This window comes from Camarhynchus parvulus, chromosome 10, assembly GCF_901933205.1.
Source record: "Camarhynchus parvulus chromosome 10, STF_HiC, whole genome shotgun sequence".
In the NCBI taxonomy this organism is placed as follows: Eukaryota; Metazoa; Chordata; class Aves; order Passeriformes; family Thraupidae; genus Camarhynchus; species Camarhynchus parvulus.
In genome coordinates, this window is record NC_044580.1 from 18,732,151 (window position 1) to 19,016,313 (window position 284,163).

At 47.8% G+C, this 284,163-nt stretch overlaps 4 protein-coding genes and 1 long non-coding RNA gene across 6 annotated transcripts; 4 read left to right on the forward strand and 1 right to left on the reverse strand.

The window, feature by feature from the left end:
* The first annotated feature begins 6,809 nt into the window (after nt 1-6,809).
* On the forward strand, nt 6,810-44,567 carry SMAD6 (SMAD family member 6). Its single transcript, XM_030955168.1, is given in 6 exon segments — nt 6,810-7,822; nt 7,825-7,847; nt 7,850-8,231; nt 10,841-10,897; nt 12,560-12,637; nt 43,615-44,567. Coding segments are annotated over 6 exon segments (1,791 nt in total). The 5' UTR covers nt 6,810-7,113; the 3' UTR covers nt 44,157-44,567.
* A 3,429-nt stretch (nt 44,568-47,996) lies between these two features.
* On the forward strand, nt 47,997-111,454 carry LOC115907572. Its single transcript, XR_004061050.1, has 4 exons — nt 47,997-48,217; nt 67,680-67,765; nt 110,435-110,482; nt 111,332-111,454. It is a non-coding gene; the product is annotated as an uncharacterized LOC115907572 (long non-coding RNA).
* Nucleotides 111,455-145,607: 34,153 nt separating this feature from the next.
* On the forward strand, nt 145,608-213,884 carry SMAD3 (SMAD family member 3). 2 transcript variants are annotated; one of them, XM_030954963.1, is made up of 9 exons: nt 145,608-145,849; nt 194,546-194,739; nt 195,507-195,611; nt 196,288-196,362; nt 197,123-197,173; nt 202,408-202,620; nt 204,510-204,647; nt 206,849-206,993; nt 209,613-213,884. In XM_030954963.1, the coding sequence occupies exons 1-9, from the start codon at nt 145,644-145,646 to the stop codon at nt 209,734-209,736; spliced, it is 1,251 nt and encodes a 416-aa protein (XP_030810823.1). In that variant the 5' UTR covers nt 145,608-145,643; the 3' UTR covers nt 209,737-213,884. The 2 variants fall into 2 exon arrangements, with proteins under 2 accessions (XP_030810823.1, XP_030810822.1); XM_030954962.1 differs by having other exon boundaries at nt 195,507-195,641; nt 209,613-213,883.
* A 1,350-nt stretch (nt 213,885-215,234) lies between these two features.
* Nucleotides 215,235-232,431, reverse strand: AAGAB (alpha and gamma adaptin binding protein). Its single transcript, XM_030955548.1, has 10 exons — nt 232,337-232,431; nt 228,137-228,327; nt 227,552-227,648; nt 226,795-226,884; nt 224,271-224,354; nt 219,484-219,566; nt 218,989-219,082; nt 218,273-218,377; nt 217,925-217,974; nt 215,235-217,340 (listed from the first exon to the last, which is right to left on the reverse strand). The coding sequence occupies exons 1-10, from the start codon at nt 232,410-232,412 to the stop codon at nt 217,263-217,265; spliced, it is 948 nt and encodes a 315-aa protein (XP_030811408.1). The 5' UTR covers nt 232,413-232,431; the 3' UTR covers nt 215,235-217,262.
* A 118-nt stretch (nt 232,432-232,549) lies between these two features.
* IQCH (IQ motif containing H) lies at nt 232,550-283,533 on the forward strand. The gene is given in 24 exon segments (XM_030955476.1): nt 232,550-232,625; nt 232,917-233,061; nt 233,308-233,424; nt 233,764-233,861; nt 234,176-234,284; nt 235,585-235,704; nt 241,305-241,416; nt 242,123-242,251; nt 242,635-242,849; nt 244,352-244,433; nt 244,436-244,761; nt 244,829-244,954; nt 245,569-245,635; nt 250,307-250,390; nt 252,456-252,631; nt 255,708-255,980; nt 259,195-259,383; nt 270,516-270,636; nt 271,586-271,872; nt 277,163-277,330; nt 279,695-279,820; nt 280,344-280,405; nt 282,100-282,208; nt 283,462-283,533. Coding segments are annotated over 22 exon segments (3,141 nt in total). The 5' UTR covers nt 232,550-232,625; nt 232,917-233,061; nt 233,308-233,334.
* The last annotated feature ends 630 nt before the right edge of the window (nt 283,534-284,163 follow it).

The window sequence follows — 284,163 nt, forward strand, 5'->3', positions numbered from 1 at the left end:
GGTCCCTCTGGGGCTGGGGAGGGCAGGATTGAGGCTGAGGCAGATGGCCCAAATTGCCAAATTGCCCTGCAGGCAGGGGCTGGACTCAGCATGTGCTTCTCTGTCCTCCTCAGAGGCTGCACCATTTTCAGAGGTGCTGAAGGTGACTTTTCCTCCCCATCCCCTTCTTCATCTGACCGAATCCCAGAATGGTTTGTGTTGGAATGGATCTTAAATCTTATCTTGTCTGGGCAGGGACCCTTCCCCTATCCCAGGCTGCTCCAAGCCCCATCCAGCCTGGCCTTGGGCACTGCCAGGGATCCAGGGGCAGCCCCAGCTGCTCTGGGCACCTGTGCCAGGGCCTGCTCATCCTCTCAGGGAGGAACTCCCTCCTAATATCCAACCCAACACTTCTCTCCATCAGTTTTAATCAGTTCCCCGCTGTCCTGTCACTCCAGGCTCTGGTAAAAAGTCCCTCTCCCTCTTTCCTGTGGGCTCCCTTCAGTCCTGCCAGGACCTTGCACGTCCCCTCCTCGTGCTCCCACCCCTGTGGGACCCACTGCAGCTCCCAGTGCACCCCAGGTGGGAAGTGCTCCTGGATAAGGCCCAGATGGAGGCTCAGCCATCAATGCCTCCACCCTCTCCTACCCCGTGCCTCATTTTCTCAGCTCCCCAGTGCAAAGGCCAGGGAGGATCCCGGTGGCAGCAGGAGGGGCACCGATGGCAGCCCTGTGCTCACAGGTCACCTTCCCCTGGCACTGCCAAAGGGAAGCCTGGGCACATTGAGGAGCCCCTCACCTTTCTGTGGTTTGCTGGGCTGACTCTGCATTTTCTGAAGGCATCCAAGGCTGCCCAGAGAGGATTGCACTTCCCTGAGGGGATTTTCAGCACCTCTGGGAATGACAGGAGATGCTTCTTCTGCTTCCTGCTTCACCCTGTGACTGACCAAGAGCCACAGGGTGCCTCTGGCTCCTTCTGCCATGGGAAAAATGGAAATGAATCTTTTATTCAGGAGAAAAGCCCCGCTTTTCTCTCTGTGGAGGCTGGCATTGTGCTTGGATGGAGGCACTCTTCCTGTGCTACAAAGCCGGAGACACCAATGCTTTCCTTGGACTGCAGCAGGGCTTTTCTGGGATGCCTTGAGTTTGTTTTCCTAAAAATGAAAGCAGCAGCACAGGGGATAATCCTGTACTCGTGGCACTGGCCTGACTTGTGGTTCAATGCTTGTTTGTCGTGAGCCAAACCAGGGAACTGAACCCAGTCCCTATCTCAGATCAGGGCTCTCATCTCCAGTGCTAAAGTCAGACTCTCTCTCCCTCAGTAACTGCTTAATTAGTTTGTACAATTTGGCCCAGCTCCACCTAGAAGGGATTTAAAGAATCCACGTCCCTGCTCCAAGCAAGGGACATTTCTTGGAACGGGCACCACCACGGATGGATGCCACCACCCACCCCGAGGACCTCTGGGGAGATGATTTTACCTTTGTGGCTTTGACTAGAAATCCAGGCTTGCTCCTAGAAAACCCTTCCAAGCAACATTTCGTGGAAACTGGTACTTTGCTACCAAAAAGGAAAAAAACCAAATCTGGTTTTGCCAAAGTGACATTTTCTGACCCAAGAAAACATTTTGTCAAAAAGCTTCCCAACCACTCTGCTGGGAATGTGCTCTTTGCCATCAGTCCCCAAGGCTGGAGCGCTGGGGTGTTGAAATGTTACTACAGCCCTGGAAACTGTGAGTCAGCTTGTCCCCACCCACAGCAGATACTCGTGGGAAGGGCCTTGAAAAGCCTGGAAACTCAGCAGCTCCTGCCTTGTGCAGCTCCCGTTAACCCGTTCACATGAATCCCTGCTGAAACGCAGCCTTTGGCCAAGTCCTGACGGATTTTGCCTCTTTTTTCTCCCTCCTGATGGTGAGGAATTTTGGAGGATATTTAATTTCCATCCATTCCTAAGCAATTTGGCTGATTTGGCCCCAATTCACCCCCACAGGCAGCAGATGCAGCCCCAGCACAGGGCCATGGTGGGATTGGGATGGGGTGGGATGGGATGGGATGGGATGGGATGGGATGGGATGGGATGGGATGGATGGATGGATGGATGGATGGATGGATGGATGGATGGATGGATGGGGGATGGATGGATGGATGGATGGATGGATGGATGGATGGATGGATGGATGGATGGATGGGGGATGGATGGATGGATGGATGGATGGATGGATGGATGGATGGATGGATGGATGGATGGGGGATGGATGGATGGTGGGGGATGGATGGATGGATGGATGGATGGATGGATGGATGGATGGGGGATGGATGGATGGATGGGGGATGGATGGATGGATGGATGGATGGGGGATGGATGGATGGATGGGGGATGGATGGATGGATGGGGGATGGATGGATGGATGGATGATGGATGATGGATGGATGGATGGATGATGGATGGATGATGGATGTAAGATGGATGAATGGATGGATGGAGGGATGGACGGATGGACGGACGGACGGACGGACGGGGGACGGATGGACGGATGATGGACGGGGATGGATGGATGGACGGACAGATGGATGGACGGACGGACGGACAGATGGATGGACGGACGGATGGATGGATGGATGGATGGATGGATGGATGGATGGATGGATGGATGGATGGATGGATGGATGGATGGATGGATGGATGGATGGATGGATGGATGGACGGACAGATGGATGGATGGATGGATGGATGGATGGATGGATGGATGGATGGATGGATGGATGGATGGATGGATGGATGGATGGATGGATGGATGGATGGATGGATGATGGATGGGGAAACTTGGATCCCACTTGGAAGAAAGGTGCCAGAGCAGAGCTGCCCCTGGGGCTGGGATGTCAGTGCACCCACCTGGGCATTCCCTGGCCAGGCAGAGGCTCCTGCACTGATGTGCCCACACATCAGGACAGGGCTGGGGGTGATGCTCCAGAGCCAGGCTGGAAGAGCTGGGAATGCTCACCTGGAGAAGAGAAAGCTCCAGAGAGAGCTCAGAGCCCCTGCAGGGCCTGAAGGGGCTCCAGGAGAGCTGGAGATGGATTTGGGACAAGGGATGGAGGGACAGGACACAGGGAATGGCTCCCACTGCCAGAGGGCAGGGATGGATGGGAGATTGGGAATTGGGAATTGTTCCCTGGGAGGTGGGCAGGCCCTGGCACAGGTGCCCAGAGCAGCTGGGGCTGCCCCTGGATCCTTGGGAGTATCCAAGGCCAGGCTGGACAGGGCTTGGAGCAGCCTGGGATGGTGGAAGGTGTCTCTGCCATGGCAGGGGTGGCACTGGATGGGCTTTAATGTCCCTTCCAAACCAAACCATTGCAGGATTTTATGCCCCAGGAGAGCTGAGAAAGTGTGGTTACATCCCATGGGAAGGGTTTTGCCAAGGCTGCAGCTCCTCCAGGATGGGGGCACAGCCTGAGCTGCTGAGGTGAGATCACATCTCTGCACAAAGGGTTTCAAGATGCCAAGGAGCTCGGGGAGTGTGGAGTCCAGCAGCTGGGAAATTCTCCATGGAGGAAAACTCTTTAAACATATATTTTTTTATACTTTGGATTTATCAAAATGCCTCGTTCTGATTTTAGCTTTTTCCATTTTGAAGAGGGGCCAAGGTCCTATCACAGTGTGTTACCACACAGGGTATAACATTTGCAAGAGCAAAATGAAAAGTCAGTTTGAACTGGAAAATCATGGCAATGTCATGAAAACAAAGGAAACGGGACATTCTGATGTTGTCAAAACCTTTTTTCTCTGGTTCCTTTCAAAATCAGCTTCCAGCAAAACCAGCAGGATTTTATGAGGCATTTTAGTTTTTGGCAGAGCCCCTGGCTCTGGCGCAGCAGGTTTGTGGTGCTTTCTCTGCTCGGGCTCAGACACTCTGAGCTCCCATTCCTGGGGGAAAAGGGGGTGCAATGTGTCCCCCAGCCCCACCCACCCCTTGGGGGTCCCCATCTGCCCCCCATTTTCAAGGCATTAAAATAAGCTACAAGTCGAGCTCCTACAACATTATTTAAGTGTCAATTCTTCATTTTGTGTTTTAACCCCTGCATTCTTCTTTTTGATCAGGAATGTATCAAATTTTAAAAAGCAGAAATTGCTGATATTAATTTTCCTTACTGAACACCTGGAGTGCCACAGTCAGGGTTTGGGCTCTGCTGATGCCTTTGAGGGGGCTGGCAATGGCAGGCCTGGTCCCTGTCCCCCTTTTTTCCCCATCCCAGCTGCAGTTTGGCTTTTGGAAGAGGTTGGTGCCCTCCTGGCCACCCACAGTCCTCTTGGACCCAGGAGGATTTGGCTTTCTGTCATACCTGGGAGATCCATGTCAGATAACACTGGCAGGCTTTCAAAAGCTTCTCTCCAGCTTCCCTGCCAAGACCTATAGGATGTGTTCCAGAGCATCTCCCAGGAATGTTTGTTATTATGGCAGGCAAAAAAAAAAAAAAAAAGGTGATTTAAAAAAAAAAGCCAGTGAGAGAGGACATTGCTGTTAATCACTAGCAATCCTTTAATAAGCACCATTACTATAAATTGTACGTGCATCGTGGGGGCACAATTGAGGGCTCTGTTGTGGCTGCCCACATTGGGGCAGGAGCAGGAACAATGTGCTGTTGTTGCAGGGGCTGGGATGGATGGCATTCCGGGTGCAGTGGGGCTGCTCCTGCATACCTGTGCCCGTGGAGATGCTGGGCTGCTCCAGAGCCCATGAAAGCCCCATTGTTCTTGCTGCCATATTGCACACTCCATGATTACAGAGCCTGGGATGAGTCGCTGGTTGCAATAATAACCTATTCTTAGCTCTAGCACTGCTATATTTAAGATTTATATATATTTAAATGCTGGTAATTGCACATTTGGGACATATTGTAATTTGGGTGACAGCTTGGAAGGACAGCGGTGGGAAGAAAAGCATCAGCTGCGTTTAGGGAGGTGAATCCTGGGGTCACGCAGGGCAGGGTGATCCGTGGGCATTTCAAACAAGGGTTGGGACCTCTCTGGAGCAGCCTCAGCATGGGCAGGGATCCCACCAGGGTTGGAGATCCATCCCTGGAAGTGCCCGAGGCCAGGCTGGACAGGGCTTGGAGCAGCCTGGAACAGTGGAAGGTGTCCCTGCCATGGTAAGGGGTGAAGCCAAATGGGCTTTAAGGTCCCTTCCAACCCAAACCATTGCATGATTCCATGAGATCCAGGAAATCCCAGTTTCTACTTCTATGTCTGAAGCTGAATTATATTTTTTACCCCCTTTTGTGCCTTTTCACTGTGAAAAAAGGCATTTCCCTCCCACAGTGGGGTGTTGGGTGATTTCAGCCCAAACCGTGGTTCAGGTGTGAAACGTGGCTGCAGCATCAGGGGCAGCAAGTCCCTCACAGGTTTTGTAGGAGTTTTTATATCCTTAACCAGGCAAGCTGCACGTTTCCTAAACCCCACCCCAAAATGGCAGGGGAAAAAGAGCTTTACCCCTGGTCCGACAGGTCAGAAGTGACCCCAAAATCAAAATACCTGTTTACATTCTGTGTTTATATTGGTGCAAACATTGGTGGCGCACAGCTATGGATTCTAAATGGAGTATTTGATATTGCACTGATTAGGTTTGCTGTAAAAAAAAAATTGTAGTCTTCATCCAGTAGATTAAAATTCTGTTCTTGGCTGGATTAGGGCAGGTCTGGGGAAATGTGGACAGAAGCCTTCAGGTATGGAAAAAGCCACTCAGGAGATTCCAAGAGAAAAACTACGAACATTCAGGTTGCCTAGGTTCTGTTGGTAGAAATAATTTCATTGGTTTAGTTTTGGGTGTTTTTCCCTTAACTGATCAACTGCTGGGGGCTTAATTGTCCAGATTAATTTTTGCTCATTAGCGAAGCCTTCAGGCTGGCCCCAAGCTTTTCCTCCAGCAGGTTCCCACCGATCCATCCCGGGTGGGGGAACTTCCCCGCATCCCTGGGATGGAGCGAGGATGGGCAAAGCCGTCCTGCTCCGAACCCGGGACTCGCCTCCCTGGGCGTGCGGGAATGGCTGTTTTACAGGGATTTATTTATTTATTCTCTATTCGGGGAAGGGTTATTGGGATGGCTCCCATCCCCGGGGTGCCGCTCCCCACGGGCACTGTGTCGCCGTGGGGCGGGACACGAGGCCGCGGCTCCCCCCGCTGCCGTCGGCGCTGCTGGTGGCCCGGGCCGGTCCCTGTGTCCCTGTCTCGCTGTTCCCCCGTTCGCCCCCCGTTCGCTCCCCAGCCCGCGGTGCCTCCGCAGTCCCGGGGCCGCCGTTCATTCACGGCCGCGCCGGGCTGGGAGCGGGGCGGGGCCCGCGCCGCACGCCGGCCAATGGGAGGCGGTGGTGCCGCGCGTCACGCGGCCGCGGGCCAATGGGAGCGCGCCGGGCCTGAACTTTTGCCACGGCGGACAAGTTGATACATCGCGGGGGTGTGTCCGGCGCGCGGCCCGCGGGGGGGCCGTTAACCCCCGCGCTGCCGTGACCCACTTTCACCGCGCCGCGCTCGCCCACCCCCCCGCCCCGCGCCGCCGCTCCCCGCGGGGAGCCCCCCCATCCCGCCCCACGGCAGCGCGGGGCCGCGCGGGGCCGGCGGCGGGCAGGCGCGGGGCGGCGCGGAGCGCGGGGCGCTTTAAGCGGTCGGAAACCCGAGCCGGTGTTTGCGCAAGGGCCGGTGCCGCGCGGAGCCGCCGGAGTGTCTAGACTGGCACATGATGGGCGGCAGCCAATGGCGGCGCCGCTCGCGAGGGGCCCCGCGCGCGCCCCGGCCACACAAAAGCCGGCGAGGGGCGGGCGGGCGCGAGCGGGCGGCGGCGGCGGCCCCGGGAGCCGCGCACGGAGCGCGGGGACCCGCCGGACCGGGGCCGCGCCCTGCGATGCGGACAAGGGACGCGCTGACAACCGGCCTGCGCTGCGGGCTGCTGCTGCTGCTGCTGCTGCTTCTTCGTCTTTCTGATTTAATTTTTTTTCCCTTTTTTTTAAATAATTTTTTTTACTTTTTTTTTAATACTATTTTTGGCTGAAGGGATCCGACGCCTCCGAGCGGCCCCCGGCGCCGGTTCCCCGCCGGGCGGCACCCCCGCGCCGGGCGCGCTTCCCCCGCTCCTCCCCACCTTGTATGGTGGAGCGGCCGCGGGGCGCAGCCGAGCGCTGCCCCGGGCTCCCCCGGCGCTCGCCCCCGCCGCTCCCCGCCCGGCCCCGCGTTGGCAGCCGATGTAGGGCACGGCGCGGCGCGCCTGAGCCCCAGCGCCGCCACGGGAGCGGCCCCCGCGGCGCCGTCTATGCCCGCGCCGCCCCGCCGCCCCCCCCATGGTGCGGCCCCGCCGCGGGCCGTCGGAGATCCGCTGGGCAGCAGCGCCGCGGGGAGTCCGGGCTGCTCCGGGGCTGCGATGAGATAGAGCCGGCGGCGGAGCGAGGAGCCCCGCGGAGGAGGGCGGGGGGCGGCGGAGAGCGACGCGACCCCCGGCCGCCCGCGGGTCGTATGTTCAGGTCCAAACGCTCAGGGCTGGTGCGGCGACTTTGGAGGAGCCGCGTCATTCCGGACAGGGACGGCGGAGATGGGAGCGCCAGGAGCGGCCACGACCTCGGAGCCACCGGCAGCTGCAAGATCGCGGAGAAAAGCCCCTCGGTGGAGCTCCGCGCGGTAGCGCGCAGCCTGCTGCTGCGGGAGCCGGAGGAGCGGCGCGGGGCGGCGGGCGAGGCGGCGCCGCGCGGGGACCCCATGGCGGAGCGGCGCGGGGCCCGGCTCCGCGCCCCCGGCTCCGCGCCGGAGAGCGACGGCCGGACCGTGACCTGCTGCCTCTTCTCCGGCGGGGAGCCGGGCGGCCCCAACCTCCCCCGCCGCCGCCCCCGGCCCCGACGGCGCGGCCGACGGCGGCTCCCCGGAGCGGCGGGGCCGGGAGGCGCGGGCGCGGCTGCTGCTGCTGGAGCAGGAGCTGAAGGCCGTCACCTACTCGCTGCTGAAGCGGCTGAAGGAGCGCTCGCTGGACAGCCTGCTGGAGGCGGTGGAGTCCCGCGGGGGGATGCCCGGCGGCTGCGTCCTGGTGGCCCGTACCGAGGTGCGCCTGGGGGGCCTGGCGGCGCCCCCGCACCTCCTCCTGGGCAAGCTGTTCCGCTGGCCCGACCTGCAGCACCCCGCCGAGCTGAAGCCCCTCTGCGAGTGCCAGAGCTTCGGCGTCGCCGACGGACCCACGGTCTGCTGCAACCCCTACCACTTCAGCCGCCTCTGTGGGCCAGGTGAGCAGCGGCGAGTTGGGTCCCCCCCCTCCCTCGCCCCCGCCACAAACACCCACGGATTTGGGGGTTCGGGGTTTCTGACCCCTCACTGGGTTTATCCGAGCCCTGGTGGGCAGCGCTGCCCCGGCCCCGCGGTGTTGCGGGGATGCCCGGGGGGCCGCGCCCGCTCCGGGGTCCCCGCCGGGCATCCCCCCTCTCTGGGAACCAGCGCTTCCAGTTGTGCGTAAAAAGCCCTTTCTCTTTATTGGTTTTTTCCCCTTCCCGCGGAGTTTCCCCGCTCTCCGGGGGCCGGACGGGCGATAATCGGCGGCTCCATCCCGCTGGCGCCAGCCTGGCTCGCTCGTATCGGAGCCGGGCGGTCACCGCCGCCGGCTTAAAGCCGCAGGCGCTTCGGGGGGGCTGCGGGGATGTCCCCGCCGCGGGGATCCCCGCACCCGCGGGGACTTCGGGGGCTCCTGCAATTCTCGGGGGTTTCTCTTTTTTTTTTGTTTTGTTTTGTTTTGTTTACCGTGGGCAGAGATGAGCGTTTTCAAGGCGTGGGTTTGGGCTTGTTGAGGGTTTTTTGTTTTTTTCAGCAGTACTCGATCGTGTGTCCGTGTCAGCAGGGAATGGTTACATGGAGCAGAGACATGTTGGAGTTTGAGGTGCAGAAGTGGAAATAATACTTAATAAGCTGTCCAAAAACTGTAATGAGAATGGACAGCTGTATTCCCACTGCCAGAGGGCAGGGATAGGTGGGATATTGGGAAGGAATTGTTCCCTGGCAGGGTGGCCAGGCCCTGGCACAGGGTGCCCAGAGGAGCTGTGGCTGCCCTGGATCCCTGGCAGTGTCCCAGGCCAGGCTGGACACTGGGGCTGGGAGCAGCCTGGCACAGTGGAAGGTGTCCCTGCCGTGGCAGGGGTGGAACGAGATGATTTTATGTCCCTTCCAACCCAAACCATCCTATGATTCTATGCTGACTGTCCCTTTTTTTGGCAAGAGCTTTGATTTTATTATTTCTGTTGCAATCTGGGCTCCTGCCTCGCTTTGCATCACTTCTTTCAAAGAAACTTCTCTTCTGGGCGTGCTTCTCCCGAAGGTCGCTAGAGGCTGGAGGCAGCTCTTTTACTCCCGCTGGAGCTGAGCTGCGTTTTTAGGAACGGGGCATTTCTTGTAGAAACGGGAGGAGTTTCCCAGTGCCTTCCCTGCAGCCGTGGTGGTTTTCCCAGCGGTGAGCGGCTGCCAGCGCTGTGCTGGGAGTAGTAGAAAGCAGAGCTGTTATCGAGTGGCTCCTTATCACCTTGATAACGGGTGACTGTGCCAGGACCCCACCCGCGCCGGCTGGGCGCTGGTAACAGGAGCCAGGAGAAGGCCTTGATGCCCTTTTTCCACAAGTGGCTCCCTGCAGGGATCATCCTGTTGGTGTTTCCCACCCATTGGGGTGTGAAAGTTCTGGGGTGCTTCCAACGAGTCCTTGTGACAGCAGGATGGAGTGGGACCAGCACAGCCAGGTCTGGCTGTTACCTCCACATGGGGACACCAGCACCTTTATTTTTTTATATTTTGGGATTTATAAGCACCCTGTGAGAAGAGCACTCTGCTCCCTTAGGGGGAATGGGGAAGCTTTTCTGAGAAGCAGTGGATGACCCCAGAGCCATCACACGGGGGATGCTGAGGTGCTTTTTGGGGAGCCCAGCCGGGTGAGCTGCATTTGCTGCTCTCAGGTCCCAGTGGGGCTGAGGAGCATTGCCGTGTTCCCCTGCTCTGGGGTCAGTGTGGTGCCACTCATGGACTTCACTGAGCAATTTCTCACTGGAGTCGGTGCCTACTCAATGCTGATACAGCCCAGCTGGCTGCACACTCCGTTTTGGCAAGTTACAATTCAAGAAACATCACTGCCGTACTATGGAAGGGGAAAAGAAACCCCTGTAATCAGAGCCTGGAGTTTCCCCGTGGTCTTGACCCTTCCAAGAGCAGCAAGAATGGTTGAATGGTCCAGCAAAGCACCTCTGAGGACTTGCTGGGCTTGGAGCACATGGCTGCTCAGTGCTGCTGCTTAAAGCTGAGCTCAGGAGCTTTGTGGGATGGATTCAGGGTGAGGGGAATCGTGGTGGCCTCTGCTCCTGAGCCTCTTTAGTGCCGAGGCCTTTTGGGATGGACCGAGGTTATGGGATGGCTTGGTGGCCGAAGCCAGCCCAGGTCTGGTGCCAGCCCTGTGTGCCAGGAGGAGCCTCCTCATCACCCAGTGCTTGGGAAGTGTTTGGGGAGCTCTTGTCAAGCCCTGTGTGTTGGAATCACCCGTGGAGGGTTGTCTCCCGGTGCCGATGATGGAATTGGGGTTCCTGGGGAGCAATTTGATGTTTTGTGTGACTCAATCTGTGGGTGTCCAGGCACAGATATGGGGCAGAGGGGTGCAGCACGTGCAGTAGCAAAGCCCACTTTGAAAGGTCAAGGTGGAACTCCTATTGTTCAGGAATTAGGGAAACCTTGGTCTCCAGTTGCTTCCAAGTGTTTTGTTTTGCACTGGGTGTTTATAACCTTGGAAGAGTTCCTCCTACCCCAAAAGAGAAAGCAGGAGGGTTTGTTGATAAACCGAGCACAGCACTAACCTGAAGTTTTGTTTTTCCAGAGTCTCCACCACCTCCCTACTCTCGGCTGTCTCCTAATGATGAGCAAAAGCCACTGGGTACGTGTTTTGTCTCTTTTGATCTCCGGGAACTCTTTCATGGTGCAGCCCCGGTGCTGGTTCTGAGACAGCCCTGCCTGGCATGCCAGGCAAAAGCCAACAAGTCGGGGTTTTATGGCTGCTCATTATTTCTGAGCAAGCATCAGCTGACAAGTTTTAAGAAGTAAATGGATGCCAGTTTATCCTACCAAATTACCGTGCAGACACATGCATATTTTCCAAAATAATATGAAGCTCTATTTTTAATGAAGGCGTAATGAAAGGTTACCAGACGTCATGTTTTGTCTGCGTGTGTAATCTGCGGGAGTGGGAGCTCCTGGGTGCCATTTCCATAAAGGCCTGGCTGTGCTGCTCCATGCAGGAACCAGCTATTACCCTTCCTCTGCTCCTTACAAAGAGATGGAAAGCCTTTGAAACTCGGCGCTGTGTCATTTCTGAGCGGGGTGTCACTTCTGGGGAATTATGAAAGGTTTTCCAAGCAGAGCTGGTGAGAGCAGCTTTGGGGTGCTGGGCTGGGTGTGGAGTGCAGGATGCTGGGTTGGCAGCCCTGGATCCTGGTCCTGTGTGCTGCACGCTGGCCTGGAGATGTTTTCAGCTGGCATCGCTGCATCCTCACCATCCTTTCTCAGCCCTGCTTCTTGTGCAGTTAAATGGGAGGCAGAGACCTGGGAGGGAAGGGAGGAATCCCACCTCCCTCTTGGATTTCTTGCTGGGATCAGTGCAGCTGGGGCCTTGGTGCCTTTATCCCATGGTCGGTGATTTACTGGGGTTAATGCCCAGGGGAGCTGCTTTTGCTGCCATGGGGCAGGGCAGGGAGGAGACAAACGGGGTTTGGCAGGGATAGGAGGGGACAGCAGTGCCTGCCTGTCCCACCCAGCCCCGGGGGAAGGCACTGCTGCCCCTGCCAAGGTGAGTCCCTGCCCTGCCAGGCCTGGGAGCAGCTCAGCCATGTGTGCACCCTGTGCCCGGCGCCTTCATCGCCACAGGGCTGTGACCAGAGCAGCCTGCAAGGCCAACTTGGCTGCTGGTGGCTTTTTCTTCTTTTTTTTTTGTTAGGTGTGGAGGCAAAAAAAAGGAGTTGTCCCTCCCTGCACTCCCCCTTCCAAGTTAATTCCTTTTAGAAACTGCTTGTGCTGCAGGGAGAGATGATAGTGAGCCACACGTGACTTTATTAAAACAACAGCCAGAGGTTGAAATTTGCTTCACTGGCTTGTTTGATTGGAAAAATAATAGTTAATCTGTGAGCAAACAGTTGAGCGCTTAATTAGAGGGGTGTAAGCAAGAGAGAATAACAAAGACTCTTAACTTGTTAAAACAAAGTTTCCTTCGCTTCAGCAAAGAGGAAGGAAGGAAGCAAGAATAAACAGCTTCAAGAATTTTAATGGTGATAATTAAGTATAGTAACTCTGACTTGTTTAGAGGCTTAATGTAACTTTATCCAGTAAGCACCAAGTTCCTACTTGTTTGATCAACTTAACTGGAGTTATTTTTGTGGTCGAGGCAATTCAAACTTTGCATTTGCGTGGTGGAGCTACAAAGTTAATGGCTGCTCTCTGGCTCTGTGCAGAGTTTCTCTCTTGGGGAGGTGCTGGGAAGCCCAGCAGCCACGGGTGCTCCTGCAGCAGGACTAAAAGTGCTTATTTTTCCTTTTTTCCCCCCCAGATCTATCAGATTCCACGTTGTCTTACACTGAAACAGAGGCTACAAACTCTCCCAACGTCACGCCCGGAGATTTCTCAGGTTGGCAGCTCTTGGTGCTTTCCCCCCTCCATGGGGGCTGGTGGTGGGGCAGGGCAGCAGGGGGGGATGGGGGTCCTGGTCCTGCTCTTGGTCTGTGCTCTGGGTGTGCAGAGAAGGACAAAGAGCAGTTGTTTTTTCAAAGAGACCCCTGTTGTGTGTGTTGTGGTAAGGTGCTGTTTGTGGGGTGAGCAGGGATGTTTGCAGGTGGCCACAGGGCCCCGTGTGTCCTGTGTGGAGGCCACCAGGATGGGTGCCAGGCTGCAGGACTGTGGGGCTGGGCTGTGGACCCTCCCCATTTCCATGGCAGGGCACTGGGGCCCTTGCAGAGCTGCTGCTGTGGGGAGGTTCTTGCTGGGACCGTCGGGCTGGTGTTACCTGTTGGGCCCTGGCCCCGGGCTGCACTCCCTGCTTCGTGAGCAGGCTCCCAGCTACGGAGCCATTGAAGATCCCGAACAAAGCTTGGCTTAATTAGGTCCTGGTTTTTGCTCTGCCCCACCCTGCAACCTTTCATTCACTTAATGGGGCTCCTCAAGGCCTGGGGTGGTTTTCCCTGACAGCAGATAGAGCTGGGGCTGTCCTTGGCTCAGCACATCCCACATCTCTGTCCCTGCTGTCTCAGCCCGGGCTGGGGCTCAGTGTGACAGGAGGGGCCTGGCTGTAGGACCAGGCTTAATTCCTTTGCCTGGCTCATGGTCTGAGAGCTGGGATGAAGGCAGACAAACGTGGGGTTTGTGGAGCCCCATGTGCCTCCTGCAGCAGCTGGGGTGGAGCTGGGGCATCTGAGGCTCCTGGCTGGATTGCTGAGCACGGGGATGGGATGTGCTGCTCCCTTGGGGATGCTGTGAGTCAGGGGAGGTGCTGGAGGGGACCTTTGGGGTACTGGTCCCTTGGCTGGGGCATTTATCTTCATTTTCTTTCCTTGCAAGAGTTCCTGGTCAGTTTGGTGAGAAGTTTGGTGGAACTTGGGCATTCCTGGGGATGTTTAGGCTGATCCCAGCTCCAGAGGGTGTTCAAACAGCACAGGGTCTGTATCATGGCAGGGTGGCACATTTCCCTCTGGGGATTTTCCCTTCTCCTTGTCCTTTCAGGTGTCCCTGTGGTTGGGCCCACGGGCTTTGCCAAGTGTCCAGAGCAGGGGAACAGTTGATAGCAGGACTGGGATCATTCAGCCTTGTGCTCTAATAAATGTGTGTTTGCAACTCCTAACAGACATTCCTAGGGCTGGATGCACATCCCTAAAGCTCCCCGTGCCCGTGGCTTTTGTTGTAACTTGATAATTGGCATTAATTACAGCAGCCAGGTTGGAAAAGTGGGGTTCCTGAAGATGTAATGGTTTAGTTTCCCTCATGGCTCAGTCTTTATGGGACATCTGGTGGGTTTGCTGGAGAGAAGAGAGATTTTAACTTTTCCTTGAACAATATAATGATAACATGTGACCGAGATTGTGCTGAAACCAGATCCCTGCTCTCCCCCTGTGCTGTTTCCAATGGTGTAACTTTTAATAAGAGTCTGGGGCTGGGTGATTTATTTTTCCCCAGTGCTCAGGATTGCTGAAAGAGGATAAGAGCCCTGCTGAAGTTAACCCATACATGTCATCACAGGGAAGTACAAGGGAAAAACCCACTTAGGCTCCAGTCTACCTGCCACATTTCAGTTTGTTTATTCTCCATTTCAACTCATTTAATAGTTCTGCTTGAAATGTAGGTCTGTGGGAGTGATACACAAAGCACATGGTCCTCCCTGCCTCCTCTTGTGTACTCAGTGTGCATTTACCTTGTCTTCCAAAAATAAGTACATTTTGGATCTAGCATCCAGCCACTGCTATTTATTGGTCCAGCTTTGATCATCAAAAAGGCTTTTCCTACTAAAGCCACAAAATTCAATTTTGTGTAACAAAGAGAACCATTCTTCTCCTGTTTCTCCCTTACTTGATGAACTTCTAAACAAGAGGTTTTAGCAGTGAAGGCAAAAATGATCTCTGTCATGTGTGTTAATTTAAAAAAATAACAACAAACCCTCTTTTTGAAGTAGAACTATAATATGGCTATAATATTGCCCTTAAAAAGAGGGAAACAGTGAAGTGGCAGGCTCGCTGTAAAGTTCAGAGGAGCAGTCAGTGCTAACTGAATCACAAGCTGTGGGTGGTTGGGTGGATGTGACCTGGATCCATGGATGATTCCCCAGAGCCCTCTTCATCTCCTGTTCAGAGCATTTGGATCTTGGAACAAAGTTGTTTGTGCAAGGGTCGGTGTCCAGCCACAGCTTCTCCCTTGGAATGGGCGTGCTCCTGTTTTCCCAGTGAGGTGCAATGGCCTGGGAAGGTCTGGGTTGGTGGGAAGAGGCACTTGGAGGTGTCTGACCCCGCAGTTTCCTCCTCCTGAGCTCAGGCAGTGCCACACTCAGCACAAAGAGAGCTCCCTCTTTTCCTCCTTAGACTCATTTCTGCGTGGGGAGCAGGGCTGAGCAGAACCTGCTCTTTGGGGGTTACATTTGGAGCCCAGGTGGTTCCCTGGGCTGAGCCTGTGTGTCCCCTGGGAGCCAGCAGAGCCTTGGCCAGCCCTGGCGTCCCCGCGGCTCCCGCCGGGGCTGGGGAAATACCAGGGAAAGGGCAAAATCCAGCAAGGCAGGAACAAAAGCTCAGCCTCGTGACTCATAATTGGTGGAACATTTGTAGTAATTTTTTTTCCCTTCCCCTCAGACTTGGCTCCTCCAGCACATGCCAAGAAGCTGCTGTACCCGTTAGACTTGCCAGGCGTGTGGAGGGCTGAGCCTCTGCAGGGATGGGGTGGATGGGATGGGATGGGATGGAGCAGCTGCTGTGGGCTTTGGGACTGCCTGCCTTCCTCTGAATCCCACAGGGCTCTCCCTCACTGGCCTTGGGAAGGGCCTTTTCTTAAAACCCATGGAATAGCCCCATTCCTGTTGGAAAAGCCCCACTATGAACGTTGGGCAAAGTTCTTGTTAGTGCTGGCTTTAAATTGGGGAGGGCAGGTGGGAGAACTAAAGGTGACCTTGCATCTGTGGGTCTCTGTGCTGACTTGACCATCTCCAGGAAAGATACTGACTTATTTTTTCCAAAAATAGTTGTTTTGGGTGTTTTTAAACTTTGAAATCCCTTCCCATGTGCTAAAACTCTGAGACTTTCAGCTCTGGTGAACCTGTGTGTAGCTGAAAATGGGCATCCTAAAGAAGAAATGTTGCACTGGGGGTTTGTTGGAGGAGGGGTGAATTCTGTCTGTGCTCCAAAGCAGCAGGAAGGTGTTTTCCTGTTTTCCACCTGGAATGGAAGCACAGGCATGAGTTTATTCCAGCAGCTCTGCTGATGTCCAGAAGGTGCTGAGCTCCATGTGGAGATGAGCTGTGCTTGGTGACTGATGATGGTGGAGGAAAGCTGAGAATTAACAGAGAGAAAAAAACCAGAGACTGAATGGGCAGGAGCTTATTTAAATTATTTCTGGTTTGCTTTTTTTTTTCCTTTTAAGATGGGGCAGCTTTTGCAGGGCAGTGGTGGGGCTGGGGACATTGGATTTGGGGAGCAGGGTCCCTGTACCTCCAAAGGGAGGAAGAAGGCAGGAGCATCCATCCCAGCTGGTGACTCAGCCCTGCTGAGGTGATGCCACAGCTCCAGGCAAGAGCCACAGGGTTTTTTCTGCTTCCAGCAATATTTAGGATGAACTTAAGGAAGCATATTTTAAAACCCACTGAATGGAGAAAGTGAACGTCTCCCTTCCTCTCCCCCCCAGAAATAACAGGCTGCAGGATTTATGCTAACAAGGAAATTTATGAAGATCCTGTGTGTTAGGAGTAGGAAAAAAAAAAAGGAGCCCATTAAATCTGTCAGGCGGATGTGTGTGGCAACTGGGCAAACATTGCCCTTTCCGGCCTGGGGGAGAGCTTCTGGAATTACCTGTTCATAGAAAAAAGGGTATTTTTGTCAGTAATGGGACAGCAGTTCCTTCTGGGGGAGAATGTTGGGTTTTGGGGACAGACTCAGTGACAGCTGGGGGCTGGGTCTGCCCCAGCACCACCCTGGAGCCTTTTCATCCCTTCTCGCCTCCCTTCCTGCAGGAACAAATCCTTTAAAAAAGACACAACCTATCTGTGCATCCAGTTTAATCACAGACAGATGTTTGTTTGGGCCAGTAATGGTTTTGGTTTCTTTTTTTCTTTCACATTTAACTGTAGGTTTGCTGGCTTGTCTTCCCCTGTGCAGTCTAGAACAATCAGGGTTTGGCTAAAGCCTCTCCTGGTCGGAGGAACGAGCCCATTGCCAAGAGCTACTTCTTTGATGCAAAAAAATACATCCTGGAGGTGCTTTGTCAGATGTTTTTATATTAAACAGCTTTCCTCCATAGTTTCACTTTGCCAACGGGAAATAAAGTGCATCTATTTTCCAGTGTGCTTCAGAGAGGAATTCTCTGCTCGCTGTGGAGGCTTTTCCCGCTTGGCTGGGGATGGCCATGGGTGCTGGGACCCCATGGGAGAGCCTCAGAGCAGCAGCCTGCCCTCCCTGGGGCTTGGCTCGTGTGCAGCTTCTGGCCCTGCCTGGGGCTGGCATCAGAGGCAGCCTCTCCAGCTGTGGGGTGAATCATGGATTAATCCCTGAAGGGAAGGTGGGGAAGCTCTGGGCGCTGCTCCCTGGCCTTTCAGGGCTGTCCCTTTCACTGAGGTGCAGGTGTGCTCCTTTCTTTTATACAGACATGCCTGTCTGGGGTGGTGATAAACCCCCTGGAGCCAGTGGATTTATGGAGGGCAGGGGGGTTTTCCACATCTATTTGTGCTTGCCAAGGTGGGGGGCTCAGGTGGCAGCTCCTGCAGTTCTGCCATTCCTTCGGAGCAGAAGGTGAAGGGATCATTGATTCTGGGGCCAGCTGGGCTCCTCGTTGTGTCCAAATCCTGGTGAGAGCAGTGCTTCATCCATCAGCAGAGAGTATTCCACCTGGGAAAATCATGAGCAGGTGAAGTTGTTCACAGCATTGAGCAAGCAACAATTGAAAAACATTTTAAAAAGTTAGATGACTTGCCAATGGAAGAGAAGCACCCTAGATCAAGGCTGGAGGGAGATATTACCTGCATGTGGTTGTTTTTCCATTAAAACCCTGTGGGATAACTCACGTTGGACCACCAAACCAAGAGCTGGAGCACTGAGCTGTCCCTGAACGGCTGGGTGGCCATGCTTTGGTGGCTGTGGACCTTTGTGGTGCCACCTGTACCCCTTGCCTTGTGTGGAGAGGTGCCTGTGGCTCCATCCATGCAGAGCAGGGAGCTCTGGCAGTGCCTGTGCAGCTGTAGAGGAGTTCCTAAAGCCAGTGACAGATGTTTGTGTAAAATGGGCTTGGAGTCCAGGGCTCTTGGTCTTGGCATCAGTGCAGAGCTCAGCCAGGACAGTGATGTGGGATGGGGAAATTAATTTCATACAGGCTAAGGAATTTGCTGGAGGTGGGAAGGGGTGGTTTGTGCTGAAGGTCTCCTGAGGAGGGACACTGAGGTTCCTCTGAGGTTTGCATCCTGTGCACAAGGAGCAGCAGCCTCCCAAAGCAGCCTGACAGGAGCGCAGGTGTGTCCTGGACTGGAGGTGGAAAATGTCCCTTTGTTGCTAAAACCACCCAACAGCCTCACTTTAGAAATGAGGACAGTCAGAGCTGTCCCTAAAAAAATCTGGGCAGCTGGAGTTGGGCCTTGTTCAGAAGAAGGAAGGGGAGAATCCAAACTGGCTGCCACAGCCTGGGGATCATCTGCCTGGAGAGGCACAGGCTGCACAAGGGTGGGAGAAGGGTGGTCTGACCAATACTGGTAAAACCCTGTGCCTGATGCAGAGATGAAAGCTGCTCTGCAGGTGATGTCTCTGTATTTGTGTGTACACACAGCTCCAGAGCCCCAGAGGAGAATTTTCCATCAGGCATCCAGGCAGGATGATGCCCTGAAGGGAAAGTTCCACGGGCAGTATTTGGGGAGCATGGTTCTCTTGAAGGCAGGACTCTGAAGTTCTCAGTATATTCCAGCACAGAAGGAGAAAGTCGCTTTTTCTCCCTCTGTTACCTAGAACTGGGATGGATTTTTCACAGCTAGCCTGGATGTTTTCAACCTAGAAGTTCTTGGAGAAAGTACAACACCCAGATAAAATGTGTTTTTGTCTGTGGTTCATTGAGTAGTTATGATGTTTGGCCTTGAATCACAGAATAATCACATCCCTCACTTCTCCAAGCACCTAGGCATCACTCTTTATAAAAAGAAACATCAGGAAGTAAGCAACTTACTTTAAAGTAACTTAGTTTAATCTTTGTAGCATAAATGTTACATTCTTGCACCCTATTAGGGGCTGGATACGACTTTCTAGGTAGTAAAAGTTCCTTTGATGTAGCTCTGGTTGTGTCCTTTAAGCAGCATGGATCCCATGGATCCAGCTTTGTTTGAACTTTCCTTTTTCCCTGGGCCTGTGTTTTGCTTTTTAAAGGGATTTGCTGAATACTGGACACAGTGTATTTATGACCTTTGAAAACGGTGAATGTTTTGAAGGAGGAATTTTGGCTTCTTATAGGGGACCTGTAGAGAGAGGCTTGTGTTCACAGTCCCAGTAATAGATTTTTTTGTGGCACTTTGATGAGTGAGAGGTGTTTATAGGCTTGATTCATAACTGAGTTACCAAGGTTTTCCACGGAAATAACTTATTAAATGTGTGGCGCTCACCGGAGCCATTGAAGTCTGGAGATTTGCTCTTCATCAAAGGCACCTCCTTGCCTGGGCTCCAAGGCCTAACTCAGCATTTTACCTCTGGAGGATGCTCAGACCCAACAGGGCTGTGTGGTGTGGGAGCTCAAGCTGGCTTTTACTAAGAAATTAAAAAAAAAAAAAGGCAAACTGGAAGGAGGAGGGAAAAAAAACCTCAGGAAAAACATCCCCCCTGTCGCTGGGAGCTGCTGATGGTTAAACCTGGTTTTCTGGAACACTGCTTGTTTGTGTGGATTTTGCTTCTCTGCTCCACAGCTGAAAAGTCCATCCCTTCAGTGCTGCTGAGGGCTTTGAAGTGTCCCCAGCCCCTGGAAGCCCAGGTTCAGTTTACTGGCAAAGGAGACTCAGCTCTTTGTGCTTCCCCAGAGCCTGGGGCTGTGATTCCCAGCTCTGCCCCAGGGTCCTGCTGCTGGCTGCTGGTGCAGGGGGGGGACATTGGCTCACTGAGGTCCCACCTGGCTCCTGGGGATTGGGGTTTGTCCCAGCTCTTGCTCTGCCCCTGCTCTGTGCCTTTCACTTGGCTGATTCATCAAATCCTGGTTTGGGCTGGGAGGGAGCTTAAAGCTCATCCTGCCATGGGCAGGGACACCTCCCACCAGCCCAGGGGGCTCCTGGTCCAGCCTGGCCTTGGGCACTGCCAGAGATCCAGGGGCAGCCACAGCTGCTCTGGGAAACTGTGCCAGGGCCTGCCCACCTTGTCAAAAAGTCCTTCTGCAGGTTTCTTGTAGCCCCAGAAAATGGGAGTTTAGCTGGAAAAAAGCATCAGCCCAGGGCAGTGCTGGGAGAACGGAGAGGGGAGGATGTGCAGCACTGGGGATGCTCAGGGCTGTTGGATTCCTGTTTGGGTGTGTTTTTTGTGTAAGAACAAAAACATTTCACATGGAAATGCCTGTCTTGGCTGACCTCTGGCAGGGCTGCTGATGCTGACTGGTAATGGCCTTTGCAGCTCCTGGGGCTGGAGCAGGGATCAAACAGCTCTGGCATGGAAGTGCTGGGCTGTGCTGCTGTCCCAGAGAAGCTGCTCCTTCAGGGAGAAGCTGGTTCCTCATCCCAGGCTTTGGATATGGGAAAATACGTGGGGAAAAACCCACCAGTATCAGAGGGTATAAACAGAATTAAACCCAAAGCTCCTCTGCTGCCCCAGCATCTCCTTGATCAGCCCCACACCCCAGGTTTTCCCCTCTTTTTTCTTACTGTATTTTCCTAGTTTTATTCTTTAAATGGCTGAGAGTTGCCTCTGATGCCCAGGCCTGAAAACCCTCCCAAAATACAACCTGTCCCTGGCTGCCCACAGGGATGCAGTCCTGCAGGGAACAGGCTCAGCCTGGGGTGCTGCTCCCTGCCCTCAGCATTTTGCCTTTCAGGTTGTCAAAGCCCATGCCTGAAACCTGCCAAAAAGTCAAATTCCCCGCAGTGCAAGGGAGAGGGATGTGTGGAGAGTTTGTTTTGCCCTTGACAGCAGTTCTGTGTTCCTGGGAATGCAGGGGGTCTTTGCTGAGGGTTCAAGGAGCCCACGTGCTCCTGTCCTGCAGCACCCCCACCCACTCCAAGGGCATTCCCGGAGCAAAAGCTGGACCAAAGCCATCCCTCCCTTCCCAAGGCAGTTCATGGCAGTGCCCTGGTGCCACATTTGCTGTCCCAGCTGGGCACTGCTGCTCTGCTGCCCCCACTGCAGCTTGGCCACGTCCCCACCTGGGCTTGGGAGAGCTGCCTTCCCCTTCCTGCTCCTGTGGTTGGTTTATGGCTTTGGAGATGTTCCTCCTCCTAAGTGCTTGTGGCAGGAGGATCAGGCTGCCCATTCCTCCAGGCTGGAGAAGTTGGAGCCTTCAGGCTGCTGCAGGGGCATCTCTTGGTGCCAGGGATGCTTGGGCAGGATTTCTCACAGTGGCTCCACGGAAGGGCGGGAGACACAACTGTGTTGGTTTTATCTGTGTATTCCATGAGCAGGAGCAGAACCTGCCAGCAGAAAGGCTATTTTTCAGCTCTTTCCATTTATTAAGGTCTCATTTGCTAAGATTTTTCCATGACAGAAGCCAAAGAGTGTTAAAGACTTGAAAAAAAAAAGTGCCAGCTGCTTTGTGCTTTCACCCAGAGTGATGCAAAGCTGTCTGTTTAATCAGGGAAAAGGCACCTCAGGAGCTGCTGGGTGATGAGAGCTGGGTAAGGCCCTGGCACAGGCTGCCCAGAGAAACTGGGGCTGCCCCATCCCTGGGAGTGTTGGATTGGCCGTGCAGCAGCCTGGTCTCGTGGAAGGTGGGATGGGATGAGCCCTCCCAACCCAACCCAACCCAACCCAGCCCGTTCTGTTTCCCTGATGAGATCTTCAGATTTACCCCACCTGTCTGCAGAGGCTCCTGCTGGGATGGACGTGCTGTGCACAGCACATCCCTTTGCTTAACTTTGCTCTTTCTTTTGCCCTCCTGGCTGCTCCAAAGCCTGGCCTGTTCTGTTCCTGAGCGTGGAGCTCACACAAGGCCCCGTTTGTGCGAGCCTGCGCTGGGAAAAGCCAAGTTTGTCCAGGGGGAAGAATGAGGCACTTGATTCACCCCCCCTGTGTGAGGCTGTGGGGTCTGGGAGCATCCCTGTCCTCCACAGGGAAGGCAAACACGGGCTCTGCTGGCTGGGAACTCCCAGGGTTCTGCTTTCCCTTAGTCTTGAATAAATGTTGCTCCTTTGGAAGCATTGCTGCATCTTCCCCTCAGCTCTGTGGCAAACACAGTCATTGTGTCCTGATTTTTTTGCCTGTTTATTTTTTATTTGTTGTTCTTTAAACCCTACCGTGAGAGCTGTAGGTAAACGTGAACTATAGTTCAAAAAAGGTATCCAAGCTGTAGGTAAAAAAAGTTAGTTTTTTTTCCAGCATTCTTCTTAAAATCCAGAGAAGCAGTGACATAACCCAACAGGAGCTCTGAGCCTGCAAGTGTTTAAGGCCAGGTTGGATGGAGCTCTGAGCAACCTGGTGTGGTGGGAGGTGTCCCTGCCCATGGAAGGGGGTGGGACAGGATGATCTTAAAGGTCCCTTCCAACCCAAACCATTCCATGGTTCTGCGATCCAGAGCTTTGCCAAGTCTCGCAGCAAACAGTCACTGGTGCTTATGAAAAGCTCAGGCTCCAAGGTTAGATCTGGCTGGGTTTGTCTGGTGCAGCAGCTCGGGGTGTCCAGCTGTGGAGAGAAGGGCCAGATGTGAAAATGAGCAGTTGAATGTCTCAGACCCAATCCTGCCCTATAAATTGTGCGTCTGCAGCTGCCACTGCGGGCTCAGGCTGCTCTGCCGTGGCTCTGATCACTGTAACGCTGAATCCAGCAGGTTTTGATTTGGCTGTTCTGGGGAACTCTTTCTGCTGAGGTTTTGTGAAGCCCTGGGAACACAGCAGTGTTTCCAGAGAGGCTGTGGGTGCTGGCTGGGTGCAGAGCAGTCCTTGGTGGTGAGGCCAGGGCTCCGTTTCCCTCAAGCGTTGTGGAGTTGCTTTCTGAGATCTGCAAAAAAAAACCCAACAAAACTTTATGAATCGACCAGGAAGCCAGTAAAAATTAGTAGTAACAAGCTGATTTCAATGGAAATGGGTTTGCTGCTCTGCTGGCTGCCAACCATTTATGAGACTGGCCGGGTGCCGGGTCCAGCGCCGCATCCCTCACCCTCCTGCTGCTGGAAATCATTTGTGACTCCAAAAAAATAAATAACACTATTGTGGAGTTCTTTTTATGGCTGGGGCCTGAGCTGGGTGGCAGCTCTGCAGTTTGCAAGCCCTGCCTGGGGGCTCCCTGCTCCATCTCAGGTGGGTTCCTGTGGCTTGGCAGGGTGCAGGTGAGGACATGGGGTGGGAATTGTATCTGTGGGATGTTGGAGCTGTTCCTGGGTCTGACCCAGGGAAGAGCTGGGTCAGTGTGGCTGTGCCAGTTCAGGGGTGTTGGATGCTGTTGGGTGTTGTGCCAGTGGAGGTTTAGGATGGATATTTGGGAAGATTTCATCCCCACAAGGGCTGTGCAGCCCTGGCACAGCTGCCCAGGGCAGTTGTGGAGCCACCATGCCTGGAGGGGTGTAAAAGCCGTGTGGCTCTGGCACATGGGGACAAGTGGAATGGTTGGAGCTGCTGATCCTAGAGGGCTTTTCCAGCCTTACCCATTGTGGGATTGCTCCTGTCCCTGGTGGGGACATCCCAGCCTCCCCAAGCCCCAGGGTGGTGTCCCAGGCGTCAGGAGCTGGCTTGTGTGGAGGACCAGACCCCAGAACGGGCCCATTTCTGCTTTGGCTCATCTTTAAATACCACAGGGGTTCCCAGCATGGGAATTCATCTGACTCTTCCATTTGCACCAGGCCTGTGCAGTGCTTGCACAAAGGGGTGTGTGTGTGACTGAGGGGACTTCCACCCCAGCAGAGCAAGGAAATTCCCAGGAGAGTACAAACTGAGGTGAAGATCCTGTGAGTTCATGGAGCTGCTCTTCCCCCATTGCTGAGTTATTTGAATGGAAGGGAAATGTCAGCAGATTTATGGTTTTTTTTTTTAAAAAAAAGTCACTCCCACTTCACAGGTTACAGACTAGGAGCACATTGGGCAGCTTCTTCATCACTGGAACAAGAAAATTGGAGTCATTCTTTATTCCCCAGTAATTACAGGCATGTATTTTGAAATCTCCGTGTCTTTTCCATGCTGAATCGCCAGTGCAGACCTTCAGAGCAGGATTGAATTCAGCTGTGCTTGAAAGGGTCGGTCATTTGAGACTTCCAACATTAAAAGATCTTTGCAAATTAGTTTTGCTCTTGCCATGCTGAATTTGTTTGTGTAGAAAACCTCAGTAGATTTGGTATGTGCCTGTCTTTGAAGGGCTCTGCTTCAAAGGCTGCAGCTCTGGGTGTTTTATGTGCTGAGCTCTGCAGTCCCCCGAGCTCTGCTGCCTCGCTGGGAAGTGTCAGCTCATGTTAAACCTGCAGGAAGGAAAAGCTGAGCGTGGCTTTTCAAAGCTTTCAAGGAAACTGGATGCCCAGGGCTTATTCCTGTAGGAAACGGGTGCTGGAGCGGCGTGTGCTGGTGTGTGTCATTGCCACAGCCCCAAGAGTGGTTCTCTCCATGGCCCTTCCCTGGGGTGAGGGAAAGCTTCTGTGTGTTTGGAGAATTGGGGATACTTGGGCCCAGGAAATTCAGCTGAGATCTTGGCAGTGAGAACCAAACACAGGAGATTGAGTTGGACTGGAGCTGGTATTCAAACAAAGGTAAACAGTGAAAATAATATTGTGAAATTTCCTGATTCTTGGCTTGAAATCTGGTAGGTTTTTTTTTTCCAAAGAAATTGAATCTCAGAAGGGAAAATGGGAGAACCTGTCTCACATCCTGGACTTGTGAATGTTTAGATCAGGTCTGTCACCAAACAGGATTTGTTGGAGTGGGGCTGGAGCCCTTTCCCCTCCAGCCTGGTGTATCCATGCACATCCCAGCGGGCTGCACTGTGGAACTGATTGCTTTGAAACACAGAAACTGTGTAAAAAACCCCATAAAATGGAAGGTGCTAATGGAAGGGCTGAAGGCTGCCCCAGAGAGGGGCTGTCTGTGCCCAGACCAAGCTGTGGAAGTTTCTGTGAGTGCTTTGTCCACTGTGGGTTGCAGGGAAGGAGCTGCCCTGGCTGGGTGCATGCAGCAGGACCAGTGCAGGTTTAACTGAGGACAAACCAGGCAGCACCAGGACATTGCTGGGAGCCAGCAGATAATCCCAGCTCAGCCCCGGGCCAGATCGCTGGCGCTGCTTTCCCTGCTCTTCCCCCTTTGCTCCCTCTCATTGAGATTTCGACACAATATTATTTTAATCCCCATCCTGTCGCCCCTCCTCCTCCTCGCTGTGCCCTTCCCTGCAGGCTCTCTCCCCCCATGCAGGCTCAGAGCTCTCAATGAGAAGCAGCTGCTCCCAGAGCCCTTTCCCCTCGCAGCAGGGCCAGCCTGGCACCGCCTGGGTCGTGGCTGCCTGGCTCTCCCAGCCCACAGAGCTTCTCCTGCTGCCTCTGTCCTCTCTCAGTGGTGTTGGTACTCCTGGGATCTGGGGCTGCCTTTGGAGCCATCCCACCTTGGAGCATCCTGGGGTGGGCACAGGGAGCACCCAGGTTTGGGATGTGCCGTGGCACTGCCACCTCCAGCCATCGCAGCACGGCCCTGCTTGGATTAGAGGTTGTTGAATTTTGGCTTTATTTGTTTCTTGAGCTCTTCTGTGGGTCAGGCTGCCTCGGTGCACGTCCCTGGGGCTGAGTGTTTGGTGTGTGTTGAGCACAGGAAGCATTCCCTGGGGTTTGGAGTCATGTTTTCCACCCTGTTCAAACACCCAGGAAGGTTTTGGGGATCCAGGGGGTGCTGCCAAGGCAGGCAAGTGACTGAAATTGGTTCAGGCATTAACAACTCACATGTGCCAGCTGCAGTAGGTACCAAACTCCTCACATCAGCCTTCAGTGGCACAGGGCAGTGGTGAGGGTGGGCACAGGCTGGTTTAACAGGGATGGAGCATTTCTGGAGTGCCTGGGTGAGTGCAGCCACCTGAGGGAAGCAGCACAGGCTTATCTTGGAGCTTCTATTCCTTATTTCTCCTTTGAAGTTGTGCTTAATGCTTGTATCATGTGAATGACCTGAAGCAGTGTGTAGGGTGTATGAAGAGCAGGCAGCAGAAATGTTTTTCCAAAGCTGTGTCTTTATCCTGGATTAGTGGTGGCACGGGGGTGAGACTCTGGCTCCTGCTGTGAGTGGTGCAGTTGCACACACTGGAGGTTTGGTGGTCTCCAAACGCAAAGGCAGCAGTGAGTGTTGAATGCAGATCCACTCCCAGACTGGGAGCATCAGCTTGGATACTTTGGATTCATTCCCTGAGCTGTGATGCAGCAGACTGTGATGCAGAAAGAAATTCTCACCAATTCAGCATTTCACAGCTTCCAGAACAGAGTTTTTCTGACTAACTCAACCCAGCAGGTCCGTGAGAAAGGGGGAATGAGAAAACACTTCCCTACACATGCCAGAATTCCAGCATGGCCCCTGGAGAGCTGTGGCCATGGCTGCCTTCCCCAGGTGCCACCCAGGCTGGTGGCACTCCCCGAGCAGGGGGAAATCCAGGCTGGCTCTTTGGAAATGCAGCAGCTCCAGCGCTCCCAGAGCGGTGCCCCTCTGTTGCAGTGAGGGCCTGGGTGTTTATTTGAGGGAAGAGCAGCTCAGCCAAACATCCTGCTCTCAAACTCAGAAAGATGCCTGCAGCTCTGCTTGTGTGCAGCCTCCAAGTGCTGGGCTCTGGGCATGGATGGGATTTGCAGGGAGGGTTTAGGGACAGCCTCCCCAGTTTTGGGGTTTCTGCTGCAGGGATTTCCTCATCATGGCACTGGAGAGCTGCAGCACAATTCCATCAAGATATCCAGTGTCAGGCAGGGAGCTGGATGTCCTGCAGGGCTCTGAAAGTCCCCTTCCCCAAGCGAGGTGTTGGAGCCCTGAGTTTTGAGTCAAAATAAAAATCAGTGGGAAGTGCCAAGTTTGGGGGGGGGAATCTTGGTTTTGGGTCAAAACCGCTGTGGTTTTGTTCCCCCCCTTGTTTCAATCCCAAGCACAGCCCTGCCAGAAACTTGGCTCAGCTTCCCCAGCAGAATTAGGGATGTATTTATGTTTCGGGGTTTGTCAGGAAACCTGAAACCAGGTGAGTTTGGCCAAGGCCAGGCTCTGGCTGGGACAGGGCTGCGAGGAGGAGCAGGACAGGGATGTGCCTCAGGGAGGGCACAACCAGGACTTATTTTTGTAGCCATTTCATAGCAACAGGGCTAAAATAGAGTTGTTGCTCTGCCTTCTCCATTGCACTGAAAGGAGACCCTTTTTCTGCTGAGCAGAGCCCCTGTGGTGGCTGGGATGGGGCTCTGGGTTGGTCCTTCAAGCTGCAGGAGAAATTTGTGGCAGCTCTTAGTTTTAACCATTGATTCTGAAATAATGGGCTCATGATAAGAGTTTTAACTTCACCCTGCCCTGCACAGCACAGCATTGTGCTTTTCCAGCCCCTGACATCCTTCAGTTGTGTAGGTGTAGCTTAATGCCACCACTTATACATCAATTCTGTGTCTGCAGGTAGAACACACCAATGTATTTATTCTCACAATCCATTTCCAGCTCCATTTCCTATCCAGAGTCACCAGGCAATGACACGTTGCCCTTAAGATTTGAATTCTCTTAGTGAGATGTTGTTTTTGCGTGTGATTAAAGAGCTAATAATGTTTTGGACCATTTTGATGGTGTTTGGGTAGCAATTCATGCACTTAATCTCAGAATAATACAGATGTCCACGTCTGAGATGGTTTTTTTTAGATACTTAACTGCAGCCAACAGGGAGGAAGAGCCAGTTGAAGGGCACAATCCATCTTCTCTCTACAGAACAGGGCAGATAAGTTGTGTCCCCATCATTCCCTGCTGGGGAGTGCAGGTGGGGGGGTCTGGGCTTGTTCACACGGATTTGGGCTGCTGTGATTTATCCTCAGATCAGCTGAGCCAGCAGAGAGGATTTGGGTGGTTGTGAGGCACTGGAAAAGAAAAACCACTATTTTTAAAGAGGGAACTGTAGGATGTTGGCCACTGGAACAACCAGCAAGGTCCTCCCTGACTTCCCCCAGCACCATCTCCTGTTCGTGGCGGGTTGGGAGCGTGATGTCATGGGCAGAAAATAGCCCCTGTTGTTGTCAGAGTAAAAGTTGAATTTCTTGTAATCTCTGCCTGGGCTGCCAGCCCTTCCAGCCCTCCCTCAGCAGGAACCTGTGAGCACACCCCCAGCCCCTTCCTGATTGTTTTTCCAGCCCCATTACACAACAGCGCGTTTGTTTGGATTTGCAAATTGGTCCCGAGCAGTGTCAATAGCTGGAGATACACACAGAGGGGAACGGACTTTATTTGGGTTTTAGGGCCTTGGGAGTGAAGGGAGCCAAGATAAATAGGGAGTTTTATCCTGGGCCGTGTTAGCCAAACAGCCCTGGGAGCTCCTGGGGAGAGGTTCAGTGCAGAGCAGCAGGGATGGAACCGTCAGGGACCCCGGAGCGCCGGGCAGGACTCGCGGCTCATGAACGTCCCCTTGAGCCTGGGCTGTTGTTTTTGTTCCTTAATGATGGATTTACAAGGAAATAAGGACATCAGCAGCATGCTGGGTGACTGAGCCCAGTTATCTTCTGGCTTTGGAAACCACGCTTTGTTTGTTGAGCTCTGTCATAGGAGAAATTCAGATTTTCGTTCCTCTGCTACTGCTGCGTTGTCCTGCAGGAAAAACCTTGCCAGCATTTCCACTTTTAATTGGCTCGTGGCAGGTTTATCCCCATTTTTTCTGGATCTCTCTGCAGTTCCTCGAAGCTTTGTGGCAGAGCTGGGAGAGGCCAGGTCAGAGCTTCCTTGCATTGCTGGGCTGGAGCGTTGGGCTTGGTGGTTTCATGAGTTGTACCTCCCCAAAAAGCTCGAGGACTTCAGGTTTTCCTCTTCCTGGGTCTGTTTAAGGCACTGGTAGTGGAGCCTTGCTCTGTGTCCCCATGGGCAATTCTGACTTCATCACTGACAGCACCCTGGAGCAGCCTGAGGGCTGCTAAAAAGACAATTTGAACACCCAGGCCAATTTCTGTTGATTTTCAGCTAAGTACAACCACGGTGAAGTCAGTGGAGTTACTTTCAATTTCTGGTCAATATTTGGAGCAGAACCTGGCTGTGCCCATGTGCAGCATGGGAGGATTTATTTGAAAAAAAAAAAAAAGAGGAAAATATGATGGGGGTTGGAGAACAAAGGGGGGTGGAGGATAAGACTCAGACTCCCTTGTTCTTCCTGATTTTTTACCGTCCGGAAAGAACTTTCCCTTTGGAAAGCAGGTTGCCTCAAGTGGCCCTGGTGGCTTGCTGAGGGCACTGGGTTATGACAATAAATAAAAGCCAACAGCACTTCTAGAAATGTGAGGAATGTGAAAATGTTTAAATGATTTAGTACCAGAAAACTTTATTTAAACATTTAATCGCAGAACACGCTTTCATCTTTAAAACATCAGTGTTTGAACTCCCATCCAAGTTCTTTCCAGACTTTCTATGTACTTCATCATATACAACAGCAAGCTGTGCTTTGCAGAGAGAATAAACTTCCAGTTCCCTGATTCCGTTTGTTGCTGTTGCCTCAGACGCACCTAAATTACAGTAGAGAAGCTGTTCTGGGGAAAAAAATGCTAAACATGTTATTTCCTATGTTAAATAAGGTCTCTTTTCTTTGAAGAATTGGAGCTGCTGGTGAGTGCTGTGTCCAAGCAAATCCCACAAAGCTGCAGTTTCCCTGTGGAAACCAGCCTGGATACAGATGTGTCCATCAGCACATGGGGGATTTTTCCCAGTGCAAGGGAATATTCACCTCTGGGGAGTTCATCTCCCCAAAAAGCACCAGGAGAGAGGCTGCCATGGCTGGGTGGCACTGGTTTGGACTGGTGAGGGCTGCAGCAGTGGGCTCTGACGAGTTGGGCTTGACTTCAAACCTTCCACAGGCACTGAAAAAAAAATCATTTCATTCTTAAAACGGATGAGCATTAGTGGATTGTTTGTGAATTACATAATTCTGGAGTGCAAGAGCTGTGCTTTGAAGAGGAAAAACCTCAGGGCTCCATGCACACCACCACCCAGCAGCCATCAATCCCCGATTGTTTTCGAGGGCAGCCACGCTGCAGTCACCCCGTAGCAATGACTCAGTGCACGTAAGCAGCTCCCTTTTGGGGTGAGCCCAGGGGATCAGCTTAGCAATGATTTTCCTGGGATTGTGACCTCAGGGCCCCTTGGGTGCAGCATTAGCATTGGAAATGTCCCTGTTTGTGTTCCTGAGCGTGCACGGCCAGGCCCTGCCGTGCTCTGCTGGGGAGATTTATGCTTCCTAAGTACATTGTAAAAGTTTTATAAAGTAGCTTAAATATTTACACAATAAGCATTTAAGGAAACAGTTATGCCTCTAAAGGAGCTGCTGATCCTTTGGGTCCATCAGACCATGGACATGAGGGTTTTTTAACTGTCTGACCTCCAGGAATTGCTTTTCTTTTCCACCTAACTGGTTTTAAGCAGGCAAACAAATGGAAACTCATACACATGAACCTATAAATAATGTTAATGACTGGCTTGTATCCTCAAAAGCCAGTAAATTTAGGAACACGCCGGCGAGCTGGCCCTTTGCTCACTGAAGGGTGGAAGGTGTAGCTGGGAGGATTCCTCCCCACAATCCCATCTATCCCTGCCCTCTGGCAGGGGGATCCATTCCCTGTGTCCTGTCCCTCCATCCCTTGTCCCCAGTCCCTCTCCAGCTCTCCTGGAGCCCCTTCAGGCCCTGCAAGGGCTCTGAGCTCTCCTGGAGCCTTCTCTTCTCCAGGGGAACATTCCCAGCTCTCCCACCCTGGATCCAAAGGGGCTCCAGCCCTTGGAGCATCTCCATGGCCTCCTCTAGAATTGCTCCAGCTCCATGTCCTTCTTTGCCTTGCACTTCCCCCAGCACAGCCACCTTGCTTCTGCTCCCAAATTTCCTCTTGCAAGGCTCCAACAATGCTGCATCTCCAGGGAGCTCCAAGGGGCCCATGCAGCCCCTTTTATTTCTTGCTTCATCCAGCACCAGGCTGTGACATTGCCTGGAATTCCCTCCTCAGGAGCTGCCCCATCCCTCTGTAAGGGTGGAATCCTGCACTGGTTTGGGTGGGAAGGGACCTGTGAGGATCAGCAAGTCCAGCCCCCGTGGATGTGTTGAGGAAGGTTGGAGGGTCCAGAGCTGGAGCTTTGCTCGGTCTGCTCCAAGCAGAGCATCCCAGACCCCTTGGGTGACCTTTCCCTCTCGTTTCAGGCCAGCAGGGCATGGGGACCCCTTGGCTGGGTGGGTGCTGAGCCCCCTCCCCAGCAGCACCCACCTCCCCTTCCCCTGAGCTTCCTGAGCCTCTCGGGGTTGGGTTTTTTCCTCCCGCTCGCACGGCAAACGGATGTTTAGATCCGAAAGGAAATGGGATTGCTGTTTGCTCGGCTCCTCCTGGAGCAAACAGCCCTTCAAAATAACTCCAGTGGCGTAAGTGCCAGGAAAAACAGCGAAGCCAAAACCTTGTAAGCAAATAATTGGCCTCTTTGTGAGAGGGCTCCTCTTCAGCTCCAAGTTTGCAGATCAGTGCTGCTCTTTTCACGTTTTGTTTTGAGGTTTTGCAATTCTTCTCAAAGCAAACAGATCCAGTATGTGCCAGATGGGTTTTACTGATCCCAGAGTGCTGCTTCCAGGTGATTCCCCTGGGACACGCAGAGCTTTTGGTGGGAAATTGGAGTTACTGGAGCTGAATTCTGGAGCCCGGGTGCTGGGTGTTGGCCTGGAGGAGGTGGCCCTGAACGGTGCCCTCAGGGTGTCCTGTCCCTGTCCCTGCTCCTGCAGGGATGGCTCCTGCAGGGCCCTTGGCCGGGGCTGTGGGAAGAGCTCGGCTTCCCCACGCAGCCCAGCCCAGCCTGCCTGAGTCACCCCGGGCAGGGAAAGGCTCAGCAGGTTGGGAAAACCAGCTGGAAACTCCCTGCCTGCCCCAGGGCTCAGCTTTGCCCCACAGCTGCACCCTCCAGGTGGGAAAACGGGGCCAGGACCACCCTAAAACAGCGAGCCCAGAGGAGAACCAGGAGAGCTCCCTGGGGTGAGCACCTCAGGGGTTTCTTTGGGGTTCCTGCCACTCCTGTGGCACCCCAGAGGCTCGTGCAGGGGAGCAGGATGTGTTCAAAACACAGCAAGTGATGAAGTGTCACCCAGACTGAGCTGTTTCACAGCTCTGCAGCCATCTCATCCCAGATTTCAGCTGCTCAGCTTCCAGGGAAAGGGGTGGAAGGGGGGCTGCAGCCTCCCTGGGGTGTCCCTGAGCCCTCTTGGCTCTGAGGGATTTACAGACACCATCACCCACCAGCATCCAGGTGCTCCTGTGGTGGAAAATGCTGCATTTTTCAGGGTTGGTAGGTCTGACACAGAGGATGCAGGGGTGGCAGCTTGTCCTCCTCCCTCTTCATCTCCCTGTGGAAAAACTCGTTTGAGTGACGACTGCAGACACTGAGGTGAGGTACAGGGGGAACAGGTACTTTTTTTAAACTTCATTTTATTTTTTCCTTTGGAAATGCAGCCTCTCACAGCCATGCTGTCACAGTTAAAATAAGGTTTAAATTACAGGGCTGGCTGTGGCTTTTTCCCTTTCTTTCAGAATTTTTGCCAACTTGCAATTTACTTAATGAAATCCTGCTATTTCGTTTAACGGGGATATTTTTTGCAGATGTTGATTTAACCCAGCTTTATAAAATATGTGAACTGTGCAGTTTCTTTCCTATTTTTAACAATTAAAGATTCTAGTGCAGGACTTGACGGAGTTTATAACACCAATATCTGTTTGTACCATGTAGGAGTGGGTTTGGACAATGAGGCTTCCACATCATCCACAGCCCCATCAGATACAGTGTGAAATGCTGCAATAATGGGCAAAAATTACCCAAAGTGGGAATTTGTGTGAGCTTTGTGAATGTATTTCTGGAAAAGTATTCAACCCTGGTTTTACACCCAGTTATTCTTCAAGGTTTTTGCAGAGGGATTCTCTACATCCATGTGGATTCTTTATATGTGTGATATATATAGAATGAAATTAAAAAAGGGTCTGGTTCAGGCTGGTGACAAGCTGCCTTTTGAATGTGTAATGCCTGGTGTTTCCCCCAGTTTTTCTCACTTTATTTTTTAGAACGGATTTCCCGGAGGGAGGGGAGGAATCTGCTATTTCTCCTGCAGTGCTGAGCTGAGGGAGTGCAGTGTTGAACTCATTATCCCCAAGGATGCCTTCACGTGCTCCCTTAATCTCCCTGGCCTTGATGTACAAAGAGCCCGACCTGCTCCCCTTCCTCTCCTTCCCTTTCCCTCTCCATGGGAAGGTCATTTCTGTGCTGCTTCTTCTGCAGTTTCTGAGTTCAGCCTTTGCTTTCAGCCCCAAAACAGCTTGTGGAGGAGTTGCAGCCACAAACCCTGCATAGACCAGTCCTGAAAAGGTTATTTTTTTTAGCTTGAAAATGCAGTTCCACTGGCTGTGTCCTTGCTATAACTCACAGCATGGAGGGACAGGACACAGGGAATGGCTTCCCACTGCCAGAGGGCAGGGATGGATGGGATACTGGGGAGAAATTCTTCCCTGTCAGGCTGGGGAGGCTCTGGTACAGATTTTCCAGACAAGCTGTGGCGGCCCCTGGATCCCTGGAAGTGTCCAAAACCAGGCTGAACTGGGCTTGGAGCAACCTGGGATGGTGGAAGGTGTCCCTGCCCATGGCAGGGGTGGAATGGGATGAACTTAAAGCTCCCTTCCAACCCAAACCATTCTGTGATAACTCATTAATCCTTTTCTCCTAGAATATCCCAAGCAAAGCTGGAGTTGTCTGGGATTCATATTAGTGCAGCAGGACAGGATGTATTCCATGGAGTTCTCTGTGTATTTTGGCATTTTCCTATTCCCCCCCCCCTTTTTTTTTTTAAAGAAACTGTGGTTTGTAGAAATGAAAACAAGTCCTTCTTGGCCAGGGAGGGTAATTGGTGTGAGTCACCTCCAGTCTCCGTGGTGAGGAATTTGGGAGATGACCCTGGGAGATGGGGACTTGCAGAGGTCTGGGCTGCAGTCATGCTCTTCAGTGGTGGGGGTTTCATGCAAATACATTGATTTTCATCCCCCACCAGTTTTCTTGCTGTTGATCTGCACTTTAACAGGTTTTACAGCGCCGTTCCAGGGAATATAAAGATGTGACAGTCTGGCTCAATGATTTTAGAGCTACAGCTGTAAAAATTCTACAATTCTTAGAAAAGATTTGATTGATCTTCAGGGATGGTCTTGTCCCAGGTTAGCAGAACTGGGTGCTCTGTGCATGCACTTCTCTGGGCTGCTGGTTTGTGGATTTGGCAGAGGAAGGGCCCCTCCATGCACACAGATGGCACAAGGGCTGTGTTTGTGGCACTCAGGGTGCTGCAGATCCTCCTGGAGATGCCAGCCCAGCATCCTCCCTGCTCCCCTGTGCATGTGAGGGACCGACCTTGGGGCTTAAATCCCGAGTTGCTGAAGTCATTGTTTAGTCTTTGCTTGAAGTGGGAGTCAGAGCCCGTGGATGCTGGCCACAAGCAGTGGTGAGTGGACCAGCTGCCTGCTTGGAGCAGGGCTGGGGCGGCCCCAGCAGATGTTTACACACAATCCATGGAGCAGCTATCGGAAAATCTGGCGTGTGGGGGTGCCCACACAGCCCTGGGCACGTTGTAGGAGGGCAGGAGCCATCCCTGTGCTCCCTTCCACCTCTCCTGGTGGGATTCCTGCACCGGGCCCTTCTCATCCCTGCTCACCCCAATCCCATCCCAGCCCTTTCAATCCCTCCATCAGGCAGGAGCCCGAGACCTCCCCGTACAGGTTCAGCCTTTCAGCATGACCAGGTTGGCCAGCACACCAGAAGGATTTTCCTTGCAAAGGCCAGGCTGGCACCCAAAATCCTTTAATTCCCTGTAAAACCCCAGCAAATCCTCCACGAGCGGGGACTTGCAGGAGCCGTGGGCGTTGTGACAGCGGTGGCAGCCCCGCAGCCCTGGCTCCCTCTCGAGGTGCCTGCGCAGACAGAGAGGCTCGGGAGAGCTTTATCAGGAGCAGGATCTTGGCTTCTGGCCAGGCAGAGCAAAGCCTGAATTCCCATTCCTCTCACAGCCCCTGTCTGCTTCCCATATATGTGAGGGCACTGATACCAGGCTGGGGAAAAGCGCCTTTTTTTGGGGTTGCTGGGGAAGAATTATCAGATGAGGGGAGGATTCAGCTGGAGCCCTTTCGGAGAGAGGGGTGGGCTGGAATAGAGAACCCACAGCCTCTCTGGGGTCTGGGATGAGCCCTCTGGCACAGGGTTAGGTTCAAAGGCAGAGTTCCCAAGCTGAGGTCTCGCGTCTGCCTAGCACCAGACTCCACACCCAACTGGCCAAGGAGGAGCAAAGCAGCTCATTCCCAGTTTGTATGGAGGAAAGTATTTGTTGGGCTGCTGCTTGTGGCCCCCTCAGGGAGCCTCCTCTGTTGCAGGTTGTTTTCCAGGTTGGGGATGGTTTCCTAAAACTCTCTCAGTCCTTGATACTCCCGTGGAGCTGACGCTCAGTCTGCCCTTGAAGGTGTTGCTGTGGCTGCTGAGAAATCAGGGTGGCCTTGGGTTTTTTCAGCCCATTTGCTGCTCCTCACTTCACCTCTGGAAACCATTATTCTCAGGAGTAAATCCCGTGGAGGTGTGAGAGCAGGGAGAGGCTCTTGCTCCAGAGGGAATGGCTGGGACTGGAGCAGTGCAGGGTCTCAAAATCCGTCTGGTGGTGGTGTTTTGTTTGGTATGGCTTTGGTTTTCCTCCCAGCTCCACTCATTTCTGGTAGGAAACTAAAAATCTGCTGCAGCTGCAGCCTGCTCAGGGTCCTGTGTCCGGTGTGAGCTCTGGAGCCCAAAGTTCCCATTTCCCTGGTGTTTTGGGAGGTGGATTTTCTGTGATCAGCTGGGACATCTGAAGGTGGCCTCATGAAGGGGAAGCTGAGCGTTCCCCTCTGGAAATGGCAAGTTTGGGTTGTTCCTGGAGGGATCTGAGCTGTAATTTGGGGTTGGGCTGTGCAAGGAGGTGGTGATGGGCTGCCTGGCCTTTGCAGGACAGCCTTCCTGGTTTGGAGAGCTCAGTGCCCATGGATTGTCCAACAACTGGATATAAAAAGCAGCCAGTGCTGGGTCAGTGGTCCTGCTGCTGCTGGGGACACCCTGATGTTCTTGGGAAGTGTGGGAAATGAGGGAGGCTCAAGCAGCATCTCTGCAGCCTCCGCATGACATCCTCACCAACTCAGCCTCTGGCTTCAAAACCAGCTCCAGCACTCAGTGTCCCCTCCACCCTGGGAGAAGCCCCTTCCTTGGAGATCTTTTCCATCGTTAAGGATTGAGGATTAGTGCTGGTGTGAAGCAGCAGGGTTTGGTTTGGTGCAAGCACAGCCTCTGGCCCGTCCCCTGTGCTGAGGAGGTTCCCAGGCTGGGCTCCAGCGCCCAACGTGCTCTTTGCGAGCGGCGCGATGGAGGCGGGAAGGGGTGTTATTCCTGTTTCTCTTCTGAGGGACCTACTAATTAGTTTCTGCTTTTAAAAGGCTTTGAAGCGCTCAGCCGAAACTTCTCTGGGAGCGAAAACTATGATTATTTATATTTATCCCATTTCCCAGCGCCCCGGCCCCGCCGCGGCTCCGGCCGCTGGGAGGATTATCCCGCTGCCCCGGGGGAGGCTGACAGCACCCACAGCTGCTCTGCCAAGCCAGAACGGCCAGTCCTTGCCCATCCCACGGGATGTGGCTGGGATTGCAGCCCCCGGATTGATGAGCAGCGGGAGCGGCGTGGGGAGAGGAGCCTTGGACATCACAGCTGTGGCTGGAAGGGAGTTCTGCCATCCTGTGATTTATGGGGTGATTTCTCCCAGATTCTCAGCGTTTTTCAGGCTCTGGGGGAACAAAAAAGGGACTGCACACGTGGTTGGGTGGAGGACCTGAAAATGTGTGAGTTCTCAAAGTGGGAAAAAAGGTGGTTTCCCCCTCATTTTTGTCCTGGCTTCCCTCACCCTGCTGCAGAGGGCACTTTTGGGAATGAACCTTCTCCCCTGTGAGTGGAGCTGGTGCCTTGCCAGGAGCAGGCAGAAGAAAAAGCCAATCCCAACCAGATGAGACACGGAAGATTTTGATCAAACCTCCGGATTTTACAGAAAATCAAACAGTGGGGACCTTCCCTCGCCCAACCTGTCCCCTGTGGTTTTCACCAGCTCATTTTTCTCCCCATTTTCCAGCTGGTTGGGGCACAGGGGTGGATGCTCAGGGAGATGCCAAGCACGACCCCAGGATTTTGCTGGGTTTGGGTTTATCCAGGGCTGGTTTCCAAGAGGGCAGAAGTCCCAGGCAGGCTGTGGTTGATGACAGCTCTGAGGCTCTCAGAAGTGGCAGCCAGCGTGGGCGGTGACGTTCGGGGCTCCTTTTGAAGCTGTATTTACATTGTTGTGTTCCCTGGACGTGCCAGGTGTAACGCAGGTACCTGGAGCTGGAAAAGCCATGGATGGGCCTGAAAGCTCTGAGCAAGACAGGCTGAGGTTAATGGAGACTGTTGGACTCAAAAACATTTTAAAAATATCACCTAAATCTCTGAAAACTTTGGCCTTCAGAAATAACACATAAAAATGTCAGGGAAAAATACCCGAGTTGGGTTTTTCCAGTTTTCACCCTTGGCTGAAAAGCCCTTTCTAAAACAGGGGAGCTGGGGAGAAAAACAGTGCTAAAATACCTTAAAATCATGTTCTGGACTGTGGATTTAATGGCCAGGGAAGGTCCATTAGAAGCAAACTCCTTGAGTTTAGCTTAAAAATAAGCTAACTGATGATGACTTCCAAATTTCCGGGCAGAACTAAACATGGCATGTGTTTTGCTTTGAAGGATATAAAAAAAAAATTAGCATGAGCTGATGATTTTGCAGAGTGATTTCTTTTATGCAGAGAAAATTGTTTTCATCCTCATTCTTGGCATTGGCTCCTTGTCCTGTGTTGCTTTTGTTTCTTGGGCTGCCATGGAAATGTCCCCCTTTCCCCCCAGGCCTCTCCACACACCTCTTGCCCCGGCTCTGGTGCTCGTCAGACCCTTTTTTTTGAACTGATTTAATTAATTAACCCAGCGCAAGTGTTCCTCGGAGTTAATCATCTCCTGGGTGAACAAATTAAATCTGCTGGAGGAGGAGGCTGGGGAGCAGCAGAGCTCTGCTCCAAGGGAAGGCCTGGAGGAGGAGGATGGTGGACATGGTGGTGGGGAGGGCTCTTCTCAGCTGTCTTCCCATGGTTTTTTGGGATAGAGGAGCTGAACTGGTGTCCATGGCTGCCCAACAGCCACATCCAGCACGAGGAATGGGCCTTGTGGGGGAGACCCGGCAGTGACAGCAGTGACACCAATTAATGACAACATAAAATCACATTCTTGTTTTGTAGTTGAGATGGAAGCTGAGCTGAATCCTTACATTCAGTGGAGTAAACCAGAAACCAACACCAATATCTGTTTGTACCGTGTGGGAGTGGGGTTAAATGATGAGGCTTCCACATCATCCACAGCCCCAGCAGAAACAGTGTGAAATGATGCAATAATGGGCAAAAATTACCCACCTGCCTTTTCCCCCCAGGAGCTCATTGTCCTGCTGTAACAGCACCTTCCCTGGAGAAACCAAGGAGCACTTAGGGAAGGGGACTGAAGTGTCCTGTCCTCACCAGGATTTTCACCTGGAGAAGCTCCTGCCCAGCCTCCTGTGTCTGTTCCCTGCTGGGGTTAGGATGTTGCCCTAAATACACACAGTGGGGCCAGCATTGGGGTGCTCCCGTGGTGGGACTGAGATGGGGTCCCCAACCCCTCCAAGGTCCCCTCAGGGTGTCACCCACAGCTCCCCTGAGGATGGGCAGCCAGCAGGGGCTGGTTTGTGTCCCCTGAGGGGCCCCCCATGCTGGGGACAGCCCCAGCCTCTCCCCAGCCCAAGGGGCCGTGCTGGGGTTGGTGCTGGTGGCAGGGGGGCTCTGGGGGGCACAGTGATGCATTCCAGCTGCAACTTGTAAGGCTGAGGTATTTTAAGTATATTGGCTTAAAGAAAATGGTTGTGAGCTTTGCTGGGGCAGATTGACAATTAATTTCTCTTTTTTTCTTTCTTTTCTTTCTTTTTTTTTTTTTGTTCTTTGTGGGGCCATAAAAATTCCATTTCTGCTGTGGAAAGTTTTAACCCTTCCTTACCCTGGCGCTTGTTTCCAGGGGTATTAATGGGGGATTATTTTAACTGATGGCTCCCCAGTGAACTGTTAATAGATTCTGGGGAAATGTGTGTGTTCTTTGTGCTGGGCTTTTTATCTGGACTGTGTTCACAGTGACCTGTGTATGGCTGTAACCTTCCTGCTTCCCTGCTCCTGTGTGTTGGGCAGTGTAAATACAGATCTGTGCTGTGGCAGAGGGGAGGAAAAAGACTGAGCATGGGTCTGATAGTCCAAAAGTGGAGTAAAAGTGAATGGAAAGGTGTTGAGGCAGGGAGTACCTGAGCTCCATGGCCAGTGGAGTGTGGAGCTGCCCTGTGACACAGGAGTACAGGAGGGAGGGACATGGAAACGGGGAGTGCTGGGAGGACTTTGGAATATCCTGCTTCATTTCCAGGTTGCCCAGATGTGCATTCAAGTCCCCATCACATCTGGAGAGTGCAGTGATTTATTTTTCATGTGCATGGTCTTCCCTGTGGGCACCTCTTCAGTGTTCTGAGAAGATCTTCCTTGCAGCCGTGTATTGAGGGGGCCATTTGACCTGCTGGGAGGAGGTTTGGTGGCTTTGGAAAAGCCAAGCAGTGAATCAGAGCCGTTTGTTTCATGTGCTCCATGATCTGCCCATGTTTTCCATCCTGCTTTCAAGCGCAACATCAAGCAGTGGGACTGTGCAGCGTTTTGTTTTGGAAAAAAGCATCTTTCTTTTCTCTTTTAAAGCACTGCTTTGAACTTTACTGGCATAAAACGCTGTCAAATCACAAATAGTCTCAAACCTCAAGTTATTTTCTTTACCTCCACACTCTGCAGGGAATGACAGCAGCAGTGCTGCTAACGCCGGGAGGATTTACAGTGTTTGCTCTCTGCATTTATTCCCAGAGCCAGATTCCTTTTGCCTGAGCCATGCAGGAGCCTTTTCCCTTTAAATTCTGGGCTGGATTCTCCTATCTTGTTCCTTTATCTCTAATTGTTTGAATTCACTCTGGGATGTGCTGGGAGGCATGGAGGCATCACTGTGTGAAGGAGCAGTGGTGAAGGAGTAAACACAAGGCAGAGTTTCAGCCCCTCCATCTGATGGATGAAGGTGGCTTTGATGGAGGAGATAGCCCTGACGCCAGCCCCTCTGGAGCTGCTACAAGTTGTAGCTGCCTACAATGATAGTTGTTAAAAACCCCTCCTGTACCACTGCGGGACTCAAATATTTTCCTTTCTTCAAAAAGAACGCTAACAAGCCCGCCTCTGTTCCAGCAGAAGTGGGAGGGGGGGAAAAAAACAGAACAAAAAGTGGATTTTCTTGTCTGTGCATAAAGGGCAGCATGGAAAAAAAGAGGAGGGAAAAGTGGAATATTTATTTAAAAGGCAGAGGAGGAGGTGGTGGTGTGCCGGCCGCCCCTGCTCTCTGCAGAGTGGTAGTGGCTAATAGCTGGAGGCGAAACTAATACTTGGCAGGGGATGAGACACAGCACAGGCCCCCCTGATTTGGGGGCTTGCTGAAGTGCTTGTTTTATGTCAGGGCTGCGGGATGAGTTCATCTTTGCAGGAATTGGTTGAGTGCACTGGGAGATAAAAGGAGGGAGAGGAACCCACCGCAGCACGGGGAGCGCTGGGAGAGGGACCCTGCGACAGCTTCCTGCGGGCAAGGGCTGCTCAGATGAGCCTTGAGCTGTCCCCTGCTAGGGGGTCACTTCCCTCTGGGTCGCTTTTTTTGGATTTTAAAGACTTTCCTCTCCCTTGGCCAGAAGAAGTCGGTTGAAAGGAAACTTCTCCTTTCTTGAGGTGCTGTTACCTAAACTCACATCGTCGCCTGCTTGAAGGAGCACAGGAGTTCTCCAGGAGTGCTGTGAGCTGGCACTGCCAGGCAGGGGCTGTGGGATGGCAGAGATGAGGAGCTCACTGGCAGGGGATTGCATTCATGGATGGATGGAGGGAAGTTCCTGCCTTAAGTTGCATGGAAATGCTTTTAATAAAGCTATTTCAAATGCATGTGAAAATCACCCATGTTTCCATGGATGCTTTTGCTTAGATATTTCCCAGTTCCTGGAAAGCATAGATGGCACCAGGGCTGTTGGCACCTCCAGCAAAATATTTTTGTAGGATAGGCACCGTTTTCCTCCAGCTTTACTTTCCCCCCCCTTGTATATTAATTTGCACTAAACCATGAGAAACTTCTATTTAAATGTTTATTGCTGACTGTTCCCCTGATTAATGGAGCTGCTGGGGACACTGGAGGTTTGAAGTTGTCCCATCCTTAATCTGTAAGGGAAATGCAGGGGCTGAGCAGTAGTTTCTCAAAAATGTAATAACAAAACCAACATAGCTAATGGGCATGGAGGGCTTTGAGGAGGTTGGGAGGTTAAACAGATGCAGAGCTCAGTAATTGCTACCAGCCTCCAGCCCCGGCACATGAAAGGCTCTGAGCTGGTGTGTAGCCCCCAGATCACTTGAGTGGGACAACAGCAAAGTTCAGTGTTTGGGGAGAGCTTTGAGAAGGCATTGGGAGCATCTGTAGGATATCCCAGGGGAAAAATGACTGTGGAAACTGGATGCTGTGGAAGATGGATGGGGCCCTTAGCACCCTGGTTTAGTGGAATTTGTCCCAGTTGATGACAGAGGGATGGACTGAGATGGTGTCCCCCAAAATGTGACCTGTGGTGGGTGAAGGGGAAAAAACTGAAATGGTCCCCCCAAATGTGACCTGTGGTGGGTGAAGGGGAAAAAACTGACATGCTCCCCCAAAATGTGACCTGTGGTGGGTGAAGGGGCTGCTTCAGGCTGATGAGCATTGCCCACAGCAAAGGGCATCCTGCTGCCTGCCCGCCTGCCCCATCACCCCCTCCCCCACGGCCCTCCCCTTAAATTTGTATAGTTACAACTCCAGTTAAACTCCAACAAAGCTGCTTAATTCAAAGCTGGTTAATGGGGAGGGGAGCCCGCTCTCCTCCGGGGTAATTTGAGCCTGAAAAGAAGCGGGACTGGAGGGCTGGGCCTGAAATCCGGTGTGTCAATGGGGGCTCTGGAGCAAAATAATGGCATCACCCCGCGGGCGAGTTAATGGGACATGATGGCACGGAGGCACCGGGGTCAGCAGGCCGCGGGCACGTGAGGGATTGTCAGGGAGCTTAATGCCGGCCACGGAGCACAGCCAGCCAGAGCAGAGCTCCTTGCTGGAAATTCCACGGCGGTTTTCCCTTAACCGGTGCGTTAGGAACAGGAACGATGTTCAGCAAGTGGTTAATTCGCCCTCTTTGGGGCTCCTTCTTTTCCTGTCTTCCTTCTGGAGACATCATAAATTCTGGAGGCATCATAGATTAAACAGATTTCTGGCAGCCTGCGTCCCTCCCGTCTTCCCTGAGTGTAATTCCTAGAAAGAAGAGACATCTCTCATTGTCTGGAGAGAGAGTTCCAGTGGGTTTTTAGAAGGACATGTATAGTTCATAGCAGCTACTCCCCCTTGGCATGAAACACTTCCTCAGATTTCATGTTCCCCGTGGGAACATCAGGGTTGCTGTCAGAGAATATTACACCGAGGAGACACCCAGCGGGTCACTCATCCAGGCACATCCTGGACATCCCCAGGGTCAGCTTGGCACAAGTTGGGCTTGAAAGGTGGGGTTACAGGGGTGCTGGGGAGCCACCAGGCTCAGGATACCAGGACAGTGTCTGTATCAGCTCCAGTGGGAGGAGTGCAAATATCCTGAGGACACGCAGGCCCAGCTGTGGATGCAGGGTTGGACATTAAATGGAGAGAGAGATGTGCTGAGCTCATGGGAGATGGTGGGTGTTCTCTGGGGTCTCCATCCTGGGCTTGAGCCACCAGTCTTGGTGGTATTTGACACAACTGAAGACAGGATTTGGGTTGAGCACAAGCTTTGGGTTGAAGACGGACTTTGGGTTGAGCACACATTTTTGGATTGAGTACACACTTTGAGTAAAACAGAACTTTTGAGGTGAACGAAAATTTTGGGTTAAATACAAGTTTGGGTTGAACGCAAATACAGGGTTGAACATGAAGTTTGTGTCGAACACAAGTTTTGGATTGAGCACCATGTTTGGGTTGAACACAGATTTGGGAAGAGCACAGAATTTGTGTTGAACAGAAGTTTTGGGTTGAGCACAGGTTTTGGGCTGAGCATGAACTTCAGGTTAAATACAAGTTTAGGTTGAATGTGGAGTTTGTGTTGAACACAAGTTTTAGGTTGAGCATGAACTTTGAGTTAAATTCCAGCTTTGGCTTGAACACGGGTTTTGAGTTGAGTGTGAAATTTGTGTTGAGCACAAGTTTTGGGTTGAGCACCGTCTTTTGGGTTGAACATGAAATTTGTGTTGAACGCAAGGGCTGAGTTGAGCGCAAGTTCAAGTTCTCACGGAGCAGAGCTGATGGGCGTGAGGAGCTGTTTCCCAGGCTCCACCCCTGTGGTTCCCCAGGTGAATCCCAGCACTCCTGACTCCCTCTCTGTCCCCACAGATGCCAGCACGTCGCCCGATGCCGTGAAGAGGAGCCATTGGTGCAACGTGGCCTACTGGGAGCACCGGACGCGCGTGGGCCGCCTCTACACAGTGTACGAACAGTCTGTCAGTATCTTCTACGACCTACCTCAAGGAAACGGCTTCTGCCTCGGACAGCTAAACCTGGACAACAGGAGCGAGACTGTGAGAAGGACTCGAAGTAAAATCGGCTACGGGATTTTACTGAGCAAGGAACCGGACGGGGTGTGGGCCTACAACCGCAGCGAGCATCCCATCTTCGTCAACTCCCCGACACTGGACATCCCCAACTGCAGGACTCTGATCGTGCGCAAGGTGATGCCGGGCTACTCCATCAAGGTGTTTGACTATGAGAAATCCTGCCTGCTGCAGCACACGGCCGAGCTGGATTATGCAGACGGGCCCTACGACCCCAACAGCGTCCGGATCAGCTTCGCCAAGGGCTGGGGGCCTTGTTATTCCAGACAGTTCATCACGTCATGTCCGTGTTGGCTGGAGATCTTACTCAGCAACAACCGGTAACCCTCCGAGGAAAGGAAAACATCAACGGCAACAAAACACACACACACAAAAAGAAAAAAAAAAAGAAAAAAAAAAAAGACACAGACTATCCCAAATATCATCTACCTAGATTTAATATAAAGTTTTATATATTATATGAAAATATATATTATACTTGTAATTATGGAGTCATTTTTACAATGTAATTATTTATGTATGGTGCAATGTGTATATGGACAAAAAACAGAAAATGCACTTTGGCTTATATAATTCTTTCAATACAGATTTTTAAAAAAAAGAAAAAAACAACAAAAATTATACAGCAAAAATAGGAGAAAGCCCTAATTTTGATGTATGGTTTTTTGAAAAATTATTAATACCCAGACAAAAAGCTAATACCAGTCACTCATTGATAATAAAGTATTCGCATTATGGGGGGGGATTTGTCTTTTTTCTTCCCCCCCCAGCTGAAGTTGGCAGCAGTCAGGGGGTTCCAGGGGGCAGCTGCTGTCTCCCATCTCAGCCAGGACCCTGGAAAAGCAATAAATGAGTTGGAAGGCTGCAGCTGGCTCCAAGAGGAGGGTGAGTGAGGCCAGTTGGAGTGCCAGGGAGCACTGGGAGGAGGTGAGAGGAAGATCTGTAGTTCTTCTCACCCAGGGCTGTCTGACCTCTCTGATAACACAGAACGTGGTGAGGACGAGGGTGTACATCCATGTTTGTGCAGATTAATCTTCATCAGTGCTAATCAGTAGGTCTTGGAGAAAAGCAGAATATTGCACAGCCACAAAGCTGCCCAGCAGGACCAGTTTGGATTTCTGGCCTTACCCAGGGGTTGTCTGTGAGCCTTGCACATCCCAGACGTGTTTGATGGTTGAGAAACAAATGGAGGTTTTGGACAACTCGTGGTTGGGTGGATCCTCCACTGGAGAATGGCCTGGATTTTGGGAACGTCTCCAGTGCCTCGGAGGAGCCACGAGCAGCTTTGTCCCGTAGATCTCCCAGTCTGTCATCCAGGCAATAAATGATCCAGGAGTGTTTGGGAAGAATATATTTACTCTGAGGAGCAGCTGCAGCCAAAAAAATGTCCTGGTCAGATGTGCCTGTCTCAGCTGATTTACTCTGCCTGGAAATCCTGGATAAAATCAGCTCCTTTGCTCTGACTTGTGCTGGGCCTGGCAGGGGCAGGTTGGACACAGGCTTTGCTTGGTCAGGGAAGTTATTTATTGCCAGGGAGGAGCTCTGCCAAGTCCTGGAGTTCTGCTACAATTCCAGTCTGTGCCTTTGATTTCCATAAAATCCCAGCCTCTGGAGCCCAGTGACTGGGAAGCTTCCAAGGTTGCAGAGGATGTTTTTGTCACCTTCATATTCACAGAGAAAAATATTCAATGAGACCTTAAAGGGTTAAATATTGCCTGAATTTACCACTCAAAAGCCCTCCTGGTTCATGTCAGGGTCCTGCATTTTGGCACCTGGCTCTGATGTTCCTGCCACAGCCACGAGTGAGGATGGGGAATCATAGAATTGTGGAATCCTGGAATGGTTTGGGTTGGAGGAGACCTGAAATGCCACCTTGTTGCACACCTTCCACTATCCCAGGGTGCTCCAAGCCCCGTCCAGCCTGGCCCTGGACACTTCCAGGGATGGAGGAAGGTGGGGGCTGCATCCCACAGGGAAACACAGGAACCTGGGTGGATGCTGGAGAGATCTGAGCAGGGAATGTTGCAATGACATTCCTGCAGTCATTTTTCAAATTATAACCATATTTGATGTTTAATTGGGACCACATTGCTTGAATTCCTGCAGCATCAGTATTAATACTTGACATCATTAATTTTTGTTTGTGTTACAGCCATTCTTAGGGAACGGTGTCAAAACATGTCACTCTCATTTAAAGCAGCTTTCAAGAGCTTTGCAGGGGTTTTTTTATCCCTTTGGCTTAGGTTTGGTGGGTCCTGCCAAACCACCCACCTCCTTTGCTGTATCACTTTCACACAGTCTATCAAGAGGCCATTTTTATGTTTTGGGGGCTTTTAAAAGAGATTTTGCTCAATACTGTCCTCATTTTACCTGGGGAGCACCAGCAAACATTGCTTTTTTTGTTTCATTTTCTTTTCCCCAGCATTTCCCACACCACATTCACACCTTTGCTCCCCGTTCTCCTCCTCGTGGAGCAGTGCCACCATTTTCCACTTTCTACCCACTTCATCCATAATTTTGGACAAAACAGCACCAAGGACAGATTTGAGGGTTAACTCTGGACTTTCCCTTGTGCAATCCACTGATGGTGCTTAATTCTCTTTTTTTCATTACTCATGTGCTTCCCCAGGAATAAATCTGGAGTTTTATTTCAGTTGACAGCAGGGCTTTAAAGGGAATAAAAAAGGATTTTATGGTGAGGCAACAAAATATGACATCAAGTATCCTTTTCTGTCTCATTTTGCCCCTTTAATACCTTATAATCATTGAAACTTACAACTCTTTAAAGGAGCTTTAGGACTTCAAAGCTAGTGAGCTGCACACTGGACTCTCTCAGAGCTCAGCTGGAGCCTTCCCTGCAGTGGGGATGGACCTGGGGCTGGGAATTGTCACCTGGGCTGGCTGTGGGTGGAGGGCACTGCCGTGGGGAAGGAGGAGTGAATTCCCTGCCAGGTTTGCAGGAGCAGCTGGGCACGGTGGCGTTGATTAAGGAGCTGATGGGATCCTGCTGTGCAGCACCCACAGCTGCTGCTGATTGCCCCAGCCCTATTGTCATGGTTTGACACTGGCACAATGCCAGTGCCCCATGAAAATATACTTCCCTGGTGTTTGCTGTGAGATGTGACCAGGAAATAAGCAAAGCAGGCCTCTAGCTTAGAAAAAAAGGTTTATTAACTAAACTACAAAAGGAAAACACACACACACACACACCTGGAAAATGAAAACTCCACAAAAACATTTCCTCCTCCCCCCACCACATTTCCAGTACATCTTCCAAATTTCAACTCTCCATCCATCACCCTGTAAATACTCAATTTCAGTCCATCAAGAGGAGAGGAGTCCTTCTTGGGGCCATGGTGACCTCTTCCTTGCATGCCCAGCGCTCTCACCATGTGCATGGAGCAGAGCTGCTTCGAGGGTTGTCCTTTTAAGGGTGCTTTGACCAGTTCCAAAAAAGCACAGTTTTCTCTCATCTCGAGACCTCTTGTCCCCCCCATACTTGTCTACCCCCTGGGGCCGGGGGGTCTCCAAACTGAACCCTCTCAGTTCTGAGCCATCGCCTCCCCCCTGCATGCAGCCTCTGTGTCACAAGGAAGCACGGTTCTGTCCATGGCTGTACCAAAAAGAGTCCAGCAACCAGCTACTCCATCATCTCTTTCCGGCCTCTTCTTTACTCTCCCAGCCTCACTCACTGCTCCAACTGTCATTCACTTGCCCATTTCCTCTTTATCATCCACTCCATCTCCCCTCCAGGAAAGGTCCAAATGCTCTGTGAGGTCTTCATCGTCCAGAAAGGGGTTAACAAACTCCTGCACTCGGCCAGGCTCCTTCCCTGCTGCACTCCCCCCTTCCCCCTCCTTCTCCACAGGCCGATATCACTTCAAGGCCACAGGCCTGTACCAGCTTTCCCTCTCTCGTCTTCTGGCTGGGGGGTGGGGGGGCTGCCCAAATCCTCTCGGGGCCTCTCTCCCTCTGTCTCTCCTGGGGGCTGCCCAACGCCTCCTGGTGCCCCCACCACCCTTCCATCTTGAGGGTCAGGCCTACCTCTGCCAGGCTGCAGGTTTCCCCTCCCCCGCCCAGCTCGAAGCCGGGCAGGGGAGGCCTTGCTTCTTTGCTGGCCGGAAATCAAAGAGAGAGCCCAAGGGAGTGCTCTGCTTCTAACCCCTGTGTGCTCAGAGGCGCATCCACCCTCAGTGGCCAAGCCTGGTGTCAATTTAAAATCTGAACACCTATTGGCCTCTGGCCACTCCATTCCCAGAAAACCTGTTTCCTGTAAACCCACCACACCTATAAAAGCAGGATGGCCTCAGCTGTGCTCCTTTCTGAGCTTCTCCACGTGGGATTTTCCTCCTTTCTGCAGGAATTGTGCTCTCCCAGTACCTGAAGTAAGTGGAACATTCCCTGTTGTTGGGTCTGTATGGTGTTAGAACATTTTAAGGGTAGAAATTAAAGAGCTCCCTCACAGGTGGGTGCTGGCCTGTGCTTGGTCTGATCTGTGGGGTCTCTGTGGCTCCTTTCAAGCTGGAGCTGGCTCAGCTTTGTCCTGAGGAGGCTGCTGGGTCACCCCTGTGGTTACAAATCACCAGGGGCCTATTTTGGGCAGTGCAGTGGGGAAATGAGGGGGTTTTTCCCTGTAGCAGTGCTGGAACACCCAGGGTCACACTAAGCTCAGGGAGTTCTGAGCCTCTGCTGTTGTGGTGCTAAGGCTGGGATCCCGGAGCAGCCCTCGGGGCCGGGGCAGGGATCCCTCAGAGCCCTCGGGGCACGGATCCCTCAGAGCCCTCGGGGCCGGGTTCCCTCAGAGCCCTCGGGGCTGGGTTCCCTCAGAGCCCTCGGGGCGGGATCCCTCAGAGCCCGGGGCAGGGATCCCTCAGAGCCTGGAGCTGGGATCCCTGAGCAGCCCTCAGAGCCCGGGGCGGGTTCCCTCAGAGCCCTCGGGGCCGGGTTCCCTCAGAGCCCTCGGGGCAGGGATCTCTCAGCTGCCCTCGGGCCTGGGGCAGGGATCTCTCAGCAAACACAGCTTTGTCCTGGTGCTGAGGGCCCAGCTGGGCACTGACTCGGAGGTGCTCTGCTTTATGGGTGAGAGGGGATGGTTTCATTGCAGGACAGAGCTGTTGGGTGGGTTTGTGACTGTCACCCCTCCCAGGCAGTGACTTCTCAGGTGGAGCTGCCCCAGGGCACGGCCTTGGCAGGGAGCAGGCAGCTCTCTCCATGCTGCAGCAGAGCCTGGGGTGGGTGGAGTGGCTCACCTGGCTCTCCATGGGTCACCTGAGGGGTGGTGGGACAGGGAGATGTTCTGAGCTGGTGGTTGAGCAGTGAAACTCATGGACAGTTCTTCTGTGAGTGCCAAGGCTTGGCTGGAGGCATCAGCTGGGTTCTCCTGGTGGTGTGGGTGTACCCCAAGTCCGCTCCAGTGGAAGTCCTGAATTAGTAATTCTCGTATTGGGCCTGAGTCCTTGCAGGCTTTGGTGTGTGGACTGTGTTTATTTGATAGGATCCTCTTAATTTAGCAATAATGGGGTTTAAGTCTGTGCACTGGGCTGAGGAGGAGCGTCCAGTTGCTGCTGGTGGGTCCCAGAGGCTGCTGCTCCTCCTGTGAGCAGATATTCATCATCCCAGTCCTTGACTTCATTGCTGCTATGACTGAGAAATGCTTTTCAGCAGCCAGAATGGAAAAGAAATTATTGCTAAATTAATCTACTTTCAGTTCTTCTTTAAAAAGAGAGGCTGAGAGCCCTTTGTGGCACAGGCCTGGCCACAGTTTTATGGAGGCTGCCAGTCTTTGGGCAATAATCCTCCTTCTCAGGGCTTTATCTCCACAGTGGAAGTGGAGGGACTTGTTCAATTCAGAGCTGGAATTCAAATTCAGGACTCTGTGTGGGCTACCAAGGCAAAGGACAAAATTCCCTGTTGGTATAGAGAAGAGAGCTGAGGTTTGGTTTGGGGTGTGATGCTGCTTGGCTTCATGGGCTGTGAGTGGTGGAAGGTCTCCAGCTCTTTGGGATGTGTGTTAATGCTTTCAGCAGAGCTGCTCACACACCAACCTGTGCTTCCCAAAGCCCCGGGTGCTCCAGGCTGGGGCTCTGCCTGCTCTGGAGTGGGATTGAGGTGGAGGAGGAGCTTGAGTGGTGCTGGCTCAGAGGATGGAGCTGCTGGTGCCTCTCGGGGGTGTGGGATGAGCCTCAGGAGCCAGAGGGGGGTTCTGGAGTTTTCCCTGACAAACACCAGGACAAAAAAAAAAAAAATCTCTCTCATCCATCCCAATGCCTTGTGGAGAGAGCTGGTGAGGGGACAGGGCTGTGGGGAACTGCTGCTGGTGCAAAGCATGGCAGGGGGTTTGGGGAGAGGCTGGTGGTGAATCTGCTGCTCCCTGGCTGGTTTAAGCTCAGCTTTGGAGGAAATGGGAGTTGGGTGCTGCAGAGCTGTGCTGGGGAGGGGAGAGCCTGTACGCCCCCCAGTGTGTCCTGAGCTGTCTGGTGGGAGAACAGGGTCTGCTCTTGTGAGTGTCCAGCAGGGACCACGACCTTCCTAGAAAGCAAACATAAGGATTCACCTCCATGTCCCCTCACCTGGGGTGGGCTGGGGGCTCTGCAAGGGGGCCCACGGCATCACTGGCTGCTGGGTGATACCTGGGGCTGGTCCAGCACCCCAAAAGTGCATCCAGGAGCCTGGCTGAGTGCAGAGCATCCCGAGCTATTTCCTGTGGATAACTCCTTTTGCTCCCCTCAAAGGTCTTGTTTTCTGTCTGGGGCGTGATGAAGCATTACTTGCTGCTTTGTGGATAATCCTTCCTATATTCCTGATTTATGGATATGCTGGTGTGATGCACAAAGTGGCATCTGTGCTCTGCACACTGTGGGAACAACCCAAAATTGCTCTGAAACTCAACTGGCTTACAATTATATTGGATTCTATTAAATTAAAACACATAGCACATATATTACACAATAAACCACAGCTATTTCATGGATCAAATTAAGTTTTATTTGGGCAAATTACAACCTTTCTTACAGTTGGGCCTTTGTGAAACCATTCCTTTTTAATAAAAACAGGCATTTTTGGCAAATGCTCTTAAAGTGTGCATTCCCAATAATTGCATATACTGTTGCTATTCTTTCTGGGATATATGTGGCTAATTATCTTCTGCTTAGGATAGGTTTAAATGAGTGGGATCTTCCCTTTGCTCCTCCCCCACACCTCCCTTCTGCTGGAATTTCTTAGTGCTTTCCATTTTTATTAGCTTGGCTATGGAAGAGAGCAGAGGGGAAAAAAAAAAGTCTTCTCATTAAAAGCAGGAGTGCTTTTCCCGGAATTTCTTGGGGAAATGTGACTCTCCCAGCCTTCCTCCAGCCCTGCCACGGGGCTGAGGGGGACAAAGCTGCAAATGGACCTTGGGGAGTGGCATGGAGCTCTGGCAGGGTGGTGGGAGGTGCACCCCACTTGTGGGGGCTGGGGGAGAGGCAGAGCTTTGAGAAAACAAAGGAGTTTGTTGAGGAGGGGCTTGGGGGGCTCCAGCTGCTGTGGAATTGCATCTGGGGGTTGGATTTTCCTGCTTGCCTGAGAAGATGCAGCTCTGGCTGTGGCTTTGAGGCTGGGACATCTCTGGGGGCTCCTCACTGAAGCAGGGTTTTGGTGCTGCTTCCCTGCAGGGACAGGAGGGGCTGTGGGGTGGCATTCAGACCCCAAGGAATGGCTTTGGCAGGGGCTCATCCTCACACAGGTGTGGTTAAAAGCAAGTCAGTGGTTCAGGAATTGTGGGGATGGGCTGGCAGGGTGGCTTATTCCTGTTTCCTTGGGAAACTTGGCTGAAAATGACCTCCCCCAGCTCCCCTCTGGATTTGGGAAGAGCTGCTCCTCTGCTTTTCCTGCCTCTCATGTTCTGCTCACTGCCAGGCTTGGAGATACCAAATTTCTCCCTGGGAATTATTTTTCCCACAGTATTTTCAGCCTGGACAGGGAAGCAGAGGAAGTGTCCCAAGTGCTGCTTTCCTCGGGTGATGCCAGAGTGATTTCCAGACCCCAGGGTGGAGGTGAAGGGCGGAGCAGCCTCCAGGCTCCCCAGTTCCTGAATCCAGCCAATGTCAGGCTCATGCTTCCTGCCCCAGCAGCACCTGGGGATGTGGGAAGGGTGCTCAGCCTGGTGGGATGGGGACCATGGAGCAGTTGCTGTGGATGTCCAAAGCACATCACATAAAACTTCAAAGAGTTCTGTCAGCTTTCCAAGTCCTTCTGGGCACCATTGTCAGGAGATCAAGAAGGTTTATGGAGCCTCCCAAAGCACATCTGGATGCTGTTTATGGGATTGTGCTTGCTATGATCACATCTGTGGGAGGGGTTGGCACTGGGAGCTGCTCTGGGAGTGCCAGGGCCATGGGCTGGTGGCATCTCCCTGTGCTGTGGTCAGGAGGAACCCCAGAGCTCAGGGTTTCCTTGCTGCTCTCAAACTGCTGCCAGCAGTTTCCTCAGAGGTTGGTGCTTCCCAGCTCCTTCCTCCACAGCCCTGGCAGTGCTGGGAGCCTCAGCACCCTCCAGCTGCCAGTTTGGGTTGGGTGACAAGCTGGTGGCCTTGTGCCAGGGGTGGTGGGACTGTCTGGGGACTCCACTGTGCTGACAGAGAGTGGGCACCAGCTTGTGCCACAGGGAAGAGGAAAGGAGATTGTTCTGTCCTGTGAAACACTCACAGAAATTTCTTTATTAATTAATTTTTAATTTTTTTAAATAATAAATTGTCTTTTGCCTCTTGGCTCTTCCCAGGACGGGTTTTCCATTGCCATTGAATGTGTATTAGTGGGGCAGGAGCCAAACAAAGTGGGACAAAACGTTTTTGATGACCTGCCTGTGTGATTCCGTCACAGTGGCAGCAGGTCACAGCCTGGCTCTGTCCCCAGGGTGGGCCCTCCAGCCTGGCATCCCAGGGACAAGCATGGGCAGTGGGAGAGAACAGGAATGGGAGCAAAGGGAAGGGTTCCCAAGGCTTCCCTGGCAGGTTTTGGAGGGAGAAGATTCTGCTGGTCCCTGCTGATCTCGTCCATCCCCCATCCTCTGTCCTTGTCCATCTCTGGTGGTCCCAGCACTGGGTGAGTTGGGTCGTGGGTGGCATTTGGGACACGAGGCTCTCCAGGCTGGTGGCACAAACCCCTCCAGGAAGGGAACTGAGTCACCACCACCCCCTGAGGGCTGGGCCTCCTCCCCTGGCAGCAGGGATCTGTGTTCTCTTTGGGGATGCAGGATTGAAACCACAGCCCATTGCTGGGGAAGCTCCATGGTGGGCGTGAAGCGCCTTCTCCCGAAGGATGCCGGGGGGAAGGGTGAGAAGAAAACCCCCACATGTCTCTGGAAATTGCTTTCCTTCCTCTTCTCCTTCCAAAACAGTATAATTAACAGAAATAAACTCCTCAGTGCTGTTAATTTGGAAGGCCTGTGTGCCAAGCTGGAGCTGTGCTGGGAACAGTTAATTATTACCCAAACGGGGTCTGAGCGGGGCTGAGAGCATTGAGGAATTATGAAACTGGAACGAGGGAGGCCCATTCTTGGCAAACACTTCCGTGATTCAAATGCTGGGGAATTCAGCATGTTTTTCTCTTTCTTCTGAGGACTCTGAGCCAGCCCTTGGTGCAGCTCTCATGGTGGGGATGGAGTGGGACCATCAGCCCAGGGAAGCTGGTGCTGGAGCAGCTTCTGCAGCTCTTCTGTCACAGCAGCAGTTAAAAATAGCTTTGGCAAGTCCATAATTAACCCATTATTGCTTCTTGGAACTGCCCAAGGTGTGGATTTCTGGGTGTGAGGTTTGCTGCTGGATCTGAAGGCGCAGGTACATGAGGATGGTCACAGAGGCTGTTCTACTTTTCTGAGCCTCCCACAGGAAAGTCCCTGCTGAGTTGTGTTTCTGCTGCATGAGATCCCCTCTGCTTGTGGGCAAATCCTCCCCTCCTCCAGCTGGTTGTGTTGGCTGAGAAATCCCTGGTAGGATCCAAGCTCTGCTCTCCAGAAAGGCTGGAGGGAACATCTGACGTTGCCCTCCATCTGTGGCAATGTGATGGCAGAACTTTCTTCCTCTCCCCAGTTTTATCAATCCCTGAAACTGGAGCTATGGCCCAGCTGGGGTTAAAGGAGCAGGATTTTTGCTGCTGTTGGGATCAGTAACCTGGGGGATTGCAGTGCAGCTGTAGGAACTTGGGCAGGAGCCTCCCAGCACCTGAGGTGGCTTCATGTGAGATGCCCTGATGGGAACTGAGCTCAGCTTTGCTTTTCCCTTTAAAAAAAAACTTGATAGCCTTGAATTTGTGCTTAGGAAACCTCTCACAGAAATGTGCACATGAGCTGGGATCAAGCAAGATGAAAGGGGTTCTGTGGTGATTTTTGGAGTTAACCAGTGTGGTTGGAGCTTTTCAGCCTGAAATTAGACAAGCTGAGATGAGATTTCCAGAATACTTTTGATAGCAGCTTAATGGTCATAAACTTTGGTTTATTAAATGTAAAAGAATTTTTTTAATGTGATGTTGTGAAATGTTTCCTCCAAGATAAGTAAGTGGCGGTGTGTAGAGGGAGGGTGGGAGGTCAGAGCTGCTCCTTGAGTAAGACTTGGGCAATCCTTCCTCTCTCACCAACCTCCAGCCCCCCTCAGAGACCCCTCCTGTGCCTTTGGCTGATCTGGTGCCACACACCTGAGAAAGGGAGACCAAGTCAAGGCTTGTGAGCCCCTGGGCATCACCTCTTGGAGCAGCAGCCCCTGAGTCAGGGGAAAATCAGAACACAGCCCTGAATCCTCCATGTGGGCAGGAAAATGCAGCAGATGGGCCTGGGAAGCTCAGCCTACTTCTGATGTGGTCATGAATGAGCTTCAGCAGCAGCACTGGACATGTTCTTTATTTATTTTAGAAACACCTGTGGGGCCATTGTTTAGAGAAGGGCTGGGAAATGCTCTGTGCCCCCAGGATGGGTTGGGTTGTGTTGGAAGGGACCTTGAAGGTGCTGTAGTTTCTATCCCTCCTTTAGACCTGCTTTTGGTATCAGGAGAGGGAAGGATTTGGGGCTGGGCTTTACTTAGGGCTCTGAGGCTTTGTGTGTGCACCAGCCCCATGGTGGGATGTGGGTTTGGGCTGAGCTTTGGGGTGTTGCTGACCCTTTTCACTTTGCTGTGCAGCCTCACCTTGCTCCATCCTGCCTGGGTGGTGTCCCCAGGCACGGTGGGGGTGACACTGGGAGCGCCCTGAGCTTGCTCCAGTGTGGAGGGGCTGTGACCCCACTGTCCCTGTGTGGCACCACCCTGGCCCCACAGGGGATGTTTCTGAGCCCTGGGAAAGCTGCTGGGGCTGAGCCCCCTCCCTGCCTGGCCCCAGCCTCCCCCTGGCTGAGCAGGGCAGGTCCAAGGTCAGCATCCCCCCCCAGGGCTCTCCCACTCCTCAGAGGTCACTCGTGCCGAAGCAGAAAAACAGTGCAGCAAAGCAGAATTGCTGCTTGAGTTGCTTTTTTTCATTAAAAAAGGAGGCAGGGAGAAACATCAAAATCAACCCCCTGCCCCCACAAATCCTTCCCTTGTCTCGGAGTATTAAAAACATCCTGGAGCTGGGGCCATGCCTGTGTTCCTCAGCGCTGGAGGAGGATTTCTGCCAAGACACTGACCCCTTGTGGATTTTGCAAATGTCTTTGAATCTCTTTTCCTTTCGAAAGGCGAGGGGAGTTAAAAAAAAACAAAAAAACCCAAACCCTTTCAAACCTTTGCTTGGTCCTTTGCAAGGCAGAGCCATCAGAAGATTTATTCTCAAACGGAGGCTGCGGGGTGATTTATGGAATTACAGCTGAGCCGCATTGTGTGCTGGTTACAAATTGCACAGATATTCCATGGGACGTGAGCTCCAACGAGCACGGGATATATTACACTGCAGGGAAAAGGGGAGCTCAGAACCAGCTGGCCGACTGTAACAACTACAGCCACTTCTCTTTGAAGAGGAGATGATCTCCATCTGGCTTTAATACAAACCATGATGGACTGACACCGGCTCTCGGAATATCTTATACAAACGGGATCATTGCTGCTTGCTTTTTTCCAGAGCTGTCACACCGCTTCATTCTGTGTTTTATTCCTTTTTCCTCCCCCCTGCTCTGTTGTTTCTTCATGTTGGCCACTCCTTGTCGAGCTTTAGGAGCTGCTGGGGGTTGATTCTTAGCAGAGGAAGGGTTTTCTCTGAGCAGGGAGGGTGATGCTGCAGTGCCATGTGTGGAACCACGGAGCTAAATTGGCTACCTAGAAATACAGCCCAGATGTGAGCAGGGAAAAGGAACCTGGAACACATTATCAGGAAGGATGTGTCTCCTTTGGAGTAAATCCCTCCCAAGGAGCCTCCTCCTCTGGCTGTTGGTGGCTCCAGGAGCAGCCAGCTGTGAGCCCTGCTGTGGTGGGTGTGCTCTGGGGGGATGTGGGCTGGGGACACCCCTGGAACCTTCCAGGCAGCACCAAGTCCTGGTGAGCCAGGCTCTGAGGGGCTCTGAAGCTCAGTCTCCAACATCTGGTGTAAAATCTTCATCTCTCCACAAAGGAATGTCCTGGCCAGGTTTGGTAGCCCATGAGTGGGAGGAATTGGTGAATGGATGAGATTCCTTTTAAGCACTTGTTGTCCTCCAGGATCAAAGATTTCTGTGTGAGCAGTCTCATATTTTGGCTTGTTAGGAAGTCACGGTGGTTTTATTTAACTCCCTTGGCTGGATAATGGATCATTCAGCACTGATTTTGTTCCTTGGCCTGGTTGAGCTCTTAGGCCTGACTTCTACAGTGGATATCTAATGGCAAGTCTGGGATTTTTGGTGTGAATTGACCGTTATGAATGAATATTCCTGACATACCCAGTGCCGGGAAATAGCCCTTAAAATCCAGCTTCAGCTTTCTCAAGCTTTCCAGGCAGTGTCCACAGTTCCCTGCCTCAGAGCTCCTGGGAAGCACTGATAAATACCCATTGGGGTGAGAAATCTTGATCTTTGGTGGTTGAGAGTTGATATTTGCATCCCCTGAGAGAGCTGCTGGCCCTGGGGTTTGGGATGGAGAGGGGGTTGCATCCTTCCCTCTCCATCTCAGTCTCCTGCCCCTCAAGGTGCTGTGCCTGGGGTGGGTAAAACTTCCAAAGCTGAGCTCCTCAAACTTGAGATTAAATGGACAAAACGTGGGGGAATTGTCCCCACTGGGAGCTGCAGGCTGTGGTTACATCTTTTATGGGCCAACCTTTGGATGGTGAAGTCCTTATCCCTCCTGCCTGGTCCAATCCAGCATGTTCCCACTGCTGGCTGCTGGCCAGGGAGCTCCAGCCTCCAGACATTCCAATTTTGGTCACCCTTTGAGGACTTTTTGGGCCAGAGAGTGCTGTGATGTCTGGCAGTTTGGTCCCTGGCACACCCCGTGGTCTGGCCTGGGAGAAGTGCTGGGAGGACAGAGCAAAAACTCTGAATTTCTGCAACCCCAGGCAGTCCTGGCCGAGCCTCCCCGCTCTGGTGGGGTTACACAACTCCAACATGGCTTTCTCTGAGATACTAATTAGGGATGGACAAACCAGAGGGAAGAAAATAAGAAATCCCTTTGCACTCGTTGTGGGGTTAAACAAAGTTCAGCTGACTTTCTTCCTCCCCCCGTGTTATTTTTCCCTTCAGTGCAGACTCTGCTTATCCAGGTTCCAGCAGGATTGGGATGCAGGGCTGCCTGAGTGCTGCAGGATTTCCAGACAAATCTAAATCCCTAAATCTGAGAGTCTGTGGCACTTAGAGCAATCCTGATGTGCTCCTGGCCCTCCAAACAGGATAAATCGGTGTGCTGTGTATCCTGCAAAGGTCTGGGTGTTGCTCAGGGTAGCAGATCTTCATCCCTCCTTTTTCAGGTGGGGCTGAGCTTGGTGCTGGAGGCAGCAGCAGCCCTTGGGATCCCCATCCCAGCTTGGCTGGCTCCTCCTGCAGCCACGCTGCTTTGGGTGGTGTTTGCTAATGGCTGAACTTGACCTTAGGGGTCTTTTCCAGCCTAAAGGATTCCGTAATTCCATAAATCCTCCACTCAGAAATGCTCTCCATGCTGCTGCTGGCCTCTCTCTGAATTCAGCTCGGTGAACACGAACCCCTGAGCTTTCTAAACAAATCAGGAGGAGCAGGGAGTGAATTTACACGGCCCTGTGGCCCTGGCTGGGCTCTGCTCCTCTCCTTCCAACAGGAGCCTCTTCCCGCAGACCTCCCTGCCACGGTGGAAGCCACGCCACCACAAAGGGCCTGTCTCTGGCTAATGAAGCTCTGCATCCCACTGCAGCATTCCTCTGATGCATTAGGAAATAGTAATCATTCTTCTCTGGCACTGGCTTTGATAAGCAATTGCCTTTGGCCAAAAGCCGTGCCAAGATTTTGCTGCTTGTTACGGAGCTAAAGATGTGACATTGCAGCACTTGTAATTGGGATCATTTAACACCCCGTTAGCAGGCAGCTGGAGTGGCCCTGTCTCTTACCTAGGTTTGGGACAGTCTTTCAGAAGTCCAGCCGTCATTTGGAAGAATCATTTTTAAAATGGAAGTATGAATGCATTATTCATTACATTAATTCATTTTCAAGTGTGGAGGAGAAGCTTTTTGGCAGCACAGAAGGGGGGAGCTTCTGTGATAGGAAATCTGGAGTGAGCCATGCCCCAGTTTGATAAACTGGGAAATAATGGACTATGGTCCAAATCCTAAATCTGGTTTCAGGCAAGTCTTCTTTTTAAGGAGTTGTAAAATGAAGGTGGTATTTAGAATTTCAGGGTCCCTGTAGGGTGGTTCCATTAGTGATCATTCCCCTGATTAATCATCATTCTTTGGGCTTGATGAGCAAGGACGAAGTTGGGAGTTCTGTTTTGTAGGGCCTCCTGCAGTGCCCACAGCACTGCCTTGCCCCTGGTGTGGTGTATCCTGGGATGTGGCTCCTGGGTCTTCCTCCTGTGGGTTCTGTCCCAGCCTGGAGCCTGTCAGAGAGCTCCTGTCCCCCTGGGGAGCCAGAGCCAGCTGTGGCCTTGCCATGAGCAGCTCTGAAAGGAGCTGAGCTCATCCAGAGCAGCTCCAACTCCTCCCCGTCCTCCTCAGGACCATCTCACCATGCCAGGAGCCCTCTGCAGCTCCTTTGAGCTTCAGGGCTGCTCTGCCTCCTCAGCTCCTCCCTGCTCCTCTGCTCAGGACCACGGGCTCTCCTGACCCACAGTCCAACCAAGGTTTCCTCTCCCTGCTGTGGAAAACCTTTCCAGCAGCTCCCGAGGTCTCTGAAGGCTTCTCCTCTCCTCCAGGCTGCATTGCCTGTTGGTTTTGGAGGCTGTGTTCCCCTGGCAGCCTTCCAGGTGTATATTTAGAAAGGGAGATCATACCTTCCATCTCAGGAATAACCAATGATGACTTAATTTAGAGCATGAAAATTAAAAACTCCCTCTCTGACTGAGGAGCATTCAGGCCCTGCAGCCTCCTCCTTGTCAGCTCTGATTTCCCCTCTTGGCTGGGGATTCCTCTTGCTCAGCTCTGGGCATCCTGGGCTTGTCTGGGAGCAGGAATGTGTGGAAGGAGCCATGGGGACCAGGGTCTCCTCTGCTGGCACTGCTGCTGGTGTCCAGCTGTGTCACTGGGCATCAGCACTGGAGCTGAATTCCATGGGAGACTCTTTGCCATTTTTAGCAGACAGATGGTTCTAAAAAAAATCCTTTTAAAATCTCTTTGTATCATTAATATAACTTTACGCTTCCTGGAGGCTTTTCTGGGGCACCTTCAGAGAGCTGTGTGGGTACACTGCAAACAAACGGGCTGGAAAGTTGGGTGTAACCTCCATCCTGGCAGGGAAAACCCATTTCTGGTGTCTGGAGTTTGGTGCCTTGCTCACACACAGGGCTGTGGCTCCTTTGGCAGTTTCTGCTCCTGTGGAACAAGAGAACTCTGGGCTATGCTGGGGGCAGGATTCCTGATTCCCCCCTCTCCTCACTGCCAGCTGAGAGGCCAGGCTGGACAGGGCTTGCAGCAGCTGGGGCAGTGGAAGGTGTCCCTACCCATGGCAGGGAGTGGAATGAGCTGATTCCTGAGGTCCCCTCCTCCCCAAACCAGGCTGTGATTCTGTGACTCTGGGCAAGCCTAGCACAGGGACTCAGCTCCTTTACACCCAGCTTTATTGGTAAATCTGGGATTAGCACCAAAACTGGGTTCCTGAATCCCTTTCCTGCAGCTTGGGGCTCATCTCTTGTATTTAATAACACTGTGGAGGGGTTGGAAATGGGTTAGAGATTGATAAAGCCCTGGAGAGCTGCAGGACAAAAAATTCTGTGTGCTGCCAGGAGAAAGGCTTTCATTCTGCTCCTGGAAGCTCAGCTTTCCCCACTGCTGCTGATCAGACCACTTTTTTCACCTCCTCTATCAGCTGTGTTATCTAAGGGTGCTCTGAGTGAGTGCAATGTTGAAAGGCCCCAGAGTTAATTGGCATTAAGGATGGTGTAGTATTATTAGGTGTGCCTTAATGTAACAATCTCCATTTTGGTCTATTTACTCTGTACTACTGAGTAAATGTGGAGATAAAAGAAGGTGGAATTAGCACTTCTCTTGCTTGCACTAAAGCCAAGCTGCATTATTTTCTTTTCAGTGGGTTTAGGCCTAAAAGTAGCTCAGGTATGTGCAAGTTTAAACAAGAAGAACCAGGGCCCCATTAAAAATTACTCTCTCCTGGATAATATTCAACACAGGATTAATAGTAAAGAGGCTGATGTCATCCCAGAGCTCCCGTGACCCTTTGCACTTCTTTAGCACACTGCTGAAAGAAAACGTTCCTGCCACACAGGGCTTGTCCTGCTGGAAAATCTGATGCTGCCTTTTTCCCAAGAGCAGAGGGAGAGGTGTTCTGAGCAGTGCAAGAAAAATTAATTGGGAGTGAGGAACTTCACCTGAGCAACCACCTTTCCCTCAAAATCACCTGGCTGCTGTGTCCATCCCATGTTCCCAGAGCATGGAGAAGGTTGGGAGCCCACCTGTGATGTTCCCTGTGCAGGATCCTGCTCACTGCCCTCCCCCCTTGGCAGCTCCAGCAGATGCCAGGCAGGGATGGGCTCTGTCCCTGCTGGGACGCTCTGGAGCTGCTCCAGGCTCTGCTGGAACAGCTGGGGTTGGAGCTGGTCAGGTTTTCCAAGGATGCCAGGGCAGACACCACAATGGAATTGCTGCCAGTGCCACCAGGCTGGGGATAAAGGGGTTGTGAAGGAGTTTGGTGGCTTTAGATGGGATCAGTGGTCCCAGTGCTCTTCATAGAGAGCATATCTTGCATTTTGAATTTGGTTTTACCTTCCTGCCTAGGCTGGGCTCTAAAACCCTGATTTGCTCTTCAAGGGTTTGGCTTGAAGAAGAAATGTTCTGCACTGCATCAGCATGGGCACTCCCAAATTGGGCTGGAAAGGGGCTGGATGAAAGCAGAGCAGTGTTCTGGGCTGTGGGGTTATGAGCAGGTCCCTTGATAAGGAACTGGGTGTGCTGTGAAATAATTAGGGACTCTCATCTCGGAATCATCACAAACATTAATTAGCAGATTTCATAAGATCAGTCACCTCCTTTTCCCCGTGCCTGTAGGGACAGGTAAATGTTCCAGCTCTGTCCTGGTGTGCAGTCTGTGGCACTGGAGGGGCAAAGTGCCCTTTTTTTAGAACCATCCCTGCCAGGATGGAGGTTACACCCAACTTTCCAGCCCATTTGTTTGCAATGTACCCACACAGCTCTCTGAAGGTGCCCCAGAAAAGCCTTCAGGAAGTGTAAAGTTGTATTAATGATCCAAAGAGATTTTAAAAGGATTTTTCTTTTTAGACCCATCTGTCTGCTAAAAATGGCAAAGAGTCTCCCATGGAATTCAGCTCCAGCACTGACAGAGCTTTATCATGAGAATTAATCCACTGAGATGCTTTTGCTCCTGCAGGGATGCTGAAGGTCCCCTTTGGAGCCAAGGTTTGTACTTGGAGGCCAGGAATGTCCTTGGTAACAATATCAATACAAAAAAGAAAAAATACTAACAATAACAATACAAAAAAAGACATTTTCCAGAATTTGATAATATCAATTGACAATATAAATTGTCAAATTGATAATATCAAATTGACAATATGATTTATTGTTATTGATACTCTATATAACAATTTCTATAACTATATATAACAATATATAACGATGATATAACAATATCATATATTGTTATTGATAACAATAACATTTCCCAGCAATTGATTACAACATCAATTTCCCAGCATTTTTATGCAGAGATCACTATGAGAATCCATGTGCAAAGTCCCTCCTGGAGCAAACAGCCTTGTGCTGCAAGGTGCATTATCTCAGCTCAACTTTGCTGCACCTGAGGTGGCCCTGCAGGGAGTTTAATCCAGTTTAAATTTTCCCAAAAAAGCTCCTTTTGCACTTGTGATGTTTCACTACTTAAAGCACCACAAAGGCTCTTAGAGCAGCTGCTTGGGTGTGAATGGTTTTTTTAATAATGCTGAGGAAACTGCTAATGATTAATCAGCACCAAAGCCTCTGTCTTAACCCCATCAGGTGTGTGAGCAGCAAATATGTTAACCCTTGAGTAGCAGGAGTGCCTGAAGGTGTTTGGTTGCAGACTGGGTATGGAATAAATGGGGCAGGAGATAAGGGGAAATGGGCCAGGAGATTGATGTGGTTCAGGGCAGGGTTGGTGAAAAGCACCGTGGGTATTGCCCACCAGCTCTGCTCGGATGGAGCTCTTGGGTGTGGGCAGGAGAGGTGGGATCACCCCTCCTGAGCTGTGGCAGTGCTGGACTTGAAATCCTGATTTTTTAATTTATTTTTTTTTCCTTTACAAACCTGTTTAGCTCAGTGGGTGAGCAAGGACAGCTTGGAAACTGGAAACTTCCGTACTTCTCACACTTAAACCAGCCAGAATAAATCTGGGGAGTTCTTGGCCTGTTTCACTTGCGGTCAGCATTGAAAAATCTTTTGGAAATGAACTTGAGGAAACCCTGCTGTCTTTGAGGAGGCTTGGATAAAGGCATGGAGTGCACAGAGAGGGACTCTGGCACAAGGACAGTGCTCCCTGTGCTGGTGGCAGAGACATCCTGTGTTGAAGGACTGAGGGATGATGGAAGTGGCGTTTGGGATGTGTCTGATGTGGCTTCCCCTGACAGAATGGGTTCAGCTCCCCCAGGTTCTGGGTCCTGAACGTTTCCTCCTGCTGAGCAGCCTCAGCCAGCAGCTTCAAAGGCTGCTCAGCCCCAACCAGAAACCTCAAGAAAGGATTCAGCCACGGGAAAACCCAGAGGCCACGTGCCGTGCATATGTCTGATAAACCACTCCCAAATTCGTTCCTATCAAGCTTCAAAAAAAAGGCATCTCATGGTTTGCATTTCCCTTTTCCTGTCAGAGAGCCAAAAATGCCATTTTCAGGCCACACCTCCGTGTGCAAGTTGCAATAACTTATTTAAATCCGTTTGGGCTGATGTCATCAGTTGTCCTTTAGGGCCTGGAGGGATTTTAGGCTGGGATTGGATTTTGGGGAGATCAGAAGGCAAAGCATTGAGTGCCTGATGCTTCCAAACATCTCCCCATGGAGGGGGCAGAGCAAAGCCTGGCTGGGGGGTGTGCAGAGGAGGGGCTGGGCTGCCCTTTTGGTGGGAAAAGCTTTTCTGTGCAGTGACAGGCAGCGCAGGAAGCCTGGTGGGAAGCTCTGGTGATGGATCCAACACCTCACATTGAGACCAGAAGCCTCTGAGATAAAACAGGAACGTGTTCTGCCAGTTGCCATTAGCACACAGCCAGTGACTGTGCAGATGGTTTGAATTCTTCCTGATCAGATGGGGAGGGTGAGATGGGAGTCCTGGCTGGAGCTGTGCTGCAGAGCCTGGAGCTGGTGGGATTCCTGACAGATGTTGGTCACCAGCCTTTGGGAATGCTGGGGGGAAAAATAATCTCCATTTCACAGAAGCTGGTGCTTTTCCCTTTGGGAGAGGAGCATTCCTGGGCTCTGGGATCAGGAGCTTTGCTTGGGCTCTGCCCATCACCAGGAGAAACCTGACTGATGAAGGTCATGGAAGTTACCTGCAGCTCTTACCTCCCAGAAGATGGGAGTGAAGAGAAGTGGGGATGGATGGCAGCAGGAAAAGCTTCCCTGTGCTGCCCTCGGGGTGGGAGAGCCCTGGGAATGGGGCAGCAGCTCGTGCTGGCCTCACATGAACCCCAGTGATGGAGAACTGGGAATGGAGGGATCTGCAGCTGGCAGTCAGAGGAGCTGCTTCCAGGGATATCCTGTCCTGTTTGCTCCCAAACCCCTGTCAGCTGTGGATTTCCATGAGGAATTCTCACTTCACTTCAGCTGCTGGGCTGCTCTGGGCAGGGTTTTATTGCATCTGTCAGAATTATGGAGCTTTGGGGGAGCAGCAGAGACCTTTGTCCTGTGGAAGGGTGAAAGATGTGGGTGAAGCACAGGGGATGCCTGCAGTTTGGATTTTGGGGTTTGATCTGGCACCCTGAGCAGGGGACAGGCTTTGGAGGCACCCCAGAAGTGTGGGGAGCTCTGGGTGAGCCTCGGGGTCACAGGGTGGTTTTGGGGTGGTTGCACAAAGGAGCTTCTTCCAAAGATGGGGAAAGGAGGAGGGAAATTCTGGCACTCAGTTTGGCAGGTGGGAGGAGTGTCAAATGTGGACAGTCCTGGAGGCATTTTGGGGTTTGTAGGGTGATGCTGGGGCTTGTGGTGGGAGAGCTGCCTGTGTGGCCATGCTGAGGAATGGGAAGGGCCCATCTGGACCAGTTTGGACTGGGCCACCTGCTGCTGTCAGACTGGGAGAGACTTCTTGTCCTGTTTGTACAGCACTGGAGAGTCCCTGGGCACTCTAATGGATTTAAATCTCAGAACTGTTAGGTCCTGGTTACCCCCTGTATTTCCTGCAGGATTTTCCCCATGGAATCTTCACAGCCCAGGGAGATGCTGGTGGCAAACGGGCAGGTGGCTGGAGCTTTTTTTTTTTTTACTTTTTTTTTGTTTAACAAGTACAATGCCAAAAGGATGCTCTGTCTGCCCCTTCCATGCTCTCCAGGGAAGGTGCCTGACCCTGTGGGGTTTTGGCTCCTAAAAGAGCAAAGATTTGACTCCAAGAGCATCCTCTTAAAAATATTATTGCCTGATCTTCAGGCAAATTCTTATCTCGTACTTTGCCTTGATCTAGGAGGGAAATCCTTTGTCTGTGTGTCACTGAGCACAATCAGTTCCAGTGTTCTGAGCACCAGACACGCTCTGGTTCCAGCCTTTGGCCCTGAGACCTGAGATTTGCCTGTGTTTACAAGCCCCGTAATTGCTGTCCTGAACCTGTTATCAACAGAGATACATGCAAGGGAAATTGCAAGGTTATGGTTGAAGCTTGCAGGGCTTTAGACTAACAAATATTTTAGCCTGAAGATATATTCAGCTTGATTTTGCTTTTAAGTGGCTCTGGGTAACATGAGAAGTTGCCTGTCAAATTTGATGGGGTCAGTAAAATTCAAGCATGTTGGACTGTAATTAACATTTGAAAAGAATTTGCTTAGGAATTAGCTGTTGGCAGTGCAGAACAGTTCCTTGTGTGGAAGCAGAGCTGCCCATCAGGGTCCACCCTGTCCTGGGCAGTGCAGGGAGGGAAATCCAGCCTTTTCCACTTGTCTTCCTGACAGTCACTGCAGGACTCCTCATGGGATGCTGAGTGCATCAGCCACCAGTGATTCCATTCGGGAATGTCATCATCATCCCAGCACTGGCTGAGGGGGAAAGGCACTTCTGCCCTGGTGGGGTGGGAGAAATTTGTAACTGAAAGTGTTCAAAGAGGCTGAATTGTTCCGTTTATCAAAGCTTTGGCAGTTTGGCTCAATTTGCCAAATCCTTCCCTAATAAATAACTCGACAGGCTTTGTCAGGGAACAATGGTGTTACTTAGTAGTGTTCTGTAATTAAGGCTGGAATTGTATTGATAGACACCTAGAGGACTTTTTTGGTCGGTGTGGATTAGAGCTGCAGGGATGGGAGCTGCTTTGGGGAGCAGAGATGACTTCTTATGGCTCAAGGTGTCATCCCTAAAATGTTAAACCAAGCTGTGCCTCAGAGCTATTTTTCTACTTGGAATAAGTCACTTTGTGCTTGGTGTATGGGGTTAGGAGGAGGGGGTTTTAAATATGCTCTAAAATCCAAACATCAATGAGGACTTGAAAATGTAGAGCCAAGTAGTGATGGATGGGCAGCATTTCTGTTAATCAGACTCATTAATGTGCCAGGTGCTGTTAATGCTGGGGACATATGATGATACTGAAGAGCATCTGTTTTGTTTTCTTTATAATTTGTGGCAGTTGGTGGAGCTTGGAATGACCTGGGCTCATGGAAGGTGTCCCTGCCCCTGGCAGGGGTTGGAATGAGAAGAGTTTTAAGGTCCCTTCCAACCCAAGTGATTCTGCCCTTCTGAACATCATCAAAAACCCAGTGTAGAAAAAAAAAAAAAAAGGAAAAAAGAACAAACTGTTGGGAGGGCTTTCCATTTGAATAGGGATTTATGGGCTTTTCCCTCAAATTCCCTTTCTTGTTTTTGGAAAGAGTGTTGTGCCCTCTGTGCTTGCCTGAGCCCTGCAGGGTCCTGGCCCTCTGAGCACAGCTGCCCTGGCACATTTGCTGTGCTCACAACCAGAGCAGCTGGTGCAGCCCCAAAGCAGCCTTTGGGCACCTCTTAGCCCTGCCAGGCATCAGCCTGGATAGGGAAAACCCTTGTGGGATTTGTTCCTAACCAGGGCTCTGTGGGGCCAGAACAAATCTGAAATGCTTGCAGGGGTTGTGTGGTTCCTTTGCCACCAGTGCTGTCAGAGCTTTACAGACACAACATTGCTCATTGCACCCGTGCCAGGTGGGCACTGCACTCCTCTGCCAGCACCAGCTGTGGGCTGTGTGATGCTCTTTTTTAACCAGAATCCCAAAATTCTCCTTCCCTGAGGGTCTGTGTGTCACCTCCTGCCCTTTCTGGTGGCCCTGGCTGTGTGTGGGTGCCAAGCCTTTTGTGAAGGACTCTTCCAGCTCCTGGAGAACGAGATATACCAAATTTATCTGTCCTGTTTTATCTGATGAAGGAACTTTATCTCCTGTACCTTGTCTGCTGAGGCCACCCCGTGTGTGTGAACGTGCTCTGGGTGGGGATGAGCAGAGTGTGGTGGGATCAGCTGGCCCTGAGCAGGCTCTGGGAAGGGAATTTGGGTTGTGCTGCTGTGCAGAGGCTGCTGAGCCCGGCTCTGGTGCTGTGTGCCTGCCCTGCAGAGCTTATTTCCACTGCTGACACTCAGCCCCACGTGGCTGAGGCCATCTTTAGGATATCCTTGGAACATTTTCTTGGGCAAACAGGCTTTGCTTCTTCACCAGCTCGGAGCTATTTGGGCTTTCTGATGTTATCTCCGAGTTAGTTTACCTTCCTTATCGCCTTGGGGGTTTGGCAGGGGGGATTTCTGTGTCTGGCTGCTGTCTTGCAAGGCTGATGTTGGGAAAGCCCACCTTAGATATTCAGCTTTGCTCTTCCATGGTAAGATGGCAAGAGCTCTCTATCTCCACAAGGACTTGGGTTGGATTTATCTGAGTGGCACTGACAAAGCAAACAGAGGGTTTGGCTGGAGAGGACATGGGAGAAGGCCTGCGAGTGAAAGGTCCTTCAGGATGGCAGGTCAAGGATGAGCCAGGGCTGGACACAATAGACACCCATTTGGAAACTTAATCCTTTAATTTCCCCTCATCAAGCGGGTCAAAATAATGTAATAAAGGCTTTCTCATGGAGATGCAAGCTGTAATTCAGGGCAGCCTTTTTTCATTTTGCATTTCCCCCTGTCTCCCGTTCCAGAAGCAGCGGCAGCACTTGAGAGCAGAAATGAGAGGCCCTGGCAGGACTACAAAGGGCTCCGGAGGAGCAGGTACGCCGGGGATGAGGTAAGTGCTGTCGTTTGGGTGAAATAGGTGTGGAAAGTGCACTCTGCACACGTTAGGCTTCAAAGCCAGCCATAATTACTGCGTTTGAGACTGTATCAGCACCCGGGGCTGCCGTTCAAGTCGGGCAGGAATTCTTTGTGCAGGGCTTTTGTTCTGCAGACATCCAAGCTCCCCGTGGTTCACCCCAGGAACCCAGGGAAGTGTCGTGGCTTTGAGCTGGGCTTGTGTGGAGCCCCGGCTTTGATGAATTCATCGGGGTGCCCTGTGAATATGACTGGGCTGTAATTGCTTTTAATGGCAAAACCATGAAAGCAGAAAATAAGTGCTGGGGTGGGTGGCAGCAAGATGGATCTTGCAGGCTTCTGGCAGGGCTCTGCTCTCTGGACTTGCTGCTCTTGGTCTCATCTCATGTCCTTCTGCCTCTGTGGGCCCTGCAGAGGCTTGGAGTTGAACTGGTGGTGTGGGGCTGGTGTTTCCCAGATGATGTGTGCTCTCTTCCATCAGTGTGCGCTAAATACAGGGTCAGTTGCGGGGTAGAGCCAAGAAATAGCTCTCAAGTGGGTTTTGTGATGGATCTCCATGGAGGAGGTCAGTGATGTGCCGGTTTTACAGAAAAGAAATGGCTGAAATTATTTATCACCGCCTTGTTAGTGACCCATGATAAGGAAAAAGGTTGATGTATTGAGTAGGAACTACCCAGCTCCGTCACCCCTGCGACTGCTCCAAAGTAACTAAACCTTGATGTTCCTGAGCAATCCCCTCTGAATCACTGTCCCCCTGAGCAGCAGGGTAGGCTGCAGCATTCTCCCAGCAGCTCCTGTCCCCTCTCCCAGGAGGGATTCCCAGATGGTTCAGATGTCACCAGTGCTGTCACCCTTGCTCTAGCTGAGCCATGACCGTTCGGTGCCACCCCAGAGCCGCAGCCTGGCTGTCACCATGGGGAGAATGTCCCTTTTTGCAAACTGTGGGCTCATTTTCCCTGCTGTGGGGGCCGGAGCACACAAAGGCGGCGCCAGGGGCAGTTTTATCTCAAGAGTCAAGCAGGAACCGATCTAATCTCTCCGCAGAGGCCTCCCCGGAGCTCCTCTCCCCAAAGAGCCCTTGTGCTGGAACAATAAATGCCGGGGACACGCTGCCAGCCCGCGGCTGGGATTCCATTCAGACCCGTGGGCATTTCTTTCCCAGGGCTGGCGGGGTCTTGGCTCCTCCATGGCCGCTGCCCACGCGGGGCCGTGCCACGGCAGCGACGGCCGGGCTGCTGGCATGGGCTCTGGGCTGTGGGCATGGCCGGGCTGTGGGCACGGCCTGCTCGGGCCCGCTGTGGTGTCCGGCCCGTGACAAAGCGCCACTATGGCCGGGGACGGGCGGAATGCGGCCCCGGGGCGGTGTGGCACCAGGGGCTCCTGGAAAGGCCGGGCAGAGCCCACACAGCACGGCTTGTCCGGCACACAATAAGGGATGTGTTGTGGTGGCATGAATGAGCTGGGCCAGGGATGGCAAATGTTTACTCTGGACTCCCACAGCGCGGGCAGAGGAGGGCCGAGGCCTCCGCTCCTCCTCCAGGCAGTGAGGGATGCTCGGGGAGCTTTGGCATCCAGCTTGGAGAACCTGGGCCTTTCGTGCCACCTTTGTGGCCTCAACCAGGTGTCACACAAAGCCAGCAGGAATAGGATCCTGGAATGGTATGGTTTGGTTTGGGAGGGATCTTAAAGATCATCCAGTTCCAGCCCCTTGCTATGGACAGGGCCAGTGACCGATGTCATTTTAGTTGGTGCTTTGAGGGTCCCATTATCCTGCTCAAGCCCTCTCTCAGGCTTCACTTAAGCAGTGCAGCCATCCATCATTAATGCCACTGTGCATCCCAATGCCTTTCAACGTTCCCGGGTCTCCCATTCCCAGTGGTGAGACTGGAGAGATGTCCATGCAGTTTCCATGTTGTTTATGGTACAAACTCCTCCTGTGACCCTGTGGATGGGGGATGTGGTGAAATCCCTGCTCTGAGGTGGATCTGAGTGGTGCAGATTAACATTCTCTAACGTGTTCCTGGGGCAAGTGAGGCAGTTTCAGGTGAGGCCAGGGGCCAATGCCACCAGCTTGGTGGCCCTTGTGCCAGCTGCCCAGAGCGAGGGGGTTTGCAGCCCCCAGACTGTGACTCGTGCATTGTATCTGCTCCTCCTGCCAATGCTAAATCTCATTTATTACAGAGAACTTCACAGGCTTTTAATGAACCTTCCTGAGCTTAATTTACAACTTGGGGAAAGATAGACAAGGTGACAAAGTGAACTGAAATATGAAATTACTTTAATTGCAGAGGAGGACAGTTTATAGGCTTCAGAATCCAAGTCATTTATTTTAATGATCTCCTCTGCCCTCAACACATAATTACCATTCCCATTCCGAGCTGGTTTCAGGAGAGGTATGCAGGGAAAGCTGGTTGGACCTGTTCAGGCAGCAGAACTTTTGGCAACTCATAATCTGAGACGAAAAACGAATTAAAAGCAAAATATATTGTCATGTCAGAAACACTTTTCATTTAAGACATGCTGGGTTTTGCCTCGTTTCCTGGAGACAGCTGTGGTCCATCTGAAAGCAGCAATCCGAGGCACACGGCACTGGTTGAGTGCCTTTCCAACCCTACATGGTAAAACACTTGGAAATCCCTAGGAGTCAACACGGGGGCCAAGGGGTAATGCAGCCTTGGGGCAGGAGATGGAAATGTTTCATTTCCCTGTTGCTCCTTGCATTGGTGGGTTGGGTGTTAGGGTGGTAATAAAAAAATATGGACTTTGAGAAATGGATGCTGCTTTTCCCCCATGGATATCTGATTTTGGCTGGTCCTACTCTAAACCAGCTGGAGGTTTTCAACCCCTGTGAAAGAGGGGCTGTCTGTGAGCAGCTCCAAGCTGGTTTTGTGGAGTTGAGGTCCCTCAGTGTGAAAATCAGGATGTTGCTGGAGCCTCTTGTGGGTGTTTGGGCACATGGACATTTTGGTACATCCAGACTTTTCTGATGTGGTGCTTTGGGGGGTGATTTGAAGGAGGTTGTGTTGTAATTACCCAGCTTGGCTTAGCTCTGCCTCTGCTTCTCCAGTGTCCAGGAACTCTCCAGCTGAGCTTGGCCTGGCTTCCTTGGAGTTAAAACTCTGATGTCCCTCAGAAACCTGAGCACCAGGCCCAGCTTTTCCTCTGGCAAGGATGGGAAAGTGGGAGGAAATTGGGTGTAACCTGAGGAAGCTGGAAAGCAAAGATGAGCCCAGGCTGGTGGGACTCGTGCCAAGGAGTGGGTTCTGAGCCAGGCTGATGCACCTTCCTGCAGGGAAAGGAGGTGAAAATACATTTTTCTTACAGGGATCATTAAGTTCCTTGGATTGGACAGTTGTGGGACAGAGTTTCTTGATTTTCAGATTTATTTTTTTTTTTAACCACAAGGATGGGTTGGGGACGAAGTGATCATGGAGTCATTAAAGTCTGTTAGCTCTCTCTATGTAAAGTGGTCATGAATATGTGGCAAAATGGGACAAAATCCAAAGGCACCTGGACTCCCCATCCACCTGCTGGAATAGGCTGGCTGGGATTTCGTGTGGTCCCGGCTGAAGTCATGCAGCACCAGAAACTGGTGTTTCAGGGGTTCTGTGGGACTTGAGGCCATAAATCCCCCACAAGGGTCAGTGAACTGTATGTGCCCAGGGGCACAGCAACTTGTCCCAGTGCTGGCGAGCTGCTGGAGTGGAAAACCAAAGATTTCCAAGCTAATGTTTCCCAAAGTTGGCATTTGGCATCTTTGAGTTTGGCTTGTTATCTAAAAGGATTGGCTGCTGGGGCAGCTCTGGGCTCGTGGCTACTGCTGGTCTGGCCTTCAAGGCTTAGCAACAAGAAATAGTAAATTAATTTTCCTGAGTAGCTCTGCCTCCTTGGCCAGATCAGTCTCCAGAATGAAGTGCTCCTGGCCTGAAGGAGAAGTGTGACATTCCTCCCCAAAACAAAATATCACAGGTCCTTCATGTGCTCACCCCAGCCCAGCTCCTCTGGCCCTGCTCCAGTGCTGCCTCCAAAGTATTTGCTTTAAAACCACACTTTAAAAAAAGCTCTATCAAAAAGAATGTGAAGGATGCAGAGTTTAGGTCTTAAAATTGGGAAACAGTACAATAAAGCTACTTTTGTAAACTTTCAGCCTCCTTGTGCAATAACCCACCCTGCTTTCCAGCCTGCTAGCTTCTCTCTGCTGCTGCTGGCCACCAGTGGGAGAAGTGATGGAAGGAAGAGGCCATTTGGCCTTTTTCTGCAATTTTTCATGCTTGGCAGCATGGTGGAGCTGGGCTGGGGAAGGGGGATGCTCCTGTTGGTGTAGCCATGGGAATGGGGTGATGTGCTGAGGGGGAGCTTGGCTGGGTGTGAGGAAGCGCTCAGGGGTGTCTCCTGGCTGGTGTCCATCTGCCCTGGGACAGCTGGAGGCCTCAAAGCACCTGGCAGGATTGTTTGGGAGTGAGATTGGGCTGGGTGATGCCCACCCTGAGCTCAGCCACCAGCATGAAGGGACTCGGGCCTGGCCTGCCCTTGGCCACTCTCCTGGGCTTCCTTTGCTAATTCCTGCTCCTGGGAGGCCTCACAAACTCTGCCCCGGGACCCTCTGTGCCCAGGCTTGGTCATTCCTGGTGTGCAGGTGCCCAAATCCCATCAGCCATGTCCCTTTTCCCCCCTCTGGCTGTGCAGCCAGTCCTTGGTGCTTCCAGGGCTGCCTCTCCTGGGGCTGCTCTTGCCCAGGCCCTGTGAGGGTCACGAGTGAGGAAAACATCTCAGACTGGCTCCTGCCTCCCTTCCACCAGCCCCTGCTTTTTAGGGAAAACATCTTCTGTTTGTTTTGATGTTCAGAGGTTGAGGGGGTGTTCTACTTTCTTTTCCTTTTTCTTTTTTTTTTCTTTTTTTTTTTAACATGAAGGAACAGCAGTTTTCAGACAATTCAAACTTAGGAAGTGGGAATCAAATTTCTTTCTTAATCCTGTGGGGTTTTTTTTTTTAATGAGGGTGTGTGAACTACAAGAAGGATCTTGTTCAGCCCCTCACTTGCTGATTTAGGTCCAAGCCAACAGAGCCAGGCTTGGAACTTTGATGCTGCTGGGGAAAAAACAGGGAGAAGTGGAGGGAAGGTTGTGGGATTGGTGGTGCTGCTCAGCAAACAGAAAGAGGAAAAGGAGAGTGATTTCTCATTCTGCTTCCTAACTCCAAACACAACCCAAAGTTTTTATAAACTTTCTGCTCAGGTTTCAGGAAACTGCAAATGAAACTGCATTCCTCTGTGTGTTGGTCTTTTTTTTTTTTTCCTTTTGCCCTCTTTCTTTTTGAGATGTAATAAAACATCATCACCTACAAGGCTGTGGCCTTTAAAAGTATTCTCCAGAGGGCAGGTGAGGAGTGGAGGCAGATTGACTGACAGCTGGAATAAAGCCTCTTTATTATCTCTGGGATTATAATTTCCCTCTATTCTGGGTGTTGGAGCAACAAGAGCTTGGTTGTCTCTGTTCTCACTGGCTTCTCCTGTGCTGTGGAGTCTATCCCCCCATCAGCTGAGGATACTGAACTTCTCATCACCTAGAAAATAATGGTTTTTTCCAAAACTTGAAGGCCTTGAGTGTAACTAGTGAGAAAAAGACAAGCTGTTAAAAACAAGAATACAGAAATAACAGAAGTGGGGACAGAGCAGCCACTGCAGGATGTGGTCACAGCATTGTGTGGCTGCAGGTGGTCTGTCTGTCCTTCACCAATTCCTTTAACTCTTTAAACTGTTTTTGGGGGCCAAAGCTTGCAAATCTCTGATCCAGCAGCTGTTCTGGAGCTGCAGCTCCCAGGCTTGTCTGGAGGGAGCAAAGAACATGGAAATGGCAGAGCTGGGGGTAAAAACAAAGGGGATCACCTCTAAAGACAGAGGCAGGAACCGTGTGTGGGGCTGGTTTTAAGCAATTTAAGGGATGGGCAGTGGGATGCTGGAGCTGATGTGATGGGACAAGGTCTCTCTTGCAGTCCCAAGGCAGGAGATGCAAGGCAGGGACAGGACTGCATTGGGGTGGGGTGGTGTGGTGTGTAACCTGCTTGCTGGAAAGCCTGGGCCTGCCTTTTGGGGTGATTCCTGGAGTTTTCCCTGTGTCCTGTCAGGACTCTCTGGGAGGAGGGGTGGGCACAGCCCTTTCCTCAGTGCATTCCTGCTCCTTGGCACAAACCACACGTGGGCCAGGAAATTCCTGCTGTGGAGGGTTTTTGGAAGCCACATTGTTCTTCATAATTAATCTATGAAAAGAATACAGTACATATGTGTGAAAGTGACCTTGAGATGTGGTGTGGGCTCAGCAGGTCATGTCTTACACCTCCAGGGACTCGTGGTGCTGACCCATGACCGAGGGCAGACCCCATTGGGGTGTCCTGTATGGACACTCAATGGATTGCCACCCCAATAACACATCCCTGGCATCTCCTGCCTGTCTGGAAATGGGCACAGTGCTCTGGAGAGGACCCAGAGAGTCCATCCAGCCCCTGTGTGATGGGGAGCAGCCCTTAGGGCAACCAGTGCCCAGCACCAGGCACCCCAAATTGCTCAGCAGAGGCCATCAGGACACTTGGTTAATTAGAGAAGCCCTGTTACTGGCAGACAAGTATTATTTATTATTTATTTTTAAAGTTTGTCTGACAGTGAGAACAGGCCTCTGGCCAGAGATCTGAGGGCCTGGCTATGTAATTGAGTTGAAAAAGGAATTTAGGTTTTTTCAAACCAAAGGGCCATGTCCTCCCTGCCAAGGGACGGGCACGGGCAGGGAGCTGGGAGGGGTTGAGAGTTGTTATTTACACAAAGTTTCCACCTCCTTCCTTCCTTCCTACCAACTCCCCATGACCCAGACCCGCCTGCTGAGGAAAACTGCTCCCCAGCCTTGCCAATTCTGGGATAAATAGGTCATCCAAAATATGCAACAGCCAGTTCCAAGTCTTCCAGCAGTCAGAAAGACCTCAGAAGTCTTTGGATGCATAAAGCCCATGCTAATTGTGTTATTTCCAACGTGGATTTTGAGGCTCTGGAAGTAGGGTGTTCCACAGCAGTCCAAGGGCAGGGATTTGGCAGAGGAAACCAAAGACCATTTCCAGCTTTATTTCACCCATTTGCTCACTCAGGCCTTGACCATGGTGGTGGCAGCTGTGTTCTGCATCCTCCCAAACGTGGGGTTTTATCCCTCCCTGGGGATGGGGGCTGTAATCTTTCAATTAAAGCCGAGCAGAGTCCAGCCAAGGATGTCTTCATTTAAACCTCAGTGATGCCTTTAACCCCAGGAAGTGCAGCTGCCAAATTCTGCTGTGTGATTGAGGATGATATAGGAGGGTTTCCTTGAGGAAACTCTCCAGCATCCTGCCCTGACAGATTTATGGGGTTTGCTCTGACCACGCAAGGCACCTCTGAAACAAGGGGGGAGGAAATGTGCCATGGAGCTGTCAAACCCTGCCTGCCCATGTTCGCACATCCATGCTTTCACTCTCTTCCCAGCTCCATTTTGCTAAAATGCTGAAATACTTGTGGTTTTTCAAGATTCTTTTTTTTCCCCCTTTAATTTTCTTTTAAATGCTAACAAGCTGCTTTTCTTGCTCCTAAAGTGATGCTGCCATCTGATGAATCTGCTGTTGGTGTGAGCCTTGGGCTGGGTGGATCAGGGCTCTTCACTTGCTGCAGCTTAATTTCAAATTGAGCCATTGTTTTGAAGAGCTAAAAGCATGTTTTGAGTTGCTTTTCGTCTGGTATCATAAATGTGTATCCTGTAGTGTGTGAGTCTGAGCCAGATCAAAAGGAAATTATACCTGAGGTATTCAGTATTACCTAACGTAATCGATATTGCTTTATGTTCTTTATTTTCTTCTCTGTCTTGAACAAACTTTGCTCTCAGTGAATGTCCAACCTGTTTGCAAGGCTGTCTGTGCTCCTCCAGGTCTCTTGGGGTGATAAATAAGATTTATCATGGATCGAACTGGGTGCCAGGGCTTGAATTGTGGAAAAACTTTAAAAGCTTTCCCAGCTCCTCTGCAAGTCCCTCATCCCATGGCATGAAGATATGCCAGGGAGGGTTATGTGGGATTTTAGGAAAAGATTCTTCCCTCAGAGGGTGCTGGGCACTGGAACAACTCCCCAGGGAATGGTGACATTCCCAAGGCTGCCAGAGTTCCAGGAGTGTTTGGACAATGCTCCCAGGGATGCCCAGGGTGGGATTTGGGGTGTCTGTGCAGGGCCAGGAGCTGGATGATGATCCATCCCTGCGGGTCCCTTCCAGCTCAGGATAATCCGTGATTGGTGCCACTGTGCCATCATGCCAGGACCCTTCTGCTGGGGCAGGAGCTGGCACCGTGTCTGTCCCTTGGGGAATCACTTCCTGCAGAACCAGAATCCAGCCTGGAAGCGCTCTGGCCATTCTGTAGGATCTATGGGATATTTTACAGAAGCTGCTCGCTCCCCTGGAGCCCCGCTGTCCCCTGCTGTCCCAGGCTGCTGTGTGGCAGTGGCAGCCGGTGCTGTCACCGCACCGGGGTAGTGAAAGGTGGGAAATGAAGGGAAATAAAGGAAGCGAATGTCGTTAGCGAGCGGCGAGTCACAGCCCAACAACTTCCTGCCATTGTCCCTCCCTGCTCCCCGCGCATCCCGCGCCTGGCCCGGGGCCAGCGCGGCCGCCAGGTACTGCCCTGCTGCCCACGGCTCCGTCCGTCCGTCCGTCCGTCCATCCATCCATCAGCACCAACAGAACCCTGGCAGCCATGGGGTGACCCCCGGGTGAGGGAATTGCTGCACCTGCAGATCCTGGTTCACTAAAAAGCCCTGACTCGGGGCAACTTGAGCAAATGTCTTGGGTTTTGGTGGTAAACAGAGAAATAGAAACCAAACTGCTGCTGGAGGAGCCACAAAAGTTTTTAAAAAGTGATACAGTGTTGTCAGCTTCTCCCTTCCCTTTAATCCTAATATTAAATTATTAATTTTCATTTCAATATTAAAATTACTATTTCATAATTATAGATATTAGCTATAATGAAATATATAATTATACTACAATAATTATATTTTAATAATTATAGTTAAATTACAATTATTAAAATTAATTAGTAGTAAAATTAATATAACAATAATAAATATATAAATATGAATTTATATATTAATATTAAATTATATTTAATTACAGCAAATTAAAGAAATTCTATTTAATTACTATTATATATTAATATTAATTAATATATTAATTTTAATTAATTTTAATATATTTTTTAAAGGGCTTAACTTTGTGAAATGGCAACAGCTTGAGAACATGCATGTATGTAAAAATTTCTCCTTTTTATTCTCTGAGCTATGCTCATTTCCCAACTGCTGTTTGGGAGAAGTGGTTTGGTGAGGAATAAGGTTTAAAGCTCTCTTTGGTGCTGTTTCCCCAGTGCAGCCACCCGTGTAAGATAAATAGTGGCTGATCTCTTGTTAGTGAAGTGCACGCTCTCCTTCACGCCTGACTGGAATGGAAATGCACAATCCTCTGCCATCTGCTTCCAGCAAGGAGCTGGGGCAAGCACGGAGCCCTGGGCTCTTCCAGCCAGCCCAAAGCCTTGCTGGTGCAGCCTCCCTGGCCACTGCTGGGCAGGGGGAAGGTTCCCAGCACAAAATGGGGTTTTTGGGAAGCACTTTCCTGCTCGTCATAAATTCAAATGCTGCAGAGAGGAGGTTTCATCCCAAAAATGCCCACAGAGGGTTGTGTGTCCAAGAGCCCTTCAGCCTTTTAAAAACTGCAGCCACAAGGGACAAGTTGCATCTAAACAGAGCAGCCAAGCCCTTTTTCCTTCAGGAACAATCCCTCTGTAAATACAAAGGGATGCTCCTTCCCTGGGATGCAGCACTTCCACTGCTCCAGGCGAATGGTTCAGCTGTGACAAATCCCCCAAACTCTGCATTTGGCCGTTTCCAGACACAGAGTGCAATTATCACACGCTGCAGTGTTTATTTAAAGAGGGAAGAGCACTGTGGCAATCAGATTTTGTGCCAGTTTCCAGGGGAAAGCTCTGCCAGGCAGGACTGTGTGTGCAGGCAGCTGGTGCACGGGAGGTGCTGCCAACAAAAGCATCGCCCTCCCACTGGCTGTGGACCCCGAGCATCCTCTGACTTATCCCAGGAAAAGGGTGCAAACAAAGCTGGTTAATTGCGTGAAAAGCAAAGGCATCAGGCAGGCAGCTGATGGGCAGCAGGTCTGTGCTGAACTGCTCAGGAGAAAAGGTTTTTCCTGGAGCACAGATTCCCTGGATGTGGGGTTTGGAGTGACACAGAGGTTTTCTTTCTTTTTCCTGTGCAGGACTGGGTACCACTGCTCCAATCCTGCTGTTCCAATCCTGCTCTACCCCTCCAACCCAGCTCTTCCTCTCTTTATTTCAGCAGTCTAATTTTCTCCTTGTCAATGTGCCTTTTGCTTTTACGTGCCATGTGCCGTAAATATTTTTTAATTGTTTCTTATCTGTCTGAAATCTGGGTTTGTGGGAGGGAGGTGATGCTGGTGATAGGGCCTGGCCACATGGGAGAGCTCAGCTCTGCTCCAGACTCCCTGGATAACCTGGCTGAATGTGGCAGAGATGGATTTATCCCCTGCATTCTGGGGAGGGAATGAGCTGCAGCACCCCCAGCTTGTGGCCCTGGGCTTGTCCTCTGCTTGTTGTCCCTCAGCTGCTCCTCAGGAGGTTTTTGGATCATGTGAGGATTGGTTTTCACCCACTGACTCCTGGAAAAGCTCATGTGAGAACGGAGGTCCTGCTTAGAGAGTGAAAAATTTGTTGTTCTGTGAATGATTTCAGGGAAAAGCATTAAATGTGAGTGCTGGAGTGACTCTGAACCCAGACACCAACCTGTCCTTCCTCAAATCCCTTTTTCTCCTTGCTGTTGATAAAACAGGCACTTGTGGGAGACAAGGGATGCTGCAGCACAAGTGACTGCAGAATTGCAATTTTAGAGTTTTTGTGAAAATTTTCAATGTTTGAACATTTGTTTTCATTCTGCTGGGGCACCCTGGGATCCTTTCTTTTCTTTTTTTTCAGCTTTGGCTGTACTAATATCCACTCAGCCCAACGAAAAGCTTAAAGCTGTGGCTCCCATATGTCAGGCCTAGTGCATCACCCCCCACCAACCAGGCAGGACATGTCAGGGTGCTCCTAAAAAGTTCATCCCAACACTGAGAAAATCCATATCAAGGTTTTAAAGAGCACAAGGGTCTTTAAAAACCAAAGAACCCAATAAACACAACTATTCTCTGTTCCTTGCACAGAGTAAGGATGTGTGAAACCCACAGGCTCTAGGAAAAACAGCTCCACCAGGGAACCTGCACCCTAAAAAATAAATCCCTCTGCAGCCTTTGGCTTTAGGCTGGTCCCTCTTGGAGGAACTTTCAGCAGAGCTGTAGCAGCACAAATATATCCAATTTTTGGAAAAGGTGCTTAAATCCAGCAGTTACTGGGCTGAGCAGAGCTCAGTCACGTCTGCATGAACTGGCAGGGAGGATGCTGTAAAGCAAAGAAATTCTGTGAAGTGAAGCTGGGAAGATGAGACAAGCCAAGGGCCCTGACCTTAAATTTTATGAGCAAGTTCTTGTTTGCAAAGAGCAGGGCTGGGAGATGGGAGGGAAGCAGGATTCCTGCTCTTGTGTGGAGTCAGGGAAAAGATGGAAATCTCCTGGGTTGGTGCTCACTCAGCTGTAGCCTTTTCCCTTTGGGCTGTAGCAGAACTGTGTGAGTAGAACTAATAAAGGAGGCATTTTTAAAATAATATTGAGCATGAAGAGGCAGAGGCTGGTGCTGGGACACATGCAGAGCTGCTCCAGGGCTGAGATAAAGCAGTGACAGCAGCTGACCCCGACCTCCCCGGATTATCTGATGTTCTCAGCATTTATAAGCAAGGAAGAGCCAGTGGCCGTCAGACCGGCTGGCTCCGCTCGGAGCCCCAGCCCAGATGGGAGGCGAGACTGCCCTCCCAGCAGCCCAGTCCTGGGGGCAGCCAGATGAGCCCCTCCACCCCTCTTTTCCCCAAAAAGCCCAGGACAAATTGCTGGCCAGGGCGTCAGGGCAGCGTTTCTCAGCGGGTCACTGCGACTGGGACCGTCCTGCACACAGAAGTCACCAGGGACTGTCTCGTCTTGCAGATGTCCCCAGGGTGGCTCTGAATGAGCTGCATCTTTTCATCAGTGCAGCAGAACTCTGGGCTAGCACCAGGCAGCCCTTTGCTTTTCATTTCTAGCTGAAAAAAAAAGCTTCATCTGTCACAGAGTGGAGCCACAGCAAAGTCACTGGGTTGAGGATGGTGTCTGTGCCCCAGCAGTGCAGCTGCCACTGACCTCTCCTGTCCAGGCAGGGGAGGCACCTCCTGCCTTGGCTTTTGGTGGCCCAGCAGCAGGCAGCTCCCACGCCCCTGTCTGGAACACTGAGCCTGTTTATTTAAGTTCAAATCAAATGTTAAAATAATTCTGTGCAAGTGTTAAGCGAGGGTGATTGGAGTTTGCATGACTCCACATCCAAGCTATGATTTCTTTAGGGCAGAGGAGTTATTTTCATTAACTCTTCAGTGCTGGCTCTCTCTGGCAGGAGGAAAGGTTGGATTAGCTGGATGTTGATGTACAGACTTGCAGCCCTTCTGAAGCTGTTTTAAATCAAAGAGGGGTAGGTAAATGTTTGGCTGCGTTTCCTGTGCCGGCCCTGCTGTCCACAGCCTGGGAAGTAGCAGGATCCAAAGGGCAGCTGTTAAACAAAGTGAAAACAGACAAGGGGCTGGGGCTGCCCCATCTGCTGCCCAGGGCCATGCAGGGAATCCTCCCTCCCTCCCTCCCCCAGCAGCCGCTGGGACAGGCCTTTGGGAAAACAGGGACAGAGCTGAGGGCTCCGGGGACTGTGGCTGGGGGTGCTGCCAGGGTGTGCAGTGGGATGGGCTGGTACCCACAGGGATGTGGGCAGGTTACCATGGGAACCAGGGTGCTGCAGCTGGGATGAAGTGATAAACAAGGTGATGTGTTTGGGATGCTCTGGTATCCAGGGTGAAGCAGTAGGGATGCAGTGATAAATCCAAGTGATGCTATTTGGGATGCTGTGTTTGGGATGCTGTGGTACCCAGGGTGATGCAGTGATAAGCCCAAGTGATGCTATTTGGGATGCTGTGGTAGCCAGGGTGATGTGTTTGAGATGCAGTGATAAACATGAGTGATGCTATTTGGGATGCTGTGGTACCCAGGGTGATGCAGTGATAAGCCCAAGTGATGCCATTTGGGATGTTGTGGTACCCAGAGTGATCCACTTGGAATATTTTCCTACCACTACCCTGCACTCCCACAAGCAAACCTCTGCAGGTTAAAGGGTTTTCCCTTCCCTTTCCTCTCTCCTCTTTATCTTCTGCTCGAGTCCCATACAGTCTGTATTTATCCATCCAGATAACAGGTTTGGCTGCTCTGATATTTTCTTGATAGGGATCACTGCAGGATGTTACAGGGAAGGGGAGGAGGATGATGTTGCTGAGTATTTACAGTGGCCATAAAGCTCAGGAATTTGTTCTGTCCATGATTTAATGAGGTGTGCAGGAATTGCCTCCTGCCATCCCCTGCTGGAGTGGGTGGCACAGGCTGGGTCTGGGGGCACACTCTGCATTCCCCCTGCTGCCTTTGGTGAGGGGAGGCTGATAAAATGCAGTAGGATTCCTTGGAGCTGCTGAACTGTCTTCCTTTGGATTTTTTTGCTGGAGCAAACTTTTTTCCAGGACTTGGCAAAGCAACTCATTTCTCAGACAGGCACTCCTGAATGAACACATCTGTTTAATAAACGGTCACAGTGTCTCAGTGATGGCATCTTAAGCCCAAAGATGTTTCTTCAGTTGTCCTGCATTTTTCTCCCCTCCAGCCCCATTTTCCTGGGAGCTGGTGTGAAGGGACAGAGGGGATTTGTGAGAGCTGAACCCTTTTTCCTCAGCTTTGGGCTTTAAGGCGCTGTTTGTGGCAGGGTGTTTGTGCACAGGGGTTTCTTCCACGAGGAAAACTCGGTGTGTTTTTCCAAAGAGAGTCTCTGATTCCCCCAAAGTCGGTGAGATAGGGAAGCAGTGCTGCTGCTGGGCCGGGATAAATCCCATTTCCGTCTCCAGGTCACGGGTGAGGCGGGAGTGGCACGTGGAAAAGCAGCCGGGCTTTGTGAGTGTTTCTCGCTCTTTCACAATCCCAGCAAAGCGAATTTAATGCAGTTTCAGTTTGGGCACAACAAAGCGGAGCTGCAGATCAGAAACACATGTTGTGAGTGCTGCAGGCACCGAGTGAAACCTGATCTGCCGAGGTTTCCCTTAAATCTGCACTTTCTCATTTGGCTCTCATATTAAAGCTGTATTTCAGAGCTGTCCAACCCTCTCGAAAGATGATGAATAACAATAAAAACATTCACTGGAGGACTGTCATCATTTCCAAAGGAAGTGTAATAAATACTTTACGACAGGGCTTTTTTTTTTTTCCTATGTACAGCCATAAACCAGTTTTAAGTTACAACTTATTAAGCCTCTAAACAATTAGAGCTCGGCTGTGGGGAGGGTGCTGGGGCTGCTCCCCGGGCTGGGGTTTGGGTTTGGGGGATCTGGAGGGGATACCTTGGCTTTCACGTGCCTCAGTTTCCCCTGGTGGTGGTAGAGCTGTGGGTGCCAATGGTCTCTGAGGTGTCAGGGTGTAGGTCAGGCTCTCGTGGCACAGATCAGTGATGAACCAACATCTCCCAGGCTTGGTTCTTGTGCAGAAGGGAGTTGTCCTTTCCCTGTGTGTGTCCCACCTTATTTTGGTTAGAAAACAGGCAACACTTTTTTGGCAGTGCTGTGTTAACGGTTGGACTCGACGATCTTGGAGATCTTTTCCAGCCTTGATGATTCCACGTTTGGCAGCCTCAGTTAAGGAAATAATAACCCCAGCCCTGTTGGTGCTCCCAGCCCTCGCCTCCATCCCGGGGGGAAGCGCTGGCCCCACAGCTGGGCTTGGTGCAAAGCCCCTTTTCCCTCCCCAGCAGGGGAAAATCCGAGAGGAGCTGGGTTAGCAGCTCCTAACCCAGTCAGGAGAGGTTCACATCCCCTTTGCTGTGTCTTTTCCTTTGGTTTTGGCTTTGCTGGAGGAGAATGAGAATAAAAGGGGTCGTGGGCTGGGGATGGTGCCTTTGCAGCATCTCCCTGCTCTGGCTCCTGCAGGAATCTGCTGGAAAAGCTGGGTGTGAGCCTTCCCCCAGGTCAGCCCTCGCTGTGGAAGTTCTGAGGAAGTTCTGCTCAGACCTGGGATGGGCTGGGAGGTGCCTGGCTGGGACTGAGGATGGGATTTGGGATCAGGGGCAGCAGCAAAACATTTAAATTGTGATCTCCCTGATACCCTTGTGTTGCTGGGGGGTTCCATGGTGGTTTTAGCTCTTCCCACAGTGGCTGCTGTGCACAGCTGGTGTCAGAGCAGATCCCAACCTGCCTTTCCTGCATCCCAAAAGCAGGGATGGAAGCAGTGCAGTTTGCAGCCCTGCCCCAGCTGCTTTCCCCAGGGTTTGTGCAGCCCAGGCAGAGACTGCAGCAGGGAAATGTCAGAGCAAATTGGTTCCAAATGCAAAGCTGCAGAAACTGCTGCTCTGCTCCTCGTGCTCCTTCCAGCCCCAGCCTTGGGATCTGCAGGGGGATCCATGGGCAGTGCTGAGATCCAGCACCAGCCCTGTGGTAATCACTCCCACAATTTACTGATAAATTCAATTCAGAGCCCAGAAATTCACTTGTGACTCCAAGAAATGTGTTTCCAATGAATGCTTTGCCTTGCTTGCTAACAGAATTCCAGGTTTCTGACGCTGTGTCATTTCCAATCCCCTGCTCTCTGATTTCCCTCCTTCCCTGCATTTGCTGTCTGTGCAATTACCTTGCTGTGAAAATGTTGCTGGAGAGGCAGGTGAGACAGGAGCCACCCCGGGAGCTCTGGGTGTTTATTCAGCATTCAGGGGCTGTTTCAGAGCATCCCAGACTGATGTGGGTGGGAAGGGACCTTAAAGCCCACCCAGTGCCACCCCTGCCATGGCAGGGACACCTCCCGCCATCCCAGGTGCTCCAGCCCCAGTGTCCAGCCTGGCCTTGGACATTCCAGGGATCCAGGGGCAGCCCCAGCTGCTCTGGGCACCTGTGCCAGGGCCTGCCCACCCTGACAGGGCAGAATTCCACCCCTGGCACACCTGGCAGGAGGTGCTGAATGTTTTCCACACAGAGGCACCAAAAGGAAGCAGTGCAGCTTGAGAACCATTTGTTTGATTTTCTCCTTTAAAGCTTTTCCAGGCAGACTTTGGTTTGGATTGCCGCTCCCCCCTTTTTTCCTTTTTTTTTTCCCACTTGCAATTAATGCCACAAACATTTCTCACGGACCACTGGATGGTATTGGCAGGAGGGTTATTAAAAATAATAAAAAATATTTTAGAAATAATATTAAAAAGCAAAACAAACCCCAAACCCAGCTGTAACCTGGAACACATTTGTTCTGAGCTATTTTATATTAAAGAGCATTTGCACTTTGAACATGGAAGGATTTCTAGTTGAGGGTCCAGAATATCTGCAAATGTTGTTCCTCAGGTGCATGAAATCAATATTTCTGTTGCTTTCCAAAGCTTGCAGAGCCCTCAAAGCTCTGCTGGGCTGTGGAGGTGCCTCAGTTACCCCAAAGCAGAACCAGAGCATCCCCCAGAACCCTCCAGTCTGGTTTGCTCAGGGCTCCTTTGCTCTGCAATCAAACATCAGGAAGTGCAAAAACCCTTCACAAAAATGTTGATTTACATCATGAGCCAGAGTTATTGGGTGCATTTTCTCTGAGCTGTGTCCAGAGGGACTCTGAGCTCCTGATGGACGGTGTGTTTTGTTTTGCCTTGTTTTAGTGATGCAAATAGAGCCAAGAGCAGATTTCCCAGGAATTCCTTACTCAGTGTTTGTTTACTGGGCTCAAATGAGCCAATTCTGTGCTCCTTGAGATGTTATGCATAAGTCATTGATGGATATGTATGCAATGGAGGCTGCTTTTAAATGCAAGGGCCAGGAATTCAGATTAAACCCATCCCAGAGAGCGTTTTGGGGGGCCCTCATCCAAGCCCTGCTCTCCTGGGGCCAGGTCTGGGCAGGTGGGACTGAGCCTGGCTCCTGCATCCCCCTGGTACAGAGGGAGCCCCAGTCCTTTGCAGGTCAGGCTGGGTGCGAGGAAAAATGAGAGATCTCTGTGAGTAGAGAAGGTAAATGCAGGTGGGGCAGGGATGGCAGAGCCTCTGCCCTGGGACATGCCCTGCTGCTCAGAAAGCACCCAAAATGCACATTTTCCTTCATTCCTGTAAGGCAAAACTGGCACGGAGAAATGTTTGGGTGCTGACTGTGTTTGTAGAGAGAGAGAAAGGGGAAAAAATCCAAAACACAGCCAATCAAATCCTATTTTTTCCCCAGTAGAGGAGAAAACTGTTTCAAAACCCTTACATCAGCCACACTTGGATGTGTCTTTCAGCTGCTCTCAGGTATTTGGAAGTAGCATCACCCCCTGTCTGCTTTTCCCTACAAATTCTGAATTTTGTGGAAGCTCAGGGGCAGTGCACTGCCTGGAAGTGAGCAGGGACTGACTGAAAAGGTGAAATTAACAGGTGAATTTAATTTAAAATTTCTTTTGCGGCTGTCTGAAGTTCCCAGAAGTGTTTTTGGGAAGAGTCAGTGCTGGGCTTGGGTGGGAGTGAGCACAGGAGCAGATGAGCACCTGGGTGATGCTGGGACAGCTCAGACACCAGCTTTGGAATGAATTCTCCACTTGGCAATTCATTCTCCGGTAAACCCTGATCCCCAGAAGGTCTCTGGGAGCTGAGTGAGGGGGAATTCTCTTGGAAATCCATTCTGATAGCGAAGGAATGTGATTGCCTGTCTCCCTTGGGGGCGAGATAAGGCATTTCAGAGCCAGGGCAGTTCTGCTCCCCTTTGCACCAGGTTCTGACCCGGCTGTGACACTCAGGGGTCTCACCCGAGCCCTGGGTCCAATTCATACGTGTGAAATCTGGAATTTGTAGAATTAATAGGGAAAAAAAACCCAAAATCAAAACAACCAGCTCGGTACTCACTGTTAATTTGGTTTTTTGCACGGTGAAAATTAACTTTAGAAAGGCTTTGTAATCTCTGACCAGAGTTCCCTGGCTGGCAGTGGGATAACGATGCTGAGGCGCTGGGGCAGAGCTGGGCAGCACCAGCTGTGCTTTGGAGCCTCCATCCCCTGGCCGAGCAGGGATTTCTCCCTTTTTCCCTGCAGAGCTTTAGGTGTCCGTGGTTGCATCCCAAAGCGGGGCTGTGGGCTCGGGAAAAGGCGGGATATTGAGGAAATTAAACATTTCTCAATGGCCTGTGCCATCTAGTGGCAAAGCAGGGCTGGAGCCGGGGCTGGGATTGGGCGCTGTGAGAGTTCCTGGATTGCTGGGAGAGTTCTGGAATTGCTAGGACAGTTCTGGATTGTTGGGAAAGTTCTGGATTGCTGGGAGCAGCTTGAATTGTTGGGAGAATTCTGGGTTGTTGGGAGATTTTTGGATTACTGGGAGATTCTGGGTTCTTGGGAGAGCTCTGGATTGCTGGGATTAGCCTGATTTGTTGGGAAAGTTCTGGATTGCTGGGGATGGGGCTGGGGAGCCCTTTGGGGCTGTGGGTGCTGCTCTGGGGGTCTCCTCTGCAGCAAGCTGGACTCCAGGTGTTGGGTGCAGGAATTTGGGCTTTGCACCATTCCCTGTGGCTGGTGTTGTGTCTCTGAAGAGAAGGGCTGGGGGCCAGCTCATGCTGGTGGCTGCCTGCTCCCCACCCTCCCCATGCAGCCCTGCGTGTCCTTGCACCCCTCAGAGCTGCTTTGGACCCGTGCTGAGATAGGCAAGTGAAATGGATTTAAATTTTAAATTTTTACTCTCTAGTACAAGGCAGAATTTGTATTTAAGTGCCCTGCACAGCCACAGGGATCTCTCCAGCTGGAGTTCCTGGGTGCAGCCCAGCTTGGGCTCATTTTTGGGCAGCACATGAGCACCTGAGCTGTGTGGCCAGCCAGGGGCTGCCCTTGAACCTGGAACACGAGGCTAAAACAGGTTGCTGAGTCTAAAACCCAAAAAAAGAACCTGAAACAAACCATCCCATTAAGCTGGGTATTTACACTGCTATTTCCAACCTAATGCTCCCTGCTATTTACCAAGCCTAAACCACAATATTTTACCAAGTGCTCCAGAATCCAAGATGCATTTTTGCAACTTCAAGTCAGTGGAAACTTTGCAGTTTATTTTTCCCTTTGGAAAGTAACCAATTCCTATTTTTATCCTGCTAAAAGCCCACAGCGTCACCCTTCAGGCTCCTGCAAGGAAACATTTCTTCCCCCTTTGCACCAAAACTGCCAGGCTTCCCCCAAAATCAAACAGTGAATTGCTACTTTGTGACCCCAATGCACTGCTCTGAAATAGGAATGGAAAATACCGTGGCAGGAACACAGGGATCTGTCAGTAAAGAAAACCAGGCAAACTATTAAAGCACATTTAATCTGAGCTTGCTGGATATGAACTGATCTTTCTTAGAGGGCTGCATGAAAGAGGCTGGATTATCCCAGGTCTGAGTGCTCCCATTGTTTTGCTCTCTTCCTCCGGAGCATCCGGCCTGGCTGCTCTGGGAGACAGGATGCTGGACCAGGGGGACAGAGCCTTTCATCTCCCACAGCACTTTTGGTGCTCCCATGAACGGGCCCAGTCTGTAAAATACAGTGCAAAAACATTTTTATAGGAACTGGTTTGTGTCCCCTGTCCTCAAAGGATTCCTTCAAGCCCATCAGCAATTTTCCTTCAAAGGCTTTCTCTCCTGCTTTTAACCCCCTGGCTTCCCCAGGGAACATCCCCTGCCCTTGCCCAGCTTTCTGGGCTTTGAAAGCAAAGTTTGCACCTTGCTGAGGCTAAACTGCCCCAAAACAGGACTTCAGGTGAGCTAAAACCAGACCTGCTGGTGGTGGCTCCATGGCTGAGCCATGACCTTGTTCTCTGGCCAAAATCAAGCTCCTGGTCCTGTTGAGGCAGGATGCCATCAATGGGGGGAACTTTTGTCCAAAACATGGTGTAAAAGTGAATTAAATTTATTGGGAAAAGAGATTTCCAGCTGGAATCATGCTGTGATCAGAGTCCCAGCTGATGGAGCTGAGAGCAGCCCAGCATCCAGCCCTGCAAGCCCTAATTAGCAATAATGAGTGGATCCAGGCCATCATTTCTGTGTCTGTCAGGAACCAGCCCTGCCCTGCCTGTGCCCAGTGGGGTGTTGGTGATGTGCCTGCCCCAAATCCTCTGTGGGTGCAGGGAAATGTCCCAGCTCAGCCTCACTGCCCTCAACTTCTCATGCTGTGCAGCAGAGGTGAGGGTTTGCTTTGAAAGGTGAGGGTTCAGCAGCACACACGAACTTCAGCCGTTGCTTTTCCCAAAGTATGGGAGAGGCACCAATCCCATGGATTTTGGCACATCCCAATCCCATGGCCACTCAGCTCAGGTCCCACTGGCCCACAGCTCGTGAGCAGGTGGGAAAGAAAAATGAGGGTTTTCCTTTAAGCCCTTTATCCTGAGGAAGTGGAGAGTTTGTGGCCACACACACTGGTAGAGCCTTCCCTGGTGATTCCTGAGCCTCCAGCATCGCAGGTTTCAGGCTACAGCACAGGAATTCTGTGCTTTCATCCAGCTGCACTCAGCAGCCTTCAGCTTTGTGCCCTAGCACATCCCTCCTGCAGAGCAAACACTTAAAAACCCTTCAGTGGCTGAACTGGGAGGTTCTGCTGCCTTGTGCGTGAGTTTTGAGCCCTTTGCTGATCCCTTGTGGGGCACATGGAGGGTAACACCCAGGAACAGGCACTGTGGGGTGTCAGGGGGTGATGGGGACTCAATCCCACATTTATTCCTGCAGAGCTGAGGATCAGCTCACAGCACAAGCCCTGCCAGCCTCATGGAAACACAAGAACCTGACAAACTCAAAAGCCAAGCTGGGTAACAGCAGGAAGGCATCAGCCAACATCCAAATTCCCATTTTTTGCCACCTCAGGATGGCAGGTGAGGGGTGGGAGCTGCTCCATCCCCACAGAGCTCTCAGTACTGGCTCCAGGTGAGCTGGAAGAGCCTCCCCTCAGCCTGGGGGGTTTTCAGCCTGGCTGGATGGGGGATGGCAGGGCTGGGATTGCTCTGGGTCTGTAGCCAAGGGGAGGAAGGAGCAAGGGGTTCATTTGTGCCAGGGAACCCCAGCTCTGGCTTACAGGGGGATGTTGGGGCTGTGCAGCTGCAAGGGGTGAGCCAGAGCTGTGTCCAAAGCAGGGTCTGGGAGCCAGTCCAGGGGTCTCAAAGCCTGGGGGAGCCCCTTAAGCCAGGATCAAACCAAGGGGGTTTTGCTTTTGGACCTTTCCAGTTCAAACCATCAACCAAATGGTCTCCAGCTCTCCTGGAGATGCTCCCTGGGCTCAGGGAGCAGGAGCCAAACACTTTAAATGCTATAAATGGTGTGGGTTGAAGGAAAAGCAGCTCTGAGCCTTTTCAGTTGCCTTCAGGAGGTGCTTTGGTACCTCCTTGTGCTGCCCATGGTTTGTCCTGGGTGAAACTGGGCTGGTGTGGGTTTGACTGGGCAGTTCTGGGTTTGACTGGGCAGTTCTGGTGCTGGGCTCTGGATCATGGGGATCACAGGGGCTGTGTGACCAGCAGGACTGGGAGCTCTCTGTGCTTCTGGGAAAGGAAGGAAATTCCTGGAAACCTCAGCAAAGCCCCTGGTGGTCCTGTCTGATGCTTTCTGAGTGGGTTTTGTGGTGGTGCTCACTCAAATCTTGGCCTGATGACCTTGTAGAGAGAAGCTGTCATTGCCCCTGGATCCCTGGAATGCCCAAGGCCAGGTTGGAGCAGCCTGGGACAGTGGAAGGTGTCCCTGCCTTTGGAATGGGATGGGCTTTAAGGTCCCAAACCATTCTAGGATCCCATGACTCTGTGTCCTTGCAGGTCTTTTCCAATTTTAATGATCCAGTGGTTGGGCTGTTTCCCTCTCTGGCTGTATTTCCATGGGAACTGTGACTTTCTTTAGACAGTGGTGGCTGGGAGGACTCTGGTGGGACATACCCAGGGTTTTGTCACCATGGCTGCTGGCAGAGCCACCCCAGACTCCAACTTCCCCCCAGGATGTGATCCCCCCATGGGCACAGAGCACCAACACCCTGGGGCTGAGCAAGAGATCCTGCAGGAGGGGAAGTGAATACCTAAATGTGATTGTTATCTTTGCTTCCTGGGCTGCTGATAAGGTCTCTCCAGGGCATATAGAATTTGAGCCTGTGGTTTCTGGAGCTATAAATGTAACACCAGTGTGTTTTCATTAAGTCTGAGGACAAATACGTGCAGTGAAACCTTATCTCGTGCATTACCCTAATGGTCTCGCTGATCCCAGGGCTGCAGGTTTAGAGGGGTGCACGAAGGGTGACCCAGCTTTGTGCAGCTCAGATGCCTCGTGCCAGAGGTGTGTCACGGCCCCAGAGCCGTGACAAGTGTCCCAGTGCCACTTAGGCACAAAGCACAAGCAGAGCTGGTGCTTTGTGCTGGTCAGGCACTGCCCAGCCCAGTTCTGTCAGGTGTTCATTGGTGACCCCACTCCATGCAGGGTTATTTGTTTCATTATTTGTGTGGAAATGGTGCCCCCAGCCCTGACCCCGTGGTGGAATGCAGAGCAAAACTCTCCTGATCCTCAGGCCTCCTCCTGAGCACCTTTTGAGGTGTCCCTCCCTCTTCAGTGAGCAGGGCCATCTCCAGCCAGCCCCATCCAGCCCGGCCTTGAACGTTTCCAGAGCTGGAAACCTCTGTGAGCAACCCATGGCAGGGTCTGGCCACCTTCACTGTACAAATCTGCCTCTGGAGCAGTCCCAGGCGTGTTTCTCCGTGGGGCTTTGGGATGTGGGTGCTCCAGATGAGGCAGTGCTGCCTTTCCTGCTGCTGTAAAATCCCTGACCCAGGTACAAGCTCTTCCTTTTGCTTTGTTTTGTTGAATATCATGGGCAAAATCGTTGCATCTTTTCTTGCCACCATGGAAATGTTGCTGCTTCTTTTGGGGGGGCTTTGAGTGGCCACAGGAAGTGTTTAAATCAGACCTTCCACCCCAGAGGTCACAGAATGTGCTGTTCTTGTTTCTCAGAGGTGTCAGGGAGCTGGGTCTTCTATTCAAAAGCTGCTTGAGATATTAATTGTTCATTGCAAAAATGCTTGACCATGTGGTCAGAGGAGAGTCACTAAAATACTTTATTGTAATTTTAGGAGAAAATAATTTTTTTAATCTGGGTATTTTATTAAGAATTGGCAGGTAAAATCCTGAGACCATAAGTGTTTATTTCCCCCCCTTTTTAAACCAGTGCTGCATATTAAATAAATCACATAATTAATAGTGAATTATTTAAAGAAGATATTCATAAACTTAGGGCAAGAAAGGGGACCTTTAATTTCCCTGAGTAGGAGCATGTGATGAACCTTCTGATGTGAGGTTCCCATCCCAGCTGGGAGTTTGGTCCCTGCTGAGGAAGGAATGGATGTGGGGAAAGCATTTGACCCTGTGGTACAGAGGGGTGGATGCAGGGATGCTGCTGCATTCCAGGGGGGTGCTCCAGCTCCTCAAACTCAGCCATTCCCAGCTGCCAAATCCACCCAGAAGTTTCTCCCCTCCCATTTTAGTTCAGATATAAAGGTCTCTGGATTTTGAGCTGGGTTTTATCAAACGCCAGGCTCTGAGGTGCAGGAGTGGCTGGAGCACAGAGATGGTTTGAATGTCACAGCAGTAGGGATGGATCACAGCTCCCAGCCCTTAACACGGTGGTTTGGAGCTGAAATGTTCATTTTCCACTCCTTGCTCTGGATTCTTGGATTCTGCTCCCCCCTGAGAGCTGGCAGAGCTTCCCATGGCTCCCAGCTCCCCCAGAGCACCACAGCAGTGGCTCTGCTGGAGCTGCAGGGAGGAGATTCCATCCAAGGCCAGCTTTTCCTGCTGCTCTGACAGGGGAGAGCATGAGGGAATAGCACTGGGGAAAGGCTCCGCTTCGTTCTGCTCCAACCAGAAAGTTTGTTCACCCAGAAGCCCTTTTGGGGGAGCTACTTATTTTCTAATCTTGTGGTAATAATGGAATGACACACAAGTCTGGGGATAATGAAAACTGATTTCCTCATGCACCGAGCATAAAAGGAAGCAGGGAAGGGTTTCAGCGACAAGGCAGGAAAAGAGTTTATTTTAAATAAAGATTACAAAAATAACCTACTGTCAAAGATGATGTGAAAACCATTAAATAGCAATTTAATGTAATTATAATCATGGGTGAGCTAAGGGCTATCTCACACAATTCCAATCAATCTTGCTGCCTGGATGTGCTATCCCAGCCCTCACTCCTGACTCCAGCCCTGCCTGCCTGCTGCAGAAATGCTCTGCCTGGAATTCCCAGGGGTGTCCTCCAAGGGCTGGGGGGGAAAAACCTCTTTGGGCTCTGCCTTCCCCAGCCCTGAGAGCCCTTTGGGAGCTTCTGGAACTGACACCAGAGAGTGGCACCAAACGAGGAGCAGATGGCACTGCCAGGCTTGGCTGTGCTGAAATTTTGTGGCTGTGGTGGAGCCTTGTTTACTAAATTGGCATTCCAAGGAAATTCACTGAATGCATTCCAAGGAATGGCACCATCAGCCAGACCAGGCCCACAAAGTGCTGCTGCTCCCAAGGAGTAATGCTTGAGAGAGAAAATGAGGTCAAAAGTGCTGCCAGCAGTGGGAAAAGCCAGCCCTTGACCCAGTGTGGCACCCAAAAAGGCACCAGAGGAGCCTCCAAGCTGGGAATTGAGGGTCTGTGCTGGGAATTGAGGGTCTGTGCTGGTGTGGGTGGGATCCTCGGCCAGGACCCGGCGTGGGGGGCACAGGGATGTGACACCCCAGGTCTTGCTGCAGCATTTTGGTGTGAAACAAAGGCTCCTCTGCCAGCTGGGAGTGAAGAACCCAAAAATTAATATAACTAATCTCAGTAATCAAATTTAGAGCTGGTTCAAAGGATTGTGTGAGCTGGGGAGGTTAATCAGAGACTCATTAATAGGGTTTGGCAGCAGTTTGGGCAGGGCAGGACCTGCACAGCCATGGTGGGGAGATGCTGGGACCATCCCATCCCCTGATTTGTATCTCAACAGGGATGAGAGGCTCAGCTCTGGCTGCTGCCAACAGCTTTGGATGTGCTGGGAAGGGGTTGGGTGCCTCTTGTTCCCAGGAAAATCCGTGTCTGCACCTTCTCCTTCAACCTGAAAAAGCAAAGAGAGGCAGTGCTGGGCCAGAAGGGGTGGTTGGGTGTTTCTCCATGTCAGGTGGATGTTTCTGAGTTGGGCTTGATGACCTTAGAGGTTTCTCCAACCTCAAGGGTTCTCTGAGTCTCTGGGAAGTGCAAAGCTTTGCTCAAGGAGCTCTGACAGCTTCTCCTGCCTCCTCCTGAGCCAAGGAACCCTTCCCAACCTCCACGCTGGTACTTTCCAGCTCCAGCTCAGCCACAATGTTCTTTGGATCACAAGAAAAGCCTCTTGAAAAGGAAAAATGAGCAACAGGACCAAGGGGGAGATGCCCAGAACCGCTTTGAGCAGCCTCAGGGAGCTCATTTCATCCCCGAGCAAAGGGGAGCTGGGGATTAGCTTTGTGTCACAGATTGTTCTGAGGGGGGAAATGGACTAATTAATTGGATTTTCGTTTGGAGAAGGGGCGGTGGTTTCAGAGCCTGATTCCTGCCAGCACATCAATTTCTGCTGGAAATGTGGCTGCAGTTTATCCTGATCATATTCAACTCGAGGCAATGAAAATTCTTCTTGCTATTTGTCTTGGCTTCCCTTGCTGCTACAGCGTCTGCAGAAATCTGTCATGCGTGAAATGCTCCCCTCTCTTTCTGACAAGTTATTCCTTCTGCTGGCTAATTTTTCATTAAGAAAAATGCCAGGAACACCAGATACCCCGTCAGGCCTCTGTGAGGGCTGTGCACCCAGATTAAAGGCTGAGGAGTGTTTGGCTCTGCTGGCATTGCTTTGGATCCATTCTTTTCATGGACTTGTTATTTAAAAAAAAAAAAATCCTCCCGACCCCTTGCTGCACTCCTCAGCCCCGACAGCTGGAATTTTGCCTCAGTCAAACACAGAGAGGGGGTGAAATGTGTGATTTGTACAAGGCAAAGCTGCTGGCCAGGCTGAGCTGTCACACCCTGTGCTCAGCCAAAATCTGCCTCTGGCTGCTGCTGGTAGTTGTGGGGGGGAAATCAGAGGGATTGCGGCACAAAACTGAGGTTCCAGCCAAAACAAGGGCATTGTGCATCAGGCAGCCTAGAAAAAGTGCATTGATTGCAAATAATTCCTCACTGAGGAGTGTCCTGGGTGAAAGGGAGCACAAGGGGTGTGGAGCAGGGCACTGGTGCCTTAAACACCAGCAGGAGAGAAGCTCAGGAGGTTCAGGTGCTTCAGAGCTTCCATGGGGACATCCCCCAAATCCCTGCAAGGGCTGGTGAGGTCTGAGGACCCAGTGAGGCCATGGGAGTGATTTAGGGATGTGAGGCCTGCAGGATCTGACTGAGGCTGGAAAAACTGCAGTGAGAAAGGTGTGAGGTTTGGGTGGATAAATGGGGATTTTTACAGTGCCCAGCATTACAACCTGCTGGGGAAATGCATTGGGTGGTGGGGCCTGGAGCAGCAGGGCAGGTCCAGCCCTGGGATGAGCTGGAAAACGCTCTCGGGCACAGGATGGGATCCCTGGGGTGGCCTGTGCGTGGCCAGCAGCTGGATTAGATGATCTTTGTGGGTTTCTTCATGAAATTCTATGGTTCTATGACATTTTCTAATTCTAAAGCTGGTATTTGGGGTATTTTCATCATCCTCCTTACCCCTGCCACCTTCTGCTGTGCATTGTCAGCTTCCTGAGGCACAGGGGAAGCTTTATAAAGGCATTAAATGGGGTTTTAGAACAGAAGTGGGCAGTTAAACAGAGCACTGTCTGCCAGACAGATCGAGGCTCCTCCAACAAAGCAGCAGTGGGTGAGCAAATCGGTGTTTTGGTACCCAAAATAACAATTTCCTGCACGTGCCTTAGAGCACGGAGCAAACTCGGGGGTGCAGCTGCAGAGAGGCTCCCGAAGCAGGGCTGGGCTTGGCACGGAGTCATTTCCATGGTAATTAATGGTGCCTGTGCACGAGGAGGAGCCGGGGCTCCCCGGGGACCTCCCTGTCCCAGCACATTCCTGGGGAGCCCTGGGAGAGCAGGGAAGGAAGCGGAGCCCCCAAATAACTTCATTTCCTCACGGACCTTCCCCGACAGATGGGAGAAAATTGCCATAAAAAACCCGAATCCCAAGACAGGAAAATATAATGAGCTATGGGCAAGGGGAAAAATAAATGCTGAGGGATATTTATGCGGCATGGGGAGCGGGCAGATCAAATCAGAAATTCCAATTAAGCCCATAATTTATTTCAACGGAAATAATAAAATTAGAGATGGGCCCAAGCGGCGAATTTCCGATTGGGATCCCCATCCAAGCGGCCTTTTTGGGATGTTCCATGTTGAGCAATCTCCATCCTGTGGTGATGGGCAGAATGGACCTGCACCAGTGACAGAGCCTCCAAAATTCCTGCTGGAACCCACCTGGGGGAAGTTGCAGCAGTCAAAGGGCATCATAAATGGGAGATAGTGGGAGAAAGGAAAATGTAACAAAAACCCCAAAACTCAAAAAGGAAGCCACAAGAGGGAAGGATTCATTGAGAAATAGCGTTTACACCCTGTCCACATGGGAATTAAAAGCAGGAATTAGCCCTGGGAGTGCCCAGGAGGAAGAAGGGGCAGCTCCCTTTGGCTTGGTTTGGCTCTTGATGTGAGGAATTAAAAGCCTGGCAAAAGCTGCTGGGGATTTATGGAAGGAAGTGTTTTTAACCCCATTTCAGCAGGATTCCATATTGCAGTTTCTTCTTATTAAAAAACTCTCAGTAGTTGCCCTGAGGTTGCTCCAGGTCTCTGTCACCATGTGTGGGTCTGGTGTCACCCACCCTGCCTGTGGCTGGATGTGATGGGACAGCAGCCCCATCCATGCTGGTGCTGTTGGCATGGCAACCTCAGGGAATGCAGGGGGAAAACCTCATTTTTTCCTGTGAATGACCCAAAAGAGCGTTGTGTTGGTGGCTCCCTGCAGCTCATCATCATCATCATCCTCACCACCAAGGAGGGGATCTGTGGTTTCTCTCTGCCTGGCTCTGTGTTATGGTGCCCTCTGGGATCCTCATCCCATGGCCATGAACTCCATGCACGGAGCACTTGGGATAGAAGGATCCGCCCCAGGGTTCCTGAAGCCCCTCCAGCAGCACCCACAGCTCTTGTGCAGGTCACCCCCAGCCCCTGGGGGCTGTCCCAGCTGCTCACAGCTCCTCGGGACACCTCTGTCAGCATTTCACCCCATCCTTCAGCACCAGTGAGTCACCTTTTCCACCCCCTCTTATTTCACCCCTCCTTTCAGCCAGGACATTTTGCAGCCTGGGCTTGTCGTGATTAGAAATGTGAGTTTTCAGTGTTCCTCCCTCCCTCTGCCCCGTTCAAACCCTCCATTTACAAAAAGTATTTTAAACACAGAGATCAAAATTACACACCGGCTTAAATGTGTCACTTTTTGGCACGGCCATCTCGTTTCTCAGCCAAGACTTGCAACTGACTTCTGCTCCTCTATTTTATTGATTTCTTTCTTTTTTCTTTCTTTTTCTTCTTTCCACAAGTCCAAATAGCCACTTAACAAAAATAGATTTAACCCCTAAGCAGCTGCTCCATCTTCTTCCTTGGGGTTTGAGCTAACCCAGAGTATTTCCCAATATTTTCCCATGGTGGTGCTCACTGAAGTTTCTCAGCTTCTCCAAGTTGTCTCAGATCTCTCAGTTTGGAGTGAAAGCAGCTCCACACGAGGTGTCCTGGCTTTTCCCAGTTGCAAATTTGGGTTTTTAAATTGAAAGGTGTGACTCTTCAGGAAATAGGGGCCAATTTATAATCCTGCATCTCATTTCTAAGGAGCTCTGAGTTTCTCAAGTGTTGTGGCCTTTAGTGCATCGTGTAATTAAAGGGGGGATTGTGGCTGCAAATGCAAGAGCCAGAAGGAGCCTGGTCTGACCCCACAGGAGCCTCAAGGTTCCTCAAGGAACACACCCAGAGGGTCTCAGCCCCAGATCCAAGCCCTGCCCCTCAGCAGCAGCTGCCAGGCTTGGGGGGATGGAGCTGTGCCCTGGATCCAGAGGAACACCCCATTCCTCCATCCCTGGATCCAGGGGAACACCGCCACTTCTCCATCCCTGGATCCAGGGGAACACCCCACTCCTCCATCCCTGGATCCAGGGGAACACCCCATTCCTCCATCCCTGGATCCAGGGGAACATCCCATTCCTCCATCCCTGGATCCAGGGGAACATCCCCATTCCTCCATCCCTGGATCCAGGGGAACATCCCATTCCTCCATCCCTGGATCCAGGGGAACATCCCCACTCCTCCATCCCTGGATCCAGGGGAACATCCCATTCCTCCATCCCTGGATCAGGGGAACACCCCATTCCTCCATCCCTGGATCAGGGGAACACCCCCATTCCTCCATCCCTGGATCCAGGGGAACATCCCCGCTCCTCCATCCCTGGATCCAGGGGAACACCCCCCATTCCTCCATCCCTGGATCCAGGGGAACACCCCCATTCCTCCATCCCTGGATCCAGGGGAACACCCCATTCCTCCATCCCTGGATCCAGGGGAACACTCCCACTCCTCCATCCCTGGATCCAGGGGAACACCCCATTCCTCCATCCCTGGATCCAGGGGAACACTCCCATTCCTCCATCCCTGGATCCAGGGGAACACCCCATTCCTCCATCCCTGGATCCAGGGGAACACCCCCATTCCTCCATCCCTGGATCCAGGGGAACATCCCATTCCTCCATCCCTGGATCCAGGGGAACATCCCCGCTCCTCCATCCCTGGATCCAGGGGAACATCCCCGGTCCTCCATCCCTGGATCCAGGGGAACACCCCCACTCCTCCATCCCCAGCACCTCCCAGACCAGGGCAGCGCTTCCTCCCTGCCTTCATTTCCACCAAACGTGGCCACATCGTTCAAACAACCTCGTGTTTGTGCAGGTAATGATGATCTAGGCTCATTTATGCAAGATTATCCTTTTATCACATTTCCAGACTCATTTATGAGGCTCATGTTTTCCCCCCAAGGGCATCATCAAGTGAGTTAAGTTGTACTATTTGCCTCCCGCAGTGAACTGGCAGGAGCCTACTTCATTGACTGATGAGGGCTGCTGCCTTTGCCAAATAGGGGCTGTGTGATGGATATTTTACTTGTGAATATTAGAGCTGGAAATTAGCATGTTTATTGAGGTAGAATGTGTTTGTTTACATTCTGCTACCCATGGTATTACCTTTTATGACCTGAGTTATTTAGCTGAGGAGAAGCAGAAGCGCTCCCTATCTGGGGGGGGGGGGGGAGAGGGGGAATAAAAAAAATAGATTAATGAGCTACTAGATATCAAATTATGCTTTAAGTGAGTGACAGAGAGGCCTTGCTGGGAGCTGCCCCGTTCCTGTCACCTGGGCTGGAGAACAGAGCGGTGGGAGGGAGAGCCTTGGCTCAGTTTTACTTGGTTTTGCCTATGGAGAAAGAGGCTTTGCAGGAGGAAACCACCCAGGGCCTCTTGGGTAGCCCTTGGTGGGGACGTGGGTGGGAAGAGCTCAGGGTCTCAATCTTCACCTGCAGCACCTCCCTTCCCAGGCTCCTTCCCCTCCCATTGCCCTGATTCCATGGGCAGAGCCTGACCAGCACATTTCAGGGCAGAGATGCTTTCCCCAGCCAGGGAAACACAGATCTTACAGAAAGTGACCCTCTTCGTGTCAAATCTCCCCAAAATGTCATTCCTTCCCTACTTCAAGTGGCAGTGGCACATTCATTGTGTGGATTGCAGAGCTGGTGCCCCAGCCCACAGTCAGGAGGGTCTGGAAAATTACACATTCCCAGCTGTACAGAATGGAAGCTGTGAAGTGCTCACACATCAAGTGCTTGGGAATGCAGAAATATTCACACATTCAGAAATGCCTGCCTGGAGCAGGGAATCTGCCTGGGCTGGCTGTGGGACTGGGCACCCTGCTCCTGGGTTTGTGGGGTTCCAGCCTGTCCTGAGCCTGTGTCAGGATTTAATTTGGTTTGCAAGGGTGCCTGCCAAGCTCTCTGACTTGGTGCAGCCTGCAGACAAAACGTGGTTTATATCAAATCAAAGAAATGCTCTCTTTGGTCTTTCAGCAAAATTCAGCTCTAATTTGTGTGGCCTTTAAAGATCCATTGTCACATGTGAGCAGAAGGGAAAGGAATTAATGTTGTGTCAGACAGGGAGCAAGGAGGAGGTGTCAGTGAAGGGCAAAGCTCCTCCTGTGCCCCTCATGAGCTGTGAGGGGCACACAGGGACTGGGAAATCCTCCAAAGTGCCAGCAGCCCTTCCCTGCTCCATGGAATGAGAGCTCCCACCCACCCCTGCCCACCTGCACAGAGTGGAGGGCTGGCAGGTGACGCTGGCAGTGCCACCAGGGCTGTGCCAGAGGCTCAGCCCTGAGAGCAGTGGCAGCTCCCCCCACCCTGCTGTGCCCCCCACGTGTCCTCACTGCCACGTGGCTCTCCGGGGTGACATGGAGACAAACACAACTCCACTCTCACAATAACTGGCAATAAAAATTATGATTGCCAATATCTGGGAGGCACTTGTGAGTCGTGAGATGAAGAGAATTAACAGCTTGAAAAATTGTTGGGCCTGGCAGAAAGCAGAGCTGTAAATGTTGGGATGATTTCCCCCGTGCCATGGCTGTCAGTCAGCAGGGGATGGTGCAAGTGGGATGTGCTGTGGCTCCCACAAGGAATCATTTCCCCTCTCCCTCTTCCTCATGGGTGCTGGAGTTGTTGGAGTGTTTAATATGTGGCAAATGTAGCTGTGCACAGGTCTGTGGATGTGTAAATCAGGAGCATCCCCAGGCCACTTGTGTGTGACAGCAGCCACAAAGTCATTTCTTCCCAATTGCAGGGCCAAAACTTGGTTTATCCTGAGTCTGTGCCTCTTCCTGCTCCCCTGAAGAGCTCTCAGTGTTCCTTTGTCCATGTTCTTCCTCTCCTCATCCTGCTCTTGGCCTTCAAACTCTCATGATGTCATAAATTCTTGGGGCTAATTGTGCGTTCTGCAGGAAATATTCAAAGGCAACACTTTGCCCAACGGGCTAAAATACATTTGCATGAAGTGCTCATTGAGCAATTATGAATAACCTACAAGTTTTAAAAACAGCCTCTTTGTGGCTAATTTGAATGTTTGCTGCAAAGTGCAGCATTTGCTGAATTAATGAGTCATTACAGATATTTCACTGAGCTCTGGTGGCACTGCCTGCTGCTGCTGCAGGAAGGGCTTTTTATTCATCCACTGCACCTGTACCGTTCCAGCAACATGCAATGCTTAATTTCTGCAAATTACTCCTACTAGAGCAATATGAAATACAACTAACTTGGGGGAAGGAGAGGTATACTTTAATTAAATCATCTTGCAATTAGTCCTTGAGTGATGAGGTGAAGGTGGTTTATCTCCATGCAGTGGCACCAAACCACTGAGGAGATGCACACAGAGGGAATTCCAGAATTTACAGCGGCCTTCCAGTGCCCTAGGAGAGTTGGAGAGGGGTTGGGGACAAGGGATGGAGGGACAGGACACAGGGAATGGCTTTCCACTGCCACAGGACAGGGATGGATGGGATCTTGGGAAGGAATTCCTCCTTGTGAGCGTGGGGAGGGCTGGGCTGGAATTCCCAGAGCAGCTGTGGCTGCCCCTGGATCCCTGGCAGTGCCCAAGGCCAGGCTGGATGGGGCTTGGAGCAGCCTGGGATAGGGAAAGGTGTCCTTGCCCATGGCAGGGCTGGGGCTGGATGAACTTCAAGGTCCTTTCCAACCCAAATATTCCATGATTTTATGATTTCATAATCAGATGAGTTGTTCAACAATTGGACATTTCCTAAAAGGCTCTGAACAGCTCTTTGCTGCTGGCTTGGGACCACCCATATTTACAGCATTCAGACTGACTCCATGAAAATTTATATTTCCTGAAATGCACTGGGCCCTGATTCTATAGAATAACACAGAGAAACTAAAATATGCCACCAGACAGATGTTTTGTGATGAGGAGGATGCACAATATTGAGCGTAGATACTGGATTTGCTCCTTTGGGATCTTCCCAGCAGTGGGACTCTGGCTCTGCTCCTCTTTTGCACTTTTTTTGTACTCAGGGAGCAGGGAGATGTCAGGCCCTGACACCAGTGTGATGGTCCCCTTTGTCCCTTCCACGGTGACACAGAAGCCAGAGATCCACCCCAAACCTCTCCTAGGTGGGACAGAGATTTCCTCCTCATTTCCCTCGGGATTTTCTGCTGGAGGAGGAGATGAATGGCTGAGTGCTTCCAAAGGCACAACTCCCCCGGCAGCACTTAGCAGGATGTAAAGTTTTCCTCGTGATTTATTGTCCCCAGTGTTTTAGACAGACTAAATATGCTGGCAGTCTGTCCTGGCTGACACTGCAAACCTTGTCTGGTGCACAGAACCCTCCACAGAGAGGAGCATCTCTTGTTTGCAGACATCCAGGAGCCCCTTGGGAAGTCTCTGGGAATTCCTCTGTTGGCAGATTCTGTCCCAAACTGAAGAGCAAATGTTAAACAAAGACATGTGCAGGACAAATCTGTCCTTCAATCACTGTTGTCTAGGTATAAAAAATAAATTTGTATTTTTTTAAAAGCCCCTAAGTGCAGTTTAGCAGCAGAATTTGGGATGAAATCATCAAAGGCAAGGAAATTCAGCAGCAATTCCTCCCTTGCCTCTCAGCCACCTGAGCATTGCAAGAAGCACTGGGATGGAACACAGGGGTAGTTTCATGCCAAATGTGATTTCTTGAAGTTCAGAAAACTGTGTTTATAATAATAGAACTTCAGGTTCTGATAAGCAGCAGGTTCACAAACACATAGCCACACAGGATGCAGACAGCACAAAGCCTGAATTTAGATTTTGGGCTTGTCTTGGGTTGCTTAACAGCCTCAGTGTTACTTAAATGTAGGTGTTTAGTGTGTGGGTGCATGCTCCTCTGTGTGTGTGTGTGTGTGTGTGCATTAATAGCAATTTGTGATAGATGCCTCTGGGGCCCACACATTCAATAAGGAAAAAAGGAGTTTTTATGGGAGATAACATAACTGTTTGCAATTTGGCTATTCATTGTATCTTTGGCATTTTATGTACTGCATTAGCTGAGGCAATTTCATGCATATGGATATAATGCATTAAGTAGGAGCATTTAAATATAGTGAAACTAATTTTATGATGATTAGTTGAAGGAAAACATTGCATTGGTATCATCTATACAGGAGCCAATTTGCATGAAAATGCCCAAAGTTGCTATGCCAACATTTTCTGTGTTGCCGGTCGGGGTCGTCTCTGTGTCAAGACTTTGTATTAAAAATCGGTCTCCAGTGCCCGTGTCTTTTAATTCATTGCAAGCTGTAGGCCATTTGCTCACAAAGCGCTTGCAGTAAAACAAATGAATAGCTAAAATACTCATTTGCATGATTCCCATTTGAAAACGATTCCCCTGAAATTAAGGAAGCGTGTGACTCGGTTGTGAAGATGGATGGGCAGATGAGCCGTGCAATTAATATTTTTCGGCGCTCTCTTTTAAAGCCCTCCTAAGACTCCGAGCAGCACATGCTGCCTCCCAGACAAATTGGGTCCCGCAACAGTTCCAGGGCTGCCATGGCAGCAGCTTGTTCCCACTCTCTCCCCTTTATTGTCTCACTTACATTATGCAGTAATTAAAACTATTTACCATTCCTACTTATCTGCCATCTGCTGCCATGCAAGTTTCCTCTCCTTTATAAAGCCATCTTCCAGGAGAGGAGCGGAGTCAAGGGCGGCCAGGGGGAGGGAGGAGATGCTCCTGCTTTCATTAATAGGTAGCGGACCAGGACGAGGTTGAGTGTTGTAAACAACTGGGTACTTGCACGCAGAGTGTCGTTTTCTGGCATTTACATCTGGCCACCGTGACGGGAGGAGTTTTTTCCTGGTGCAAACGCTGGCACGGGGTGGAGGGGAGCAGGCAGGGCAGGTGCGGCAGGGGATGCTCCTCTGCTTTCACACCAGGGTGGTGCTGGCGGCTCATTGACCCCTCAGCCAAAGCGGGAGGGGTAAATGAAGGGGTTGGGTTGGCTTTGGGTTTGAATGGGAGGGAGCCGGCATTGCGGGATGCAATCCTGCGGTGGGGGATCGCAGCCAGGCTGGATCCGCGGCAGGAGCAGCGCTCCGGGTCAGTGTATGGGAGAAATGCGATGGAAATGCCCAGAGATCTGCAGGGCTCAGGGAAAATACAGAGCTCGAGGCCTGAGGTGCTTAAATCACCGCTGGGGTGGGGACAGCAGCGATGACAGCCAGGTGAACGCAGCCCGCGGAGAGCCCGGTCCTGCGGGCAGATTTAGGGAGGGCAGGGCTGCCCGGCCGGGCTCGTTCCCAGCCGAACGGGGCAATAAAACAGCTCCCAGGGTGCTGCCGCTAATAAAAAGTGAAGAAGCCGGCAATTACTGCCGCCCTCGTCGCGTAACTCATGCTCCAGATTATTTACAGTGACTCTAAAATTTAAAAAAATCCAGTTGGCTTAATTGGCTTTTTCTGCCGTGGGGATGCCAGCGAGGGAGGGCGGCACAAAAGCCAGGGACCAGCACGTTGGAGCTCCGGGTCTGGTCGGGGTAGTCGGGAACAGTTCTCAAAAACACCGAACTTTGCTAAAAAACGCTAAAAAGCACTTTTCAGTTGTACATTCTCCTTTCTTCCAGCTCTGGCAGGCTGAGTTACAGCTCACAAAGCCAGCCATGGCACACAGGACTCTGGCTGAGTTGGGTTTTTTCTTAGAAAGCCGTGGCAGTTCCATGAGTTTTCCATCGTTCGACTGCAATTGATTTTCTCAGTGCTCTTTTTTTTTATATATAAACACTCAGGTCTGGATTTCAACTCTTTTTCGTGGCAGTCCCTGTTTTTGCCACCATCTCTTGGTCTGGGGAAAACATCAAGGGAAAGAAGAAGGAGAAAATGTTTAGTTCTGGGTTTGGGTTCTGAACCATCGGGGCTGTTGGTTTGAAGCATTATCCAAGAAGCTCTGGCAGAAATAGTCCCAAATCTACAAAAATATGCAACAGGGAGAAATTGCTGCACTGGTGTTACAAACAATGCTGGCAAACGCTGCCAGGCTGCTGGGGTGGCTCGCTCAGTGCTCCAGAGATCCCTCCTGCCCACAACTCTGGAAGGATTTCGGGGTTAGGGGAGAACCAGCACTGAGTTTTGCAGCACTTGGTGGGGATTTCTCAAAAGCTGGATGCTCGAAGGACAGTAATTTCCCAACCCATTAAATTCCTTTGTTACCGGGCAAATACTCTTCATTCCTTGCCGAGTACAGCAGAGGGGGCATTGTTGCACCGGATTATTTACAGACACCCGGCTGAAACCCAAAATCACGGGGCTCCTTCTGGTCCTTTTTTGGTGGCCACACTGGGCTGTCCCCTTGGAACACCGGGAGCACCTTGGGCACATCCCAGCAGGATGGGACCACCCCGCTCTCCCCATTGCTCCTGAACCTCATCCAGATATGGCTGAGATCCATAGGAGGATGGAATTTGGCCCCACCACAGTGTAATTTGCTTTTTGTTTGGTGTTGGGCTCCCCCTCACAGCCGTGGTGAGGTTGGGCTGCTAAAGGTTGAGTGAAATCTCTGGAAATCTTAAATATCCCCTTCACTGAAAGTTGAAAAACTGGCTGAGTTTTCTTTATGCCATCCAGCATCCCCATCCCTTTCAGTAAATGATTTTGCATCACAACCCCGCAAAAAAAAAAATTACCATAGAGATCCCATTTAAGGCAAGGGGGAAAAAATAATGTAAAAGGAAATATTTTAGGTAGGAGTTGAACAGCAAATGCTTTTTGGTCTCTGTGGGGAGTAATGATCCACAACAAGGACACAATTCTATATGCATGTAATATTATCACATGCTTCAAAAAGCTTTTAAATCACATAAATGCAGTTATGGACCATTGTACAAAATAAACATTCCACTTGTGTTTAGGCTGTTTTTAGTTCTTTGATCTAAAGTGATGCTTGCAGATTTTATTGCTTTGTAAATTAAAGCAGCTTTGATTTGATTGAACTAAATTAATAAGGCTTCTGCCTTGTTGCAAGATAACAACTACAGTATATTTTGGCTGCACTGCACGTAAGGAAACTGCAGTCTGTAACAATTCCACTGAAGCTTTGTGGAGGATTTCAATACCTATTTTAATTAAAACAAAAGCCACTAATGTGTTCCTTAAAGAGAAAAAAAACCTTGGAAGTCCTTTTAAATCTATTTTAATATGTCTTAAGGACTAGAAGATAAATGGCAGGAGAGCTGGGCTCTGACAAGGGACTTTTTCTCTGCCTTTTGAATTTGCTTCTTGCACGTCTGAGGCGTGGTTCCTTTGGGATACAAATCATGGAATCCTGGAATGGTTTGGGTTGGAAGGGACCTTAAAGCCCATCCCATCCCACCCCTGCCGTGGCAGGGACACCTCCCACTGTCCCAGGGGCCTCCAAGCCCCAGTGTCCAGCCTGGCTTTGGATACTCCAGCAGGGATCTGTGGGCTCTGACCATGCAGGGAAGGTCCTCTGCCCACTTTAACCAATGTGCTGTGACATTTTCCAGCTAATTTCTCCTCTGTGGGGCTCTCCAGCACAGTCACCATCTTTAAGTTACTCTGGAGAGGCTCCTGTGGCTCACAGGAAGGTTTGGGACATGGACATTCCTGGTTCAAACCATCTGATCATTTTAAGGAAGGTTTTTGTTGCCTGTAGGTCTCCTTGGGGATTATTCCCCCCCTTGGGAAGTTTGAAACCAGAACTGCTTCTTGCTCAATTTCATTTCCCAAAAAAAAAAGCCTTCAACAAGAGCTGCTCTTTGAAATCTCTAACAATAAAAAAAAAAAGCAGTGCCAAAAAGACAGAGCTGCCACATCCTGACCACAGGGGCACCGTGGGAGGAGTGCAAGAACAATTTCCTGCAGGGAAAATCTGGGAGCAAACAGACTCCATTGGTGGGCATCCCTACATGCCCCATCCCTGGAAGTGTCCAAGGCCAGGTTGGGCACTGGGGCTTGGAGCAACCTGGGATAGTGGAAGGTGTCCCTTTAATATCCTTTCCAACTAAACCTTTCTGGCATTCTGAGATTCTGGGATCTTCTGGGGTTCCCAGACACAACTGCAGCTGGGAGGGCTCAAGCCTTAGCTCTCCCTGCACATCTCCAGGGATCTGGGATGGCAACAGCCAAAGAAAGTGCATAAGTTCCCTCAAAATCTCTGTGGCCCCATTCCTGCAGCCCCTGGTTCAATGCTGCCGCATAAGGGACAGTGTTTGCTCACAGGCTCCATCCATTTTATCCCAGAAACTCAGACCCATCCAATCTCCCCTCCTTCACCACGTGGGTGGATCTGCCCCACACAGCAGTGCTGGGATGCTTCCCAGGGTTTTTCTAACTGGTTTGGAGGGAGAGATTTGCTGGCCCAACCTTTGCATGGGCAGGTGACCCCTGGTCCTGATGCTGAGCCCCTGCTCAGCATCCCCTGATATTCCTCCAGTCTCTGCTGTGAGCTCAGTAGTGGGATGAAAAAAATCCCCCCAGGCTCATCTCCCCCAGCAGCAGCCCCAGCTCCCCATCCTTCCCCTCCTTCTTACTCTTTTCATAAATAATTTTAATATAGTCCAGAGTGGCTCAAAACAGGAAACTCAGCTGTTTTAGTTTGGTCTGGAGTCAATTTTCCTAATCCCTGCGGTGGAGTTGCTAAGTTACCCTATCCCAGGGCCCTCGCTGCTGTTTTCATGTGGAAAAAAAAAATAATAATCATAAAAAAAAAAAAATCAGTTCTTCCCTAAAGCGGCAGAGTTTGGGAGAGCTGCGGCTCGTTCCCGTGCCAAGGGCTGGGCACGAGGAGCCTTTGCAGAGCTGCCCTCTGAAATCCCCTTTGAAACCCGGCCCTGGAAAAGCCAAGTCCTGGGCGGCTTGGGCGAGGTCAGGAGGGTCAGACAGAGATGAAATGAAAGACAAACAGCGGCCGTGGAAAGCTCTCCCTGCCATCTCCTCGGGCCTAATGAGCCCTGGCTGCACGCCTGGACCGAGGCCAAACATTCATTTACCACAAATCTTCTGTAAATGATTACATTACCTTACATTAGTTTCTGTAGTACCCCCAACTGTTCCTTCCAAAGCAAGTTAAGCAGAAGGAAAGCTGCCACTTCCCTGTAATTATTCTCCCTTGGCCACTGGGCCACGCTCCTCCCATGTCTCCTGCCCAGAGGTGTGGGACAGAGTGGGACAAATCTGCCCTCCTGCAGTGGCCTCTTGGACACCGCTGCCTTGGATGAGGGAACGGTGGTTCCCGGTGTGGGATGGAGAGGGTGCAGAGCAGGGATGCTGCTGGAGGTGCAGAACCTCCCCAGAATTGCAGCTGGGAACAGGAGCAGGTCATAATCATGGAATGGCTTGGGTGGGAAGGAACCTTAAAGCTCACCTCATTCCAAGCCCTGCCAAGGGCAGGGACATCTTGCCCTAGAGCAGGATGCTCAGAGTTGCTTCACACCAGCAGTGATGGGTTGTCCTTTTGCTCCTGGGGTCTCCTTGGCTGCTGGAGGTCCCTGGGGTTGAAGTTTGGGCCTCAGCAGTGTGACCTGGCTCACAGGGGGGGAGGCCATGGCATCCCTGCTGCACTCTAGGCAGGGCAAAAGGCTCAGAGAACTCTTTGGCTTGTGAGCTCCAAGTGTGGTGTCATCCCAAATCTGGAAGTTTTAGAGAAACCTCATCTCTCCCTAAACAATTCCTCTTTTCTCCCACTCCACCTCCTCCTTTCCCTACAGCAAAACCACTTGGCACAGCCCCTCCTCTCTCTGCAGCGATTCCCCAGCTCTCTCCTCTGCTGGACTGGTTTGTCCAAGCTGTGTTTGCCTTCTGGGGCTCCTCTCTCCAGTCCAGCCATGTGCCTGTGAGTGATGAAAGAGCAACTGGGCCCTTCAGCCGGGTGCAAACTCACGCTCTGCTGGTGTGAACTACTTTTCCTTGATGGGATTGACAACCACACGGTGATTTCTCCCCTCTCCACTCCTCCTCACATGACAGATTCCTGTGGCTTGCAGTACAGGGCCAGTTTATTTATTTTCTCCCAGCCCTACATGTGCAGCCCATGTTGCAGAGAGGCAGAGTGATCCCTATCCTGACAGTTTTCCATCTCCCCAAGGCACAGGAAATAGCATTGCTTCTCCTGCCAGGGCTGGAGTTACACTGGAGGCTGGGGCTGGGGGTGGTTTGATGCTCAAAAAACCCTTGGGAAGGTGCTTTGAGATGAGCAGCAAACTAAAAATAACCCCTGGGAGTCAATTCTTTCTTAAATTAATCCGGGGAGCACCGGGGCTTTCTGTTATTCCCAGGTGTGCTCCCCTCCCTGTGTCCTCCCTCCCTTCTTCCAGCCTTTTCCCCAGGCCTTCTGCTAATCTGCCATTTGTTATTGATTTTATTTAAGCTGCAGCAGTTTGTTATTATTATTAATTCCAGGCACATTTTTAACAGCAGTAATAGGCTGGAAGAGAGAAGTGCTCTCATTTGCACACCCCTTCTCTCTGGAGGTGATTTAAGCCCATCCATCTCTCCAGCACAGAAAAAAAATGGGAAAGGGAGATAAAGGCTGTTAATGGTGAGTTTAAAGTGCTGAAGTGTGAGTGTGAGGGGTGGGAGGTGACACCAGGAGGTGTTTAATTATCATCCTGTGCCATCACAGGTGATAAGGGAATGGAGCTTCTGCTGCCTTGTGGGAACCCAGGACAGCAGTGCTGATCCTGCAGTTCCTCCCCATTAGACAGACGGCCCAAGTAGCCAAATATTGGCTTAAAATGTTGTGATTTGGCCACACACTGGCAGCTTGCTCTGGAGCTTGTCTTGTGCTGAAATCCAGAGGTTCATCCAAGGGAGCGGGGATGGAGGGAGCTGCTGCTGCTCCTCGGTACATCCGTGCTCCTGCAGCTGATGTTTGCTGCTCACACCAGGGGAGGATTTTCCCAGCAAGGGAAAATGCCTTTATGAAGGGGAATTTTGGAGTAGATAACTCATGGATTATGGTTGGCAAGCGCTGCCTTGCTTGGAGACACCGAGCACCCCCAGAGCTCGAGGCTGCCCTTGGAAAACCTGTGGGATTCCTGTGGCATCTTCCCCTTCACCTCCTGAAGTGGAGGAGCCTTTTCCAGGGATGAGGGACGGTCACTGCTGTCCTGGGAGGCCTGGTGTGGGCAGGAGCTGCTCCTGGTGCCATCACTGCCATCGATGCCATCACTCCATCGATGCCATCACTCCATCGATGCCATCACTGCCATTGATGCCATCACTCCATCGATGCCATCACTGCCATTGATGCCACCACTCCATCGATGCCATCACTGCCATCGATGCCATCACTCCATCGATGCCACCACTCCATCGATGCCATCACTCCATCGATGCCACCACTCCATCGATGCCATCACTCCATTGATGCCATCACTGCCATCGATGCCATCACCCCATCGATGCCATCACTGCCATTGATGCCATCACTCCATCGATGCCATCACTCCATCGATGCCATCACTCCATCAGTGCCATCACTCCATCAGTGCCATCACCCCATCGATGCCATCACTGTCATTGATGCCATCACTCCATCAGTGCCATCACTCCATCGATGCCATCACTGCCATTGATGCCATCACTCCATCAGTGCCATCACTCCATCGATGCCATCACTGCCATTGATGCCATCACCCCATGATGCCACCGTTCTGTTGCCCCCGGGCACACGGCTCCGCTGTGCCTCTGGCCTGCAGGGGATGAAAGCAATCAGAATAACAGCGGGACACGAGCTGTGTGACGGAAAATCCCAATTCTGAGGCATCACAAAGGGACCCTGGTTTGATCCGAAGTTGCTGCTTGCAGGAAGTTTGCCTTTTGTTTGATCTATTTTGCGCATCCCTATTAAATAACTAATTATTTAACATCTTTTAAAGCTTTGCTATATATTACAACAGGCAGGACACAAATGGCTGCTTTTAATAATATAAAAGCCCATTAGCTTCATTTACTGTTAATGTTAAAATAAACATGAGGCAATTTAGATATACTATTCCAATTTCACGGAAACTTTGATGTTTTTCTTCTCCACTCACATAATTAAGGGAAAAAACTACTAATGATATTAAGTTTGTACAGTGTTAATGACAGAAACAAGCTGCAGTAGAAATTGCAGCCATTAATATGGAAAAATAAAATATTTAACACAGGAGATAAATGAAAGCAATTTTAATAAAGTAAAATGAAGAAAATTAATTTTAGAAACTTTCAGCATTCTTAAAACGCTCTCGGTTTGTGACACGTTTTGTGTGGTTTTCTGGTCGGGATTATTTATGATTATTTTTAACACCTACCTGATTTCTTTTTTTCTCTTCCCATTGTTTTCTCTGAAGGTCAGATTCTGCCCTGATTTACACCCCATAACCTGGCAGCAGCTAAAGGTGAGCTCATCCCTAGGAGATGCTTTATCACAACCTTTTTTTTTTGGGAATCAGGAGCCCTTCAGGCATTTCAAACCCCCAAATGCCATCTGGGGATACAGGGTGGTGCTGCCTCTTGGGGATGGGGCTCATCCAGGTGGCACCAGCATGGAGGTGCAGCATTCCAAGGGAATGTGTGGCAGGGTTTGTGGCTCAGGAGAGTTGGGGTTGGGAACAGGGTGCTGTGGGGCTTGAAGGCTGAGCCTCAGGGGCACAGAGAGCAGCTACAGGGGCTCTGCTGCAGCAAGATCTGGGCTGAGACCACCACAGCGTGGAAATCTGAGTCCTGGGAGCAACCTGGAGCTTGGCCAGAAACCAAAGGGGTTCTGTGGTCAGGGCAGGAATAACCTGTGGGGCGCAGCAGCCAACACCAGCCTGTGCTCCCCATCCCATGGGCTCTGCTGCCACGGAGCCCAGAGCAGTGAGGAGCATCCCTCTGCTCCCCATTAAACCTGCTTCCCACAGGAGAGGGGCAGAGAGGGCTCAGCCCCAAGCAGAGAAGCTCTTGCTTCATTGCTCAGACACCCAGGCCTCATCATCCTGCTCATTTTGGAGCCCCTAAAGTGAATCCATTCCCAAGAACAGTCCATTCCCACATTTCCAAACTTTGGAGGGATGACAATTGGCACCCACGTACATTTTAGCCTCTCTGCTGCCTCTTCCACACCATCAGCTCCATCACTAACATGTGGCAGCCTTTGCCAGCAACCCATTTTTAGCAACAGCTTCGTGATTTTTTTTTTTTTATTCTGATGCATTTATTTACAGGAAATGATTAATTAAAAGAATTCTTTTCATTGCCATTAATAGTTTTGCAGACAACCCAACGAGATAATCATCACATGCTGGCAATCACTTGCCATCAATTATCCCCACGCTGTTGCTGTCAGTGGATCACAGCCCCTACCTGGTGGGAGTCACTGCTGGTGCCACCAAGGCATTTTCCAGAAACTTTGCAGGACTGGGGAGGATGGGAAACAGCTTCCAGACAGGCTCTGAGATTGATATGCACGCCAAAGGGAAATGCATTAAACTATTTAACCGCCTGGAAATCCAGCATAATGAACATCCAAAGGTATCTTATTACTAGTTCACTGTAGCTTGCCTTTATTTATTTGTTAGCATTTAAATTTTGTTCCAATTAGTTCTTGTGTTAGGAACTCTCTTGCTGCAGGGGTGGGTCCTGCTGAAGACCCTCAAATCTGTGGTTTTGCTCAAGTGGGAGTGGGAAGGGAGAGGGATGAGGGATGGCAGACAGGGAACAGCCAGGTCAGGGATGGTGGCAGCACTGACAGGGACCTGGCCTTGTGGAATTTGGGTGGCCCTGGATGAGCTCTCCTGTCCTCTGTCCTGCTTCCCCACCCAGGGCTCATCACCACCTGAGCCAGGGCTCATCACCACCTCCACTCCCCGTTCCCACATCACAGAATCCTGAAATGGTTTGGGTTGGAAAGGACCTGAAAAATCATCACATCCCATCCCCTGCCATGGGCACTATCCCAGGCTGCTCCAAGCCCTGTCCAACCTGGCCTTGGACACTTCCAGGGATCCAGGGGCAGCCCCAGCTCCTCTGGGCACCCTGTGCCAGGGCCTGCCCACCCTCACAGGGAGGGATTTCTTCCCAAAATCTAATCAAAACCTATCCTCTGGCAATGTTAACCCACTGCCCCTTCTTCTGTTACTCCAGTTCCTAATGAATTTCCCCTCTGCAGCTTCCCTGTAGCCCCTTCAGATCCTGGAAGGGGCTGTGGGGTCTCCACAAAACCTTCCCTTCTCCAGGCTGAGCAGCCCCAACTGTCCCAGCCTGTCTCCATAAGGAGGTGCTCCAGTGCCCTGATCACCCCATGGCCTCCTCTGGAAGTGCTCCAACGTTTCCATGTCCATCTTTTGTTGGCAGCACCAGAAGTCAGCACTGTTTTGCTGGTGCTTCCCAGCCTGACTCTAGGATGTTTTAGGAGAAACCCCAAAACCTTCACCCCAGGGCTGTGTGTGTGTCCCTAGTGAGGTGCGGGGAACACTGGGGAGCTGTGGTGGCCTCCTGCTCTCCCTGGGAAGAGCCAGGCACCCAGTGAGCAGAGATTTTGGGAGACTGGACCAACGTGCTCAGCAACGCCTGAGCCTCTCAAACATGCCAGAAGGACATTAAATGGAATGTATTCAGTGCTAAGAATTATGGTATCTTTAGAACCTAAAGTGTATAATTAAATTATAACATCTGAGATTGGAATTGCTTTCTCACTTGTAGGGGAAAAAATAAGACATTTTAATAACATGTCATAAGTTTTACAGTTATTGGATTTTCAAATTGTTTACAAAAGCAATATTGTTCAATTGCATTGTTGTTTTGTTGGGGTTTTTTTTCTTAAGTCTTTTGATAAAAAGAATAAACTAACAATAATGTTCCCAGGAGGTAGAACAAAATTGCATTTCACTTTTGTTATTTGTTTAATTATCCATTTAGCCAGTCAGTATATAAAACTCATTTTCAGCAGATTCCTCCTCAAAGTCTCTGGCTCCAGCTGTAACTGCAAAGAGCTTTCAACTTTTATTTAACATTAATAAGCCGAGGAAATCCTGGTGTTCAGGTACTGCAGCACCTTGCCTGCCATTCCAGGGACATGGGTAGGAGAGAACATCAGGCTGGTAATTCTCAGTTTTTAGGATTGGAGGGGAACACTGGCTCACAGTGTCCTGTTTATTTTCAATAGGAAACCACAGGGGACTCCTAAAAATCAACAGTCCCTGGTGGTTTTGCAAATCTTGAGCAGTTTGAGGGGGCTGTGAGCTCTCATTCTAAGCCTGCTGGGATTCTTTTCCTGGCTGTTTCTCCCTGTTTGTAGGAGGAGACCTTGGTCCAGGATAGGGATTCTCCAGGCCATGACCTGGCTGAGGTTCGCATTTGAAAGGTGACTTGTGTTGGGACAGGACCTGATCCCATGGCAGGTTTGGCTGGTTGTGTCTTGGTTTAGAGGAGATTTAATTAATTCATTTAATCAGTAGCTTTCTGTCTCCATGAAAATGTCTGTATTTCTATAAAACCATCAGTCCCAGCAGCCTTTAAACCCGTGATTTGCTTGGCAAGGAGAAGTTGGGCATAGACTGGAATCCCACCAAAGCACTCAGTGGTTCATCTGTGTAGATGCTCAGGTTGAAGCTGTTCCTGTTCATGGCAGGGGGTTGGACCAGATGACCTTGAAAGGTCCCTTCCAACCCAAACCACCCTGTGATTCTATGATTTATGATTCTGTGATGTTATGATTCTATGATTTTCATTACTCTGTTTCCATTATGAGGAAGCACTGCACAATATTTCCATCGGTGTTTTCTCTCTTTCAGCATCTCCTTCCAGAGGCTGATTCCTGCTGTGTTTGAAGCACAGTTGCTGATATTCAGGATCATCTTCCAGCCCCTCCCGACAGCAGGGAGCAGCAGGATCCCACCCATTCCTGGGAGCTTCGCAGGACACCCCAGTGATAAAACCTTGGTTTTTGGGATTTATGGGCACATAACCCCCCAGAACAGCACCTGAGCTGGAGATTGTGGGAAAACAAAACCAAAGAGGTGTCAAATGGAGCCACCTTCTTTCCCAGCCTGCATCCCTGGGATGAGGCAAAAGAAAGATCTATTCCATCCCTCTGGATGAGCAGCCTGCTCCTCCTGCCAGCACATATTGGCTGTTAAATGCTTACCCAGCACCGGGAGGGGGTTGTTAGGAGCAGTGAATTCCTTTGATAAGTTCCCAGGTCATAAAGATGTTTGACTCCTCATTTGCACGTTCCTCTTGGAATCGATCAAAGCGGAAAAGCTGGAGGGTAAAAATCGATAAGGGAGAAGGGTCTGTGGGAAGACATATGGATAGAGCTGGGCAGGGGCAGGGCAATCAGTTACTGTGCTAATTGATGGCAGGATGAGAACTCAGAATTGATCAGAGGCTGCCTGAGCTGATACAACTCAGTGGCTCCAGAATCCTGCTCTGGAGATCTCTCAGAGGGATGCTCGGATCAGCTGCACCGTTCCCTACCCACTCAGCTGCAGGGGTTTATTGACAGGGAAAAGCAAAATGAGCCTGGCTCTGGGTTAGATCCCTCAAAAAGCAGGACTCTGACAGTCAGTGCTTCTGCTATTCCAGCAGATTTCCACTGCTATGTGGATCCAGGGGCTGTTGGTGTATCCATGAATCACCCACCTTCTCCTCCACTGAGGGTTTAGAGCAACCTCTGCCTCCCACCAGAGCACCACAGGACATCAGGGATAAATAATTCACCCTCCTGACACTCTTGTGGGCCGGAGTCTGTCCAAAGGAGAGAGGAGACTGAGGCACAGGCACAGTGAAGTACCTGAGTCTCATCCAGAGGACAGAGAAGAGCTGGTTGCTCCTTAACCTCACTGCGAGAGGAGATCAGAGATCAGGAGATCGGCTGTGCACCAAGGCTGTTCCCATTTTTTGCAGAGTGTTCCCAGCACTGCTGCTGTAGGATGAGACAGGAATCCTCCTGCCCCAGGCTGCCTTGGAAGGCACAGGTTTGACATTCCCAGTGAGTATTTCTGGATGAAACAGAGCTTGAACACCAGAGGGAAGCCTACAGACCCCTTTTCTTGGAAGGTATGCAATCAGATAAACCAGATCCAATCCACCTGCCCTCCAGGCGGGAATTCTCATTTTCCATGGGGCAAACTGTGCTCCAATTCTCCTCCCTGCAGTTCCTTGAAACAAATCATACTTTGGGGATAATTTCTGGAAGATCTGCCCTGAAGCTGGATGGGAGAAAGGTCAAAGCCACCTCCATTGCAAAGCTCCAGCAGCAACCCCTCAACAGGAACATCAGTGCCAGCACTGGGAATTCTGAAGATCAGGTAAGAAAAAAAAGAGTTTAAACAAGGATCAGCCCCGGGGCAATGGGGTGGCAGGTGACCAGGTAAGGTTCTTCCAGTCCTGTGCCCCTTCCTTGGCCACAGGGAGCTGCCCAGAAAGGGGCTCTGCTGGTGCCCAGGTACCTTGTGCTTTTCACTGCCCTGCAGCCAAGAAAAGGAAAGGAAAAACAAATTTCTTAGTAACAGCTGTGTTTCCTTAACAGACAACTGTTCCCTTAAAACATCCAGGATGACGAGTTGACAGTAATGAAGTAACATCTGTCCAATCAGTGCACTTTTTGGCAGCTCTGGAGCCTCTGAGTGAACGTTCCCTAATGTTCACCAGACACTCGCAGCACCTGCTCTGCACCCCCAGCCTCTTAGGCTGCCTCCAAATGCAGAACAGATGTGAGGGCTGAGATAAAAAGCTTCCCCAAACAATCTATCAGTCTAATAGCATTGATCAGATAAAACTATCCTGGAACATTGCTTGTTTTGCTGCGGGCACCTTCCACCTTTCCTGGGCATCAACCCTGCTGTTAACCCTTGCAGGGGTGCCCGGAGGGAGGGTTGGGGCTCTCAGGACCTGGCAGGGCCCACAGTCCTGTTGTGGGCTGCTTTTATTATTGTTGTTGTTGTTTTGTTGTTGATGTTTTGTTATTGATGATGGTGATTATTAAGTACATGGTGGGATTTTTGGGGTGTCCTGTGCAGAGCCAGGAGTTTGTCTCAGTGATTCTTGTGAGTCTCTTCCAACTCAGGATAATCTATGATGCTGTTGATAGTGCTGGGAGCAATAGTGGGAGAGAAAGACCGTCCATGGATTAAGTGAGGTGTTTTCCATGGGGGCATGGGGATGCTGTTGACATTGCATATGGCACTGGGAACACCTGGCATATCCAGAGCAGCTTGTTCATGGCAAACGAGCAGGGAAGACCAGCTTGGGCAGCTGTGAAATTCATCTTCTGAGGGGCAGCTTGTCCTGGCTGTGGAATTCCCCTTCTGAGGGGCCATTTGTTCTTGTCTGACCCGGTGCAGGGAGAACGGGGCTGGAAGGATGGGCTCTGTGGATCTAGGAGGAGACCAGGAGATGTTGATGTCTCTGCATCACCCCCAGCTCCCTGCTGCTATAGAGAATTATGGAATCACAGAATGGCTTGAGTTTAAGGCTCCTTAGAGCTCATCTCATCCCAAGCCTGGGCAAGTGGCACTTTCAGGACTGTTTATTTTCTCTCAAATTAGCTCAGGCCCAGCTGCAGCTCGGGGGTCAGCAGCTCCCGGCCCTGGAAGGTGCTGCCATGGCTGGTTTTTGCTGTTCGTTTCTCAGCAGCCCCTTTCATCCCCTTGGCTCGATGTGCTGAGAGGGTGCCTGGGCTGCCCTCCCTCATGGGGACACATTTCTGGGCCTGTGCAGTGACAATACGAGCAGCCACTCTCCTTGCCCTGGCTTTGGCTTGGCAGGCCTTGCCGTGCAGCCGGGAGGGGTGGGAGCGGCTGGGAAACCGGGGAGCAGCAGATCTGCCCTTTGCGTTAGGGGGAAAGCAGGAAAAGGAGGAAAAGGCAGGAAAAGGAGGAAAAAGAAGCGCTGCCTGGGCCGGGAGCGGGGCCGAGCCGAGCCCGGCTGCGCTGCGGGCCCGCGGCCACGGGAGGGCGCGCGGAGCCCGGGAACGGCGCGGGAGGGCCCTGAGGGGGCGGCTGAGGGCGGCCGAGGGCTGTGTGGGAACGGCTGGGAGAGCTCGGGCCGGGCTTCCACAGGGTCCTGGGGCTTTCGGCTTTGCCCTCTCTGCTGCGCGGGCTGCATTTGGAGCAGTTAAATCATCAGAGGTTACGTTGGAGGGAGCCTAAAGCCCATCCAGTGCTACCCCTGCCATGGCCAGGGACATCTTCCACCATCCCAGGGTGCTCCAAGCCCCAGTGTCCTTAGCCACTGCCAGGGATCCAAGGGCAGCTACAGCTGCTCTGGGAATTCCAGCCCAGCCCCTGCCCGCTCTCCCAGTCAGGAAATCCTCCCCAGTATCCATCTAAATCTCTCCTTTCCCAGTGGGAACCTATTCCCTGTGTGCTGGGGAGGGATCCCTTTGGGACAAGGGATTCCCTCCATCCCTTGCCCCAAATCCCCCTCCAGCTCTCCTGGAGCCCCTTTAGGCACTGGAAGAGGCTCTGAAGGTTCCCTTGAAACTTCTCTGTTGGCTCCTCTCTTCCTGCTCACAGTTCCTGGTACCAAATGTAAGTTATTTAAACCTGGGCCGCTCATACAAATTAAATTCATTTATAAGAAGCCAGAGCATTAATGGGTACACCTGTCTTTTAAAACTCATGGGACTTCAGTGATCTATTCTAGCTCAGAGCACACATATGGACATATTGTGTTATCTTTTGAGCTGGAAGGGAATTTGATATCAAAGTTAACTATCCTGGGAGCTTCTGGGACAGGGATTGCCCTCACAGGCTGGCAGCAGAGCATGGCAGGCCCTGCCATGATTCCAGCTACTATGGGACAAAAACCTGGATTTGTTGTCCCATTAACACAAAGCCAAGATGAATTAGCAGAGGTACAAGGTGAAAGGTTTGTCTGCAGGATCGCTTGGAGTCAAATAGAGGGTCTCAGCTCATTTTGCATGAAGTGCAGCCAACTATACCCTCAGCATCAAGGCTCAGGGCCATTGAGTTTATGTGCATTGATTTCACACCTTCACTCATTTACCTTCCCTCTCCCCAGTCCTTTCCTGCAGATAAATTTAAGGCCCAGCAGAGAAGGAACATCCTTAGCTGGAAAAATCAACTGTGGCAAATTTGCGATAAAAGTCAATCTTCCGTGCACCTTTGTTTTACTGGGTGTTGTAAGAGATTAGACATCTATTTTATCCAGCTGGATTTTCACCCTGGGCATGCTGAGTTTTCCACAGGATGGATCGAACAGGAGCGAGGTTGTTGTGCTTTGCTCTCCTGAAGCCCAGTCCCACCAGCAGCACTCCAGATCCGTGGAAATACAGATCCTTAGGCGAGGATGCTGGGCAGGGATTTCTGTATTTCTTTTTTAGGCTGGAATTCGAAAAATTTTATTTTTAGGAAAACCAATTGGCTGTACAGGCACATTTATCTGAAGTGGGGGATATTGGTCCAATGTTGCAGCAACAAGGGGAGCACCTCACCCCCCATTTCTGGTGCTGTTTCTGGAGCTGTGGCCCCTTTTTCTTGCTGGGGTTCTCCACAGCAAACATCAGCTTGCAGCTCCTTTACTCTTTCTTCCTGCCTTATGCTGCAAACTGAAACAAATCATTGCCTTTAGCCCAGGAAAAAATAAAATCTGTATTGTTTCCTGCATCCTTTCCAGTCCCCATTCTCTTTCCCCACTCCAGCACAGTTATCCAGTTTATAAATTTGACAAATGTGTGTCAGGGCACTTCAGACATCAACGCTGAGTTGGTTTTATTGGCAGCAGTGAGATCCTGGGCACATTTGCAAGAAGCATCTCAGAGCTGTGGGTCCAGAAGTGGGAACTGCTGATATGAGCTGGGCTCATCCTTAGGGAAAAGCCTTCCCTATCCCCTGAGGGACCCAGTTCTCCTGCAGGAGAGCCACAGGCCTTGGCTTTGCCAAGTGTTTATCCCACTGGAGCAGCGCAGCCCCAGCTGCGAGGCATGAGCTGGATGAGGCATCTCCTTCCAGGCTTTGTTTGGACAAAGCAGCGCTGCTCCCAGCTGCAGTGTTTGATCTTTTCCAGAGCTGAGGAGATAAGAGCAGGGTCCTCAGGGAGCTGGGAAATCCTCCCTGCTCTGCAGAGTGAGGGAACGCTCTGTGCAGCACTGGGACCCTCAGGGGAGGGGGTGCTTTTCTTGTAGTCCCATAAATCACAGCTCCAAGGCTGCTCTGTCAGAAGGGAAGAGCAGGGAAGGGGCAGTGGAGCAGTTTTTAACCCTGGATCACCTGGAGAGCTGGGATGTGCCCTGGTGTGGCAGAGTTGCCCTGTGTGTGCCAGTGTGGGAGCTGCACTGCTCTGCCCCACTCCCTCATTTGTAACTGGTAATTAAAAGCAGAGCAGGTCAAGGAAAATGTCCACAGTCATCACATCTTCCCCTAGAATAAATCTCTCTTTCTAAGTAGAATGGGAGAAGAAAGAGGAGGAAGAGGTGACTTAGGGGAGGAAGGATATTCTGGAGTAAGGAATGCCCAGGGTGGCACCACTGTGAGCCCCACAGAGAATTGTGGTGGAGCAACCTCCTCATTCACAACCATCAGCGTTGGGGGTGACCGTAGGAAAACAGTGACCAAAACTCCTCATGGCCTTTGCTATGTGTATCCCACAAAAATGTGCTTTCATCCCAGAATAACGGGGCAGAAAGTCTGTGGTTTTGTCCCTGGCATCTACAAAAGGGATAAAAACCCCCTTATCTCTCATAGCCATAAATGGCTGCTTTTCTTAGGGATTTGGGAACAGGGTGACCTGGCATGGGGTGATTGATGCAGCCAGGGCAGCAGGAATTCCTCCTGAAAGGTGTCCTTCCCTCAATCTGCTCTTTGCCGTGTGAGTAACAGGGAACCTCAGCTCTCTGTTATTAATATGCCATCAGACCATATGTTCTCAGCCTCAGCCCATATGTATTTTTGAAAAGAACCACCTGTGAGTAATTCTGCCTCCTCAGAGGAGTGAGTAAAATCTGCTTCGGTGTGTGTGTGCTGTGTAGGGAAGGAGGACTCCAGGTTTTTAGGGAATTTGTAGGAATTGCGCTGTTTTGGGCCCGCCCTGCTGCGGCTCGGGGGTTACCTGGTCCCCGTGCCATCACCTGTGCCACCTCACCGCAGCACAAAGCAGCCCTGAGGAGAGGCCGTTGTTGTTTCCAGGGAATGGACGGTTCTGCTGTCTCAGGTTATTTGAACAGCTGCCCCGCGCGGTGCAGGCGGAGCCGGGATCTCAGCGCTGCCGGTGACTCACCTCCGCTGCCAAGGACAAAGCACAGAGCCAGCGGGGATGCCAAGGGTGAGAGGCTGCCCTGCTCGGGGTGCTGCCAGGGCTCAGTTACCCCAGACAGGCAGAGCTGTGTGCCTGACCTGGCCACAGGCTCCTTTTTATTTACCTCTGTTTTTGAAGGATTTCTGATGGACCAAGGCCCTTTGCAGAGCTCTTAGAGCCTCTCACCCACTGCAGCCCTAAAGGATACCCTAAAGACAGTTGTGACTCTCCCATTTTCTGAGGGTTAAATCCCTGTCTGAGCTGCTGGGGATGGCTGCACTCCCAGCTGAGAGGCAGAAGGACAGACCCACTGAGAGGGGCAGCTGCCCTTTGGAAAGAAACTTCACCTTTATGGTTTCAGGGAAGCCAAGGCGCTATTGCAGCAGCAACCACGGGCCAGTGAAAGTCTGGAAGTAGCTATTGTTTGCAGATGCAGGAGAAAATGTTTGCTAAACACGTAATGAATCAGTGTTTTAAGGGATTGAAACCACATGCCTGTGTGGCTGATGTGTGGATTTCTTCATGGTAAAAAGTTAATGAAAAACTTTTGGGCAAGCCAGTTCCAGTAAGCCATATAGCCCAAACCTGTGTGATGCTGGGAATGCAGGAGAGAGGAGTAGAATTTTTTGAAAAATGCTGTGAATACAACAGAGGAGTTGTTTCCCATCCCTTTCATGCCCTGCCCGTGCTCTCCTCACTCCCCTGGCACACACGTGGCAAAGCCCGGGATAATTCCTGTCCCTTGCAGGGCACTGCAAGAGGGAAGAGTGCGCATGTGGAAACCCGGCACCTTGGATCACTCCCCTCCGTCTGAGCAGGCTGGCTGGAACTCACAGAGGCTTTTTTTCCCTTGCAGACGGAAAATATTCCTCAGTGGAGCCCCAGGATTTGAGTGACACAACAATAATATTCCCTCCAAGTGTATGGGGCAGCCAGGTGAGAGAGGCTTTGCTGGCACCGCAGGGGGTGCACTGATGCCGGCTCCTGGCCCCGGCTGGAGGCTTCGAAGCACGCGATGCTTTCCAAGTGGGATGGCACCTGGAGATTTGCACCTTCTCCAGCCTGGAAGGAGCAGCCTGAATGACAGTGCCTTGCTGAGGCTGTGCTGCATTCAGTGCCCAGGTATTTTCCACCACAGTTTGGTTTTCAGGGGTTAAAATTGCCCAAGAGTTACACCCCAGATTTTATCAGGGCTTCAGATTTGGGTTTAGTAGGAGAAAATCCAAGCTTTTGGGAAAGTTGTTGGATTTCAATGCTCACTGCATCCGGTCAGGGGAGCCATTCAGAAACATCAGCTCCCTGTGGCTTGGCAGAGAGCAGATCTGCTCCCAGCACACAGTGCCAGTTCAAAGGGACAGGGAGGTCACTGGTGCTGAGGGGACAGCAGCGTCACCAGCCGGCACCAAGCTCCCAGCCACCCACCAAATGCCAGTTTGGGCAGGAGTAATGCAAATTGCTGCTTCCCTGTGTCATCCAGGGCACTCAGCAAAATCATAGAATGGTTAAAGTTTGGAAAAGACCTCCAAGGTCATGAAGTCCAACCAAGTCCTTCAGCATACGTTTAACACCACATCTACTCAAGATTCAGTTAAGCATGATTGCTCATTTTAGTGCCTCGGTGTGGCTCAGGCATCAGATACAGTTGCTGTATGTGCCATTCCCTTTTAACCTGCTTTCCTCTCTATCATTTGGGCAGCAAATGCTTGCTCAACCCCACTCTGCTCCAGCTGCAAAGCTTCACTCCTGCTTTTTAGAGAAATTAGGAAGTTGTATGTTGTGCAAACAAAGTGTGCCATGTGTGGCGTGAGAGTTTCATTCATTCATTTGTTTAGGAGAAAGAAAGGGAAAAGCAAAAGGGCCCAGTGCAAGTAAGAAAACAGAAATTGGGAAATAAGATCTGAGTGACGATCATTTCAGGCCCACTGGGGTTATGCATCATGTGTCAGGGTCTGGAAGGGAAATGGGTTTATCAGATCCTTTGCCTTTTGTACAGATAAAGAAAATATTTCCTTACAGAAGAACACCATAAAATCTGGCACCAAAAGTCTGTCTTGGCTTGGTGGCAAGAGTACAGTGTGGGGGTTTGGTCCGTAAATGTGGTGAAAATCCATATTCCCAAGCAGAGAAGCTGTGCAATGCAAAGTTTCCAGAGCAGACCTGACCTTTGTTTATGAATCACTTAAATCATACATTTAATGTAATGCAGAAGGATTAACCCACTGCAGATTTTTGAAAGGAAGCTTTAGAAAGATCACTCTCATACATTGTGGGTTTTTTTTAGAGCAATGCCTCAATTTAATCTATGTGGAAGCTATTGTTTAAGCTGTTCAATTCCATAGGATTTCTCATGGGATTGAGGATGAGTGAGAGGTAGACAGACAGCTGATGACCAACACTGACTATTCCAGCTGCTGTTTTCTCTTCGAGGCCTCTCTTTAGTAGGGGCAATGTTAAATGTCATGCCTCGACCAAGGAACAGAGATACTTCCAGGTGCCCTTTTCTGGTGATCTCATGTCTGCACCAGGGAGACCTTAATTACAAATGCTAGGAACAGCAAGGGGGGTGCATCCCACCACCCTGCAGCCCCCCTGCAGCAGGGCTCTGCTCTGCTCCCTCTCTGCTCCCTGCCCAGCCTGTTTACTGCAGCCTCCAGCACCAGCGGTCAGAGCAAAGGGAGGAGCGGGGTTTTGGCTTTAGGGCTCAGCACCAAAAATAAAACTCTCTGCTGAAAGCCGGGCAGAGCTGGGAACCTTGAGAAAGGCTCCCGCCCAAGCAGCCAGACGGGCTTCCTCGGGTGGAAAATTAGAGATGGGCACTGAGCAGGCGTGGGCGGAGGGCACTGGTGGAGGACTCACAGAGACCAAGGCTGCCCTGACACAGACACAGCCGGGCTCCAGTAACCAGTGCCCTACTCTGGGGTAAGCAGCACAGGGCTGGGGGGCTGGCCAAGCCTCGGGGGCAGCCCTGGAGGCAGCAGAGAGCCATGTGGGTGCTGCTGGAGAGGCCCTGGCACAGGTGCCCAGAGCAGCTGTGGCTGCCCCAGGATCCCTGGCAGTGCCCAAGGCCAGGCTGGATGGGGCTTGGAGCTCTCTGGGATAGTGGAAGGTGTCCCTGCCATGGCAGGGAGTGGAAAAGGATGGGCTTTAATGTCCTTCCAGCCCACACTATTCTGGGATGATCTCCCACAGCCTCAGGCAGTGCAGTGTGTAGCCTACCTAGGGCCAACCTTTCTTGTTCAAATACACTACTGATATTCACCCATATTGTTTTGATTTTGGCATCTGGCCTTTGCCACCTCTGCTTGGAAATGGTGCCACAAGACCATTTTGTGTCAGCAGCTTACCAGGTGACACCAGGTGTGTGTCTCTGCTCAGATGTGTCCCCAGGACTCTGCCCCTCCATCTGTCTCTTCTGATGGACCAAGAAATACACACAGCTTTTGTAAGCCCACAGAGTGACTCTCCAAATTCATATTTGCAGAAAGACATTAATGTTCACATGTGGTGTCAGAACAAGATAAGTGTCTGTGCAATTAAGAAACAGCTGTTGCTGGCAGCTTGCCCCAACCAGTCTCAACAAGGAGCAAGACAGGTAGCCTGGTTTTATCAGACTCTGGGATCCCTTTCCAACCACTCCTGTGTGTTCCCAGCAAGACAATATATCAGCCTGTAGGAATGGCCCCTTGGTTTGGGGCCAAAATGCAAGATTAAGTTGTTCTGAGGCAGCATGCACTGTGGCGAGGACAGTGTGTTTCCCCAAACAACACCTGGCAGCAGGGATTCAAAACAATGCTGAAATCAGGCCAATCTAAAGATTTGCTGGAGCTGCTAGTGATGCAAAACGAGGACAGGTGTGGCCATATTTCCAAAATTGCCCACGGCCAGTGTTTCAGGAACTTGGCAGCACCTGGCTGGGACAGATTTTCTAAGGAGGTCAGCACCCAAGATGTGGAGCCAGCGTGAAAACCCATCCCAGAATATCTAGCAGAGAAATACATACCTTGAGAGTGGCACAAATGTTACCCCACTGCACCAGGAGCAAGGAGACCTTAGACCCTTCTGCAGCCCCTGGACACAGCCAGGCAGCGCTAACGACCTCTCCTACTCCCAGCCAGAGGTGAGTGAGGAATCTCTTTGAGTTATCCTTGACTCAGCTTGTGGTTTGACAGCAATTCTTGTCATTTCTTGAAAAATACCTGTGCAACTCCTTTTCTTTTTCTCTCCTCACCTTTTCTCATTTCTTTCACTCTTGATTTTTTCTGTAGTTGGCTTTAATTTCCAAAGGGTTATTTGTGTTGTGGTGTGGAGCATTCCCAGATGATGCTGGGAGCTGCACAGACACCTCTGTCTGTCCCGCTGTCCCTACCCAGGGCTCGGGCAGGGTGGCAGCTCCTCTGAGCCAGAGCAGGATGCCCTGAATGCAGAGTTGCCTCCAAACCGCCTCTGTCCAGCCTTGGGAGAGGTGGGAGTTGGATCCCAGCTCTTGCCATGGTTCAAATTGGACTCAACCAAACCCAGACACCCATAAATTCTGGGAAAGTCTGGTTCTGAACTCTGTGGCTTGTACTCTTCTTTAATTACAGGTCACTGCTAAAGCTGGTTGGAAAATGTTAAATATGTTCTCTGCAAAAATGGTTGTGCCGTTAAAATTTTTTCACAGATTTTTGTTCCTTGATTCTTGTAACTTTTTATTGAGGGCTTACATACATTTGGCTGTCAGTTTTTCCACTAAGCTTCCGTTTTTCCAACAGAGGAACAGATTAAGTGACAGAAAATCAAAACCCTCCTCATGTGCATTTTTGTCCAAAAACTTGGAAAATTCCAACCAAAACAAAGAAGAACTTCAGCCAAGAGCCATTTTTGTCAACGGAGTGCTCTGTGAGAAGCCAAATTGAAACCAGCCCTGGACACAAAGCTAAACTGGCTGCATCCACAAAGTGCTGTGGGAAGGAGTTATCCCCAGCCCTCGCTGCTCCCTAATCCTGTGCCCAGGGTGTTGTCCTTGCTGAGAAACCCCACTGTGCAGCTGGAGGAGCTGCAGGAATCCCAGGAGGGATTTAACCCTGTGGCTGTGGCACCTGGGGACATGGCTCAGTGTTGGGGAACTCAATGGGCTTGGAGGGCTTTTCCAAGCTCAGTGATGCCGTGATTCTGCTGTGTTCCCTGCCAGCTCCTCCCAGCCTGTGCCCCTGGCTGGTATCTCCACTCCTTCCCTGTCTTCAGGGCTGGAGAAAGTGCAAGTGCTGCCGTGGGCAGGACAGTGATCCAAAGGGACAGGGATGGCTGTTCCTGGGAAGTGAAGGGTGTGGAAGGAGAATTTCTGCAACGCCTCAGTGGAAAAAAAAATTAAAAAAAGAAAGCCAAGTGTCTTAAGCAATGGTGCTTCCTGCAGAGCCAAACAACAGTGAGGACAACCACCTTTGGGAATTGGTGATGTAGAAGAGCTCTTCTACCAGAGGAGGAAGCAAGGAAGTGGGAGGAAGCAAGTCAGCAAGACAGGCCAATGCTGCTAAGCAGCCTGGCCCATTGAAGTCTGCATTTTATTATTAGAATCATTATTATTTGTATTGTGGCAGCATCAAGTGGCCCCAACTGGAAGAGAGGCTCATTGTACAAGGCACTAAACAAACATGGAATAACAGACACTCCCTTCCCCGTGGGATTTGCTGGCACAGAAGACACACAGAGGACCACAGCGGACAGGAAATTGTCATTTTATGGCATTTCTTGTGAGTGTAACGGCACCTCTGTGCTAAGGACACTCTCCCACTACCCTTATTCCCATGGAGGGCCTGATGCAAAACCTGGTGGAGTCAGTGGAAGCGTGGACACAACTCAAACCAACACTTATTTGTGCTCCCTTCCTGCCTGTCTGTCCCCACAGCTCCTTCATGTGCAGCAGTTCTGGTTTCCAGTCAGCCCTGACTGGATACAGATGCAGCCTTGAGACGGGAGGGACATGTTCACACTCCTCCTGGAGCTGGCAAATCTAATTTTAGGTTTGTCAGCCTTGGTTAAGTCCTTTTAAAGGCTGACCCAGGAGGGAAAAGCCAACTGTGCAGCTGTGCAGAGGCCACGCACAAGGACCACAAGTCTCTGATTTCCCCAGCCTTCAGCTTTATGAACGGGGGATTACTGCAGCAGCCTTGGAAGGGAAACTTGAGATACATCCAAGGTTGACAGATCTCCCTGGATTAAGGTCACTTGCTTTAAAAATCAATTTTTTTCCACATATGTAAGTGGCTGGGACTCACTGTGTGCATCTCCAAGGAAAGTGGCATGGGGAAGCATATTCTCCAGGGACTCCAATTCTGAAAGACAGTCCTTGTGCTGCCAGATGTGTGATAAAGAATAGCTCCAATTTACTCCGTTTTTCATGCTTTTATTTTAGTCAGCTGACTGGGACCAGAAGTCCAGGCCTGGCAGATGATGAGCACTTTGAAATCCATTTGAAACAATGGGGGCTGCAGAGGGAGCAGCTCCACACCAGTGGATGGTGCTTAAGGGAGGCATCATTCTCTGCTTCCAAAATCTTATGGTGGGTCACAGCAGCAGATTCCTTGCCTGCCCATAATCTGGCTGCTCTTGGACTCACACAGATGATTGGAAATTTCCAATGGTCCCGCTGAGCCTGACAAAAAGTCTCTGCATAACCTGCTGAAGCTGAAAAATATAAAATGTAGTGCTCCAACACTGCTCCCTGTGCAACAAATGGGAGTTTTGCCATTTGCCACGGGCAGGATCAAGGCTGTTGTTGATGGAGGTGGAACAGAGATACTCAGATCTGAAGGAGGAGAAATGAAATGTGCTGTTTGAACTCCAACCTGTGTCACTGCTGAGTGAGGAGCTGTGGGCCTTCAGTCTCATCCATGTGTGGAACATGTCCAGGGGTCCATTGCCCACTGGTGTCCCCAGAGGGGTGATACAAGAGCAGGCAAACACAGCAGCTTGTGCCCAGGTTTGTGGCAGCTCTGAGAACAGGAAACTCCCTAGACAATTGTTCAGAGAGGTGTAGGCAGGGCACCATTTACAGGCAGAGACTGAAAAGCAAGAAACCTTTTCCAGCCCAAAGTGACCCCAACTCTTTTTGTTGTGTGCAAGGTATCTTACCTTGTCTCCGATCTCAACAATTCTTCTTTTTCAGAGAAAGGCTTATTTTGGCACTTAAGCATCAAAATCAAGCACTCAGCAGTCAAATTCTCAAAAGTGTAAGTGCTACTGAGAAGGAAGGATGCTCAAACGTTCCCATGCGCCTATGTTACAGTGTTTTTCTCTGCTCTGGCTCTGCAGAGTTTTCCTCCTAGGACTCCTGTCTCTTTCCATGTACCAACTTGCTCAGTGAGCCATTATTCACCCTCTTGCTCTTCCTGGTTGTGCAATGTGAGCCCCTGTGCCTCACTCACCGCTCACTATTCAAATCCTGCTCCGAACACAGAATTATTCATTTCCTTGGGAGCGTTCTTTGGGCACTTATGACAGGCAGTAGCAAATTTTATTCTTCACATTGCCCTGTGAGGTGTGGGGGGTGGCATTTGCTTGGGTTCTAGATGACATTTGAGGCAGAGAGAAATCATGTTTAAGGGTACTCACCAGCTCTGGGTTTGGACACCATGTGTGAGCAGTCATGGTCCCTTGCAGTGCTGCAGCTTCTTAAAGCCCCACTGTCTTCAGATCCCTCAGGAACCTGGTGAATGCAGAATGCATATTTAGTGATGATCTGGGAATCTTTTATCCAAGTGGCTTGCCTAATTCTGCTCAGAAATTGTATGGCAGAGGCAAGGATTTGACAGACATTTTTTCCAGGTTGGTTTTCAGCTGCATTAACTGGTTCTCTTTCTGATTTTCTCCTTAATTCCCTACATGCTTCCCATCTCCTGCAGCAAATGGAGCAGGAGCTATCAGGTTATAGCTTCCATCACCTTGCAGCCTTTATTCACCTCTTAATAAGGTCTTGCCTGCATGCTGATAGAAGGTGAGGAGACAAGGACGTGGCAATAAAATTGGTGATAAATGTTTTTGTGGGGGCCACAGTAAATTGACAGACAGGTCATCAGGTCTGTGTCTTCTCTGGTTTCTTCTGGAATGGTTTCACTTGAATTAATCTAAATCAAAAGAGTAAATAAAACCTCAAGGCAAACCAGACTATGGCAGGCCTTTGACATGAAATTTTTGGCTCAAGTGATGAAAGTTTGGCAAAGATTTCAGCAAGCCTTGGCAGCAGGGCAGAGCTGCAGCACCAACCCTGAGAGCCACATTTGACTGCTGCAGTGACCTCATAGCGTTTTGCAACCAAAGAAAGTGAGATGAGACAGTGATATTAAAGGTATTAAATCATTAAAGATTGCAGGGTTGGTAATCTGTGGTTCAAAGGCTGGTGGAGATGCTGGAGATAGGGCTGAGCACTGCATCCATCAGCTGGGACACTGCTGTGCCTGGGGCTCTTGGCCTCTACAGCACAAGATTCCCCAAGAGAAAGCTGGGCTGAGGCTCTGCAGCTCTCCTTTCATTTCTTATGATGGATTTCTGGGTGTGGAAGTAGTTTAGAACTAAAATGGAAACCCTCCCATGCAGCTTTTAAAAATAAACAGGCTTTAAAGGGAGAGCTCTGCTTGGGCAGAAGTGGGGCTGGCCTGAGTCAGGGACTCGTGGTGTGATCACTGAAGTGAGGGGTAGGAAAGGAAAGTGGAGCAAGTTCTGCCTTGAAAAAGGCAATGGGACTCAGGGAAGAGGATGTGTTTGACATGGGGGATGGAGTCATGGCAAGGGGAGCATTTCAGTGAAGAAGGAAACACTGCTCAAGAGATGCTGGTAATGTGCCTTGGCTGTGTGCTCGTGCATAAACCAGAGAAAAGTTGGGACACAAAACTGGGATGTGATCAGCAGGAAGGGTTCTCCAGCTTCAGGATTTAAGCTCATTACCAAGCCTAAAGCAATGGCTCTCTTTCTAGTGAAAAGTACTAATCACAGAAATCCTTGATCCTGCAGATCCAAAAAAAAATGGAATAACCCCTTCAAGGCTCTTCTGTGCTCCCCTCTGGATGGGAAAACACTGCTCAGTTCAGCTTTGCATCAGCACAGCTCTTCCCCCAGCACATCCTTTGGGACAGGTAGGAATCATATCCATCAGTTCCTTTTCATTGTTGGGCAATAGGGAAATTTTCACCACTGGATATATATTGCTCTTAAACTTTTCCTCTAAAAAGTCTCCTGTTTAGAGAACAGAGTAACAGCCATCCCTTAATATAATATATTTAAACATCATGATAAAAGTCCTCTCTGGGGAATTTGACAATACACTATTCCACCAACATTATAATGGATGGTTTTCTTCTTTTAAATGCCTTGCCATTAAAGTTTAATGAGCAATACTTACTTTCATTCTAAACTTATTTTTCTCCTTGACAGATTGGATACTTAGTTTGGATTTGTTAACATTGCTGGTCATAAAAATGTCTGCTTCAAATAAACTGATAGAAACTGTCCTTAGGAAATTGGGCTTTGATGCCTTATTTGATTTCCATGGCAAAGTAAGTTCATATTTCTTTTTTAGAAAAAGTGAGGTACTCTACAGGAAAAGCTGAGAACCTCATGCCCCTTTTTATTTGCCTGAAATTTCAGTTTATATAAATTTCAGTTTTTATCAATTTTTTTCTGTTTATATCAAATTTCAGTTTATGTTATTTCTGTGTAGCTCAGAAAAGTTCTAACTCACACTGGACTTTTGAACAATGAGGGGGCATTTGTGGAATTTCTAATGGAGCTTTGACTTTCTCTCTTCTAATCCTTTAAGAATAGGTACCGAGAATAACCAGAAATGAAATTGCAACAAAAGCTCACGTCTTTACATCAGGGTTATTTATGGCATCACACATCTTAACCAACAGTCTGGTTAGTGTCCTTCACAGTGTTTCCAGTCCTCATGGTTTTACTTTCAATCTCACAATATTACTATTTCTCTTTATTCTGCAGTTTCCTTCCAAAAATTTATTCTTGCCATAGATTTGGAAAGGGAAGGCTCACCTTATGAATTCTCAAGTAGGCGTGTATTTTGAGCCTTAAACCAAAAGAAGCTGCAAAAAAGGAGGGATGCACCTGGCATGATTTTTCTAACATTCAATTTGTCCTTCCTCTGGCATATTCAGACTCTCTTGAAAGAGTCTGTGATCTTGACAAGCCTTGTGCTTCAGGAACGAACAGGGAGGAAAATCTCCTTGACCCCCTTAGTGCCTGATGGCTGAGAGTGTTGTTAAGAGTTACAGCAGAGAAACAAAGCCAGTGATTCAAAGGCTTGCAAGAAATATTCACAGGGGGGACAAAAATGCTGAGCAAGGACGTTCAGGATTTCTTTAACATCATTTCCTTCCAACAGCTGCTGTCGTTACCCTCTGCTCCAGAGCTGAGCTGCAGCACCTACCAAGGAGCTTTTTCCCAGCTCAGACAAGGGCAACAGGCAGTTGGGATTTGAAGACACTGGCAAAGAAAAAAGCAGCCCACAAATAGCCGGTAGAAAGCCCTATACCAGCGCAGCAAACATTTCCTAATTTACTGCAATGCCAGAAGATGAGTCACCCCAGTGTTCCTGTTGCATAATCTTCCCCAAAGCTCAGGAGAGTGAAACCAGAGAAGCAAAGGTCTCGCTGGGCTTTCAGTGACATTTATGTTTAGACTGAACTTTCAGTTAGGAAAGTGTGAGTTTTTCTCTGATGGCAAAGGAGGGGGAACCGATAGAGTAAGGTGTTCTTTCGGAAATGATAAACTCCTGAGTGTACAGATTGTCATCTCCCTAAGCCCCCAGCCAGAGCACGGGCTCCTCTGCCCTTCCTGACTTCCAGACAGGTCTCCCCATGACCTGTTCAGCCTTGCCTGGTCCCCGGGAAGCACAGCTGGGCCCTGAGAGCTGTAAAACCCCTCCAGACAAAGCACGGCCATCCCTCAAGGCTGGCTTAGCTCAGGGAAGGATCGTGGGGCTCCCCAGACCTTTCGGTGGCTGCAGGAGGGCTGGAAACTCCTGACACGTGTTTGCTGTGCCTCAGCATTGTGCCGTGGTAGATCCAACCCTTCCAAAGCAGCAGGATCTCCTGGCATGCAGGGAGCCCCGGGCACATGCACAGCTGTGCTGCCTGGGCAGTCACCGGGGAATTCCACCTGGGAGAAGGGAGTCAGGAGCACGCAGCAAGGCCACTGCTTCAGAGCCCCTGAAAGGTGTTACTTATATACTACTGTGTATTTTGGGGTCTAATCCACTTTTTATTCTTTAAAATCAAGTCAGGTGAATTAGGAAATGCTGCACATCTTCAGAGGAATGTCAGGCTGAGGGCTGCATTCCTGCTGGGCTGTGTTATCCTGGGTTAGTGCCTGGTGCCAGGCATTTTTCTGTGCTGATTTGGTGAATGTTGTTTCAGAGGAGCTGGAGTGAGCAACACAGGAGTCCTCCACACCTCAGCAACTTTCTGCTCTCTGTTCCACCAGAGTGAACCAGGTTAGTTCCTCCTTCTGGGCACCATTACTACAGGCAATGTAATTTCTTCCCCTCTCTGATGAGAGTAGAAGAATTTCCTTTATTCAGCGAGACAAAAAAAAAAAAAAAAGGCGCCAAATATTCTGAGGGTAGTTTTGTTTTTCTTAGCATTTCTGTGGGATTTCCAGGGCTATGTTTCATGTCCCCCTCCCTCCAGCTGATGACCTAAATGAGCTGCCGATGGCCAAAAGCATTTGTGGAGTACTTGTGTGGAAGAAATGCCCTTTTGGGAAGGGATGGGAGCTCCTGAGCACAGCCTGGGCTCTGCAGATGCTGGCCCTGGTTCAGGCAGAGCCATCTCCTCCCTGCAGCAGGGAATTTCTCCTGCTGGCTCCTACCCTGTGCTCTGCCCTCTCACCAGGTCTGGATGCACCCTTTGCATCCAAGCATGGATCAAATGGATCAAACAATCCACGGGCTTGGCCTCGAGGAGGAGAGAGGGAGATCCCCAGGTGCTCAACAACAGCTGCTGGAGAGAGGCATGGGTAATCCCGAAACTAAAGAGGCTTTAGGGTTTGAGAACAAAGGGACACAGCGAGGGCAAGCTCAGTGCCACGGGGAGCACTGAGAGCCTTGGGTTAAGCTCAGTGAAATGAAGGTTCCTCACGTTTTTCAGCGGAGACCACAAAGCCAAGAGGCAGCTGCCTGTGGCTGAGAGAGGCTGCCTGACTCACCAGCGTGCCACCATGGCATGGGAGAGTGCAGGGAAGCACAGCTTCATCCCTCTGAGCCAGGAGCAGGAGCCCTGCCAGAAAGGGGAACAAAAACTCATCAACTCAACCACAGCTGTGGTAGAGAAAGGAAGATGGGGTTTCACAGCCTCTCTGCTCGCACATGAGGGCTGCACAGCCCAGGGAGGGAGGGTAACCCCACACTGCTCCCAGCCTGGAGCTGGGACACAGCCTCACACCATTCCCCCGTGGAGCTGAAGGCTTGTGGTTTTGGGTAAGGATGGGGATGGAGCAGGCAAAGGCATTGAGGCATGGCTGCCTCCGACATCCCTAAAGCCATTACATTAAATGGAAAGTCATCCATGAGCAGAAAACACAAACTGGGTGAATTGTGGAGGCACAGGTTCAGCTGACAGCCTGAACAGAGAGAGAGCAAGGGCCTGTGGTGGTGCAGATGATACTGTGATTGCTCTGATCTGCTCTGTCAGTGGCACAGCAAAAGGGAAATCATGAATATACATGGATTTAGAATCTACCTGAGAGGCCATAATTCCTACCTTGAATAATTCCTGTCACACTCTGCGCTGAAGGTTCTGTCTAAGGAGAGCAGCTCTCCAAAAGCAGGACTGTGGCACAGCTCCCTCAGAGGTACAAAGTGGTTTGGAAATGATGGGGGTACCAACCCAAAAGGAAACTTTATCAATCCTAGATATTCTGCATTAAAATACTTGTGGAATTTTGGGAGGGAGGAGGGAAATGTCTTCAGAGTTGCTGAAGGACTGATCATTTTCAGTGCTAAGCTTGAAGCAGGTGTTTGTGGCCAAGTTATTAAATGGTTTCTAATGGAAAGGCTGGCACCACCTTAACTGCAGCAACAATGGCAGGGGCTGCTGAGGCTCTGGTGCTCAAAGCAGCTGGGGCTGCAGAAATGGGAAACAGCCTCTTGTTTGTTCCTCATTCTGAAGCAGGGAGGGCATATGTGCCTCCCGTGGCACAGCCCCTTCCTCTTGTATCCTCTAATCTGTGATCTTCAATATCCTGTTTTAACTGGAAGTTAAGGTTTTAGCTTCATAAGGCTGCCTACAAACTGGGAAGATGAAGCTGAAGCAGGGCATGGATGCACGTCAACTTCAAAGTCCTGCAAAACATACACGTGTTCAAGTATTCACTCAAATCCATTCTGTATGAAGGAAAAAAAAGTATAAAGATGATTCAGTGTTTCGATCAGCAAAAGCAGATTTAAGCATACACTTAATTAATTCAGAAATTTTGTGCCCAAGGGCTGCTCCAAAAGTGTTACAAGATGTTCCTTTTTACAGAAGATCTTTTAGAGATTCTCTTTGCAGAGTCTCATGTTATTCTATCTTATTCATTACAGGCTAGACTTTGCCACCTCCATTAATGCAAAACCATCCCTTCATGTCGAACTGAAAATAGCTAAAAGCAAAAACCTACTTTAACCCTTAAAACAAGCAGGTACTGTTACCAGAGAGGAGGCTGTGCCTGTGCTCTGTTTGATCTGTGCTAACTGGGGGCTGTTCAGGCCTGGGACATGCCTTGTTCACTGGAAATCAAATTGCACCCTGTCATAACAGTCTATTAACAGCTCTGAATTTCTGCAGAGTTTCACCTCTTTGCTAGAAGATAACATTTCTCTTTCCTCCCAAGGATAAAATAGCTTCCTTTCTTGCAGCCCTGCATATAATGGTGCTATTGCTTGACAGGGATGTCAACTTCCCTTGACTATTAAGGAGAGGGGAAATGTCTTTGTTACACATTTCTGTTCTCCTTTCATCCTCTTCAGAGAGGCCCCCAGCTCAATCTAAACAAAATAAAACCAGGGTATCAGTTAAAAACAAAACCATTTTGAAAACTCTTTGATCTCCCTGGCTTCCTGTTAAATATACAATCGACTGTTTCTCCACATCCTTGACCACTACAGATCTGATTTTCTCTGCAGTTTATATTGACTTTGGCACCACACAAAATTAACATATCATTGGCTATAAAATCTCTTAAAGGCAAAGAAATCCAACCCCTCCTCAGCTTCACCTTTGCCTCTCTGTGTTCTCTGCTTTTCAATCCTGCCACCCACCCTTCTGTTTGTGTACAGGGAGCCTGGGGCTGGACCCTGTCTGTTGTCAGACTCCTGTGTGTGACTCCTGTCTGTCCATCAGCCCTGTCCCCAAGCAAGCATTTTTTTTTCCCTCTGGGAGGGTGACAATGGGAGGATGGGAATGGGACAGTTTGCTGTCAGTTTTCTGCTCCTTGAATTTATCTCAACTGTCCAGTGTTCATCAATTTTGGTGCATTAATGACTCAGACAACATTTATTAATGATTTAGGCTGAGGAGGGAGTTCTATCTGATAGAGATGAATAGATTGTAAGGTATTTAGGTCTCACTGTACTTGTGCAAAGCACTGCACATAATCTATGGAGTTCTACAAGTAGCAACAGGAAGTTTAATCCTCTGTACTGGCAAACTGGTGACTTGGTCTCTTCCAGCATTAATGACACTGAAGAAATACAAAACGTTGTAGCTTTCAGGACTAACTGCTCCATTAAGTGTAGCTTTTTAAGCAAGAGAAATGTTTGCACACAATGGAAAGACACATAATGCTGCTCCATGCACAGATCAGATAAATTGTTCTGTAGCTTTAGTGACAGCAGAGACAAAAGGCTCTGTCTCCCTCATTGTAGCAGCAACATCTGGGTGGCTGCCTCCACATTTCTGCCCTGACTTGAGGCCTCTCCACATCCCAAAAGCAGGGAGGGAACATTGTTTCTCATTCCTCAGGTAGCCCCAAAACGGGCCAGGGCCCGAAGGGGCTGGGAGGGTGGGATGGGTCTGGGTTTTGCCATGACAGCACAGAAGTGGGAACTGAGTTTGCACACACTGCAGGGAGATTTGCTGTCACAATAATGGATCTCATGGGGCTTTGGGTGGCTGATCAGAGAATTATTTCACAGCTTGCTCCATTTCCATTCTTGCTTCAGAGGTGTTTTATAAAATGAAACCAATACTTTATAAAACTAAGCCAATAATTCATAAAATAAAGGGCCCAGAATATCCAAATAGCTCTGTAGAAGAGTCCCTCGGGTTACCAAGTACCAACCCAAAGCAGAGCAAAGACTGAACTCTCAGTTCCCATAAATCCATTCAAATCCTGCCCTGCACTGCAGCAGCTTTGGGATCACCCTGCCTGGCAGAGCTCTCCACACCTCAGTAGCAATGGTCCTTTTCAAGATTCTCCTTCCATCAAAGCCCCAATTGATGATGAAGAAATTACATTGATTTTGGGTGTTCTTCTCAGCTTACAGCCTCCTCCCCCCTCCTCCCCAGCCCCCTTTCTACAGCCACCATGGAGATCTGGAGGCTTCAGACCCAGGAGATCCTCAGGTCACAGCTCAGGAGTCTTTGAGGAAAACTCACAATTCTCAGAACTGGCAGTAACCTAAAAACAAGCTGACTCATTTCAGACATGCCTCAATCTCCACCTCAGCAAGCCTGGTTAAGTTCTTAGGAAACAACCCAGAAAGCAATGCAAACCCCAAACCAGAAACCAGAGTTGCAGACAACCATCTTTGCAAATTTAGTTTCTAACCTGGCTTCCTTTATTTTAGGAATGGAGCAGCTCTTTGGGAAGTTCTGTGAACCCTTTGGTTTGTCATGGCTGCTCCTGGGCAGTGATGGCACAGGAGGTGAGGGAATCACTTCTGAGGCAGCTTCCCTAAAAGAAAGGTCAGCCACGAGGTCACTCCCTATGGACCAGAGCTCAGGTATGGCACTGTCCATTAACCTTTATCCAGCAGCTCATTCCACATCCTATAAGTGGGGAGCATAGTGAAATTTCTGCCTAAAGTGATCATTATTAATATTTTCTGTATTCACTTGTTATAAAAATATCCTTACTTTCAGGAGTTTGCCTACAAAGGTTCTGGGCTTACACCACAAAATGATGCAATATTACAAGGGATACTGAAATATATACATATTTTGAAATGTGAATGTGTGTGAGAAAGCAAGGAATTGATGGACATTTAATAACTGGGATACAGCATTCTGGTTTTTTCAATCCAAGGACCTTCAAACTCTCCACCAGCCAGGGAAGCTGTAGCTGCCCCACCCCTGGAAGGTCCAAGGCTGGGTTGTAAAGGGCTTGGAGCAAGCTGCGATAGTGGAATGGGATGAGCTTTAAGGTCCCATTCTGGCATTCTTTACAAGCCCTGATTTCCTGCCTGTGATGGGTTTTTTTGATCAGGTCCCCTAAAATAAAGAAGCCAGACCTCTTTTCCCAGCTCCCTCATTGCACCAGAGGCACAAATTACATTTTACTTTCTGCAAGCTGGGGAGCTGCAAACAGCTCTGGTGCCTTTGGGGTAGGCGGGGAAAAGAAGTGTGGCTGATTCTAAATAAAAGTTACTGTCAGATCAACCTTGATAGCAGATAATGGCAGTGATCACATGGGAATAAAGACTCAGGCTCTGGTTTAATCATCACTCCCTATCAGCTGCACTGATGCAGTTCTGCATGACTAAGTCAAATAAATGTTAGGTAACTGAAATGATCTCCTTGCTTTGCACTCCCCCCTCCAGTACCCACAGTTTGTTTCGGGGACTTTGAAATAGGGAAATCTGTAAAGGACATCTATAAGTGCTGATAACAAACAGGACAGGGTTTTTGTGAAGAGGTAGCTGAAGTTAAGCTATGAAAGAGATTTCCAGAGGCAAGAAATAGTCCTAAGGTCATAAAAATCACGTGTGCCTTTGAAAATTTCTATCAAGGCTGTACCCAGCTGCCTAAATTGGCTTCCATTCACTTCACAGGGTCTCTCTAAGTGCTAGAGCACGTGATCTTCAATTCTACTCCCAACAACTTGGGAGGGGAAAGACCATCAATATTGAAAAAATCACTTTGACACATTACAGAAAGCCCTGTAACTAGTGGTGTGACATTTTCATTTTAAAAGATCCCCAAAATCTCGTATCGAAACCAACAGGAGCCTTGTGCAGGCTGCCCTGAGGTTTGGTTTGAAATCTTGATCCAGATCCAAGTTATGCTGGTTAGTTTAGCCTAAAAGAAAGAATAAATGTGTAGGATCCTAATGTGTTCCCAGTAAAGCAGCATCTTTAATTTGTTCAGTATGTCAGGTAAATTAAAAATTAATAATTAATTGGACTTTCTCCACAGCTCTGGTTTCTTTTGCAATGTCCCTACCCCTCAGGAGCTGACTGCAAGCTCACACAGGTGATGTTCCTTAAATCCTTAACCCCCAGAAGGACAGAATTGCATCAGAACCTCCACTTTCAGCTCACCTCACCTCACCTCCTCTCATCTCTTACCTGGGCCAAGACAAGGTAGGAAACATGAACCCTTTGACACCCAGCAGAAGCTGAAGGAAGGAAAGAACATTATTATTATTATTATTATTTTAATTTATTTGCTAAATTTCAGACCCATTTGAACAGGTTTCACTCAGGAGTTTTCAGTATTTGAGTTGGTAATTCTGCCTTTAGCCCCCATAGCAAGGACTACTCTGTGTATTTAAACTGAATTTGATTTAAGTTTAGTTTTAATTTAGGGCAGCCTGCCCAGATTTCTTTCCCCTCTGCTGACAAACTTGGCAATGCTTTTACAGGGCCCAGAGAGCGTTTCAGCCTCTCTTGCAAAGAGCCTTCACACAAAGCACTTTATTTCCCCCCAGAACAAATAAACAAGGAGTAAACATCCCTCCTCTTACACACACAGAACATTTCCTTGTCATTCTCTTCCCATTTGTGCCATTTCTACTGCCCAAGTGGGACTTGATCTTTATGAAAATGTTATGAAAAGGCAAAGCTGCATTTTTGGAATAGTAAGGACTCAAAAGAAAAAAACAAACCCAAGGTTTTTTTTGTATGTTTGCATGCACAGCTTGTGGACTCTCTCCAGTTCAGCTGTGTTTGAGGATCCCAACAGTAAAGGGACTGTGCTCTGTTCAAAATGCAGTGAAACCCCTGGAAGGGGAGAGCAGGCAGATTGGGGTGGTTTGATTTCCCCCATTTTTATCTTGAAGAATGCACTTTCTTGGGTTACACATTAAACTGTCAGGAGGCAAAATCAACACTTGGGATTCTACAGGGAGCTAGAAACATTGCTCCACAGAGCGTGGCCATGCAGAGCTTCTCCCACAGATCTTCAAGTTGTTTCCCTTATCTAACCAAGCTATGTATAAATATTAACATATTATTCATGGGCAAATAATTCCATGCCACTCCTTGCTGCTGCCTTAAAGAGTATTCTTGGTTTAAGTGAAAATGACAGTCCCTTTGTGAGGCCTTCAATGCATTTTAGGTTAAAAGAATTTAAGAAAAAAAAAGAAAAGAGAGAAAGGGTAACTTAATTAAGTAAACCTCAAAAATGAAGAAGTGGCCTTTAACTGTTGGTTTTAATGTAGGGGAGCCACCACCACATAAAAACTACTGACTAAACTCTATAGTAATAGCAATTAGTCAACTCCCACTTGACTTGGGTGAGGTAGGGCTGGGATCCAAAGGATTTGCTCCATGCTGTGTGCATGGATGGATCTTGTGAGCAGCCTCAAGCTCTGCCCAGGTTCTGCACAAGTCTTGGCCCAAACAAAGTCAGGCACAGGGTTTGAATGTGATCAGGATCTTCCTGCAGTGCTGGGGGGTCAACTTGGCCAGGCTGGTTTCTGTTTTCCAATACTGGTGGGACTGACCCCTTCAATACAGGTGAATTTTTTCATTAAAATGTTCCTTGAGAATACCCCTTGTGCACAAGGAAAAGTGTGTTCCTCCAGAAGAGGATTCTTCTTGCAGAGGGCCAGACATGCCAGCAGTTGTGGACAAGAAGCATTGCAAGTGGAACATGTGAAAACAGGAGCCTATTCATAAAAAAAATTATTTATATTTACTCCTTTAAAGCCTTTGCTCAGGAGCTTTTTTAAAGTTCAGCTGGATAGAAAATGCCCACTTCAAAACCAAACCAAAGACTTTAACAGATGTGCCCTGGCGAAGAAAAAGGGTGCAGACACAGCACAGAATTCAGAAAGGACAGACAGTCATATATGGACACGGGAAAGGCATCTCAAGTAAATGTTTGTGGCTGGGAGCTGGAGTTTTTGTGTTACCTGTAATGAGCCTCTGGTTTTGGGGCCTGGCCTATTCCTCTCTTTTTTCCTGACTGCAGCTTTTGGTGCTCTTTGTACTACAGCAGACAGGGGAATCTCACCAGCACCTTGCTCCCTCCAGCAACCAGGGGAGGGATGCATCTCACGAGGAGAACTGTCCCTAAAACTGAGAGTTTGGATTTTATTTCTTAGCCATACTTAAACCCCATGAAATTCCAGGTTGCCAGAGTGGGACAGGGCCATGTTTGTGTGTGTGTGCAGTCACACTGAGAGCAGCCTAACAGCAGCTCCTCGTATGCAAAGTCTGGGCAGGGCTGAGCTTGCAGGTGCTGCCTCCTCACACCCGGGTGCTGAAAATCCTCCGCTGCATCCCTCAGGATATCAGCACATCCCACTGGGAGGCCACCCTAGTGACAGTTTTATCTCCAGCCTAATTAAAAGCATATTAATTTCACGCTGTTAGCACATTTGGAAAGATTAGATCAGGCCTTATCCCAGTGATTGTGGTTCAGGAGAGGGCTCAGCCTCACGAGGATTTTGTGTCCCTGTGTGTCCCCTTCCTATGCTCTGACAGCCATGCAGGAAAGAAACTGGAGTGTCCTCATCAAGATGTTTTATTTTCTCTCATGACACTCCAAAACCAAACAAGGAAGTGTCCTCCAAACTATCACCTCTGTCTCCCTTCACACATTGGATGCTTGTAAACTGTGCCAGGAGTCCCCATGTAAGATCCTATTAAGATTTCAAAGCCAAGCCTCTGAAAAGAGGAGGGAAAAGCAGAGCTGGGATTCTCTATGAAGGTGTTTGTGAGGAGGGGCCCTGCCTGGAGGGATGTGCCATAAGGGGTTTGTGAGGAGAGCTGTGCAGCCCTGCCCAGCAGGATGTGCTGAGTTAGTGAAGCAGAGCTGGGATTCCCTCTGAAGGTGTTTGTGAGGGGGGCTGAGGGGCCTTGCCCAGCAGGACGTGCCATGCCAGTGAAGCAGAGCTGGGATTCCCTCTGTACCCTCTGGAGATGTTTGTGAGGGGCCTGAGGCCCAGCAGCGTGTCCCATAAGGGTTTGTCAGGGGGGCTGAGGCCCAGCAGCGTGTCCCATAAGGGTTTGTGAGGGGGGCTGAGGCCCTGCAGGACGTGCCATGCCAGTGAAGCAGAGCTCGGCCGCTTCCCGTGCAGCTGCGAGTGCCCCGAGCAGCCCCGACCCCAGGGGAGCAGCCAGGGCCCCCCAGCTCACCACAAACACCCCCCGAGGCCCAGGCTGCCTCATATCTCACTGAGACATGGGGGAAAACTCACATTTCCTGGGAGATCACTCACCTGCCCCAGCCTCAACACTGCTCTTTCTCTCTCTGCTGAGACCTGTAGAGTTCATAAAGGAAATAACGAGGGAATTGTTATTTGCAGTGGATAATTTCAGTTCTTCTTCAGAGCAGCTCTGTTCTGTGCCCCACATGGGCCATGGGAAGGCTACTCAGAGGTGTAAATCAGAATCAGAGAGGTTTAGGAGTGCAGGAATGGCCTGTCCATGGCTCTCCAGGGAGGTCAGCTCCAGTTCAGGAGCGCCTACACAAATAACTGCCAGGAACTGGGAGAGTGTTTTAGAAGGATCACTCTGGACGTGCTGCTGCCTTGTATTTTTTCCTTAGGCAAGAGGTGCTGCCGTGGTAACAGAAAGGATTCTGGCTTAACTAGAAGTGGTTGTGTGCTTTTTGCACCACTGAGCCTCTTGGAACACGCAGGTGAATTGGCTTGTGTGCATGAAGCATTAGGAATTTCCAACAAAACAACTTTTTATTGTGTGTGCGTGTTTTCTCATCTTCAGAGAAGAATAGCTGTGGTACCCTGCAAGGATTTGACTGAGCTGTGTATTTCACAGAGCTGACGTTACTGCTGAAGACATTAACTTAGAAAGGCCTCGCTTTTTTCATGACTCACGCCAGAAACTATTTTCCCGTAGGTTTGTTCTGAGTGATTAAGATAGGTTTGCTTGCATATAAATGCTGTTCTACACATATAGATATATATACATTACCTTCACCAGGGAAAGCTCCCACACTTTCCCTTGCTTATGCACATTATACATGACATAGGTTCCAAGTTAAATATCACAGCTCTCATTTACAAGGTAAGCAATGAAGATAACCCAATTTAACACTCCTCATTTTCAGTGCTGCCCATCTCACCCTTCATGGAGAGCACTGGACAAGAGGAGTTGAGGCCACCACCCTGTGTGCTGTGAGCTTCCCAGCTTGTCCACCTGGGAATTGTAAAATTCCACATACAGGTAGGAAATTACATTTAATATTTCAGCCAGTGAGGTAGAAATGGGGGCAGCACCTCAGAAGCTGCTTCTCAACCACTCCCTGATTTTCAGCCCAGCCACAGTGGCACGTTGGGAGCTGTTGGAGCAGGCAGCAGGCTTCCTGAGAGCCTGAGCCCAGGCAGGGAGCAGCGTGCTCTGGCCATGTTGCCTCCATCCTGCCTGTCCCAGCTCGCCCTGAACACCTTCCTGTCTGCCCCAAAAATCCCTTCCTGCTACTCAAAGGATGTAAAGGGAACATGGAGCACAGCACAGAGTAATTCTTCAGTCTCTGAAGCCGTTAAAAATATTTTTGATAAAGGTGCATATATGCAAGCTGAGCTCCAGTGAACACCTTCTTGTTTCTCATGCTAATTTTATATTGTTCCTAAAGCAGAGCCTGATTTTTCTCTTTGCAAAAGGAGAATTTTAATCCTGGTCCTATTCATTAATCATATCACAATCCAAGGTATGCAGATATTATTTTTCAGTAATTTTAAGGTGCTAGTCTGATAGTAAAAGGTTAAGAAATGCAAAAGAGCTGTAATGGGTTTGGGTTTTTTTCCTTGAAGTGTTTGGTTTCCTCACATTATTGCAGACTACATATATCTTTATTTCTCAGTAAGAGCAGACTGTGGCCCTGAACCTCTACAATTCCAAATACAAGCAAAGATAATGACTTTTTAAAAGTAAAGAACAAATTGTTCCACAAAAAATGAGCACAATCACAAAAAGAAGCATAAACTTCTCCTGCCTAGTGGTGGCTTCCAAGACGTCAGACATTTTGTAAACCAGCAATCGGATCCAGACCACGCAGAATTGGGACGGTCCTGCTTTTCCTGTTAATTTTTCCACTATGAGAGTGTCCAAAACTCTCAGAAATAAAGGATTACTGTCTAGGGGTTCAGAAAGTCATATTTTCATAGAACAGTTCTTTCTGACAGGTAACCCCAGCAAGCACACAAGCTGTTCCATTAAATGTCATGGCCTTAAGTTTAAAAATGTATCCCACATCCCAAGCCCAACTGTTTGTTTGTTTTCAGGAGTGTTTTCAGTGCTGCTGTGGCCCAGAGTTTAGATCAGTGGTTTAGCTGCCTACAGCTCATTTAGAGGTTGTAAGCAAGAGACCCAGTTTGGTTTAGTGTTTAGCAAATTATCTTCACCCTTTTGCCACTAAATCACTGTACAAGCACGATAAAACCACTCAGCTCTTCCTCTCCTTCCCCTTATTCAAATGTACCCAGACCATGACTTGTGATATGACTATAAGGAGTGAAGATCAGCCCATGAACATGGACAGAAAATTCTAGAAGCTCTGCTGAACCAAGGTCACAGCATGAATTGTGAGTATAGAGATGAGATTTGAGTATTATCAAAATCTTTCTGGATGAAAAAAGCATGGAATGGTGCCCGTGGTTTTCTGTCCAAAACAGCCAGAAAGAAATGCTGTTCTCCAGAACAGAAATCTGCTCTGAGATCACCCTGATGTAATATGGACTTAGAGGTCTGAGGCAGGTCCTTCAGCCTCTGGGCTTGCAAAATGTGCTGGGCCAAGAATTGAGAAAACAGAAAAAGATTATTTAACTTCACCCCATTTCAAAATGTTGTAAGAATGTATTTCTGCATTAAAAAAAATTATTTAACTTCCCCATCTGTGTTTCACTTGGTTCACATATTCAAGCCATTTTCTGGAGTTGTGAACAACAACTTTTAAATCAGAGTTCAGACCCTTAAATAATCACAAACAATCAGAAACTTGGCCTTTTCAGAAAAACACAAATATACAGCAAGTCAACAGCACTAGCAAGTCAGTAACTGAAGCATCCTACTTTTAGTGTAAATAGTATCAGTAATTTTTTTTTTGCAGTGCTTTAGAGGTATTGAGGAGCTATTTCCTCAAACGATGTTGGGATCATCTACAGGGGTTCCACATCTTTGTACTTCAGGCATCTCAACCAAAGCAGCCAAAAACTGGGTCAGGGCAACAGTCCAAAATTTTAGTGGTGAGCCTCCAAAATTCAAGACACTCAGGGAATGCATGTTGGGGAATAATATGAGAATGCCAAAGGCAAAAAAAAGACATATTTAATTTGTATCCAATATTAATATTTCAAAAAATTGGTCCTGTCAGTTTGGAATAAAAGCCTGTGTTTGAAGTGCCTGTGAAAGCCTAGGCAGTTGCCTCAGAGCTCAGGAACTGTCTGATGCCATCGGTTCCTGAGTTGCCACGAGGCACTGTGGATGGCTGGCTGCTCCAAATCCACAGGCACCGGGAGCTTTGGGATGTCGCTGTCGAGGAGTCTCCCCCTGGGTTACTCTGGATCCCGGAGTATGGGAATGTGGGTTGGCAAGAACCCCGTGTCTGGGAGCTGCCGAGCTGCCCCGTAGGCTTCCCAAATTCGGGCTTACCGCCGTCCCTTCTGATAGGATGGAGAAAACTGGGAAGTGCATCTCAGCTTGAAAACTCAGAATTCGGGAGCCAAGCCCCACAAAACTTTCACCCTGTTGCTCCTGGGCAGCTGCTGCAGGGAGATGAGATGCAGCTGGAGCTGGTAAAAGGAACCAGCCTGGTTGGGGGCACCTGCAGTGTCACCAGGTGCCTCTGAGACTCCTTGCTCAGCACCATTTTGGGGTAGTTTAACAGAGAACTGCTGCTTTGAGGAGCTAAAGTTTATAATTATATGTTTTTTTAGGACCTGGGCTGCCTTTCAGCATGCTTGAGACCGGGGAGTGTGACAACCCAGTCTGCCCAGTGATGGAAAGTTAGAAACTGGAAATGTACCTGGATGCCACCCTGAGTCAGCCCAAACCGAAGCATCTCTACAAAACACCTAGATGTGAACAAGCTGCTGTCCTCTGACAAAAATATTCCGTCTGAGAATTTCTGACCAGCTCCGGCGGTAAACACCTCCAGGGTGTCCTTTTTGTCTGATACAGGGCAAAAATTATTCGGGTACCTGTTGCTCTGGGTGGAAAGATGAGGGAATGGAATAGTAAATTAAAGGGGTTGGAACAAAAAGCAGCTGATTGTCTGAGCACGGCTGGCCAAGCTGCGTTCAGGTATCAGTGTGGGAATGAACGAAATGCCTGTGGCAGGGGCCGCAGCCACGCTGTGGACCCTCTTGTCCCCTTTCCCTCACTAAGCGGACTTTACACTTGTGGGGCTTTACACTTGTGTTTATTTTCCTGCCTGCCCTCGGTGCGGTTTGTCTGCGCACCTCTCCTTGTCCCGCTCCTGGGCTTTTCTGCCCTCGCCGTGGGCCCCGCGGAGCTCGATCCCCCTCGGGGAGCCGGGGCCTCCGCGGGCGGCGATGGAGGCGCGGAGTTCCCGGCGGGCCGGCCGCCTCCCCGCCCTCCTTCCATCCTCCCTCCCTCTCTCCCTCCCTCCCTCGGCGGCGTGTTTGGGAGGGAAGGAGGGGGTGGAAGCCGGGCCGGGGCGGCCAGCAGGCAATTTGCATGAGAGACAGACTGGGAATGAGCTGGAGTGGGCGCCTCTCCGCGCACACAGAGCGGGGCAGGAGGGGGAGGAGGAGGGAGCTGCCGCCGCCGCCGCCGCCGGGGAGAGGCGGCGAACTCCGGGCAAAGTTTGGAGCCGCGGGCCCGCGGCGCTGAGGCAGCGGCGGGCGGGGAGCGGCCGGGCCGGGCAGGGCCCCGCGGTGTGAGGCGGAGGCGGGCCGGCGGCGGGCGCTGCCGGCACAGCCAGCATGTCCTCCATCCTGCCCTTCACTCCTCCCATCGTCAAGCGGCTCCTGGGCTGGAAGAAAGGCGAGCAGAACGGGCAGGAGGAGAAATGGTGCGAGAAGGCGGTGAAGAGCCTGGTGAAGAAGCTGAAGAAGACGGGGCAGCTGGACGAGCTGGAGAAGGCGATCACCACGCAGAACATCAACACCAAGTGCATCACCATCCCCAGGTACCGGGGTGCGGAGGGCGCGGCCCCCGGGGCTCTGCGGGGTGCGGGGGAGCAGCGGGACCCGCAGGGACCCTCAGGGACCCCCGAGCTCCGGCACGGCCGGGAGGGCTCGTTTGGCGTCCCGGCCCTGCCGCACTCGGTGCCGTGTTGGTCCTCTCTGCCTGCTCCTTATCTAGTCGAGAAAAACCCCGTAACTGGCTACAGAATTGAATTACTCTCTAGTAACTAGAGAGAAAACGTAGTGGAGACAATATGCCTCGAGCCGAGATCATAAAAAAGAAAAAAAAAAGTTGGAAGCGCTGCGGATCAGTTCCACTCACTGAGGGTGCTCTCATTGTCAGAAGTTTCAGCGTGTTCTCAAGTGCTGTTGCATTACGATTTTCTTGTGATTAGTGCATCGGGAGAACGGTTTTGTTTGGGTTGTTTGGCTTCTTCCTTATTGCTCCTCTGAAGGGGTGATTTAGAGCCCTGCTCTGCTGATGTTTTCGAGTTACTTTTTAAATCGGGAATGCAAATGGCAGAGCTGAAGGAGGTCGTTCGGAGTGCAAAAACACCCCACACATGTGAGAGTGAATAGAACTGATTTTTTTCCTCCATTTTTTGAATGAACATAGATTTTATTTTTAGTCTGCATTCCGAATTCGATCCATAGGGCCATCATAAATCATAAAAGACGTGTATAAAACTATCCCACCTAAGAATAATTTTCCAAGTAACTTTCAAATGGCTGCCTACAAGTGGTGTTTTATTGCTGCAGATTGTTGATTTGTGTGAGCTCAGCCAGATGACTGCTGGGTCTGTTCCTGATTGTTGTTTGAGAGTACTTTTTTTTTTTTTTTAAGCAAAGGCCAAAGTTCATTCCAAATATTTGAATGCTGCATAATTGTGTGCTTCTGCGTGAGAAGATATCTGTGTGTGTGTGTGTATTCATGCTTCTCTCTGGCACAAACAAATGTATGCTTTCTTGGTTGTCAGAATGATTTAATATGCAGGAGCTGATACAAAGCAGCATCTGTTGCATGAAAAAGTGAAGCAAGTAGCTTAGAAATGTGGATGTTTGGAGCTCCTAAAATTTTCTTCCAACAACTGCAGTGTTTTTTTAAAAGGAAAAATAAAGCCTCCTTATCTTTTTTGGTGCTGAATGACTGTGGCTAAGATTTTGGCCAGTAATGCAAATGAGAGCTCTCAGCCTTTGTTAGAGTAGCTCCGGCTTCTACTTGAAGCAGAAATCAAAACCTGTAGAGCCACCACGCAATACAAACGCCTTAAAACCCATATTTTTAAAGTTCTTGGTAAGCAGCTTGCTTTCCACGTACATAATTCCCTGTTTAAAGCACTTCCCTGAAATATTTACCATTTCAAAAGAAGAAAATTGCTGGAGCAGCCCTGCTGCTGTGACCTGGGTATTGTGTCTGGCTGATGCTGACCCGTTAGGGAGCAGAGCATGAAGGCCCCTGGAACTTCTGTGACTCCTAACAAGGTGGTTTAGATAAGGAAGGATTTGATATTTTATGATTTAAAGGAAGAGAAGAGTTGAGCCAAACACAATGCTTTATTTAAAAAAGAAAAAGTAAAGATTGAAAATAAATAACAACACAAACATATATCACAAGTCATGAATACTCACCTTCAGAGATTGCCCTGGCTGTTCCTCCTCTGTTAAAGAAAATATGTGCAGAAATTAAAACATTTCATGTTAATTTATGACACTGAGCCTGGATCCTGCAGCTCTTAAACCTCGGTGTGGGGGAGGCATCAGCCTGTTTTGGTGGGAGCCCCTTGTACCTTGGCATTAGTTTCTAAACACAACTTCATGTCTGCTTTTTTATTGTTTAGAAATGACCGTGGTTAGGTTTTCTGCACGGAGATGTTCACATCTGTGTGTCAGAGGTTGGGGAATTGTGTGGGAGCATAGAAAGATCTCCCTGAAGTCTGCAGAGCTGCAGCTCTGACCAGGCCTTGTGACTTTAAGAGCTGTGCCTTTTCCTCTGGGCTGCACTGCTTGTCCTAATGTATCTGTGAATCTGATTACTGTGTCATCTGAAATTAGTGTTTGCAAGACGATTTTAGCCTGGTTTTAGTTTGCTGTTTGTTATTTTCATTTAATAATTTTAACGTATGTCATTTTACTATTTACTCAAATAATATGTTGGGGAGGGGGGAGAGGGGGAAAAGCATCATTAAGGATTAGTTCATGTTGTGCATTGTCTGTAATGCATCAGTAGACTGAATTACAGTGGAGCCATGCCAGTGATGACTCTGGCCCAGCAGGAGCAGGGTAAGTCCAAAATTAGCTATTGTATCCATGAGACAGAGCAAGTTTCACATGGAAAAGGGCTCGAGCTTTGCAGAAACATTGCTGGTGGGAATGAGGGCTATGCAGCAAATTCCTGGACTGATCAGGTGGGATTGTTTGAAGAAAGGACAGGAAAAAAAATATTTGTTTTGTTGTAGGGCTGAGGAATTAGAATAACAAATGTATTCCTGCTGTCATGTTTATCTGCTGGGATCTGGAAGCATGTACTGCATGCTATCTCCTGACAGATTAGTAAACACGGATTAGTTTATTTGCTTGTGTATTTGCTCAGCATGTATTACTTCTCCAAGTGCTCCATTTCTGAGGTGTGACAGGCACCCCAGGTTTTCTGTTGGGAGAATGTGTAGCAGACAGCAGAAGGCTGGAGAGGCCTTCAAGGATTTCAGTGTGACTCTCCTGGCAAGAAGGATTTTTCCTTCTTGTTTTTACTGCTGGAGGAGGAAGTAATTTCCACCTGCAAAACTCTGGTCTCAGAGCATCTGATGGTTTCTGGTGCTGCTGCTGCACAGGAGAGCTTTGGAGGCTCTTCCTTCCCTCCTCCTCTGGGCACAGCTGCCAAAGCCCATCCTGCCCCAGCAGGACCTTTCTTTAAACCTCTGTGCCCTGAGCTGGTGCCCTTTGGTGTCAGAGCTGACCTAGTGAGTCCTGGGTCTCGCTGGCAGAGAGGTTTTTTCATCCTGTATTGGGTGATAAAAGTTGAGAGCACACATTCTTCTGCCCATTAAAATGCATCCTTTGTCACAGTTGCTTATCTTGAAAGCCCAGCTTTCAGGATGAGCATTTTTATCACTTTTCAGACCAAGCTGGGCACAAGTGTGCCATTAACACCTACCCAGCACAGGCAGCTGGGTGTTTGTGGCTTCTCTGCTTTGCTCTGTGAGCAGGCAATGATCTGCTCCAGCTGCTCGCAGGATTTTTGGTGCCTCTGTTCTCTTCTGAGACCCAGAAATGTGGTAAGAATGGCCCCTACATCTGACATCCATACAAACCTGCAAAAGCCTGAGTTTCTAGCCCTGTTCTGAGCAGAAGAGAGGCCGTTTTGTGCACCTGAGAAACCAGCAGCATTTGCCCTGGAAATGAAGTGTGATGAGTGTTCAACTCAACATTTTTAGGGTCTGATCTGCAGAAACCAGACCGTGTGATGGGCACTCAATAATTTCTACAAGCTGTGCAGTATCTGTAGTCTTGCTTTATGAGATAATAAATGCTTTGTTTCAAGAGCTTTAGTGGTGCTGCACACACAGACATAAATCTCCTGACATTTTGTAATATATTTTCATATGCACATTTTTCTTTTGAACTCATTACTGTATTTATTTGTTTTGGTATCACCAGTGGTTTTAGGGGAGCCAGGATTCCTGTGTGTAAGGAACACCTTCTTTTAAGTGGTGGGTTGTATTTTTTTTTTTTTATTTAGAAAACACTATTGAAGAGAGGTGGGTGTTATTTCTTGTGGAACTCATCTGATAAGGGCAGAATCTACCAATTAAAATGGACACATGGCACATTTGCTTCCTAAAAGCCACTGAACAAGGTGTTCCTTAAATAATTTATATTTTGGTGGGGAAAACCGGGGATAATACACAAGGAACTTAATGAATAAGGATAATAGAGAAGGAACATAAATATTTCAGAAATATCTTGGGTGTGAGCGCAGCTTCGGTTGTGTTGGTAGTTGACCACACAATATTTACAGGACTTGATCATGTTCTTAGGTTTGAGGTGATACCAGGAAAATAGGAAAGCTGTGAGGATGTGCAGTGGCAGAGGCTGTCTGCAAGACCCTGAAGGATGGTGTGGTTTCACATCATGGTGTGATTTTGGGGTCATTGGACTTGCTCCTTGTGGGTCCCTTCCAGCTGGGGATATTCTGTGATTCCACACTTCTTTTGGGGCTGCCCATCTGATGTAGTAACCAGCGAAGGATCAGTCACAGCTCTGTGTCCATGTGAAATTTACTTATTTTTCAGTGCCAGTTTCAAGCCACCTTGTTTTCAGTTTTCTGTCCCTGAGTGTGAGGAGCTTTAATATTTCATGGCCTTGTCTGGGAGTGCCTGCAGGGGCTCAGCCCTGGTGTGCAGGGTGGTTACAGCCCAGTCCCTGTTGCAAACACCCCTGGCTGCCATCCCCCTGCTCAGCTCCATCCTGCTGGGATTTTCCTGCTGCAAACCCGTGTCAGTGACCTCTGTCCTGCCCGAGCTTTATGGGCAGGGTTTACAGCCCTGCCCAACCTTTGTGCTGCTGCAGTGCCCTCATCAGCCCGGCTGTGTGGCCTCTGTGGGACAGGCAGGTCAGCTCTGGAGGTGAAGGTACACGGAGTGCGCATGGGCCTGAGCCTGACAGAGCTCCAGGAGCGTTTGGGCCATGCTCTTGGGCACAGGGTGTGACTCTTGGCATGGTCCTATGCAGGGCCAGGAGTTGGACTCAGTGATCCTTGTGGGTCCTTTCCAACTCAGCTTTTTCTGTGTGATTCCATGATTTCTGCCTGCAGCCCTGCTTGTCCATCAGTGCCCTTCTCATCTCATCACAGGTCAACCCCCCTCTCTCTGGGCACAGGTTTCTGCTCCCTGCAGCCCCTCCCAAGTTTTTCTCCCCCCCTTGCACTTGTTCATTCCTCTTACATCAGCTTGGGTGATGTGTGTGGAGTTGTATTCCGCACGATGGCATTCCCAAAAACAAAGCACTGCTGTCAGGCTGGAGCAATAATGTTGGTACAACCAGTTAGGGAGCAGCTACACACTCAGTTATTGTGGCAGAGACAAGGAGCAGGGAAGGAGGGAGGCTGGGGAGGAGTTGTGCTCCATCCCTCCAAAGGGTTGCTGCTGGAATAGCACAGCAGCCGTTTATTAAGGTGTCTCCTCCGTTTTGTAATTTCTCGTGCAGTCACTACCATTCAAACCCTTTTGCCAATATATATATTTATTTTTTTTACCTCTGTTGTGCAGGGCAGCTCACACTTTGCATTAAAACCAGTGATAAAACTCCTTTTGTCTTGAAAAACAACTGGAGTGTTTATCCAGGACACTGAGGGGCTAAGAGGAAAAAATTGATTTTACAATTTGTTAAGATGCGTTCAGATATTCATATCTGTGTCTTTCATTCTTCTGCCCTTTCTCAAGAGACTAAAAGAGTTAAAATATCCTCTGAAGGGACTCATGATGTTCTCATTATATTGTGTAATAAGTGTTGAATCTGTGTGAAATAAAATGTTTAAAATGGTTGCTTAACTTTCATAGCATTAGGAAAAGACCCTGAATATCACAGTCATTTACATATAATGAGAAATAAATGCAAAAAATTGATGAAATAAGGAAATACACTCTGTACAGGATTATCACATCAGGGAATCCAATTAAAACGAGTTCTTCTAATAAATATTGGTTTAATAATGTAAACTTGTGATTGCTATATTATTACAACAAAAATAAAATTAACGAGATTTAATGGACTGAGCAGCCATTAATTTTCACTTGTTAATTTATTAGGAACTTCTAATGCTGTTAGATGCACAGTAAAGCCATTATCCTGCATGAACTACTTGATGAAATAAATAGGGCCAACAAGTGCTCGAATTAAATTGAAATCAGTTTTTATTCCCAAATTATCTCTTTCTGTTGTTTGGGTTATTTTTTTATGATTACTATGTTTTAGCTTTCCTCTACTGAGTGCAATTAAATTTTCAGGGATGGGATGCTGCACTCCTCCAGCCAGGCTTATGAATAGTCCTAATTAACTTTTGTCCTTGTGTGCCTTGACGTGTTTGTAAAAAACCCTTTTGCAGTCCCCAGCTGCCTGTGCTGATGGGCAGGGGAGGGACAGGAGCGAGGGAATGAGGCCAGGGCAGAGGTTCCTGTCCAGACCCTGCAGTTCCACGGGCTGACTCCGCCAGGTCCGGCAGGTGTTTGCTGATTCCTTTTGGAATTGGTCATAATTGCACAGCTTTGTGTAGCTGAGGAGCCAGTAATGTGTGGATTGCTGCAGTAATGCTGCTTTTAAAGGTGTTGTGAAGCCTTTCAGACCGAATCCTCATTTGTTGGCATCTCTTTGCCCCCAGGGTGATGGGACTTGCCCTTAGGGAAGTTGGACTGCTCCAGGTACTGTGCCTCTGTACAAACAATACAAAGCCAGAGATCTTTTTTTTCTGTCCTAAAGACTCAGCTCATCAGAGGACACAAATGGGAATGGGAATAAACTATTCCTGCATAGTAGTAGCAGCCCTATTAAAACCCCTACCAAATAAAACCAAGGGTAACCCTTAACTTCACAAGAGCCCAGCCAGGTAAGAGATAACACCCTGCTTTTTAGAGAGTCACCCAGGGATCATCTGAGCTCCAGTAGGAAATCTTTGTTAGCTAAGGAACCCTAAGATATTGTAGCTACATGGTTCCAGATACCCAGATTTGTTCCTTCAGCAGCAAGGGGGATTTGTGTGTGTGCTGCAGAGACTTCTGACAGCAGCTGCTGTGGAAAACATGGATTATATCTCTCACTGGTGAGCCTTGTGAAAGAATGTGCTTAAAGCTCCAGTAAAACCTACCTGGGAGTAATGGAGCCTGTGTGAGTCTAGGGAAGGTGAAGAGGTGATCCTGATCAATTTTGTGTGGGGTTATGAGGGCAAGGAGGGGACAGGTCCCAGGTGCTGCAGCTGAGCCCTGTGTGCGCCCAGATTGTCCTGGAGCACCTGCACAGGTGGGCTGGGTGCCTGACCCCGTGATGGGACCATGGATCAGCTTATGGAGAACGAGGGGTGTGAATCCTGGAGAGAGGGACTGCAGTGGGTGATGTGGCAGGATCCTCTCCCTGGAGTTCTTATGTTGGAAATAGTGGGTGAACCCTCCTTAGCTCACTTTATAATCTGTAGTTGAGAATTTCAGTAAATTTTCCTCACAGATTGCGTCAGAGGAAAGGTCGGAGTTTCTCTCTGCGCTGGTGACGTTCATTAACCATAACTCAATCTTTTTTTAAAAAGGAAGTCAGAACAGAAATTTCCTCCTTTGTGGTGAAGCTGCAGCCAGCAGTGGTTGAATGGATGCTGACACTGACTCTCCTTTTTCACAACAAAAGAGGAGAAACTTTGTCCTTCCTGTTTTAGTTGCTTGAACATGAAAAGAGAAATTCACTTAGTCTTCACACGTCAGGTTCACAGAAATATTGGGCTGAGAGGAGGACATCTGTGGCACGTGAGAATGCCTTTGTTCCTGTGCTGAATGTGTGACTGTTGTTGCTTTATCTACTTAACAGCTGGAGAATTCTTTTTTCCCCAAATTTCCTTTCCCTCCATTAACTGGAATTTTAGTGTTGCTGTGTGGGAAGACAAAGACCCAACTACAAGAACCTTTAATTTTGTTATTCTGAGCAAGACCAGATGTGGTTTTTTTCACAGGGATACAAAGTCTATGGTTTCCACACATATGGAACTGTACAGAAAGGTCCTTATTATTTGTTGAACAAGTTGTTGTTCCCCTGGACTCAAGATGCAGAGCCAGTTTGTAGCACATGTGTAACAAACAGTATCTGAAAAATTCTATCCGTGTTTCAAAGGCACTCAGTCTAAGTGAAAGGCTAATAAGCAGCTGGAGGCTTTTCCCACTCTTTTTGTGTTTGTGTAGTTACATAGATTTCAGTAAATTTATTTCCAATTTACAGGCAAGTGAGGGAGAGTCAGGCCAGCACAGGAAAGCAGTGAACTGAAAACAGGGGAGGTGTTTGTAGGTTGAATATTGTTCACTTTTCTTTTTTAAATTCAGGGAGTTGGTGGCTTCTGTGGGTTCTTGGCAGGATTTGAAGCCTGCCCAGCAGAGCCTGTGAGACCTGGGGGCTCCAGCCCCAGGAAGATTGGACTTGTCAGGCCTGGGCTGGAAATGTGGCAGGAAGCCAGGCAGGGTTTAGCTGGAAGTTTGATGAAAATGATACTTCTCTGCAAAACATTTAATTTCCAGAGAAGTTCACTCATATTTCAGGGTTTGCTGATGGGCACTGGTGGGGCTGGGCAGGGACCCTCCACATTTGTGGCTGAGGTACCTCTGGGGTGGGTGATCCTGTGCCTGGGCAGAAGGCAGCCTTGGGCTCTTCTGTGTTTGTTTTTGTCCTTCTAAAAACCATTTTAGCCAGCTTTCAAACCAGTGGTGAAGCTTTTATTCCAATGTGCCCCTGCCCCATAGTTCCACAAGCTCAGGAAGCAGAAAAGATTTTTAGATAAAGCCCCCCACAATTACAGGCCTTGAACTCAGGAGAGCACAAGGTCTGCTAATGACATCTGTTCCTGCTTTCCCAACAACCAGCAGCCTGTGGGATAAAAAGTCTGGAATAGTTGTTGATGCTGGCCTGGAACCTTCAAGCAAAACTCCAGTGGGCACTGGAGATGCTGGATTAATGTCCATGTAAGAGTTCCACAGGCTTGGGATGGGCAGACTTAGAGATGACCTGGCTGATCTTTCTCCATATCTGCTTCTTGGACCTAAATGTACCTGACTTACTCAGAATAAGCTTCACCATGAGCCAAATCTGTCCTATTGACCTGTTTCATGTCATTGTTTTGTGATCAAAATGATACATATTTTTTAATAACCAGTTTTTGCACAAGAATGGTAGAAAGTGCAAACCAGATGTGAAACCACTATGCTAGAATGAAGCTTTACACAGCAAAATGGCAAATTTTTAAAAGCAGACAATCACTGTCCACTTTTGGAGCTGATATAACTTTCTAGCTGGTTTCTGTTGCCAGTAAAAGTCTGCTGGCACTCTGCAAACTGAGTTGAGCTTTGCTCTGAATTAGATGCCATAAATAACTCGTGTGTAGGTAGACAGCTGATCATTGAAGCTTTTCCCCAAGCCTGGTTCTGCTTGTTTGGGAGAACTACAGGCTGAAAGTTCAGGTATAGAATTGCAATTGCATCTTTGTTTTTCCCAATCATAACTGAATAAAGATGGGGTTTCAGTTGTGGATTGCTGCATAATGAATGCACGTTGTGGTTAGGGAAGGCTGAAAATATCAGGGTTTGTTCCACACCACTGTGTAACTGTGAGCAAAACATTGCACCCTGCTTGTACCTTAACTACCTCCCAGATGCAGTCCTTGCCTGTCAGGGAATTTAATTACAGTTGGGAAAGCTCTTAAAATCTCAGGATTTTAAAAACCTGTTGCAAACCCCATTACCACGCTGCTTTAAAAAGCTTTCTGCTGCTGCCCAGCAGCAGAAAATGAGTACACCATCTCATTTGTACTAAGAAAACATTTTAATTTTTGTTGGAAGCTCTCTTTGAAAATATGTTAGTGCTACGTCAGTGAGAATATTAGAATTCCACAGATGTTTAGTGGTAAACCTTGGCTGGGTTTGCCTAATATTTATCTATTCATCTCTGTAGCAGTGCCTCCTGTACACATGGAATATTTTGACTGGTTGATACACATCATACCACAAAGTTCTGCTTCTGAGCTCCAGTCTGAGTCTGTTAGCACAAGTCCAGGGGAAACTCTATACATGTAGCCTCATGTTTTCAGTTAAGTAATATTCTATAGCCATATGTGAATTTAATGCCATCCAAATACAGGATGGTAAATGCAAGAAATGTGTGTCTGTTGCTGGGGGGCTTTTACAACCATGACCTGCAGCAAAACCACTTGGAAAAATGTAATTTCTGTACCTATAGCTGTGTCTTTTACTGAATGTTTTGGCAGCCTCTGAGTGTTGAACACTCACATCTATTTGCTTCAAAGCTCCTTTGCATCTGAAGACTTTGTGGGGAATTGTTCTGAAGAGATGACTGAAAACTAATAGCTGGCCATCTGGCTGGAAACAACATTATTAATTAAACGTTCTCTTTTAAATCATTTACAAGTTTGAAATAAACGCTCTTTTCAAAGCTATTGAAGCAAGATGAATTTGAAGCCCTGCTGTGGGAAACGGAGTATTTAATGTATCTCCTCACTAAAATTAAGGATGGAGAAGTAACATCTGAGATCAAGGTTACTTAGATTAGCTGAGAGCAAAACAGCCTCTGGATTTTTTCCCTGTGTATTTTACATGGTTAGTTTCCTTGAAGGAGAACAATTAAGCTCCAAAGCTGGCAGCTACTCCCATTTAAAAATAATGTTAAATCTTTACAATATTCATTGAGTCCTCTTAAAGACCTTTTCATTATGTGCTTTTGAAGGGAGAGCATTTGTGGCCTTTCATTTTGTACCAGAGTTCTGATCTTAAATCCTTTATAGCAGAAGGATTTTTACCCTCTTTTGCTGATGGGGGGAGAGTGAATCCTGAGAATGGGGTTGTTTTACCTGAGGCTAATGGGGGCAAAGGGCACTTGGGTGCATCCTAAGGCCTGCTGCAGTTTTCCATATCCAGGACTGAAGTGGCATCTTCCTGTGCTCTGGATGGAAAACAGGAATCAGTTCAAAAGCTCTTCTCTCTGTGTTACACCAGTAATTTGTAACATGAGGACTTTATATTCTTAAAGCTAATTTTCAGCTAAATAGAGGAAGAAGCCTCTAGCATTTTAGAATTGTGGACTCAGAACAGTGTGGATTGGAAGGGACCTTCCAAGCCCATCCTGTCCAGCTCCCTGGATGTCCAGGGCCATCTTTTACTGGGGTTACTCAAAGCACCCTCCAGCCTCCCTTGGAACACTTCCACTGGTGGGGCATTCACAGCTTCTCCACACAAAAGAAGTAAGAAAGTGCTGAGGATACACCTCAAGAGATGCAATGTCATTTTATGTCCATATTTTCCAGGCTTAGGATGAGCATGGAGTCTTTCTACTGTGGTTTTTCAGTACCTTAAGGGTCCCAGCCATTCTTTTTGAAGTGTCTGGTTGACCCAAGAACCAGCTTTAATTCAAACCTATCCATATTGCAGTTTCTGGTGGCTGCATGTGGAAAATATGTGTATTAGGGTATTGGAACAGAGTAGCCATTTGGATGGATAGAAATTCATGAAGGGAGCACCCTTAAATAGGGTTGAAAGAATAGTTCCATGTAAACAACCCCTCTGTTTCCTCCCTTTACTTCTCCATTTGTTCTCTGATGGGGTTTGTGGTGTAAAACAAAGTTGGTGCCAGGCACAAATGAACCCATGGAGCCAGGGAAAGTCTTGGAAATGCTGGCCTGGAGTGGGGTGCTGTGAGTCCCTGCTTTGCCTGCCAGGCTCTGCTGGTTTGAAGGCCCTGCTGGGGGAGCTGCTTCTAAACAGGAATAAAAATAGCCATTGGAGTGTTCTGATTTTAGAAAGAAAAAATAGCATTTATTCGATTATGATTGGCTGATGACTTCGAAGCTGGAGACAGTTTTATATTACAGAGCTTCTCACTCTGCTTATTCTCTCAGTTCCTGTTCTCCCCCCTCCCCTTTTCTTTTTCCTCTTTTCTTGCTTTCTATTTTTAGGATGGCATTTCAGAGTTTCTGCTCTGCTGCCAGACCAGCTATTCCAGAAGAAAGAGGAAAGGTGGGAGGTAGAGCTAATGAGCACTGTTATTAATTTGGCTTTTGAGTTGGTGTTCAAAGTTTATATGTTTCCAATTTGTCTGACAGTCAATGAAAGATCTGTTTGTGCTTGAAGCCATTGATCATGCACATTTGACAGTCTCTCCAGTAAAAGAGAGGAGAGCAGGAAGTTTAGGACTGGAGAGAGACCATTAAAAGTTTAAGGTCAATGTTATATTTTGTTGTATGTGTATGTATATATTTAGGTTTTTTAATATATATGTAAAAATTTGTATCCCATAGAATTAGCTTCAAGTGGAACATGGTATTTAATTAATCATTCTGTGGAGAAAAAAAAGTATTGTAACTTCATTAAAAATGGTAATGGTGTATTACCACTGGAACAAAACACTTGTTTAGTGTTACATATGTCCACATAAATAAAATAATGGGATAAAGGTTTTCCAGTCAGCTCTAAAGCTGATCAGAGTTGCTTGAAGGCATAAAAGCAGGGAGGGGGAATTTTCAGGAGTACCCTGGTGGGTATGGATGTGACATTCCTGCACCCTGCTGGGAAGGGCTCTGGTGCTGGGTGGCCTTGCTGCTCCAAGTTCTTCCCTGAGCTGCAGCTGCCCAGAGGCTCTTGGCTCCTTTGTGCCTTTGTGACTTGCATTCTCCTGTGTGTGCTTTTCTTTGTTTATTTGTTTAGGGGTTGGGGTGGTTTTTTTTGTTTAAATATTGTTTTTCTCCCTTGTGCTGTGGCTGAGAACCTTAGACAACAGGGGAAGATGGTTATTAGGAGGGCAAGGAAGGGGACAGAAATGTTCTTTGTTGTGAAGGCAAAGGGCGTTACTTAGTGTGAATGTGTAAAACAATCCAGCCACGGGGTCTTGGGTTTGAAGCCTGACTGGGGGGTGATTTTGTTATTAGTTCAGTAAATCACATTTTTCACCTGTGTGAGTTTGGGGCCCCCATTTTTGCACGTGCAGAGCAGCTCTGAATTTACATCACTGTGAGAGAGGAACTGGGGAAGCACAGAAGGCTTGATCACACTTTTGCTTTAGGATCACCTCTTGATTTTACAAATCATGTCACATTTCATTCTTAATTTTGCAGTCCCTGTGCTACTTGGAGCTCTAAAGGATATTTTTCTAGGCCCATTTGAGAGTTCAGTGTTGTCAAAAGGTGGCCAAAAGTTAGTGCAGTGTAACTGCCCGTGTAATGTATTGCTGCAAATTAAATAACCCAGGAATTGTTTTTGGAAGACAAGGATTATTTCAAGACACAGCTCATAACTTTTCTACCAGTGATTCAATAACTTCTTCCTGTTGGTTAAAAATTGCACCTCATGTCGAGTTGGAGGCAGTGCCAGCTTGCAGGATATTTTTTAATTTAATTTTTTTTCCAGCAAGTGAGGTTGTTACTCCAAGGTACTTATCCCCTTTAAAATAAACATGTTTTAGAATAAACAGGAGACAAACAAATCTTATGCTTCACAAAGCTGATCCAGTTTGTTTTGTGGCTGTCAGAGACACTGAGGAGTGCTGCCTAATCTGAAGCTGGCAGTCTTTTGGGAATTCAGTGTACAGCCTTGCCCACAGGATAACCTTTCTCCAGTTTAGCTTTCTGCTGTTATCTCCTGGCACAAAAGAGTGGAGGAGAGAGCCAGTCAAGTGTTGAAAATTTGTTTATATTTATATCTCCCGCTGTGGTTTTCAGGCCTGAGGAAGGTGACTGAGGAAACCCTGAGTGTGTGTGCTGTGCAGCAGCTCACAGGGGCAAATCTGCTCCTGGGTGTCTCTTTTGGGAAATTTTAAATGAAGTTTTTCCAGGCTGAAGAAGCCAAAAGCCACTGTGAATGTATGCAGTGGGCTGGCAGATGCAGCTTGGTGTAGCAAGGGGCATTATGTTGGTGGAATGAGATAACAATAACCCCTGCTTTTATTTGTCAATAATTTTTTATCTTTTACTTTAAACCCAAATATTTTCTTCATATGCCAATAAATGGCAGAGTGGATTTGGACTGAGCAGCCACCTCTGGCTGTGCTGCTGAGCTGTTTGGAAGCCAAATTAATTGTAACAGAAATGACAGCTCTGAATGTCTGATTTCCATATACCTATACTGTCATATCTCTCCATGTTATGATAATGATACATCAGTAACATAATTTCATTTCTGGTTTCCACTTCAATGAGTGTAGCTCCTGTTACCTGCAAACCACTGCAGGAATGTTACCCACGGTGACCACCTGTCTTTGAAGGGTGTGACCGTGCTGAAGGGGTTTGTTTTCTCACGTCCCACACCGGGGACCGGCAGTGTCCTGTCACCATCGCTACCAGGGATTGTTCAGTACAAGTTTGTGGCTTCGGCAGCAGATCGGTTTGTCGTGTTTCATGGTGAACAGGCACCTAACCACACGCACAAGGCACTGCAGTTGGCCATTTGGGGACTGTGCTGAAGGTGACAAGCACTGAGGGTGCAAACCCCCATGCCTTTTGATGTCCCCTTCAAAGAAAACGCTAAATGCTGTTTATTGTGTGAGGTGAGTGGCCCGTTAGTGGCCATGTCCTTTAATGAAGAACTTGAGCTCTTACATTATCCTTAGTCTGGCACTTTTCCTGAGTGTTGAAAGCGTTTCTGTGCCGGAGCAAGGTGTTACAGCAAAGTCAGACGTGGGTGCAAAACCGCCTGGGTGTAGCAGGGATTTGGCATGATCGTGTGGAACGTGAGGAGCTGAGTGACCCTTGTGCAATGAATAAATGAAATCCTGCTCCGTCTTCTGAACGAGTCTGGCTCTGCAATTCGGGCATTCCTTGCACACAGATAAGATAATTAATTGAACAAGAGGCAACATTACCTGGCAGTTGCCTAATCTTCCTCCCCATGTGCAATAATCTGCGACCCAGATGTGTTGGACAATGCACATGTGAAGTGCTATAACTTTATTGCACTCTTAATTTACTGAAAATCAGCTGCAGCAGCCAGGTTTTGTCAGAGATGAGACTGTTTCAGAATGTGGACGTGCAAATGTCAATGACAGGAATTGTGCCTGGAGTGTACTGAAAATACACTCCTTGAAATGTTTTTCCTTTAATTTACATCAAAAGAATCTTGTCTGATTTTAACATATTGTTGCCATCGGGTGGTGGTGTCCATATGCAGCTCCAATCAATGCAGCACTACTTTCCTTGTCTTTTGGCCTTCACTGGAGCCACTCATGAAATTATTTCAGCTAAAACTTCTCATTCCCTGGAATTTGGGCTCTTCCTCTGCAGTACATAAAGTGATAGATCAGCACCTAATAAAAGTGGGATTATCTCTGAGCTGGAAATAAGTGGAAAGAGCCTACTGTAGAAATGACAGGGCTTGCTTGTCGTTACAGATTTAATAATAATAATACTTGTAGTAACTCCAGCAAGGTGAGGGTCTTCAGAGGGCTTTGTCACAAACTGCTTTTTACTCCTTGCAAACTCTTTAGACTTTGGCTGTTCAAACTGTTCCAGTGCTCTCACTGCAGTCATGCAAATATCACAAGCTGTTCAACTTGTTCATTTATTCTCTTGGAAAGGCAGAGAGGAAAAACAGCCTGGACTTGCACCCTGGAGGGAGCTGTGCAAAGCCAGGCTAAGGATTCTGGGGGGCAGCTGTGGGGTTTTCTGTTCTTTTGTGGATGAGACTTTGCTTTCTGTCATTTCTTAGCAAATAACGAATAACAGTGATGGAGACATGAAATCTGGAAGCGTTTATTCCAATTGTGTGTGAAGCAGAGTCGTCACCAGAGCCAAGTTTCTCACGGGCTGGTCTGGTTTGTGCCTGGGGCAGGAGTTTACAGCTATCTTGGTAATAAAGGCTCAGGGCCTCTGCTATTTCTGCTTCCCAGGTTCCCTGTGCATGGCAATTACTGTCCCTTCTGGGATCAACACCTGTCTCTCATTTCCAGCAGTAACAAAGGACCCTGCTCTATAAAACCCTCTGCTGGTGTATGGAGCACTTTGCTTTTACAGTCCAGGGCTGGAGGACACCACAAAAGCAGATAAAAGCCAAGTGAAGCCGTGGCTGCAGTAGGCCTAAAACAAACTTTAAAAATTGTGAGGTTTTTCCTTCCTTCCCTTCGTGGTTTATTTTTGTCTTTCTTTTTTTCTGTGGGGGAGGGGGGTATGTGGTGAAGATTTATCTCTAAACACAAACACTGAAATTTCGGTGGGGATTTTGCACTCTGTTGTTCGGGGATTTTTTAATCACCTTCCCCACTTTAAGAGCTGCTTTTTTAAAATCAAGATTTCCACAATCTCAGTCCTGCAAACCTTCCCATGGCCACCCCTGTGTCCATGGAGAGCTGGAGGAAGCTTCGTTGTCCTGTGCAGCCTTAGGATGAGTAATAATGGTCCCAGCACATTCACACGTGCTCCAAGTCCTGCATGTTCTGAAGAATTTTGCCAGATTGAGCCTCCTGTAAGTCAGTGGAACTGATCACACGTCAGAGTTTAACCCTGTCATTCCCTTCCCGAGATCTGCAGCTGCTTATGGCACTGCCTGAGCTGGTGTCACATCCATGTGTTCTGAGAGGTGCTTTCCCTGCAGTAACCTTGCTTCAGTTTTATTTTTCACTCTCCATAGCAGATCTGTTTAACAGCAGGGTTGCTGCTTCTTGGGACTCTAAAAGCATTTTGGACAGGATTGCAGTAAAGTGATTTTTCAGCTTGCAGTGACTGCAGTCTGCTTTCTAAATACCTATTTACTACTTTCCTTCGGGTTTTAAAGAAAGTGGAACATCAGATAATCAGTTTAACTCCTTGTGTCCAGTAATCACATCTCTGTGGGCCAGAAATGTAAAACAAAAGGAGGCGTTGGGGGCTGAGTGAGGACGTGGCTTCATGTTACAGCACTGATTTAGGTAGAACACCATTAAATGGCATAATCCCATTTCTGGCTGTCTCCGAGTTTGCTGCAGTTCTGAGTCTCTTTTTATCTTTATGGCAACAGGACCACCCACTCTAATACCTTGTAAATGGTGCCCATTTAAATCAGAGCTTGTGGGTAGAGTTTTGACCTCTATTGAAATCAGTAACCTGGACAAGTGTGTCTTTCAGAAATGCATCCTGTCTTTAAATAAAGATACCAAGACAGACATTCCACTCTGTTGGTTTTTTTGGGCTTTTTTGTTGTTTTTGTTTTGGTTTGGTTTTTTTTAAAAAAACTAATAATCTCCCCACATTTAAAAAAACCTACTGTATTTCAGCTGCAATTGGCCCAGAGTCATCTTACAGCATTGCTTCATTTTACCTCTCTTGGCCAGACTGACAAATCCTGCAATATTTCCTTTTTCCCCTTCAGTAAACATACTTCTTACCCTGCTGGGATTCAGACCTCACTCATCATTGTCTTATTGGAAACAATGGATTGAAACTCGCATATCTTTTGTTTTAAGATGTTTTCTTTTGCCCTAAACTGTTTTTGTGGGTTTATTTTTACCAAGCTGATTGCTTTACTGAAGTCTAAAAGCATTATATTTATAAAATTACCATTCATCAACCAACTTTCTCCTCTAACAAGGGAATTAAACAAAATTTGAGAAGATTTGAAGCTAGATTGCACCTTAATTCTGTGGGGGTCTTATCTTTTTCACTGGAGAGAAAATGTAACCCTGTGCCTGCCTGTAGGAGTCTCCCACCAAATGATGTTAAATCAGGTGATGATGGTAAATTTTGTCTCATGATGGGTTTTAAAAAACGTTTTGGGTTGTGTGCCCTTGTGGCTTGTGCTCCTTCAAAGGACTTTTCTGAACCCAGCTCCAGTAGGAGCAGCAGTGAAGCAAGCCAGAGTTGGGATTTCTGTGTGATTCCCTCAATTTTAGGAAAAATAGAAATTTAACATCTTCTAACTTCTTTCTTATTTATCCTTGTTTTTATTTAAGATGTAGGAGGATTTTACAGTTTCAGGAGGGGTGTGGGAAAGACAGATATTACCAATCCTTCAAATATTTCTTCTGTGGGTAAATTCAGGACAAAACTGTGTCGTGTTTCAGGCTGCACTTAGCATTTCTGCCCTGGGGGAAGAGCCGGGCTGCAGAGCATCGAGGGCTTGCTTGGACAAGCTGCAATGAATGTTAAATAACTGTTTGGGAGCAGCTCGGTGCTTTTAACTTCATAAATATACATTGTGGTAATGTTAGAGGAGACCTCAGGATTACAATTATTTGAAATATGCTTTACAAGTGCTTAGCAAAGCAAAGCAGTTTGGAATCTCAGTGAGGAGCGCACGCTCTGAGGAGATGCAAGGAATTCTCCTTCATCCCGTGTGGTTTAGAGCAGCAGAAGACATCTGCCTGTCCTTTGGCATCCAGCAGGGCCTGGGAGGTGTTGCAGTAGCACTGGAAGATGTGTTTGAATACATCTCATGATGGCAGAATGATCCTCACATGGAGTCCACAGTTGCTGAGCAGCAAATTGTGCTGAACTGAGACTGGTGCCTTGAGCTCCTTGTGCCTGGAATGCTGCAGTTCCAGGGAATAATCAGAAATACTCCTTTTGACTGATTGATAAACTGATGCCCTTGGAAAGCTTAAAGGTCTGTGAGCAGAAGGATTATTTATTTAGCATTTACCTGAGTGGTTCTGAGGTCCAAAAGAAGCTCCCTGTGCCTGTTAGTTCAGGGTTCCACTGTTGTGAGTTTGGTTAGATAAAAGGGCTCCTGCTCTGTGGTGGTTGCCATTCTGTGGAATCTTTTATTTACTTTAATCTTGCATTTAATCTAGTGCAGAATGAACTCCGACACTTTGGAGGCATTAAAGTAGGTAAGATTATAAACTGTTGTGGTGTAAATTGTCAAAAGGTGATTAATGCTGGAAGCTGTTTATTTATTGTGATTGTGTGGACAGTGGCCAACAGAGAGCTGCATTGTTCATTGTGGAGCAAAGCCTGGAGGCAGAGCTTTGGGCACTCCTGTTTCTGTTCAGGGTTTCTGGGACAGAAGTTGTGTGCAGCTGTAGTGTTGCACACACAGAGAAACTTGGCAGGTTTGGAAAGCTCAGCCCCAGGTTTTGGGGCTGCCTGGATGGGCTCACAGTGGGAATTGACTCCACAGAAGTCATGGGAGCTGAGCTGCCTCTGCAGGGTCACACTTGTTCCCCGTGTGCAGTGACATAATTGGACTTTCTGGACTTAGCACAACCTGTAGCTTTGACCAGGCACAAAGAAATGTGGAAAACCTTCAAGCTCTGCCCAAACACTTTTTTTTTGAAATAAATCTGGGGAAACCTGGAAGCTATTTAAAATGGCAAAGTGATTAATTTCCACTTCATTTCTTCAGCTCGAGTCAATACTTTGGACAAGAGCTGCACCCTGGGAACCAAGCATTTAAATGCAGGCTGAGAAGAAAAGGAGATTGCTCACATACCTTTTGGCTTGTTTCTGCTCAAAATAGCTCATACAAATGGAAATTGGTGCCCAACTTGCCCTGACTGGACCTGAAGTGAGCCCTGTTCTTTCTCTCAGCGTGGGGGGACTGTCACAGCCTGTCCCTAAATAAACCTGATGTGCATTTAATGATGTTTCATTTCTCTGGGGAAATTTTAGGGTTGGCTTGTTCCTATTTGGGGTTCCTCAGTCAGAAATCACATCCAGGGTGTAATTCATGGACAAGGATGTGCTGCAGTGTTTTTTGAACCCCTGGATTTCCTGGGTGCTCACAGGCAGCAGTTTGTGGTGTCTCCAGCTTTCTGTGGGAGCGCATTCCCGTTTTCCTCGCTGTCACTCCTCTGTGCAGCACATGAGCCGTTGTGGTTTAATCTCAGCTCTGCCATCGCATTCCAGGGGGAGCCTCAGCCAGCTCCCAGCTGCCTCTTTCCCAGGCACTCTTAGATCTAAGCAGGGGATGGGATGAGCTGTGGGACAAACAGCCCGTTCCCAGCCACCATCCGTCCCAGGGAAAGTGTGCCCGAGGCCGCATGAAAGGGAAGGAGGGAGCTGGGATGGGGCCACTTGGCTCTGGGGGAGCGGCCTGGGGTGAGCAGGACAATGTGGAGTTCACTTCCTCCTCCACAAAATGGCCAGGCTCCTCATGTGCTCCAGCAGAATTTATGGGACACTCGGATGTACAGGGGTTTTTTTTGGGTTTTGAAAAGAAGGATCAGCTTGCAGAACTGTTAGATGTTGATGCCAGATGTATTTGGATGTGGTTTGCTTTGTTCTTAAACAATAGACAGTTTTAAAGAAAGAGGAATATTCCTTGTGCCCATATGTCCCATTGTTTCCACCATGGGTATAATCCTGGCTACAGGGCTCAGCATTATCATGCTGATTCTGCTGGGAGTGACTCATGCAGCTGGATATTTGTCATCCAGTTTGTGGAATCTTTGATCTCTGCCCTTCTCTTCTGATCAAGTCTGGGATCTGCATCCTGTGCTGGAGTTGGAAGTTCTGAAGGAGGAAATTCCAGCACTGGACACCTACGCGGTGCTGGGACTGTTAGGTGTGAGCAGTTAGTTCTGGTGCAGCTTTTCACGGTGCTGTGTTTACCAGCAGGGATTTCAAAGGGAAATAATATGCAGATTAAAAAAAATTCTAATGGCAGATCAACAGCATGAATTTAAAACATAATTTTCAGAATACTCTGAAAAGAACAAAGAAATCCTCCTGGTGGCACTTGCTTTTAATGTCAGCTAAACATCTCCTTCTTCCATGAGGGTACATAAAATGTACTTTGAAAATGATAGGAAGCTATCAGGAGCTCATGCACCTGAAGATCATTTAGCTTTTTTTTCTTACTCGGAATTCTCAGGTCTTAATTAGTTTCCCTAAGGTATCACTGAGTATCTTTGATTTCTCCCTGAAATTCAGGGCTGATGGCTGAAGGTCTGCAACACCATTTCCTGGCTGTGTGACCCAAAGTAGGAGTGAGGAAAGCATAATTGGATTAAATGTTTTCCTTTACCGCTGGGGACATGGATAAAATCTGTGTCTTTGAGTAGTTTTGTTTTGTCCATGCTGGTTAAAGGTCCTGGGCTGGTGGCTGTGTCTCAAAGGGCTGAATAGCAGATGGCAACCATGGAAGTGTAAATTAGCAGCAGCTGACAGTTCTGGAGAGCCACTGATTGCGCTGGGCCCATTCCGGGATGAAGTGCTAGATACTCCATCAAAACAGCATAGAACCTCTTGGAATCTTTCACTCAGTTAACCCATGAAGAGTTCTTTCTTCCGTCCATTTACACTTTCTCTGGGTGTTCCTTCATTCACCAAAATAATTTGTTGTGCGAGACCTGGATTCTAATTTATGGACAAAAAATTCCTAGGCTTTACAGTAGCCAAAATGTGTATTACTGAATTTTTTGTCCTTCTTTCCTGGCCTGTTCACATTCAGGCACACAGATGTGAGGGGAGGAAGGAGAGTGGGCCCAGTTCCCATCGGAAGTGCCTGGGGGAATTTGGTTCTCTCCAGTAATTTGTTGCTGACTTGAGAGTGGTGGTGACAGGTTTTGCAAAAAGTAACATCCTGTGTCCTTGGCCAAGTGAGTCCTGAATGTGATTCAAGGTTTTTCGGGGAAATAGTGGATGTAGCAATACAGGATTGTCATATTGGCTCAGCACCTGGGGTACCTGCTGCCATGTGAGGCACCACAGGAGCTTCCAGGCCTTCCCAAAAAGATCTTGGCAAAGGTGGCAGCAAAAAAAAAAATCAAGCCTCTGGGCCTTGATATAGCAAAAAGAAATACAGGTTTTTACCTAGTTTTAGTCAATTACTCAAAATGGCAATCCTATTTTTAAACATCTTTAGTATTGGATTTATTTATTATTTTTTTTCCTCAAAGAATTAGAAAAGTCCAATCAAGTCAAGGCATAACACGAATGGAGTAGAGCAGCAACCCCAAAGCATTTGGTGCTTTCCCCAGCCTAATAATAATTAAATGGATATGCAGACTGTTGTACAGCAGTGTTTGCATGGTGCTGCTTTACTCCATGACTGCTCCCTAGCATGGAAATGTTACATTAACGCTGGATAAAAGGAAAATACAGGACTTAAGAGAGATGTCAGGTTTGCTGGTAAAGATCTTCAGATCCAACTGCTGCTGCAAATTCTGGAAATGACTTTTGTGTGCAGCAAAACTTCTCAGGTGCTCCCTTTTCAGCTCTGGAAGTGAGGAGGGAAGGTGTTGTGTGGAAAATCTGCATTTCCAGGGCTCTGAGGTGAGGCTTTGGTTCCCACCCCACAGGCTGGGCTCTCCTGGCTGGAGCAAGTGAAAATTGAGAACTGACTGAACTTCATGGTAGGTAAAGCAGTGATTTTAAACACGAGCAATTTATCTGCACATTGTTGAGGATTTATTTGTGGCTGGATTTCACTGTTTGGAAATATTTGTGGTTTTACTCCGAGGGGAGTTCTGGGAGGGGAGCTGCCCCAAATTGCTTCTGCAGCTGCTGGAGGCTCCGTGAGCCTTCCCTGCTCTCCAGGCAGAGCTGCTGCTCCTTTTTCAGGATTTTTGTCCCATTTTAGCCCTGAGCAGCTGCATGTGCTGCCCCTGGAGCCCTGTTCTGTCCTGCCCTGTGAGGGTGCCTGGCTGGGGGCGATGGGCAGGGCAGGGAGGAACGGGATGGGAGCTGCTGGGACAGATCCCGGCTCCTCCCTCTGGGCTTCCCATTGCCTCCCTGGGCTTCCCACCCCTCTGGGGCACAGGGCCTGTGAGTGAGGCCATCAGTTCTGGGTGGGTCTGGCCCTCTCTGGTGGCAGGGTTGGCTCTGCTGCCCGGGTGGGTGACCATGGGTGGCATCATCTTTGGCACCAGTTTGGAGCTGGATCACCCAGCAGCTGCAGCTGGGAGCTCTTTTTATTTTCAGTCTTTCAGGGATGCAGATCAGGGTCTCATCCCTTTATAATTTCTTGTTTAGAGATACACACATACATACATATATATATTTAAATCTGATAATTTTTTCCCTTTTTACTTATTTTTTGATTAAGAAAAAGACGTCAGGAGCATCTTTAAGCAGTTAAGGTGAACACTGAGGTGTGACTCTACAGCATCCATTCTGCACTAAGGGAAGGTCTCTCCCAAGCTTAGGAGCACCAAGAAAAGCCTAAACTCAAAGAGGCTTCTGTTATTCAGCGCTCAGAAATGTAATTTTTTCCCTTTTTACTTACTTTTCCAATAAGAAAAAGCCATCAGGAGCATCTTTAAGCCGCAGTTAGCAATCAGTTAGGGTGAACGCTGAGGTGTGACCCTACAGCACCCGTTCTGCACCAGGGCAAGGTCTCTCCCAAGCTCAGGAGCCCAAGGAAGGCTGGACTCCCAGAGCTGCTGCTGTTCAGCGCTCAGGAATGCAGAGCCTTGCTCCAGCCGGGTGTGGGCGGCTGTTTGGTTTGCGGTTCTTGCTGGGGGGTGGGTGATTTTTAAAAGCACTTGCTGAATTCGCATTTGGGTGAATAATGGCTACTTTATACACAAATGATAAATGTTAGTCACAGCCGAGCAAAAGGAGTTTCTTGTGTTGGTCATGCATTTGGCATATCAAAAAAGGGAGAGGGAGAAGGGAAAAGAGAGAGAGCAAGCCCAGGGTTTCAGTGCTTCAGAAACTGCAAATTAAACAGAGCTGCATTTATGTTATGTGACATCTCTAAGCCTTTGGCTCTCTCGACTTAATGCCAGATATCTAATTTGGAAATATTTATTGTAACTGGCATGTCTTTTAGAAGCCTGTCATCACGGAAAAACTGTCATCAAACTGTCCTTGTTAACTTGCTTCTGTTAAGTGACTTTTTTTTTCAGTGCTTCAGAGTCAGATGAATTTCTGCTTTCCTGTGGCACACAGTGGCTGCTACAGAAAAGCTTCTAGGATCTTAACTGCATTTATGTGCTGGGTAATTTTTGGTTTGCTTTACTTTTGTTGGGTTTTTTTTTCAATCTAGAATCAAAGATTCTGCAAAATCAGATGCTTGAAGCTGCATTCCTGGAGTATTAAAAGTATCTCTGACAGAACACCTTGATATTTATGTTTTCCCCCAAGTGCTGAGGGCTCACCAGCTCCTCTCAGACTCACACTCTGCTGACCTGATTTTTTCAGGTTACTTTAGTACATTAATATGGAATGAGGATAGAGTTCTACATGAAAAAACAAAGAACAGGTTAGGCATAGAACTTGTTTGAGGATGGAATTTTATTTTCCAGCTGACTTTGGTTTTTAAATGCTTTATTTTTATTTTACTATTGATTGACTGTTATTGCTCCTTTAAAAAAGCAAAGCTCAGTGCTCCATGCCTGGCTGAGGTTAATCCCAGTGCCTGGGTCACTGAGATACTTCCTCTGGATCCAATATTTTTTGCTCTCCTGCTGTTCTCAGCCAGGTGCCCAGAATTCCCAGCTGCAATACCTGCCTTAGCTTGGTGTTAGATCCCAAAAGAAGCATCCCAGGGTGTAGAATCCAATACAGTCTTTGCCTTTGGGAAAAAAAAAATAAAATTACAAAATCCCAATTACATCAGTGCAGCAGCTCCCAGAAAGGCACAAAGAGGTTTAGGGGGGTAGCGATGATGTTGATTTGAAACAGATCCTTGCAAATCTTTGCTGCTCTGGCTGGTTCCTCTCTGCCCCAACAGTGAGACTTGTTTAAAACTGGGCTTGGCTTTGCTTATTTTAAATTATGTGTCAAATACCGAGCCTCAGACCCAAAGGGAACCAGTTCAGGACACTCTGGATGAGGCTGAGGAAAAGGGAACCAGTTCAGGATGCTCTGGATGAGGCTGACACTGACTCCTTGCTCTGCTGAACATCCTGGCAAAGGTGGATTAGAGAAATCCCAGTTCCACTGAAGGGGAAAGGATTCCTCCTCTTGACTTCTGTGCAGCAGCTACAGAGGGTCGCTGAGGCCAGTTTTTAATTAATTTTTGGGGGAGGAGGAATCCACAAATATTTCCCTGTTTTTTTGAGAGATGAAAAGGGGCCTGCCTATCGCTTTTAACGTCAATGATGTTAATAATGCAAAGCCACAAAAAGGAAATTAAACTTTAAAAACCATGTTAAAATAACACAGAGAATTTGACTATAGCCCACAGAGGCAGGAAAGTTCAAAGGGAAGAGTGAACTTTGTCTGACCCTGACGTGCCTAGGAATTGCAACACAGTTTCTATGTAATACTATCCAATTTTTAGAGAGGCTTTAGCAGGGCAGGAAGAGGAAGCTTACTGGCACCCTATTTAAAATTGAAGTTTTTCCCTGTATAGTTTGTACAGTTCTGGGAAGAAAAAAAAAGACTTTAAAATCGTCATTTTATGCATCCAGGCCCTGAAATGATTTTATATGTGCCTGTTTAGATGATGCCTATCAGGAAAGTAAAAATATCCTTAAACTTACAGGTTTTCTATTTGCTCTTTTCCCCAGAGAAGGTATATGAGCAAAATGTCTTCCCTCTGGAGGTTAATACTCTGTCGTTCCTCTAAACTTTTAGACTTTCAAGCTGTAAATCACTTCACTTGATATATGTTTCTTATTAATCACCTTTAAACCTTCCTGCTCTATCTTCGTGGCTGGTGGTTTGATGGTTTTTTTCCTATTCTTGTTGTGCCATCTTAGTTTTTGTGTGCATATATGTGAGGGGGGGGGTTTCAGTGGGTTTTTTTGCTAATTTGGAGTTTCATTACAGATGTTGGTGTGGTTTGGCCCTGCACTTGAAATACTCTCAAGAAATGTAGCCCCTAAAAAGCTGGGAAATTCTTGAATTAATGAGGGTTGCTTTCTCACAGGTGCTACAGCTCTTTGCAGTTCTGGCTTCGGGAGGAGTTTTTAATCAGAGTTTGGAGCGTTTGCTGGTGCCTTGGCAGCCTGGGGAGATGTGTGCCAGCTGCCTTCTCCCCAGCACGCTGCTGGAGGCTGTGGAGGGGGAGATGAGCTCCATGCCAGCCCTGCAGTTTGACCCTGATGAGATGAGGCTGTTTGCACCCACCAGAGGAGCTTCCCCTCTGTTCTTTGTTGTGTTCACCCTTGGGGCTGCAGCTCCATGCTGAGAAACCTCCCTATTTCCTCTGTTCTGGCAAAAACCTCACCTTCCCTGTCACTCCTGCAGGTTACAGAACTTTTAGAAGCCATGAGATCCCTTCTGCTTTTGGTGTTGCTGTCACTTCCAGTGGTGCTGTGGTTTTCCCTGAATTGATGGAGGGAATGCTCTAAAATTATTAAAAGTCTTCCAGGCAAATGCTTCTCAGAGGAAGCTGTGCCTGCAGCCTGGTGTGCTTGGCTGACCAGAAAACCCCAAACTCCGGGGCAGCCCGGAAGGGGCAGAGGTGTTTGTGGGCTGCAGTTTGCACATGAGTAACACAGGGTGCAGAAGTGGAGCTGCTCCAGCCCCCTGGGTAGCTTGGAGTCACTGACTCAGAGAGGAGGGAAGTCCCCACAAGATCCCCACGTGGAGAGAACTTGGACAGCCTCAGCTTTTGCCAGTAGGCGCCCTTGGAGGTGTTGGTGGGGTGGGAAGGGTGCTGGGGAGAGATTTTCTTTGGTTGTTCTGCTCTGACCGTGGCTCTGCAGGTCCATGAAGTCCCCGGTTTCAGTGGTGCCGCTCAGAGGTTGTGCAGGCCCTGTGGTTTCACTCTGGGTGTGCTTCATGGTGTGTTTCCCTGACTCCCTGGAGGGCAGACTGTGCTGTTTGTCAGCAGAGGGGGAAGATTTTTCTGCTGAAGTGTGAAGCTGCAACGTGGGCACTTCAGTTTGGTTTTGTGTTTGCTTTCTTGGAGAAGCTCCAGTGGAGCTCTTCTCCTCTGAGTAACCCTGGAGGCCTCCTGCACAGCCTGAGCACATGGAATTCCCACAAGAGACACTCCACAAGAATTTTTTTTTAAATAGCAGCCAATTAATAAGAGACTGCTGCTGTAAAGACTCACTCCGTGCTCATTCAAAATGTATTTGATTCTGCCAAACCACATAGAATAGATGGGACAGAGACATGAGCATTTGCAAGGGAGGAGTCAGTATTTCATTTTCCCAGTGACCTGTAAGAGACCCAGAGAGGGTGACTGGTCAAGTGCAATCTACAGAATTCACCGCTGGAGCAACGTGGGAATGACGTGGAAGCCCTGGACTGTGGGAAGATTTTTTTTTTTAAATTGTTTTTTTTAAGTTATAGTAAGCAAATCTATACACAGACATGACTGGCCTGATCCAAAGTCTGAGTGCATTTCCCAAACTCCTCCTGAGCTTTGGATCAACTCCTAAGTCTGCAGAGAGGAACAAGGGAGTTGTTTTTTGGGATTGTGGCTGCCCTGGGCTCTGGCTGATGCAGCAGGGGTGGCTGTGCTGTGAGAAGCAGGATGTCAGGATTACACATGGGATCTGCACACACACTTCTCCAAGGTTTAGGCAGGAGGGCTGTAACCACCAGAGGAAATACTAGAAGTCTCTTGTTTACAATAGAATATATGTAAGAAATGTTAATCTTCACTGCTGTAAGTTATGATGAAGAATTTCCTGTCTTGTCACTGCAAGATGTAAGATAAAGTTTATTGTTTCTTGTTGCAGTTAGTTTCTCAAAGAACACACGCATGTGATAGCATTGCACATGTGGCACAAGAGCTGGGAGAGCTGCACCTCTGTTGCTGTCACACTCCAGGTCTGTGGCTGTCCCTGTGCCTCAGTTTCCTTGCTTTGAAATGGAGCAAACCATTCCTTGGGGGCACTGAGACAAGTGAGTGAAAGTGTATCAGGAATGGAAGTGTCTGATGAAATGGGGGCCAGAGAATTGCATAATTACATTTAAGACAAAATTTTCAGGTTATTGTGGGCATTAAGTTGTGCAATGGTGTAAGAAGGGAAAATTTAATGCTCTGGAAGCATTGTGTAGAATTTCAGTGTGGTGAGCAATGTTTCTTTTTGGGGATAGAGCAGGGTGCAGAGGCTGCATTGCATCCCTGTGGCGTGGCAGGGATGGGAAGGCTGACCTAAAACCCAAACTGCATCCTGGAGTGACTCAAGTAGGATTGATCTGGTGGCAAATCCCTGCTAATAATGGGTCAGGATGTGCCAGCTGGGGTTTTAGCACTTGAAAGAGCATTGGGTACCTTGCAGGTTGCTTGAGGATGATCAAGCAAGATTACTTAGAACTTCACTTTTTTTTTTTCCAAAGAAACTAATTGAAATTTTTAGGAGTAAAGGAATCAAAGTTTTTCTTGCCAAGGGTCATGGGCAAATGAGGAAGAGGAGGAAAAGAGCAGTGAGTAAACATGTTCATTGGTAAGGGATTTTTAAGGCAGAGAAGCAAAGCCAGTGAGTTAAATTTTGGAGTCTCAAGTATTTTTTTAAATTTTATTGGTGAAGTGTTTGGTCTCCCAGTGACTTCACTCAGATAATTTTGGTCAATTATTTTATATAACTCTGTCCCTCCCAGGACAGAGGATGTTTTAGCAGTCTGTGTCCTGATTTGCCACTAAATCAGGAGGAATCTGGGAGTTTCCCCAGAGGCCTGTGCTGTTTTGGCTGCACCTCTGCTAGTGCAGATCGGGCACTTCAGAAGGGATTTTGTCCTGCACAGATGGGCAGGGCCGTGCTGGGACAGCAGCAGGCAAGGGAAGGGGTAAGAAGGAGAATTCTGCTGAATGTGAGCATTTTGCAGCTCCTCCTGGAGCTTCCTCAGGCTGCCAGTCCTGTGATGGGCACTCAGAGTGGCTCTGTCACTGGGCACTCAGTGCTGAGCTGGTGAGGAAACCAGGGACAGTGATCAATCCTTGCCAAGCTCCAGCGTCCAGCAGAGCCCCTTCCCCCTTCTCAGCAGGTGAGTGAGAGGAGAAGGATCCTTAGGGGGGCAGGCTCTGGCTCAGCAGCCTGGGAGGGAGCAGTGGGGATCTGCTCTGGAGCTCTGAAGGAGACTCCAGGATCCCACAGGGCTGGAAGGGACCTCTGGAGATGCTTCAGTCCAACTGCCCTGCGAAGGGAGCAGGGCTGTTCCCTGCAAAGCTGGTTCCTGAGTTTTACTGTGGAGTTTTGTGCCTTAGTGATGTTCTCTAAGGTAACTAAACAGTCTGCCAGTATAACTTGTTATCAGTTATAAATGGTAATTAATTTATCAGGGTATAAAAGCCATCCTTAGTGATACTGCTGCAGCAACAGTAGGGCTTCTGGCAAAAAAAAAAAAGATCACAAGAAACAGACTTTAATTCAATTTAACGGGGGGAGAGGAGAGTCTCAAAGCTCTGCATGGGGTTTCTGCCAGTTTGAAACTCAGCCCTGTGCTCCCCTGCCCACCAGCAAATAACACAGAGCCCAAATGTTCAATGGAGCTGGAGCTGGGTCGTGGTTAAGAGTGAAAGGCCTTGATTGCATAAACAGAGCCAAAACACAAGGAACAATTGGTGGGAGAAAGAACAAGGAGAAAAAAAAAGCCTTCCTAAATCATTTTAATCAGTAACACCCCACATGAAGGAGAGCTTGTTCTTTGGGAATGTGGTCCCACAAGGAGTGGTGAGTACATGTAGCCCACAATTTTGACAAGGTCAAACCATCAATTTTTCACAAGGTTTGTTCTCTATTTGTTGTTTTGGGGGCTTGGGTTTGGTTTTTTGGCAAAGCAAGTTGCTTTTACTTTGTGACGTTGTGCATCATGACTGGAAATGTGCATTTTTCATCAGTGGAGAACATACACTTGGATATTTTTGGTATTTTGCCACCCATAAGGGCCATTTAATTAACAGTTGGACTCAGTGGTCCTTGTGGGTTCCTTCCAGCTTGGAATATTCTGTAACTGCTGCCTGCTGAGCCATTAGTACCAGTTAAGCTCATGGTGACACTGACCTTCATTTATCACCCTTCATACCCAGTCATCAAGATTTCATTGTTTGTAATCTATCACAAAATGCCTTTAAAAAGCAGTTCCTGCTGTGAACAAAACAAAGCAAGGCCAGCAATGGTTCTTTGGAAGTGTGCTCTGTTTCTGCATCCTGCATGGAGGCTTTTCCTGTGTAGAATGTTTGCCATCAATGGAGGAGTGGTGAGAAGCAGGGAGTGGACTGGCAGTGCAGCGAGTGGGATCCTTCCACCCCCTCAGTGCCAGGCAAGCTGGGCCCTCCTTCCCAATGTAAGCTCTCAAGGTACCTCAAATTTCTCATCTCCAGAACTCCTCATCCAGAAGCTGCAGCCCCAGCGCTGAGATTTGTCCTTTCTGTGCTGCTTTAAAAAGAGCCCATCCTGCCTCTGGCCTTCCTGTCTCAGCTCTTTGTTGCCTTTTTCCTGCTCCAGATGTTGTACCACAGGGCTCCTCTGGAAATCACTGCTCCCTCAGGCTTTAGTTGCTTTTTTGGGGACAGATTGTGACAAGTGGCACAGGAAAGCTGAGCCTCCTTGATGCCTCAGGTGTGAGCTTTTATGTTTTTCAGGTTCTGTGCTGCTTTAGTCCGGGTTTCACATGAGGGGACGCTGAGCTCTGCACAGAGCAGGGAGACAAAGCAATTCCTGCTCCAGCTGGGCACCAAGGACAAATGACCCAAATCTCAGGCCCAAGAGCACAAACCCCGTGGGCTGCAGAGAGAAAAACAAGCAGGGTGGGACTGCAGGGGCTAAAGCTGGAATGGGACAATGAACTGCAAGGTGCAAATGGAGCAGAACTGATCCACGGACAGACCCCGTGCCCGGCCATGCATTTTGGGGCCATTTTGGTTCATCCTGGCTGCAGCCCTGGCTGGGCTCTTGTGCTGCCCAAGGTGGATCCATGGAGGAGATGCTTTGAATAAATCCCTGCTTTATTCTGGAACTCTGCCCAGCCTCTGCCCTAGGGCAGCCTTCCCAAGGCATCATCCCTCCCAGCCTGGCCCTCTCCTGGTTGCCCTCACAGTCCCTCAGCTTCTGCTCTCTACTGAAAAAACCTGATTATTCTCCCAAAATTATCATTATCAGCTTCTTGAGAGACATTTCACTCTTTGTGAGTGGAAACTTCCAGAGCCCCTTGCCTTTTGTGCTGTTGGCAGAAGCCAAACCAGTGATTCCATGGGAATTTTTTCCAGTGTGGCAGTGAATGTTCTGTTTTGTGGAACCTGGTTAGTGCTGGGTTCTGGAAGGTGGATCCTGGACAGCCATCCTGCTAAAATAAACACAGTCCTCCAGGAGATGAGCTTGTGGTTAATTAGCAGCACAGGGAATGAATGTGGATCAGTGTTCAGATGTTTGAATTGGAAGTTCTTTATGTAACTTTACAGCCTTGGATGCGCTGCCATTTTTTCAAATCCTAAAGAACCATCAAAAAAAAAGTATTTTAAAAGCTCTTTTGAAGGCAGCTTTCTGTATTAAACTGATTGAACTGAGGGCTGGTGATGTCATTTCCCACAAACTTGCTGCAAAACTCCTATAAAAGCCTAATGTTAGGAAAACCACAGCAAAATGAGAGTGTGCCCAAGGAATAATAATGCCATCAGAGGTGGAGTAACAGACTCTTGCACCAGCCTGGAAGGAGCCCAGGTGGCTTTTCCCTGAGGAGGTGTTTGAAAGCCTCCTGTGCTCCTGGAAGCCTCTTTGTGCAGTGCTGACACTTCTCAGCACGGTGTCCTGAGGATTCCTGTGATCCTGACAGGAGAAAACAGCCTGGTTGTAAAACAGCCTCTTAAAACAAAATGTTCCATGGAGAGCGAGCTGGCAGCACCATTGTGTGCTTTCTTTGAAATGTCTGCTGATTTAAACTTCTGATCTGCTGAGCTTTGGGCTGCTTTGGTGTATTTTTGTGGCTTCCCTTGGTGGGTTTTTTTAAGGTTCTCCTTGAAGCAGTGCAGGGGCTCAGTGTGCATTAACACCAGCCAGCAATGCCATTCTGGAGCTTTGTGCATATGAGATTTTTTCTGTTGGAATATCTTAAAGGATTCTCTGTGTGAAAGTAATCAAGATTGACAAATATATATCACTAAATTTGCCCACACGTGTTGTAAACATTCTGTGTGAAGTGTAAGTCAAACAGGTTTAATGTTGTGACAAAGCAGAGCAAAATAATCTTAGAAAAGAAATGTAATGAATCCTTCTGTGCACCAGGCTCCACTCTCTGTTCCCTCCCCAAAACATCCACCAGGCTGTTTTTAGAGTGCTGTGATAGGATGAACCTGGTGCCTTTTCTGCTGTGCTGAATTTTGGGCTGAGTACTCTGGGATGTCTCTGGTGAAGTACAAACCCAGCTGGGCTTGGGCAGTTTGGGCCAGGATTGCTTCAGGAGGCGCGCAATCAAATTAAATGTGTTGAAACAAGAGAGTAAATGCCCTGCTGGGGTTTGGGCAGTGCCCAGAGGCTCCCACAGAGCTCAAAAAGTCTCTCTTCCCTTTTCCATGGACCTTGTGCAATGATTTCCACCAGCAGGGCAGAAATCTCTGGATCCTCAGGCAACGGGGAAACATCAGGAGCCTTTTTGGATAAGGAAAAAACAGGAGGCTGCTGGCTGGGAAATCCTTGCTAGAGCAAAGCAGGCTGGAGTGGTGTTAACTCTGTGTCACTGGGTCCTTCACATAGGCTGGTGCAAATTCATCCTTTATTTTTAGGGAAAAGACATTTGCAGTTACCTTTTCCATCCAGTGAAAACTCAGGCTTTAAGTTTTTTCAACTGTTCCAAGAAAGAAGATGAAATGTTGACTTTAAGCACCTCAGTTAAATATTCCCAAGCTGTGAAAGTGCACATTTAATAGAGGAAAGTTCTGTTTTTAATGCAGTAGTTTGCATTTATAGGAAAGATAAACCCAGTCTGAAGTAACATTTCTCTGAGCCTTTTTTGGTAGAATTTGATCAGTGGTTTAAGTTCCAGGAACACTTCAAAGCAGGCACTTCTCATTGGCCATTTGCAAAATCACCTTCTGAGACTGAGGCTCTGGAAATGCATTTATTCATAGAATATGTCTTGCATTAGTCCTCAGTTGGCCAACAAAATTATCTAAGGCATGTCTGAGGCAGCTACTAAAAAGAAACTTAAAAGACATTACTGTTCTAGTGAAGATGATGCAATCCACTGGAGCTATTATCAGTCTCCAAGTAAAATTAAATACATTCAAATGAACTTGTTCTGAAGGGATTTGATGAGTACAGAGCTTTAAAGAGAAGTTGCTTTGAGTGGAGGCCCACCCTTGTTAATTTATTGTGCCTGAAAGCTGAGGTGAAGGGAGGGTGCCTGTCCCCGCCCCTGAGCCGAGCCCAGGTTTGCATGGGATGAAAAGGAAGTGACACATGATCTTCCATGTTGTGTTCCTCATCTCACAGGCCAGCCCTACAACAGTGGAATCTTTGCAGCAGGAAGCAAAATGCTAAATAAGTTGGCTTTTATTCAGATAGAGCAGAGTGGGGTGAGTGTTCCCTTTAAATCAGAATTCCGAGCTGTTGCCTTGAGGTACCTCAGACAGCACTGCCTGCTGGGGCTGAAATAAAATGTTATTTTTATTTGTTGAAACACTTCATTATCTAAGAGAACAGCAGTGTTTTAAGATTTCAAAGTCCCTTTCATCCTAGCTGAGCACAGCAAAGCTCTGCCTCCATCCAGGAATTCTGCAGGGCCCTCTGAGGCCAGGCTTAGATTGAAGACTTAAATTAATGGAGCTGTGGGCAAATGCCCTCACATTCCAAGGCTTCTGCTGATGCCTTGTGAAGGCTGGACAGAGTTCCAGAATAAAGCAGGGATTTATTCAAAGCATCTCCTCCATGGATCCCCCTTGGGCAGCACAAGAGCCCAGCCAGGGCTGCACCCAAGATGAACCAAAATGGCCCCAAAATGCACGGCCGGGCACGGGGTCTGTCCCTGGGATCAGTTCTGCTCCATTTGCACCTTGCAGTTCATTGTCCCATTCCAGCTTTAGCCCCTGCAGTCCCACCCTGCTTGTTTTTCTCTCTGCAGCCCACGGGGTTTGTGCTCTTGGGCCTGAGATTTGGATCATTTGTCCTTGGTGCCCAGCTGGAGCAGGAATTGTTTTGTCTCCCTGTTCTGTGCACAGAGCCCACCATCCCATAATATGAAGCCCAGACCCACCCACTAAAGCAGCACAGAATGGGAAAAATATCAAATCCAAACCTGAGGCATCACTGGGATGCCCGGGTGGGTAAGGAGGGGTCGTTCCTCCCTCGGAGCTCTCCGGGCCCATCAGCAGGTGGGGCTGGCAGCAGGTGCTGCTGCTCCACACCCCTGTGACAAATGGCACCGAGCACTCCCAATCCTGCCTCCACAGCCCTCTGGGGAATGTCTCACGGCTGTCAGAAAACAATTAAGAGGCCATTAGCAGGAAATGCTTTTGCCAAGCCAGCACCTGACACAGCCCCTGGATGCACCTTCACTTGTGAGTCGGAAATGCAGCTGCCTTGGTCAGGGGAGCATTCCCCCAGTGGGCACCCTGGCCCTGCTCCAGCTTTATTTTATATTATTTTATTTTATTTTGCTTTATTTTATTTTATTTTATTTTATTTTATTTTATTTTATTTTATTTTATTTTATTTTATTTTATTTTATTTTATTTTATTTTATTTTATTTTATTTTTATTTTTATTTTTATTTTTTATTTTCTTTTTTTAATTTCATTTTCCATTTTCCATTATTTCATTTCTATTTCATTTATTTTTATTTTATTCTTAACATCAAGTGCTCCAAAAAACCCCAGTGCCACCTTTTTGCATGGTTTCCATATCTGTGCCTCTTGTAGCCATCCATGTTGCTTTTTTTATTACTGAGTAGTAGCTGGCTGAGCAGCCAGAGCTTTTATAGCAGTGAAATCGTTCTGTGTGGGAGGGTGTGGCCCTTGTGGAAGTTTCAAAGGCAGAGACAATCTTATCTTCCTAAAAAATACGAGTAAATAATTAAAAGCAGATTTTAAAAGAATCCCTAAAGAGTCATGATAATTTGTCAAGGGTGATCAGCAAAGTAGAAATGATTGGTGCTCTTTGCTTTATTCATATACACATTTCCCCACAGCCTTCCCTTCCTGATGCCACTCTGATTTTCAGAAAAAAAAAAGTATATTTTTAGTTCTTAGCATGTATTTTCTGCTCTTTCCCTGCCTGTAAAAAGAAACCGTGTGTTTCCCAGGATTTGCTCACCTGGACCTCAGCAGCCGTGTTTTGAAAGTGAAATCTGATTAATTGCTGCAGGAAGAATGGGATGGGGATGTTTCTGGTTTCTTTTCCCCACGAAGCCGTTCACAGCCGGTAGCAGGAGCTGCTCCTGGGATAACTGCTCCTTCCTGTCTGTCCGTCTCATTTACCTGCTCATCCTGCTGGAAATGCAAATCCTGGGTCAGGGACTTTCTCTTCTCTGCTGTCTGTGTATTGGGGTTTAGGGGATTAGTGGGTGCTGCTATAAAACAATGGGCATCCTCAAGAGCTGGGTGTGAAGGGTGGGATGGAATTTGCTGGATTCATTCCGTGTGCAAATGAGCACACACAGGTTCAGCTGAGAGCTCTCCTGCAGGGAAACAAACCTGGCAGGTTTGGGGAGGCTGCTTTGTGTGCCTGGCTGGACACCGTCTTCCACCTGAGAGCTTTCCATAGCTCTGGGCCCAGGGAGCTTCTGAGCACAGATTAAAGTGTCTCAATGCTCCTGGCCTCTATCCGAGGCTCCTTTTTGGTTTGGGAACTGTTATGCATAACTGCATTGATGATTTGGAGTTTTGACATCTGTTTTTGTGCTGTTGGAACTCCTGGAGTGTTTCCAGAGTCCTTGCACACTTGCACAGCAAGGAGCTGCCACTTGTATTTACAGAAAAGCATTGAGAGCAATGGGGACAATTTTGCTAAGGATAAAACACTTAAAAAGCACCTGAAGATTTTGAGAACTTGGGTTTAATTACCAAATCCAGCTAAGCTTTCTGTGCTAGAACAAGAAATTCATCTCACTTTGCTCTGTTGGAGAAGTGTGCCCCCAGAGCCTCACTTTTTTCTAGCTGGTGTGGCTTTTACCATTCTCTCATTTATGCTAAACAAAATATTTTCCCCTTCAAGCCCAAATATTGCAAATGGGAGCAGGGAATGCAGAATGTGATGTATTCCAGTTACCCGGGGCACTCGTGTTTTATCTTTGATTTGTGCTGAGAGAAAGGAGATACCAACAGCTCTTCCCTGGCAGGGAGGAGGAGGAGGAGGAGGAGGAGAAGAAGTATTTTCAGCATTACAACCCCATGGTGAAACAGCACATCCCCAGGCTGGGTTTCCTGCTGTGGGCAGGATGTGGTGCAGAGATGGGACCCCAAAGTGCCACTTCCTCACTTCTCCCAGTTCCTGAGAGAACCCAGCCACGCTCCCAGCAGAGCTTCCCACCACTGTTCCCAAACAGAGAGGGATTTGTGGGGTCAGGAGCACAGGGCTCTGGGATGGAGGCTGCAGGAGCAGCACAGGGCTCTGGGATGGAGGCTGCAGGATCAGGGGCTCTGGGATGGAGGAGCAGTTGGTGACAAAGCCCTGTCCCAGTTTTGCCATGGGTGCCCTGCTGTGACCAGCAGTGCTGGTTCACAAGGGGCTGTTTGCAGAGCACAGGCGGGATGTGCCCGCGCTGTCTCACTGCATTATCTGCTCCTGGTATATTTTTAGGCTCTTGCTTCCATGACAAAATATTCAGTGACAGTATATTTGCCCACAAGCCTTTGAAGGTCTGTTTTTGCCTCATGGAAGAGCTGCCATTGTTTGGGATTCAGCCAGCCTTTCAGCAGCAGTGCTGTGTGTTTTGCATGTCATCTCCATAATGTTTCTAGAAACAAACTTTGGGCTGCTTTCAGTAAAGCCACGGCTCTGCCTCAGAAGGGTTGAGTTTGTGGCAGGCTGGCTGCTGCTCACTCCTGGGTGCCAAACAAGTTGTGGGGAATGCTGTGAAAGCAGGGGAGGGTGTGTGTAATTACAGTAAACAGAGCAGCCCGAGGAGGAGCTGCTCTCCTCCCTCCTGCCTCACCCAGATCCCTGCCGGGGGAAGACCTTCCCGGAGATCCCCAGGTCAGGCAGCAGAACCAGAGTGCAGATTGATGTTGCAAGTGCAGGAGCTGAAATGTGAGAAAGTCGTGCTCTGAGGAGCAGGATGGAGACTTCTGGTGTGAAGTCCTGGGCCAGAACTGTGGAACTTTCCACCAGCACTGAGAGCTAATTCCCCAAGCTCAGCATATTCAAAGCCTGAATTCAAAACTCATCTTTTCCATGAGTATTTTTTTTTCTCACAAGCTCACAATGGATTAAAATAAAATCTTAAGAACTAATCCAGTTAAGCTTTTTCTTGCTGGCTGAGAAGAGAGGGAGACAGGAGGAACAATGAGCACTTTGTTTCTGTTTTGCAATATCTGGTCAGTGGTCAGATACAACAGAGATGAAGGGGTCACATAACTACAGATGATTTGGAGCTGCATGTCCTGCATTGCAGGTCTGGGTGGGACGTTTTGGAGGGGATAGAACCAGCACAAAGCTGTGTGGGCATGGTGACTTAAGAGACTGAAGAAGACAAATCCTTTTTTCAGGCTCATCTATAAATCAATTACCATTTGTTCCTTATTAATAATTTAGCTGCCAAGAACGTGCTTATTGCTTTAGAAGAGGGGGAAAAATACAGACTGTCCCTGTACTGAGGAGCTGGCAGGCTCAGAGATGCAAGGCAGCACTCCTGGGAATATCCAGGGAAAGCTGTAACCACGGGCTGTATTAATTACTTCAATAATTTTGCACTTTCTGCTCCCCGCAAACCTTTTTGTCTGCTTGCATGGTGTTGATCCTGGTTGGTGCTCTCAGTTTAATCAGCCTTCCCAAGGAAACGAGATGGTGAAGGATCATCCTTCCATCTCCTCAGGGCTGGAAGGAATTTCTACCCACTGTAATGCTGAGAGCTGCCAAAAGCAGGGAGAGGGGCCCAGGAGGGAGGGGAGGAGAAGCCAGAGGGAAGCATGTGGGGGATGTCCAGTCTGGACACGGAGTTTGGGACAAGCTGCTGGTGGGATGAGCTCTCAAGTGTGTTATAAAAGAGGGCTGGAGTGCCTTGAGGACAAGGGTTTGAACTTAATACCTCCGAGAAGATATGGGACAATGTGAGAGGGGAGGGTGATTGATGGGTCACAGTGATAATTTTAGCAGCTGTGTTTTCTGATGGGTTGGAGGAACAAGATATTTATCTGATGTGCCAGAGAGGAGGAAGAGATTAGTTGGGATGACTTAAGGACAGGCAAGTTGTTTTGATTGCTAAAAGAAAAGAAGGGGTTGGTCTTCACTTGCTTCAGAGGTTTGGATTTTTGGTGGTTTTTTTAAACTTTTTTATAAGGAAATGTATCAAACAGAAAATGGCTGGGAAGGCTGCTAGGGGTGGTCTGGAGCAGTGGGTCTGGATGGAGAGTAGTTTCTAGGGTAAGGTTTGGTGCAGCAAGTCTGTGCCAGGATGGAGCTGAACCTTGGGGTTCTGGCTGCAGGTGCAGGCAGTGGCTTTGCCTGGGGCAGCACAGAGAGACACAACACAGGTGAGGTGCAGAATCAGAGAATAACAGAAAGGTTTGGGTGGGAAGGGACCTTAAATCCCACCCCATCCCACCCCTGCCATGGCAGGGACACCTCCCACTGTCCCAGGGTGCTCTAACCCTGTCCAGGCTGGCCTTGGACATTCCAGGGATCCAGGGGCAGCCACAGCTGCTCTGGGCACCTGTGCCAGGGCCTGCCCACCCCGACAGGCAGGAATTCCTTCCTTGTATTGAATCCAAATCTCCCCTCTGCCAGTTTAACCCATTAGGGCACAGAGCTTGAGCTCAGGTGCTATGGGGTGTTGGGATGCAGAAAATGGAGCTTTCTGTGCTCTCTTCTGGGGGAGAGCCCCTGGCACAGCCCTTGGCATGGATTTGAGGGCTGGTTTGGGATCAGCTGGCACACTGGACACTGCAGTGTCCTTCCCCTGGCAGCAGCTCGGAGTGATTGCAGCAAGTTCATCTGGGAGAAGGATGTCTGCAGAGGTGGAGGTTTGGGAATGGGGTAAGGAGTTGGATTGCTGGTGTTTAATGTCTCATTGAGAGGGGGAGTTGGATCCTGTTACAAACAGAGCAGACTCTTAGTAAATAGGCTGAGTGCTGTGAGGGGGAGGGTGGTTGGTCACTGCCTCTGTGTATTTTAGAGCAATCACATTTGTTTCATGGAATTGTTTTTTTGAGGATGGAGTGGGTGTGTGGACCAAAGGCTTAGTCACGAGGGGAGGGGAAAGAAAACTGTCTTGACTTGTGAAGTCAAATATTTGTGACTTATCCCATTGTTTCCCTATCTTTGTGTCGTTTCTGTCCGTGCTGACATGCTGTGGGAGTGAGCAGTGCTGCTCCATCTGTGTTTGCCATTATTCCTCTTTGTAGCATTCAGGTATTCCCAGAGCATTCCTGCTCTTTTGCACCCTCGGTCTGTGCTGTGTCCTCACTCTCCTGCTCTGGACAGCCTGGGCAGTGTTAGGGAAGGTGTAGGGAGTGAGACATCTCCCACCAACAGAACCTGGAGGGTGCTTAAAACCGTGTGGATGATTCAATGGAAAGCCCTCTGCCCTCTGAGTCACTGCTGACCCAGGCACCCAGCAAGTGCATTTTGCTGCTCCAGAGGAGACAGAAAAAGGCCATAATTGAGCCTTACCCCTCTGTGCCTCATCGTGTTGGTTTGGAGGAGCTGGGTGGTGTTCCTGGGCCTCCTGTCTGCATTTCATCTGCACAGTGATTATGGCTTGCTCAGAAGTTCCCCCAGAGCTTTGATTTGGAGTGAGCAGTGGTGGTCTCATGGTGCCATCAGAGTGCTGGCATGTTGGTGTTGGCTGCCCCACAGGGCTCTGGTGTCCCTCTCATCCTGGCTGCAGCACACAGATGGACACATCTATTTGTGCACTTGTAGAATGCTGAAAACACTGAAGGGTTTGAAAGAACTGGGAATTGTTTTGTCTTGTCTGAATTCCCATTCAGGGCACAGCAGAGGGTGTTGGGCTGCTGCAGCACAGGACAGGAGGGATCTCTCCAAAGAACTTCCAGGCTTTATCCAGAGTTATTGCCCAGGAAGGTGTGAGGGCTGTGTGGGGCATTCCCTGCCCCTTTGGGGAGTGCCCGGAGCCCCTGCACAGCCCAGCCCACCTCTCTGTGCCTGCCACCTGCCAAGAGAGGGGCCAGAAAGGAAACGAGAAGAAAACCATCCCTTCTTTCTGGAATTCTGCTGGCTGTTTTCCATCATCTGCCTGCCTGTGTCACTATCCCCCCACAGCAGCTGCCAGGTGCTTGTCCCCTCGTGTCACCTTGGCCTTCCAGTGGCTGACAGAGGTTGGTGTGAAAATCAAAAGTAGCTTTAAAATGTGCTCTGGCTTTTTCAAGTACAAACTAATATTTACCTGTGAGTCTGCTTCTCTCCTCATTCCCTCTCCTTGGCAAGCTCCAGATCTGGTTTAAGCTCAATGTTTAAGCATTTATCCAGTGAGGTTCCCAGGCCGTGAATATCAAATATTCTTTGGAGTTTGGAGGGGGGAAGGGGGAGCTGACTGCAGGAAAGGTGCCTGAAATGGCTCTCTGTTCCTTAAATGTGAGTTTGGATGCAGTTGATATTTTCAGCTGTTCTTAGTGGACACCTCATGGAAAACTTTTGAAAAACATCTCATTTGGGAACAGTTCTGCGTCCTGTGGTGGTTGAAAGGTGACCTGTTTTCATGCTGGGGTTTTTTCTGGACTGTTCTTTAATCACTTCTTGCCTCAAGCTTTTATTACTGCTGACATTTACATGAAAATAAGGTATTTGTTTATGTTGATTTTAGCCACTTGCTTTTTCCTGCTGCATTTTGTGTCACCCCAGCTGGATTTCCAGGAGCAGGAAGGCCCCTGTGCACACGCACTGGAGATCCTGTTTGGGTGATAAGAGTGACTGACTTAGCGTGATCCTGGTGCTGTGGAGAGCTCTTATTCATGGAGCTGCTCTCCCACACATCCTGCATTAGTCAGAGCTCAGCTTTGGAGTTAGACATCATTGCTCCAGGAGCACCAGGGCAGGGAAGAGTGAAGGACAGAGGGAATGCTGCATCCAGACAGCAGCACCGTGGAAAAATCACATTTTTGGCAAGCAGAGAATTCCTTGTGTCTCCCAGCATGGGGAAGATAAGCTACTCTTCCCCCTCTTTTCTCAAAGTTTTTCAGGTTTTTTTAAACATAATCTGTAATTTAGGGAGGCAGAATTTGGCTTCCATGAATAAGATAATTATCTTGGCTGAGGGAGTGACTTCTGCGAATGAAAACAACCCTTGCCCCTGCTCTGGAGAGTCACAGGAAGAAAGGAACCTTTCAGGTAGGCCCCATACACAGCTTCCTTTTTGCTGCTGAGAGTTTGAGGTGGGGGAAAAATATTTCAGCTGAAGCTTCTTCCACCTCTCAAAAAGGGTGCAAAGAACCCTTTTGTCTTATTGTGAGAATAGATCAGAGTAATAACCCCAAAAGCAGCAGCACCTCCTGCCTGCCCTCAGCTTCCTCTGAGGTGCTGTGAAAGCTGATTATGGGACAGAGGAGTTTCCAAAATGCTTCCTGCAAACACAGCCAACACTGATTTCACTGGCAATTTCCAACAGAAGGGACTGTTCAATATTAACTTGTGTGAGCTTTTCATGAGCAGCTCCATCTGAAATCTGCAGCACTCCCCAAAGACATCCCATGCTTTTGGGCTGGCTTTTGGGGCTGGATTGCTCCTGCATGGCTGGTGACTCACAACAGAGCAACTCAGAGCTGTAAAATGAACAGAGCCTTCTTCCAGTACCCTTTTCACCTCAGCACACACCTTGAGTTAACTCCTGGTGGAAACTCCGGGGTTTGTTTGGGTCGCTCTGTGTCATCGGGATTAGGGGGAAGCCTGTGGGAATTGCTCTGGGATGAAGCACATGGGAAGTGATTCACCCACAACTGATTCACTGGAGCTGGGAAAGCTCCTCTGGAATACAGAGCTGGGTAAATAATTCCTTGGGAAGAGGGGAGAGCCTATAAGGAACCCAGAAAGATTTTTGTAAGCAAGCTGGGTTTTGTTTAAAGGAGACCAGATCCCCTCACGTGGGGCTGGATCCCAAAGGACATCCCTGGGGAGGAGCTGGAGGAAGTCTGTGGGACCAGGTCCCCTTGTTTGTGGTGTGCTGTTAATTGCTACTGGTTGTGCAAATAATTACATACGTGAGTGGCTGCTAAGCCAGCTTGAAAAGCAATAGAGCACAGAGCCAGTGGGATTAAGGGAAGACTTGAAAGGCCTCTGTAATTCCAGCAGAGCATTGATCTCTGCCTTGAGTTGCTTTTGAAAATGGGAGATGGGCACTCTGGAAAATTTCACCCTGGATCTCATTATCCGTGCGGGGGAGGTCCAAACACAGATGGGCAAACCTGCAAATAGCTGCTTTTCAAATTACAGGAAAAGCAGCAACATTTTCACTGTATAATAAAGAAAATAACAGCAACGAGCCTCGAGTAGCCTCAAACTATTCCAAACAAGATAATTGGAGGCTGGAGCACAATGTATTTTTAGCTATATCTGCTATAAAGTAAACATGTTCTTTGTCCAGGACCACCAGAAATGTTTCCATAAGAAATGTTGGCTTTGCCCCAACTTGATAGAATGCACAAACATTTGTCTGAGGAGCCAGTTCCGACTCTGGTATTTATATGAAGGTTCTGTTGAAGGCACTGGGAATTGTATATATTGGGAAGGGAAGGCCAAGGTCTTAAAACTGTCATTTTCCACCCTCCCTCAGATAATCCCTTTTGCTTTTGTTAGCACACACATATTTGGGGCAGCAGTTCTTGGTGTGAGGCTTCTGTCCAAGCACTGTGCAGCACAAGTTTCTTTTTCCTTTCTTTCCTGGGTTCTCTTGCTCTGGTTTATCTGGGTTATATCAACAGCTGATGCTGATTTGCAGAACTCTCTTGATTTCAGTGAAAATAGGAGTGTTTTTTTCCCTACAGTATCAAGAAGATGCACATAGAAACTGGATATTAAATGTAAATCAGTGTAAGTACCATGGAGGCTGACAGAATAACTGAGCTTTACAGCTGGGTTTTTTTGCCTTTTTCTTCTTTTTGATTACCATGTGCTCCAGGAATTCAGTCTCCCTTGAAATGCTTTTGTTGTGGATGCACTCTGGGTTATGGAAGATGATCTGAATTTCCTTGGCATTTCCATCCATCCCTCTTCTCCTCCTGAAGGTGCCCTGCCCATCCAAGGCCACGGCCCCATCAGGATGCCTGCAGTCTCCTGGGAGAGGGGAAGTTGCTGCTTTGCTTGGATGAAAGTGTGCTGGGTTTTGGATTTCAGCTCTGGAGTTAAATACAGGATTCTGGGAAGGAATGACGAGCTCTGATAAATGACTTTTCAAAAAGGCACGTTCAGAAACCTCTCCTGGGTCCACTCCCTGCACCCTTAAGGCTCAAGCACAAATAAATTTCAGCGAGTTTGACACAGATTTGGGCCAATAAACTTTGCTGAAATAAATAAAAGGACCAGGACTGCTTAGAAAAACTGGGTTTCACATTTAGAGGTACCAGGGATGCAATACCTTCAGAAACTCAGCCTCAAATTCCACTTCTATTTTCAGTGGAGAAAAGGCAGAAATATTGGAATGTATATTAGGAAGTTTGGAAGTGGGTTTGTGATTAAGCCTTAATTAAGCATTAGGATATATTCTGTCCTTTCTGGGGTAGGAGGGTGTGTGCTTGGGTCTCTGGGGTGTCTGATTTGTTTGCTGTCCTCCTGGCTATCAGGAAAAGGAGGAGCTGAAAGAAAAAGAGGGCCATAAAATTACAAAATGGCTAAAAATAGAGGAGAGGGAGCTGGGTTTGGTAGCCACCAACCAATATCCTGTAGCTGGGGCAGAAACAGAAGGGGTGTAAATAACAGAGATCAGTGAAAAATACAGGAGAAAAATTAGTTGGTGATATAGGAGAAAATGAGATCTCTCCATAGCTTTAAAGAAAGCTGAATTAAACTGAGATTGGAAGGGGGACAAGGCTCTGTGGAGCAGCAACAATGGGCAGAGAGTTTATGGTAAACCAATAAAATGTACTTATGTCTGAATGTGAAATTAGACTCTGAAAAATACAGTCTCAAGGCACCTGCTAAAGAGCTTACTGGAATCTTAATAAATGACTCATGCTGTCATAATCTGATCCTGACATCAACTCCCAGGGCTGGAGTTCTTCAGGGCTGGAGAGGGGGAAGGGGAGGCTGCAAAGCCTGGGGTGGACATGGGCAGGTAAAACCATTTACATAAGAGATATTGGTAATTTATGCTATTACCAGCTCCTGTGCAGACCCAGAACAAATGAGACTTGAGCAGAGGAATTGTGCAGCACCAGAAGAAAAGATGAATTTCTCTTTACCTGATGCTGTGGGTTGTTTTGTAAAGGGTGTGTGGTTTCCTTCCAAATCCAAAAGAGGATTTTAGTGGGAAGAAAGAACCAGATGAGAAAGTTACCGGGACAAAATAGGGGTGATCATTGATAGTATTAAAGGAGAGATTCACTCTTCTCTCCTGGTCTTGGCTCTGCCACAAACTCTTCTTTGGCTTTGGGAAAATCCTTTAACTCCATTCATTTTGAGGTTATAAAAACTTCCCCTCTCCATAGACATATGTTGAAAATTACATTTATTAATTATTTTAATCTTCTATAAATTTTAAACAGGAGTGTTAATTATTAGTTTCCTCTCTGGCAGCACATTGCAAACCTCAGCTTGACACAGGGAGCTTCTTTTTTCAGACTTTGAATGACAGAACTGTTAGAAGTGCCCCAGAAATTGGAAAATTCAGTGATGCTGAGCAAATTGAGGGGAAAGAGATGGCAAAGGATCAGCTCTGGAGTTACAAATGTGCTGTGTGGGTCATTTCTTTATTCCCTCTTGTTGATTTGGCCGCTGTTGAGGGAAAGTTGAGATTTTCTCCAAGTGCTCAGTGAAGCCCTGTGGATATTGCAGAGCTCTGCACACAACACCAGATTCTGCTACAGGAATAAATGCTGATTTCCCTGCTGCAGCCCAGATGCAGGGCCAGTAAGGAACTCCTTATCATGTTCTGTGTTCAGGAGAAAATCACAGCCTGTGGCCACAGTTCTTGGTGAATTTTAGAGCAGCTGGCAACTTATTAGTCATGGGTTTAAAAATCAGCTCCTGCTCCTGGTTTTTAAAGTGAATAATTTCACTTTTTCTCTTGATGGTTTTTCTTTTTTTCCTTCTTTCTTTTTTTGCACACGTTGGTGTTGCTGGATACTTGAATTTATCAGGCATTTTGCTCTCTTGCAAGATTAATGACAGGGATATAAAACTGATGGGAAGGGAAGGAATTGGATCTCTAATGGAGTAAATCTGAATTTTTCCAACCTGGGCAAAACAATTTGATTGCTTAGATCACTTTCCTTAAAAGTGATAGAAGTGATTTTCCTTCCTGGTTTTTGTACTCCTGATTTCAGCTTTGCTTTTACAGCAGGAGGATGGGTGCAAGGCAGAGTTTCAGTATCCATCTAAAGATAGCTGCAGAATGCTCAAAGAGGGACAAATAAAATGACCAAAATCTTTCAGAACGTGGGGTGGGTTTTTTGTCTTTCGCAATCCAGGATCTTACAAATTAAATACAGTTTTAAAAAAGCAACCACAAAACAAACCCAACAGAAAAACCCCAACAACAACAAACCCCAAACAAGCGAAAAAAAACCCAATCAGGCCTGGAAATCAAATTCAGGTTGTGCAATGTTCTCCTGTTTAGTTCAGACAGATTGTTTAAAAATAAAGCTTCAATGTTGCTGTCATTTTTTTCCCTCCTCTCCCTGGTTTTGCCATTAAAGCCTCACTGTTGCCCTTTGCTCTTTGAGCAGCTTTTGGCCTTGGAGAGGCAGCTTGGTGTGGCAAATTTCCCTAGGAAATGGCTTTAAGGATGGATCCATCCTAAAGGTGCTCAGCCCGAGGGGTTTTTGGTTCTCCAGGACTCCATGCAGTGCAGGAATACTTGGATGACAAAGCACAAACTGTGCTGGCTTTGTGGGAAATGTAGGACTCTTGTATAACTGGTTAATATGATTAAGTTGTTTATTGTTTACATTACACATATATTTATAGATTGTACAAATTACTAAGCACACACTTGTTGATTGGTGTCTTTGTCCTGTTCACTCATTTTCTGTTTGTATTTCTTGGAGTAGATGACTGGTTATAGTCTAGGTGTTTCAGTCCTGTTATCTAGTTTTTGTGGTCTTGTTATTCGGTTTCTCAGCCTCTTCTGTCTTAATTTAGCAGAATTGTTGTTCTAATAGCTTTGACAAATTGCTGAGGTTTTGATAACAAACTTCGAAGCAGCCTGGCTGGTGCACACTATGGCCTCACCCTTGCAAACACATTGCAACGTGCTGGATTTATGGAGAAAAATCCAGTATTAAATTTTGCCCAAAAAATTTTGGTAGTTTCAAAAGCAATCCTGTTAAATAGTATGGAATAATAACTGTATCAAGGCAGATGTACAGGGAGAGCTGCTCAGCCCAGGCTGCTTGGAGGAAAGGTAAAAGGGAGGAGCAGTTCAGCGACCCCAGGGAAATCTGGGGTTAGATTCTGCTGATTGTAATGAAGTCTGGATCTGCTGAACTCTGGGATGCTTTGGGATCAGCCTGTGCTTTAGACCAGGACCAGGAGAAGGAAGAAGTTGTGTGTGCCCTGGGGATCATTATGGGATGGCTCATGGGACACGTGCTGGGGTCACCCCTGGGGCTGCCCTGGGCAGAGCAGTGCTGGCTCCTCTCATCTCCTGCCCCATCTCAGCCACACCAGGAGTTGTTCCCTGGGAGGAAAAACTCCCTGAGGGCTGAGGAAAATGCTCCTGGAGGGCTGGGGCAGGACAGCATGAGGAAATGGAGCTGCCCTGTTCCCAGCCACGTTCCCAAGGACGTGCAGGTGATGCTGTTTGGTCCCCTCCATGGGGAGCCTGAGGAGAAATTTCCCAACCAGAAAAACCCAAGGAGCCCCCAGGGCTTTGGGGGAATATCATTCCTTTTACTTTATCTCTTATGGAGGGGAGGGGGAGGTTGCTGGATTGGAAAATAACCAGATGGCTGTGTCATTGTAAAGTCTCTCCAGATAAGAGTGCAGGGAATTCCATCTCTGTCTGTGCTGTGGGCAGAGCCTGGTGTGGGGGCAGGAAGAGCCCTTTCCACCCCAGCTGACTGGGGAGTCTGTTATTGGGGAATGCAGGGAGAGCCCCATCCTTGGAAATCACCCCGAAGTCAAACACATTCTGTGTTAATGCCCCACCTCAGCTGCTCTGCCCAAATCCACAGTGTCCATGAGCTGCTGGAGAGTGGGAGCAGGAGTAACACTTCCCACTGCTGGGATACTTGGAATATTCTCTCTGAGCCTTCTTTTTTCTCTTTTTTCCTCACTTGGATGCAAGAAATGCTGCCAGGCAGGCAAAGGTGAGGGGGATGGAGAAGCACTCCTGGTTTATTCCTTGTCTCATCTCCTTTTGCTAAATTCAGTGAATATTTTCATATGTATTTTTTTAAACCTGATTAGTTTTGAGGTCACATCACTGCAGTCTTGGCTCCAGTGAAATCAACACCAGAATTCCCAGCTTTCCCAGAAGCTCAGGTGTAGCCACTCTGCTTGGGAATATTCCCCAGATTTGGCTGGAATAATTTGTGTTTGCAGAGGTGTGTGTGGTACCAAGTTCTGCCAGAGGAGCTTTTGGGAAAACTCTGTTAGGGCAGCCAAGATGAGCCCAGCCTCTCTGGGATAATTGTTTGTGTGTTTTGCTTTGGGTTCACTTTGTTTTTCTAACTCTGCTGCCAACACAAAGAACCAGGGGAAATAATTCCGAGTAAAATTTCAATTTTCTTTATTTTTCTCTCTCCTTGACAAATTAAAGAAGAGAAATATTTCATTTCACCAAAGCCCTGAAGTGTTTCATTTGGGTCATTAGGAAAAGCAAGGGAAATGAAGGGTTAGACTTCAAAGGAAGTGCCTGGGGGCAGCTCCCATTCACCCAGGATGGAAGAGACCCTGCTCCAGCTTTTTCCTCTGCTGGAGAGGGGTTGAAAACTCTTGTCCTGCTTCCTGGGAAGGTTGCTAGGAAAAGGCTGTTCTGGGGTTAGGTGAAAAATGAGCCCGAGGAGACACAGGGTAGATGTAAAAATAAAAATAAGCAATGCTGTAAAAACTCTGTTTCAAGCTGCACCTTGGAAATGAAAGTGGAAGTCTTGGTTGTTTGTAAGGTTCCTGAACTTTATGTAGACATAGTAGATAAATTTACATAAATGGTATCTAGATTGATTTTGTCACAATGAAAATTCATCTATCTGTGTTTTAAGAGTCCAGGTTTATTAACACACAGTTGAGATGTAACACCTTTCTAAGCACAGCAGATTTGGCTGAGAGCTCTGCAAACCCTGTTTGTTTAGGACATGTCAGTGTTTTCAGTACCACTGAATTGTCCTGTTCTTACTGGCTGTAGCTTTTGTCTCTGCCTCCTAATCAACCATAAAATAGTAAAGAAAAAGTGTAAAAATCCAGATATCCAAAAGTAAATCCAGAGCAGAGCTGTTGCATAAAACAAATACTATTTGTTGAGGATGCTTCATCCAGGGCCTAAAGGGGCTCCAGGAGAGCTGGAGAGGCACAAGGGATGGAGGGACAGGACACAGGGAATGACTTCAGACTAAAGGAGGGTGAGGTTAGCTGACCTATTGAGAGGGGATTGTTCCCTGTTGGAGGGGGGAGGGGCTGGGCTGGAATTCCCAGAGCAGCTGTGGCTGCCCTGGATCCCTGGCAGTGCCCAGGGCCGGGCTGGACCCTGGGGCTTGGAGCACCTGGGACAGTGGGAGGTGTCCCTGCCATAGCAGGGCTGGCACTGGGTGGGCTTTAAGATCCCTTCCAACCCAAGCCAGGCTGGGATTCCAGGATTTTACAGCTTTGGAGGGAAATCCTTGCCCTGAGGACGGGCACCAGCAATGGCCTGGCAGCGCCCGGGTGTTGGTGACCGTGCCAGGCCAGAACCACCCGTGTGTCCCTGTGCTGACTGCAGGCTCACAGCCCCGTGTGCCCCTGTGCAGGTCCCTGGATGGGCGGCTGCAGGTGTCCCACAGGAAGGGGCTCCCCCACGTCATCTACTGCCGCCTGTGGCGCTGGCCCGACCTGCACAGCCACCACGAGCTGCGCGCCATGGAGATGTGCGAGTTCGCCTTCAACATGAAGAAGGACGAGGTCTGCGTCAACCCCTACCACTACCAGAGAGTGGAGACCCCAGGTACACCACAGCCCTGCTCTCCTGCCTCTCCTGCAGCAGGGGCATCTCCCAGGGCATTCCCAGGAGATCCCTGCTCAGCCTCTCCTGCAGCAGGAGTGATCTCTGAGGGCATTCCCAGGCACAGTGGGTCTGTTATTGGTGATAATCTCTTACTGTATGGAGTGGGATAATTTATGAACCTGCACTCAGGGGGAAAATATCGTTGGGAATTGAATGAAATCAGAATGAGCAAGTTCCCAGTGTGCATTGTGCGCACATAACTCAGAGCAGGAACCATAGCAGTGTTCTGTGCATCCCTCACTGCTGGGGTTAAATTAAGGATAAATTGTTGAGCTGGGTCTAAGAACAGCTCCTAGCTTCCTGTTCTGGAGTCTCCTCCTGCCTCTGGAAGAGGCTTTGATCTGGAGCTGCAGGAGCTCCTGCTGCATGTCAGCACAGATCTGCAGAGCCAGGCAGGATGTTTATGCTAATCCCACCTGCCTGCTCCATCCTATGGGAAACTCATTCCTTGGGAATCATGGGGTGCACCATCTCCTAAATGGTGTTTCCAGCAGAGCTGGGAGGGGGCAGAGAGACCAGATGTGCTCAGATAAGCTGTATCCTGTTCCCAGCTGGGAATAAACAGCACCCTCACCTGCTGCTGTTCTTCCAGAGGCAAACATCAAATCCTGTCCCTTAACGAGCCCCTGTGTTTCAAGCTGTCACTGCAGCCTGGTTGCTCCTGTTTGCTGCTGTTTCACTGCCTTTATTGCCGTTTTCCCTGGCAGTGCTGCCCCCGGTGCTGGTGCCTCGGCACACGGAGATCCCGGCCGAGTTCCCGCCCCTGGATGACTACAGCCACTCCATCCCAGAGAACACTAACTTCCCTGCAGGTATCGAGCCCCAGAGCAACTACATTCCAGGTACCTTGTGTCTTCCATAAGGGAGCAGAGGGAAGGGGCAGGGAGCACAGGCAATCCCAACCTGGCAGTCTTCCCTTCCAGCGTTCCTCTGGAGCTACAGAGTGCAGAAATAGCTGGGAATTGTAAATGGGGCACTCAGCATGTTCATGGCTTTGTTTTGTTGGGTTTAAACTCACCTCTGCATTCAGTGGTACAACCTCAGTTTATTGTGAAATCTAAACTGGACGTTTCCTTACTGGGTTGAGATTTGAATGAAATTCAGCCATTTTGAGTAAAACTCTCCAAATTTCTGATGGAACTGAGCTCTTCTATTTATGTATCTATTTTACAAGCAATTTACACCTTATTTGCATGGACAAGTTATGCAGCTGCACTCCAGGAGAGGAGAAATATGTGGACAGAAAACTGCCTCCATGGCTTAAAGTTTCATGGGACTGAAAATCCGGATTTTTTTGTTTTCCCCCTCCTCTGTTATTCACAAATATGGATATCACCCTGGCTGTGCTGGCTCCTCCCTCCAGCAGCTCGAGAAAGAAAAGTAATAAAAAGAATTTGAGTTCCTTGTGAATGACAAAATGAATGTTTTTGGTGCCTAAAATCCAGACTTTTCAGTTGCACTGACAGTGTGATGGTTTTGTGCCTCCAGAGACCCCTCCTCCAGGCTATCTGAGTGAGGATGGAGAAACCAGTGACCACCAGATGAACCCCAGCATGGATGCAGGTGAGTCACCTTTGGGGTTTTAATTTAGTGGCTGTATCCCAAAGGAAGTTGAATGTCCAGGTTTTCTCTCATTGCCACAAAAAGAAGTAGCCAGGTTTGGAATGAGGGTACCTAATTCAGGTTCAAATAATCCATCTATTATGTTTGAACAGCCCATATTAATGTTCAGATGTCATGGACTTCCCTCTTTATAGGAAAAAAAATAAAGAAACCAGCTCAGAACAGTGTGAAGGAAAATGTAAAAATGGGCTGCACCATCTGTCTGCATCCATGGGACATCCAAGTGCAGATATTGAAAATATAAGCCCAGAATTGATGGCAAATTTACATGATGGAGAATAAAATTCTGACAGCTTTTTGGTCAGAGCTGTGTAACCTGATCCAATACTCCATTGTCTCAAACCCAGCAGGATTTGGGATATAAAGTGTTATGGTTTTAATTTTATTTTGTCTGGCAGTGTACACCCAAGCTCTTTAATGCCCAGCTAACTGGGTTTGTCAGGATGATACCTGAAAGCAAAACAGCCAAGTGCTGCTCAGTTTGGAAAATTAATGGGTTAAACTCCAGTGAATTCCCTGTGAAGGGACAGCAAGTTGATATTTAAGGAGTAGTGAACATCAGAGAGGCTGCAGTGTCAGAAATGAGCCTGCAGTGAGCACTGGGCTGTCCCTCCAACAAGCCTGGGCAGCCCTGCAGATCCTGTGAATGTTTTTCCTGGTGCAGATTCCATAGCAATAATTACCCCTTCTTGATTTTCAGGTTCTCCAAACTTATCACCAAACCCCATGTCTCCAGCACACAACAACCTGGGTAAGCACATGATCCTGGGAGCTGTAATTACAGTCAAGAGGATGACATTTCAATGATGCTGTTGAAGTTGTGCACTTCTTGCAGCATTCCAATGGTTTTGATCTGCCAGAGGGCAGCTTTGGGTTGGATGTGAGCAGGGAATTGTTCCCTGGGAGGGTGGGGAGGGCTGGGATGGAGTTTCCATAGGAGCTGTGGCTGCCCCTGGATCCCTGGCAGTGCCCAAGGCCAGGCTGGAGCACCCTAGGGCAGGGGAAGATGTCCCTGGCCAAGGCAGGGATGGAACTGGATGGGATTTAAGGTCCCTTTTAATCCAACCTATCCTGGAATTGTGTGATTCTGTGAGACTGAGCATGGTCTGAGCAGAGAGGAGTGGAGGAGATTGGTTGGTGTGAGGTTGGAGAACCCAAATAAGCAGGGAATGTGCAGGAATGCCAGGGAATGGAGAGGTCATGGACAGCATTCCAGAGGTGGTGGTGGTGGGGGAGATGCACAGAGCACTGATCTGGCTCACAGCAGCTGCTTTTCCTCACCCAAACCTAAATCACGCTGCAGTCTGGAGTTGTTTTCCCCCAGCTCCATCCTGGGCACAGGGAGCACATTCCAGACCGTGGCTGGCACTGGCTCATCCCACACCTGTGACAGAACAGGGGAACCCTGAGGAGAAGGGAGAGCAGCTGAACCTCTGAGACACCACGAGAGCTTTTGTGGCTCTCTCTGCACCTCTGTTATCCCAAAAGTTCCACCCTTTCTTTTCACTCTGATCTCCATCACGCTGAGCTCCTGGCCTGTTTGGAATTGCTGTGCCATAAAAATCCCTCCCAGCTCTGCCTGGCTGCAGGGTCAGCTCCCCAACTGTTCATTAAGGCAGCAGACAGAGCCCACTTGAGACTTCTCTGGAATAACCATGGCCATAAAGTTTACATATGCTTTTAATCCTGGCACGCAGGACTTTGACACTGCTCCAAAATTTGTCAGTCATTGGCTGACTTTTGGATATCTTGGGGCTGTTGAACAGAGGATTTCTTCCCCTCCCCCCTTTTTTTAATATTGCCATGGTGACACAAAACTTTTATTTCTTTTAACTGCTACAGCCCAAGAAGAAAATGCATGACTGAGACATTTTTATTTCATTTTTCCCAGTGTTCTGCCTGGAAACTGATGAGATTTTCTTGCAATTTTTCCTGCAATTTTTCCTTTTTATTTTCAATCTAAAAATAAAAGCCAATTCAATGTAACAAACTCAACCTGGCAAGTGGTATCTGCCTTCCATAAGGCAGAGAGGAGTTCCTAGGAAACAGACCCCCATATCCTTCCTGACAGGGACACTGGTTGGTAACACATCAGATGTCTCAGGTGCTGTCTGGGGACAAAAAAAGGAGCAGGTGAAGCTGGTAAAGCATGAGGAGTCTCTTTGTAGTCTGAGGAGCAGACAGCAGAGAAGCAGTTTAATTTACCAGCATTAAAAAACGCCTTTGAATTCTTGCAAACCATATTTGTTGCTCTCAGGCAGGAGCTTCCACAAATGAAGAACTTCTTGTTGCTTTTAATTTTATTGTAAAGTTTTGCCTTTGAGGAAGCTACGAAATAATAAATTAAAGAGCAGCTGATCCACACTTAAAAGTGTCCGAGGGCAAAATTGCCATCACATGAGTGTTGTAAATGGTTTATCAGCAGCAAGGAGCTGCTCGCAGGGAAATCAGACCTTCAGCCTGATGGTCACAGCCCAGGAAGGAGCTGCTGGTGGCTGGTGACCTGCTGCAGCACTCCTGTAATTCCTGGATAAGCAAACTCCACTGTCTAGGGCTGGACTTTGCTCTGAAGGAATCAATTTCTGTGTGTGTGTCTGTGGAGAAAATGGAACAGAAATCCAAACCCCCAGCAGTGTGTGCAAGGAGGGGTTTCTCAGCTCTGGAGCAGAGCGGGGGCGGCTTTGCCATGAAGAAAACAATGTCCAGGATTGCTTTGTTTATTTGAGCAGAGCTACCTGAAGCTTTTAAGACAGTTCACTTTGTGCAAACTGAACTTTGGACCTAAATCCCATGGCCATATTCCAGGGAGTTCTAGAGGCAATAAAGCAGCACAAGGCAAACCAAGTGTGACACCAGGGGCAGGGTTACCTCGAGGGCCAGAGCAGGTTTTCCATGGCAGGCTGAAATGTGGGATGGAAGGAGCTCAGGGAATTTCATCTTCCCATTCCCAGGCACAAAAGTGTTGCAAGGTAACATATTGGGATTTTTAAAAAAATTCTCCTTTCAGTTTGTGTTGGAGTTGGAAGTGTTGGAGTTTTGGCTCCAAATTGCAGTTGTCAAGTTTTCAGTTGTCAAACAAAAGCTTTAAGTGGAAGTCACAAGAGCCAAGGATCTCTTCCCCATTGCTGAAACACGAACTGAGGGAAATACTAAAAACAAAATGAAAGGAGAGTTGCCAGCATTCTGTGGGCACTGGGAATGAAGTCAGGGAGTTGAGGCTGGCTGAGGAGCAGCCCTGTGGTCACACACACATTGTTGTTCCGAGGGGGCCATCCCTGGAGCACAGGAAATCCATTGTCAGGGATTGCTCCACTGAAGGGCCTGACGCAGGAGCTGTCAGAGCAGTGAGCACATGGCCCTTGGTCACATCCACGTCCCTCTGTCCCTGTCCCAGGGCACAGCCAGCCTTCCCTGCTGCAGAGGGAAGGGAGCATCTCCTCGCTCCCAAGGAGGGGGCTGGGACTGGCACAGCTGGAAACATCTCTGGGCTGTGAGGCTCACTGTGATCAGCCACACTCCCTGGAACCAGGGTAACAACTTCCCTGTGCTCCCAGGGGAGCAGAGCAGGCAGCAGATTGTCCCCAGGACTTTGATGTGGCGGGGAGGATGCAGGACTGGGACCATCCCAGGGCCCAGAGGACACTTCTGACAGCAAAGCTGTTTCGAGTCAAGGCTGAAATTGTGCAGAGACGATTCAGGCAGGAATTGCCTGGGTTTCATGTATCCTGTTTTATTGATTGTGTACCCCCACAGGGTTCTTTGGCTTTAGCAGAGCTGCATTCTCTTCCTTTTCCCCAAACACTGAAGCCATAAATTGAAAATGAATATTTAGGACAGCTCTAACACAAGAGAGAACTTGCCCATCCCACAACAGCTTAAGCTGAGGTTTAAAACTACAAATCACAGGAGAAGGCAGCATCATTAAAAACTTGGTTGCAGTTTTTAGAGACAAGCTTTTCCTCAAACCAGGATTCGTTGGTTTATGTCTTTCCTCAGGCTGCAGATAAGCCAGAAATAAAATTTCTGTACATCCTTCAGTGAGGAATCCACAGTTCCCTTGAGCCCCAGTGAGGTGGAGGTGGTTTCTGAAGGAAAGGACCACAAAACCATGGAGAGGTTTCAGTGTTTTTATAACTTGAATAGCACCAACCTGAGGGTATTACTTAAGGATCAACACAAGTTGATTTTTCTGGAGCCAAGCAGCCTTTTGATTAGAAAAGCACTTGCTGTGGAGTAAGAGCCCAGTCATGTGGAACTGATCTGTTTTCTTTGGTGGGTGCACTCACCTTGGGAGGCTCTGGGCAGAGCTGGTGTTTGCTGGGCCTCTCTCCAAACTGTGCTGGGGCCACAGAGCCCACAGCAGTCCTGAGGTGGCCACTGCTGCTGCTGGAAAAACTTGCCTGGAGTGGCACTTTCCAGTGGGAACACCAAATGGGCCATGCAGGAGAAAAAGGCAGGGACAGTAAACTTGTGGCATTCCTGGGTGTGTGAAATAATCTGTTCCTATCAAGAGAGGGGCTTGCTTTGAGCTGTAAAATTCAAATGTGAGGAAGTGGCAGGTAAAAGAAGCTGGGAATGGGTACAAGCTCCAAATTCCATGGATTTTGAAGCCTGCTAAGGATTACAGAGCTCCCCAGATGTACTTCTATTCAGTTCCTTATTTGCTGTCAGCAAAGCTTGTAACAAAGCAGAAAGCAAAGTGATTTTCCTGATAAATGGCTACTTTGGGAACTCTTCCAGCAGTGGAGGGGAAGCCAATGTGCCTTTTGGCTGCTCCAGCCTGTGCCTGAAGGTTATGGAGTAACAGGTACAGGTGAGAAAAGACTCCCAAACCTCTGCAGTGACTCTGGTCAGTGTGAGAGGAGGCTGGGGTGGTGAAAACCTGTCTTGGATTTTTTTGGAGTTGATCTCTTAAGCCCCACATTCTCCTAAGCCCTGCAGGAGCAGCAGATGGGAAAGCCTGTGGAAAAACCTGGGTTTTGCTGCTTGATGTTAACTCCTTGGCCAGATGGGAGCTCTTCTGTTCTGTCTTTAAGCACAGTTTGAATGGGGATGAAGTGATAAATTGGGGGGCGGGCTGGAGGGAATTCTCCTGCACTGGATGTGGGGAACAGCACTCAGGAATTGGCTGGGTCTGCTTTGCACTCCCTGCTCAGCTTGGCTCTCAGCAGGGCTGGGCACCTCCCTGGGCTGCATTTCCAGGAAATTTTCCTTGGGCCTTGCTCTGCTGGAGTCTCCTGGGCTTCAGTGGGAGCAGTGAAATCACTCAGTGCTGTCTGAGTGCCCCCCTGCCTTCCCGAGGCTGCCTCAGCTCCCTCTGCTCCTCAGCCTCAGCCCCTTGGCTTCGGTCCATGAGGCAAACCAGGACCCCAGGGGAAGAGCTGAGCCTTCACCTGCCGGGAAAATGGATTTTCCTCTGATGCTTTGAGATCCAGTGCACTGGGAGAAGGTTTTTGAATCACTTTGATGCCACTGTTAAAGGCAGTTTGGGGCATATTTCAGACTGCTGGTTTCACCAGTGCCAGAGAGGTCACAGCAGGGTCAGTGAGAAGGAAAGTTGGATTTACTGGTTGCAAGTGCACAGATTTAGGGTGCAGCACACCTGTGCTATGGACAGCAGGTTTGTGCTTTATGCTTGCCAAGATTTTATGCTCCTTCCTTTCTTTGTCTGCTTAAGAACTGTCTATCTAAAAGAGATCCCACATTTCATAGTAAAGCTGAATTTATTTATTTAATTTCCCAAGTGTGAGGCTGCTCAGTGACACCCCACTTGCTAAGTGAGTAATGCCTTTGACTTTCTGTGATTGCTGCACGTGCCAGAAGCTCCAGGGCTGATGTCACCTCCTTGCTGTGGTCCATTAAAAAGAAACCTTGGTTGAAGTGAGCCTGAGGAATGAAGCAGAACAGTATTCCAAACCATCTGGGTTGTGTTTTTTTCCACCCCCTTTCCCTTGCTGTGGCTGATTTGGCTTTTGTTTGGTGCAGACCTGCAGCCCGTGACCTACTGCGAGCCGGCCTTCTGGTGCTCCATATCCTACTACGAGCTCAACCAGAGGGTGGGGGAGACCTTCCACGCCTCGCAGCCCTCCATGACCGTGGATGGCTTCACCGACCCCTCCAACTCGGAGCGCTTCTGCCTGGGGCTGCTCTCCAACGTCAACCGCAACGCGGCCGTGGAGCTCACCCGGCGCCACATCGGTAACTCGCTGCCCCCAAAAAGCCCTCCTCAAGCACCCCTCTGCATAAACCCCTCCTCAAAAACCCTCCAAAATAACCCCTCCTCAAAAACCCTCCACAAAAACCCCTCCTCAAAAACCCTCCACAAAGACCCTTCCTCAAATACCCCTCTTCAAATACTCCTTCACAAAAACCCCTCCACAGAAACCCCTCCTGAAAAACCCCTCCTCTAATACCCCTCTACAAAAACCCCTCCTCAAAAACCCCTCCACAAAACCCTCTGTTGGCAGGTTTAGAGCCCTGGGTGGGAATATCTGTGGATTGCAGCAGGCTGATTCCCCATACAACAACACTAATCGTGTTTTTTCACATAATCATAATATAAAAATGCACCAAGGAACACTAAAATTGCTGCATGTCATAGAATTTAAACCGTTTCACACACTGTGTATCTGGAGGGATGTCAGGGATAATTTTCTGTGTTCTTTTCCCCTCCTGCACTGTTTTATTTTCTGAGTGACCTTTTATAAATGGAAAGTGAGCTCCTTGATTGTCATCTCAATTTCCACTTTTCCTCCAAGGTCCCAGCCAATTTGTTCTCAGTGAAACTTGTGCTAAGTGGAACATCCCAAATTTCTGCAATTTTGCTAAAAGTCAATTGCTTGTTCTTTACTGTTTTCTGCTGACTCCTATCAAAAATGAACCCAATTTTTGTCCTAATTTTGCTCCCCTTTCCTGAGCAATCAGAGAACTCTCCCTCTTGCACAGGAGGATCTTTCCTCACTTGTTTTGAAGATTATTATATTCCAATCCCCAAAACCCACCAAGATTCAGAAATGTGATTTTAAATGCAGCAGACTCCTTCTGCTCGGTGGAAGGATGAAAGCAGCACATTCAAACAGGAATGTGAGACCACACCAAATGTTTATTTGAGCAACAAAATGTATTCTTCAACTTTGTTCCTTTATTAACTGAGATTTTAATGATTTGTGTAAACACCTATGGGCAATGTATGTGTCCTTGTACACAAAGTCATCTCTAGCAAAAGGCAAGGATTTGGAAGTGCCATGGAATTCCATTCTAAATCATTGAGTACATCCCCAAACAGTTGTGTCCAGCTGGGATGACTTTCAGAAGAAATGATGATTTTCATGTGTTAACTGATAGAACGTTCATATGGAAACTATCAGTGTGCATGGGTTGGAGGGACCTGGCTGGGGCTGGAGGTACAATTCCAACCGGAGCCGGTGCTCCTGCCTCCCTCAGCTCTCCTGCCCATGGAGCAGTTTATTGGAATGTCCAGTGGGACACAGTTTCCATCACTGGTAGCTGAGCTGCTGGTTTTAGAGCTGGCTCAGGGCACTGTCCCAGCCCCTGGGGCAGGTTTTGCCCTGAGGCGTCCCACGGCACAAATTTAGAGACCCGGGTCCCACATCCCAACCCCAGGGTCAGTTTTTCCCCCTGAGGGAGCCGTCCCAGCCCGGCATCAGTATTTAGTTGTGCTTTTCCCCCCTGAGGGAGCCATCCCAGCCCCGGGGTCAGTTTTTCCCCCTGAGGGAGCCATCCCAACCCCAGGGTCAGTTTTTCCCCCCTGAGGGAGCCATCCCAGCCCCGGGGTCAGTTTTTCTCCCCTGAGGGAGCCATCCCAACCCCAGGGTCAGTTTTTTCCCCCTGAGGGAGCCATCCCAGCCCCTGGCGCATTTTTCCCCCCTGAGGGAGCCATCCCAGCCCCGGGGTCAGTTTTCCCCCCTGAGGGAGCCATCCCAACCCCCGGCGTCAGTTTTTCCCCCTGAGGGAGCCATCCCAGCCCCGGGGTCAGTTTTCCCCCCTGAGGGAGCCATCCCAGCCCCGGGGTCAGTGTTTCCCGGTGTTTTCCCGGTGTTTCCCCGCTGACCCTCGCTGTGTGGCAGGCCGCGGCGTGAGGCTGTACTACATCGGCGGGGAGGTGTTCGCCGAGTGCCTCAGCGACAGCGCCATCTTCGTGCAGTCGCCGAACTGCAACCAGCGCTACGGCTGGCACCCGGCCACGGTGTGCAAGATCCCCCCAGGTAAGGGCGCACACAGCCCCGGCCGGCACTGCTCCGGGCTGCTCTAAAACCATACATGGGCGCGGTGGGATGGGCTGGGTTGGGTTACATTGGGTTGGGTTGGGTTGGAACATCCCCTTCCACACCTGCCCCATGCTGCTCCAAGCCCCGTCCAGCCTGGCCTGGAGCACTTCCAGGGAAGGGGAGCCCACAAATTCTCTGGAAAATCTATTTTACTCTTTAGATGCCACTTGACAGTTCCAGCAGGGTATTTTTATAGCTTAAGGGATGGAGGAAAGCTGAAGGAAGCTGCTGTGGAGCCTTCAGTAGTTGCACTACATTAATCCAACAGAACAGAATCTTAGCACAACTTAGAGCAGAATCTGCCTTGTTCCTTCAGTGTTTTATCAGTCCGTTGTTGTATCGTAATTATCTCACAGACACATTGATAATTTTGTTTGTGCCTCTAAGTAGTGGTAAGAAATTTCTCTTAATTTAGATTCACCCATAATAGATTTAAATTGTTCTTTTTTTTCTGGTCTCTAGTAAAATCCTTTCCTCAGTGTGAATTGGTTTGTTCTAAAGAAATCACATTTGCAGACACCTTGTTGTTCTGGTTACAGTCTGAAGTTTTTGCTGAAAGATTACAAGATAATTTGTTTCATCTACTTGGGAAGAAAAGGCTTTTTTGTTAGATAAATGCAAAAAAGCTGGTAAGAGAGGAGATGCTGTTTGAAATGGAATTTGGTTATTTAGCTAAGCTTACACAAGCTGACTTTTTTACAGTTAAAAGCCTGTATATATTTAAAAACTGAACTTCTTTGTTTAGAAATATTTGAATTCTTTTCTTTTGAGAGGAGATCCATACGCTCCAAGCTCTGGCCCATCTTAATGGGTTTTCTTTCTCAGATGCAGCTGCCAGTGCTGCAAATTATGACTTAATTCCCCACCACATCACAGGAGTCCACCCTGGCTGGAGTCAACATCTGCAGACACGAAAAGCCCACATTTCCGCTCAGACCCAGCTCAGGCTCAGTTTTTGGATCCAGCTCTCCCCACTTTTGCCACAGTCCTTGGCCGCCTGCTCTTCACATCTTTGCTGGGTTTGAAGCAGTTTCTTCATTGCCTCGTTGACAGGATTGAGTCATTGCTGCTCTCCCCATGGAGGGACCTGATCCCAAGTGCTCCCAAGGGCTGGGATCCAGCCCTGGGATCCCCCTGGAGTTAATTCCTCCTTCCCTGAGCTCAGCCTGGCCCTGACACGTTCACATTTCAGCCTTCCCTTCAGGCTCCCTGAGACTGCAGCCCTGGGCTCTTCCCTGGTTCCAGAAGTGGGCAGTGCTTCCTGCAGCTGCTGTGGTCACCCTTTGCTCCACACCAGATGAGTCCAGCCCAGGAGAGGAGGCTCACAAAGTGATTTTTAGCAAAACACAATTCATCCCACTCCAAATGTTGTTTTTCAGCCTTGGCCCGTGTGTAATCCCAAATGAGCCTTAGCTGAGTGCCTGGTTTCAGAGTTTAATTTGTTTATGGTTATCTGGGAGAAAGCAAACATAGAAACACTTTTTTAAAGAGTGGGCCATTTATTTATTTATCTAAACTCTGAAGGATGTTATTATATTTCACCTTTTTCCCCTAAGAACAGTTGAATAACTTGTTCTCAGTTGTTTAGCTGGGGCTGAACATCAGGGGAAAAGCTTGTGTTTTGAAAGGAACATGTTTGGCATGTGATAGTGAAACTGGAGAGAGGATTTTAGCAGGAGCAGCCCTGCCACCAGCCCTGGCACCTCTTTAACCCTCAGAGCTGCTTCCTGGAGTGTCAGAGTGGTTTCACTGCAGAGCTTCCCCATTCTGTGACAGACTCTGTGTCAATCCAGCACAGGGAGCTCCTGTGTTCAGCCTGTGCGTTCCTCCCCTCCAGGCCCTGCAGGGAACTCTGCTGCTGAGTGCACACTCACAGTCAGGCTTTAAATTACAATAGGAAGGAAATGGTGTCCAGGAGAGAGAAGGAGGTTCCACGGGAGGTTCCCAAGCCTGGTCTCTCCAGTCACAGTCTGCTGGGGGGCTCCAGCATTCAGAATTCTCCCTGTGAAAATGTGGCAGCCTCCATTCCTGTTTCTGGGCTCTGAGGACATGGGAAGGCAGCCTGGAATTCTCTGAAAAGCCAGAATTCTCAATGCCATCGAGCCAATGCCGTGTCCCTGCTGTGTCCTTTCCCCCAGGCTGTAACCTGAAGATCTTTAACAACCAGGAGTTCGCGGCGCTGCTGGCGCAGTCGGTGAACCAGGGCTTCGAGGCCGTGTACCAGCTGACGCGCATGTGCACCATCCGCATGAGCTTCGTCAAGGGCTGGGGCGCCGAGTACAGGTGGGGCCTCCTGGGCTGCTCCAGCCCCTGCTCCCGGCGGGCAGGGAGAGCCCTGCTCAGCTGCCACTGCTGTCTGCAGGGGGGACAGCCTGCTCAGGAGCAGGGATGGGCTGTGCCTCTTGAGAATGGGTTGGGGGTCACCCCGGGTCTGCTCCTGCCAGCCTCAGCTCCTGGCTGGGAGAGAGAGCCCTGCAGAGCTGTCACTGCTGTTTGAAAAACGGGAATCAGCCCAGTGTCTGTTCAGGAACACAGATAGGCTCTGGCTCTTGGGAGTGGGTTGGTCTGGTCTCTTTGTGGGATACACCTGGAAGGCCATGTGTGGTAGGAAGCAAGAGCTTTATCTGGAGCACACAGATAAATCCACATGGTCCATGTAGGAAATGCAACATTTTTTTCTTAAAATTAGGTATGTTTTGGGTAGGTTGAGTGTCTTAAGACTGCGCTTCTGTCAAGACAGGATTATAGAATCCTGGAATGGTTTGGGTTGGAAGGCACCTTAAAGCCCATCCAGTGCCACCCCTGCCATGGACAGGGACACCTTCCACTGTCCCAGGTTGCTCCAGCATGGCCGTGGGCACTTCCAGGGATCCAGGGGCAGCCACAGCTTCTCTGGCACCCTGTGCCAGGGCCTCCCCAGCCTCACAGGAATTCCTTTCCAATACTCCATCCATCCCTGCCCACTGCCAGTGGGATCCATTCCCTGTGTCCTGTCCCTCTATGCCCTTGTGGAAGTACACTGTGAGTGCTTCCCATGGTTGGATGTAATGCTTCTTTTATTAGGGACTAATGGGATTAAAATAAAAGCAGATTGGCTTGGAAAAGTTCTATTTGAAAACATGAGAGTTGCTACAAAATTATAGTTAAATATTATAGTTAAAATAGTTAAGTCTTCTGATCCTTTCCTTAGGGGTTGCCATGGGGCAAGTGGGAGAATGTGGGAGCAGCAGGATCACCGTTTTTCCCAGTGAATACTGAGGCTAAAAGGGAGATGCAGGCAGTCTGGTGTGTGGGATGGATGATGTGGTCACTCACATCAACCATCCCACACACCACTGGACACTGGAGATGCTGTGGGAACAGAGTATTCCATAGTTTTGCTCTGTCACCCCACTGGTGAGCAAACATCTGAAGGAGAGCAATCAGGGATGGATGGTACAAGCATGGGAAATGAAATTCAGTGGAAAATGGGTGTTGTTTTCTGAGAGGGAAAGCTGGTGAGGTGATATGGAAATACTGGACTCTGCACCCTTTAAAGCTGTGGCCTCACTCGAAGCTCCGTGGGGTCACTGCCATTCCGGGGCTGCTCTGCTGCCGGAGGGGGAGAGGCCTCAGGACCAGCTGGGGCCTGGGCCCTGCACGTTGCTCTGCCACTTTCTTCATTTCTCCAGATGTTTGGAGTCCATTTTGTTTTGAAATCGTCCTGAGCTGGGGCCAGAGCAGCTCAGGGCTGGCTCCCAGCCAGGCCCTAATGAGCTGCAGAGGAGTGTGACTTACGGAAAGCCAGGGATCCCTGCAGGGCCGGGGCTGCTCTGCCCATCCTGCCTCTCCGTGCCCCAGAGTTCTCCATCTGGTGCAGAGATGGAGATGTTCCTGTGGGAGCATCCAGAGGGCTGTTCCCTGATTCCTGGTTCACCTTTGAGCAGTCTGGATGGGGGTGTTTAGTGCTCCTCTGTGCCAGGGATTTGGTGCAGGGAAGGGGGAGAAGCCAATTCCATGAGCAGCCTGTGGTGGACAGGGACAGGGATGGTGGTGGGAGCTCAGGGCAGCCCCCCAAGCACAGGGTCCCCTGTTCATCTCTGGTTGTCCCTGGCTCCCACAGATTTCAGGTTCTCCCTCCCATCACCAGATTCCAAGGGCAGCTTCTGTGGGAAGTGGGGGTGTAAAGCAAAGCAGTTTCCAGGCTGTTTCTCCTGCTTTGTAATCTCCCTCCTCCACAGCAGCTGTCCCTGCCTGGAACAAGACCTCGGCCATGCCTCAGCAGAGGAGGGAGAGCCCCTGGCTCCATGTCTTGGTCTCCCTTTCCTTCTTTTCCTCCCCATCTCTGTGCTTTGCCTTCTGGAGATACCCACAGGGTCCGGGCTCAGGGAGAGCAACAGGAGGGGAACAGGGATTTGTGCAGGGGAGGGCCAGAGCAGCTGAGCTCTGGCCCAGCAGGGCCCATGGATGCAGGAAGGATCTGCAGGGTTTGGGGTGAGCTCTTCCCAGCACTTCCACATTCTACTAAACCCAAGGGTACAGTAAAAAGTGAATATCCTTGTCCTGTGCATAGGAAAACTGAACATACTTGGTGAACATGGACCTTGCTGTCTAACTAGGAAAGGTCTGCAAAGGAAAAATGGGTTTTGCTTAGATCAACACCTTCCTTTCCCTTCAGGGAATCAGCTGCCTGTTCCCAGGAATCTGAGCAGTAAATAGCAAGCTGCTCCTGTGGGATCATAACGAATATGGAGGGATGTAGTGGGTTTTTAAAAGAAATCAGGAGCACAGGGCAGAGGCTGTTGCAGAGGAGAGCCATTCCTTTGGCCAGGGTGGTTGTGGAAGCAGCTCAGGAGCTGGGAAGCCTGTTGTGTTTGCTGAGTTCTGTCAGACACGTTGGTGTTGTGTGCTCTTCCCTGGCAGGAGGCAGACGGTGACCAGCACTCCCTGCTGGATCGAGCTGCACCTCAACGGGCCCCTGCAGTGGCTGGACAAGGTCCTGACACAGATGGGCTCCCCCAGCATCCGCTGCTCCAGCGTCTCCTAAGGAAACCCCTCCTGGGGCCCCTGGGGAACAAGGACTCTCCAACACCCTTAGCAAAGGCATAGTAAACAACTCCCCAGTTACTCAAGCGATGAGAAAAAAAATCTGCTTCAAAAACAAAAAAGAAGTGGGTTTTCTTTGTTTTGTTGTTGTGTTTAAATACCCATTTAAGCCACTTCCACTGAAACTGTCGGCACTTTGGTCGGGCTGCAGTTGGAATTTGGAGCTGGATTTGGTGAGGATAAAGAGCTGGATGTTGTTTCAGTGGAGAGCATGCACTGCTCACCTGCCTCCAGGCTGTGTGTGGCACAGGAGCCATCCCAGCTGCCAGGAAACTTCCCCTTCCCTCACACAGCTCCAGGCTCCGCAGCATCCCAGAACACCAGACGGGGCTCTGGGATGGCTCCTGTTCGTGCATTCCTCCACCGCCCACCTGATCCACACCGGTACTGCAGCAGCAGGGGGAAGGAGGCATTTCAAACGCCCAGAAGAAGGAATTCCCCCAGGAGTGTTCTGAAAAGGAAGGAATTTCCCACACTGGACTTGCAGCAAGGAGGCAGAGCCTTGCCCGGTGCCCGGGGGATGATGCCCTCATGGATCAGCCCGGATTCACATGGAGCAAAAGCCCAGTTTGAGGCTCTTTGTGGTGTTGCTGCAGCGATTTCTGACTGGAGCTGCTCCCAGAGGGGGAATTGTCCCGTGGGGAGCCCTGCCTGGAGCAGCTCAGGCTCACTCTCTGCAGTCTGTCTGCATTAACCACAGCAGCTCTGGGCTGTGCTTTCCCAGCCTCTGCCTCTGCAAAGCCCGAGGGGCTCCGTGTCCAGGTGGAGCAGGGATGGGATGTCCAGGCCTGGCTGTGGAGCACCCCTGGAGGGGGATCCCGTGCTGTCACATGCAGCAGCCAGGACATCTCAGACACAACCAGCCCTCTGTGGGAAACTGTTCCAGCTGATGAAAACGCTCTAAGGATGTGGTTTTGCCTGGAGAAATTGGGAGAGTGTGTATTTACTTGTATTATAAAATGTTCATTTTAAACATACATGCTCCAGACTGTTTAATATTTTTTATCCCTGCAGCAACTGTCATGGCAAACAATTTCCACAACTGGAAAAAACCCTTAGCACTTGTTTTTATGGTTCACATTTGCCAAATAAGTCTCATAACTTTGTCAGTGCTGTCCAATTATCTGTTTCTTTATATCTGCAGTGAATATCTTACGCATTTGTGCCAAAATATTAGAGGGGGAGGGGAGAAAGTGATAATCAGTTTCCTATGGAAATCTTTTTTTTTCTTGTTTTTTTATCTATGAAAGACAAACAAGCTGGATGTGGCTGTGGGAAGGACTGACTGGGCTAGACTTGAGGATGGCTTTGATAAAGCTTTAGTCCTGCAAACTTCTGTGGGAGTGCCCTGATCCACCGGGAGAACTGACTGGATCAAACAGCCACCAGGAATTTCCATGCTCCTCCTTTGCCAAGGCTCGTTCCTCGAGACCTCTGCCAGCCTCTCCTGCTTTGGCACAGCCCACCACTCCTGGAGCTGAGGGCACCCAGTGCCACCAGAACAGATCCCAGAGGCCACTGCTGCTGCTGCCTGAATGCAGATGAAGGGACGGTTTGGGGAGTTCCCTTCCAGAAACAAGGAACTGCCTTGTTAAACATCTGAAATGTAAAGAGGACTCTCATGGTGGATGTGCTCCTGGTGACTTTGGGATAGCCCGGCTGAGTCTGGACTGGAGCTGCTCTGTGCAGCACAGCACAAGCAGCACTGGAGGCTTTTAGATGTTTGATTTGTTAAATTTTACAGTGTGTCTGATCTGAGTTACAGGTCTGCGTGCACAGACTGGGGCAAGAAGAGATCTGTATAAAATAGTTTTTTGGGCCTTTTACAAAGCAGGTCTGTTGTCATCATGGATTGGTCCAGCATTGGTTCAGATACAGGTTTCTAACATAGCTGTAAAGAAAAGTTTATCCTGAATTTTGTAGAAATATTTGACTTTTGGCTGTTTAAATGAGAGGCGAAAAAATGTGCTCTGTAGAATGGCTCCGGGTTTCCTCCATGAGTGTCTTATTTGCTTATTTTGGTGACAAATGTTGTTGCTGTTGTCCTCATAATCACAGAGGAAATTGGACTCTGTTGCCTCCTCCATTAACCACAAAAATGCCCTCTGAAATCCCAGAGGGATTACAGGTGATGGTGTGAGCAGGAGCCCAGCCTGATCCAGAGGCCATGAGTGGGAATAAATCCCAACTTTAATATGAAATTTGCACAGAGTCACCTCCTCAGCCACCCTGGATTTCCGCTGGGGACCAGAGCTACAGCCCCTTGCTAAAGGATAATTAATTGCTGACCAATATTAATTGAGGCCTTTTGAAACCCAGGATTCAGATGATGCATAAAAACTTTGGTTAATCTCCCCTCATCATCTCTTAAGTGAAATGACTTCCACTGGAAAATGTGAGCTGGCCCGGCAGTGCAGTGAGATAAAGGGGAGATTATCTCCACTCCAGCATTAATTTCCTCTCTCCCCTTTGTTTGCTGCTCCCTGATTCATGAGAGCTCTGTGGGTTCTGGAGTCACCTTGGGGAGCCCAGCAGAGCCCTGGGCAGGGATGGGGCTGAGCCCAGGGATGCTGTGCCCACACTGCCTGGGATGCTCCCAGTTGCAGTGGCTGCAGATGAGGTGAATTCCTGTTCCTGTGGCCACCAAGGCCAGGGAGCGGGGATTGGGCTGGGATTGCTGGGGGCAGCAAGGCCCTGAGGGCACGGGAGGCTTTGTTTGATTTCTCCTAGAACTTGATGAAAGCAGCTTTGGTGTGGAGCTCAAAGGGATGGGAGCAGCCTGCCCTGGCTCAGCTTGCAGCTCCAGGCTGGAACATCCTCTCATTTCATGGCAGGCTGGGCTCGTTTCTCCAGGATTTCACCCGGGTTTGTTCCTCCAGAGTCAGTAGCAGGACCTTTGACTCTTCCCTTGGTGTGGCTGCACAGCAGGGCCTGGCTGCAGGCAGAGGACACCCTGTGCTTTCCCAGGCTGTGGTGATCTGTTTATTGTTAATGTATTGAATTGCAGGTTGTATTTTGTGTTAAGCTTGTCTTAGGAGTAATCCAGTGCATTTGACTTAATCTCCAGCAATCAGTGTGCATATGCACAAAGAAGGAGAAATCCCATCGTAAGGCATTTCCCTGGAGCTCTGGCTGCCCCTGTGTGCCAGGAAAAGGCTGAGGGAGCCCCTGAGTTACTCACAGTTTCCTCCCCCTTGCATCAGCGTGGTTGAACCCTGCAGGACCCTCTGTGGGGTGAAGGATGTTCAGGACTCATCCCAAGCAGCCAGTGGTGGCTCCTGTGCCTTGAGCTGCTTCCCGACTGGAAAAGCAGGAAAGCCCAGCCCAGGGAAGGACTTCAGCCACGTGCACAGCACCCAGAGCTCTCCTGGGTCTCTGAGGGGCACGAGGGTGGAATTTCGTGGCTGTGCTAAGCTGGGATGAGAGCCAGGCCCTCTCTAGTGGTGGCCTGAGCGGTGTGCTTGAGAAGTTCAATGTTTTTTACTATGTACCTGCTTTTGTATTTATGTGTCTGTCTTGAATATTCAGATGAATCCAATATTTAATTTGTAGCAGAAGGGGCAATTAAGGACTCAGAGTATTAAATCTTCCATCTGCTCTTTGCTGATGATTGCTGGAAATGAGGAGTTTGTGATGTGAGAACAGAGCTGAGCACAAAGTCCCCAAGCCCTCGGGAGCCACGGTGCTGCTGCTGCACCAAGTTGGGGTCTCCGAAGGGCCCTTGGGGCTTGATGGGGCTTTAAAAACCAAAACCTGTTCCTCCAGAGCTGCTTGGGTCATCCCCTGCCCCTTCTGGAGCTGCTTGGGTCATCCTCTGCCCCTCCAGACCTGGCTGGATCATCCTCTGCCCCTCGAGACCTGGGTTCCTCCTGTGCTCCCCCAGCCCAGCTGGGTTCCCCTGTGCTGGGACACCCAGCCCTGCCCCGGATGGATCCACGGGAGCTGTGGCTCCTCCCTGGCTGTCTGTCCATCCTGTCCTCCCCTGCAGCATTACTACCTTTGTTACTCCAGGCCTGTCCCATGTATGCCCTCCCTTTCCATGTGGAACTGTAAGGTCTGTTTTTGACATTTTAATAAACTTTGATTTGAAAACTGAGGCTCATGAGCACATCAGGCTGTCAGAGGAATGTATTTAAGGACACCAATTGACAGTTTGGGGTGTTGCCATGACAGTGACTGGGACACAGCAGCATCCTTAGGTTTGTGCAATCCCAGTAAAGCTCAGTGACAGGTAAGACCCTTGTTCTTTTTACAGCTGGGACAGTTTTGTTCAAGAATTTAAAGCCAAATATATAAAAAATAAATTTAAAATTGCATTTAGTTCTTTTAACTAATGGGACTCGGGTGAGTATAAGTGGAGTTCTGTGCTCCAAGGATTTACTGTTCTCCAGTCGCTGGAGAAGTCAGGCACAGTTGAGCATTCACAGGTTCAAAGTGCCACTGGAATTCCACTGTAGGGAACTGGGGAATTGTAACCAGCTCAGGAGAGCAGGAGCTGCAGAGGAGCATTCACTGCTCAGTCTGCAGTGCCCTGTCAGGAGCAGACCCTGAATTCCTGCTGTGTCTCCATAGAGGAGCTGCAGACACGAGTCCAGCCAGTAAATCCTGGAGAAATCCCTTGAGGAGCAGAGATTCCACCCTCCCTGGTGAGCCGTCCATGGCTGCCCTGTGCTCCTGGGGGGGAAGTTTTCCTGATTAACCCCCAGGCTGCGATGCCACTGCCCGGGGCAGAATTCCAAAGCCCATGGCTGAGGGCGGGCAGGTGCCAGGCCGGGGACAGTGACAAATCCCTGGCATTCCGTGGCTGGGGCAGGCGCCGAGGCTGTGAACTCCTCACGGCCCCCGAGGGTTTCACTGGAATTCTCTGCTTTTGGGCTGTTTTTCCTGACAGGATTTACGAAAACACTTTTTCCACTCGGGTTTCCAGCCATGTGGTAATGAAGGGTCTCGTCCAGGCTCCGTGCTGGGCTTGCCAGGGCTTGGGCAGGCTGCAGTGAGTCCGTGCGGAGCTGGGGGCTCTGCTGGCTGTCCCCTGGGTCCCAGTGTCCCGATCCTCCCTGCTGGACACGGGCAGTGAGAGGAATTAAAAACCTCAAAGCCTCGGCCAAAATAAAGAGTGAACTGCCACGGCCTGGAACGGGTGCTTCAGGTCAAGCTGGGTGCCAGGGCTGGGCTGGTGGCAGGGAAGTCTCTGCCATCCCAGAGCTTGAGCTGCAGCCTGGCCTGGAACACTGGGAATGCCAGCCCAGGGCTGGGAATGCTGCAGCAGCAACAGCTCTGGAAATGGGACAAGGATGTCAAACCTGGGGCTGTCCCTGCCCGTGGCAGGGTGGGACTGGAGGCTTTTAAGGGCACTTCCAGCCCAAACCACTCTGGGATTCTGTGAAACCAACTGGGAATTGTTCTACACAAAGAGAAACTGAGTGACAAACACAAATCTGCTTTTCCACTAATGCCCCTTTTATTCATTTCTGTAACTTTTTATTTTGTAAAGAAATTCTGTAGCCAAAACCAAAGGGTCTCTTCAGAAAAACCCCAAACAACCCACAAAAAAAAACAACCACCAGCAAAGTAAACCTTGATTTTAAACCACAACACAACAACCTCAAAGGATCATTAAATTATTTCCCAGTGTCTCCAGCCACACTTCCTGCCTCCATGATTTGTGCCCCTACAGACAAGACCCACATTTACAATAAATCATGTTTAAAAGAGTTTTGAGTATGGGAATGAGCTGCTGCTACCTCATAAAAAGGCAGCAGAGCACTGGGTTTTAACTGATACAATCTCATTAAATTTAAAAAGTCACATCCCTATCACATGTCTAAAGAATGGCTTTATAAAGTGTCCAAGTCCATTTTCTCTTCACTGCCTCCACTCTATTCCCTTGGCACTTTGGCCATTTATCACCACTGCACAACAAAGATTTAGAAAGGGCAAAAAGATTCTCAGCTACCGAGAAGCCAAGATGGAAACCATTCATTCCCTGCTTGGAATGAGCCACCTGCAGCTCTGTGCCACATTCTCTGTGCTGGGAGAAAGATGTGGGAGAAGGTGCAGTCACAGCAAGGCCCCGCAGCTGCCTGGGAAGGAGTCCCTGGCAGGTGTTTCCTTGGCTGTCTCATATTCCAGAATTCTTCCCAAAACAGGTGTTTCACCATGGGGGAGCTCCTGCTCCAGCTTCAGCTGTGAAACACTTCCCAAACTGCCAATGAGGCTGCAGTTCTTGTCCTTGAACGCTGCAGTTTCCACCCAGGAAATGATTCCCAGCATTCCAAGAATGATGATTTACATTCACCTTTGCTTCATCATTAAAAAGGGAATTCAAGGAGCACTGTGAAAGTGCCTGCAGCACATAAAGCCATCCAAGAATCGATGGCAAACCCGTGTCCTGGGACTTGGCAATTTAGGGACATTGGAAAAGTTAATTTTGAAATTCCTAACTGAGGGTGCTTAACAGGGTGGATTTTCAGATGGATAAGGACAAGTTCTTGGGGCCAGACTCTTCCTTATGGAATCTGTTGGATCCTCTTCCCATGGATCCACTGCCTGTGCCTGCACAGAGGAGCCAGGGTGGCATCTCCCCTTTCTCCTCTCACTCCTCACCAGGCTCCACCTTCCTTCCATGTCCGTCATTCCAGAGGCTCTGTGCCCTGTGCTGCTGTGGAAGTGATGGGGGCTCCCTCCAGGAAAAGGGAATTCCTTCTGAGCCCTGTGCCTGATGGACACACAGGAGTGTGGGCACTGAGCCCATCCAGGGGCACCGAGGGCTTTGGGAACTGAGGCCAGAGCTCCCCAGAGCAGCTCTGTGCACTCTGCCAGGCCTTGCACAAGGTTTGGGCAGGAATTCCACCCCTGGAGCAGCAGCAGCCATCTGGCATTCTATTGGGAATCTAGGAACTGTGGACAACACCTGACACTCCAGGGAAGCCCCCATCCTTACACAGGCAAAATCCAAACAGAATCCGAGCCCGGGGCCACATGAAATGGCTTTGGCACTTGGCAGGATGGAGCTCAGCAACCTCCTCCTCACAGCTCATCCAAATCTGGCCAGTCTGAACTGGGAAAAGCTCCATAAAACCATCCAAGAGCCCTACAGCTGAAAAATGCAGCTTGGAATTCAGGAGTGACTTCCCAAGCCCCAGCCCTGTGTGCAGAGATAACTGGGAGCACGTTTGTTTATTTAAACCCCAGAGAGGAAATCATAAAAATGTTCATTTATAAAATGTAAACTCATCACTATTTCCTCAAACCACACACGTGTCACCTCCCAACGTCCTCTGGGAGAGGAGACAGGACAGTCAGACAAAGCCTCTGGAGCCAGGAGATGCTGTGGAATGTGGAACACAGGGAATGCTGTCACCAAGGGAAGCAGCTACAGCTAAATGGGGTTTTTGGCAATGAACACTAATTCAGGGAAGGATCATTCCCTCAGGATTGCTCTGGCACTTCCAGCTACAGAGGAATTCAGTTTTCTTCATCCGAGGAGAGACCTTCAATCTCATCCCTGTCTCCTCCAATTGCCATCCAGAAGGCTTTGGCCACCTACAACGGTAAAAGAGATGGGAAAGGGAGAAAATTCCCATCACATGACTGAAGATTTTGTATTTCCATCCAGAGAGCAGGAACTGAGCAGCAGCTAAATCTGGCAACCAGCTCTGTGAGTGCAACACATCCTCTCGGAGGTGAAGGAATTTCAGCAACACAGAGGCAATGGTTCAGGTCATGGGAGGCACCTGTGCTGCAAAGCCTGTGCTATTTAAGGCATCATTACATTTTCCAGGAGATCCAGACTTTTCCACTGACCTGTGGAAGCTGGCCAGCACCCCCAGTGACTGCAGGGCTCTCAGCTCAGAATTCAGAAAGGGGAAAGTATTTTTTTAATGGCAGTAGGGTGGAATGAGATGATCTTTAGGGTCCCTTCCAACCCAAACCATTCCAGGATTTTATGCTTTTCTGGTATTTCAAACTTCCAGGTTATTCAGTTTTTGGGAGATACCTGACAAGTCTCGTAGGACTGTGTGGTTTGTTCTCACTACTCTTAATCCAGGAACTCTGCAGGACCAGGAACTGTGGCTTGGAAAGAAATCACCCATTCTACTGATCCCACCCCAATTCCCAAGGCTCACCTTCTCTGCGTGCAGCTTCCTCTGTTCGTGAGGCAGCGTGGCAGCTTTGTCTGTGGGGAAGGAGAGGAGTGGGGCTGTGAAGCTCAGGAGGGAACAGAGAAAACCTCCTGCCCTCGAACTGGGAACTGCAGAGCACCTCCTGCCCCGGAATTGAGAACTCCCAGAGCAACATCTGCTGCTTTCAAGAGCATTATCAAGATGAAGAGCAAATGAATGGAAAGAGTAGCTACCTCTAAAGGACCTGAGGCAGGAGAACAGGAATTTCACAGCTTCCCAACTCACTCCTGGCTCTCTCTGAGTCCCTGCAGGAGGTGCCAGAGCTCAGGACCATCTCTCCTGGTGCGTTACCTTTCATTTCTTTCAGCTTTGAGAAGAGCCTTTCGAAGTTCTCCAGGTCCCCATCCCTCGTGGTCAGGCTGGCCAGCTCCTGGATGTCCATATCCAGCATGGGATCTGAAATACAGCTTGGTTGAAATTATTCTGGTTTCTCAGCAGAAAACCAGGATTTTAACAGCTGCAAATCCCATTTGCAAATTCCAATGTCAAAGAGAGAAAGAAACACTTAATTTACTGATTGCTCATAAAGACAAATCATGGCAATTGTTATAGTGGTGATTAATTTTATGGAAGAAATCTTTCCGTCAGGGTGGGCAGGCCCTGGCACAGGGTACCCAGAGCAGCTGTGGCTGCCCCTGGATCCCTGGAATGTCCAAGGCCAGGTTGGACAGGGCTGGAGCACCCTGGGACAGTGGAAGGTGTCCCTGCCATGGCAGGGGGTGGAATGGGATGAGCTTTAACCCAAAATACTCCAGATTCCATGATTCTATGATGCATTACATGTAAGCTCATCCAGTATTTAAGATTTCTTGCTGATTCCAGAACGATCTGCGCACACACAGCCACAGAGTGAATCAAAGATGATGAGCTGATGAGACCACATCAAGCACTCAGGTGTCACACAGAGCTGGTAAGGCAGTACCCTCTCCTGGAATGCTGCAGGGATTTCTGGCAGTGCCTGTGTGCCCCACGCTGCCCTGTGTCCCTGCCAGGTGTGCTGAGCTCACCTGCAGCACTGTCAGGCTCCAGGCTGTGTGTGCCAGCTCCATCCTCTCCACCATCTGACTGAGATTCTTCCCTGTCTCCTGGGTATGGGTTGGACTGGCAGGACACAAAGATATTTCAGTATCCAGTAATGCATGAAAAAACATCAGCAGCAAATCAGGTGCTCCCAGCTTTTCCTTCAAACCCTTGCACTTTATCTCAAAGTGTTACTGCACAACCTGTGCCATGAAAAGCCCCTTCTGCAGCACTGGGAACTGGGGCTGCATGAAGGGATTTCAGGATGGATTCGCCAGGGTTTTTCCAATAACACCATGGAATGACAGGTTTTGTTGTGCCCCAAAAGGGGTAATTTGGGTGTAATCAAACCCATCTTGCATGGAGCTTTTAGTGCTCTTTCCTTTGGCTCTGTGGCAAAGGGGAGGTCCCAGCCACCCCCAATGGATGAAGGCAGGGCCTGAGCAGAGCAGGAACCAGGAATTACTGGAATCACTGTTTACTTCTGTCTCCGGGGTCTCTTCACAGCCACGGCTCCTGTTTGCTCCTGCCAAGGTGCTGAGGAGACCAAAGCCCTGGGTCCTGTCTGCAAACAAAGCACAAATTGCAAAATTACTGCAAATACTGGAGCTGGCCAGGTGGGAGAGGGAGTATTTCACAGCACCATGGAAAACTGTGCCAGTGCACTTGAAAACGGATTTTAAGCAGAAATTTCACATCAATTCTAAGCTTTAAACTGTGTCTGCACCGTTTGCTACTAAATATTCCCCCCAGGGAGGAGAATGTGAGCCACAGGAGATGTGGGGTCTTTCTAGAGCTTATTGGAAGGCTCTGCTCCGTTGGGATCTGAGCAGGTAAATTCCAAATGGGGCAGCTGGAAAATCCAGAAGAGAATTTGCTGTTCCTGGTGCCCAGGTTTAACCTCCATGGGAAGCAGCACTGAGTCCGAGGTTGGATTCAGGAAAGGCAAGGACAGCCTTTGCTCACACCGTGAACAGGCTGAGCACGACAATAATGGCAAAGAAAATTGTTAAATATCTAATTCAGAATTCCTGGGTGGATTCATCCATCAAATCCAGGGTTTCTTCTCACTGCAAGGTGCTCTGGGCTCTCCACACTGCTGGCCTAGGGTGTATCTCAATGCTGTTTTAAAACCCAACCTAAAAAGTGATTTCAAACCTGAACAGTCATCTAAGATAATAAATGTGGTGCAGTATTTTTAATTTGAACTGGCTGTATTTTTAAACCTGTTTTATATAAAAATATGTGCATAATGGATATGATGAGGTGTTTTTTACTAAGTCAGGGTTTTCTAAGTCAGTTTACTACTCAATACAAACTGGCCTTGCACTGAGTAGTAAATATTTGCAGTTACACAAGGCACTCAGGAGATTTTTCTGCAAACCTTTGTATTTTAGTCAACTAAAACTGAAAAAATGTGAAGATATTGTACCAGAAATAGCCAGGAAACAATGACTTCTGCCAGAAGAAAGATTTAATGTTACTTTTTAAAAGCAGTATGTTCTAAATTATTACACTCATGACTAAGCTCTAGACTCAACTGTTGAGGTGATGTCATTTGGATGCTCTGCCCAAATTTCCTTGCCATTTCTCCAGCCTCTCATTCTGAGGGGTTGGATGTGTAACTGGGCCCATCCAGCACTCACACAAACACATCTCCATGAGAGAATTCCTGAGCCCCATTCCCTGTTCCCTGCTCCTGCAGCTGATCTGCCCCATCCCTGGCAAGTATTTGGGGCCACTGGCTCTGCTTTATCCCCTTTTGCTGCTTTAGCAGATCCCTGGCCAAAGGGGTGGGAAGAAGTGAAGCAGTGGAGCTGAATGAATTCCCTGGAAAACCTTCAGCTGCCCGTGAAGTCCAGCAGGTCAATGAACAGGGACTGGAGGATAAAAGTTTGGGATTTGCATCCCAAAGCAAAGCAGCTTTCCCAGTTTCATGGGCTGAGCAGAGAGCTGGCTTTGGGGAAGCTGTGAAGGTGGACATGGAGCCAATTTCTGAGTCACCTCAGGCAAGGTTGGACACTGCAGTGCAGAATGTCCTGGAGAGAGAACATTCCCACACTGGCAGAGGGGTGGATGCAGTGATCTAATCATGGCCCTCGTTCATAGCTGGGATTAGTTTGTCCTGCACAGAAAAATGGCAGTGGCTCCACATTGCCTCCTCCAATACTGCAGAACCTCAGCCAGAGTTATTACAAATGTCATCCCTCCTGAAAAACCTGGAGTGTGCAGCAGGGATCTCTGAACAGCAGCTATTTGTTCCTGGATCCATATTTAGGGAGGAGGCAGACACAACACTTGGTTGCAGGCACACCCTTGGAAAACCCTTCCTATAAACTCCATTTATTGGATGTAAAAGTTATTTCAACTTCTGGGTGCAATTCAGGAAGTGGGTGATGCCTTACACAGTGTTCTTGAGGCACGAAAGCCAAAAATTAGCTCATCCCACTTATTGGAGGAGTCAGTGGCTACGGTGGAGCCCAGAGCAGCTGTGGCTGCCCTTGCAGGGGTGGAATGGGATGGGATTTAGGGTCCCTTCCCACCCGAACCATTCCCTGATTCCATGCTCTGTGTAGTTTCACAGGAATCACTCATGATGCTCTGAACATGGATTCAGCATTCCCAGATTCCTGTTTCATGGCCAAGTGTTTTCCACTGCCTTTACCTATTATTATTCCTCCTGTCTCCAGCTGACACAGGGTGATCCTTACACATAAAATTCGAATTAACACATCAAAATTCACAATTTGTTTAAATGGCCTCCCTAAATCAGGTTAATTGGCTGTGATTAGAGCCAGGCTCATTCCTGGCCCCACCTGAGGTAAGCAGCTTCACCTAGGATCACTCAGGCTGGGATTTAAGCAGGAAAGAAGCCAAGCAGCCTTTTCTAGAGGGCTGGAAATGGTTTCTCTTCTTACCACAGAGGCTCCTGCAGAGACAGGGAAGGTTAACAGCAGTTTAATACCTCTGTGGGGAGGGAACTGTGTTATCTGGAGAATCCCTCATGTTCTCCTGCTCAAGAAAACGTCCAGAGAGTGAAGGGAGCTCCAAGGCCTGGAGAGCCAACCTTACACCAGCTCCAGGGAGGATTTGTTCCTGGCAGAGTCCCAGGTAAGGCTGCTCGTTTGGCTTGGAGTAGAGATAATGCTGCTCCATTTACTCACAAAGCACATGGCATTGGTTACTTGGTGTAAACTTGCTTCTAATTCAACTGTGCTAAATTTAATAACCCTTTTTATGGATCTGTATGAGAATGATGCATTTAATGGTGAGAGAAAAAATCTGAAGTTTAAAATTTTAATGAATAGGTGTGTTAAAAAACCTGCAGGTTGACAAGAATTGTGTTGGGGCTTAAGGCAATAAAATACTGAGTTTGGTGTTTGTGCTTGAAAAAAGCTATTCCTGCTCTTTCTGTAAATCTAAATTCTCATGGAAACAGGTTTTTGAATTAAGGCAATGCTGTTGAATTCAGGCTGCACCTAACACTGCTATAAGTATTTGCTAGTAGACATTTACTACTGGAACTCTCTTAGGGTCTCTGATAACTCTTCCCTGCATGGTTTTTAACCAGCCAGGAATTACAGGTCATTTTCAGTGGAAAAGCTAAAGTTGGATTTACATGGCAGCCAGTTTCTAGGATCTAGAGGAAGCTGAAAACAAAAGATATGTTACACGTTGTAAAAAGTTTTATTTTAAGCAAAATGAGCTCAACAATTTCCCTTTGAAGGCACAGTCAGGCTGCGACACCTTCCAAATATAGCTCACTTCCTGAGGGGTTTGTGGTGGTGCAGCAGTGCTGTGTGGGGCTGGTGCTGTGCACAGAGAAAATCAGGATTTTTCAAGGAGCCTGACCTTTACAGAACACACCAGTGATGTGCAGGAATTTCCCCCCTGTGAGGAACTGAGCATGTGACTAAATTCTGCTGTTCTGTAAGGTGGCATCTGCCAAATACAGGAAATGTGTTGTTAAAAAACCATTTTTAGCACAAGTGAGATAACCTGACACCATCTGCCTGGGTTACCTGGTTCTCTGCAATGGTTGCACTGAGTCAGACCCCACCTTCACCTCAGTTCTGATGGGGAATGAGAAATCCTCAAAAAGCTGCATTAAAAAATGGAGGCTAATAATTCTCATCCTGGTTTTACTGAGTCCCAGCAAGCACCTTGCAGATGCAGGGATTAACAGCAGCCTCTCAGGGCTTTAAATCATTCCACAGTTAATGGCTGTAGGAAGGGAGAAGCCACAGCAGTGGGAAATGGGACACCAGGGAGCAGAGAGGTGTTGGAAGGTTGGTGGTGGGATGAGGCTTTGGGAACAAAAAATTCCAGGCCAAGCACTCCTGAAGAGTTTTATCTTCCTACATTTTCTGTAGCTGTTTGTGTGATTAGAAAGGTAATGAAAGGTTTTCAAGTAAATGGAAGGATCTACCCTTGTAACCACAGCATTTCCTTTTCTGATGACTCTAAGGCTAAAGTGATTTTTCCAAATTCTAACTCTACCTGATATTCAGCTTCCTCAGGAAATTATCTGGGGTTGCCCATTTTTTGCACTGTTGTAAATAAAATCTGTGGTTTCCATGTACTCAAGTGGGGTTTTCTGTAGCAAAAACAGCCCTTAAATGTTTGACATGGTTCCTTTGCCAGATCTCATCTCTGCACTTGCTATTCTTCTCCCTAGTTCAAAAATTGAAAAAACAAACCAAAAATCCCCTACAACAAATGTGGAATTTAACCTTTACTTCTACACTGAAGCATGTATCAGTCTGATAAAGCTGATAACTACAAACTATTTCCTACTAGAGTTTGGTAGAACAAACTTTGAGTTTTCATTGCAACCTGCAGAATTAATGGAATATTTAACTCAAATTATTGGTAGAGTGCAAGTTAAAGCAGAGAGGGAACAGGAGCAGGTGCTGGAACAGGAGCAGTTTTACACAGAAATCCTTTCCTGTGAGGGTGATGAGGCCCTGGCACAGAGAAGTTGTGGGTGGAATTGTCCAAGGCCAGGTTGGGTGAGCTTGGAGCAGCCTGGGGTAGAGGATAAGCTGAGCTTTAAGGTCCCTCCCAACCCAAACCATAAATTCTGTGATAAATCTCACCCACTGCCTGTGAGCTCATCAGGACATCGAGGGGGGTGAAAGCAATGCCTGGGCCCTCCTGTTCCCTGGGGAAGGTCCCAGAGTGCTGCAGCTGTGCCTGTGCTGACCCAGCTGCTCCATCTGAGCTCCCCCAGCCTGCAGAGCTCAGGGCCAGGCCCAGGGGCACCTACCACCCTTCATCACCACGTTGGACCACACGTTGGCGTTGAGGGCCTGCACGATGCGCTTCACTCCCGTGGACTCGGGGAAATCATCTGCACAAGAACACAGAGAGGGGCTCTGAAAACTCCTGAAAACAACTCCAAACACCATCCCATGCCTCCAGAGGTGGGGCTGAAGGCCTGTCCTGGCTTCTCACAATCATTGTCAATTCTGCTCCTGGTACAAAACGCAGATTTTTCACCTCTGATTGATGAGAGGCCAAGTAAATGTAAATTAATGCCTCACTTCTTGGGCTGAGCTTCCAGGGATAATGAATTGTGAGCTCAGCATTTTGCAGGTGTCTAAATTAGGGATAATGAATTGTGGGCTCAGCATTTTGCAGGTATCTAAATCCTTTTTGTTAAATATTTAGCAGGAAGCCTACATTAAGTAACATCTTTATAGCATATTATAAAAAGTATAACATAATTTAATATAAATATAATTATTTTATAATTATAAATATTAATAAATAACAAAACAGTAGATTATAATATGACAGTATTATACTTTACAATATATATATAAATTTTATAGCAACAGACAAGAAACTTGCATCTTTCACCCCAAGATCTTTTACAATGCTGTATAGCATAGAAATATATTAGAAAGTAGATACCAGAATTATTTTTCTTTCTTTTAGAAAGTAAAGAACTTGAGACAACCATTTAAAAAGGGTGTGATGCCTGTAAAAATAGAAAGGAATATTGTAAAGCTGTCCCCACAATATCTAACTCCAAAAGCTCCAGTAATCCTGGGAATTACAGGAACTTGAAAGCCCAGGGAAAGCATTATTCAGATTTTAATTTATTTACTGAATAGATCTGACACCACTTTGGATCAAGTCAATTTTCCCATTTCCTTGGTTTAGTCAGCTTCCCATGTTTGTACAGGTTGACAAAGGAAAAAAAAAACCCACCCAAACAATCCTTTGGATACAAAACTGGTTTTGTTTAGAAATCAAACTCAAGTGACTCAGGGATCAGGTGCAGTAATTGAAACTGCCTTTAGAAATGCATTTAAGGCTGAAATCAGATGTTTTGCCCTCTGTGATGCTGCTGTTTGGTTTGATATCACAGTCATTATCAAGAGTCTCAGTTTAGAGCTCTTGTCCTGACTGTGCAAACAACTGACAATGAGTCAAAACAAAAGTTCCAGTTTATTAGAGATGAGCTTCCTGAAATGTCAGAATTTCGAGCAGAGATTGGCCCAGTGTGTTTACAGCATCTGTTGTGCCTTTTGTAACTCACCCAGAATGTTTGGGGGGTAAATAAGTTACTCACAGGAACACAGTTCCTCCTCTGCATGAGTCACAGTGAATCAACTACCAGATTAAACAGCTAGGAAAGAACATGTATCCCAATATTCCACAAATTAACATCCTGAGTTGTTATTATTCCCATTAAAGAAATGGTAAAGAGCTTGTTCCCATAAATGGTAAAGAGCTTGTTCTTTACAAGAATTATTCAATAGGAAAATAACTTGATTAAAGGTTACTATTTTTAAAGCAATTAGTATTTGTTTAGTCTAACGAGTCTTCACTTCCGATTTTCCCAGTTTCTGTGAATCAAATCTGTAAATCTCCCTCCTTGACTAAAAAAAAAAGGGAAACATTTTTAAAGGCATGCTGGGGAGAGAGAGGGAGACTTCTCAGATCCTCAAGATCCAATTTTAGCAGGCCCTTAAAGGGGGGAAAGGGGTGGGATGTGTTCCAGTGAGGATTTTATAGTGAATTATTTTTGGTGGCTGCAATATGCTTGGAGAACCTGAAATAGAGCAAATGTTGGTGACTAATTCCTCTCCAGCGGGCAGTTATCTCATTTTACTCCAGAGAGGTAAGGTGTAAATGCTTTTTTGTGTCACTGAAGTGAGGAGATAAGGTTGATGCTGATAAGGCTGTCAGGAAATGCATAGTCACTTTTCAAGAGTGGAACACCACACTTCTGACTCTTCTTGCTGGTTTTTTTTTCAAGTTATAAATGTTGGGCAGCCAGTGATTCTGAAACTGGTTTATTTCCTGTGTAACAGCTCCTGTTGCTCTGAAATGTTTTTAACAACCTGCCATTTTCAGCCTATCATGTCAATGTTTGTACCAAGATAGCACAAAATAATTTTCAAGTCTTTTTAAAACCAGAATTTTTCTGCCCTCATGCAGAAAAATGGTTTTTTAGATTGATTTTCCAAGTGGAATATAAACTTCTGATGTATCAATACAGTCCTAGGGCAGTGGCAAAAAAAGGAGCAGATATTATTTTGACGTAGCTGCTGCATAAAGAGCAGCTGGATTTGGGAGGGGACAAATGGAATTTCTCAGAGGAAATAACCTCCTCCCCCTCCTGACCTTTTATAGCTGAGACTCAGCCCCACCAACCCGGAGCATTCCATGCTGTAATCATGTGGCATATCAACAACTGCAAGGGGCATAACTTTACTTAGAAGGTATTTTTGGGGCACTTTTCATTCTCAAAATGGCAAGAGAAGCAGCAGACCTACCATCTTCATCAGGCAGCTCCTCAGGGCTGAGCTCTACCAGCTCAAAGCCATGCTTGATGCACCATTCTTGAGCTTTCTGTCTGTTTACACCTACATTGGGAGACAAAAATGGGTATTAAAGGAGCAGATTCGAGACCAGTACCAGCATACCAATCAGATGATTTAGCTGTGTTTTATTCCCTCAAAGTTGTGTGCTTGCTCTGCAGTGTATGGGAAATGTATAGCAGCTGGCATGGATCCTCCATTCACTGTGGATTCCAAAAATAGAGAGTTAAACTCCTCCTTGGAACTAAGGAATAGAATCAAATGGTTTTGCAGAGGGTACAATGCAGGTGTGAATGAAAACTTCTGTTAACTCTGGGTTTGACACTGAATTGAGCTGCAGGGATACATCTGCACTTCCCAGCTTGCTGTTGTCTAGAACCACAGCAAATGTGTGTGCTCAATGTCCAAATGTCCAAAAAATGGCATTAGCAACCAAGTGCTCCCCCCTTTTCAGCAGGACTGTGCACATCCAGCAGCAGGAATGCCTTTTAGTGCCCCTGCAGTGGCAGGACAGAGCTGACTCTGAGCAATCTGGTAAAATTCTGATTGAGTTCTAACCACATCCCACCGAAGGTTTCCGTTCCTGCTCCCCAGAGCTCTCCAGGCCAGTCTCACCCAGACTCTGAGAGGCAATTGTTGATGTAATTAGAAAGTTAATTATTATGCAGGCTAATGGCTCTAAGTGAGGATGGGAGTTCTTTGGGTCTCCTACCGTTCTCAGACACTCTGTCACAAACCAGAATCATCACTTCTGGCAGCCACTCTTCTGTCAGGGGCAGCCATTCAGAGACGCCCTCCAGTCCAGTTTTCTGCAGGGGAAAAGAGAAGTGTTCTTTGGAATGCATCCTGCAATACTTTAGTTTTTAATAGTATTAGAATTGAATTATATAAAGAAATGGGCTTTTTTTGTCTCAACTTTTCTGGTTTCTGCTAAACCAGTTTTCACTGCTGCTGGTTTAGTAGAAACAATTTTGGGTGAAATGCCCTGAATATTATGTTTAGCTCCCTGAATTTTGTCTGTCCTAAAGGAGCCTTTAAGAAGCAGCACCAGCTAGGAATAAAGTGGCAGATGGATTTGCCATGGTGGCATAATGGCTCCTGAAAACCCCTCTTCCAGCTGGAGGAGAGGAGTAAGAGAGAAGGAAACTGCTGCTATTGTTAGCAGGGAAATTTAATATTTAGTATTGAATATTGATCTTCTGCCAATGAATAGAACAGCTTAAAGGGGATGGGTGGAGATTCTGGTTTATGGTTCTCACTGTGATAAGGCAGGAGAATGAAGCAGAGGAGCCCTTACTGTTGTGCTGTCAAAGTACACCACAAATGCCTGCACAGCCTCAGCGATCTCTCCAGTCACGTGGAATGTGTTTGGGACCACACAGAGGTGGATATCTGCAGAATAATATTTGTTATCTATCGTCCAGGGGTAGAAATTCACTCTTCCACTTGTTATTGCACCCACAGTAAGGTCATCTTTTCCTGTGATACCTGCAGGAGAGAAAATGGGTGAGGAGGAGGGTAAAACCAGCAGCAAGAAAATAATTTGTCTAGAAAAGTACAGTGCCAATGCAGATCCATCTTTACTATAATAAACCAGTATATAATCAAGATCTTTAAAAATTCAACTCAATTTGTTACTCTGTCCCAGATTTTATTGCTTAGCTTTCAAAAGAGTTTATTTTCTAGTTTTCAATATAAAGTATGACCCAGAAGCTGCAGAAAGCCTTTTGTTTTCCTGGAATTACCCTTTCAAGTGTTAACCTCAAACTTAGTACCTGTAAACAGGATGTATAGAGAGAAAACCTTAACTTTATTACAACCCTTGCATGGTCTTTGAGATGCAAAGATCCGTTTAACTGTGACCAAAAGCTGAAGGTAACTAATGAGAAAATAAACCCAGTTCCTACAATGCAGCTGTAATTCCCATTAAATTCCATGTGGGAGCTCAACCATTAAAATCCAGTGCTTTGCTCAGGTGCTGTCAGGCTCTGCCCTCCAAGGCAGGAACCTTCCCAGGAACACTCCTGGAGCTGAATCAGAGCTGGAAGCAGAGCATCCCATTATTCCTTGAGAGAAAGGCCAGGAAATCTTGTTCAGGCTGGATGAACTCGTGGACACTTTGGAACACAGGTCAATTATTTATAAAATGGACTGAGTCATCCAGAATTGCCTGGGGCAGGAGAAGAGTTAAAGAATAAAGCACATGGCTTTTCAAGGATTTGTATTTTAAGGTACTGAGAGTTCCTGGAGCTGCTGGAACAGGCTGTTCCCCAAATAGTCTGGAGATGAATTTGAATTTATCTGTATCTCATTAGTAAAGAGACAGGAAAACCTCCCTGCCAAGGCTGCAGTGATTTTTACAACTAAACTGCAAAGCTGAGAAATGGATCTGGTGAATGAGCACGGGGCACAAGGCAGGGAGAGCTGTAAACCAGGATTAGAGGAGGAGATGGAATCCGAGGGAGAAATGTGACCTTGGAAACAGAAACCTGTAGCCATTTCCTCCTTAAGAGGATGAAACAGGAGTCTCCTCTCAGGGTTGCTTAGAATAAGAAGTGCCACATCTAAATGATTTTTCCAGGTTCAAGTTTGATTTTATTTTATTTTGGATGGCAATTATTTTTCAGATTATTTCAGGTGATCATCTTTAATCAGATATTCCATGCTAAGACTACCCACCTCACTTTGGAGCTGTGGGACAAAGATCCTGAGTCACCACCAAACAAACCTGGATATTCTGAGCTTTGTATTCCCAGAGGTTTTGTTTGGAATATGATATTAATTTCCCTTTACTAGTGTTTTGACAGTTAAAAATAACTAAGTAAATTAAAATCAATCTGACCTAACAGAATTACAAGTCAATGCCACAACAGCAGGAAAAATAAAAGGGTCCACAGAAATTACTGAAACCCAGAAAATCAGCACTAAGACTTAGGGAGGAAAATGGGGTGAGGAAGAAAATCAGCTCTAAAGTCACTTGAGTCAGTCACCCTAACAAAGACAGAAAGGGAAAGAACCCTCAGAAAAGGTTTTCAAAAGCTGATATGAATTTCACATTTGCTTTGTAAGGGACACTTTTTTAGACGAGTTCATGGACAAATTTAGGTCTGAAAGCACTGCTAGAATGAGGCCATGTCCCATTTCCTATTACCTGCTGCTTGTTCCTGTATTTTAAGGGGTTTTCTTTCATCCCATTGTGCTGCTGGTTACCCATCCTTCATGCTGAGATTTTGCCAGTTCCCTGTGAAATTTCTCTCCCAGTAATTGCCCCGTTCTCTAATACCCAAGTAGTATTTCAACACTTTTAGCGCATTGTGTGTCTATTAATAATTTTTTAATGATTACAACTTCTTTTTGCAGTTTTTTTTCCCCAAAGGGATTAAGATATTTACCACTTTTCATAGTGTTTTTCAGATTGAATAAATGTTTTAAGAACATAATGCCCTAAATGCTCCCAAATCCTCAGAGTTGTCAGGTACATGGAGTAGTTCCCACATTCTGGGCCTTGAGAGCCACCTGGTGGAATAAACCATAAAAAATACTCCTAAAATTACACCAAGGAGTAAAAAGAACCTGCTGGGGAGGAGGGGAGTGGTAAAAATCCAAAAAGAAAAGGAAGAACAATCACATCAGACAGAATGAAAACTGAACCAATCTTATTTGCAGTTTTGTGACAAATACATCACAATAATAACAGGCAGATCTATGTTGAGCACTTTTAAATAGCTTTGTTTTGCCACAGTGTCCCATGAATTAAAGCATTCAGAGAAACCTGAACAAATAAAAATATATCTACCAAATCAGCTGCTTCTCATCCTCAAGCCATTTTCCATTGAACAGGAGGAAAACCCTGGAAAAAGTCTTGGAATTGGCCTGGAAAGTTCTGGCAGGCAGTTTGACCCCACCACACCCTCCCCACTGCTGCCCCATCCCTGCCTGTGTGTCCCTGAATGTTTTACAGTCTGCTGCCTCTGATTTAATGTCACTTGTTATACAAAGCAGGGACTTAACATGCTGATGGTATTTATTTTATCCAATGATTTTATTTCTTTCAGGAGGATTTTAATGTAACCCAGTCAGAGGACACACAGACAGACTCCAGATTTGGAACTGGGAGCAGTGGAAGCTGAGGTATTTCAAAGTGAGTACTAGTTTTAAAAATATCTGAGCTTATATTTTAAGACTTTCTCAGATGAAGTAGCTTTCTGCTCACCTACCTTTTCTACTACCTTTTTCATTTCACTATGCAAAGTAATCAAAGGGAAACCTAGAGGAACCTTAGATCCTTCCAATTTCCTTATACCTTCCTCAAAAATAAGCTAATAATAATATTTGTGTTGTGGAATCTTTAAATAATTCAGTGTCCTGCAGCTGCTTTGACAGAGAAGCCTTTGACTGCATATCTTGTACTGTTATTTTTGTTTCAAAACGTGCTTTAATGAGGTGGAAGGAGCCAGTTCCTGGGGGCAGCCCTGTGCTTGGTGAGGTACTAAATAAGAATTGCTCAGAAAGAGAGAAAAACAAATCCAGAGAAGATTTGAAGGAATTAAATTCTACTTCTCAGTGTGCACAGCAAACTGTTCACAAATTCCCTAAAACCCAGGGCTGTCCTAACATAGTCAACCCACCAAGATCATGAACAGCTTCTTCCTGGAATCCCCCAATTTTAAAAATACAAGAAATTCTACCATGGTTTCCTCTATCAGATCTTGTGTTCCCCTTTTGACCCAGAAAAACAGCAATTGGTTCCCAGGAAAACCACTTCCTAGTGAATGAGTTCTATGTACTCGGTACCCAGTGCGATCTGCAATTCTACCAGCTGCAGGACAGAATTCTTAGCTTTCCTTTTCAGTCCTTCCGCACTGAGAAGCGGTGAATTATTTCCTTAAAGCACTGAGGAGGCTCCTGACACCCTCTGCAAGGGCTCGGGGGCTGCGATCCCCCTGTCCTGAGGGGAGGATTGGGACCCTGAGAGGAGAACTACGCCCTTGACGGGAAAAATGAGAACCTGAGGGGAGAGCTGAGATCCTGAGGGGAAAATTGGGATCGTGAGGGGATGGCAGCAACCCTGAGGGGAAAACTGAGCCCGTGAGGGGATAGCGGCGACCCTGAGGGGAAAACTGGGTCCGTGAGGGAACGGCGGCGACCCTGAGGGGGAAACTGAGCCCGTGAGGGAACGGCGGCGACCCTGAGGGGAAAACTGGGTCCGTGAGGGAACGGCGGCGACCCTGAGGGGAAAACTGGGTCCGTGAGGGAACGGCGGTGACCATGAGGGGGAAACTGAGCCCGTGAGGGGATGGCAGCGACCCTGAGGGGGAAAATTGAGACCGTGAGGGGATGGCAGCGACCCTGAGGGGAGAGCTGCAATCCTGAGGGGAAAAGAGCCCCGCTGAGGGCCGGGGCTGGAGTGAGCCGCTGCCAGCCCGGTTCGCGCGGGTGCGGACAAGCCGCGGCCCCGGGTTCCTCCCGCTCGGGCGCCGCGGCGGCCCCGACTCACGTTTGACGAGCTCCTCGGGCGCGAAGCCCGCGGCACAGCTGGCGAGCAGAGCCAGCGGCCGCGCTGCCGCCGCCATGGCGCCCGCGCCGCACCCCTTCCGCCGCGCCGCTACCACCGCCCGCGGGGGCGGCCGGGGAGGGACCGGGCGGAGCGCGAGCTCGGCCCCGCTGGATGCGCTGTCCCCCCCCCCCCCGGCGGCGGGCAGATGGTGCGGCCCGGCCGGCGCGTCCCGTTGCCGGGAGCGGCGGTGCCGCCATGGCCGCGGCCGGAGCGGGGCTGGGGCTGTCGGGTGGGTTCGGACAGCGCCGGGACCGGCACCTCCCTGTCCCGACCAGCCTCTCCTGCCCTGGCAGAGCAGCCGGGACAACCTGGGTTACCCTCAGCACTCCGGGTCATCCCTGGGCTGAGCGCGGCGCGGCCGGTGCTGTGAGGGGACGGGGGATGCGCGGGGCTCGGCCCTGCGTGAGGGGCAGCGGGTGGGAGCGCGGCTCGGGCTGTGGGTGCTGCGGGGCTGGGGAGCTCGGAGCTGTTTGGTTAACGTGAATACTCGGGTTTGACATGGGCTGGGCTCTCCTCACAGGCTGCCTGCAGTTCGTGTCTCTCCTTGAGGCTTTTGAGATCCCTGCCCGCTGAAAGCACCTGTGCCATGTGTGAGATGTGTGGGGAAACATCCTTCCTTAAGCAGAGAATCTCAGTCCTGAAGTCTGTTGTCACTGTTTTATGAGGTTTGTTTTAAAATTGAGTTTTTCCAGCCTTTCTACGGCCAATGAGTTTAGGTATTTGGCTTTGTATTTCTTATTTAAGTTATAATTATTAATATTGTAATAGTACAGAAGTATGAGATCCTGAGAGTACAGAGTTGCATGGATCTTTTTTCCCTATATTTAGGAATAATTTAATTTGAATTAAATCCTACCTAACCCCATAGGGTTTGGTTGCAGGCATGATTTTTGTCCTAACTTGCTTTTTAGATTCAGGAGGACCTTCAGAAGCTTAAAATGGAAAAAACCAACTTGAAAGGAAATGCAGAAGCTGTGGATATTTGTGACCTCAGAAAAGCAACTGAAAGGACTGAACTTGGGCTGAGAGTAAGTAAAATAGAGCAGGTCTAGAAAATTATTCTGTTTTTTAAATCTGTGTTAATAATTCACTCAGGCCACTTATTTCTTGTGTTACAAGATCCCTTTCCAATCAGCAACTGATGAGATTACTCAGACATTACAGTTCAGAATGATGTCTCCCTTTTTTGGGTCATCAGAGTTAACTGATCTTGATCAGCCAAAATCAGATTTTTTGTCCGACAGAGGCACAAAGTTTATCAACTTTTCAGTCAAGCAAAGACCTGGTTGCTTAATGAACCAAGTTAAATAAAATTAATATCCCTTATATCTTTGTAATAGGCTAAATATTTTTTTTTCCTTTAACAGACACAAGCTGAAAATTATTTCAGTGTTATAGATGGCCAAGAGTTAACTCTTTCTTCAGCTGGTAACAAAGAAGTAAATTCCAAAGAGCCCCCTAAGTGGTAAGTGAAACAGATGTTTTATTGCAGCAAGACACAAAAACTGAGGTGACATAATCATGTAAAGCAAATGGGAGTACTGACCTAGAAAAAGTTAGTTTAGTCATTTCCTATTTTGATTTTAAGTTAAAAAAATATACAAGTGTAAATGCAATTCCAAGCGGCTTCAGCAGTGCTCTGCTGACTTGTGTGATTTTACTTCTGCTAAATGCAAGTTTAAATAAAATACAGTCATTTGGCTGAAAGCAGAGTGGGTGTTTAGCAGGTGAAATCCAAGTAATTGTTAGGAAGCTCACTGCCTGTTTCTCTGTCCCCAGGATTCCTACTTTTGGAGCCTGTCAGCAGCAGCTGGTTCTGCCCCGGGTGGAGCCCCTGGCTGTGCAGAGGAGCAGCAAATCAGCCCCACGGCTGTGCCAGGGCCCCCAGGTCTGAAATCACACCCTGATCCTTCGGTGCTTTCAGGGAGTGCTGGGTGTCCTGTGCATCTGACTGCCATGGAGTCAGGGTTTGAGAACACCCCATGATGAAAGTGTTAAAAATCCTCAGCAGAAGGAGCAGCTGAGAGGGGAATCTTCTCCCAGCCCAGGGTAACATTTAACTTGGGAAAGATCCCAGTGTCATCCATGCAGGGTGGAATTGGCACTTCCCACCCACCCAACCTGACAAAGCCACTTTTATCAGGTGGTTTTTTATTCATAATTCCAGTTCTTGTTATCTTGTGTGGCACTTTCCCCACTCCATTGATCATTTCCCTGTCAGCCTGAGTGAGGAGTTTGCATTGGGAGTCATCTCCTGCATTAATTGAACAGTGCTCAATTCCCCCAATTCTGTTTTTTTTAATAGCACCAGCAGTTTCCTCCCTGCATAACGGTGTGTTATGGTAATAAAATAAATACCACAAAAGCACTGATGAGGTGAAAATTGAACTTTCTGTCTCTGTGCAGCCATGTGGGTAAAAGAGTAATTGGCTTGGATAATAACTTGTGTTCTTACAACCCCAAATCTAAATGAGCATCTCATTGATACATCTGCTTGTAATTACCATCAAAAGAAGAGAGAATATATAGTGCAGATAAATAAATTAAAGCATTTTTACTGCTTTCACAAAGTAACACAGTTCTTCAATACTTCAAGTATACATCTAATGATTGTTGAACTTTTTATGGCATATTTTATTTGTAAAAATCAGAATTTTCCTGTATTTATTTTTACATTTATACCAAACAATGCACACCAAAATATTTTTAACTTAAGAAACTTCTACTGTAATAAAAACATAGGGCTTCCCTCTGGGTTTTATAGATATGCTTTAGATATTTCTTATAATAAGAAGAAACTTGTAAAGTCTTTTTCTGCCCACTGGGATTTAAATCATCATTATTTTTATTAGCAGAATAGTCAAACTCATTCCATGCAGATCACAGAGTGCATTAAGAACTATGTTTTAATTCTGATTACTATCAGGGGTTTTTAATTCCTCATTTACTAATGATCAGGTTCTGTGCCTGCATTGATGTGTCCATTTGGATAATAGTTCCAGTCCTTACAAAGTTTTCCATCTAAACAAAGGCACTTTGCTGTTTGCCCAGTTCTGTGTGTGCAGTCAAATAATACCAATTTTTATAATTATTTTGAAAATTAACAACATGTTAGCCAGTTTCTGCCTCTAAACACCTCAGCCCCAGTGCAGTTATTTTAGGATTATCCCTATTCTATATTTCAGCAGCAGGTGGAAATGGATTTTAAAGTTATGCTTGACCCAGAGAACGTGGATAATAAAGCTGGTTTAAAACATCCCAACGATGAGACCAGGCTGCCACTTATAGCTAAGAAAAAATCTGCTCCTGTAAGTAACTTTTATTATGTTATGGGTTTACTCTATGCATTGCTTTGCACTATTACAGTTAATATTTATCAGTCCTAAATAAAATATTTACATGAAAGTAATTTCCTCATCATTTCCTGCTTTTTGACATGGGTATTTAAAGATCAAAACATTTTGAGTAGTAATACTGGGGAAAAGAAATCTGACATGTAACAGGTTCATTTCCCAAGATCCCAATCCAGCAAAAATAGGGATATCCATGGGATGTGCATGGTCAGTAATGGCAGGAAAATCAGGCAGAGGAGATCAGCTGGAGCTTGGGGACTTCTGCATGTGACCCAAAGATGCAGCAAGAATTAAAAGCCCATTGCTCTCTCTGCTCTGGGAGTGTTCAAATTGTGCAAGATGAAGTTTTGATTTTCCCAAATTTCCCTCCTGCAACTGCAAATTTCATTTCTGCTGCTAGTTCTGCAATTGTTCTGCAGCAGTTGAATGTAAAGATATTTTTAGCAAAGAATGCTTTCAAAAAAAAACCCCAAAAAAGAGTAGGCACAGCCATCCCTCCAAAAATCAATTATGTTCACAAATTTAGCACCGCACTGTGGTCCACACAGCCAATGGTCTCACATGGGGATGCTCTTCTAAAATTTAATTTATGTGACAGAAGCATCCTGCAGCAAGCCCAGTGCTCTAGGAGAGATTCTGAGGTGTTTGGTTTTAAACAACATAAAGAGAATCTGTGAATGGCACAGTTGTGAGCTGCCACTTGTAAAAAAATGATTTTTGGAAAGCTGTTGCCCAGACTTGAGAGGTGATTTGTCTAACCCTGTGATAATAGAGTTAATTAGAAAAAAGCATCATGGCTAATAGGTTTTTAGAACCACTCTAAAACACTCACAGAGAGGAATATTATCTGACTGCAGAGAGCCATGTGTTTTACCACTCTCCCTGAAACATGCACTGAGCACGGAAAACTTACGGGGGATTTAAACTGCAAACATTTAATGTGAATTACTCAGGCTCCCAGATACATATTTACAGTTACTGAGGAGCTGACAGGCTTAAAAACCAAGCAGGTATTTCCTCTCTAATTTATTCTCTTCAAAATTTTAGGGCACAATGTGTGGTTTGGGATATTCTGCCTTCTCTGGCAGTAAATTTTTTGCAGTTGCTATTTGCTGAGATAGATTTGTTGTTAAAGGTGGTGTGTGCCAGCACTTAAGGGAGGGATTTGGTATGATCTATATGATTATACATATGATTATTAGCGGTGAGGCCAATGAATGTGCGTGCAGTTTCAGGTGCACAGTTTGGGTTAATTTGGGTACAATTCACGTTAAGGTGGCTGCGGGAAGGGGCGGCCGGCAGGGGGCGCTGTCCGTACGCGCACGTCCCTCCGGTGTCCACGGGGTCAGCGAGCGGCTCCCCAAAAAAACCCCAAAAAATCACCCGAACAAATTCAAATTAAATTCAAAATTTAATTGCTTGTCTCGCGCCATTCAGGACTTTCCAACGAGGGCTGAGCGGTTGAAAGAGCTGTGAGGTTGAAAAGTTGGGGCTGGAGGTGACCTGAGGGGTCAAGCACAAATCTACCCGGACTTTTTATTATCCTGCCATTGCACTAGTTGGAAAAATTATTACTCAGGATTTCATTGTTTCACCAAAAATGATGTCTTTTCTTGCTCTTTTGGTATTATAAAGTTGCTGATGCTGGGTTTTATCATAGAAACTAAGAACAATTAACTGTTGCCCTTTTGGACCTTTTTGGGTCTAATAATAATGCTTCATCCTCTGCCAAGTTCTGTAGTCATTTTAAACTGAGGGCTGTAATTCTCTTTGAAACACACACTGGGCATCACTTTTTTTGCAGCTTATATCTGGATGAGAGATGAAAAATGAGGAGTGGATAATTATTAAATATGTATACTTCCCATGGAGTATCCAGCCAAAGGAACAGTAATCTGAATTGCAGCAAAAATAATTCTGATGCACTGCTGCAATGTAGAAAAGATTCACAGCTCTACCTTCTGTTTTCATAGGGCTGCTGTGCTGTTATAGAATTATACTGGCACTTTTGGGTCCTTGTTTTCTTATAAATGTATATTATACTGTAAACTTAGGAACCTTTTCATTTATTCATGAGTTAGAATTTAATATGGTGATGATTTCTAGCCTTTATGAGTTGCATCTTATCTAGTGTGGCTCTAATAGTGATGGCAGTGATTCTGGGGCTTTTGTTAAGCTCACTTGTTTGAGCACAACCATTCTAATCATATCTTCAATTATTCATTCTTTATTCAGCATTTGCATGCTGCTAATCATTAACGCTTATCCCTGAAAGTGTATTTGTTTTCAAAATTATCAAGCAAAGCAGGGAAATTCCTTTTATTTCAAGTGACTGGAGGAAGATGTAGAAGAAATCCAGTTTTTTGGTGGCCCAGAGCTGATTGCTTTGGCTGTAATTAGAGCCACATGCCTGGCTTTAAAACACAGAGTTTGGCAGTGGTTGCAGGATGAGACTTAAACAAATTGATGTCACACTACAGTAAATCAAAAGAAGCTCCTTGCATTTGTATTAGGGCGTGGAATCATAATAAGCAGCACAGTGATTGAATAAAATCCTCTTGTCACTAAACATAAAAAGGAAATAATTGCTGAGAGAGAGTTAAGTTAACAGATGAGTGCAGTCAGCATCCTCTCAACCTGGAAATGGGAATGTGAAGGTCAGCCCCATCTCTCCTGACAAACGCAGAACGTTTTGTTGGTAAACAAATTAATCTTTTGAAAGGTCACCATTTGTTTGAAGTTTTTATCCAGTTCTTGTCATGTGGAATTGGAGCTGGAGTGTGATTTTGCCAGGCAGGGGTGCGGGCAGAGCTGCTGAAGCTGGTTGTGTGCAGCTCAGCGTTCCCTGCCAAGCTCCATGCCTGGTTGGGATGCCATGGGCTGCTGCTTGCAGCTGCCTCTGGACAGGGAGGGAGGCTCACCCTGAATTCCAAGCAGGAATTGATCCCACAAATCCTGGCCCTCTGCCCACCAGGAAAACATCTTGTGCTTCAAGGCAGCAATTATCTCCCTCGCTCCCTTCTGTGCTGCTGCTGGTGCCTGTTCCACAAAGCAGATGTGGGATTCACCAAAGTTCTCCCTTCATTCTCTTTCACACCTGTTAGGGAGGAATTCTGATGGATCTGGGTTTCTGGGAGAGCTAGAGAGGTCAGGAAAGGGGCAAAGCTTGATTTTTTCCAAATATGTGGGAAAATTGACAGTTCAGAGCCGCCTCTGGTTACTTTAAGAGCTTAGAGAAGGTAAGGATAACACAAGATCTGTTCTTAAAGATGCAAATCCAAATTTTTCCAGTTAAACTTGCCTTCTCCAAGCCCTTTCCTGCCAGTCTCCTGAGCATCCTTAAAAGTGACCTTAATTCCATTGGTTTTATTTTGCTGTGCTTCCTCTTTCCCTTTCTAGGGGTGAGTGCTGCTTCCATCAAATCCTGACAGGAAATTCTTAACAGCAAATCTGACAGTTTGGAGAAGATAGATGGAGTGATAAATTAATCTGTCATATCCCTTTTTTCCCATCACTATCAAACCCTCAGATTTTCTGATATTTATTTACCAAATCTCATCTCTCTGTTCCTGGAACACAATACTCCTCTTTCCTCTGTATTTAATACCAATCTCTGGTTTTTTACTGGAGGAAAAAATACTTACAAAGATATTTACCAAAAAACCAACAAAAAAAAAAAGATGTTCTAGTTAAATATTGCTAGGTAAGAAGAAAACAAATAGAGAACTAATCAGAAAAATCCCCGTGGTATTCCAACAAGTGCCCTATTTAAAATGAAGCAAAAAAGAAAAAAATTTTAGAGGGGTTTATCCACAGGAGAAAAACACTTTAGAAAGGGTAATAGAATTGTTTTTCTTGTGTCCCAGGTTAATTACACTCAGAAGCACTTGAAATGAAAAAATAGTTTTTTAGCACACTCCAAGCATATTTTAAGGCAAGTCAGCCTTGGTCTGCCCTGCAATTTAAGTGCTCCCTTCCAGCCCTGCAAAACTGAATTTTAGAAGTGCTCATGATGAAGCAGTGATGTTAAAAGTAAAACCTTTCCCTTGCAGTACTTAATATTATGTTTGAGGTCTTATTGTGGTTGTGTTGGCTTAACTTTAGTGCCAATAGCTCCCAAAATGGCAGCAGTTTGGCAGTTTTGCTTTGGTATCTCCCTGAGTTCTCCAGGAAGGAGCCAGTGCAGCAGTCAGGGTGCTGGAAGTGAAGGGATGGGGTGGGATTTTCATGGGGAGCTGCTTTGGATCAGCTCCAGGGTCCCACTGTGTTCCTGTCCTGCTGAATGATGGCACTGGGCAGTGTCAATGAGAGATTAAATTACATTTCTGTTGCATCAGCCCTTGTTCTAACATCACACCTCCCATGGACTTTATAGAAATTAATGGATGCAGCAAAAAGAATTAAATATCTCCAATTAAAAAAACAAATTAAAGACCCAAGCCTCCAGGCTGCTTTTGAACTCACACACTGCACCTGAACTGCTTTTCCTTGCAGTTTATTCCATCTCTATGAACACAATGAAAACAAATATATTTCATGTGCTGTTTATCATAACAAAACCTCATAACTGGCATTTAAATTAGGATAAAACTGACCAGGAGTTAAATCAGTGCTGCCCTACTGCTCCACCAGCGACAGTCTGGAAGAGGAATCACTGTTTAATTCTATTTCTTGCCTTTTATATATTTTTGTTGTGGCCCCACCGGACTGCTGGGGCTGAGGGTGAGCAGGAAAATGTGGTTTATAATTTCCTTTTCTCAGTATCAAGTCACTTACATGGCAGCAGGCATCAAGTTAACCTTTGTTCCATGGTTATTGCTGTTTTCTTGGAACACCAGGACATGAGGATTCATCCACTCCATCCCTTAAAACAGAATGCTCCAGAATGGCCATAACTGAGATGAGGGCCCGGGGTTGCTCTGAAAGGTTCTCTATGATGATAAAAAGTGCAGATTTTCTCTCCCTTCTCTCTTGTGGGCAGCATTGTTAGACAAATTGGGAGGAAAGATTAGAATAGTTAATTTGGATCTGTCTCATTTCCCTCTTGAGAGTTCCTTCTCTCTTTTTAGAAAGTTGCTGGGTGCTGTTATTCAATAATTAGGACACAACAGTGTTCCAAGATCCCAGTCGTGGCTTGGATTGCACTAAAAGCTTGATAATCACTCATTAAAAGCTAATGTTTTAAAGTATTTCTTTTTCCTTCTGGTTCCTTGCCTGTTGTATGCATTTTATCTTTTTTAACACTGTTCTGTCAAGAAACACTGCTCAGTTTTAAGGAGAGTCTTGTAAATACAAACTTCCTGAGATTCCTTCATTAAATAGTACACAAGACATCAATTAAATTTAATTAACTTTATTTTCAACGACTGAAGCAACAACAGTAGACAATACTGTAGCATGTTCACAAGTAATAAAAGGAGTGGTGCACTGTTAATTCTTAATGAAACAGTCACAGCAGAAATTGTATTTATTATTTATTGCTGCAGGAGTAGAGAATGTGTGAATCTGTAAATCCCAGATTTCCCTGTGTCAGAGGAGGTTCTGTCTCTTCCCAGGTGTGCAGTCAGAAGACAGGGAAGGATCCCACAGCCAGCAGCCCTTGGGCTTTGCCTGCCTTCCTCTCCCTGGGCTCTCCCTTAGCCCTGCTAGAAGAGGACACCCCAAAAGGTGAGTCCCAGAGGCCCCTGGGTGCTGCTGTTTGCAGCAGATATTTGGGAATTGAATTTCCTGCCTCCTGCAGGCTTCCAAGAATTGTGATTTCAAACCTTGCAAAGGATAGGGATGAGCTTTAGGCTGCTTGCTCCAGGTGTAGGGTGATAGAGGGTGTGGATCCTGTGAGCATCACCCTGAGCAGCTCTTGGAACTCACAGGCCTCAGCTGCTGCTGCAAAGAAGAATTGTGTGTGTGGTGGAGGTTCTGGTCTAAATGCCACTCAAATGATCATGATCAACAGCTGGTTATTAATTGTTCAGTCTTAACTAGGCTTGGACTGTTTTAGCAATCAGTTTTTAGTGGTAATTGCATGATTATATTGTGCTTTACAAGAATTGATTCTCATCTATTCTGCATACTAAATTGCATTGTACAAGTATATAATTATAGATATGCAAACATATTTCAGAATTAGCACTGGTGCAGTATCTTACATGTATTTTATATATATTTTATATATCAAATTTTATAGGCACAGCTCACCTTCCTTCAAGGTAAAATATTGACTGTTGAAAGATAGGAATCTTTCAATTAAAGGGAATTCCTGCTTTTGTAGTGGTGATGCAGAACTCGGGGCTACCTTTGCTTAATTCTTTCTTCATTGCCAAGAATTCCTTTTCATTCCCAGCTGGAATTGCTCAGGAGTTTCATCTGCTTGTAGGTGCCCTGAGCCTCAGTGGCCAGAGGCTCATCCTCCCAGCAGCACAGAGAGCTCTGCCAGCCCCTCCTGCTGTGCCCAGAGCAGCTCCTTTCCCTCAGTTCCCCAGGCAGCACAAGAAATCAGCTCTAGGTGAGTACAGAGCACTGAAAACAACCTTCAGCTGCACCTCCAGCTTCACCCTCAGGTTTTATCTGCCAAGGAAGGGGCTTTGTGATGAGCACTCACCAAATTCTGCAGGGCATAAGGCACAGGAAAATCCTGTGTCTTGCTACTGGGTAGGAATCAGATTTCTTTCTTCATCCCTGGGAGGGTTTGGTTCCTGTTCATTGCTGGGTTCCTACCTGCACGTTTCAAATTTTAAGCACCCAAATCTGAAGCTCTGCCCAGTGTTAAGCCAGTGGTGCTGGGAATCATGAGTGTCACCAGCTGATCAGGCCTCTGTTTGCCACATCATTAAATTAACAACTGATAATAAGTAAATGAAAGCTGTAATCCATGTTTTATTTGTACAGGAGAGATCAGCAGCAGGCTGGACCCTGAGAAGACAGACACCATCACCCTCCCAAAGCCAAAGGAAGCCATTTATGGCACATATTCCTCTAGTAAAGGGAGCATTCCATCACTCCCATCCAGCAACTCCGTGGTTTCAACAAGGAAATCAAGGCCAGAGTGGAGGTGTCCAGCTCAGCAGTTGGAATCTGAGGCGCACATTCCCCCTCAGACACAGGTAATTGATGGAATGGATCACTCAGGATAATGAGGTTTTTATTTGTGTTTTTTTACTCTCTTCATCAGAGCTGGTTTAGGGAGGGACTGTAAATCACAGGAGGGTTTGAACCACATCCAGTGAATAGTAAATACTGAAATAAAATAACAAATACTTTGTGTATTCCAAATTTCTGCTCTTTCAAGTCTTCTACCTAAATTTGTCTGGTTTTTTTTTTCCACAGAATCTTAGAAAATTAGTTTAGAAAGAATGTTAGGAGGTTATCCACACCTCCAGGCAGAATTACTTGTACCTGTAATATTGCAGACAGCTGTTTTTCCAACCTGTTCTGAAAACTTTGGGTGATAGCAACCCCACAGCCTCCCTGGGCCATCTGTTCCAGTGCTTAACTAACTATTTTTACTGTTATAAAAGAGTTTTTCAATGTTTCATCTCCATTTCCCTCACTGCAGTTAAGCAAATGTGGTGTTTCCCTTTATATTTACAGAAGACTCTGGGGGGCTTTGACCTTGACTGCTCAGTGCCTGCTCTTTGTTCTTGATCCCCATGGAAAAGGGACATTTCTTTCTTTTGTGGATAATTGCTGTGTTCTGTGACAAACTCTCTGGAGTTTTGCTCCATCTTTCCAGACTTTCTGACTTTTGTTCTGTTGAGGAGGTGTGAAAATGAGAGAGGAAGTAAACTTGAGAAATGGAGATTGTGGAATCATGGAATGGTTTGGGGTGGAAGGGACCTCAAATGTCAGGGATAACTCCCACCATCCCAGGGTGCTCCAAACCCCATCCAGCCTGGCCTTGGGCACTGCCAGGGATCCAGGGGCAGCCACAGCTGCTCTGGGCACCTGTGCCAGGGTGTCCCCAGCCTCCCAGGGAACAATTCCTGCCCGAAATCCCATCCATCCTTGCCCTCTGGCAGTGGGAGCCACTCCCTGTGTCCTTTCACTCCAGAGCTTGTAATACCCTCTCCATCTCTTACTGTCAATGAGATGTTGAAATAAATAAAAATAATTACCTAAAAATAGTATGAGTGTAGTGCCCTTAGATTGGAAATCAAAGCTAATGAGTTGCTGGCTGAAGTTGCCAGGAATTAGGGAGTGCTGGAATGTTTCTATTCCAAGCTTTACCCCATTTGCATTTTTATGGTAGGATGTTTCCCATTCTCCTGGGAAAGGTGGAGGCAGCCTCAGTGGAGGAATGCCACTGCAGTCACTTTCTGCTTTTAGCCAGTGAATCAGTGTAAATTTTTTTATATATTTGGTAAATTCTTGGTACAATTGATGTATTTCTTTAAAATTGCTCATAGTTTTGCATGACCTGGGAGGTTTTTGTGTGGCAGTGGGTGTGATGGCAGAGCTGGGCAGGATTTGTGGCTCTGGTGGACAGAACCAGGATCAGTGTATTTCAGATTCACAAATCCCCTCAATCAAGTCATAAAAAATAACAAAAAAAGTTCATTTTGACCTCTCATTTACGGCACCATCTGTGACTCTTCTCTTCCCACAGCCCCCACAAACAGCTCAACCCTTCCAGGATCCCTGCTTGGACCGGGACAGTGCTGTTCACCAGAAAGCTCCAGGTGTCCTGGCCAACACCTCCATCATTCCTCCTGGGGGAGCACTGTGGGGTTTTTGGAACCCACAGAAAAGCTCCTCAAAGACCACTCTGTCCCCCTGGCCACCAGCAGCAGCCAAAAGTTGGCACAGATCACCTCGGACTTGGATTTTGAAGAGAATCCCACCAAAAGTGACATTGTGTCCGTGATGAAGAATCAGTCAGCTGTGGCGAAGATCCCGAACCGAGCTGGCCAGAGCTGCAGAGGGCAGGGGGGCAGCAGGCCGCCGCAGGGGGCACGGGGCCCAGCCCCGTGCGGGCTCAGGCAGCAGCAGCAGGGGGCAGGGGGGTCCCAGCCCCGTGCCAGGCTCAGGACAGCAGCAGCAGTGGGCAGCAGGTGTGACCAGCCCCGTGCCGGGCTCAGGACAGCAGCAGCAGTGGGCAGCAGGTGTGATCAGCTCTTCCTGGCGTTCCTGGAGTCACCTGGCACGGCTGAGGAATGCCCTGAGGGAAGCACGCCACAGACACCTGGAGAATTTCTGCAGCAGGGCCAAGGTGTGTGCTGCTAGCAGCTGGTACTGCAGCGCTGCTTCTCCAAACATCTCCTGCTCCCATCCTTCTCCCCCTTTAAGCATCCCCCTGTCCAAGGATCATATTTCATCCTTCATCAGCAATTCAGCCTTTGTGGCCGCAAAATCTGTCGCAGTGTTTCTGGTGAAAATGTCCCTTCTTTTTGGCTTCAGTGGTTCTGTCAGAAAATCAATGTTTTAACTGCATTACCTTAGTTCCTTATATATACCTTGTGGCACTTAATTTGCTGCAAAAAAAAAAATCCCTCTCTTGTCTACATTCCTGTCACCACTTTGTCAGAAAGTATTTAAGTTTGCAGACAGCCTCTTAATTAGTGCTCACAATTTCATTTATGTTTGCTTTCTTTTTTTTTCATTCATATTCTGTTAATTAAGTGAGCAGCCTCTAATCTTCCCCTGCCAGTAGCTTCATGTAGCCACCTAATTAAATTAATTGGGGAAGATGTTTTAAGTATGTAATTAAATCAATTAATATAATTTATGCCTGGCTTAACTGTACAGTGGAAAAACAGCTGAAGTTTGACTAGATGAATCCACTACAGCTTCCTGTCACTGATCAATGCTCTTCTTGATTTTTAGCATCTGGCAGCCAACTGGAATCGCATCAGGACCTCCAGGAGGACTATTATCCATATCCCATCATTAGGTATAACACTTTTGCCTGCAAATCTATCAGCAACCTCTATTACCCACCACATTATGACTCCTTGATTGAGTTCAAGGAAGGCCCCTTGTTTTATTCAAATTGGTCTCGGCAGGAAAATGTTCTCGACATGATGAGAGTAATAACACAGGGCCCTCGCTCGAAACGCCGTTTAATTTGGGGATTAAGCAAATAAAGTCATTATGTGGGGGCCTCTATTCAGTGGAGAGGTGATTTGCTGTAATTTGCTTTCATCTGTATGAAATGAACTAAAAAGTTGTGTATTTTTTTTTTCCCTCTGAAATAACAGATAATGTTTGCAGGCTCCTTTAATGAGAGGCGAAGCCGGGCCCGAGCACGCCGGTGCTGGTGCAGCAATAAGGCAGGATATTGCTTGTACACTGATTTTAATCAAATGTGCAGTCAAAATGATAAGCTACATTCTCTGAAATTATTTAGTTCTAATTACGAGCAGATGGGATGCTTTATTTGCACCTAGGGCGCCTGAGCAAAAGGAAATGCTGTGTGAACAAGAATAATTAAGAAGTTGAATAGTGTTTTTTGCGCTTAAATAATCTGCAGTTTCATGTTAATTAGCACTAATGTAATTATTTAATTACATTTATGAATTGGGGGAGCCGAAAAGCTGGTTCCTGCCACATAATGGCAAAGTGGAGGTGTTGAGAAATTAAGAGGATGATTTCTTGGGAATTTCTAGGACGCACTGATAATCTCCTAAAACATGAAATCCTTGTCAAAACGCTCGTAACTGCATTTATAATTTGTATTTACACAGCAAATTAATTGACCTGAGAGCTTCAGGATTTCGTAAAGTGAATTGGTTAAGACCTGAATTAATGAAGATGGTAAATAAGTTTTAAACTCTGTTTGGCAGCCCAGATAGCCCTTTATTCCCTCATCCTGCTGACTGTGTCTAACATAAAAATACATTTGATCAACAGCTCCTTCTAATTACACCTGTCCTAAAGTCTTGTGACCATCCCAGGACTGAATCCTATTTTAAACCAGGACAATTTAAAAATAATTTAGACATTCCAGTGTTCTAAACTGGATAGAAACGTGGAGGAGAGCATTTAGCCAGAAAAAAAAGCAATTATTAATTAGGTGTGTGAATTCAAAAGTCAGCAGAGTTGTTGCACACCAGATGTTTTCAAAGTCGTATTAAAATAATCCTCAGTACAATCAAAACAGGCTGACATCAGAAATTAATCATTCTGTCACTGTTCTTCTGCTGGATTTGGGAATTTATAGAAGTTTTTAAAATTATTTCAACTTCTTAAGTAAATGGTAAAACTCCAGGGAAATTCCACTTTATTCAGCACTTCGCTGGGAGTGAAGGCCCTGATTGTGTAACAGGACTTCCACAGCCTTGTGCTGTAAATACAGGAATTTGGAGATGTAGGATTTGAGTGGAATCTCTCCCTTAATGAGGAAGAAAAAAGTAAAAAAGATAATTTGAGTGCAGGTGTTTTTTTAGAAAATTAGAAAACCAATATAAGTAGGTTAAAATATTTAAAATATATAAATTATTATTATTCAAAACCTTTAAAAGACGGTTTTGAAAGTGCAGTTTGGAAAAGTTCTTCCTGCTTGTTTGTATTAAATGCAGCTATATCTGGATATTTCCAGTATTCCATAGGGATTTTGCATGGATTAAATCATGATAAGCTTATTAAAATGGAATGGAAATATTTGGGGTTTTTTTCCTTCTTTTGAAATGTTAAGGTTTAGACTGATTTTGGGAAGCAGCAACAAAAAAATCTTAACATTGAGCAATTTTGGTTTGATCTAATTTTAAGAACAGCCGATATTTAAAATTTTAAAAGGTGAAAACATAAAATCCCTACACTAAAAATTTTTAAAATCTAACAATAAAAATTTTTTATGTTTAATTATTCTGCTCCTGCACATTTGATAATTTAAAATTAAGAATTATTGGAGTAGACTTAGAGGAAGCTGGAAAATTTAAACAGCAAACATTTGGCTCAGTCAAAAAGGACTAAATATGTAAAATGCCAGCTGATTTCAGCAGTGTTTTTATTTTTTACTGCCTTTTGCAACCATAAAAAAATTTTTAAGCTACAAAACCTGGGACAGAGCAGATAATCAAGAAGACACCAAAGTTTGATGATACTCAGTGATTTCTCTGTTCACTTTTGTAAATCAGAAATAAAACCCGAAATTCTCTGCTCAGTGTCCTTGATTTCGGCATTTGGGACAAATCAGAGTCTGATTTTTCTTCCCTTGCAGGTGGAATTCCAAGGAATGGTGATAGAGGCAGGAGGGTGAATTTCTCATTTCACAACAGTTTCAGATTCATGTCAAATTTCTGGAAATAATCCAGGAAAAGGGATGGTGAAGAGCTTAAATTGTACTGCTGGGAGGAGCAAATGGTTCCATTTATTTCACCCAAAGAAAAAATTGGGCTTTGTAGGATAGCTAAAAAAACAAAGCAGAATCCAGTGGTTAAGGCAGAGTGAGGAGAAATGAATTTGAACCTTTAAATCAGATTTACTGCCACAAATGTGTACCAAACATAGACAGAAAAATTCAGTTTTATTTATGAAGCCTTGGCTGGTATTTCCGAGAGCTGTCCCAGGTCCTGGGGAGCACCAGGTGAGTGATCCCAGCTCGTTTTCCTCCTTCCCCTTCAGATCCTGCCCAGGAACCTTTCTGTCCTGTCCCCCTCTGCTCTTCCTGTTCTGCAAGGAACCTTTGGGGATTCTTTGTTGGGAGAAGCCACTTGGAGATGAGCAGAATTTATTAAGGAAATGTCAATTAAAGGGTCATTAAAGGGCTGAGGTTGAAAGGGGAATGAATGAATGAATTCCTCTTATTTACCACTTCTCCCTGCACTTGGGAGTCATGAATGCCAAACCCAATCCCATTCCCAAGTGTTCCTTTGTCCACATCCCAAATTCCAGCCACTATTTGGAATTTCTTGTCCAGGAACCAGAACTGATGGCACAGCTGCACTGGAGCATGAGGCTATGATCACCATATATTGCATTTATTTGGCCTGGGTTTTATTTAAACTGGAAGAAAAGGAATATTAACCCTTTAATCAGCTTTCTCAGGTGTCCAGTCTTGGAGTATGGAATGTTCAAGGTGGGTCAGGAGGAATGTGGTTCATCCTGTCCAGTGGGAGGGCAAGGACTCACCAGCAGTGAATATTCCTCATTAAATCTAATGGGGTCATGCCAGTGCAAGTTAATATATCGTCCCTTAATATGGTTTATTAACCTCCCTGTGTAAAGTACAGTGCTACAGCACTGCAAATGCAGAGCCTGAGCAAAATGCAAATTTTAACTTATTTAATTGCCACTTCGTTATTCCTTTCAAATAATTCCTGTTTTTCCAAGGGATGTTGGCATGTTATTTTTTGGCCCCGTTCTTAAAACCCAATGTTTTCAGGGTAAGGAAATCACTGCATTCCGAGGCTGACTTTTAAATGGTTTGAAAATATTAAGCAGCATTTCTAGTGTCTTAAAATTGGGTGAGAGAACAAAATGAAGCCTTGAGACTAAAGTTTAAATACTCGGAGCAAACTTTTTTCTAATTACTGTAGCTTAATATTAGAGGAGTAAAAAAAAAATAAAATCAATATATTTTAGTTAGATGAATTCTCCAAGTGCCTGGTACCACTGTGCTAACTGCAATATGTAAGTTTGGTAAGAAATGACCAAATATTAAACTGGTAGTTTAAAATTATCTGTATTTTCTCATGTTCTGTGTGCAATTGCCACAGCACCTTAGAATGCTGATCACTTGTAGTAATTGTCTTTGTAATTAGGCTGAAATATCCACTTTGCTGTTCTCTACATGAAAGCACTGAAATAACTGAGCAGATTTTAGCCAAATTAAGCTTTGCCTGAGTTTCTGATAATTTTCCATGTGCAGATATATGGAAATGTAAGGATCTTGTTCCTGAATCAGTCAAGTTTTTATGCCAAACACTGAAAATTTGGATTAATCCTGATGGATTAAACAATTAATATCCCTGGCGGTGACTGCCAGTGGAGCTGTGGCTGTTTGCACAGACACCACAATTCCTTTGGAATTCCACCAATTTGAAAATTACAGCCTTAAAAAAATTATAGTTACAGTGCTGCTGTCATTTCCTGCAGTCTTTTTGAACGTGAGCAGGGAATCAGCTGGAACTGTGACCTGCAAAGAGATAATCCAGGCTCAGACAGGCTGTCACTCACCTTTCCTCTGCAACAAAGTGAGCAGGTAGCACTGAGACATCTCCTTAATGAAGTGGCTTTGGTGCCTTTTATCTGTGTGAAGGACAAAATTACCAGGATTCTTGCTTAATGATGGTGTCATTTTTTTTTTCCTCCCCCAGTGTTTACAAAAAAAAAAAAAAAATTATCTAGCAACATGAAAGACTCCCAGCAAAACAGTCTGCATGGTTAAATTAGAAAACTCTGTAGGGCTGTAACATTCAGGTCTGTATTTAAATGACAGAAAAACGTGAAATTACATCAGTAATAAAAGTAAATTCAGAAAAATGCTGCAATGAGTGCTGTGAGATTTCAAATAAGGGGTTTTTTTCAGCTTTTTTTGAATCCAGAAATCTGATTTTTTCCCCCAAATGTGTACCAGGGGTTTTCTGACTGCAGTTAGTGGGGGGCTTTGCTTGTTTTCCAGGGTATTCCCAGCACATCCGTGAGCACATCCCTGACCTTGCTCTCCAGCAGAACCTGCAGATGGGGAGGCTCTGTGACATCCTGGGTATGTGATCAGCTCCTGCCCTCTGATTATTCCCCCAGCTGCCACTGAAAGAAAACAGCACAAGGACTTTTTTTGGTATTAATATTAAATATAGAGCAGGGAGAAGCTGAGAAGGAATTGTGGCATTTCTGGCCGTGTTGTCCATAAAAAACTCCTGCTGCTGTTTCCTTGTCCCTCTGTGCTGAGGTGGAGCAGCCTCCTCCTGTGAGCTGCTGAGCACTGAGAGTGTTCAGTGCTCCCAAAATGAGGGAGACAGAAAGATGTGCTGCAAAAGAGCAAGCCCTTATTTAAACCCTTTTTTGTTTTCCCTTTTAAATCAGCAAATGAGGCAAAAGGCATCTATTGAAAAGTTGGTTTTTTTTTCCTGACAGGCTTCTTTTAAGCAAAGCAGGAAAGGATATTAGTTAGCAGTGACCAACTGCATTGGCTCCCTGGAATGATGTATTTTACATGATTCATGTATATTTCAGAATCATGATTATTTTATAAATGCCATTTAGTAAGTTTGGAACAAAAATATATTAGATCCAGAAATTTACAGTTGCCTAAAATAATAATGTAATTGCCTTTATATATTATCTAGGCACTAATATTGGGTTTTTTCCACTGTACTGTTTTATTTTTTTCTTTTTTTTAACGTGGTTTTTTTGGCTCTTAAATGATAGAAACTTAAAGGGACAAAGTCACACATTAAACATTTTTTTCTGATTTCTGAACATGAAAATTGGTTCTGCTGTAAGATAGACTACAAGGAAGATACAAACTAATGAAATATTAACTAAATTATGGACTGGATCATGTGCTTTACCTGTGCCTGGCAGAGGAGCACTGAGATTTTCCATTTTGGTTTGGTTTTTCTTTGGAAAAGCAGAGGACTTCCATGCTGTTTGTGACCTCCTGTGAGTTAAGCTGTCCCTGAAGCCCCCCTGTCTCCTGAGGAGACTTTATCTCTCTTTATAGGGCAGTGCTACAGCAGTAAAATGTGCTGCAGCTTTTTATTCTCCAAATTCACTCCAGTTGTCAGTTTTGCACTTGAGTATTGACTGGTGAATGGTGCTGAACTTTTCCATTAATTATTTTTAAAAGTGATGTGGTAAATAATTCTCTAAATGCTCTGCTTGTGGGGTCTGTGGTACTTCAATGTCTCAGGTGAGTTCTGGCCTCACATTTTAAATGTGGATTATTTCCCTGCAGCTCTGGCAAAACAAAGTCAGGCAATGGGATCTCTCATTCACTTTCCAACATTTGGCTCAGGCTTTCCTTGTCCAGTCCTTGCTGTGCTGCAGTCCTTCCATGGAATAGCAGTTATCCCTGGCACTTGTGCACAATAAAACAATGCAAGGCTTCCCACTGATTTGGATCAAAATCTTGGAGTGCTCTTTGCCTGTCGATGCCTCAAGGCCCATTAATTCATTAGCTCATTACCATTAATATTTTAGCAGAACAGAGTGGTTACAATTTTCCCAAACTGCCTGTATAACAGATTTTCCTTCTGTGTGGACACAGCCCTTCAGCCCAAGCTGTTTTCCATGAGGAAAAGCAGATTTCCACCCCGTGCTGCCCTGCACACTGCCATGCCAGCAATGGTTATTAATGATACCCCACCCTGAGCTTTTGTGTGGGCAGCACAGGAGTAGGAACGGCCCATGGAAAATCCAGGCAGCGTAGAAAATTGCAATTTCCTCAGCTTTCTCAACTGAATGGCTCAGTTTTATAATTTACTGGCATTAATGGGGATATATTTTTCAAGCAGTTCAATTCCCATTGATGTTAATGGGAGCTGGGCTCACAAATCCCCCTGCACCACTTCCCAAATCCTGCCCCAATATGTTCTGCAGATTGAATCCCAGGAAGCAGCTCTTCCTTTGGGTCACTGCCCTGGCTTCAGAGAAATGCTGAAGCACGGCAAAGAGCCCTAAGGTTTGGGAATGACCCCCCATTTTTCTTTCTTTGCAGTGCATTTTGAGGAGAGCTGTTGGTGAGCAGAGGGTTGGGGATGCTGGCATTGCTGTTGGGAGTGTGGCACCTTTGTCCCAGCAGTGAGCACTGTGCCCCTTTGTTTCAGATGCCAACGTGGACGTCATCTACATCTGCCCCCTTGCTCTGAGTGAGGAGTTACTGCAGTATTACAATAAACTCCTGGGTCTGCAGGCAGCTGTTAGATCTGGGAACCCTGAGGACATGGCTGACCTGCAGGACAGGTTCAAAATTCTCACCCCTGAAGCTATAAACAGCTTCCCTGTGAGTTTGTCTTCTAATTACTACAGCTTGAGGGATGCAGTAAAATTAAATTGGAAATTTTATAACTTGCAACGCTCTGGTACACATCAGTGAAATATTATTGCAAGTTTAAGGGCTTTACTGATTAGACTACTAGTTAGAGCATTGGAAATAAATATCCTGGTTTAGCTTTATAGACTTGCTTGAGATAGTCCTAGATTGGCTATTTGTAGGCTCTTGTCCCTTCTGACTCTGTGCTTGGGACTGGGAACTTGATAGATTTATATCTCTAAGCAAATCATAGCAATAAACCATTCTTATTACTCAAACTTTATCTCTGGCTAGCCCAGCACTCAATCATTGCTGTGTTTGCAGTGGCTCTTGCAACTAAATCCAGTGTAGAGCTCCTTAAAGAACAAGGCTTAAACAAAGTTAGGTAATAATACAGAAATCTGAGTTTCAAACAGATTAGAATAATACATAAATACGAGCTCCAATAATACAAAATTGATAGTTCCAGAATAACAATTAATAATAGAGAAATATTAGTTCCAAACCTGTCAAGTCAGGTTTAATTTCATGTGCTAAAACATCTTCTAATTAATGTGCAGTGTGTTCAGTGTTTCTGAAAATGCTGCAGTGCAGTGGAGACTTCACAGTGAACAATAGTTTTATATTCTAAAATTTATATTCTAATTTAAATAGTATTTATATTCTAATTTAAATATTAAACCCACAGTGTCTTGGCTGGGATTTGATTCTTATCAAACTTTGTGGCACATTTAGGGGCTTTACTTGAAGCCTTGCTGCTGGTTTTGCTATTTTTTTCTTTTTTAAGTTGCACTTTGACAGTCATAGCAGGTTTTTTCTCTAGATTATTTTTTAATAGTAACTCCCAACTGTGAAGTAATGCCAAAATCTCTCAGGAGAATGGGCAACACCAGATTTTAGGTGAACCAGGTTCAGGTAACCCATGGCTCTTTGGTGCCATGCACCTGTTAATGTGCAAAACCCACCTTGTTTTCATTTAGCGTGTGTTCTTTACCATATAATAATTAATATTTTTAATGAATACATCCTCTGTGTGGAGAGGAATCTGCTCAGAACTTCTCCTGGTCATCCCTTGGCTTCAGCACCGATGTGGGCTGTGTAAGGATTTGAGTTTTATAAGTTATTATAAAGGATCTTTCTCCTGGGTTATTGAATAAAAAGCTTTTATTGCACGTAATGGATCGAAATTTATTCCCAATCAATGAACGTGTGGCTTGAAGGCCACTTCAGAGGGCTCCTTTTAGCAATTCCAGAGGCACAAATCAGCCCTGCTCAGGAAAATGTGTGGAAAAGGCAGAGCTGGCCCTGATCCTGCGCTTGAGGTGTGTCCAGCTGGAGGCAGCTTTGCTCTCCTGGTGATCCTGATGCCAACGGCAGATCTGGGATCTTGGGAAGCTGAAAACAAAACAAAAATCAACAGGTTTGAGAGCCAAGAACTTTGGTTAATCCCATATCCTCTGTTCCTGCTGGAATCCCTCAGTTCTGCCTTTCCCTGCTCTCCCTCCCCCTTCCATGTACCCTGGCAGCTCTCAAAAAGCAGGAATGAAGCAGCTTTTACAGCCTGACCCCCTTAATTAACTGTAAAATCCATTATTGAGGGGCACAAGGCAAATCTCCTCCCTACAGCCCCACGGTGGCCCCAGGCTGGGAATGGATCTGTTCCCTGCAGGCAGAGCTCTGGGCTGGGCCAGTCCCTGCCTGGGACCAGGGCTCAGTAAAGGGAATCCATCCATGGATCAGGGCTTGGAATGTCTTGGCTTTAAAACTGATGCAAGCAAAAGGGCTCCAGGTGATTTGTTTGCTGTTCTTTTCATCCTGAAACTTCTGTAATTCTCTTTTTTTGCTGGAGCTTTGGGGAGTGTCCCATTCCTGCTGTCCTTGCAGGTTGTCCAACCCCTTCACAGAGAGATCTGGGCGCTTTTGGAGCTGTGTTTGGTGTGAGAAGGCACCAAGGAGATTCCTTGTGTTCTTTTCCAGCACCATCCTCCCTATCCAAGCAGTGAAATCAGGATTTCTGCTGCAGTCCCTGGCAATGAACATCCAGGACTTGGAAAGAAAATATTCTGTGTCCTTCAGTGCTGGAAATCCCTGGCAAATCCAGGATTTACATTATCCTGAAAATTCCTGAGGCCTAAATGAGATAAAAACTCAATAGGAAGTTGATTTTCTCCTTGTTGGGATTATGATTTGTTCATGACAATTTATTGCAGGGGATTTCTCCATCCCTGTCTCATCCTCAGTATATTTTTGGGAAAATAATTGGAATATATGCAGGCCATGCATGGGATATGTTATTTAAAACATTTCTGAGGTTTCACCTGCCATGACTGATATTCTTAATTTAAATTCAGTTTGTAGGATATGTCATGAGCAGCTTGTTCAGCAATAGATCTTTTTTTGGGAATAAATTAGAAATTCCTTCCAAAAACTGGGAACCTTTGTGTTTTAAGCAAAAAAAAACCTACTACAAAACTGCTCCCCTCTCCTTAAGTGCTGCTTTAGATCAGCAGTCAGAGCTCCTGTGAAATGGAAATGTGCATCCCCAGTAATTTAATGTAAGCACTGAAAGCTTTTGTAAATCAAAGTGTTTTATTCTCAGAGAATCACTTCAAATACCCTGAACTGTATGTGAAATACATTCCCTGCTATAGGGAGGGAGGGGATTCTTCATTTTTTTATTGATTTTGAGGAGCTCTGGAGTTAAACCATGCCAGGAGTGTTGCTGAGATGAATCACTATTATCCAAAGGCCAGCAGCCTCTGTGCCTGACAGAAGGATAATTCCACACGGATCAAATAAATACAGATGTGTAGTAATTAGTTCTATTCCCAACGAGGCCATTTCCAACCCACTAAAGATGTGCACGATTATGGAGCCTCACCCCAACAGCTTTTATCAATTTAAACTGCTAAGCTACAGGATAGGTCATAACCCAGCCTGCTATTAATAATGTATTTATTGTGGGCAACATTAGGAATTAGGGGAGGAAAAAAAAAAACCAACAAAAAACCCACTTTTCATAAGAATAAATGTTCTCTTTTTGCAGGAGCATCACATGTGCCTGGCCACTGTGCTCAAGTACAGCCCCAGGACCCTGCAGAGGCTCCAGGTTCTGCTCCAGGGCAGGGATGCCTACATGGTTGGGGGTGTTCCCCACCTGGATGATCTGGCTGTGGCTGACCAGCTCCAGGTGCCACTTCTGGGCTCAGAGCCAGCAGTGGCTCAGCTCTACAGCACCAAGTCTGGCAGCAAGAGAATCTTTGCCAGTGCTGGAGTGCCAACCCCTCCTGGAGAGTGGGACATCCACAGCAGGGAGCAGGTGAGCATTTGGGTCATGCCAATAACTCCACTGATGAGACCCTCATCAAGGAACAATGGTTTTATGTTGCAAATATTAAACCTACAGTGCCTGAGCTGGGATTTGGTTTTTAGCAAACTTTGTGACACATTTAGGGGCTTTGCTTGAAGCCCTGTTGCTGGTTTTGCTATTTTTTTTTCTTTTCTAACTGACCTTTGACAGTCATAGCAGGTTTTTTTCTGGATGCTGGGTTATTCTTTAATAGTAACTCCCAACTATTTTTCCAGTGATAACTCCCAAACCCTCATGGGTTTGATCAAGTCTTGGGTGAGGTTGGGTCCTTTCTTGGCTCGATTAAATGCAATTTGTGCCCAGGGCAGGAAGGAACACAGTTACTCTGGGGTTCTTTCATGGGCTTGAGGATATAAAAGTGTTTGGTTCAATATTTGAGACAGTTTGTGCTGGTGAAGTCATGAAATGAATCCATTTTGCCACTGGCTGAAGGTGCACATTTTCCAAAAATCCTTGTTCTAAGGGGAAGAAATCTCCCCTTCAATGAGCCTGTTCCCACTGAGTCTCACTGAGCATCTTTGCAGTTTTGTTTTGCAGCCTATCATTGCTAAATTCATCTCTCTTGTTGGCATGACCAGTAGGAAAATAACAAAACCCTATTGAACTGAAATTACGAGGCACAAGAGGCTTCTGTGCTTTCATTTTACATGTTTATTTTGCAGCCAGTTCCTCAGTATTTTATTCTCTAAACTGATGATGCAATTTACAATTATATGTCTAAGTATTTATTTAAAAAAACTCAACATTTTTATGGTGGTGTTACTTCTCATCCAGGAAAAAATCATTGCTAAGGTTTGTTTTTTTTTTGTGGTGCTCCTGCTTCTTCAAGAGGCTTTTCACATTGCTTTAGTTTTTATTAATCACCTTTAGCACTGAACAGACCAAGCTACACAAATCCATTGCTACTTCTCCAGTAGATGAAATAAATATATGATCAATGGCCTGCAAAACAGCTGTTTGATTTATTTGATTCACGTAAATTATTTAACAATACTTCTGGTTCATCCTACAGGGTTATGGAATTTCTCCTTCTGTTGTTTGCTTGTATGAAATATTGACATTTTAGGTTAAATAATCAAAGTGAGGTGACACCATGGTAAAGCACAATTCAATTTTCACTTAAAGATAGCACATAATTCTTTGTGATTGGTACAGTCCTTACAGGATTATTGATCCTTTTCATTACTGTAGGGGGAGCCCTCAAGAAAAACACATTTATGTGATTCTCAAAAGCCACAAATGGAACACATGTAATTGTATTTTAGGTCAATCTTTAAAAAAAAAGAAACAAAAATCCCTCAAATTACTCTGTAAAACGTAGAAGACTCCAGCCAATGCAACAAGATCTGAGAATACTTTCACCAGGTTCAAAGTCATTTGCAGTTTCTAAGAAGCTAATTGCATCCTGCACCAGCTGGGCAAAAGGCATTTGGAAGCCATTTAAATCTGTGTACATACACAAATAAATAATTAGCATTTTTATAAAGCCTGCCTGGTACCTCCTCCGTGCATTTATAACCATGGGATGCACTCTCCAGCAGCAGAATTTCCCAGCTGTTTGGGCTGGTGCTACCCTGGCACATTTTTGCAAACAGCATCGTCCATCCCGCGTTGTTCCCTGTCACAAACGTTCATGGAGCACTCCTGGTGATCCAAAACCTCAGACGAAAACAAAAAACACCTGGGCAGGCAAATCCCTCTGTGCAGAAAACAGGGATGTCTTCAAAGGCTGCTTTCAATCCATACCCACCTCTGAGAAAATGAACCCCCATTGTTGGATTATGCCCTTTCCTGACCCAGAGATGGGCAACTGAGAGGCTTTTAAAAACTTTTATTCCATTTTCAGACAATACAGTTGTTATAATTCATGCCATTGCAATCAGAGGCCAACTATTTCCTAATTACATTTGTTTCTTGGTCTATCAGCTTTAGCCACACCATGCTATAAATACCTTAAAGCCAATTATCTAAAATTACCCCTCGTGGGTCCTACCACAATGCATCTTTCATAGTTCTATTTCTCTACAATATCTAGTTTTATTTGTAAGGCCATCCTTTGGACCTTGTTTCCAGTTCCATTTCTCTCTCAGCAATGTCTGTCCTATTCCAGGGCATTTCTAAGCCAACATTTCTTAGCTCAAGGTTTGCATATGGATGCACACTGTGTGTCTTCTGTCAGGCTTTGAGAATTTTCTGCAAATCCATTTCCCCCTCTCTCTTGGACAGAAAAAACTTTGATGGTTTTGTTCATTGACAACTGTGCACAATGAAGCACACAGGGCATCATCACTGACATTGTCACTATAATAATCAATGCATAGAAACTTAATAAATAATTATAATATATATAATGTTATATAATATATGAAATATAGTGTATATTTTATCTGATATAATATATAATATTTTATATATAAAATATATCATACTATATATATATCACACAGGGCTTTATCACTGACATTGTCACTATAATCAATAGAATAGAAGTTTCAATAGAAGCTTATTTTAATAAAGAATTATATAATATATATAAAATATAGTGTATATATTATCTAATATAATATATTATATTTTATATATAAAATATACTATATATATCACACAGGGCTTTGTCACTGACATTGTCACTATAATAATCAATAGAATAGAAGTTTCAAAAGAAACTGATTTTAATAATTATAATATATATAGTATTATATAATATATAAAATATAGTGTATCTATTATCTGATATAATATATAATATTTTATCTATAAAATATATCATACTATGTATATCACACAGGGCTTTATCACTGGCATTGTCACTATAATAATCAATGTATAGAAACTTATTCTAATAAATAATTATACTATAAATAATATTATATAATGTCTAAAAGATAGTGTATATTATCTAATATATAGTATTTTATATATAAAATATATAATAATCAATGTATATAAAGTTAAAGCTCCTTTAGCCAAGGTGCAAAACTCTATCTTTCAAATAAATCACCTAACGAAGTCATCACACTATGTGAGCCTTCTGTCAGGCTTTGAGAATTCTCTACAAATCCATTTCCCACGCATGTTTAGGAAAATAAATGTTAATAAATGTCCCAAATCCCAAATATTTGGGGGCAGGAAGTGTGAAGGGTGTTGTGTCCCTGCCCTGCAGCTGCTCCGTGCCCTCAGCCAGCTCATCCTGGACAATCTGGAGGTGCAGCGCTGGCTCTTCAAGGTGGATGATGAGCGTGCAGGGGATGGCACTGCCTTCTGCGATGTCACTGCCCACCTGGAATGCTACCCCTGGATCCAGAGGCAGCAGCAGGGACATCCCGAGGTGTGGAGCGAGAGCCAGGCTCGTGTGAGTAACAAAACTGCATCTTCTGTGTTGTCTTGGCTCTTTATGTCCCCTGAGGTCCCTCCTCGCTGTAAACCTCCTCCCTGAGCCAACATTTGAAGGTAAATGTTGATATCACAGCCCAGTCTAGCTTCACAAAGCAGCAGTAATTCAAATAAAACAGGGAAATATTCCAGAATATTCCAAAATATTCCAAAATATTCCAAAATATGAAGGAATGCCTGGCAGCCAACTGTGGAAAGACTTGTGTCGTAACACTTCCTATGCAATAATGGCCAGGGTTTATACATTTTTTGTATAAATTTTATATATTTTTTTAGCTAAGTGAAGACATATAAAGCAAAGTTCATAGGCAGCACAGCCTAATCTCCATAGAAGATTGGAATTCTTTCCATAGAAATTTGGAATTATTGAAACAAAGATTAATTGGGATTGGGATTAAAATAGCTGAACGCCACTAATTTGAAATCATACAAGGTGATTGGTTTTTCAGCTGGTTTTCTATGGATTATTTTTCCTGGATGTTTTGCCTCATTAATAACTTTTAAAACTGTGTGAGACAATACTTGTAGGCTTTGGTGATCATTAAGCTGCTGTAGGTTTTATTAACAGGGATGTTCAGGTAAGGAGAGCCATCTGGAAAAATCTTACTAAGGGAAACATTAGAGCATGAACTCAGGCACTCCTGGATTCCTGGGAATTCCCAGGATTGAGAGGCTGGAAGATGATCCATTTTAACTGCAGAAAAGTCCATATGAACCCGCACTTCATTATTCTGGCATTCCAAGAACTATTTGTAGTTTAAATATTCATTGGTATTTAAATGTCTTAATTTCAATAAGCATTTGATATTTCTGTATATCTTGCCAAATTCGTTCCTAATGTAATGGTTTTAAAGCCAGAAGGAATGTATCCAGAAAAATTGTTTAATTTACATAAACTACTCATTATAGCTCCTCTGATTTTTTTCAATTCAATCAAAACGGGTTTGAAATTTGGGGTTGATTGAATTATATTGTATATTAAAGTTTCAAATTGGGCTGATTACAGTCCTGCTGCGTTTGACAGATACAAAATAATTCCACGTTGTAAAACAGAGTTTCTGATAGGAAGCTGAAGGGATAATTCCTCTGATCTGCAAGTCAGGCAGGATGAAGCAGACCCTGAAAATCCACCCCAGTGGGACACAAAGCTCAGGATGTATCCAGGGCCTGCTCCCAGACCTGAGCCAGGACACAACCAGGAGCCAGCACTCCAGTTCTGTCCCTGATATCAGTGACATTCCCTGTTTCTGTGCCTTTTTCATTCTTTTCCTAAGTGCTTCTGCATAAAGGACACAGTGAGCCCAGACTTCCTTTTTACTACCTTGAGCTTGGATACAACCAGTGAGAAACCCTTAAATGCAAACACATGTTGGAGGTTGGGAAATAAACATGGAATAATGAATTTGATCTCATTTCCCAAAGTCAGCAGACAATTCCAGCCCAGTGCTGGCGTGAGCTTTGCCAAAGCGTTGTCCAGAGAAGCTCTGAGCTCCTGATCCCTGCAAATGTCCCAGGCCAGGCTGGACAGGGCTTGGAGCAGCCTGGGATGGTGGAAGGTGGTGGGATGGCATTGATGCCTTGGGAAGGCTGCCCTAGAGCAGAGGCTGGACAGAGTTCCAGAATAAAGCAGGGATTTATTCAAAGCATCTCCTCCATGGATCCACCTTGGGCAGCACAAGAGCCCAGCCAGGGCTGCACCCAAGATGAACCAAAATGGCCCCAAAATGCACGGCCGGGCATGGGGTCTGTCACTGGGATCAGTTCTGCTCCATTTGCACCTTGCAGTTCATTGTCCCATTCCAGCTTTAGCCCCTGCAGTCCCACCCTGCTTGTTTTCTCTCTTCAGCCCACGGTATTTTTGCTCTTGGGCCTGAGATTTGGATCATTTGTCCTTGGTGCCCAGCTAGAGAAGGAACTGTTTTGTCTCCCTGCTCTGTGCAGAGAGCTCACCATCCCCTGATGTGAACCCAGACCCACATGCTAAAGCAGCACAGAATGTGAAAAATATCAAATCCAAACCTGAGGCATCAGGATGATCCTGAAAATCCCTCCCAATCCAACCTTTCTGTGATTCCAATGTGTGGAACTTGCTGCTGCTTTGAGCACCTTGAACGTTTCTCCAATTTCCCTGCCTTCCACGTTTACCCTCTTTTGAAACAAGGACTCACAGCCTCCCCAGCCTCAGCACAGGAGAGCAGGGGATTAAAACACTCCTTTGTCAGGGAACAGCATTGTAATGATCCACATTTAAACATCAAAGCAGGAGTTTGTGCTTTCATGTCCTGGTGCAGTGTGGGGACCTGGTTCCTTTGATAATGAAGACGTCGTGTCACTGCCACACACAAACGGATGCTGGCAGGTTATTAAAAAATTCAGCTTCTTGATGAAAGACTATCCTGCAGGCTAGGAGCACAGTGAAAAGCCTCTCCATTCTGGTGGAATTATTAGAAATGAGAACATGACTGTAAGCACTAAATTATGGTAATACTTACAAATAGCATCATTTGCATAGCAGTTTAAGACACGCCACCCAGATTTTCCTCAGTGGCGTGGAGTAGGCAACAGATTAAAAATAATGGACTTGGTGAGTTTGAACTGTGTAAAGATCTATTCCAGCTAAAAATGAGCCTGGTTTGAGAGTCCTCAATGCAAATACAGCATTGGGGCAGACCCAAATGCACGACAGGATTATGGATGGGTTTCACCTTGTTAACTTAATGCAGCCTCTGAGTTATCTGAACAATTAATCTGCAACTGCAGGAAGGGTTGAATTCATAAACTGCAAAATGTCTCCAAGTCCATCAGCCCCCTCTGCACTGCTCGAGTCTGTCAGCAGAGGAATTTCATCCTGAGGCCCAGACTCCAGTGGCTCAATATCCAGAGAACTGCTGTACTTTTGGCACTTGTGGGGTTGGTTATGGAGACATTTTCCAGTGTGGAAAAGAACATCAGGATCTGGTTGTGCACAAAAAAAAAAAAATACAGTTAATCTGATAAGGAGACTCAGTATCTTGTAGGGTGAATGATGATTGTAGGGAACAAATAGATTCATTTTTAGCATCTGCAGGTTTTCTGTACTAGTTCAAGCTTCAGTCACTCCATGCATAGCACAAAAAGTGGTTTTGCTACTGTAAGAAAAAGTGAATAATTGTTTGGAATATCTAGATGAAGATATCCATAATCCTTATTAATAGGTGGTATAGCTGGGCATGCCATTCCTGCTCCAAGTCAGCAGCTCAGATTCTGGAAAATTTCACCCAAACTGTTATGGACCCTTGCTGGGAGACTCTAAATTCATGGAAAATTCTCATTATTGCTGACACAATCTCTGGCTTAGAGGGATTCAGACTTCTTGGAGGCTGGGAGAGTATCCAAGCAATGGAAACGCTCACTCTGTCTTCATATTTTCCTTTTTCTTAGGACCCAAACTCCCAAAACTCTTCCCTTTTAGGGCAAAGAGAACATCACCTTCCTGTTGGCATTGCCTTTTTTCTTCTTTGAACAACTCCCTTTATATAAATAACATAGGACTGCAGGATCCCATCCTCTTGTCTAACTGTGGAATTCTAGTAAATCACTAGATTAAATTACTACTGAAATTAATTTTAGAATTATCTTTTATTACCCTGTGACTTAATTAACCACCAGGACCAACAACATGATGTGAGTTTATCTAGCAGCAAGTCTGAAAATAACAAAGATCAGGCTGGAGACAAAGGGATAAAGAAGAGCTGAGAATCCAGGGATAGAACAAGACACAGAAAAACAAGCAAGAAATACTCTCTGAATAAGCCCTTAAAACTGGTGATAGCTACACAACCATTTCAAAACTCTCCATCAAATATCTGTCATAGGGGAAAAAAAGGATTTAATGCGCTTGGGCAGCCCCTGCTAGAAAAATGTTTGAGTTTTACTCCTCCAGTTGAGTTAGAGGACTTTGTCTCTGTTTCTTTTCCTTACAGGCTATAATTCAGTTAATTTATTACAATGAGGAAATCAGAACCTTTTCAAAAGGTAACAAATCTGGACAATTTTTGGTCTGAATCACCTAAAACAAGATTTGGATGCTGCTTGCAGGATTTTGCAATGATTGTCGTTGGGAAATGGGAATGCAAAATGCAGGATGTTCCTTTAAACGAACCATTTTTTGGTCAGCTTTTAAAAGTCCTGCAGTAAGTAATAGATGAATTTTGGGACAAGCTAAAAATCAGGAATAGTGGGGAGCAGATTGTGTCCTGCTTGGATGAATTCCATGTACTGAGATTTCCACATCTTATTTCTTTACTGAGTTCAGGAACTCGGAGGAGGATGTGTGTGCAAACAAACCAGGATAAAACCAATCCATCAAAAATGCAATTTCAGAAACCTGCCACTGCCAGCACACCCCTTTCTGACCCCCTTTGAACACAGCAGAGCTTCCTAACACTGCTTTTTTCCTGAGTTTTTGTTGATTGATCTTAGTGTAACACCTAGAGCCCGCGGAGGGGGCTCTTAAGGAAGGAGCCAGCTGTGCACGTGCAATTGCAGGTGTGCTATTCTTCCAGCCTGAAGAGGGCCAGAAACTCTGACAGATCCCCAGAAAATGCAGTTCCAGCATTTTAGCATTTCATCTAACTGATATCATGTTTAACAGGGAAAGAAAAGGAGCCCAAAGACTTCAGGAAGAGATCAATGATGGAAGGGAGCAGTGCTGGAGGTTTCTTAGTGTGAGCAGAGCAATTATTCCAAATAATTGAAATATTCATTGCACCTGCAGACAATCCTCAGTTTATTAAGATTATCTGCATGTGATGAGCAAATCTGAGGTGAAATAAAGCAGAATTGCGGCCCTGGGCTTGGTGAAACCCAGAATATCATCCCTGAACCACAAGCAGGGGCTCTGCAAGCTGTTGGGCTGTGTGTCCTATTGATTTAATATGCTCCTAATCAGTACATAAAGCTATAGGCCTGCAGTGTTAATTTTTCATATGCTTACAAAGTACCCTTTGATTTTCTGTCACGCGTTAATTACAGCGTTTTGCCATTAAATAGGAAGCTTTGTGTAAACTAATTACTAGGTAATCATTGTCTACCGCCAGCGTGCTGTTCCTACCTTTTATTTTATTCGAGAAATGCACAGATCTCAGTCTGGAACCACTATACCTTCCAGCCATTAGCTCTCACTAATTCATAGCATTATTGTGCTAAGATTGTAGGAGTTGTAATTGTTGTGGTATCAGTGCTGTTAATTACCGGAGTAAACAGTTGAAATGGTGCCAAGGTCTATTGTACAAGGCAGAGGAAAAGGAGGTTTAAATGTTACTTCCACCATCTGGGGACTGGAGGAGAGGCAAATGCTAGAAAACAGCAGTGAGGCAATATCAGAACTTCAGCTCCAGGGTTTGAGGCCATATGGATCCAGAATATTTTGAATCAATTGAATTTAAGTGCCAGTTTGTAGCAATAACAGTGGGGAAGGAGAGGATAAAGCAGGAGCACTAAAGAAATCTGAAATGCCTTAATGTTGGTGCAGCCAATAAAATGCCTGCTTGGATTATTTTAAAAATGTTTGTTTTGCTAAAATCCAAAAAGTAACGCATAGGCAACTCTGGGAATAAAGGGAGTTTAAGTGTGTGTTGTTTGTGAAAAACAGTGCAGGTTTTGTCTGACAATTCCTGTAGCATTACAGCAATTTCCATAAAATTCCTGGGAAGTGACTGTGGATTTTCCATATAAGGATTTTTTTTCTTTCTGAAACCACATTTTTGGAATTCATTAGGATATTTTGTTTAGAGATTCAAACCAGAAAGGAGAGCAAGTCACAGAAGTGTAGTAAATTTATAGAGATGGAAAAAGAGCAGAGTCAATTAATTGAGAAAATAATTTTCATCTGAGAGCATCAGAATGGTTTGTGCACTTGCAGAAATCTCACTAAAATACAGGAAAATGCCTTCAAACATTCCTGATCTCATTTTATGTGAGAATTAACATCCCAATGTCCTGAACTTACAAATGCTGCCTTTAAAATAAATACATTATTATGGTTTTGAAGAGAGATTTTTGAAGATCATGACAATTATGTTTTCTTTGCTCTGAAGGAAGATGTGGGGAACCTTGAACATGCAGGATGCACCTTGCAAAATACAAAATTTGGAATATTTATTTAGATTAGAAAGCGAACTAACTAATAAAATTATCCTAATCTTAAATTAACATTCAGTGGATAAACAAGCAGAATTATTTGAGGAGTTCACAGCACTTTGAAGATCCTTTTCCTGGCTGATTTTTGGCGGCACAGATTTGATCTTTGATTTCCCTGCATAGATTGTTTTCCAAGCAGGGTTCTGGCAGCAAATTGCTGCTGCCACTTTCGGAGTGTTTGCAGGAAATAGGAAGGATCTCTCTTCCTAAACAATCCTGGTTTATTTATTTTTTATTGGTCTGTTAGCAGATGTTGAAGTAGTTCAGGGCACAATGTAAACATGTGCTTTTCAATGGATGCTAAATAGGAAAGTGCACAAAGAAAGGAGCACTTGGGAGGGGGTTTGGAGCAGGGCAGAGGGGGTTTTGTGGGGTTTTTGTGTGTCTGTGGTTGAATTTAGAATGAAAAGAAGCGCTTGATCTTTCTGTGCCCAAACCCTCAGCGTGCGGAGCGGCCGCAGAGCCGCGGCCCCATGTGGTGTGAGAAAAGGAGGCAGCACTTGAAGGGCTGGGGATTTGAAAAGGAGCTCAGCTCCTTGTTCTGGGAGCCTGGAAGGGGCTGTCCTGTCTGTGGGGTTTATTGAAGCGTGGCAGATGTGCCTCGGCCCCACAAAACCCCCTCGAGTGGGAGCAGCGCCGGCCCGGCGTGCGGCGGGCAGCGAGGATGAGCCCAGGCAAGTGCAGGATCGTGGGCTCTGTGTTCCGCACCCCCTCCATGGCAGGCAGCTGAAATGGGCCATTAGCTATCAGGGAAAATTGTCTTTGCTCCTTTCAGCAGATGGAGCAAATATTTTACAAAGCAATTTTACATAGGAAAAGCATTTGTGTGAGGCGGTAATGACGGCTGTTTGCCATGATGGGACCCGAGCTCAGAACATGCTTTCCCAGCTCTGGGGAAGGCAAAATTGGCACTTTTTTAATTTTAAAATTTGCAGTTAACACTGAAAAGCCCGGGCTTTAAATCAGGTTGCGCGCTTTAAGTAGATAGAGGGTGTTCAGTGTGCTGCTTCCAAAGCCATTCCCTGTTTCAGAGATCTCTCCATTTATTCTGTTCACTGTGGTACTTTGTGCTTCTGGCCAGGGTGGACCTGTATGAATTAGGAAAAAAGTGTCCAATCAGTTTAATTTGCTAAACAGGAAATAATGGCAGTTATTTGGACATTTGGGCAGCAGGCACTGGCTTCCTTCCATGGATGCTGGTGTCACTGAGAACATCACAACGAGCTGGGCTGCACCAGTTCCCACCCAGGCTGGAGTAACTTATCCCAGCTCCACTGCTCACAAGAGAAAGGATGTGCTTATAAATGGCAGGAATTGTCATTGTGCCATCCAAGTGGCATAAATTGCCACAGCTCCACTGACTGCAGCACAATCATGGCACTTTGTATTGCTCAGGAGCTCTCTGCTGATTTTATTCCTCTCTGACCCACTCAGCTTTCCTTTAAAGGAATTTGGACTTCCTTTCTTCACTCTGTTTGCTTGCAAGGTCTAAATAATTTCCTTTCCATCTGGTTTTTAGCTAAAAAGCCCTGCATCTTATGCATCCTGCTCTGCAGCCTCTTGCTTTCCCCAGATCTTTCTTCCTGTTTCTATTTCTTCTTCCTATTTATTTATTTCTCTCCTCAATCAGCTTTTCAGCTTTTCTTTCTTTTTCTTTCTGTCTCCAGCAGATTTCCTACCACTGCCTTCAACATCTGCCACACTTGGTCCTAATTTTGTGTTGCAACTGCCAAAGAAAACCTTTCAAAATTCATCTTGTAGAAGGGTGAGAAATTATTTCTCATTTAGTGGGGAAAAACTGTAATTTTTTTTTTTGTGCTTCTTCATTGTTATAAAAAGATGCTAAACCAATTTGGAGAGATGTAAAGATTTCTACATGATGTAAACAATATTTGGGCTGCTCATTTTTACTGCTACTAAGAAACATCAGCTGCAAGGTTTGAACAAATGCTCCCTGTTTCTGTTGAGCCTGTGGTCCTGGATTGTTTGGGGCCACATCAAGAGAGAAAACATTGGTAGGCTCTGCTGGAGATACTGTCCAATTTAAATGAAATTAGCCAGCTGAGCACTGATCCTTTTAAAAGGTTTGACTTCATGAGTGAATGTTGGACGTGGGCTTGAATTTGCCTACTAAAACTCCCTATAATCAGGATTATTGCCTTTTTAGAGCTTACAGTTGCAAAAAAACCTTCCAACCAGGATTCCAGGAGCTGATCCTTAAAGGGTGAGTCCCTTCTGTGAGTGCCCTGGGTGCCCAGGCTTTGTTCAGAGCACTGCCACCTGGGCTTGGGGCTCAAGGGAGGCTTGGCAGATTTTCTTGAATGGATGATTTGTTTCAAATCCCGCTTTGTTTCTGTCAGGTTTGGTGCTCACATCCTTCACACTCCCCAGAGCTGTGGCTGCCCCTGGAGCCCTGGAGGTGTCCAAGGCCAGGTTGGAACCTGGGATAGTGGCAGGGATGGGACGGGATTTAAATTCCCTCCCAACCCAAACCACTCCAGGATTCCATTATTTATTATCCTAAAGCACCATCCTTAGATGTGCAAGAAGAACTTTCAAAAGGCAGAGAAAATTTCCTTGGCAGTTGTGCCTGATTTTGCAGCCAGGTTAGGGAGGTTTCTTCCACAGCCACGTGTGATCCTCCAGCTCTGTGTGAAAGGAGAGACAGCTCAGAACTGTGGCACTGGAAATCTGTGTCCCACTTTAATTGTTCCTTACACAAACTTGGGCACAGCACTCCCAAATTCCTCCACATCCAGCAGAGATTTCTGGGCTGTTTTTTCCCCCTCTGTGATTTATCAAAATCTTTCAGGCAGCCACAGCACACCTCTTGCTTTGTTTGTTTTTATATTTCTGTTTAAATTGCTCCATGCCCCAAGTCAGCAGGTCTCAGGGATGAGGTGGGAATGACAGAGGTGCTGCTGGGTGCACTGCCAGCTGGGAGCTGATTTGTGGGGCAGCAATTCCAGGCCATCCATCATGGCTCACATCCTCCCTCCAAAGATGAGAGGATTTTCATGAGCCACCTCAGCCTGTGCCTTGTTGGCTCAGCAATAATTCAGCACAAACACAAACCCACACAAGGCCAATGGGTATTTGCTCACTGCTCTGCTGTTTCAGTCGGCTCAGCCATCCAAACCCAAAATTCCTCCTTCAGATCCTCAGGAAATGAGCAGGGTAATGACCAGAAGTTGGGTAAATTCTGAGTTTAGATCTCATGTTTTATGTATTCCTTTGTTTTTTGGGTAAATTCTGAGCTTGGATCTCATGTTTCATGTGCTCCTTTGTTTTGGGGTAAACTCTGAGCTTGGATCTCATATTTTATGTATTCATTTGTTTTTTGGGTAAATTCTGAGCTTGAATATCATGTTTCATATGCTCCTTTGTTTTTGCCATGAGGTTGTGCTGCTCAGTATATTGATCTACCGACTAAATTAATTTTTAACCTCTTTTTTGTGATATTTTTTAAGTCAGGGCCATCTTTTTCTCCTTATTATACGACAGGATCCCACATATTCCATATCAGCATCACCATCTGAGCACCTCCATATTTTTAAGGTATTTTTCCCTGAGTTGTCCCCCTTCCATGGCTGGGCAGCTGAGGCCCAGGTGGAAAATCCCTTTCCTGCAGTCTCAGGGTGGCTGCAGCCAGGAGCAGAGTTTATCCAGCTCTCCTGCAGGCAGGGTCCAACCCAGATTCTCCAGTTGTCCAGAGGAGCTGTGGCTGCCCCTGGATCCCTGGGAATGTCCAAGGTTGGATGGGTTTGGAGCAGTCTGGGACAGGGGAAGGTGTCCCTGCCATGGCACTGCATGGGATTTCAGTTCCCTTCCCCCCAAACCATCCAGTGATTCCAATCATTGCTCCATCCTCCTCGTGCTGGTAGGCAAATCCCAGTGAAGTCATTTGGAATTTGCATTTTTGGTTACTTTCCATCATGTGCTCCATGACAAAGCCCGTCTCTACAAACTCACTGCTCTGGAAAAACAGCTTCAATTTTTTATTTGCTATTCTTAGCTGTCAGCCATAAGGTTTCCTCATGTTCCTCCAGAGCCTGGGATGAGGTGATGGTGGCTGAGGACATTGGCAGGGCTGGTCATTGCTGCAGCACGGGGGGCTGAGCAGAGGGGATGGAAAACAGAGGAAGGAGCCCCAGGGGAGCAGGGGGAGGCTCATGAAGCAGCAAGGAAAGGAGCCTGAAGCAATCCAGTCAGGGTCCTTGCACTTTATATGCTCCTGTTCTTCTGGGACTTTGGGGAGCAGTAAAAGCAGAGCAGTTACTTGCTGTATTTAATGGGGCTGGGCTGTGTGTGTGATAATAAAGAATTTAAAACTAGGAAAAAAGCTGCTTTAGCTGTGGAGTGACTAATCAAATTCCACCAAAGACGCGGGCACTTGGGAATTTGTTACAGATATTTTACAGATTTAAAAGGATATCTCCTGCTTTAGAAATGCTTTTGCTTGATTATTTCTATTTTTTTTTCCTATCTAAAGAGCATTTGGGTTGATAGAAGAGCTTAAACATAGAACCAGCAAAACTATTGCTGGCATATGTGACTATTTCAATATGCTGCTTCAAAATACAAGCAATGTACAAGTTATTGACTGCTGCTATTGATCCCAAAGCAGTTACCAAGTACTTGGCATTTTCAGATGCCAGATCCAATTATTGATATAAATTATAGTGCAAGAGATGCTGTGCTGAGGGGGGGATTGGCTTTCAGAGAAGGACAGTTTGCAGGAGGAGGGAAGAGGAGCAAGCAGAAAAATTAAAAAAGGCTTCCTGACTGTGGGTAAACAGTAACCACATTTTTTTTTTTTGCCTGTTGGAGGCCTGGTTTTTAATCACCCCACAAGCAGTTTTCATTTCTGTAGTAAAATTGCTTGTGGTTCTATTTAATTTGTTTCTGCAGGAGCTAGCTTTGGTGAAGATCTCCCAGGAGCTGCCGGGCCTTTTAGCACAGCACGTACAGCCAGTCAATGAGAAACGATTCCCTACATGGGAAAAATTCCTCCAAACATTTCTTACTCAAGGTAAATAAGACTGCAAAGTCGCTGGGAAGTGTTAGAAGGAGTAATTATGCCATATTGTCTGCCATATTCTTGTTAGTCTTGGGCCCATTTAAATATTTATCTCCTTTTATTTCTCCATTATGCTTCAAATGTTCATTTACCAATGAATTATAGGCCACTGTTCTATCATTCATTTGTCCTATCCAAGCTTTTAGTCCATGTTTATCCTGGATTCTGAAACCATAAGCACAACTCCTTAATCCTTGGGTGCTGCACCAAAGGCTGTCACATTTGGGGAAAGGTTTTAGGGAATTCCAGCACATGAGGTAAATGTGAGAATATTTAATATATAGATTTCTTTATGGAAGAGACAAGGATGAATCAAAGCCTTGAAGGTATTTTTCTTTTTAAATAATGCCACTTAACACATCTAGTACCAATTTTATTACATAGCTGTTTATCCCAACAGATTGGGTTATGGCATTATCTGCAAGGAAAAGGCAAATCCAGAGTGCCAGGCAGTTACCTTGGTGATTTTCCTATGGAAAACCAAGCTGGAAATTGTTATTTCCATGCCAAATTCCTCTTGTGGGTGAATGCCACAGGCAGACTCTTATCTAAGACCATTACATGGATGGGAGTCTCCAAGATGAGCTCCCAGCAGGAGCTGCCATCCCCCAGATCCCAACATTGCCTTTCCCAGCTGTTCTGGGCTGGTGCTGAGCTGGATTCTCTCCTGCTACCCCAGGGATTGTTTTCCAGTCAGTGTGGGATTGATCCCCTTTGGAAGTGGGAATGAAAGTCACTAATTAAACTCCTTCCTCCTCCAAGAGATGCACGATTCTGGCTCTGCTGCTCCCCTTGCACTGAGTGATTTGCTGCTTTTCCTGGAGCTGCTGGCTCCATCCTGTGCACTCTGAAGGGCAGCACTGGTGGATTTGATCCCAAGGGAATTCCTGTCCCATTCCAGGCGGGGTGATCGAAGCCTTCCCCTGCTCGGGCAGCGTCACCAACCTGACGGTGGATCTGCTGATAGAGCCCACGGGGGAGCTGACGCTGCTGGCGTCTGGGGAGCAGCTCCACGCTGAGGGGCCCCTCAGATCTTCTGGCACCACCATCCCACAGCGTTCCGTGGATCCCGAGGTTCTCCAAGCTCTCTGCCTGAAAATTGGGGAGGCCTGTAAGTCCAAAGGAGTGCTCGGCTACTTCTCCGTGGACTTCGCGGCTTTCACCCATCCCCAAACTGGGGAGCAGCAGGTGAGTGGGGCAGGTTTGGGACCTCACCCTGTCTCCCTGAGACTGAGAAATTCCACCTTTACCATGGAACTCCAAAAAATATCAGGAGAAAGCTTTGCCCTGGGGCATGTGAGCTTAGAGAAGCACGGGGGTATTCTAACAGCACCAAATGTACACACCAACGGATGTAGACCAGAGATGCACTGAGGCATCTCCTTGTTTTTCACTCTCCTGACATTGTTTTCTTCTGGAATTTCCACTGAGGACCTCACCTCAGTGTTTAGGATGTGTTTGACTGTACAAGGGAACATCCCTGGATTTTAAGGCTGTGAGGAACTGGGTAACTTTGAGGTTTTGGGAACTGACAGCACTATCGGGGTGGCTGTGGTGAACCAGAAAATCAGAATAATAATGGAATGGTTTGGGTAGGAAGGAACCTTGAAAATAATCTCATTCCAACCCCTCATTTTCACACCTTTCACTATCCCAGGTTTCTCCAAACTCCCTCCAGCCTGGCCTTGGACACTTGCAGGGGTCCAGGGGCAGCCACAGCTTCTCTGGGCACCTGTGCCAGGGCCTGGCCCTCACAGTAGTTTGTGAGCTCTGGAATTCAGATCCCAGCTACATTTGACTCCCAAAATGGATGTACAAGGCACTGTAATCAGAACTCTGGGTGAGCCATACTGGACAAGTTCCATGGGAAGTTCTTTAAAAAGGTGAAGGGATGACATCCTCACCCATGGAAATCCATGGGAGTTCTGCCAATTGCTCCACTCAAGCCAGGAGGTCACTGAAATGCAGGATTGCTTCCTGGATTATTCAGGTTGTGACATTTCCTGGCACAAACAAGGACACATTAAATCATTTAGTGATTATTGTGGCTCCTTAGAATTCCTGTCTGTTCCATCTTGGTTTTCTTCACTTGTTCCCAGCAGATTTTTACCTTAACATTTCCTATGTTTATCAGCATGTACCACAACCTTAACATTATTTAAGCACAGGTTTTTAAATTTAACAGGATGTGTAGGCAATTAATGAGGCCATCTGTCTTGTGAGAGAGAGATCACACAAAGGCTTGTGTTCCTGAAAGCACCATTTTTCTGGCAAACAAGAAATCCTATCAGACCCTTGGAACATTTGCTCACTCCTTTCACAAGGGTCCCCTTGAATGCAGTAGGTGGGAGGCTCAGATGCAGTTCCTGGAATTACAGGATACTCAGGAATTCTTTCCAAGTGTGTTTTACAGAAAATATTGATCTTTGGAGCACTAGGAGAGAAGCATGGATAAGGAACAATGTGTGTTGTCACAATGGGAAGACAGAGCCTTGGCTGCCACACAATCCAAGGGGCAGGGAAAGCTGGGACTGCACACAATTCCCTGTTTGCCTCAGGAATTTGTTTCCATCTCAGTTTCAGGCACCTGTGCCTTGATCCTGAGGGGAAGGGAGGTGGAGATGCTGCCTTCAGTGTCTTGGGGAAGAAATGGAGGTGTATCAATTGGAGTGAATCACTTCTGATTCCCACTTTATTTTCCACAATGATCATTCCAAGCCAAGCCTTGGCCCCTGGGAGTGGAATCCTGCCCAGTGCTGTCAGATCCCAGCTGGGAGCTGCACCCAAATAAATCCACTGGATTGAGTGGGAATGTTTAAACACATCGACTTCCTTACACAATAATTTGGAGAAGCAGGATCCTAAGCCACTTTTTCCATGGGTCTGGTGGCTTTTGCACAGCCCCAGCCTTTCCTAAAGTGAGGGAATAATAAATTGGATAAAGTGCTGGGTTGGACAATTCCAACAATTCTCTCCAGACAAAAAATAACACATTTTTATGTGCTGTTTTCCAACAAGAGCCACAGTGCTGCCACCAACCATCTCCCAGGCCTATACCCAGCAGGACAGAGGAGTGGCAGAGCCCTAAAATTGGAGTTTTTGGGCGAGCCCCAGCCCATGCCAGCAGCTGCCACGAGATGGCAGCCGGAGGAGAGCCTGCCAGCACCGCCCCAATCAATCCTCCTGCAGGTTTGAAAAGTCATGAAAGCCACTCTCTCTGCAACGCCCCGGCTGCATTAATATTTTACTAATTGACATTTTTACAGTATCACTCAAGCACTTCTTTAAAGCCAGCACGGGTGCTCTTCACAATAACGCAGCCGTCGATAGCAGAGCAGATAAAACAGCTAAACCAGAGAGAGCCGAGCTGTAATTTAGTAACTCTTTAAGAATTTATGTTTCCTTCCCTTCTCAAGTTTACATCCTAAAGCTGAAGCGTTTTTATGGAAGCTGTAAAGAATTCCAGCATAATTGTGGCTTTATTCACTGGAGCTGCATGTGCCCAAGGAGAATCCCCTGGAAGCAAATGTTTCCTTGGATAAACAGCCAGCAAGTCATGCAGGATGTATTTCTAACTCTCTTTCTTCCATTGGTGGGATTCTGGAGAGTCCTAATCTGTTCTGTGCTTAGCTTGACCTAAAACCAGTCTTAAATCTATCTAAAATCTTAACTACTGCTTTTGGACTTTGAAAATCAAATATCAGTTCTAGGCTGTTCTGTTCCAGTTTAATTTCTGAACACAAATTCTGAAAATCCCCACATTTCAGGTGAAAACTCCTTGTGTTCTGCTAATTTTCCATGCAATCCTGTCAGGATTTGACACCCCAAATCATAAATGTGTACAATTACATCCCTGCCCTTATTGTGTATGCTCAGAAAATGGGGATGGGCTCAATAACAGATGTTTGTTAATCTGTAGGATTGTATCATTCTTTACTTAAACTTCACCTTTGCACAGGTTATCTCTAAGAGCTCCTGATTTACTGGAGGAGATGATTTATCTGGCCAGACCCCTTGTCCAGGCCTTGTGTTCTCCCATTTCTGTAGCAGCACAAAGGGGATTTAAAGGACATTTTCGTGTTTCCATGGCAAAAGGGAATCCCCTGCTAGGATAAAGCTGGAAAATCTTGTGCCATCTGATCCTTCTTCCTTTCTCCCCCACGTCAGGGATGTTCTGGGACACATCCAGGGCAGGAGGGGACATGGCCACAACCAAAGTGTTCTCAGAGAGCCCTGAGCCAGGAAATCAATCCTTGGGGGTGATCCCAGCTGGCACCAAGCAGTGACCATTTGGCTGCTCTGAGTTCCAGCAGGGGTGGTTCAGCCCCAGGCTCAGGGATGAGAGGAGGTGGACAGGTGGCTTCCAGCCATGTTTGCCTTCCTCCTATTCCTCCTCCTCCTTCTCCTCCCCACAGCTTATATTGAAAAATGAAAATATTTCAGTGACTTTACCTGAGGAGGACATGAAGCTCAAGGAGGCTTTGGAGCTCTCCTTTGTTACAGCAAGGGAGGGGATGGACACTTTGCTTCATCTCCCCTGTAGATCCAAACTCTTCATTTTGTAGGCAGCAGCAGAGATGGGGCTGAGATGATGAAATCACACATAAAAACTATTTAATCCCCTCTGGAAGCAAACAGCAACTACTTAAACCAGTATTTGGGCAATGCCATCATTTCCAGCACAAAAGTTGCCCTGCTGAAAGCTTTTTCTGTTCTTCCCTGCTCTCCCAGCCCCTCCTTGGGCAAGCTGGAGCCATTCCCTGGAGCTGGGGCTGCAGGAGAGCTCCTGGGCACTGGAGCCAGCCTGGCGTGCTGGGGCTTTGTTTAGATGGTGTGAAATGGATCACACAAGTAATTACTTGTTTTTATCTCCATCTGAAATGAAAACAATGTGTTTGAATTGCAGGCACTGACCAGGTGGGATCTGCCCCACGCCTGGTAGGGTTTGTGTGGGTCCCTGGGAGGGGGGAATGGATTCATCCACTGCTGATGGCTGCTTAGCTTTGCCAGGCTGCCCGATGTTTGTTAATGTTTTATCTGCTGTTAAACCCTCAGCCCATTCCCTGCATTTTGCTCTGGGACTCACTTCAGTCACAGGGATGTTTTGGCTTTCCCTTTTTTATGGTGCCCCTTTAGTCCAGCTGCCTCCTGCAGCTCTGTTTGTGTGCTCAGCAAAGCTTCAGGTGTGGATTTTGAGGTCAGGTGTAATATCAGGGTCTGGATTAAGAGCAAACCCTTCTCTTGGAGCCAGTGAACAGCCCTCAGATGTCTGAGATTTTCACTCCCTGGTTCCCTCATGCAGCTTTGTCGCTTCTTTCTGAGGGCAAAGTTTTAACTGAAAGGGTAAAACCCAGCTCAGACAAGATCTAGGACATATTGACACAGATTTGTTGATAACATTTATCAAAATTAATGGAACGCTCCCACAATGTGAATAGTTTATAATTATTATTTGGCTCATTGAAAAGGTTGGCACACACTGGAAAAGGAGAAATGGACAGCAAAGTTCCTCCTGTCTCACAGAAGTGATGATAAACAGTAAATTATTGAAGAAAATTAAGTATTATAATTGGGGAACATTCCCCTATTACTAAGTAAAGCCAGCCATTAGCATCCAATTTGCATTTTAGACCGTGCAGCAGGAAATATTTAAGTTGACAAATAGGATATTTAATACAGCAACAGATACTTGGCAGTTAGACATTAACAACTGTTACTGGGGTGATTTATTCCCCATTATCCAAAGGGCATTACTCTGTGCATATGATTCTGAAATTAACTCCAGTTTTCCAAGAGGCCTTGGCTGCCTGACCCCTTAATATCCTTATAATGAGTCCATTTACCATTCCAGGGCTGAGGCAAGTTGTTCACTGGGAGATTTGTTTTAAGGGGTCCTCTGTAGGGCAGCTCTTGGTGTATGGGAACATTTCTCACCGGCAGGGTAGGCACAGGGATTTTTAAAGTGGGCAAAACTCCTGGGAAAAGCAAGCTCTGGTTATTGGGGTGGAGGAGCCTTGCAGAAGCAATCCGTGGTGCCTCCCTCAGCCTCCCTGAAGGATTATTTCTGAAGTTACAGAGGAGTGCTGGCTGTTCCTGTTTGGAAGTGGTTTGTGGAATCACAGAATCCCAGAATGGTTTGGGTGGGAAGGGACCCTAAAGCCCATCCAGTGCCACCCCTGCCATGGCAGGGACACCTTCCACTGTCCCAGGCTGCTCCAAGCCCTGTCCAGCCTGGCCTGGGACACTCCAGGGATCCAGGGGCAGCCACAGCTGCTCTGGGCACCTGTGCCAGGGCCTGCCCATCCTCAGAGCCCACAATTCCTTCCTCACATCTTCATCACTGCCAGCCCTGCTCCAGCACCAGAATGCCAACACACAGGACAAAACCAGGCAGAGATGTTCCTTCACAATTGCTGAATTTTGCTCTTCTTGTTGTTCTTTTTAATTTATTTGGATGCTCCTCTTTGTTTTTGATTAGGTGTGGGCAACAGACCTTGACCTTTGCTACAGTGACCAGCTGGCCCTGAGTCAGCTCCTGGTGTACCTGACAGATGGAAATGTGGATTGTGGCTCCAGCATCCTGCAAGCACCTCTGGGAGCAAAGGAGAGCCAAAGCCAACGGGTTCAGCGCAAGGGAACAAAACCTGTAAGCAGTGATGTGCTCCAAATAGAGCCATTCCTGGAACTCCCAGTTCTTGTTCTGTTCCTGAGGAGCTGAATTTGCTCCCGTCAGGTTTTAAACTGCTGCTCTTGGATTTTACCAGGTTAATGAAGTCATGGGCTAACAGCACAGTAGGAGTTAAAGGGGAACAATCCCATCCCTGGCAGTGCCCAAGGCCAGGCTGGACAGGGCTTGGAGCACCCTGGGATGTCCCAGGTGTCCCTGCCCATGGCAGGCAGTGGAATGGGATCAGCTTTGAGGTCCCTTCCCCCCCAAATATTCTGGGGTTCTATAAAATGGGAAGAAAGGTCTTTAGAAAAGTCAGCCTAAGTGTCTGTCTGTGTACATACACGTATGGACAGGAAACAAAAGCTGCTTGCCATCTTTTGACAGAAGATTCACGGCTCCCTTTTTTCCATCCATAGAGGAGGGAATGTATCACCATTCCAAAAATGTCATGGAGCTGTAATTTAGAGGTTAACGAGCTCTTGATCCATTGTTCTCGTCAAGCAACCACTTTTAGTTGGAGAGAAGTAAATTAGATCTGATTAGTCCCAGTAGTCCAAGTTTTAGAAATGAAAAGTAATCAAGTAGCAACTTTTTTTTAAATTAAAATTCTGTCAGAATTAACATAAATTGTTATTATATGCTTTATTTTTAATTCTTTCTGTATTTCTGAGATTTTTATCTCCTGAAGAGTTAACTACAAGACTGCAGTCTCCCAGGAAAAGAGAAAAAGAAACAAACCAAGAGACAAATGTTTTTACTGCACATGATCTGTAATGAATGATTAAGTAAAACACTTTGTGTAAAATTATGATGTTAATAATGATTCTGTCCCTTTTAATTTATTAGATATTCTCCATGCTGGTAGGGCTGATTTTGATAAAACGGAGCAGCCCCGCAGTTTGTGCGAGGATTTTATTTTTAGAACTCCTTCTTTGAAAGAACAAATTTCCTAGATACTGCTGCTCCTGTAATTATGTACAAAACCAATCACTCATTATAGTTAGGATACATTATCTTCTAGACAGATGAGGCTAAATAAGCAACACATTAATAATTCATCCTGCAGTTCATTATGCATGTGTATGCATGCTTTGTAGCTGAAATAAGCACCTCATCAACCTGATGCCAACCCTTAAACAATAGTTCTGTGTTATTGCAGCCACATTCAAGTTTACGCTTGTTAAACTGCTGCTTGGATTATTTTATCAAGCATTCATTTATTTGTGGTCCCCTACTGCAGAGAAACAGATTTTGGAAGCTTCTTTTTTAAGTTAATGACTTGAGCAATGGGTGTTATTAATTCTCAGAATATTATAAACATGATTAATTTTCAGGCAGAGATGTATTAGATCAGGATTTCAGCTATGTCAACTTAAATGAGTCAATGTCAAAACAAATATCATTTTAGGGAAAATACTGTAAATTACAGGCATTGATGTGCAGTGTCCCTGTTCCCAGGGATATTAAAAGTGCCACCTGGAAAGCCCTGGTTTAGAACAGTTCTGCTCAGAGCTCATCAGAGCAACATCTCTGTTCTTCTGGCACTGGTGAGAGTTTAAACTTGATGCAGCACCAACCTTTATCCAAGGGGGAGAGAGGGCAGGGTCAGGTGGGAATAAATATTGGGAATAAATTCCTCCCTGGAAGGGTGGGCAGACCCTGGCACAGGTGCCCAGAGCAGCTGTGGCTGCCCCTGGATCACTGGAATGTCCGAGGCCAGGTTGGATCGAGAGCTCAGTGACCACTGAAGCTGTGAAAACACCAAAATGTGGTTCATGGAGCAATTCTTGATCTGATCTGTCAAAAAGGGGTTTATGGAAATGTCTGTGTCCAGCAGAGCCTGTGAAGAACAGGGATTCCTCCAAAAGGAGCCTTACTCCACGCTGAGTTCACTGGCAAAAAGCCATTTGTGGAATCACAGGATCCCGGGATGGTTTTTGGGTTGGAAGGGAACTTTAAGCTCATCCCATCCCACCCCTGCCATGGCAGGGACACCTTCCACTGTCCCAGGTTGCTCCAAGCCCCGTCCAACCTGGCCTTGGACATTCCAGGGATCCAGGGGCAGCCACAGCTGCTCTGGGAATTCCATTCCATTCCAGGGAACACTTTCTTCCCAATATCCCGCCTAACCCCACCCAGTCAGTTTGAAGCCGTTTCTTGTCCTGTCCCTCCGTCCCTTGCGAGAAGTCGGTCAGTAATTCAGCATTTAGCTGTTGGGTTCCGATATAAAAGGTGTGAAAATGAGGAATCCTGGGTGAAAAGTCAGTAATGCAGCGTTTAGCTGTTGGGCTCTGACACGAGCTGGTGTGACCATGAGCCATGCTGGGGTGTTCTCTGCAGCCTGCCCCCAGCAGCCCCTGGTGTGCCGTGGCCAGCAGCCAGCTGAGGCATTCCAGCCTCTCAGGGATCTCCTACAGCCTCCTCCTGCACACGTGCAAAGCTCACGGGATTGGATTTGACCTCCAGGTATGAACAGGAAAGATGAGACAAATGTGATATTCGTTCTGCAGAATTTTGTTTGTAAATTATTTTGTGATAAAACCACTTCTAGCAATGTAAATCATAAATCATGGAATTGTTAGGCTTGAAAAAGACTTCTAACATCACCCCCCACCCCCGTGTTCACCACTAAACCATGTCCTCAAGTGCCACATAAACCTAATTTTCTTTCAATTTAAATGTGTTTAAGACTTTTAGGGGTTAACCTGCTACTTGATAAAAATAACTGTGTAAGGAGATCAGTTTTAAGATGCTTTTGACCATCTCTTACTGCTTTGAAACCCAAATATTTGCTGTGGAATAGACTCTGCTGCACTTATTGTATTCTCTACAATAAATTGAAACAATAATCTATTTAAACTGAGCAAGAATTCCTTGCACACAATTCTAACCCAGTCCTCCTTAGTTTGGGTGTGTACTTACTGTGACACATTTATTACAATTCCCACTATTTTAGGAATAAATAAAGCAATTTTGTCTTCATTAACAGGAAAAACAGGGAACAGTTTTTGTGTTGTATGAAGACCAGAAGCGACACAGCCTGGGAATGATGTAAGTGTGGAGCGTCCCTAACCCAGGGTGACAAAGAGCTGGGGACACCCTGGGACACAGCCTGGGAATGATGTGGGGACTGTCCCTAACCCAGGGTGACCAAGAGCTGGGGACACTCAGGGTGTGCCGGGAGTGACAAAGGCCAAGGAGGGAATGAACAGCCTGAACACCTGGCTGCTGTCACCTCGTGCCCACAGAAGGGCCCTGACCTCTCCCAGGACTGGCCTTTGGGGGAGTTTGAGGGTGGATTTCAGCATTTCAGCAATAAAAGAAGGCCAGGGCTGTGCTGAGCCCAGGGCTGGTGGCACTGCAGGCTCAGGAGCTGCTGGAATTGGCTTCAGGAGAGCTGCATTCCCTGCAGGAGCAATCTCTGCCATGGATTAGCACAGCCTTACTCCTACAGGCAACATTATTAAAAGCCTGACTTCCAGGAGGTAAAGGAGGGTGAAGTTTAATGCCTTTTTACATTGTTCTTGCCCAAGTTTCCTGCCCAAATAGGATGTAATGAGTGAGGAGCTGAAGCGTTGTGCTCTCAGCCTGTTCTGTATTCCTTTGGTGCTGCAGCTATTTCATTAATGACCTGGATAACAAAACAGCTTCTTCAAGTGCTGGATGTGCCTGCAAGTGTTCTGGAGGGCAGGAATGGAATTCAAAATGATCTCCACAAATTGAAGGAACAATATGAGAAATAGAATTAGGTTTGGTTGGAACCAGGTGGAAGAAATTACATTTAGAGAGCAGTAATGAATATGAGGAACAAGGAGGTTTTGGGGGCAGGATCTGTGAATTAAACAATGTCTTTTTCCTGTGGAAAAAGATAAACAGTGTATCCTGGGGGATGCTGGAAGAAATCCTGCTGTTCTGTGAGAGGGAGGCAATGAAAATGTTTAGAGTTCTGGAGAGCATGACTGACATGGAAAGACTGAAAAGGAGAGGGAGGGCAGAAATGGGATCTGCTAACGATCTCCCAGCGTAGAAAAAGCCTCTGCAGGAAGGGAAAATCTGATTTTTTGGTAGTAGGACAAGAGAAATAAACTCAACTTGCAACAAAGAGGATTCCTGTTGACTGCCATCACATTTTCAGTGCAACTTCATAGCCTTAACTGGGAAATATTTTCAAGATTATAGGAGTTGGAGCTTATAAAATAACTGAAATACCTGAAACATGTCTGAGAATTACCCATTTTATTCCATCAGAGATCTGTGGTTGATTCCAGTGAATGAGGCACATTATTCCTCAGTGAAATTCCCTCTTCCACAAGGTGTGGGGGGTCTGTGTGGATCACTGGGAAACCAGAGACTCCAAAGCTGCAGCAATCCAAGGAATGTTGATCCTGCTGAAATGTCTTTCCCAAATTTTAGGCTGAAGCAAGTTTTTCCCAAGTGATGTGGGTGTTTCAAGTGTTCTGCTGCCTCAGTCCTTCCCCAGCAGTCACCTTTCACTTGGAGTAGCTGAAACCTCTCCGCTTACTTCTGCTAAGTTGATTAATAAAAATTATTTATTACACAAATCCTTCCCGTTGACAAGTTAAAATGGAGCCTCATCTTTCATATCTCCCTGAAGATTTTCACCTTGTGAGATTGAAAATCCTCATTAAATTCCAGCACCAGGCAGGCACAAATGAGAGGGCGATTGTTTTTAAGCATGTGAAGGGAATCATTGGTAAACTCATTTGTTTGGATATCATTAACAGAACAATCGGAGAGGATCTCCAGGGGGTCCTCCTGACCTTTGCTCGCAATCTCTTCATCATCCATCAAGAAATATCAGCACCTAATATGCAAGGCGAGACCAATTTTAAGGTGAGGTGTTAATTAACTAACGATCCTGGTTAATTTCTGTACAAGGCCTGCAAATACCTCATGCTGGATCATAAACAAGTGCTAAACCATTCCTTTTTTATCACTGCCTGTGTGTGGTTTACAGTGTCTGGGTCAGTGTAGTGGGTCTCCCACGGAACCCGTTAGTTAAATTTAAGTTTGAAACTTTTTCTTTGAAAAGAGACATCCTTGAGCGTGAAATTATTTGTAATCCAATGCTCCTGAGTGTCCTTTGGAAGAGCAAAGGAGCTGTTGGCACTGCCTCACACAGTTCTGTCACAATTGCCTGCTTTATTTTAAAGGGACACCATCAAGGTAAGAATCTTAAATTAGAAACAAATCTCTCAGTTGGTAATAACTGCTTGCATTATTAACACTCATTTCTTCTAAGCAGGCAGCCACTAATCCATTCCTTCCCACCCTCACCCCGCCATCCCTTTCCCAAGTGGATTTTGCTCCCAGTTTTCTGTGCTGTTTGAACGTGCCCATCCCTGGGTGCTCCAGAGAGGGAGGACAAAGCCCAGGGGCTCACTCTGGGAGGTTCCCCCACCCTGCAGCCAGAGCCAGCAAAGAATCACCAGCCCAACCCCGTGCCCTGGGACAAGCCCTCCTCACAAAGCTGCTTTTGATCCCACAGAACTGCTTTGATCCCACAGAACTGCTCAGCTTTTGCTGAGCTGCAGCTCCTTTAACTTTATAAAAACTTCCCAAGATGCTGCGTGTGTTTTGTGAAAGGTGAAGGGGAACGCTGTGTTAGATTTGTGTCTTCAGTCATGTCACATAATTTATAGCAGATTCTTTCCACCCTGACTGGATTTTCCAGTAGAGTGTGAAATGACAGATTTTGGGGAAGACATAATTAAATTTCAACATGTTACAGAATAAACAACAACAACAACAGCAACAAACCCCTATTTTTCAATATGAGGGAATGAAAAGCAACCACTGAGGAAAAATAAAAGAGAACTTTTCTCCATTGTGCGTGAACATATGTGAAATAAAACACCTGTTAGTTAATTAGGAGTACAAATTGTATTTTTATTTACCTGGGATTTGTACATATTTACTAATAATTCCCCTCAGTGTCTCCAAAGTAATATTAAATTTAATTGGTGCATCCTGTCCTGTGTAACCCTGTTACCTCTTCAAGGCAGGCACTGCCAGCTGTGCACCCTGGCTGCTGGATTCCATTATAATGCCCATTAAATAACTTGTATTCCTGGAATCTGTTACAGATGGCAATTCGAGATATTGAAGCAATTCTAGGAGTTACAGCAGAAAACAAACTTGGGAAGCAGATGCTGTGAAAGAATAGTTAACAGAAAATGTTCAAGTGCCTCATTCCTTATGCTTCTGGAAATGCTTCCTCATCTGTAAGAACAGGTTTGGTTTTCCTTCTGAGCTGGTGTGTGAAGTAACATTAACTGAGACAGAAAATCTCTGTGGTTCCTGCCTGTGGCACTGGGAACATCCCACCTTTCTTGTTGGAAAGCACAGGATCATCCTAATGCTCCTCATGTCCCTGTTGTCATTCCTGGAGTTCAGCATGTGGGTTAAAAATCTGATTAATGGGGTCATGCTGCCTTTGTCACTGACTGAGCAGGAGGTGCATATCCACTGAAAAGAGCCCTGGGAGCCCAAATTCCCTTTCCAACAGGCTGAAATACTGAGCACTGAAAGGAAAGGAGTCCAGAGGCCGCCAGGATGAGCAGAGGGATGGAGCAGCGCTGCTGGGAGGAAAGGCTGGCACAGCTGGGGTTGTTCACCTGCACAGGAGAAGCTTTGGGTGAGCTCATTGTGGCCCTGCAGGGGCTACAGGGAAGATGGAGAGAGACCACTCAGGAGGACCTGGCGTGCCAGGACACAGTGGAATGGCTTCAGACTGAAGGAGATTGGGGTTAGCTGGGGTATTAGGAAGAAATCCTTCCCTGTCAGGG

What these genes read in the sequence shown, in the direction of transcription:
- SMAD3 (XM_030954962.1), top strand. Translation starts at nt 145,644, where the DNA reads ATGTCCTCCATCCTGCCCTTCACTCCTCCCATCGTCAAGCGGCTCCTG. An exon ending in AAGTGCATCACCATCCCCAG is followed by an intron (nt 145,850 to 194,545) that starts GTACCGGGGTGC and finishes GCCCCTGTGCAG; the next exon opens with GTCCCTGGATGGGCGGCTGC. An exon ending in GGTGTGCAAGATCCCCCCAG is followed by an intron (nt 204,648 to 206,848) that starts GTAAGGGCGCAC and finishes CCTTTCCCCCAG; the next exon opens with GCTGTAACCTGAAGATCTTT.
- AAGAB (XM_030955548.1), bottom strand. Translation starts at nt 232,412, where the DNA reads ATGGCGGCGGCAGCGCGGCCGCTGGCTCTGCTCGCCAGCTGTGCCGCG. An exon ending in GGAGCTGCCTGATGAAGATG is followed by an intron (nt 224,355 to 226,794) that starts GTAGGTCTGCTG and finishes GTTCTTGTGCAG; the next exon opens with ATGATTTCCCCGAGTCCACG. An exon ending in CAACGTGGTGATGAAGGGTG is followed by an intron (nt 219,567 to 224,270) that starts GTAGGTGCCCCT and finishes CTTTGTTTGCAG; the next exon opens with ACAGGACCCAGGGCTTTGGT.